The following is a 288,358-nucleotide window of genomic DNA, read 5'->3' on the forward strand; positions in this document are numbered from 1 at the left end:
CAGAGTCAATGGGAGCAAGTGGCCAGGCCTCCTGTCTTGGACTATCTCATTAGGCTGCAGCTGCAGCACTTTAAGTAGATGAATTACTCATCTGCCATGTGGTGAGATCTAATCACAAACACTCAGCTCCACTGGATGCCTTTCCATCATTAACTCCCCAGGTTTTTCCCCACACCTTTTTTTGCTCATCCTCCCTTTCCCATGAACTTACCTAAATTTATTACCCTTAGCCGCACTTAGAGCGCTAACTTGCCGTTACTAAACCCCTAACCTGGTAGGGTTTTAATTCCTTTTTGTTTATTCCTTGCCATTTGTGCATTATTGTATCACCTTGCAGTGATGAATGTGATTCTGAATATATTACGGTTTAAGTCTACAAGGGACGTGGGAGAGGTGATATTCCCTGGCTCTGTGAATTTCACATGTTCACTTAATGCCACTAAAAGTGACTGCTGTGCAGGTAGGAGCCATGATGCGAAACAGATAAACAATGATTACGCTCACCATGATAAATGAAAAGGCATCTCGCCAATGTGAGGAGTTTTACTCACCATAGATCACAATTTGTAAGTGCTGCTTGCTCAGGATGCCAGAGCGGAGTGGAAAGCAGCTCTTATTAATTCAGTCAATAAGACTTTATGCAGTCAAATGCTACATTATAAAACTGGCTGCAAGCAATCAGTTTCAGAATACATATGAGAATTTTTCAGTGAGTTCTACCTTAAAGATGGTAAGACAGGTAAGAGATGGCCAGGAAGCAACAACATTTTGCTGCTACTGGATGTGTGAATATTGACATTGTGTCTTTCCAGAAACTAAAAGCAAATTATTTTGCTGACCAGTCTTCTTTCCATGTCACTACCTGTTCCACCGCAAATAACTCTGTTGGTACCCAAGTGTAGTTCTTTCAGATTGCTTTCAAATACAGATTTACTTATAGTAAACTTGCATTTTTTCATTTTTTAAAACTTCATTTTATTCTAATTAATGTAACTAAAGAGAAGGAAATATTTAATACCAATAGTGTCTCTGCTTAAAAAAAGCGACAGTACCTAATGTTCTCTAAATATTAGAACCTTTAGTTAGTCCATTGCAAAAAGTAACAACAACAACAACAATCATCATCATCATCACTATGAAGAGGGAATGGGAGTGGATAATGGAATATATATGCAATATATATATCATACAAAGCCAGGATTACAAAGTATTATTAAGCATTAGCAAAAAAAGAAAGAAAGAAAAGGACTAGTTAAATGCATGGTTTGGAAAAAAATACAAGAACTTAATGTGGTACATTTCATGGTAGTACCCAATAGCAGATCAAAAAACTGTTTCATATTCATCCAAATTCCTCTTTTTAATGTCCAGAAATACAGAATACGGCGCTGATTGGCTATTCATTCACAAAGTACAAACGGTCACATAACACTGTGGTTTTTATCCAAACAAAGGATCTGAATTCATCACTGACACAGCTGTTTGTTAAAACCTATTCACCGCTAACCCACACTGTACTGCAATGAGTGTCTTTCCATAATAACTTTGGGTTATATCACGTTATTTGATGACACACACAACCAAAATGTAGACACAGATGCACATAACCTACAATATGCCCTATGAATAAATAAATTAGCAAACAATATCTTTCAGCTCTTGCTGCTGCTGTTGCTTTGAATAGTTTGCACTAAGTTTGAGTAAATTATTATATTTCTCTGTTGAGCTGAAAACTATCCAGAGATGGAAGTTGGAATTACTGCGCTATATAGACGTGTAGATCAGTTGAGGTGACAGTGTTCATGTCTGTGTTTCTCTAAGTGTTTTATGACAAAGGAACAGACATTTATCTGTTGGGTTCATTTTGTTGACAGTGAGATTAAAAGATCAATATCTGTCTCGTATTTTTCTCATATAAAACTGTAGAGGCAGCATGGCCAAAGTCAACAAACGACACCAATTAGCAAGCTCACTGGCTGGATTCACTACTAGTTTTATCTTTTATTGTGGTAAGTCCCAACACTTAGCAAGAAATACCCCCAGTACTGTCAAGCAACACTCTGGTTTTAGTCTGGATAGAGGGAAAGGCTTAATATTAACCTTTACATGTGGCTGGCTGTTTTTCCTTTTTCCCCTGTGTTGTGTCTTTTTCATAAATTAACCTAAGCCAAGGTAACTACATTCTTGCTAATTATTTAATGTAAATAGATAAGAGCAGTAATGGATTTCTTACATGACTTCTGGACATAAAAAAATGATCAGATTGCTCAAAACTCAGAAAATACTTCTTCAAAAAACCCAGAAAATTAAAAGCCACCTCAGGACAAATAAAAATGAAACAATTAAAGTGTTTTATGTCAGTAACAAAACTACTTGTCAGTGCCACATCCACGTAAGTACCTCATTTTAGCAATTTAGTAGGAGGATATAGATGTCACCGAGTGTGAATCTGGCTTATCTGCTGCTTGTCAGTGATATGACAATCCAGCTGAGAATCCAACTGAAATTAGAATTTAATTGATTCTCTTTTTCATGCACCTTAAAGATCCACATGGAAGGATGGCGTAAGTTTTGAGGCCGGTTTTGATCAGAGAGAAATCCCCCATCAGTACAGTACTGTTTATTTTGCTCGGCCATAAACAGTCTTTCCCCCAAGAAAAGGAAAGAGGCTGCGGATCCTCTTTGATGTAACTGACAACTCAGATTTGGTAATGAGGTAGAATTTGCCCTTATGGGAACACCACCTGTTTGAATTCACCCATGGCGGGAGGCTGTTGTACCTCTAAATGCCACTATCTGAATTCAAAATATTTAATTGAGTAATTATTAATATTTCACACGGCAGAGGGAGAATCTGACTAAAAGTGCTTCCTTTCTTTAGTTCTGTGACAATGTGAAGTTTTAATTTCTGCGCTTTAAGCTGACATCTTAAAACGATAGATCAAGAACAAATATGTACTTCAAATGGACTCTTTGTACTTTATCTTTTGCTTCTGGGATTTTTTTGTTTGTTTCTGACAACTACAGTATCATTAGTTGTTTTATTTTAATAACTGTTGGATTGGGGGGGAAATGCTGCATGAAAGGCTTCTTTGTACATTGTTGATATTGAAGATATTCCAAAATAATCTCAAACAACACAGGAACCATTAGACATTGTTTGCCATGGAAATTAATCAGCTTTTGTTTATCGAAAGAACATCTTAATGTTGTATTCTCTTTGAAATAATGAACTGAAGCAAGATGAAAACAAGTTAATTTCTTCATCCATTCCCCATTTTGCATTGCCCTATTACCCTTGAGTATTAGCAAGTTTTTTGTTCTTGTATTTCCAGAAAACAACAAAACTGCTTTTATTGTCTATAATTATGCTTTTTTGTTGGTTTATATACTCTTGTCTGTGGAATTGTTTACCTATTGTAGAATATGAGTATTCAGTCAACTTAAATGTGTAGCTTACAGCTGGGAAGGGCAGCATGTTTCTGGCATCACTTTAAAAAAAAAGCCCCACTTTAACCTTTTAATAGAATGTAATTCAAATGCTCTGAGAGAGATGGACTCCTGCACTCCCTCTGGTCTTCAGCCTTGAATTCAACCTTGGATGGAGGACAATAGCCAATCATAAATCCTTTATTACCAGATTAAGTGAGTAATCTAAAGTTATCTTAAGTCCAGATAAAAGTCAGATGTTGTAAATGTGTGACTTTCACCTGGGAGGAACAGAGTTTGAATTTTGTGTGAAGCCAAAATTCCAAAATTCAGCACTGGTACATTTCTGGCCATGTATACAAGCATAAGCCCATGGTACTACTGTCTCAATTAGATGGGGATAACACAGGGTGACTTGAAACAGTGGTCTCCAACCCCCGGGCAAAGGACCAGTACCCATTCGTGAGTCGGTTGGTATCGGGCTGCGAGAGTTGAGGCTCGGTTGTGAAATTTATGGTTTTCAGGGTCTTAATGTGTTTTAATGTGTTTTTATTGTTTGTTTGTTTTTTATCATTTTTATCGCTTCCCTGGGTCTTTTCCTGTGTCTGTCCAATGTGTTTCCCGTGTAATAAATCTTCTTTTTTTTGGTACCCGTACTGGTTTTATTTTGTTGTATTTATCCGTGATACCTAAAATGCCGGTCCGTGAAAATATTGTTGGACATAAACCGGTCCATGGCGCAAAAAAGGTTGGGGGCCACTGAACTAAAACTTGAAGCTTTCAAACACGTGTCCAGATCAATAAAAACTCTACTTCAACCTAAACAATGATCTCTTACACACCCTATATAAGTTATCTTATGCCCCACCTTATCCAAATTGTGAGTGAAAGCAAAAAAAAAAAAAAAAAGACAATCACAATATAAGTGCATTTGTGTCACCTCCTCCTCATGCAGATGTGAAGTGGAAACAGAAAAACTACATTCATGATCATTTGTTGAGTCATTTGACTCTATAATAATCTTTTATAAGCAACTCTGATATATCTGTCGAGTGACCAGTTTCTTCTGAAACTTGATAGTTATTTTTATACTATTCCTGTTGTTATTTTTACATAACCACAGGAGTACCACAATGTTAACACTTTTTGTTCATGTAAAAGAAAGTTTGCTAAAAATGGAGCAGACAGGAAGCCTCACATATAAGTTTAGATGCATTTTTTTTTTTAGCTTTTAACAGTTTTAACACAAATGTTTATGCATCAGAGCCAATGTAAAGTACAGACAGGCCATATTCCCAAATACATTTTTTAGACATTCCTTTATTCCTGTTGTATCTGAAGTTAAAAGCATGGCTTGTGTGCAAAGGGAGTTAAATCTGCATTTTGATTTGGGCTTTTGCCAAATGAACTGCCATTACATGACTGATGTGAGATATTGCCGTTGACAGCTATCCACCAAAATGGAACAATGTCCCTTTCTAAAAAGCTGCTTGGCAACATCAGTTAAATTGTACGTGCAGTTATATGCCTGTCCATTCACCTTTCATTAACCTTCGATCATTGCTTTATGACAGTAGCTTGTAGCGGGCGGGCTTCACATAAAAAACCCAAAGTGACATCTCGCCAGCATAAAGGTGTTCTGGTTAAATGAAGGCTGACTGCTCATATACACTTAGCGTGTTGTCAGAAAGAGGTTTGTTTTGTTTCTTTTTTCATGTCAGTGCCTTTGGTTTCCTGCATGCTTCATCTCTGCACTGTCACCTGGTTGTTTGGGGGGGGGGGGGGTAGCTGATATAAATAGCTGCACTTTCTGTAGCTGTGTGTATTGTTAGTCAGTGTTGCTGTCAGAGCCTGTTTACACCACAAACAGCCTCCTCCTAAGGTCTGCGGTCCTCATACTGTCACATGTGATTGGCCGTCTACTGCTCGATGGCCCATTCTGCCAACATACTGCAGAAGGAAGGAGGAGTTGTGGAGCCCCAGAAGGACCGACAGTAACTGTCATCTGTGGGCCTAACTGTAGGCTTAGTGAATAAGCGAAGGTAAAGATTGATAGATGACATGAACAGAATGTTGTATGGGAGATGGGAGCTGCTGACAGAATATGCTTCACATTGGAGAGGTCCTGAGAGGCTAGCTTGACTTCAACCACATATGACTAAGTGCCCTGAAGGCAGGTAGAGAAAAAGGCCCTGTCATAATCTATTACTGTATCTCAGCTCTTGAGGCAACATTACAGCTACACAGAAAAAAATGCATCTGTGCCTTCTCTATCAGGCTAAGAAGAGAGAGTTGGAAGTATCTGTGTTAGATGGACTAAAATACGAGTTGTACATCTTGTTAAATCTCATGCAAGACACGTTTGCTCGTATCCCCTGAGTAATGTGTGTCGCTCTGTGCTGCCTAAGACATGTTTATCATGAAAATCAATATGAAACCACTTGGAATGAGAGGTGTCAGAGTAGCACTCTGAAACATTTAATAAACCCACGATGCCCATCTGCTAATAGTGGGGGGAAAACGCTTAGTGAGTGAATTTTAAGTCATTAACCAAAACGCTTTTATGATGCACATCTGTTATAGGAAAGCATTTTGTCAGTGCTATCCAGTTTGCTTTTTAAATATGCGCCCCAAAATACTGAGAGCTGCATCGGCTGCACTCAGCTGAGCTTTAGCACAACACAACACCGCTCACAGCAGTTAAGCATTCATATTGCTGCAAGGTGCATGTGTAATCCTTGTTCAGCGACGGCATTAGTCACATTTTAATCTTTCTTATATGAATGAGGACGAAAGTGTGTGTTTTTCCTAATCTCCCTTGTTGGCTTCTACTATGACTCCATTTATTGAAAAAAAAAAGTTACAATGGCAATAAAGGTATTTTGGTGCAACATGGTTACACATTGAACAATTTGACTTAGTCTCTGTGTGATTTGTTGTGCAACAAATAATTTGACGAATTTAATACAGGCACTATTGACTCCTAAATGTGTGAACAGATAAATGAAGATAAAATTACTAGATGGATACATGTGTCAGACAGCTCTTGGCCTGTTCATTTAAAAATTTGAATTTTTATTCAAATGGTGGGACAAAGAGAATTTTTAAACTTTAATCTGCCTCCTGTCAAGCAAAATAAAGAGCCAGCATCAGCTAGAAATAGCATTTGTGCTGCACAGATTGTCATGAAAAAAATATAGTCAAGTTAAAAAATAAAATGTTATCACATATATATTCAAAGATTCAGTCTTATAAATATTGCGAAAGTCATTTTGATCTAATCAATGTTGACAGTTACCAAAGTCCAAAAGCTGTGAATATATACATGTAGGGACAAACTCTCTTAGATTTTTCCTGGCAAAAGTGAATCTCACCTCCCTGTTCTTGAGTTTAACCAGTGGTTTGCACTTTGTTGAAAACCCTCTGTACTTACATTCATGAATGTGGCTTCATTATTGACAATGACATGACTACTTCCTTGAGAGTATTCTCAGTTTGTTTAGATTTAGTTGTGAAGATGCTGTTTTTCCTAACAATGGAAATAATTCTGTGATCATCCACTTTGGTTGTCTTCTGTGACCTATTATGTATTTTGGTGATGCTGAGCTGGCCAGTTCTTTCACTCTTGTTGAGACTGTACCAGGTGTTCTGTTTTACATAGGTTTATTAGAGATTTTCAGCCTAATGTACTCTATTGACAGTGCCAGTGAAAAGTCTCTTTAGTACAAAGGCAAGTGGAACACTTGTATTCCACTTCAAATGTTTTATAAAGTTAATTTGTCATGAAATTATGATGGGAAAGACTTCACCTGGTTATGACACTGTTTGTAAATCAATCTGAAAATGGGGACTATGTATAAAGAATTCTGTAATTACAAAAAAGCCAGTGCAGCACTTTTTGAGTAAATTTGTAAAACTGCTTCAATTAAAGCTGAAAGCTTTCACTTCAGTCATATATTAGTTAATTAATTTAAAATCCACTGAGTTGGTGTGCAGTGTGTGTGTCATTGTCCAAAAACTTTAAAAATTTGATAATAATGAAAGAAGCAAAAAGAAAGGAAAGAAAATTTGCTCTTCTAATGAAACTCTTACAGAATCTAAAAGTTACTTTAAATTCAAAATAATCTCTTTAAAACTGTTTAAACTGAAGACACGAAAATTAATTTCCTTTGGGAAATATTGGGCAATTTATGGTGAAAAGTTGAAAACTGCTGTGTAAAGTAGCAAATCCACCGCTTAAAATGTAGACCTTGAATATTAAAGAAAACTTAGAGGGATTTGTACAGGCATCACAACTTCAGCAAAGTCATGAAAAAGGACCAAAAGAATAAAACAATCCTTCCCCTTCCAAAAAATCAAATATGTTTTGTTTGATTTTACTTGGTAAATATATTAGACAGGCACCAGTCTCATTCAGCCTTGAGTCTGAAATACACACATGGATCAATAAGCTTATCCGACAGACACATTTTTATGAAACTGAATTACAGCTGAGGAGCATTAAAGCACAACTAAAACTTTTTAACAGAGTTTAAAGTGATCAGCGTTTCTGTGATGATGATTATTACACCTTTCTGTATTTCTTTATCCAGATGGGCGAATTTCACTGATCCACAGAGTGGTCATTCAAGTGTCACTCCATGAATAGGAGGCTGATCAAGCAGAGGCTGTTGTCATAGCAACTGCCAAGGGAACACAGGTAAGGGCACAGATGATTGCCTGAACTAAAGAGTGCTTGATGAGAGGTAGCGGCCACTGTACAATCATGGCTCAGTGAGTCAGGCTCCATGTGACAGAGGGAAAAAAAAGGTGGTGGTGGTGGTGGGGGGTGGGTGGAGGCACCAATTCCCAAAAGTCTAGAAATCGCTGCTGATTTGTCTGATTGACCAGCCAGATCTGCCCATCTTCACACCTTGTGACAGTTGTGACAAATTTCACAGGATTCTGACACTGTAGGTTTAGTGTGCAGTTCAGGGTGGTTGGTGGAGTTATTGCTTACTTCTGGTAACTAGATAACTATATAAACACTATAAATACTCCACAACACTATGGTGGTACTCAGTTTAAGGCCATTACATTTTCTTCCTTTCCATTACCTATATTACATTGTTATTTGTTTTTCTACTCTTGACATTGTACAAGGTGTTCTTTGAGACTTTGTGTGAATCATGAGGATGCCTCATGTAAGATTATGGCTCTAATAGTCCTACAGATGCCCCATTATTGATTCTCACATAGAGCAAATAGTCAGCTTAATGTACCAAGCCAGTGGAGCAAAACTGACATCATCCAGCCGTAACCTCCTTTCCCAGCATGGCACATGGAGATAAATGTTCTTCTAAACAAAGCAGTTTATTGTTGAGCCTTGCTCCAAGCTGATGTGTTAATTTTTTGGTAATAAAAAGTATATTATTTGAAATTGATTTTGCACTGCAAATAAAGAAACTTTACGTGTGAACACCAAAATCTGTGAATGTCCACATGCCAAACTACCATGGTATGGTGCTTGTAGCTTTTTGTGCAGGGCTCTGTATGAAGTGTTCTGACCATGCTGTGGTGTCAGGTGTTATCTGGTTGAAAACTGTACAATAGGCACTCAAAGTCACAAGCAGCCTTGTGAGAAAGAAAAGATGTCAGTTGCTGAAATAAAGCGCGACATCTGTGTTTGTCACAAAGGGTGTGAAAGATCTGGAGTGTACACGTAAATTAGGCATTAACGCTTAAATGTCATCTGCTCCACAGTCGAGGTTTCCATGTTAGTTCTGTCTTAATCCATAAATATTTTTGTCTATTAACTGTGTCTGTACATTTCTGAGTGCCTTTATTTTCATAAATATGGTTTGCTGAAAAACATACTTCCAGAAACTATAAATGTGTGTAAGGACTGTCTTGTAAACATGAATTGACAATCCATACAGTAAATTCCCTTTCAGCAGTGGATCAGTATCAGTATAAATAAGTCTCTTATTCCGTTCTTCACCTTGGGAAAGAAACATTGCCCTAATGTCCACCTATTTCTGCTAACCAAGTAAATCAGATAATCTAATTATAGTTTCCCATACTGGGAAGTCTTTCCAATAAACTATTGGCAATGCTATCATCCAATTAGTATTTGCATTTAATTACAGATTTTGCATTGCAAATGCCCCAACCTTTCATTTATATGTAAGCAAATAGGACACACTGAATATATTTCATCACCACTTCGATAACGTTTTATAAAGATTAACATTCTATTTTAAGAATCAACAACTACATGCCAAATGCACACAATAAAACACACACATCCCGAATTGCCATGCATATTCATGCCATCCCGCTGGGCATTCATTATTAGGCCTGCTAGAATATATTGTATGTATTTATGCACAGGATATGTACATGCAAATTTGTATTTGTATGTGGAAGCGTTATGTCTTTTTGCATGTGCACAGTACAAATGACGATTTCCAGTGAATCAGTTACATCTAAAAAATGCTCGGGGTCAAAATGCTCTTAAACTTTTTTTAATTTTTTGGATAAAACTTGCCCTTTTCACTGCTTTCAAGTAATATCATTTATAAATAAATAAATAATGACACATTATCTGATTGTTGATGAACCTCTGTTTACTTTCTCATCTCTCATTCTTTTAGGTTTTGGAAATTTGGGTCTCTTTTTTTTACACCCCATTTAATAATAATGCCTTACTTTCCTCTGATAAGGAATATTTCCATCTCATCTCTCACACTATACTCAGTACATAACAAACACCAACACTGATTGTTTTAGGCAGCATCAAAATGCCTGTTTCAGCAACCTCGTTGCTTATATCAGCAGAAAATTTGAATTGGACATTTTAAGCATGGGATAGTATAGTCAAATCCTATATCTGTTGTTGACACGTCTTCTCAAAATGTTTTTGCACAATTGATCCTTCTCACTTTACCTTCATTCACTTTAATCTGGACAAAAATACAACACAAGGTTTCTTATTTTGTGCTGAGTATCTTTTATTACTTTAGGTATGCTGACAGCCGCCTGTATCTTGTTGCACTCTGCCTGGACATTTTGATAGCTGGATAATAACAACAAATGCTATATTAAAATATATAAATATAATAACATAAATATTAATAGCACAATAATAAAAAATGAGAAATTAAAAAACCTGAAGCTATGAAATTAGTGCTGTCAGGATTAATCTCGTTAAAATGACATTATGAGTTATGGCGTTAATGTCATTTTATTGAGATTAATCCTGACAGCACTAATTTTTAGGTACTGGGCAAGCACTGCCTGTCTTGCTTGCCTTTTTCTGTCGTGCACTTTATGCAGCACTGTCAACGCACGTGTAGAATTAAAACAGCTAGCTTCTTTTCAGCTTTGCTGTCTGTTACGGCCTATGGCCATAAGAAGTCTGTGTGAGCTGCTGTGTTTCTGTCTCTTTACTCCTACAGTGAAGTTGGCCCCCCCACCTTCTTCAAATCCAACAAAAGTGGTATCAAACGTTTTTGCTGGTTTGTGCTGCAAAAATTTTCGTTTGTGCCACTATCATTTTAAAGATATTAATAAAAATTTCTAGAGGTCATCAGAGGTCAACCAGCCCCCCCACATCAATTAAATCAAACAAAATGGGTGTCAATCAACTGTGCTACGTTTGTGCTGGTTTGTGCTGCTAAAATGTTCTTTTGTGTTTGTGTTGCTTCTGTTTTAAAGATATTAATGAAAATGTAAAGGTCAAAAGGTCAACCAGCCCGACCACATTACCCGAATCAAACAAAATTGATGTCAAACGTTTGTGCTGGTTTGTGCTGCAAAAATGTTCTTTTGTGCCGCTATCATCCATTCATCCATCTTCATCCGCTTTACCTGGGGCCGGGTCGCGGGGGCAGCAGCCTAAGCAGAGAAGTACAGACCTCCCTCTCCCCAGCCACCTCCTCCAGCTTATCCGGGGGAACACCAAGGTGTTCCCAGGTCAGCCGAGAGATGTAATCTCTCCAGCGTGTCCTGGGTCTGCCTTGGGGCCTCCTCCCGGTGGGACATGCCCAGAACACCAACCCCAGAAGGCTACTCTGAGCCCCTCCCGGATGGCCGAACTACTCACACTATCTCTAAGGGAGAGGCCAGCCACCCTTCGGAGGAAGGTCATTTCCGCCGCTTGTATCCGCGATCTCGTTCTTTCGGTCACTACCCACAGCTCGTGGCCATAGGTGAGGGTAGGGACGTAGATCGACCGGTAAATTGAGAGCTTCACTTTTACACTCAGCTCCCTCTTCACCACGACGGACCGGTGAACCGTCCGCATCACTGCAGCCGTCGCACCAATCCGTCTGTCGATCTCCGGCTCCCTTCTGCCATCACTTGCGAACAAGACCCCGAGGTACTTGAACTCCTCTACTTGGGGCAGGAACTCATCCACAACCCGGAGTGGGCACTCCACCCTTTTCCGGCTGAGAACCATGGCCTCAGATTTGGAGGTGCTGATCCTCATTCCCGCTGCTCCACACTCGGCTGCGAACCGTTCCAGAACCACACCATCCGCGAAAAGCAGAGATGAGATTCTGAGGCCACCGAAGTGAAAGCCCTCCGCCACTTGGCTGCACCTAGAAATCCTGTCCATAAAAATTATGAACAGAATCGGTGACAAAGGGCAGCCCTGGCGGAGCCCATCACCCACCGGGAACGAGTCCGACTTATTGCCGGCAATGCGAACCAAGCTCTTGCAACGGTTGTATAGGGATCGAATGGCCGCTATCATTTTGTGCTTAATCATCCAGGTAAGTAAATCCCAAAAGGTTGATTCTGTTCATCGGGACATTTTCAGTGGGAGAAACGTTTCGTCACTCATCCAAGTGACTTCTTCAGTCTCAACTGACTGCAGGTTTTCCCAACCTTATAAACACATGTGAGTGAAGTTGGCCCCCCTACCTTCTTCAAATCAAACAAAATTGATGTCAAACATTTGTGCTGGTTTGTGCTGCAAAATATTTGTTTGTGCAGGTTTCCCCAATCTTATAAACAGTACATGTACAGTAAGAGAGAGATGTTACATCTGTCTTCACTTGCATCCCAGTCACGAAGCATTGGAGGTAGTTCATGAGAGATTACAGGATCACCCCAACCTCAGCAACAGGACCACTCTCAGCACTGATTAGTTGTGTTTGCTTTTGGAACTGTGTCTTAATTCCAACTATTTTGCATAAGGGTCAGTACTACAGGCAGAAACGTAGGTGTGCCATGGGTTCCCCCAGGCCCCTGGTCGTAAGCAGGTACATGTGTGGCCAGAAGGGTCCTCAGAGGCACTGCAAGACTGCTTTTCCACCACAGGCTGCCACACACGACAACGCCACAGACTTTCAGGAATATACTGAAACTGCCATTGCCTCCCAAAATGCATTGATGATGTCACAGAGACCAGGACTTTCACCGTCCAGGCCAATCAGAAACCATGGCTCACAGGTGAGGTTTAAATGCTCCTAAGGTTGAGAAATGCAAGCCTTCAGAGCCGGGAATTAGGTGAGCCTAAGAACAGCAAGGGCAAACCTGTCACGTCACGTGAATGTGGAGAAGACCAACAGCGACTCTACTTCCTCTGCAAACTGAGAAGCACAAGAGATCAAACCCCCATTAGGAGCACCTTCTACAGAGGCACAGTTGAGAGTATCCTCACCAGCTGCATCACTGTGTGGTATGACTCCTGCACTGGGTTCTGCAGGAAAAAATGACAACGGGTAGTGAGAGCAGCCGAGAGCATTGTGTGGACCTCTCTTGCCTCCCTCCCCAGGAGATCTACTGCACCTGCCTCATCTGGAAGGTCCTCTCCATTACGGGTGACTCCACTCATCCCTTCAACAGCTTCTTCAGTTTGCTGCCATCAGGAAGGATACTGAAGAGCCTCCGGGCCAGAACACGCAGACTGAGAGACAGCTTTGTCCATCGGCTGTCAGGATGCTGACCATCTCTGAATCGAGAAGGGGGGCCCAAGGGTACATCTTTCGCCATCTTACAATGCTGTGATTGTAGCCATTCCACAACTCTCTGTGAATGGTACTCATGGCCATTGATCAGTAGGCTTTGATTAGTTGTCATTGATCAATGGTCATAAGAATTTGCATACTAACAATCATGGAACTAACCCCCCAGCACATTGTTCATTCAGTGGTGCTAGTTTCCTTCACTATGCAAATGTACTGCAGGGGAAACCTGCAGTCAGCTGAGACTGAAGAAGTCACTGGGATCAGTGACGAAACGTTTCTCCCACTGAAAATGTCCAGATGAACAGAATCAACCTTTTGGGATTTACTTACCTGGATGATTAAGCACACATCAAGACGTTATTTTATTAATATTTTTAAAATGATAGCAGCACACACGAAAATTTTTGCAGCACAAACCAGCACAAACATAGCACAAACGTTTGACATCAATTTTGTTTGATTCGGGTAATGGGGGGGGGGGGGGGGGGGGGGGGGCTGGTTGACCTTTTGACCTTTACATTTCCATTATATCTTTAAAACAGAAGCAGCACAAACAACAATTTTAGCAGCACAAACCAGCACAAACGTAGCACAGTTGATTGACACCCATTTTGTTTGATTTAATTGATGTGGGGGGGGCTGGTTGACCTCTGATGACCTCTAGAAAATTTTATTAATATCTTTAAAATGATAGTGGCACTCTTGGTCCTGTGTTATAGATTTACACTATAACCTATTCATACTGTCAAACTGTGAGTTGCTTCTTACCTCTCTGTAAGCCAAAGCATCAGCAGCGATGGTCCTAATCCACTTGAGACAAAATAAAGATTCAACATTGTAATCATTATATTATAATCACATACAGTTCACTCTGACCAGTTATTTTACACTGCCGGTTCACGTTGTAAGATGCTAGGATGTGAATATTTTCAACATCATTTTAAAAAAGCTGTGTTTGGAGACATTAATGTTTGCTCAGTGCGCTGAGTGTTCAAGCGATAAGATATTTTAAAGGCAACTTTTACACAAAGTATAAATTTTCTCCTTTTTCCTTTCATGGTGTGTAGATTAGCTGTAATGTGTGAGAGAAACAAGAAAACAGAGAACCAAAAGCTTTTCTGTTTATATGCGTGAGAGTAGTATTACATGTCAGAGTATTTGTTATTATCTGTAGGTCCAGTTTAATGAAAGTGGTAGTAATCATGTAGCTATGCCAGAAGCTAATGCTTTCCCGATTGACCTTCTTCTCTCCAGGCAGACCCGGAGGTGTCAGACTTCATCCGCTGCCGTCCTGCCGGAGGGGATATCACAGAGTTTGATAAATGATGAATTCCTGAAGGATCGCCTCCAGTCAGTCAGTAGACGGAAAATAGCTCACAGCTCACATGACGGATGTTACCCTACCCACACACTCTATTTGACCCTAGGAAAGATGGACAGCCTGCCTTGTTGTTATTTTTTCTCTATCTTTTTTTAACAACAGGGTTTACTGTCAGTTCTAACAATTACCACATCTACCCACCAATTGGGTACATTTTCAGGGGACAGATTTAATTCCTTTAACATATGCGTGAATTGATTGTTAGCTTCAGAATCATTAATTAAGGCACGGGACATTTCCTGGCAAGCTGCACATTGATGGAGAGCAGATCATTAGTGGCCCTTTGGGTACTTTTAATATACTCTTCCGACAGTGGGCAATTCAGTAGTGACTTGAGTAGGAGGACTGAACTCGCAAATCAACCTGGTTGACCTGTAATTTGTTGGTGGCTGGATAGCAGCGGCACTAAAAATAAAACAATATTCACTGGTGTTTACCAACTATTGCCTTTACATTAGCTCTGGACTTACAGGAAGAGGAGTATTAGGGCTTATATGTTTAGTAGAATTATATATTTTTTAACAGTCTTACAAATTAAAATTACAGTAGGAACTATACTAAGCAGAAGGCGCATGTTTATTTTATTGTGCTGAACCGTTAAGGCCGGCAAGTAGCACTAAGGGCCACAGTTCAATAACAATGATCAGCAATCCAAAAATCAATTATGTACTTATTTCCCACTTGTAACTACAGACAGTTTGATAGATCTCCTAACTTCAGGGTATTGTGTGTAATTAAAAGGAGTGAAACAGTCGTATAGCTTTGCATTTTAAATAACCTTGATTCCTGTGCAATAAAAGAAATAAAAACAGCAGAATTGATCTTAACTGATCAACTTTAGCACAGGAAACAAAAGCTTAGTAAGATATCACATGAACCTGAGTGTACAAACCATGCCATAAAAGGCTAGTGACCTTTTCACTATAAACTGTGAATGATGGAGAAAATAACATGTTCTAAGAGCGCTATTTTTAGAAAAAAAAAAGTGGCAATTCTTGCCAATTCTTGGACCATTATCAAACATTTGGTGGTGGCAGCTCCCTTGTGGCCCCAAACCTGAAGAACAGAAAGACCTAAGGTCACAAATCAAATGACACTCTTGATTGCATCTTCAACCAACATTGATTTCCTAGGTTCGTGGATGACCACAATTCAATGTCTTGCCACTGATTAAATGCCAACGGCATGTTTGACAAAGTGCTGGAGGTTATCGCCTGACCGCCATCGGTACCACTGGGAATCCAGTGCTGATGTCTAAGTGGTTAGCTCACTGAGAGGCTTCTTATTAACCAAGCAGCCTGTGAGACATGAGGTGCTTCCACTGGTTTTGATACAATTACAATCAGAGGGAAAAATTGGATTTCACACCTACAGGCTTATTTATTTATCAAGAAATATAAGGTTGAAACTAAAGTTTCTCATCCTCCTGATATAGAAAAGAAGTGGGGATCCATCAGTCAGGAATCAAGACAAAGCTTTTATGAACAAATACTCTGTACAAAGGGACAGAGGGACCAATTCTGAGCATAACCACATAAAAGCAATTTATGAAAATACCTCGGGGCAGGACTAACTTCATGAATGCTGTGATATGCCCTCAGTGACTTTTCTAGCTTAAATGATTTCTGGTTCTTGTCCATAGCTTTCAAATTTTCAAAACGAAGCCAAATGATACCTTACCTGTGCTTTTGGTCCTTTCACAGGCCTATCTGTCCTTTGAAGCAAAATTAAACACCTATTGAAAATATTATGAAATATTTGAGCTTGGCTGCAGCAGATAACATTATTTGTACCTATTAGCATCAACCTCCCATGACAAGTGCTTCTGATCCCAGAATTTGATTAAAAGTCTGCGTGTCGGCGAAGTTTAACACACCTAGACCTAACTTGTATTAATTAATATGTTGCTATTTAAAACTATTGTCTTTTGAACAAAACACATGGGTTGACCATCCTAAGAACAGAGGAGATTGCACATTTAGAATTTTACAGCAAGGCAAGTGTGCAGTATTGTCTGGTAACTTGCTGAACACCCAAATAAAATGTGCAGTAAGGAGTTTTTCCCTTCAAGGAGGATGTAAACGGATGGGGTGCTCTGCTAGAGTGGATTTGGGGGAGCCAGCCGAGGCTGACTAATCAGAGGGTGCTTGGGAGAGCATTAAGACAGACGTGTGGAGGGGAAATGTGACACCTGGAAATTACACAATGTAATGGAATCAGCCAAGTGGTAAATGTAGCTTTTAAATAGGTTTTGTGTTCTCCATTAACCTGCCAGACACTGATTGGTCCTGACAGCAAGGGAAAGTGACGGTCAGCATGTTGCCCCCTCCCTCCAGTACAGCCTGAACTGCATGTGTGCATGTGCACAGACACACACACAGTCACTGCGGGACACAAAGTTCTTTGTAGTTAGTTGGGTGTCTGAAGCCAAATAAAAGTCTAGCTGGAGTTCAGTACAGGTGATTAGTGCAGTGGTTGTAGTTATACTTAAATGTGCACTTTTGCAGTTATACTTGGAGATGTGCAAGCAGGGTTAGAACAGAGTTCGTTGCATTTAATTAGGATAACTGTAGCTAAAGTTACAAAACTGTATGTGAATATATAATAAAATGAATCTGCTCTAAACTAATTCTTTTGTGTTTGTTGGTGTGTTTATCTATTTTGTAACCAAAGTGTTTACATATTTCTGTCCTGAGGCAAAGGAGTTGTGCTCTTATGAGACCACTTATTTATCGGTATCGCTCAACTCATATTTCCTGGAGCTTTTTTTAATTTAATCTCCTGCTGAGAGTGGAGTTTTATTATATTAGTGAAGCTATAAGCTTGATCATATTTCAGAGTTAGAACATGAAGGAATCATATGACGAACATTCTAGCATGAAGTTTTGCAAGGGTTACAATTGCAACTATAATTATTTCAGTGGCTTTCTGATAATAATAACCGGATGGGTAAATAAACAGAAGAACATATAGAAGAGTATCTTAGGACTGGCAAATTATTTTTATATGATAAACTTTTATATGTTTATGGCTTAGTGCTAAAAAGTCTCATCACGTCTTGAGTAAACCTTACGATATATCTCTTAAAATCTCTGTTTCTTTGCCCACAAATTCCTCCCGATTAATCAAAATTGGCACACAGGTGCATCTTAGTTTCCTGAAGGTTGTTTTAAGGTCATCATATGTCCTCACAACCATCTACCAACATGCTACAGTTATATATAGTTATAGTTATAACTATAACACATTATAATAGCACTGTATTATTTTCTTTTCATGACAATAATGTCTATTTATATGCACAAGCTTTGCATAATACTGCATTATATACAGTATTATGGCATCATCATGTTGGCTATCAGCAAAATAAAGGCACAGACCACACAGCACTGTAGCATGTAGCATGTACTAATAAATATAAATAAAAGTATAGATATTGTGTACATTTGTGTTATGTACTGTATATCAATTTTATTGGTTGAGTAAATCCCACAGAGATGTTAGTTATGTACTGAAATCAATTTTGAATGACTGTCTCTTCCACCACAGTTTTTTTTCCAAGTTTGTTATGTGAGCTATTAGGATTCACAGAGTAATATAAGCGTTGACACCAAATTATTGTAGGTGCAAAGTAAAATGCCAACAATGTCAGTGCTCCAACTGTTGACCACTTAAACTAATGCCAGCTCACACAGATTACACTTCTTACATTACCGGTAGTGAAAATGTTATTTGATCCCCAAAATACTGGGATTAAATAGCCTTTGCTGTTACTCAAAATGTGGTGTGTTTAGTACAGATATAGATTTTTTAAATGTCAAATATGAACTTTCATTTTAGTTTAACTTTAATATTATGGAGTTTACCCTAAAATTAGACTTCTCAGATGAGAGGGGAAATGTTTTCAAGAAACTTGAAGAAGTCCAGTGGCTTTCTTTCTAAGCTCATTGGATGACGATGACCTAGATGACTGAGAACCCACACAGACATGTTAACATAATCTGTACTCGAGTTTTCATGCCTATATTATGCATAGATGGGTACTGAGTGCTGTTTCCTATGCTTTTGCTCAGAGTTCTTCCATGTTCATCAACATGTGGGAGTATGAACTGGCTCAAGGGGGATCGCTCAGTTCCATGAAGCTCATGAGCCTCAGCATTCACATGAACCCTGCAGTCCTTTCAATGCAAATGAGAAAGGAAAAAGAGAGGAGAGCTTAGCTGGGTATGTTCAGTATCTGCCTCCCTACTTTTGCATTTCAAATGAATAAATGATAAAAGCCCACTTTTTAGTCAGTTGGTGACTATTCCCCCTCCCATTTTACATACAGAGCATCCTCAGTCTCTCACCCCTCTACCCAGCCTTCTTCTCATTTCGAGTTTATTGTGACTTTCCTTTGACTGCATGGTTATTCTCCCTCTTATTAATGTGAAGTTGCTTCTGCATAATAACTAAAGCTCATATTAAACGGCTAATTTGTCCAGTTGTTATTCATTATTCTGACAATTAACTGCATTTATTTGAGGGCCCCTGAGGTTTACAACTAGCAATCAAAGAAAGAAAAAATGAAACATTTAAAGTGGATTCTCACTGAAGCCAACAATATGTCTGTTCAGCTGAGCCACTCTATTGTGCATCCCTTGTGAAAGGCCAGGGCCACCCTCTTTACCATTGTTTCCACCTCTGTTCTTTAGCCTTAGCAGCCTGTGGTAAATGCTATAGTTGGTGTATCAAAATAGCGGGTCATTACTGCTTCTCTTTCAGAGAGAGACGGGAGGTCCGTAATGTTAGACAAGTGGGAGGCTATGATTTTGAAATCGTGCCCTACCTCATGGGATGTGGGGGTGGGAAAGATTATGTTAAAGTCAAACACCAATTATCCTACAGTAGGCAAATCTGGATCTCCCCCAGTAAAACTGATTTTGTAGACAATCTGTAGATCCTAATACACATATGTAAATGTTGGTAAATATAATGAATCATTACCATTTTTGTCAAGCAATCCTTTTGATCTGAAATCCAAAGTGATGCAGAGCTGCAGCTGTAGGTCTTTTTTTAAAATCTGTTTTAAAAATGTAACTTTTGTGGCCACGCAAAACTCAATTGTCTGTCTGTCTGTCTGCCTGTCTGTCTGTCTGTCTATCTAGCATAAGTGGACAAGAGGTAAGAAAAGGTAACTGCTAGGATGTGATCCCAGTGAAAGGGATTACATGACGAGGATGTAGGACATATGACACCCAACTTCAAGTGTTGAATTTACCAAGGACATGCTCTGCCCACACTAATGTACCACTGACTGAACCCCCTCCGTTCATTAAAACCCCTGGAGGGTCTTAGGTCGATTTGTGGCTATTTTCAAATTTTGATTACATGCCATTTGCACAGTGTTGAATGGACTATAGCCAAATTCTCCAAAAAAAAGTTTGATATGATTTTATTTCAAAATTCAAGTCTGACTTCCTTCAATTAGCTTCAGTGGCTAAGCTACAGACAAACTTACACTATTGGGCTTAGTGGTCGATTTGTGCCCCATTGAAACCCATTATAAACGCTATTTTTCACTGCAAATTAATTATGGTCAAAGGGATCGTCGATGTTTAACTTTCATTTTCGTTTTGCAGGACGGGCCTTAGAGTTGTAATTTTTTTATTTGTCCACCGGGTGGCGCCCTTGCTCCACATTTGACCCCGGGGCTGGAAAACAGCGGGCTGCTTAGACAGACCTGCGGGAAATGAAGCCTCATTTCCGGCGTGCAGCAGCGGCTTCGCCCGCTGATCGGGCGGGACCATTTTCGGTCCCTAGGGCCATGAGAGGGTTGCATTTTTTTTTTTTAGTCAACAGGAAATGACGTATTTGTTGTCACGTGGTATCGGACGTGTGTGCTGGAAAAAGGGGTCCCCGGTGATCGTGCCCCGGTAATCGTCGCGACTTACCCCGGCAAGATGCACTTATTTCGGCCTAGAGGAGGAGCATTTGCCGCCTGGAGACCATTTTCTGGTCCTGAAAAAAATAAATAAAAGGCGATCGAAATGAATGTTGGTGCCAATCTTTAGTCCATCTAAAGGCCTAATTATAATAACAATTGAATATTACCTCAAATGTTTTTTTTGGAAAATATTCAAGTTTTATGTTTTTTGGGGCAAAAAAAGCAGTGCGCTCATGTGACGAAACCGGGATATAAAGGGTTAAAATCCGCGAAATGTAATTAAAACTTGACATGAATATTTCAAGGAGAAGTAGGTCTAAAAGATTGGCTAATTTAAAGTGGAATAAAATATTAATATATAAATTTTTTATAGCACTTTTTTGGGCGTGGTCGATTAGGACCGATAGTGTGTGCATTTTATGAAATGCGCTCCTGCAAAAAAAATAAAAGGCGATCAAAATGAATGTTGGTGCCAATCTTTAGTCCATCTAAAGGCCTAATTATAATAACAATTGAATATTACCTCAAATGTTTTTTTTGGAAAATATTCAAGTTTTTTGTTTTTTGGGGCAAAAAAAGCAGTGTGCTCATGTGACGAAACCGGGATATAAAGGGTTAAAATCCGCGAAATGTAATTAAAACTTGACATGAATATTTCAAGGAGAAGTAGGTCTAAAAGATTGGCTAATTTAAAGTGGAATAAAATATTAATATATAAATTTTTTATAGCACTTTTTTGGGCGTGGCCGATTTGTGGCTCTAAGCCCAATAGTGTATGCATTTTTCTAGGACCCTCCAGGGCCTGGCCATATATATATGTCCAGTCTGTCGACATTACCCACTTTCTCTACATGGATGACATCAAGCAGTATGCAGAAGTGAATGAAACACTGATGAACTAATCCACACTACTAGGATATACAGCAATGAAGCTGGAATGTCATTCGGACTGGAAAAATATTGTCAGATAGTAGCAACAAGAGATAAGGAAGTCAGAACTGAGTGGTTTGCAGTACCAGAAGGCAACTTAAGGATAGCTATACACTAATTACATTGGGATCACACAGACAAATGGGAACCTTAAAGGGGCAACTAGGAGAGGTGCAACTGCCAAATACCTGCAGAGAGGTAAGGCAAGTCCTGAGGAGTCATCTGAATGGGAAGAACACGATCTGGACAATCAGTAATTACTTGGTCATCAAACATCCTGCTGAGATAATAAGCTAGCCAAAGGAGGAGATAGAAGCCCCTGACATCAAGACAAGAAAGCTCCTTAACATACATGGAGGTTTTAACCCCAAATACAGCACCCTGACTGTACGCTAAGCGGTTGGAAGGTGGCCGAGGACTAGTGAGTGTCAGAACCACTATCCAGGATGAAACAACAAAGATTCATGAGTACATCAGAAAGATGGCCTCAACTCATGTGGTTAGTGAATACCCTAAACAGCAGAAACCCAAGAAAGAAGAGAAACAAGAAGAGGAACCACCATGGAAGGACAGGCCCCTTCACAGCATGTAGCACCGGCAGATAAAAGAAGTGATAAATATCGAAAATCCTACCAATGGCTGAGAGACAGCACAGAGGCACTAAGCATGACAACAAAGAAATAAGCTCTAAGCACAAGATCAATAGAGGGTGGGGTCTACCACACCAGCCAAGACCATCATTACAGAGCTTCCACCACCTTTTAAGGATGACTGTAGATATTCACTGTCAAGTGTTAAAATTACACGAAAGTCCAGCATCGTTAAAACAAAATATAATGGGGGGGGGGGCGCACAAGACTTTAGCACAGTACTGTACTTCATATTCTGCCTGAAGAAAAGTATAATAAACCAAAACCGTACAGCAAATAGAAGAAGCAGTGACAAACCTGACATTTATTTTTAGCTAAAAAGTTAAGCTGTGGCTGCTTGAAGGTGACACTGAAAAGAAGCTGCAACACAGTGAAATCTAGATGATACTTTATTTACAGACTATTTATCCCAAGAGGCTCCCTGAAGAGTTGCAACATGACATTCATCTCCAAATCACTCTCTGTACTCTCAGCTCAAGATGGAGAAAACATTATTTTTTATGATTTTATATATTTCTAGTGAAATACAAATATAATATGTATATAATAATATGTATATTAGTGTGCAGATACCCCGCTGTGGACTGCCAGCATCAAAAGACTCAGTAAAATATTTAAAATATGAAAATAAATACATTTTACGTTGCAAAAATGCAATTCATGAACTTTGAAAGTGCACTCTAAAACGCTCATAAAACCTAAGGAATTAAGCTTTTTTTCAGTTTTGATGTCAACACCAGAATGAACGGAGCAAGAATTACAAATTACTTGTAACACACGGTGATGAAATTAAACTTTTTTTCTTTCCCCCCCCCCTGACAGAATACATTTTAGTTTGCCTGTTGACGGGTTTGCAAGCTGGAGAAAGTGGAACAAATTCATTCATTATTAATACAACTTTTATTTCCACACTTTCTCATCTAATTATCTTCTTTTTGATACAGCAGAAAACATTTGCATCCATATATTAATATTTCAGAATTTGCAGAATTCAGATATGTATAGTTTCACAGTTGCAGTCTTGTTAAACAGCAATGTATTTTTCCCACAAGTGTTCACAGATGTATTTGCTGACTATAAATGAGGCTGTAGTCTTGATTTAAATATACTCATTATACATGTGCAGTACTGTGCAAACACCTTGGACTGCCACTCATTTCTTTATATATTTATACAGATTTTTTTTTTATTTCTTTGTGTGTTAAGAAACTTAACATTTACCTAAAAATCACTAAAGCATAAAAAATACACCTAAATCATGGGATGATCCAGGATTGTGTCCACATATAACAGACAACCAAGCAGAGAAGCCTTTCTAAACTGTATTTTTAGGCACTTTGCAACTAGCAGTCTGTCACAAAAGCATACAATTTGTTGTTTTGTTGTTTTTGATTAGTTAAATCTACAAAAAAAAAGCAAACCATGACACAGTTTGGCATTTCTTCAGACACATTTCTGAAGAGCTATGAGCTGAAAACCTGGTATATCTTGGTATGGCATTTTGTATGTTCTAAAAAAACTGAGGAAACTGGAGAAGTGAAGGACAAAATACGAAGTGGCAGGACTAAAAAGCTATCTACAGTCATGTCCTTAAGAAATAGAAATAAATGTAATAAAGACCTGAAACAGGATCTGAAAGATGCACCTGGTGCTTCAGTTGATCCATCGTTCTCCAAAGCCTCATCTGAAATGGTCATAATGAAAGGCCGGCAATGAAGAAGGGAAACCGGGAAAAGTAGCTGCGGTATGCCAAATTACACAAGGAAAAGTTATGACAACAGGTCTTATGGAGTGATGAATGCAAACTTTAAATCTTTGTCATCAACCGGCATTGAGGAGGTCAGGGAAGAAGTACAAGAGTGAGTGCCTGCAGTCACGTGTAAAACACAGAAGAAAACGATTCCTAAAGATTACTTAATGAAAGTACAAGAAATCATTTCTAAGAGAGTTTGAGCTGTGTTTAAGATTTATTAGGAAACTCTGGTTTTGTGCTATATGCTGTATGCGCTACGTGCTGATGAATGTTTTCAGAAAATTTCTACACATATTTAACATTTTCATAGCAAAATTTGAAGAAATTAGAGACTTGAGGCATTTTTAAGGCACAGTACTGTAATTCTCTGGTAATAAACAGTAAATTTATACTGAGTAGAATATTCTGAAGTAGAAAATACCAACAGCAGGACATCAGTCAAGGGAATTTTGCTTTGCAGTAAAATATGTTTTTCTGCATCTTTTAGCATTTTCACCAACTTGAGTTTTTAAAGTCTATGGCAACAGCAATTTTTTTCAAAACAAACCCCCAAACCCCCCCCAAAGTTTCTCAAAAGCAAAACTCTGAACCAATCTTAAGAGTTCCAAATTGTAGCTGCTTGTGTTTTCTGCCCTCACAATACAGGGAGTGCAGAATTATTAGGCAAGTTGTATTTTTGAGGAATAATTTTATTATTGAACAACAACCATGTTCTCAATGAACCCAAAAAACTCATTAATATCAAAGCTGAATGTTTTTGGAAGTAGTTTTTAGTTTGTTTTTAGTTTTAGCTATTTTAGGGGGATATCTGTGTGTGCAGGTGACTATTACAAATATACATTTCTGACATTCAAAAACAAAACAAAAACAAATCAGCGACCAATATAGCCACCTTTCTTTGCAAGGACACTCAAAAGCCTGCCATCCATGGATTCTGTCAGTGTTTTGATCTGTTCACCATCAACATTGCGTGCAGCAGCAACCACAGCCTCCCAGACACTGTTCAGAGAGGTGTACTGTTTTCCCTCCTTGTAAATCTCACATTTGATGATGGACCACAGGTTCTCAATGGGGTTCAGATCAGGTGAACAAGGTGGCCATGTCATTAGTTTTTCTTCTTTTATACCCTTTCTTGCCAGCCACGCTGTGGAGTACTTGGACGCGTGTGATGGAGCATTGTCCTGCATGAAAATCATGTTTTTCTTGAAGGATGCAGACTTCTTCCTGTACCACTGCTTGAAGAAGGTGTCTTCCAGAAACTGGCAGTAGGACTGGGAGTTGAGCTTGACTCCATCCTCAACCCGAAAAGGCCCCACAAGCTCATCTTTGATGATACCAGCCCAAACCAGTACTCCACCTCCACCTTGCTGGCGTCTGAGTCGGACTGGAGCTCTCTGCCCTTTACCAATCCAGCCACGGGCCCATCCATCTGGCCCATCAAGACTCACTCTCATTTCATCAGTCCATAAAACCTTAGAAAAATCAGTCTTGAGATATTTCTTGGCCCAGTCTTGACGTTTCAGCTTGTGTGTCTTGTTCAGTGGTGGTCGTCTTTCAGCCTTTCTTACCTTGGCCATGTCTCTGAGTATTGCACACCTTGTGCTTTTGGGCACTCCAGTGATGTTGCAGCTCTGAAATATGGCCAAACTGGTGGCAAGTGGCATCTTGGCAGCTGCACGCTTGACTTTTCTCAGTTCATGGGCAGTTATTTTGCGCTTTGGTTTTTCCACACGCTTCTTGCGACCCTGTTGACTATTTTGAATGAAACGCTTGATTGTTCGATGATCACGCTTCAGAAGCTTTGCAATTTTGAGACTGCTGCATCCCTCTGCAAGATATCTCACTATTTTTGACTTTTCTGAGCCTGTCAAGTCCTTCTTTTGACCCATTTTGCCAAAGGAAAGGAAGTTGCCTAATAATTATGCACACCTGATATAGGGTGTTGATGTCATTAGACCACACCCCTTCTCATTACAGAGATGCACATCACCTAATATGCTTAATTGGTAGTAGGCTTTCGAGCCTATACAGCTTGGAGTAAGACAACATGCATGAAGAGGATGATGTGGACAAAATACTCATTTGCCTAATAATTCTGCACTCCCTGTATTATGTGAGTAGAAATTCTATTGGAGTCAACATTTACCACATTTAATCTTTAATGAGACTCCTAATTTTATCACATTTTCCTTTTCGAAGCATCAGTCAGAATTGTCCACGCTTGGTGAAAATTCTGAAGCCATGATGCGAGTCTAGTCTTATCAGAGAAGACAGATGGGATTGTCGATAGTTGACAGACATGCTGATAACGGATTTTGGTCTTATCTCCAATCACTTCATAGGGTGGAAAGCCTGACAGGCTGCATCTTCAAAGCGACAAAAGGCCAGAAACACACCATACTCTGACAGATGGAAGGACCGTTTTTAATAACCTCAGTGCCACCATGGCACAGCAACGATGCCAGAAGCAGGGGTGCCAGTGAGGGACACCATACTGTTGCACCTTCCTCGCTGTCACATCTGTAAGATAGGATCTTTCCTAGCATTACAAAAATTGCAATACAGTAGAAGGGCCACTTGTGGTCAAACTGAAATTTGCTCTTTCAGTTTGCTTTGAAATGTTAATGTCTCCTTTACATGTGGTCACCTTTAAATGTAGCGCCCAGATGTCTGGTCACAAGTTTGCGTCCCTTTGAGGTTTCTTAATTTGAACACAATTAATGCAGCGTCCCTCAAGACTATGCAATGCTGCTGATTTAATATGCTTAGATGTTTTTTGCTCAGTTGTTTAACAGCAACTCTGATGGTGCCTTGAAGTTCTTGCAGATCATATCAGGTCAAAGGCATTTAAATAGAAACGCTCAGTTCATGTGACGCTTCCATAGCTGGACTGACATCTCGCAAGCTTCAGCAAAGCTGCTTTAACTGTCTCAGTGACAGTTATGCTAAGAGTCACCACTGAAAGCAGAGCGTTAATGTTAACTGATCTTGTCTTTGAACAGTGCACTGAATTCTAATGTCAACAGTCATGCTCATTTTTCATTAGCATTATGAATCACTGCCTCAGCTCATCATTCTGTTGCTGTAATGACTCACTGCTGTGTAGGTTTGCCGTAACATAACCAATAATTCCCTCAACAACTCCTCAAACCTCTCTCAAGTCCAGAAGACATAAGGGTTTTGAATCGCCAGAGATAATGTTTGAAGCAAAAAGCCTCACATACTGAGACACTTGTGATCCTTTAAGCATCATATTGCAGTGAAGTGCTCCCTAGAGAATCTTGTCTATTGACTAGCCGCTGATAAATAATCTATAATCCAAAAGTGCAATTTGATGTAAATGATACAAGTCTCTTAATGTCTAACAGGAGCGCATTTTAAAAGTGTCCAAAGAGCACAGCTACTGAAAGAGTTTATTGGTTATTTCCAGCCTACGACCTCCACAATAATTTGAGAGCTATACTAAAAGCGTAAGATGGTAAAAGCAAATATTTTAGAGTGTTTGTTTTGACCAAAGCATTTATAAGGGGGGTAAAAGCTATTCGAGCGCTGACTGACAATGGTGACCGACCTATTCTCACTCATGAGTAAATACAGGAGCATTCACACACTGGTAATTGTTTGTTTATATATTTCTTTTTTATAAGACACATTTATTTAAAATGTGTTATATACAATATACATAAATTATTAGATTAGGTGGAGCTAAGTGGGCACCAAAGCTTAAGCTGTCCTTACAGTTTTAAAAGCCAGACAGATGTGCAGAATGAAATAACTAAAATATAGGTGAAATTTTATTTGAGAAATTAGCTGTAGCATTTTCTTAATTTCTCTCTCGTACTAGGTTCTGCTTTCCCACTGCTGTCTGAGTATCCAGCAGTGGGGGGAATGACAAATTTGTTTTATCTGTTGTTTTGACTGAGTCACCTCTACCTAAAAACATAGCATACAACTGTAGTACAACCTACCCCCCAAAATAACAGCAGACTGTTGATGAGCAGCAGGGAACCTCAGGCTCAAACTATGCACATCTGTCAGGCAGGTTTTCAGCAAAAGTATGCTGCATTATTAATGACGTGCCGCTTGGAGGCTAAGCCTAGGGATGACATCTGTCAAAGAGTAGCACATCTCTTTCGAGGTTGGGGTACTTCAGTCCAGACTGACGTGCAGGGAGGAGCACGTGTGTGTGTGTGTGTGTGTGTGTGTGTGCATGCCCGTCTGACTGTGTGTGCTTGAGTATGTGTTAAGGGATCTTCTGAGTTGACCTTCACGTTCCTCAAGCTTTATTCATCACCCACTTTTCCGACTAATTTCTTACATTGCTTTCCCTTTTTTACTATGCAATTCTATGCTGCTTTGTCTGACAACACACTTGAGGCTATTTTAGAACTCATTAGTTTAATTGGCAATAAACTGCAATTATTTTTGCAGCTGCAAACTGTATTTCTAGGCTACCACACACACTGCTGGACTAGCAAATGAAAAGAATGCCAGTTCCAGCTTCTCAGATTTCTCCCCCTACGTCCTGCATGGCATGATAATAATTACTGCTCAGAGGGAAGGTAAGTTCATCTAGAAATTTCCCTTCCACCAAATGAGCTGATTTCTTCTCTGCTGTTTTAATAATAATAATACATTTGCAGGCTTGTCTGTGGCTCAATAAAAAAATAGATGAATAAATAATAAGCTCAATTGAAGGCACTTGGTCGACGTTCGTGCTCCGGGTTTTCCTCCCTTACATGAAAACTTTACTATTCCCTGCTCACATTAATTATTAATACATTTAGAAATGCAAGTATACGCTTGGAAACCTTACTAATGTGAGGGGATTTTACACACCAATGCCTTGCAGTAGTTACACTGAAAACAGGCATTTTTGTTAGAATTGTGGTGTTTGTCCACTATATCTTATCACTACATTCACTTGAAAATTCAGAGTCAAAAGGGGGAAGCTTTAGATAATACATGTAATGTAGTATGATGCATGATAATATCTAATGTAGCAGAGGTGCTGTACTTGCAATTGATTCCTACAGTAACTTAAAAAAAGAAATAACTGCACAGTACTTTTCCACGAGAAAACCTGAAAATTGTTAAAAATCCATGCAATGAAAAATGAAGGTGGAAAGAGGCAATCATGTTAGTGGGAAAGGTGGACTAACTAAAAAATCAAAATTCATTTGAGACCAGTTAATAGACTCCTACCCAACTGTATAATGTATCACAAAAAGGTACAAGGTCTAGTTCATGACTGGTATGCCAGAGGTTGTGCAATTTACCTCTGTGAATGAACGTGTACTGCAGAGGGAGGAATGTGTTCCATATATGTGTACGTGTATTTCACTGCATTTGTTTTTTTATGTGTGCATGTGTGCATGTGTGAGTATATCTTTCAGGCAATGAGACCTTGGACAGGAGAGTAATTGATTCAGAGAATCTTCAAATCAATTCTTGGACAGCTGGGGCCGAGGAGATTAGAAGTGAAGCACGGGCAGCCTGGAGTGCAGTCAGACAGGCCCCAGAGCAAACAGTAATCTCAGGATTATAGACCTGGGGGAGATGTACCTGTTTTCTCTCATTTCGTTCCCTCTTGCTCTCCCAGCAGTGACAGTCTATATTCACTGCTAACCACTTTTCCCCAAAATGCTGCACTCCCTCTTCCATTTGTAGAGCTTCACAATGAAAAGGTGACTAAAAGCTTCTGCTGACATCGAGGTACAATCTTAGCGAGAGGGTATGAATGTAAGGAAATTGGTGGAGGATGTGGGCTGACTGATATATGCCGTCAGATGACTTTTGACCTTTTCATTCTCTGCATTTCTTTTAAATAAACCTCAGAGGCAGCCAAGTCAGAGGCAAGAAGAGATTATCTGGGCACGCAGCTCAAAGGAACCACTTAACCTAATGAAGTAAATAAGGTAGAGTGTTCAAAGGTCATTTGTATAATTGTTTTGGTTGGACATATTGCAGCAGAATGATCCAGACCTTTGTCCCGTGGCTGGAATGTATCTTGTTGGCCTTTCCAGCTGATTGGATTAATTCACAGGAGTAAATGTGTCAGCTTAATAGTGGAAAAAATGGGTACTTTTATACAGAAATCAAGTATAGGCAGGGGCGCAGTCACAAAAGCATCCGATGCAATGTTTTCTATCTGCCATGTTTCAGTTTATCTTCTTTTTTTAACCATGAAATGAAGCCCAAATTAAGTATGACTCAAAGACCCACTGAATGGATCTTTAAATTCACAAACTATATCTTGGTATGACTGGAAAGAACACCCAAATTCATTACATCACCTGCTGTATTTTCCACAATTTTCATAGTTTCTCAAATGAACAAGGCTGCAGCCGTTCACAATGCAAGCTTAATGCTCACTCAACAATCACTAACTTGAGGTACTCGCTTACTGAAAAGAAAACAGTCGTGCTTTTTCTTGTTACTATTTAGAGAACCAACACAATAAGACATATTTAAGACTTTAGATATTAAAGTTTTGCCTCATATAGCACAACAAATGAGAACTAAATATACTATGACAATGACTCACAGTGTATTTTACCCCTGACTTTTCTAATAGGCTGTAGGATAACTGTTTACTTCCACAGCATAGCAGCAGCTCTGGAATAAAGAGATAACATATTTGCAATGAATAACAAGAGACTGCCAACAGTACAATTGAGCTGACACTACCAAACGCACAGTAACCATGACGCTGTATCTTCGCCTGGGAGAAATGAATCACACTTAGTCTGTTTATCAAACTACCTCATGTTACCCATGCATTTGGCACTGCAACACTAAAAATGACTAGTTCCACTTGTTGGACATGAAATCTCTCAGAAAGCCTTTGGAAACTTACCTCTAGGTTCTGAGTGAGCAGGAGCTGCTTGGATTGCTGGTGTTTAATGCCAAACAACGTTTGCTTGTTTCAGTTTCTCAGTTGTTTGCATACTTCTCTTTCTGTTTTATACTATTACAAAATATGCGTTTTTGTTTTTGTGACTGGAGCTGTCACAGTTGAAGTGATAATCCATCGTATAATCATTAGTCGCAGCCCTAAACTATGCGCATCAAACACTCTTTTCTTTGAGGAAATGATCTGACCTGCAGCTCTTATTCTCACAGTAGTTTCTCAAAAAAAAGAAAAATTGAGCATGTTTTGTTTGAAGAGATGATAAGAGGAAAAATAGCTGGTGGATGAATATCTCAGTCAGCATATTCCTGCTGGAGGGAGCTCAAATGTGGTCCTGTAACGGGATGAGACTGCTGTCAGCTGTGTGGTCACATTGATGAGAATGGTGGCTCCCTCAATTCTCCATCAAGGGCTTGACAGGCTCTTAAGGTGATTACTGGCAGATTAGCATTACAGTAATCACAAGATGATTCCTGACATGGAAGTGATTGTTTCTCCACAGTTCATGACCTCGGCAGAAGCATTCTTCCTGGCAACTGAGTGAGATGAGGCCGGGCAGATGAGAAAACCTCTGACTGTGTTCAGCGTGCACAGGAACATGGTAAATTCAAGATGCATCAACGCACTGTCATATTGCATTTTGCAGCCTGTCGCTTAGTGTAGAAGCTTGTGAATTACAGATCCTAGCTAATTTGCTCTTATAATCTTTATTAGCAGGGTGCATATCTTTAAAAGTAATTTCTGATTTTTCACCTAAGACATTTTACATTTCTCTGTGATGCGAATGCAAGTCTCAAAGGCAGAATGGCAGAAAAATCCTGAGATTTAGAGCAGCCTGAACACCGAGGAAAGAAGGCCCATAACTGATTACTTACTTAGATCTTTCATACTGAACTTATGCATAAACTTCATTTAAAAAAGACAAAGAGTGTGCACCCTGCTATTTACACTAGGAGGCTTTACTTAAGAACAACAGCGAAAATCTTGATGAAGCGACATCTGCTAGTACTTATTTTCAGTGAGAAACAGGCAGGCTAAGTTGCAGTGAAGCAGCCATATCCTAGTGTGCATGAATGGATTACACCACACACACACACACACACACACACACACACACACACACACACACACACAATATATATATATATATATATATATATATATACTATATATATTAAAGTATATATATATATAAATATATACCTTTGAGGTAGTATCATTGAAATTTCCTTATTTATCCAAAAATTCTATTTTGGCAGTCCTGGACTACCTACAACTTCACTGTACATATTAAAATTTACAAGGACATAAACCAGAAGGTTTGAAGGCCAGTCAGAGGCTATAGTATCCGGCAAAGAGCCAGCTAGCTGCTCTCTCTTCCGCAAGGGAAAAGAAATGTTTTATGTATTTCTTTCCCAGCCCACATCACTGCAGATGCATCAGTGCAAACTAAATCTTTATCACTCACCTTATATGCTGATGTGACCCAATGCTTGCAAGTGAATTGACAAGTTAGTGAATGTTGCTAATGAAAAATAGTCTGCATTAAATGAAATTGTGCCTGGATTAAATAAACATTAACTTTGTTTTAGACTACTGTGGTAAGGAGACTTCATCTTATCCAGCTTTTGTTTGGTTACTCTTCTCTTCATCACCATGTAACACACTGAGGGAGCAACTGAAGACAGTTCTGTTTATTTTAACAAGAAAGGTGTGGTAAGGGATCGTAGTTGGAGAGCGTGGGTCACTTCCCATGTAAAAAGTTTGCAATGCTCACTATTGTTTGAGCTTCTGTTAACCTCCCCGGTGTGTTCCTAGACAGTTTGGGATATTTGCTTTCCTTGTGAACTTTACATTGTGGATGTTTACTAGCCAAAAAAAAAGGCTTACTTTTGTTTATTTTTCCTGGCTCCTGCCTGCCTCACAGGATTTTTGTTAAATTCATCTAAACAAGGACATGCATGTGTGCCTAAATATTTTATCAAAACGACAGGGTAAACATAACAGCATCATCACTTGCTATTTTCCTTGACAAAATAGAAATGATGAACTATACTCTAAAGACAGCCACGTAGTCTTCAATTAGCATTCACCACTGATGTGCAGGCAAGCAAGGATACAATCTTAGAGACTTGAAGGGCTTTTCCTTGGAATTTTCCAGACTTCATATGTAGAACAGGAAAGGAGAAAGGCAACATGAGCTTGTGAGTCAGCATTGGTGGTAATGCACCACTCTATGTGTGCAGTGATCCAAAACAGGGAAGGGATTAGATCAGGAAGAGAAAGTATAAGTGCTCCTTGCAAAGCTTTACAATGAAAGCCTGAGGTTTGACAGAGCTGCGCAATTTTTATACTTGTCAGAATTTGTACCAGATGCATGACATGTAAATTGAACTGGCAACAAAACACAGCCAGTAGGCAAAGAAGGCAACTGAGGTCTGAAGTTATCCTAAAATATCTAGTAGTATTACAGAGAATAGATTTGGAATGAGAGCGCCTCTGTGGCTGCCCAAGGAGCTCTATTAATCTCCACAAAAAAATGTTGGGGAGGGTTGAAATTCCAGCCTCACTTGTCTAACATTGCCAGTGGCAGTCAAAAAATCAATAAGTCCAAAATAAGACCGCTGTTCCACAAAAACCTCCATGATTACTCCCACGTCACCAATAACTTCTGCAAACACTGTCCTTAGACACCCTGCCTTTGATAATATGATATAAATTCCAAAATGGGCCACAACTGAACATGCAGTATTTTTAGAGACAAGTCCTCTCTTCAAAACATTGTTTTCATCATCAACAAGTTTCCTGTGGAATTTCTTGAAATATCCTGTAATACAAGCAGAATATAAGTATTACACATCCAGCCATTAACAGGTGACGTGTGTCTTTTTTTAGTAGGGTCTTGGGGCAGTAGGACGACTTGGTCTTGAGCTGAGCTGTTGTAGTCACACCACATTGTGCAGAACTGAGGCAGGTGTGGTTTTTATCATGCATATGTTAGCTGGCAAAACCTCTAAAGTAGAATTCTGTGGGAGGAATACCGCTGGCAGAGAGAGGTGGCAGCAGTTCAAACAATGTGGAAGAATAAAAACCTCAGCACCTTTAATGATCAACAGAAGTTACACAACTCCATCTCCTACCTGAAATATATAACTTAAATGTAGATTAGAGGTTTTCAGGGCATCATTTTGTGACAGGTGCAAATTTTTACCTCATACCCATGCCCGCTTTCTTTCAACCTACCCTTTGCAACATTTATTTTATCCACCCCAGAATGACTTTCAGCATATCAAGAGAAGACACCTTTTTCAGTTCATGTGGTTGAAAGGTCCATGGCAAAAAGTAAAAGTAATAAAGTGAGAATTTTCAGGTCACAAAAAGGTGAGTTGCACCCATTACTCAAAAACCTGCCCTTCATCTGTAATGGATTTCATCCAATTTGATTTCTGAACATAGAGGTAACGTACTTGCAGAAAGAAGCCCTTGATCTACAAAACACAGTTTGAAGCGTCAAAACCTGATGTTTACAGTCTCGTTTCAGACAGCTAACATTTTTATTTGTCTTTTTTATTGTGAAACTCGGCGTAACTGTACTGGAAATCGGTGTGCCATCACAGGTTGACCAATTTTCCCCAATCAAACAACAAAACTGGTTGAGTTATGCATTTTCACAAAGGTTTTCCAAAGAGTAAAGATGTGTTTTCCTTCCAAAAAACATCAAATATACTTTTACAGACAAACATAACAAAGATTTGATAAATATGAAAAGGATATTCCCATTACTTGACACTTTTCCAGCTAATACAGAAACAAATCCTCACAGAAATCAGCTTCATGTGAAAACTGAATGCTTACAATCACCAAAACATTAAAGCTTAGGAGATTTTTTATGCATTCATGGTCTCACCTAATCTCCGGTTTTTAAGACAGGGAGCACATTAGCATGATTAGCAAGTGTTCCAAAATACTGATTACAGTGATCTGATACAGACATGCATTTCTGCCTGATATCTAATGATTGGCTGATCCAAAAGAAAATGGACATTATTTATTCTTTTTGCTAATGCAGTTTTAACATGCAAAGTAAAGACTGTAGATGTAGATTGGGAGGTAAGCAGATTGTTGCTGTAGTTGGTACTCAGCCAGGCTTGGTGATGTTTTAAAATTACAAAATTGATGGAAAACAAAAACACCACTTAATACTTTATATATTTTTTTAGTTTGATATTAGATTTCTGATTTTGGAATGCAATAATTTGAAATAAAAATAATTTGGAGGTCACTGGAGATAAATATTTCATTGCTGGGACTTCAAAAGTTTGGCAAACCTAAAATGACTAATTATACTTTTCAAGCGTTGAATAGACAAACACTGCTCTGGAGAGGGCTTAACAACTGTCAGTTAAAACAACCTGGTACAAGTCCTTTTCTTTTGTTATAGTAAGAAAACTGATATTTACACAGAAGCTGCCTCTCCTTGAGAGTCCCGCCCAATGCTTCCCTATCCAGCATTCAATGGAAAAACAATCTGGGGAGGGGGGAGGGAATTGAGAGATTGATAGGCATGCAGTTCTGATCACTCAACCAACAGAAGCTCACTTTACTGGTTCTGTGCTTTATGCACATTTGTGTTTATGAAATTGCAATTGATTGTTTCAATTACATGCACGGCTGAACCATAACGTTGTCACAATTGATGTGCTACTCGGAGTCAACCTTCATAAAAATCGCTCAAGTTGTGAGTGGTTTTTCTTAAAGTATTGTTTTTTTCAGAGTATTTTTCATCATATCCCAATGCAGGTTGATGTGATGCAGGCTCTGAATGAGACAATGGTGGTAAATAGTGAAGATGTCTCAGACAGTAAGCTTTAGCCTGCTGACCCTAATCACTGAGCATAAGCTTTAGGTAGTAACCATCAGAAAAGATCATGAGAAAAATGGGTTAAAAGTAGGGCTCTCGGTAGGCTGGCGAGGCTTGTTCCACATAACACTGTAAGAATCTCAGTGATCTGAAGGGACCTTGAAGAAATAGTGAACTGACTCCAAACTGAAGTAAAAGCTGCATACTGCAATGCAGTTAGACTCTTGCTGGAGAGACTATATTTTTATAGAAAGCTCAGTGCAGGACATAAACACTGAATCCTCAAGCTGAATCATCAATGTCATTGACTGATTAAGTAGCTTTTAAAGTCTGAGCAAATCTCACTGGTGATTACTAGTGAGCAGCACTGTTGGCTAATTCAGACAGCATGTGAAGTATCTGTTAAAAGCTCATGGAAAAGTCTCTCAAACAAATATGATGCTGTGAACTTACTTGCTTTAGGATCTGAATCTGCATTATCTTATCTGTAGAAGTTATTTTTAATGTTTGGGGGATATGAAAAATAACAATAACAACTGTGTGTCAGTGTGCTGTTTATTCCTTGTTCATATCATAGTTTACGTTTGTAGAGACAACTGCAGTTGTTTTAGGCGTGCAGCCAACAGATATCAAGAAAAACATATATGTGGGCCAAAACGTCCTGTTTCAAGCGTCATCATTTTTATTTATTTTTTTTTTTTTTTGCCTGACTAAAAAATCAAATGTATTTAAATTATCTAGTAAAAAGCAAAACACTCATCAGACAATAGTTGATGGTTTCGAGATTACATTTCCTCTTCATATAGGCTGTTAACCTCCACACACAAAGCCCACTCATAGTTGATAAATAGAATTCCAACTACAAATGGAAAAACAGAAAGGTTCTAGTAACAAGTATTTTCCCTTCCCACAGATTCTTCATATTCAAATGTGGATATCTGTTTATACAGATTATTACAAGCCTGGCTGGGATGCGGACCAAAAATATAGATGGATAGCTTTATTTGGCGATGGGTGATTTAGATCAAGTGTCCTATGCATAATAACTTTAAAGTCCTTTTGGTAAGTGCTTTTCCAAATGCTGCTGTTGTCATTTTATTGCTCTCTGCAGAGTGGATGATGCCGTTTGGGTAAAGCAGTGCCATCCCTCCTGAAATTAAGGGTGAATAACAGCTTGAAAATACAAATGTTTAGTTTTGTCTCTCCCCACTGTGCTAAAATAGGTGCTGCTGGGCTTTGTGTGATTGCACTGTTAAATGCAATCACTGCACCCTGTAAAAGACCACACACAACATTATGCATAGCCAACAATAGGAAGGCAAATAGAAATACATTTTAAAATAACAATAGACTGTATTTTGTAACTCTGTCAAGTAACCCGCTGTTAATTACTACCACTGCACCTGTGTTTGATTACTGTCTACTGTAAATAATCTCTAAATTCACAGATCAGGCTTAACAAAGAAATCTTTATGAGGAGAACAGTTCATCTATCCAACCATTCGTTTTATTGCCATTCAGTGGGGTCAAGTCAAAAGTTAGCGAGACAAGGCTGAGGTGGTTTGGACATGTGCAGAGTAGGAATAGTGAATATACTGGACAAAGAGCCTATCCCTGCTGGCACAGTATAAGAGGTAGTGTATACCCTGTACTGCTCACCTTATTTTCATATTGACAGTATAATGCGCAGTTTTAAAATGAATTGGCTTTATTTTTTTGTGTATGGCATTTTACCATTTGCAAAAAATGCCCATAAACTCCCTCCACCCCCAACTCTGTAACCTCACCAAAATGTTGTGGTAGGACAATAGAGCTCTTTCACAGGAGCATTTTGATAGGAAATAGTAAGTAAACAATGGTGTTACTAATCACACTAATCAAAGCTCTGAACCTGAATAGAACAGCACCTGGCCGTGCTAAAATTGCTGAAGGTCTATTAAGTGATACAAAAAAGTAACAAATTTATAACTAACATTGGTTTGTATACTTTTTGTTATCTGTGTGTTTGTTTGTTCATTAATTTGTTTTATTCATTTGGTCTAACAGAAGACTACAGTTTGAACAAAATGAAACATAGCCAGACTTTCTTTGTGTTAGCTTGGTGGACAAAACCTAAAACCCCACTTGTAGAAAACGAGTATCACGACAGTGTTTCTCTATTAAGCTGGCTTTCTCTTTCAGACTGTCCCCACTCACATAAAAAGAGAAGTTTCAAAAGTCATATGACTTTTTTTTCCATACGTAATGATCCCTACGAGCGCCACCTATTGCAATCAGAGGCGCTATAAGTTGATGATGATATTAGAATGGTGACTGAAAAGCTATAAAGTACATTAAAAAAACCTTTGAAGTGCAGCGTTAATCTCTCACTAGACAAGAGATTAATGCATCTGAAAATCTTTATTCTTGGATTTAGTGCAAAGAGAAGTAAAATAAACATTTTAATTCAAGTTAATTATTTTATGCTAAATGTGCTCTGATTGCTGATCGCTGTTTATTTTGAAGGTGATGGTTGAGGATTAGAGCTCTGAAGCTTTATACTTTAATGTTTGTGCACATAAAGATTCAATTTTCTACCCAAAGTCTAATAAAGGAGGACATGGAAATCTTCTTCAGATCAAACTGAAATTCATTTTATTGAATGAACAGATATTGTTGGTGTGTGTTCCTGCTCTCTAGTTGCTACAATTTGAGCAGTAATCTAGTTAACAGCAGATTACAATTGAGTATGCCATTTATGCATGTTCTGCATTACCAAATGAACACACACACATTCCCCTGACAATGCAATTAGTTTGTGCTTTACAGAGTGGTGGCTTAACAATTTCACATATAAAATTGATTCCCCCGGTAGAGAATATATTTTGCTTGAAACATGTCATAAATGGAAGTGTCAGGTAAAATGTGTTGCTTCCAGCTGCTTTTAAACTGAAACTATGAAATTAACCTGACCACGTTATCTGTTCAGCATCAGTTACCATAGCGATTTAGCTAGACTAAAAGGGAGACACTTCTGTGAAAAGAAAACTACGAGTTTAACCTCGATACAGCTTGCTAAGCCATTCATCTCAGTTCACCAGAAAGGCCTCCTGGGTAACCTTAATTTTCATCATACTGTGATGTCTCACTTGCTGTTCTATTTCTTTTACATATTTGTAGTAAACTAAAAAAAAATCTGGAATATTATATGCACCTCACAGGTAAAATAAAAAACTAATTGTCTCCTCATTTGTTCTTTCCCACAGCATACAACTCCCCTTCTTCACCCAAAGTCTTTCAATTTACTCAGGCAGCACTAAGGTGTTGATTGAAATTTCATTGACTCCACACAAATCCCTGGGCTCTAATCCTCATAATTCTGGCATATTGTATTGTTGTTAACCACTCACCGCCTGGTAAATACAAATCCTTCCACCTTTCACTTTCTAGTCCATGGATAATTGCTGTAACTTCTCCTCAGAAGCATTCCCATGGGGAGTACCAAGAAGCACATGTGAAACAAACACAGTTGTGCTTGTCAATGTGATACAGAGATTCAGTATACTGGAGATCGCCTGGCATGGAAAGAAGAGGTCTGCCATCATCGACAGAGCAGACACAGTGGCTAATTAGACCTTTGCAACCTCCCAGTGGTGAAACACTTAAGAGTTGAAATTCTAATCTTTAAGGCTATTCCCTGCTGAAGCCAAAGCTTGTTATTTAACAAAATGGAGGTTGCTTACTTACAGCTGGATCTCTTTGAGTAGATGCCATAATATATATTATTTTAATAAAAACAAGGAAAACTGATCAATACAGACAAAATGTATGGCCTTAATCGAAATGACTTTCCTGTCTGAGTATTGGTCAATCCAATGAGCATTGTCAAACAAATGCTTTTCCTGCTGGCAAATACAAACAGTTGTAGTCAATCATGATCAGTAATTAGAAGTTAATAGGCCTTGACCTTATTAAGTTAAAAGACACCACTTATTCAAAGATTCAAGGGAGTGTGTGGATATATTTGAGCCTGTATACTTTTAACGTTGTGTGGATTAAAGAAAATCTAAAATAAATTCAAGCTCATTAAAGATGTATGCTGTGCAATCATTCCTCCCTTGAATAAGAACAGTTCAAAGAAATCATTAAACACCCCCAAATTACCATGACACTCATGCACATGATGAATGCAAGTAAACTTCTGACCACAACTGTAGGTCAAATGCATCAGAGGGCATCGGAGGGCAGGCCCATTGGAAAGGAGTTAAGGAACTTGCCACTGTCACCAAAAGAAGAAGTCACTGGCTGTAGCTGAAATGAAAGGATATATTATAGGCTGCTGATTACCACATCGTATAACAAACCTAGGTCTGACTAGCCTGTGGTGTGCCAGGGTGGCTGGTGGTAACATGATGAAATGGTCAGAACCATCATCAAAGTCACCCCGACAGGGAAGACATCTCCAAGTCTCCTCGTCTTATTATGCAAACAACTAACTGTATAAAATCTATACAAAAAGAACAATTATTATTAGGATATTGTGTTTCTAAGTTTTAAGCATTACAGCTAATGTCAGTACGGGTATATCGGTACATCTCTAATGTTATTTTGTTTTATATCTTTATATCTATCCTTAGAGGTATGGAATCCAGATTGTAAAATGCAAAAATCTGGGACTAACAGATATGCACGTCTGAACTGAGTTTTCAAGTCATTAGGTAGCTTGAAAACTTGGATGCATCACTGATAATTCACTAGGAATACACCAGTCACTGTGTAAAAGGCCAGACATAAAAACAGCCAGTACTTCTCAAATAGAGTGAAATACAGACAGAGCAAAAGAGAAGCAAAAACTTCACATTCATACATTAACTGAACCCAGTCATGACCTACAACAGGGTAAAACAGGTTATCAGTGGGTTCCCGATAGCCAATCTGCCACTACACGCCACCAGTTTCTTTAGTTGGACAGAGCTTGATTTGTCTTCTTGGACTTAACAAGTAAGAATCAATTATTTTTTAGCAAACAAAATATAATTGTATATCATGTGTCTCTGTGTCAATCATTATGTAACCCCACCGATTTTATCTCACCAATCCTTACGGATATTCCAAACCACAGGAGTAGCCTAGAGGCAAACAGTCATAAAGCATCAATCAATATACAATGGCTTATTAATTAATGATTGGTCAAATGTTAGAACATTATCCTGTCATAACTGTTTGCTTGCACACTTCTATATAAGGCAGTTCCGTCATCCTCTTCTGCAAAATTACTGGATCTTGGCAATCGATAAAAACTGCATTCTAGCTGTCCGCTGGTATGTGAAAAATTATTTGACTAAAGCACTTTTGATGCTTTCGGCTCCACGCAGATAACATCACATGCAGTGATCCACAAGATTGAGTCAGAGTGAAACTGACTCCTGTAACTCAATATGTAAATGTCAGCCAGGCAAGGTTCACTTGTAGCAATTATCCATGTACAAGATCTTTGATTAAGCCAGCACGGTGCAGTGTACATTGATTGAGAGAGTACATTTCTAAACGGCTGCTGTCTCTCATGATACTTTTTTCCTTACCCAACTCACTGATTACTAGGAGGTGTGGTGGTCATTCTTCCGGTGCACTGATGTATAAGTCAGTTAGCCTTTAAATAGGTGTTTTATATCTGAACAAGAGCACACTTTATAATCATCAACTTTTAAATATCTAAAAGATTTTCTGTGAAAAAACACCTTGATAGCAAATGTAAAACAGAATGTAAGATTTTTAAAGTTAATATTGGCATCTCATTACACCTTTATGGTTCCATCTTCATCTTATCTCATCAGATGCAGACCAAAGGTCTTTTTAATTCTCGCTAGAAAATTGGTTGAAAATCATATGAAATATTAATAAGGTGTAAAAATAGCATATTTGTGAGCTAGTTCTTTCCTTTCTTTACACCCTATCTGATAAAATATCAAACTAATCAAGCTCCTCTTGTAACATTTTTAATTGGAAGCAGTCCGCCGGCTACACGGCTTCACAATGTGAGCTGCATAATAAAAACGATTAAGTGCTGATATTTATTTTAAATTTTGAATATATATACACACAAAGAGAGTGAAGAAGTGAGATTTTGGCTTTCTACTTCCTAAAATAAAAGATAAAGATATATATTTTAGCTCTTGATTTGTCAGTCGAAGCTGGTTGTGAAGCAATCACACCTCGGCATGTTCCTTGACTCAAGTGTGACAAGCGGGACTTGCCCAACATGAAACTGTGAGTGACATGCTGCTGGTTGGTATGTGCTTCACTTCACACTTATATGCTCCTGCAATGATGGACAGCACACACACACACACATTCATCTCCACGGGGAGAGATGTTCCAGACATAGGCCATACAAGACATAAATGATCCACGGTGCCCGAAGAATATGTTACAGTGAGTTGATTCATTCACGTTGTCAGCAATCTATCTCTGTTATTCTCTTGCTTCAAAGGAGAGACTTCAGCTCCCCTGCTGCCTTTCAGCTTCTGTAAGCATTCCACGGCTTTGCTGCACATGATTTTGAAATTGCTTATCAAACACAACACAAAGGATTATCCCTGACTCACATCAACAAATAACATGGCGTGAGTTTATCTTATAAGATTAATAAACATGTTTTCACCATTTAGAGAAGTTAGACTTGTACAACACCAGTGAATGTAATTGTGCAAGACTCCAGCAGTGATATTAATGCAGGAGAGCATGTGCACTTTGTAACATAATTAAAAGTTGTCCAGGGGAAGGGACTGCTGGAGGGTGCAATTACTCATAACTGCCAATGTGATAACATGAAAGTCTGCAAATTTCTATATTGTGCACAAATTTAAGCATGTTTCAAATTGGTGAGACACTTTCTTTCACAGGTTGTGGGAACGCGTGCGTGCACGTGTCAGATTAGGATCTATGGGTTTACACAACATGCACCACACATACACACATGTGGATGAATGGACTGTTTAAGCTGCTATCCTGTCTGACCCTTGTGCAGTGTCTGTTAACTTGACCAGTATTATCCATTATCATATTGTAATATGATTACCTTTACATCACATTCAGCGACCCTCATAGCCACGCTGGACATTCAAAACTACGTGGCGAGTAAGCCCATTGTACTCTTGATTCATGACAAGCTTACGGCTGTCACATCGTCATGCCTAACATTAAAGCTAAATCAATAAAAGCTTACATGCCCAGCAAACACTTGTACTTTCATGATAGACATTTCATGTTGTTGCAGATTTTTTTTAACGGGCCATTGATTTGGCAGACGCAAACAAAAACAAGGTGGAATTGCATTTTCAACCGTTTATAATGTAGTTTTGAAGCCACTAAGCTTGTCTGGGTTGGATGCTGCATATAATTAATGTCTCATTGTTTGTGTTAGACAGGGTCATTGAGGTTAATTGAGTCTTACTTCAAAATACTGGCTGGGAGCCACACGTGCAGTCTTTACTGTATATTCATTTTAATTAATATAAAAGGAGTAGGCAGCAAGCCTTGCCAAGACTAATGATGGGCAAATGCTGTGTAAACAACAACAAAGGCTGGCCCTGTTCAGCTGCCTGTGCAATATTAGCAGACATAGCGTCTAATCGTACTGTGGCTGTCACCACTGCTCTCTTTCCGTCGCTGATAGATGGGCTACTCGAGTGAACTGAGTAGAGAGTAAAGATAACCTCCCAAACAAAGCCTTGTGGGTACTGGATGCTGGAGCACTTGCAACGCACGCCACGATACCAAGCTCTCACACTGCATCTCTTTGAAGCACACTCTGGAGCAAGTAAACACGCTTTAAGGGTGCTTTGTAGATGACCTTTCTGTAACTCTTAACTAAAACACCAATAATTAGCCATATGTTTATATGCGCATTCTAAACTTAAACGCCTGATACATTGCAGTTTGCACGGATTCTAGTCCACCTCTCAGGACGAAAATCAGCGTTAGTGAGCATTCATCTTTTTCCATTATCCAAAAAGTATTCACTCTTGTTCACTATCACTTTAGAGTGACAATGTTGCCAACTGAATTGATCTGACAAGTAAAGAAACTTCAACTTAAGAAAAAAAAGCAGTTTTTGATAGTCAATACATCACTTGATTCTTTTATCGAGATAAACGGTTATGATCTCTTGTAGGTACCTGCACTGTTGACTAACAGAGAAATAATCATTAGCTTTAATCATCCATGCATTTTTTGACTGCTTCTATCACCAGACATTTTCCTGTTATGTTTTTATTAATTATTATTATTTCCTAGATCATCTGTGACATTTCACCCTATTTTACCCACATCTCTGCAAATCTCTATGGCTACGTTCACACTGCAGGCGAAAGTGCATCAAATCCGATTTTTTGACCCTATGTGACCCATATCCGATCATGGTATGACAGTGTGAACGGCACAAATCCGATCTGGGTCACTTTCGTATGTGGTACTGAATCCAATACATATCCGATGTTTTAGAAAGCGACTGCTGTTTGAACGGTCATGTCGCATTAAATCCGTTTTTTACGTCACTGACTCAAGACAGACGCCAATTATCAGCGCCGGAGAAGCGCCCGAGAAGACATCGCGAACGCTTCCTGGCCATCCAGTGTAGATGTCAGTGAAACTGTTGGGGAGACAACGTGAACATTTTATTTGTACTGTATAATCTGCAGATTCTGGCAGAAATCTGCAACTATCCTTTGAAGCACCGTTCCTCTCTAAAACTACCATCCATCCATCCATCCATAACTCTAAAACTACAATAAGGATAATTATTAGGTTATTTACATTATTAGGTAAATAACAAAATAATTTAAAGCAAAAATTGGGAAATGTAAAGTCCGAAGTCTTTATATTAAGGGCCATTAGTCAAACAATATTGTTTGCTCTGGGTCTAAACAGAGCGCGTTGTGAGTGACGTCTTCTTTTGTGCATTCGGGCCGTTTTGAGCGTTCACACTAGAGAGCGTTTGTGTTCACATTTTGTTTGTAGTGTGAACAAGGAGACAAAGAAATCGGATTTGATCAAAAAATCGGAATTGAGCATTAAGACCTGCAGTGTGAACGTACTGTAGCCTATGTAAGGAAGGTGCAGCATTGCCTCATTTGCTGAGATGAACAGCAGACTTTCTAGGCTTGGGAGCTGACTTTGAATATTACTTGACTCTATATAACATCTTCTACAGTGCTGTAAACTGCAGGTTCTAAGGTTTGGCACTTTTATTTGACCCTTAGTGGTAATACTTGCAAAATGTTTTGAGAGTGCCCTATAAAACCTGATGAACTACTGTTCTGAACCCTCTATATTTTTCTTTTATATAGCTAACAGTAGTTTTCACACAGAACAGTTGGGACTTTTTGGATACTGAAAAGTAGGAAGAAAATGGGATTTGGATAATCCTCTCTACACAGTGTCAGCAGTATCTCAGGAACATGAGCTCTAGCGGTGTAAGTCTACCAAGGATTTGATTGTTGCTTGTGGTGTTGACTGCTTCAAGCTCCAGTGCTCCACTGGATGGGAAATTATAATACAGTTCAGTAAAGTTAAAAATAAATAAATAACGTGTAAAAACATGAGTAAATCTGAACATCTGGAAAAATCTAAAACATTTGGAGACTAATTTCTGTAGTTTTTAAAAAGAAACAAGATTTCAGGCTTCATTTTTAAAATATTTGTAAGTCTGAAAACTGAATATTTTGTTCAGATTTTATGGTGCCTTCACAGATGTGCAAATGATGCACCCTACGTGTATAAATGACTTCAGGCTGAGAGAAAATTTGGTGTTTCTGGATATTGATTTGCATAGCACGCTAACCTGGTATCATGGCAAAACATTTAATAGACACAGCGGTCCACAGTGTCCATTTCACACTTTTCTTCTACAAAATGTTAAATGAACATGCAGAAAATGTGTTTCCAGCAGCAGGAGATAATATATTTAAAGCCACGAAGTCAGTAATGAGCAAAAAACTTATTAAGTACAGTATTAAGTTCCAGGATCCTTACTCATCAGAAACTATGAAGCTAGGCGACTAATATGTATATACATGTAATTATGTTAATAATATTTGTTTAAAAGCTTTCCTGTGACCATTTTCATGTTGGCTTGAAATACAATAATGAACACGGTTGAGCACACATATGTTTGTTCAAAATTTAGTAGTTGTTTCTGCAGAAATGTTCCAATTTCTCTGAATGATGTAATTGACCATTTTTATGAAATTCTCTACAATTTCACAATGAGAAATATCATTCTGCAATTGCTGTTTGACCACACAGACTTTCACAGATTGGTTAAACCCTTGCCTTCTTCACTTTTGAAACGTTCCCCTTTCATATCCACTCATCTTACAAATTACACCCAACAATAATATTTCTCAGTTTCAGTTTGATATGTTTATATTTGTACTATTTTTAACTAAATACACTCGTCTACAGTCAATTTTCTGTCATTGAAACTGAAAGTGATGATTAAAATAAAATTGTTGGCTGGCTCTTGTTTCCATGTCAGTTCTAAGACCAAAAAAATGACCAAAAAACCCAGAAATGACTAAAACACATTTTGACCCCTGAATTTAGGCACAAATGGTGCAAATGGGGCGTAGCTGCTTATTTTCTTCCTAAGCTATTCAAGTAGTTTTAATGAAACTGGGCTTGTATGAAATGGAAGTGTATCAGGTACACAAAGCAACAATCAGTTTTTAAATTTCTGCATGACCTTTTGACCTTAACTCTAACCTTGGATTACATACATGCTGGTAACAGGAAAGTACATTTATAGGTTTGTAAAGTTTATTCAGGTGTTGTTGTTGTTGGTTTTTTTTATTTGGATCATTTTTTTTAATTTTTAAATTGTTACATATTGATGAAAGGTGAAATATAGGGGCAACCTCAAACAGATGAGAGGACAGTATCTTACAATTTCTGATTAAATCTCATCTAACTATTTTACATAGTTTTAACATTTAAAAACTGAAGTATTTTGTAAATGGTAGCCAGTCAGCTATTTTGGTGAATTAATTGGATTTAGTACATCAGAATCCACCTGATGACTTCTGAAAAATTGTTTTCTTGTGATATACGACTTAACCTTGTATTATGTTTTTATTTACATATATATTTCATTTTACACAGCAACCCTACATTTTTCAAAAATGATTTGTATAAATCTGCACAAATGTAAATGGTTACCCCATAGCTTCTAAGAATATACTGTGTTTACCAGCTACACGGTGTCAGATGAAACACTAAAAACTCAAAAAGCATTACATCCACAGCATGGCACTGACTATACCAATAAAACAAACTCAGCATAAGAAAATGCAACACCCTGATGCTGACAGCATTCTGATGACAGCCGGAGTGTAGGCCCAGAATTGGTGATGCATACAGTGTACACAGGGTCAAGTGTAATCACAGAGAGTTTTATGAGAAAATTAATCTCTCCTTGATTGCACTCTATAGGTTTTCTAAGAGAAGTTGTCAAGTGTGATTGTAACTCTCCAGTTTGCTATCTTGACCTTAAAGGTCTCCTTGAATATCAAGGACCATTCACATGAAAACTAAATCACTCTGGGTTTTGTTATTGTTTGTAGACCAGTTTTTAGGCTCTATCCTGGCGACAACTCTGCCCACAGGCTTTAAGCGGTGTGGTCTTTTTTATATGTTTATCCCATCCTCGTCAATATCATGTCTCTCAGATACCTTAAGAGAATTTCTTCACACTTAACACAATCATTTACTTGAATTCAAATGTGAACTAATATCGTGGTCAAAGGTCAAGGTCAACCTCACACAACACATTTTGGGCAATAACTTAAGAATTCATGGAGTAATTAAGACATACTTTACACAAATGTCCAGCTGGATGAATAATGCCATTCTGCAACCCTAAAAATAGAGTGACTCTGCTCACACTGAGCAAAAACATTCTCTGATTTAAATTTGGCCACCATCCCAGGCTCTTGCTTCATGTGTATGCATGCTGCGTCTCCTCCCCTGTGTCAAAACTGCATCTGCACCTTAAATTTTGTTTGGGGAAAAGGGAAAGAAGTATTCAGAAGAAAAAAAATTGAAATTAAGGCATGTGGTGAGAAAAGATTGTATTAGGTTGGCCACGAAACCCAGGAGGTTACAGTAGAACTGTGCTGGTAGTCTGGCCCTGGTGGACGAATTCATGGCTACGAATGTTGGAAGAAAAAAAAAATACTACGCTCCTGGCTATTTTCCTCACTTCATGCACAACCCTTGGTCATGGACAGTGCAGCCTCTTCCACTGAAAACTGTTTGGCTTTGTAGCAAGAGATTCAGCTTTCATCACAACAAGCTTGTATCAACATGCAGAATGGGACAGTTTGGCAGGCAAGCTGATCTTTGCTCTATGTGCAAGCTTGAGATTCATGGTGAAATATATGTGTTCCCCCAAGTGGGTCAGAATCAGGCTTTGAGCAGGAGGACTGGAGGCTTTCCATAGGTGCATAAATCTGACTTATGCAACCTTGAATTTATATCAGGTAATGTTTTTTTTGCCCTCCCCGTGAGGAGTTGGGAAATTTCTTGTCCCATTTTGTAGATTAAAAGCGTCAATGTATGTAACTGTGCAGCAGAAAATTCTAGTCATCTTTGTAGCCACAACATTCATCATGCTTTTACTGAGCCTAAGCTTCAAATGTAGAGGTGTCGATTTAAAGGTCATGAAACTGTGGTATTTGTTTTTCTTTTTTCTTTTACACATTCATACTGCTTCACAATCGTAAGCTGGCATTCAGTATTTATTGAAGATAGATGATGGGGACAGTAAGGATGATAACACTAATAATTCAATTGATAAATCAGGTTGGTCAGGAATCTATTATTACCCTGTGCCTTTCTCATCTATAACCAGTGGCTGAACCCCGCTAGCAGTCATTTCCCATCTCACAGACTGTCTGGATGACTGATCAGGGTTGTGATTGTCTCCCTTCTCCCCAACACACCACCACCACATACGTCAGCAGCAGCACATACGTCTTGAGCAGTCCGTAACTCGAAGCCAGAGTACTCTAAAGCCCCAGTAAATGTTGCAATCAACGCACGAATTGGGCCAATTCCTCATAACCTTGTCTTCACATGGCACCTCACCTTGAATTGTAAGAGTGCGAGACCCTAACAAGAGTTAAATCTGTCAGCAAAGCAGCTCTATTGTTCTAGTATGGTTGAACATGGGAAACGGACATACAGTTGTCTGTCTCCCCACAAAAGCTGCATGGGCATTGTTGACCTGATATGATGGGCTTGCCACAAACCACGGGAGCAGTATGTGCAATCAACAGTCAGTTGACATTCCACCCTATTTCATGGATCTTTTCTGAGCTCTGGTTTTCATTAAAAAGGTTTATTTTTTATTTATTTTAGAGTCTATGTAGACACTTCATAATACAAAAATGTGAAATTGCGCTCACAGGTGTACTTTATTCCACTTCCACTGAAAGCCCAAGTACAGAATATTCATTCCCAAACATGCTTCTGTGTCTTCAAAACCATTTTTGATTTGTCACTATCTTTTCTTCACGAGATCAATACCACTCCCTCATAGTTTGAAAAGTTGACTTTGTGGACTTTTGGTGAAACAATTATCTTTTCTTTCAACAAAGCCAAAGCTTCTCCTTCAAAAAAAAGCAAATCCCATCAAAAAGACTTCAAAAGGCAGCTAATTTATAACCACATTAAACTTAGCGATGAGTTCCAATTGACCATTGCTGAGGGGAGATGTTCGATCTTCAGTATTATGTTCAGTCTGGTGGCAGAGTTCTTTATAGGGTTTTTTTTTTCTAAGGAGAAAAGCAAAATCAATTCTGAAAAAGCTACACATGACTCATTGTTAAGGCTCAATCAAAGCAGCCGCAATTTCTCCAAATAATTATGAACAATCTCACATCTTGGATTGCACATCTTTTCTAGCCAATAACAGAGTCGTGTAAATTGACCGTCCTTTCTTCTCTCTGAAAATCTTCACAAAAATAAACAAAATGTGTGCTGATCAATCCAGTAACATAAGTGCACCTCCTGTCAATGTCTCCAGCTTTACAATAGAGACTTGATGCTTGGAGCCATTAGTTATGACCAACTTGCCAGACGAGGAATTGATCGTTGGCAGGTTGTAAATGCAACAGCAATCATTTCTTAAAGAAAATAAAAATGACCCACTGCGTTGCCATATATGGATTTACGACTTGCTTAAAAAGCGTCAACTTAAACTACTATTAATTTACTCTGAGAGTGAAGTTATTTCAATGGTGGTTGTTACTATACATTTCACTCCTTAACAAAATGCCACTTTTTAAAAATTTCAGCATGAAGTCTGTTCAAACATACAAATGTTTCCAAGTGTGTGCAACTGCTTTTTGAAGTGTATTTTGATGAATGCTCTCCTGCTGTGATGACTGACATAAAAGTTAAAAATTGCCTGACCTGTTTTTACATGTGTTTAAGTGGATTTTAAATGTAGATGAAAATATTTTGCCTTTATAAATTTAATTTCATCAAGGACATCTATGTGAGTGTGGTACTTTCACCAGTTTTACGTATCTGAGAAAAAAAGAGTTGCTAGTCCACCCGGAGGTTAAGCTTTCAACAAGTCTACAGGTTTTACATGTGATTCTGTTCTACTCTAAAACCGAATACTTGAAGTATATTTTTATTTGAATGCTTGTGTACTTTAATTTACTGATGTAGGATTTTGAATTTTTGACTTGTTATGGTGTATTTTTACATCAACACTTTTACATAAATAGCAGATTTGCCTCTTCCTCCACCCTGGATTAAAAAGTTCAATATAAAATGAAAAACATGGCTGTGTATGACAAATTTGGAGCATTTCTGTTCACTCCCTTTGTGTTAATAAAGTGTATTCCTAGTACTTTTAATATGGGAGGACTATTGTAACCTATGGCACTTCTTACAATGACAGGGAGACAAAACTGATGGTGGTATGAAGATTTACTGCCAGCTGCAGTAAGAAACAGACACAACTGATATCTGGCTGCCACAACTTCTGAAAGTGTGGAAAAATGACTGAAATATACATTTTATATTTTAAATTGACTATTTGTCACAATGGGGATCTCCCCTGCTCTCGGGCCTGAATCAGCCGAAGTGATTGAGAGCACAGACCGCCATCTCTCTATAGAGGGCACCCACAGACCCAGAATGTCTTGTTTGCTAGAGCTGTGTACATTTTGTATTTGAAAGAGCAGCAAGTCAATGAATCTCGATAATGCGAGAGCCGGGCCACATAACTCACGTTGATAGTCCTTACATTGTGCCAAGAGGCGATAAATCTGCTCTGTGAGACATGAATATGCAGTGGCAGTCAGTTTGGCTTGTTCTTGCTTGCATGCCCCGTAATGCACAGTTTATTCCTCTCCCCCATTCCAAGCAGAAAAATAAAACCAATGAGCCACAGCACTATCTCATCAACAGCTTTCATTAAGCATAAAAGAGTAGCGGTGCATTTTTAAAAACATGCTTAACAGTTGCAAATCATTAATGTTAAAACAAAATATCAATTCATTTTTTTTTTCCAGTATTGACTTGTCAGAAATCAAGCTTAAAAATATAATTTGATTCCCTTGATGTCAGATCCTAGTAAACGTTTCTAGGAAACGACACATCTATCCATGTAGCTATTCGTTTTAAAGTAAAATATATGATTAATCAACTAAAAGCATGTTTAATTTAAACAGTTTTATTTTAATCCTGGAGAGCTTTAGCTTTAATCTTCTAAAATGTAACTTATAAGGTTAAGTTGCCTGTTTCAGTAAGGCATAACTCAACAAGTAAAATGTGTAATTTAAGCAGCAAATTCCATACATCCAGGCTGTCCAGGCTGTGGAGAATGAGACATAATAAGCACTCTGCTTATGTATATGCATGTGACCTGCAGTTTATGGTTGACGGGTCTGATTTTTTTTTTCTTCTTCTTTTAATGGCAGGCAGGCGTCAAACAGTTGGGAGATTAATGCACTCACGGACACTGACAGAACGTCTCCAATAACAACGATAAAAAAAGAAACCTGCTTTATGAGTGGTCCAATCCTCACTTGGCACTTATTTCTTTCATGCTAATAATTTATCCTATTCACAGTGCTCTAGGCAGCTGGATGTTTTTTCTTCTTTTTACTTGGGGCAAAGAAGTATATTGCAATTTCTATCTAATTTCTATCTAAGTGTCTGAAAAAAAGACAAGAAGCTCCAACAACAACAGCTCGCAATAAGACAAACCCAAAAATACTGTATAATAAAAATGAGAAGATATTAAGAATACCATAATGTACGTGTACACAGCATTTGGAACAAGCAGTGAATCAAGTGATCATTCGGATCCCTCTCACCTCCATAAAACACTTCTTGGACATAGTTGACAACTATGCGTAACGACGCGTGCCTCTAGTGGCACCGTGGAAGGAGGCTCGTCAGACGCACGCTGATGCACAGCTTTCAGCACTACCTTTCCATCCAGCACAAACTGGAAGATTTGTAAAATCAACACTGTTTAACGGGGGTCCCTTTGAGCAGATTGGACGTTCTTCGATAACCAGCCCTGTGCAATCACCGTGCGCAACTGGAGCGGAGCGTCACGGAGCTGCTTTCCTCCACTGTGTTCTGAACTGTTAGCGTTAATGGAATGAAAGACTGGAGTGACTAAACTCCAACAAGCATTTTATTTCGTGCCACTTAAGTGTATTGAAAATCCTCTGCGCTTTTTCTCTGTTTGGCTTTCGGACGGTAGAATCGTCCGAGACGACCCAAAGTTCCGCAGGCGCAGTTCTCCTCTTCAACAGAGGTGTAGGAGTCCGGCTCGGCTGTTGCCGTGGTACTTGCCAGCAGACAGATAGCATCGTCGGTAGGAGGGGATAAAGAGACTCCTGCAGGCTAATTGTTGCAGCCTGCGTTCGCAGGTGTTTCGCTGATCTGCCTGTGAGGGACTGGCGGCTTCATCCTGATCGGGTCGCTTTTAGACTTGTGAGAAACAGAAAAAAAAGAAACCCCGGGAGAATGTTGCACCAAGTACAATGAGCGCTGATTTGTCGCAGACTCCAAAATCCATATATGCTCCGTCGAATTCAGTTTTGATGAGCAATTTTGACTCGTCTTTGGAATTTTAAAAAAGTGGATCCCGCGACTTTACAACCATGCGAAATACTTGGCTGTTCCCCCGGAGTGCGATTAGGGATTACTGGACATCGCTGATTGCATGTCTCTTTTGGATTCAGTACTCTTACGGGATGCCTCATGTTATTCGAATAGGTAAGTTGTCCACGGTTACATTTGCACACACACGTTTGTACTGTAACCCTGAAAGTTGATGCCTATTCAGTGCATTTCAGCGTTCCGCTTTCTCCGCGACAGCAAATAGTTTTTGTAGTAAATAAACAGTCGCTTTCATTTACCGCTCTCCACAGCCGGGTCGGATGTAAATATTCGATTTACTTATACGACGTGCAAATGGTAAGCAACAAGAGAGAAGTGCATTAAAGCGCACGCTGCCAGTAATATCGAGAAACACTCGGAAACCATGCAATGAAATATTGTGGGTTAGTGTGACCTCTATGCACCCTGCTTTGTCTGTTACATTTGCTACAGCCAGCATGTTGAGTCACCAGCTAAATAAGGCTCATTGCCATGCCTTCTGGAAGTAAGTTTTTAAAGACAGTCTGTCAAATTAAAGAACACAGTTATAAATCACAAAAAACAAGCTCCATCCAAAAGTTTAATATCGTCTTATATAATATATTAAGGGGACAAGGATGTTCCCACAATATCAGTCAAATCACAGAGTAACACGCTTACTATACATAAACAGTAGCATTTTCAGGTAAATCTTGGTTACTTCATTTATCTACACCGACAGACCCTAAAAAAATGAAGCCAGGTGTGTGGTGGCTTTGTCTTTTTCTCATCACTCACAGTGGAACAATGTGCGAATTGTCATCCGGAGCTGGCAATGCGCTGAAACGTTTTGCGCGGCCAAGAGACAGAAACAGAATGAAGATCAATACGTTTTTTTGTCACAAGGCAAATCGTTTTTGACATTTGGCAGAGTGCAGTGCAGGACAATTACTCAAAATGGCACTGGTCCACATTAACATACCATTACAACAGCCTGAGTACAGGGAGTGAGAGCATCTTCCAGCTGTAAATGATGGGCGAAAGTGGAATAATGTTACAAACAGGGATAGCACATGTGTTACACAGTAACAGCGGGTGAATTGGCTTAATAAACCAGTTGTCTCTTTCTATGACATATCTACAAATCATCAACATCCCACAGTGATTTTGTAATTCATAATTCCTGGCGAGCACTGTGGGTGGTCCCTGAAAAGCTACATTTAAAATAAAGTTATCAGACTCCAACATGAAGATGTATAGCAGCAGTTTATTGCACAATAACCTTGAGTGAACGCTGTTGACCTTCTGCATATTTAATGTGCTTTTTGAATTAAAGCCAAAGAAACACGATGCATACACTCAAGATGTGTGGAATAATGTTTACTGCTGAACATAATATGAAGATATCGGGCAGGCCTGTGTACCTGTGATTGACTACAGTGTTGTGAGGAGCCATGACTCCTGACATCACACTTTATGGACTTTGGTGATGTATTAGAAACTGCATAAATCCTCAGGCTCTCTTTCTTCTGCTCTAACCTGAAATTTTTTGGTTAAAGAGCATTTTCCCCTCTTATTTCTTTCTTTCTTTATTTATTTTTATCTTGGCAGCAGCTCAATTGAAGACCCGAAATAGACTTGACAGCCTTTTATTTTTAAAAATGTCAAAGTGCTGACAAATTTACCCTGAAATGTGCTACAGTCCTACTATCGCTTTTTATAGAATCTATCATAGCTTCCAGTGCAGGATCAGTTTAGTTGCATGTTTTTTTTTATGTTTCATAAGAGTAGAGACATACAGGAAATTGAGAATTTACCCGAATGCCAAAAATAGGGGAAGAAAAAAATCGAAAGGCTCATCTCTCTATAGGATCTTTTAAAACTGAATTTGTATGCATGATAGCTATGTGTGTATTCATGTAATTTGTTTACCTTACAGACAAATATTTGAAAGGTAAAGAAAAGAAACTATATCTCACCATATTTACATTGTGTAATTTTATTCATCATAGTAGCTGGAGTGTATGCAGCCTGCGTGTATTATTGTAAACATACCGCATTGTTCTCGGGGACAGAATGTTGGGTATTGTACAGAACAATTTATTTAGGAAAGAGCGCTTTTTTAGAGCTGATGTGCAGCAGACCTATTTTCACTGTTTTTTCCTCTCTTTTTTTGCAATTTGATACTTGGTTTGGAAGTCTGTGCACGCACTCTGTGTCACAGCCACTCCACTAAAACCAACAGAGGGCTCTCTTATAGTCAGTGCAGGGTAGCTAATGTTGCTCCTCAACACTGGTTACCAACATAAGCGAACCAGTGAAATTCATCGAGGTGGGCGGTGGTATTTGAGCATGATACTCTCTGTCTGTGCTGTGTCTGCTCTTGGTTAGGTGGCCTGCAGTTCTCCAAGTACACCATCTGGGTAATGGTGGGCATCCAAGGTAGAGTTGTTGCCATTGATTTTAGTGCTTTTACAGTGCATTGCTCTAAGTTGAGGCCAGATGGTCGCTCCGTCTCATTCAGCAGCTTCTATTTGTTGGAGGGAATAAAAGACTACTCCTCCTGTATTTGTCCTCTTACATGCTGTGCTCCTCTTTAGTCTCCCTCTGCTTGCTTTTCATAATTCTTTTTCTCTTTCTGACGTGTTTTGCAATCTCTCATCTCATCTAGGGACCATTTCAGTTGATGATGCAATGTTTTTATAATAAAGACAAAAGTGCTCAAGGATGCGAGTGCAGTATTTTTTTCGCCTCTCTCCAAAGATAGTGTGCGTCCTTAGATAATTTGTATGTTTGCCAACATGGAAAAAGACGGTACACAAATGATTTTATTGGATATGATAGCAGCTTTTTATGGCTTATTCTGTAGCCCGAGTGCGCGGCATTCTGTCTGCAATTTGCTAATGCTCTACACACACTGCTTTCTTCCCAAGACAGGGATCGCCAGATTTGAAAATGTGTTCAGATGAAAATATATTCATAGCGTTCTTGAATTATAATATATCTACCAGCGAAGCATACAGTAATGACAGATTAATATACGTTGTCTCTTTCATCTGCGGATTGATGAAACTAATTTATCATTTGTTGTCTCTTTTTTTCTCTCACTGAGGTTATTCACTGCCTGACAGGGATTTATTGAATAATCAATTACTTTATCTACCTAATACTTAAAGCACTTAATCAGTGTCAGTTAATCAATCTCTTTCATGATTTCGTGTTGATTTCATTTCCTCGGCTCCACAACACCTGGTCACATGCATTTTTCACTTAGGTTTCCTAAAATGCTTTGGGCAGGCAAGACTCCAAATTTAATTATTGCCTGGGAAACAGCCCTGACATTAAAGCTCCGCAGCACTTGAAGCTGTATGCAATGTGACCACTCCGAAACTTGAGTGGGATAAATCGGGTTTGTGGTCACCACTTTTGGTTGAATTCTCCAAACACAGAGCCACTTCAATTTCTTGTCGTTATCCCTGCACCAGCAGCAGAGAGAGACTGAGAAGTTTTCATGTGATTAACTCTTCTAGCGAGCTATAGAGTGTGCAGTCTCCTCTCGCACGCTCACTGAGATCCTTTTCGCTTGGGGTCTGTGTAAATGTCTCATCTGAAATGACTCAGACATATTTCAAGAGAGCGCAGAAAACTGTAATGGCACTTTGCAATTCTACTTTTAACAAAGTCAAATCCAAAAGAAGGGCTTGTATCGAGAATTACCCAAAGGAGTGTCGCAGAGAATTAAAAAGTGTTTGGTAATGAAAAAGAACAATAAGGAGATATTGCATCAAAATATGTATCAAATTAAGATGGCCATCAGTTGCTGAGTGGGAATGAATATTTCATTTTCATCTAAATTTAATCCCTCCCTAGACGCAGAGAGAGGGAGAGGAAGCAGGGAATAAGTAGCCTGCTGGCGGAGACTTGGGGCTGGGAGTTGTTGTGGTGAATATGAACAAAGGCTTGTAGAGGTCACAGAAGAATTGGATACAGAGAGTAGCTTCTTTGATGTGTAATTCCATTATCTGTTAGTGAAAGCAGAGATTGAAATGGGAGGAATACAGCGGTTGTTTTACCTGCAGTAACACACACCCCTTCATCCGCTTGTATAAACATGGATGGATAAACGGACTGCAAAAGAAATAGCAGAGGCCTATTTTCAGTGTCTTCCACTCTCGGGCATCTGTATCTTAGCTTACACACACGTGCGCGAACGCACGGACACACACCATATAAACCCATATTCTATCCACAACATTTTCTAAAACATATGTCTGGTCTCACTGGGGCTCTTGTACACAATCCAATTCCATTCTCTCTGTCAGCACACTCGTGGCTCATCATTAGCTTCAATCTCGCTGATGAGAAACGGCAGATGTTCGTTTTGTTGAGCAGAGTACCCGTTTCTGAACGTGCTGCCTTCTCTTCGCGTCTGTGATCCTGTTTCACCGCTTTAGAAGGAAACATGCTTCCACAAACATGTGCTCCAAGCGTGCCGTAATCTCTCTCTTCTGACATGCAGAGCACGTTTTTAAGAGAAGTCATTGACGGCAGTAATCATGTATTAAACATACAGCACGAGTTCAAGTCAGAGAATATTTGGTAAATGGTATGTGTGTGTGATTTTATGTCAAAGACAAGGTGCAACAAATGCATAATGCTACGAAATGTGTTCACAGTGTGTATTCTGATCACATTAACAAGAGTGAACTGCAAAGGAAGTGCAGGTACTTAGCCCTATGTTCAGTCACACACAGTAATGATCATCCAATAATCCAAGCCACTAGGGGCTAATAGAGTGGATCTACCAAACAGTAAGATAATCCTGTGACACAGCAGGGCCCTATCTAGCCCCAGCTAGCTTAGCCTAGCTGCTGCTCACACACCAGATGGTGTTTTCATATCATACTACAAAGTGGGTGCTCCACAGTGAAAAGTCTGCTGCAAGCATATGCTTCTGCCTATTGAAATAAATAAGCCGGCGAGTTCCTTATGGCTATAAATTTCCTCATTTTTATTCAAAATGTGTCGCAAACACTTAAAATGTTATATGTGTGTTTGATGTTAACTTGCAGTTTGATGTTAAAAATCACTGGTTGTCATTTGTAATCTTTTATGGATAAAACATAGGGGTCAGTGCACCCGAATGACCAAAAAGCTAACAAATAAAAGAAAAAGATTCTTATTTATCGCTGGATTATTTCTGGATTAAAATATTAGAATGATGTACTGTAAAATGTAAATTATACTTGAAGAAAAAAAAGCAAAAGGAAGAAAAAGATGTGCCGCTCGCCTTAGTTTAAGGGTATAACAAGCAAACGGTGACCTTGTATTCTTACACTGAATTATAAAGATTATTTGAAGACCATATAAATATTCCTGTTAGTGTATAATATCAGGCTACTTCCCAGAATAATTTCCCATTAGGGAATAAATGACATCTCTTATAAATTTTACACAGCTTCTCAGGTTTGTTGTAGTTGAATAGTAGCTTTTCTCGATATGTATTATCTAAGAATAGTCGGGAACCTCTGATGTCAGTGTCTTACCTAGCTTACTGCTAAACTCTACTATCCACACCGGCTTGGCAGTTGTGTTGGCAGGTGCGTTGCGTAACTGTTACGCTGAAACTTACACCTATCTAACCACTTTATTGCTGAAAGCAGCAACTTAATTAACCCTGTCGGCATGCACTTCACATTGGCTACATGGATTTAATGGTACTTCTTACTACACACTCGAGCTGATCATTTCCCGCAACGCTGCACCTACGTAGCACAGGGGTTAGACTGAGGCGTACTGATACAAGAGCATCATTACAAGTCAGGTTTCTGCTGCTCTCATCAGCTAATGTAGGGATCTTGAACTGGTACTTTGAAGCACTCACCTTCAGGGGCTGCCCTGTTCCCCCCCCCTGTTAATTTGGGTGATAAACCTTTTTAAAAACTCATCACTGAACTCTGTGTCGAGGTGTCAATCAAAGAGAATAACTTGACTGATTTTTTTTTCTTCAATTTGCCTGATTTCGCCTGTGGGCTCCTCGGGGACTCAATGTCACTGTAGCACGATGTGTGCTTTTTGGACTTGACAGTGTTTTGAAATTCATGGCATGTCAATGTTGGCTATTTCCTTGTGAATGTTTCTGTACCAAGGCAATGAATTAAATTTCATGCTCTAGCCATTTGTCTTTATTATGTGCCCTTGTCCTTTCCATTTGACTCTTCAATCTCAGCCCTCCTCGGGGCTCTGCTGGAAAAAGTCGAATAACAACATCAAAACTGTTTGAGAAGAGAGCTTGATCACAGGGCATTTCACTTTCAGGGTCATGCTGGTAATAAAACATAGTTAATTAGAATGATCTTGTTGGAGGTAATTCGGTGATTATTTTTTTTTATATTTCAGCACGGGGAGCAATTTGTCTTCACTGTTCCAGACAGACTGTATATGTTTGCAAGCCACGCACACGCCATAGGCACACAAAATACTGCAGGAGGCGGAGGAAAGGGAAAAAGAATGAGGGTGGCTACATAGATGAAGCTAGGGGACTCTTATTTAGCTGGTTAATTAGCTTGAACCTTTTGATCCCAATTTTAAAACTCACCACATTGCAATGCTGGCTTCTTTTGTGTGCTGCCCCAAGCCAGATAAAACGCAGCTTTATTCTTGTGCCTTTTTAACACCAAGGCTTTCACCAGAGCTGTATTAGCTTTGCTTTCCCTTCCTCCAAGAGCGTCATCCTTATCTGTTCCCAGACGCTCTGTGTAAAACCTGGTCACCTCTGACACCTCAGTTACATACAGTTATGCACACGTATTGCAATAACAAGACCTTTTCTTCCCGCCGCTTTAAAGCAATCAGAATTTGACAGTGGAGGTATCAGCCACATTGCACAGGTTTAAATCCTATTTGACTTGGGCTAAGGACAATGAATGGAGGGTGACACTGTTTCATTCTGCCCTTTTAATCAAGCTCTCATTGTTATAGGTGCACTGCAAATGTCAGGTCTTGGTTGTGTGATTCCCTCAAATTGCTGTTCCATGACTGTAGGGAGACGTGAGTGCACGAGCACATGTTTAGGAGGGGGAGAGAATGAGAGAAAAAGAGGAAGTGTGAGTGTGTGCATGACAAGGGGATGTATAAGGGGAGCTGGCATAGAGTCCCTGGAGCGTAGGGGTAGAGCAGGAGTTACTAATCAACTGTGAGAGAGCAGGCTAGAGAAGACTCACCCTCTATTTCCCCCCAGAGAGAAAGTGAAGGAACAGATAAGACAAACCTCTTCAGGCCAAAAACACTACAAATGAATGGCTATCACCAAAAATATCTTCGGGGGGGCAGAAATCCTTTCCTTCACACTCTGCCTCACACATCTGTTTTCACCCCTTCCTTTTCATCCCAGCAATAACAAATGCGAGGACTACCACTACAACTGCATAAGACTCAGGAGTTACCTCGCTAGCCCCTCTACTCATCCCTCCACTGATGGATAGCCAGGAGGTTGGAAGCCAATGTCGATTTAGTTAACACAGCCAATACCCAGAAGATTCCACACAGCACTCGCACTGCGTGCAGGCGAGACAATCTGGGATAGTCTGTCCTCCGTCTCAGCAAGTGTTTTACCGGCTGCCGATCTACTGTCCAGGTCGCCCCCGGAGAACAGTGTGGTTAACCGCAAAAATGTTCCCCTGTGACTCATCTGAAGACAGCTTGTCTGCATGTGACCAACCTCAGATATATGGAATGAGACAGAGATTATCATTGACAGGAAAGAGAATGAGAGACTGTGGGTGTTTTGAGGCTGGCAGGACGTTTTAGGAAAGCTATTAGTGATGCTTGTATGAATTGCAGCTTTTAATGTAAAGCCAAAAAAAAACCCTAGCAACTATCTGTCCCTGAGGTTTTTTTTTTATACCCTTTTAGATGAGGTTTGAGAAGTACAGATGGCTGTCATAGTAACCACTTAGTTGGCGATCTAGATTGATTAGTGTAGATTATAGCTTGTGATTAAGCAGCAGGTTTTTTGTTCAAATCAATTCTCTATCACAGAGAGTTAATGAAGAATTAGGCTTCTGATTGTTCCTAAATCATGTTTTTCAGTTTCAAGTGCTTCTGTTTTTAGCCTCAAATATTGTTTTCCTCTCTTCAGTGTTGCTGTTGCACTGTCATTGCATCCGCAGTCAGTGTTATTTATATCAGGTTAAGAAGTTTGTTGATGTTTTTTGATGTTGATGTTGCAGCATCTTCTAACTACAGGACATTCCACTTTTTGCTTTAAGAAATTTCTTCTGCTTTTGCCCCCCTAAACTTTCCTGCTTAGTGGTTACAGTGTTTAAGAAAATGCTGCTTAATATCCCATCCGAATCCTCAATGTCAGAGTTATGTTTTGACTCGTATAGAGAAATAAAACAGAATTAGTTCAGTGAAAGATTTCTAATTTCTGAATAAAATCAGACAAAATGCCAGCTATGTTCCTAATTGCTTTTCACCAAGACTGAATATAATACCATGGAATTTGCCTGCTCCAAAATAATCTGCAATCAGGAAGCATTATCTGGTTTGATGAAAAGGATCAATTGAAGTAATGCTGCAATAATCATATGCAAATTTAATGAGGCATCTGCAGTGTATTAGTCTGATTATTTTCACTGCTAAAGCAAACAATGCATGTCCTTCTTGCCTGCCATTTTAGTCAGAAATGGCATAAAAACATTAGCGCTGAATAAGATTAGCAGTTTTTAAAGCACAGTTACAATTTCTATTTACTATGTAAAATGTTGCATTTGCCTCTATGCGTTTGCTAAAAATGGCATCAATCCTCAATTAAATGTTGCTTGTAATTTTAGGCCATGGCGTCTACATGTAAAAACTGGGACTTGGAGAAGAAAAAAAGAACAATTTACTTTAATAACATGTCTAGGGTTACAAATCTAAGCTTACAAATTTAAACTGTAACACTGTTTAGAAATGTCAATGTTACAAATGTCTTGTAAAGTCTATTCTAATATCACAAACCGTAGGGAAGTGGGAATGATGATGGCAATAAAGATATGCAACTATGATGAGGCTTTTATGTCTCTTGCCTTCCTTTTCTTTTAATTCCTGACAAATACGTATATAAATAATTTTTGTTTAAACAGCCAAACTGCGATTGCAGACATTTGCCTCTCCCATTTACACCAATATGTTTTTTCAGCTATATTGTTGCTAATAATTTTCAGAAGATTGACCACATTAAAAAAATAATTGGCTGCATGCTGGCATCAGAGATTTAATGTTCAGTTAATATCCTGCTCAGCCTCTGTCTGCACTGCTCACATATGGAGCGTATTGTCTGCCAGAGTGACAATTCTTTTAAATGTGGTCAGGTCCATTTAAATTAAATAAATCGATTTAAAATGTGCTAGTTCCTTCTTGTCAAATGTGCATATTCCGACATATATGAAAATTTGAGATTAGATGGAAAATTGTGTGTTATTTTCTATCGGGACCTGCTGCAGGACAATCCACAGGTTTATATTATCTACTAGTCTGTAACATAGCTTGAGCTCAGATCACGTTCCTCATCAATATTCTAACTAAGCACAGTCAGAGACGACAGGATGAGTGTGTGTGTGCGCCAATGATTTTTTGAGTGGTGGCTATTAGTGAAGGGAAGCCTCTCCAGCCACTGTTAATCTTGAAACAGGACAGGAGGAGCTATTACCTCCAATTATGTGGTGTGGTGAATTTTACAAGTGCGAGTCCCATCTAGCTGTACGACAGGGCTCCAGTTTTTTGTTTTAATTACACATACCATAGTTAAAGGGACCCCAGTCTTCCCCTTTTCTGGTCCTTTTTCTTGTCTTCTTCTTTCCCTCATCTTCTCGTCCTTATGAAAAGATTAAAATTACCACTTAAATCTTGTTCTTTTTAAGGTGAGTAAAAGAAAGCTTTTATATAGGTCGCATTCATCGCTCCACTTCTTTTTTTCACCAGACAAAAACTTTAACATATGCTCATTGTGGTAATTCCTTGCCAGAGTAAAATGAGAACTCCCTTCTCTCACCTTTTTGACCCGTACACCTTCTGTCTCCTTAGCACACTGTATTACAAGACTTGCATTTCAATTTGCAAGCCCAATCATCAGGATCTTATAAGCCTGCTGGTTGGAAAGCAATTGAGCCTCATTCAATCTGCTCCCTTCGTGTTTCCAATCCATTCATGGTTTTTTAAAGATATTAAATGGCTTGAAAAAAAATCTCTTGCAGAACCAAAAGTTTCTTGCTCTTTTGTTTCTTTTGTCTTTTTTCCTAACAGTTGATTGCACCCTCCAGCCACCTTTGCTTCCATCCAGTACTTCCCTGGTCATCTGTGCACCTTGATTTGAGAGTCGAAGGTTTGGGGTGGGGGTGGAACTAACATGGAAATAAGCTGGTGATTGCCTTCCTTCCAATGTGGTGATGGAGGGCTTGAGTGATCGTGCCCCTTGGGCCCCTCCTTGGTGGCTGATTAGCTGTGGAGCCCTGGAGATCCAGAGTGACACACTGGCTCATCAGACTCTACTCAGCTTGTCAGGGACCACCTTGATTACATGGTGCTTCATAATTGTTCCTCATTCGGCTTCAGTGTCCAGTGTGGTGCAAGCTCATCATCCTATGAGAGAATGCACCATATGAAGCTTGACATTTCTTATTGCTGGTCAAAGAAGAAAAAGTTCAAAAAAATGCCATCCAGCCAGGACATATGTGTTGCTAACATGCGACAATGTTGTAATGCTCTTTAGGGCTTTGACTGCATTGTCTCAGAGTCCTGATCTCTCAGTTACAAAAGATAATCAATGGAAAATGAAAAGTCTATCCAGATGCCGGTAAAAATAATGCATTGTTATTCTAACTGATGCAAGGCTGCACTACACTGCAACCGCAGAAGAGGTTTATGTGAAGGAGTGCTTGCTCCAGATACTGGTCCCTTTCTGCCAACACCAGCGATGGCAAATGGGCCTGGCGTAATGTCTTTTTTAGTAAGGCAATTGAAAAAGAAGAGAGTCATCATGGCATTTATAATCACTGAGTTGGTAGACATGATTGAAAGTTAAAGCAGTCAGAACTGAGAACTCGAAGGACTCTGACCCGGGTTATTGATTCATATGGCTTATGTGGGTGAACTGCCCGAGGTGTGAAACTCATCAAATCATAGACTGTATTAATTATTTTTATGTTCTGGCATTAGCCTCAGGTGACACTTGAATTCCTTAAAGTTGAGAGTTATGCCCACGCAACAGCAATCAAGCTGTAATTCCTTGGCCAAGTCTAGTATGAAGCATGTGCAGGGTATGGTTCACAATCCTGATGGCCTGAGGAAAAGAGCTTTTTCTTTGAGCGTAGAAGCAGATAGTCTGTCGCTGTGGTTTATAATCCTACTAGTTGCGGCTCTGTAGCGTCAAGAGTGTAGATGCAATGGTACACTCCAATTGGCTGAACAAACTACTTTCTCCATGATCTTAGGCAGAGCAGTTTGATTGATTTTGCTGGCATTCAGTAAGAAGTTGTTGACCTTGCATCACAGTGTTATGTCCCCCATCTCTTCCAGGCCTACCTAGAATTGTTGGTAATCCTGCCAATCAAAACTGTGTTAACTTGAGAATGGATTCTGAGCTGATCCTGCCGCAACATTTATCGGTGTACAAATATTGCAGCAAAAGAGCAAGTAGATAACTTTGGGGGCCACCTGTTTTAAGGCATTTGGAGGTGTTGTATATTTTCTGATAGTATTAGAAAAGGGTATATTTTAACCCAAACCATGATCTTCAAATACTTTCTGTACTCAACCCTAAGTACTTGTGCCTAATTGAGATAAAAAAAAAAAGTAAAATGTCAATTAAATGTTGAAATTGTCCCAGTTAAGGCAGGAAGTCCAGTCTACTGGTGTAAAGGGGGGTGTTTTTGTGCTACAAGTGCTGCTATCTCACCCTCCTCGTAACAGACTTTTTCATCATTTTAAAGTGGAAGTTATGTTGTTTGATTAAATAACAAGATATGGTTCAGAAAAAAATAGCATGGTAATACTCAAAAGATCATTTGTTCAGAGGACTTATGGTTAACCCCAGGCCCATTAATGGGCTGTTGCATGCTTTGGTTGCTGAACCGAAAGATTAGACTTTACATATTCGTCTTAAGCTAAACATTGCATCCCATGCATCAGACAGCTCTGTTACTCTGGTTATGCTTTCAGCTCCCTCAGACCCTTGCTCTGCCTCTGGGGACAGACACAGCAGGACTGCTGTGTTCCCACATTGCGAGTTTTGATTCAGCAGATAGCTGGCATGACCTCCAGTCACTCAGCCCACTCAACCAAGATACATGAAATGACATATCCGTTGTTTTGGCTCCTGGAAGCTATTGTCCATGTTCAAGTCACAAATGGCAAATATGGAGTATGACTTGAAATGTGATAGATGGCTTCGTGTTTTGTAGAATAACTTGCTGACTATTTTTGATGTGTGCAATGGCATTTAAGACCATGCCACTTTATATCTTATTTCTGTGACCACATGCTTGTTCATGTCGAAACTCTTCCTTTACTCCCCAGTTGGCTTTTTGCAGCTGTCAATCTTTGGAAAAATTCACTTGCTAACATTTGCCAGTGTCCTTTCCTTGGTTTATTTCCTGTCATCATTTTTCCTATAGCAAAAGTAATTGCAGAGTCGTGCCTTACCACTGCAGTTGCTTTTTCTTGATCACCTGGCTTTCTGTGAACTTTTATCTTTGATGGTACATTTGCTTCATTCATCTATTATAATTTAGGTGATTTAAGCGGCTCTACATTTACTAGATGTGGAGTATAATACATCCTTTACTTATAGTGCCGCAGCTCTGAAATATGAAAAAAGGCCTCGGTATAAGGGTGATAGACTTCACAGTGCTTGAAGAGGCTTGTATTGAAAAGTAAAACCACCATGACACTCAGTGCAACCATTTACATAAGAAGCACAGCTGCAGCAGATGACTGACTCCTAACATGATTGATTTGTTCAGTCAAAACATAAAAACCAGTCAAGGTGTTTGCCATCCACTAAAGACCTTAGACAGAATATCTGCTTCATCAGGTGTCCCCGAAGAACTCTGTAACCATGGTATAAATGATATGTGGGTTTATATCACTTTTTAAATGGATGTCTGTGTTTACATATTTCTGAGTGGTCACAGGAAAGATAATAAAGATACATTAAGTGATAGCATGACGTTTTTTTCCCCCCAAACTGACTATGCAATTATTTTGATCACGTCACTGATGTATAGGAATCATTTTAACTGCTTTTTTCTGTATTTTGTTGTCCTTTTCATTTGATCTCTGCTCAGTTATTTTTACATTGGAGCACTTCACAACGTAACTCTTCTCAGGGCATGGTATATTGTATGATAAAGACAGAAACCTTTTGTGAAAAAACATTACATTACATTGTCAGTGCTATTTATTTAGCAGAGCAAGTGACCAAGCTAAGTGTTTCTCACTAATGATTTTGATGAATATATATATATATATATATTTTTTAATCTGAAACATTTTAATGCTTACTATAGAAATGCACCATTGCTGTATATGGTCTTCATTCTAGATTGTTCTGAGGGCATATTAAGGAGAAATGTATGTCTTACGTACTACACATTTTACATTGTCAACAAGATGGAATAAAGAGAAACATATAGACTAACTGGTCAAGGTCAGAGGTTTATACAGCGACATCTGTCAGCCAGAGCTATAATTTTGATAACCAGGGAAATGTCAGGAATGCTTGTTGCGTGTCTTCTGGTTGGAGCACATGTGAAGTACCATTCGTCACCTTACTTCACTGCTAATGAAATATATTGGAGGTTATTGTTTTTCCTGTTCAGAAAATGTAACTTAAAGGTTAAACCATTATGTGGGAACTTTAGGCTAAGAATACACTGATTGGATTAAATTGTGGCAATAAAGGATTCCTGACTACATTACCTTTATATTATAACAGGTCATTCTTACAAAGTCAGTGGCGACTGAAGCTTGGAGAGATCCTATCTACTTGCAGGTCACACATTAAATAGTATTGTTTGTGCTTGGTACTGCATGTCAAAATGAATGTGCTAAACAAAAAAAAAAACACAACAGGATTATATCAGATGTGAAGGTGCATTATTGCTATATTAGATTCTTTGGCCAATCTCTTTCCTCTTGGAGGTCATCAATGTGGAAATGATTTACTACTGCTCAGTGGTGGAAGTCCACCAAAGCTGATCAATGCATGAAAAATGGGGCTGATTATTTCTTTGCTTAGTATCAACATTTTATGTGCGCATGTGCAATTCTCAGATCTACATTGTCAAGTAAGGTAAAATTAACTTGAACATGCCATCCTACAGTTTATACCAAAGAAAAATGTGCATGGCTCTCATTTCCATGACTAATCTACAAGTGAAGTCTGTGTGATAACATAATTAATGGTTCATGGAAATGTGGACTCTACTGTTAGTCAGTGGCAGACTCTTAAGTGCACGCTGTAACATGAGCAAGAAAAACACCGAGTAAGAAAGACATACTCGCTAAAAGAAAAGCAATGGACTGGAGAGTTGAGACAGTCTATTCATCTAGTACCAGCAGTGATGGAGTCTCCTCCTAAATCTGACTCAGTTATTTTACACTCATACTCGGGGTGCAGGCCACCCGAGACCAAGAGAAATGTAACAGCTGCCTTGCTGCTCTGTCTGGTATTCTTACAACCCTTTCTGTTAGAGCCCCTATGCATCTCTAGTCTACAGCCAGAGGGATAGTGCAGGTGGGCCCATCATTTCTCGGTGCACCAGTTTTCCCACTCTCCCATTTGCACTACGCAAAATGGGTGTGACTCTGCAGCCCTCTACTTCCCTGGACAGACAGGATGTTGAAGAAAGACAGTTTTTCCAGTTTTTGCCTTCACCTCTTAATGCCACACTGCCGTTCCATCAATATAACCAAGAGGGGCGATGGAGGAGGAAATAACCTCAGTCCTCAGGAAGGAAGCAAGGAATAATGACAGTCCTTCAGTTGATGGCACAGATGGGCTTTGTCTACAGTGTTTGCCACTGTGTAGCCAATTGCATTGCATTAAAGTTCAAATAAAAATGCTTTTTTTCATAGCACAGTGTACATCAGTAATAAAATAAAATTTCAACATTTAAATTTAATCTTATCTTGCAGCTCTACATGAAAGCATTGCCATTGGGCTAATTCGTTGAGGGCTAATTGATCACTGATTGAGGCTGATTTCATTTAAATTAATTGATGTTAGTGTTTTTTAATCTCATGTTGTGCTTGAATTCTGTATATCTTGGTATCATTATGGAAGTATATGTTTTCTTAAATACTGAAGGTAATGCCTCTTGAATGATACTTCATAAATGAGCACAGAGTGGCTGTTACTGCTTACATCACTCATTTGATGTGTTTTATATGTACTGAAAAAGGCAGCAGGTCAATAAGGTTGCAGGAAGCTATGGAAAGAGTGATTGTTTTTCCATAACCTATATTTAAATGCATCAGACTATCTTAGAGTTCTGATCAGACTAGTCGCTAAAAAAGTGAGAAATCTCTGCCATGGCGGATGCTTGATGTTTTTCAACCATTGTTGTGTAATCAGATTGCTTTATATGTATAAATACCTAGTGTTTTCAGCATCACAAAAATGATTTGAACTTCCATTGTTAAAGGGTGAAACGTTACCCCCAAGTCCACTGTCTATTCTCAGTGTATTTCTTCTGTATTGGCTTAACAATATGTAATGTCTCTCAGCGCTGCACAGTTTCCTGGTTATGCGTCACAGCTGGAGACAGAGACACTCACCTCAGTTCAAAGTACGGTATGTAATTTTGTTGACAAGCTGTAGCTGGGTGCCGGGGAGTATGCTTGGGAAGACATTTTCTGTATTCCCTCTCGGAAAAATCTGTATCCTGACAGTTTTTCAGTGTTCTGTGCGAAGATCTTTTAAGTGGAGCATCTAGATATGGTTGAAAATGTAAGCTGTGATAACGATAGAGCCAACATAATTAACTGTTTATGTACTTATGACTACTTACCACATGACGTTAACTTGTCCGCCAGTGTGGATGTGAGACAATCATGGCGACAAAGTAGGATCTAGTGAATAAGGCCCCAGTCACCCAGGCCTTGATACTGGTCTGCAACCACTGGCAACCGCTGGTCTTGAAGTAAAAATTAATATTTCCAACTGGTGGCAAGTGGTTGCTGGAGGTTGATGACAGTTGCTGCAGCTCTGAGCCACAACTTTTACTTTGGTAGTAAACCTTCTCCACTTCCAATTTGTGTTGCACTTTCTCAAGTTTTACTATAGCTATGCTAATGGTTAGTGAGTATCGCCACACAAACATGAAAAACTATAGGCAACCATGGCAATCCGCTAGCAACCAAAACATTTGGTCAACCGATTTCAACCCTATCCCCCCACCCTATCATGTGATTTCCTAAAGTCAGATGGCCCAGGGTGTGAGTGGGCGATAAGGCATCTGGGAAGGGATCTCAAAACTGGATTATAGATGGCAGACAGTTGGTGTCGTAAGACACCGCCTCTGTTCAAAGATGGTCGCTCACAGATGGTCAAAGATGGTCGCTCACAGTGGACATAAATGGCGACCATCTTTGAACAGAGGCGGTGAATTATGACACCAACTGTCTGCCATCTATAATCCAGTTTTGAGATCCCTTCCCAGACGCCTTAACGCCCACTCACACCCTGGGCCATCTGACCTCAGGAAATCACATGATAGGGTGGGGCCAGGTTTCACAATGAGCTCACCCGAAATCTTGGCTGATTGTGACCCACACCGGTTTTCACACCTTGGCTCATGTGATTAGGTAGAGGATCATCAGGGGTTCCTTTTGTCCCTTTTTGGGGGCATACTCCCACGGGATTTAAATCTGGGACTCTCCACCATTTGACCCTAGAACTGAAGAAGCATCTCGGATGAGAGGTGAAACGTCTTCAAGCAACTTAAAGAAGTCCAGACGCTTTTCTCTCCACGCTCCTTAGACTGGTTGTTCATACATTCACCAGTTATTTCACAACTGCATTATATTGATTTGCGATTCTACTAAATGTATTGTTGGCAGGTTCAAACGTGCACAAGGAGAGGTCCTTCACGAAAAGATCATCAAAATTAATCACCACTAACAAAGTAGAAGCACCATAGGACAATTCATCTAGAGATGTACTGCATTTTGTGCTTTGAAACAATATTTGTCATACCACTGGTCCTTGCTTTTATCTGCTTGCTTTTATTTAATTCAGTTTCAGCTATAGTATGGTTGTTTTTTTTAGGATTTTTTGAGTGAGAGATGGATGGATGTATTGGATGGAGTAAGATACAATATTCTTCTTGCTATATCAGGGACCTTGTGATTGCTAACCTGGCTACCCTCATCTTTGGGCCTTGTGAATGCTAAACAGCAAACACTGCCTGATGGTAATGACTTGCATTATGGCCTTGGTCCGTCAAATGCAAAAGATCGATGTTGATGCACATATTATATTGCTCTACTTAGTGTTTTGCCAAACACATTTTAATTTCACAAACTCTCCGGAGTAACAATGGAATCAATAAGGTTTCCTGCTGGCACTGTGATTAAGTTCTCCACCGGCTTGGGATACAACACTCTTTAGGTCAGGGAGCCAATTGTTTTCTTTCTTGTTCAGGTGCAAAGTCAGTGCTATGGCTACTGGTTATTAAGTTGTTGTATTTCAGCATCTTTTAAAGCAAGTCCTACTTTTTAGCCCTTCGACCTTTTCCAGATTAGACAATGTTCACTTTGTTATTCTGTTCATATCTAACAGAGTGTAAAGATTATAGGTTGCGCGTATGTTTTGTTAGTGTAATTACACTCACTATTTGAGACTGCATGTCTCCGCCTTCAATTAAATTTCTGCCAGTGTATCTGCAAATGTAATCAGTGCAAAGTTTGCTCAAGTAAAAGTGATACTACTCCCCTCTTTGCTTTTTCGTTAATTAACAAAAGATGTGCCTTACGTTCCCTCACATTACCTCAAGGATGTCATGGTCTTTGTTGAATTGAAAAAGCGTGTCTGTAAATTTGCTACCAAGTTGGCTGTCAGCATTGAACATAATGTTAATGTGAAGGGAAACTCGGGAAATTATGCTTTATTCAGTGCTGTGTTGCTATTAACTGTCCATCTATTTGTTCCCTTCATTCCTATATTGTGCAGACTACTAACCACACACACACACACACACACACACGCACACACACTCTGATAAGACATTTGTTTTCCAGGCCACATTCTATCACATCAGGCAACGATGAATATGAGACAAGTCATCCATTATAAGAATTTGATTGGTTTTGTAGTGGCAAATATCATGGCACCATTTCATCCCCACACCATGGACATTCACATCCCTACAGCAACAGACACATATCCAGACACAGCGTTGCCCAGCCCATCCTTTTTCATAATTTTCTTGTCAAGCACAGCAGCCAGTGTAACGTGAGAAGGAATGCACCAAGTAAACAGCAGACAGAGTCTAGCTGTATCTCTGCAATGGAGTAATTACCTATCAGTGAGGGAATGTACATTGCTGCGTTCCAGAACTCTAGTTCAACAGAATCAAAAGGAATCTTCAAATAAGCTATTAAAATTTGATTACTAGTATTTTTGCAGTCTGGTTTAACCCAGACCATTTTTAGCCTTAATATTAATTCCCACTGTATCCTCAAAGCCTCTTTTATATACATAGATTTTAATGCACTGCCTGATGATATAGATATAATCCTCATGGTCATGACACAGTCATAAGTTTAGAAACTACAGTAGGATAACTGATGCTGTCTTTTTGGTTGTCTGTGTTTTGTGGGTTCCAGCTGAATGTTTCGAAGCTTGTCATTTTTACTCTTGTCTTTATTAAGGTGAGTGAGAATAGAATATAGCTCAAGATGGGGATGGCTGTCATGCAGAAGACTTAAGAGCAGAGCAAGCTGTGTGGCATAGTAAGAATCTGTGGCACAGGGAATCATATGGTTAGAGCATCATTAACACAAGGAACAAAATAAGCTCAAGAATTTGTCTGAGTATCTAGCTACGGTGGTGGGTAATGGAAAAATCTGTCAAAGACAGATAGGAAATTCAGCAGGTAGTGCAGAAACAAAAGGAAGTATGGTCAAGGACACACAAGAGACACAAACAGACAAATAACAGGGCAAAAAAGGGCTCCTCTGAACCATACTCCTCCTGGTTGATCAGATATTGGAGGACATAGCCCTGGCAGCACGTATACAGTATGTTTCTAACTGTATATGCAGACTAAGTAATAGATAGTGGAGGGATTTCCAGCATTGCATAATGTACTGAAAGACAAATGATTTAACAGGGGGTCATGGATAGACTCGTGAATACAGATGGTTTAGGAAGCTGACGTTTGACATTTGAAGGACTAATGATCTTATTCATGAAGAGTAAAACTGGCAAATCTAAGGAAGTGCTGCAGCTGTTTCTAGATAGAGGGTCTTGGACACACAGCTACTGATTTCTTTCTCGGTCTGTCTTAGCCTGCCCACTTTCATTAATATAATCCAGCAATATGACAGAGCTTGCATAAGCCATGCATTTAGGTCCTCCTGCGTCTCTCCTGCAGCTGGTTGTCTAGCTTGATAGCCAGCTAAACAACAGTCCAGAGACAGCTCTTTTATCATAATGCATGTAAAATACACACCCGGCAAAGATTCACCATTGCGCTCAAACTCAGCTAGAATCCCAAGCTCTTCAGAATAGTGGGGACTATTAGATATTAAACAGTCTTTTAACAACTTCACAACTGCACATAGCATGATCAAATACTTCCTTCTTAAACTCACAATAGATACAGCATCAGCCCAATTTAAAGGGTACTGGTAAGTGGCATCTGGTCACACAGATGAAACTACTACCTCTGCATTTTCCTAAATCCCCAAAATAAGGTTTAGATGGTGTGGTAGACAATTTTCTAAAGTTGGGTTATGGAGGAGTAGGGGCCTGAATGAAAATCAGCTGTTAGCAATTGTTGCCACTGTGCCTATAGACTGAACATGAGGCCCTGGAGAAACTGATGAATGAATGGGGAGGGTGCAATGAATGGGAATTGCTTCCTGAGAGTCAGACACTGCTGGGCCACTGGGTCCTTGTGGCCAGATTGTTCTGTTAATTGGCTATAACAAGTGGACCCCAATGCAGCACAGTAATTAAAAATAGTTTAAGGAGTTTATAGTAAAACTGAACTCTTTTTGTTGTAAAAGCATGACACATTTTTGTGCCATTTTTTTAAATTATTTGATTTTGAAGAAAATGTAACGTATCCTTACAAGTTTTTTAGTCAAAACAGATCAATATGGAAAATGACAAAATGGTGTTGAAGATGAGAAGGATGGAGTTAGTAACCATGTAGCAGTTTTTTATATTACCTTTCCAGTGTGAAACACGGACTGGGAAGCATGGAAGCTCTCTGGTGTTCAGTTTGTGGAGACCACTGTACTGGGAAGGGGGAAAAAAGAATTATTAAATGTAATAGTATGTAGGAGAGAGAAAAGCAATGAATAAATAAGAGGTTATATAGTGGTGCAATTCAAATCAGCCTTGGATTCAATTTGTCGATAGAATGGTAATAGGAAGGCCAGAAAGGAGGCAGAAAATGGCATGTGATTTCCCCTGCTCGCTTGCATCACACCATGCTAATTTGTGTTTCATGCTCTACAAATGCAAGCATGAAAAGAAAACCTTGGCGTGCAATTAGATTTTTTGTTGTTGTTTTAAATACTTTTTTATTTGTTTATTAAGTTACCTTTAAAATATTCAACCAAAGGCTAGTTTTTGTAATAATCACAAGAGCTGTACAGCTGTTAGGTAGTCTTTCACAAAAACTACTTTCAGTCCAAGTGGTGGCTCACGTTTCATTTCCATGATGTCTCCGTAGCCTTGTGGCTCTCTTCAAAGACCACAAAAAGTGTATGAATAAGAAAGGCACAGTGTAAATGGTCCTCCTAATGACTCTCAGCAGGACTACTCGTTGTGTCTTTTATGAGCCAGGAAGAAAGGCGCGCATCATTATACAGTGCCCATCTGAAATCCACCAGCAGCGTGATGCTCAACAAAAAGAATCCCCTCCTGGCAAATCGGGCGTAATGGGACACATTAGCGTATCGTTAGCCTGTTAGCATGCCTGGAGGTCAGACGCTTGCTGCCAAATTCCCGCTGCTCTAGAAAAAGAAAAGCTGACTCTAGACGTCTGTTCATTCATTGTGAACAGATAAAACACTAGCGTTCTTACGAGATACTAAAAACATTTTCAAGATTCAGTAAGGATAGCAATTAATATGTGAATTCAAACCTAACAACAGGGATATCTTAGCTCATCAGAGAATGATATTCATAGACGGTTTAAGCGCTGATTCTATTGTAGCAGCTGTGCTCAAATGAATGCTAAGAAAATTTCCAGTATGCATTAGGAGTAAATGGCCTGTATTTGCATAGCGCTTTACACATCCAGTCATCCACCCATTCACACACACATTCACACACTGGTGATGGCAAGCTACAGTGTAGCCACAGCCACCCTGGGGCGCACTAAAAAGGGGCGAGGCTGCCGGACACTGGCGCCACCAGGCCCTCTGACCACCACCAATAGGAAACGGGTGAAGTGTCTTGCCCAAGGACACAATGACCGAGACTGTCCAAGCCGGGGCTCAAACCGGCAACCTTCCGATTACAAGGCGGACTCCCAACTCTTGAGCCACGATCGCCCCAATATAGTAAATACAGTACCTTGTCGCTCACTTGAAATACATTGAACATCCTTTTGAGTCTTTGGCAATAATGTTAGGTCATAAAAAAAGGAGGAGAAAAATTGTAGTTTTACCAAGTAATTTACTTTTTTTCCACTCGATCTCTTCTTAGATTTTGGAGGGCATATAAGAATATGTGCTTATTTAAAATGGCACTGTTACAAAACACAAGAAGCTATTAATAATTACAGCTGAATTAATGATAGGAAAATGATTTAAATTTGCAGTTGCTACCAGAGAGTTCACCTACAATACTGTTTCTCCTTGTCATGAGGAGATACATATCCTCATTCTGTTTATAATTACATTATAAGACAGTTAATAGCCCAATGAACTTAATGTCACTGAGGTAGACTACATGACATCAAGGCAGAGATTAATAGGCAGATTAAAGGAAAGCACAGCTGATGATTAAGATGATTGGGGAGAAAGATGGATGACTATGGTCAGGAAGAGTTTAATAAAGAGAGGGAAAAAATACGAGGGCTGTGACTGTGGCTATTCATGTGGTGCCATCTGTTGCCCACTTTACAGTGCCCTCTTGATGGGATTTAAAACCAAAATATATCAAAGATTTGCATCACCTTCAAAACACACCATCACAGGATCAATGTATTCTGCATCACAGGAAAATGAATCTTAGATAGTAAAAAATGACCTTCTAGATCCTGCAGCACTATCAACAGTACGCAGAGGCTTCGATTTTCTAGAAATGATAAGTGACATTTCAATGCATCACTGTGCAATCTAGTTAGGGGCAAAAGGTGGGAGATGGGGGAATTGTAAGGCTAAGAAGTGCAGGGGCTAGTCAGCAAATAATGGGAAAGTCATCTGTGAGAGATGACTATCAATTAACGGCACTTAAAGCACTAATGATCAGCAAAGGGTTCCTAATGAGAATATGTGAAGGTGGGATCACATCTCTGGAAGTCAAGTGCAGTGTTAAGATTCCAGCAGTACGCTGAAAGCCATGGCTACACACAGTCCCACTCATCACACTATCAAGGTCATTAGATGGTGTAATCAACTTAGCTAGCATTGTTTCAGGGAGAGACAAAGTTACTTTGTTTTAAAGCAGCGACAGGAAACCATGCGCCATGGTACAGCAGGTGATTACGCTAATTAGTTCCTTCTGTCAGCTAGAAGGCATGCTAATCAGTGAAATCGCCCTGTGCAGTGTTTGGGTGAAATGAAAACCTGCACACTGTGGGCTATTCCCTGTCACACGGTTGCTTATCCCTGTGTTACAATAGAGAACTAGAGACTGTGAGCTCAGCCAGACTGCTTCAAAATCTAGGCTACAGAGTTAAGAAGTTTTAAATAATTAGGTGAAACAATTACAGTTACATGAAATGTACGGGGAAGACTTTTATTAAGCAGTAATTATTAATTAAAATGCCTGTAAGACAATATGCCGTGTACCATGAAATGAAAAATAAACACCAGTTGTGATTTCTTTTAAAGTAATATAACCGTTAGATATTTTCAAGGATGCATTTTCTGCTTTATGCGTATGTTTTAGGCTTTAACAAATTAACCTGCACTTGCTAATACAAAACCGCCTAACAGCAAGCAAATACAAATGCCCCTCAGCTCAGCGGCACCATCACTGCCCATACCCTAGAGTTTTGTTAGCATTGTGTCCAGTTGACATCTATCTGCAGCATCTTATGGTACTCCCCATATCACCTGCTGGGAAATGTGAGGGTAAGCAGCAGGTGTGTCTGGGCCATTTCCAGTGTTGTTGTTAATTTTAGATTTTGAAAGTCCCATTCTGTCCCCCTTCACCTGTGCCTTTGTAATGCATGATGGAGAATCACTATTGTGTCATAATAGAAATTTTTACATTTATTTATTTGTTGATTAAATTCTTTTGGGAAGTTAAAGATGCAGGGATGCAAATTAGATGAGTGGGGCGGGCTGGGAATGAAGATTGTGTTGATTTTTTTTTTTTTTTGGGGGGGGGGGGTAGTTTTTTTATTTACTAATTTTTATCCTATTCCCATTTTTTCCCATGTGAACATGTGTGTATTGTCCTCACCAAAACCCCACGTCTAAAAGACCACTTACCTTCAAAGAGGGCAAAACACACCACAATGAATCCAGAATCTGATTGTTTCTCAAGCAAGAACAGAGAAACAACATGCAGTGAGGACACTGCCACTCCTATCAGGGCCTCTAGAGCCTGAACATCAACACACCAAGTGGCCAATGTCTGTAACCTACAGCGAAGACCAAGCTGAAAGTTAACACATGTGTGTTGAGCCAGTAACAGGCAAGAAAGGCCAGTGCCCAAGGCCCCAGCAAGACCCAACAAAGGCCAGACAACACATTCTGGTCCCACCCAGGCAGCTCAGACAGCCAGACAAAGGAGCCTACTGCACCCCAGGAGCTGAGGGACAGTGAACCGATCCAAAGCCCCCAGTGGCACAGGCTGACCCAGCTCCACTGGGCGGCCACCCGATCCCCCAAACCCCCCTCTCTATCCCGCAACAGAGCAAAAGGCGCCCATGCTGCCTTGGATGGCTGGACACAGGAGCCAGGCACACCTCCCTCTGGGGGCACTGCACAGTTAGCACAGTGCAGGGGGTAAAAACAAAAGAAAGAGAAGGGTAAAGGGTAAACGAGAGATTGTTCAGTGTAGCCAGAAATATTTTAATGCACCATGACTGAATGAATGACACTCAGGTAGTTGTTCCTTCTTGATGCCACAAGTCAATTCACAAATTCAACATTGTTTTCTGTGAAGCACACGGCAAGGCTTAGTTTCTAAGTTTGAGGTCCATAGTGGAATAATAGAGCTCACGGTTGTTGCAGACATGAACAAATAGTAAATCAAATGACACATCTGTGAAGTCTGCCTGAAAGGCACATGTGTAGTTGTGGAAGAGTCATTTAAAACTGAAACCTAGTATACTCATGGATGCAGAAACTATAATTCCCATGCAAGTGGTCAGAATGGGAGTTCCAGGGAGTGATTTAAAAATAATGGAAACTGTCTGGACATGTCCAGGAAGGTGACCTTGAACGGGAGGTTGGCCAAATCTTTTCATTTTTTACGGACCTGTTCTTGTTAATTTTTTAGCTACCACAGACAGCCATTTTGCCATCAACAGGTACGAATGGAGCAGAATACAAATCCAGTATTAATCAGAATACAAAACAGGGTTTTGTTTTGTTTTTTAGTTAAAGAGGAAGAGAAAAGTCAAGCAGCTGCTGTTTGTCTGAATACAGAGACTGCCACTGAGAGAGCACAGATTGGAAAGCAGTAGCAAATACTGATTAAACTGTAGCACACTGCTCTACCATTATTTATTTAATTATTTATTTTACCTTAACTGTTTTTTCAAAGACATTTTTTTATATTATGTCTGTTGTTTTCTGGAAATATTTTAAATAGACTTTGTTGCATCAGGAACAGGAGACCTACATTAGCTCTAGCTACTAGCTCCTTCACCAACACACTGTGCAAGCCTGTTGCAGATATCATATTGAATGTTAGTTTCTCAGTAATGATTATGATTATTCAGATGTTTACATTATAATAGCTCATTGATGAACATTTGGATTTGTGTTTAATCTTTTAAAACTGAAAATGCATATTTCTATATTTTTTTTGCGTCAGTGTCCAATGTTACAAACAGTGGGATCACTGCATATCCCTAATAAGACATTTTTTTTAACAGTACTATAGTATGTTAATTATTTATATGACCACATGTATCATTTAAAACTTCATCTTGCAGATCATAAAGTGAGCAGGTCTAATGCACATAAAAAACAACAACAACTCAAGCAAAGGAAAAGCATGAACTGAGCTCAGCTTCAGAAAGAAAATATTGTTTGGGGTGGAAAGACCATGATACTGCTGACATTGCACACTCTCAAGCACCTCCAGATATTTTATTATCTCCGTGGCAACCGGTTCACTGATGACCCCCATTACATACCTGGCACAGAGGTCAGGCACACACTGTGTCAAATAAAATGTATTTCCTGACAATCTCAAAAAGCCACATAGAAAGAAAATGGAGATGCAGGTGCAGTTTTACATAGTGTTAGTTATGAAGCCTGTCTTTAAATATTATGCACAGTTGTAAAATAGCATGCAGATTTTCTTTTTTTCATTTATTTCTCATTGTTTACCTGAGCAATTAATAAATGTATATGTAATCAGACAACAAAGGGTATGGTAGTACTGGTTTTGTTAAATTAAAAAATGACAAAAGCAATGTGGGGTGTATAGTTATATTTTAGAAACCAACCCAATTTATGTGTAGTTGAGGTGAAAAAATATTTAGTTTTATGTTTATAACCAATATACCAATATATCACTGTATTTATATTAATGGCAAGACTGTAGTACAGAGAACTGTATATTTGTTCTTGTAAGTCTAGCAGGCCAAACACTGCAACACATTCTGTCATCTCTCAGAGTTGATAGAACATGCTTTGTTTGCAACAGTCAACATGAACAACCTCTACAGAGTGTAGGGTTGGCACACAACCACAAGGAATACACATGGAGTCAAGTTTGATAGGTGGACATTTGGTTCACCTCACATAGTGACATTAAAAGTATGTTTCATGGATGGAACTATGGTAGAGTACATGCTTTATACACACAGTTGCTCTGAAGCACAGAGTTCACAAAATCTGAAGTTATGACCTATGATGCACAGTCATAACTCAATTACTTTGCAGTTAATGGTGTATTGAAAGAAGCAATATACATATATATATACGTAATAAACCTGTACAATGAACCATCTTGACAGGTTACATAAAAATTTAAAGGGTAAACAACACAACAGGAACAAACCACAACCTAAATGTAACCAACTAACTGCAGAATATGAGCCTTGTGATCATGTGATATTTTTGTTTTCTGTTTTATTTATTTAACAGGGACAGTGCAGTTTAACATAGTCAAAGTACAAAACATGAAACTGATGTAATGCACAGAAGTTTATAGCTATTGCTAATTTTCAACCACTATTCCTTGTTGGGCTTAGAATCACAATACATACATACTTACAATAAAACACACATTTTCATAAAACCAAAATACATCATAAATACAACTACAATTAATAGACAATAAATTAAAAAACATTAACAACAACAACAACAACAAAAAATCTGTAATTAATGCCTATTAATGGGTACAAATGTTCTTCAGTGTAGAACAACTTTTTACTTGTGGTGGTACAAACACCATTGGTGACACACAATGTGACACTCCTGAGTCCTAAGTACTTTGCGGTGTTGTGTCAGCAGCTTTCTAATAGTCAACTTTTCTAGGCTGCTGTTTTTTCCCCTGAATTTATAGATATAGTGTTTTTCCAGATTCTCCAACTGCAGCCTTTGTCAAGTTCATGATTGACTTTATTGTTGTTATATCCAAAACTGTCTTCTTCTGTGGATCGGACACCTTAAGTGCAGTGGCCAGCTCGGTTTCGCAGTCATTAAAGTGCAATATCTTCTATCCAAGTACACGATTCAAGGCACTGAAATGCACTCTCTGTAGCTCAGTTTTGTCACTTCCCCTTGATCTGATTGTTTCTTCAGCTATATACGTGGTGTGTTTTGCTTTGGTTTTATAGGAACAGTGGTTTATGTGCCAGTGGTACTTTCTGTGTCCCAGAGTGTCAGTCCACTTAAAAGATCCATTGCTTCTTCTTCTTCTAGCTGCATAGTCAAATAGCAGGAGAAGCACCAGTGACGAGGTTGGTGTGACAAAAAAAATAGAGTCATGAGGGAAATAAAAATGAAAAGACTATTTCACTGTAATACATACCTCGTGAAGCAACTTTGCTCTGATATCTCTCCTAAATTTGCTCTGATCTCTGATTTGCATCTTGTGGCTTGTGTAAGTAGTGTTTTGACAGATCAGCTTGACAGTTTGACACAGCTGGGGGACAGGGGATAAGAAAAGCCCACCGCTTCCTCCGATCAAAAAATACTTCTAATATAGGCATCTGGTTGGGAACTAGTGACTCTATGACAAAAATATAATTAGAAGTGCTGTTTTTTTTTTCTTTACTGTGATAGGGTGAAAACATGAATAACCTCTTTTTGTTCCAAAGAGACATGAGGGGATGCTTCTCAAGGTTGATTTGCATAAACCCATCCACTCCCAAATCATCGGCACAAGTGTCAGACTCCACTAGCTGCTTAAACCCGAGAGCATCCGTGTCCTGAGTGCTATCATTACCTTCATCACCGCAGCCAGTCAGGATCAGGTGCAGTGGTAACTAGACTTATATTTGCCAAATCATTAGCTTGAGTTACTACTATGACTGATTGCACATATTGCTGCTGTTCCAAACCATATTCTGATGGCTACTATCGGCCAACTTGCACTTCAGTAGCAAGTTAGCATCGATTCATTTGAAAAACAGTCCCATTCACCTAACAACCTCTGTTACCCATCATGTAACAGAGGCTAACTGGCTTAACGATAGTTGTTTTTTTCAATTAGCTAGGCTATACGGGGTTTGTGATCATAGACTGTGCATGGTTGTCAGAAAAGAACTGCTAAATTGAAGCTGTTTATCTTTTATTTTGCATTCCCCTGTTAGCCCCTTTATTAACAATTTGTATGATTTCAGTTCAGTTTAATAATAACATTTCTCAATGTTATTTTCCACAAGTGGCGATCGTGGCTCAAGAATTGGGAGTTCGCCTTGTAATCGGAAGGTTGCCGGTTCGAGCCCCGGTTGTTATGTCCTTGGGCAAGACACTTCACCCGTTGCCTACTGGTGGTGGTCAGAGGGCCCGGTGGCGCCAGTGTCTGACAGCGTCGCCTCTGTCAGTGTGCCCCAGGGTGGCTGTGGCTACAATGTAGTGTGTGAATGTGTGTGAATGGGTGGATGACTGGTTGTGTAAAGCGCTTTGGGGTCCTTAGGGACTAGAAAAGCGCTATACAAATACAGACCATTTACCAAAATTGGAGATTTTATCATCTACAGCACATAATATTAAATTCAATTTATTATTAAGTTGCTATATCCACAAATGCATATTAGAGAAAAAGGAGTGTATGTGAAAATATCGATGAAATGCTGCAACATTCCATTTTTTAAAATGTATTAATTGTTTTGTAAAGGTCTTACTTATTCCACCAAAACAATGCCAAAGTACATTTTGCACATAACACTAGTATAACTAAACAGACACGTCTGCCTTTTAGGCCTTTCAGCCACTAAAAATATTTTAAACATTATGAAAACAAAAAAATATATGACAGACGAGTCACCAAAATGCAGCCGAAAATCCAGAAACAGACAAACAGAAACATTTTTAAATTCTTCCTTGAGGAAGAATTTAAAAATGTTTCATACAAACTGCAGCATACGGGTTCCACAGTTTCTACACCCTTAAAAAGTGCATAAATGAAGAGGTGATGTAATGTCTTGATAAACTTTCCCACGTTCCAGCGTTTTGGAAAAAAAAAAGCTTGCATCAAATCAACGCGACCATATTTGTGTACTTCTCAAAAACAACGCAGAAAGCTGTATAACCCTAACCATTCCTCAGTACAGGGGTAAATTAAATAATTTACACGGCATCTTCTATTTCTCTTTTCTTTTTTTTCTTTTTTTTTTTTTTTTGAAAACATGAAGGAGAAAGGCTTGTCTAGGTACTGGCATCACGTAAAGGAGTTTGTTAACAAGACCACTACTGTTAACAAGTGTAACCACCTCTGACAAAAATAGAAAGTGAGATTTTTGTGCATGCCAGAAACTGTAATTTCTCAACTGTGAATATCATTTTAATGGAGGTATTATTCACCCCATTTCCCTTGGCAGAGTAAAAGTGTGACTGAGTATGTCTGTGTCATTTGGCCATGTGGGTGTTTTGGAATAGAGTGTGAGCTTTCACATATCTTGTAGGTTATTTTTTCCAATCACTCAACTGTGTTAAGGAAATGGGGAAAACATATGCTGTACATCAGTTATTATAGATTTTTTTCACATTAAATTATTTTAAAAATGCCCTCTATAGTTGACAATGGATGGCGTCTCTCTTGAACTGCAAAATAAAGTCATGCCTACCTGCGTACTTAATACTAAAAAAACAAACAAACCCCAAAACAAAACAGTTTTCTGTGGAGTTCATTTAATATATTTTTTTCCACTACTGTTAGTTTCCTACCTGTGACTATTTTAACAAAAGACAAAGCATATCACATTATTCTATGCTTTTGGATTAAAGTCACACTGCATTGAACTGAGGTAAATGATTGATAATTCAACAAACAGTATACTGGCAGAAAGGAAAAAGGACTCTGGCTCTTGCACTATAAAAACTAACACTTTATCTCCCCAGAAGCACTACGCATATTAGCCCTCAGTTAAAATAACCACTGTATTGTCTCTTAGCTAATCAATTGCCCATCTGCTAAACTTTTAGTGCTCATGAGAGCAGTTTATATTCTATGAAGTACACTTGGGGATAGGTACTGACAGTGTAAACTTAACTTTTTAAATTTTTAACTAACTAATGTTTTTTAGAGCAAAGATATAGCAACTTTAAATCCAACTGTTGTTTTTCATTGTTGTTCATTAGTGAAGTCAACATTTAGTTGCTTTACAGAAGCTTTAAATGACTAACAGGGCTCCAGAGGTACCATACATGTACAGCAAACTGAGTCCTGGCGCCTACTTGATGATCTCAGGAGAAGTCTCTAGCACCTTCCCACACCTGCCAGGGAGAGGCCTTCCTGTGGTTGCCTCTCCTCTTCCTCCTCCCACTAGCAGCAGGGCAGGCGGTAATTAATTTCCACATTTTAACTGGGAGGCAAAACGCTAGCATCCTGGGACTGAGGCGCACGCCACCAGCCTACATTCAGGATTCATGGGATTAGGATAATTAGCCCCCGGAAGAGTGGGCAGACAGATGGAGAGAGAAGATGGTGGCACCTCGTGGCCGGGGAGGCTGATCCCCCCCCCAGTTTTTTCTTCTGTCTTATGGAAGCAAAGAAGCTGTAAACAATAGTTTTCGAACTTAGTAAAATCTAAACACAAACAGATTGCTTAAATACTTTTGCCACAAAGCATTTTTTTTTCTCCCCGAGAACATATGGTTTCAGAAAGATTTCAATCTAAATTCCTCTGCTGTGGGAAACTGCTGACTAGTTGCAAACATGCAAAGGAGGCGGTGAATCTGTGCATGTCTGTATGTGGGAACAAATGTAAGGAATCCCTGTTATCTTTCAAAATGGTGCCTGCTAATGTGCGTGATGGTTGGGCAGGGTGTTTTGACAGCATCTCTGCTCTCTGCTCTGCTGGTCTCCAGGATCTCTCCGTCTCTTAATGAAAAAAGAGAGTGGACTTGTTGCAAGTCACTGGTGCAGAAAACAGATTAACTCAGCTGGGTTGTATAACAAAAGCATCACCTCAAGTGGTGGACATGAGCAGACACAGTATAAGAAGGGTGGATAACAGGAGGGAAGTTGATGCAATGTACAGCATTGTAGTATATGACCCTAATAGACATAGACATAGAAACTGTGTTTGAAAATGTGGAGGCTGTGTTATATTTGAACTCTTAATATTGGGTATTGTTTTCAAATGACGAGACTACCTGCACAATGGCTTATTTTTCTTGGTCACACTCCTCTTTTAGTCAATCCAGATGTCTTTAGGCAGCATAACAGGTTATGTTGTGGTCACGGTTTATATACGTATAGGTAAATATTGCTGGATTTAGTCCATTTATCAGAGTTAGTCAGCACTAAAAGTGTTTGGATTTTTTGGGATCAGTTCAACCTACAGGCGATTCTGACGGTTCATGTAACATGGCTTAATGTCACAGAGGAAATAAATGTGTGACAACTGAAAAGGAGTTAATAGCACCTCTCGACATTACGGCAGAAATGAAGCAGGAAGAAAATCAGTCAAACAACCAAGAGTTATGGCTGTCACAGACGATGAGCTCAACAGCACAGTCTGAAAAATACATTGGGCCCTAGAGCTTTATATGGAGGATAGGACTGATAAAATGTGCTGTACATAAATGATAAGTTTGAATATTTTTGATATAAATATCTTTTTTCAATTAATTACATGTACTGGGCCAACCCCCTTCTGAAATGAGGCGTTTTTAGTCCCATTGCCACAGGTGTAAAAAAAAATCAAGCACCGAGCCATGTAGTCTGTCTTTACAAATGTTGGTGAAAGAATGAGTCAAAGTTGCCAGTTGACTCACTAACTGCAGAGTTCCAAACCTTATCTGGCATTAACATCAGCACAAAAACTGTGCTCCAGGAGCTTCATTACATAGGTTTCTGAGCAGGTCCTGTAGGTATGAGGTATAAGATTTAGAATAGCATACAAGGGATAACATTATACACATACAGTACAGCATACACAGGCTTTGTCTTTGCCTCCACATTCTCCCCTAGTGTACTGTAGCAGCATCACTGGCAATACTAATGTTACATGGCTCCCAATATGTGTATGTCCTAATGAGTTCTACCACTGGCTGACAGCTTTGGTCATATCTTTTCTTTCTGACTGTGTTTCTGTGCTTTGCGCTCCCCCTCCCTATTAAAAGCACTGGGAAAAAAATAAGTGACAGTTAGCTCCAGAGACTCCAGCGCAGTGGTGCAGCATGTCTGTAGCTGGCATCTGACAGACCACAATAGGGGGCCTGCAGTTGTGAATAGGCTGGAGTAGCAGGGGGTGTGGTGGGCTGGCAGTGAAGGAGGGGAGCCAGCAGTACAGTGAAGCCTTTTGACAGGTAGACAGCAGGTGTGAGTAAAAAAGATATACTTGTACCTGTGCAGAATGGGCTGTATCACTCCAAGTGTTTCTGCCATCACTTTTTTTTTTTCCTTTTCAGTTGGCTGTTTTTAAAACTGTGGCATTCAGTCGGCAGCTGCTACTCTCTTTGTTCGTTTCATGTAAAGCAATAAATCTCTCCTTTCTTCCTATTTTAGTTATGTGCTTTGTAGATTTCAAGTTGCACTTTTAAAATGTCAGAGAAAGGGTTTGTTTTTTAACAGTAATTACAGTGACCTGGTGCAATAACTCCTCAGTCTTTCAACTGTTTTTTTTTTTTTTTTTTTGTGTGTGGAAAAAGCAGTGAATAAAAAAGCTGCCTTTGAGGTCACTTCATTGAAGTGTTACTCTTTCCACTCTGTAGACTGTTATAATTAGAGAGCACTCTATAGTTAACAGCATCACATGAATTAGTTCCTGCCACATCTGAATCCCAATCAAACTGACCTTCACTTTTACATGAACTCATAAGTAAAAGCAGCCACCTCTGTGTACGGTCACAGTAGTGTTTGTAAGTTGATCTTAAACTGATATTATTTATTTTATAAACAGTGGCTCAATGGTTTAGGTCTTTAGTCATATATTTAATTTTGACAGACAATAAATATATTATCCTTTCATTTGTTGAATTTGTTGATTTGTTGAATTCTTTTGTTGCGGAGGAATGTTTATAAAAGCAAATCAATTCTGTTGTGTGTATCAAATGTCATACTGTAATTCACAAGAGACAACAAAGCTAGATGTGGGTCACCTGGAGTAGAGACAGGTGGCTAGTGAGCAAGCTAAACGTCTTTGTATCTCTGTAGGTTCAGAGGCAACAAAAGTAGAATGGTCCTCCATGTGTGCAATAGATTAAAGCCAAATAAAGTTACAGAACAACATGCTCACAGCTAAATTTTATCAGGACATATTGCAAAAACATGATCATTTAATATCCTGTGTATCATACCAATCATAAATCTCTTCCAGGGAGACGAGCAACATCTAGAGCACATGCATCATTTTATATGCTCCAGTCTAAACTTAGCTTTTTTCATCTTTTGGGAAATGAATACAGACTGGCTCTTTGTCTTAACAACAGCACCTGGCAGAGAGAACAACTCTGTAGATTTTGCACGGTAGACCAATACTTGAAAGAAGAATAATTATGTCCAAATTACCTGGTAAGCAATCATTTAATTCTCCTTGTCACATTGAATAAGGATTAATTTGCAGGCAAATATTACACAATGAATTATTGAATAACTCATCTCCCAAGCCAAATTAATCTTGAGGATTGATGGTGTGGATATAACCTGTGATCGGAGTAACATTTCATGAGTCATTGCTGGTGTGCTACGCGATCACGAGGGCATTACCAAGTGATGACTTGATTTCGACTGACTGTCCCCGTTTGGATCTAGGTTATATAAACAAACGGGGGACATGAGTTCGGCAGTAGACTGAATTACAATCGCACTGAGCTCTTTAATTAAGTATGTTAACGGATTATGACAGTGCCTGAAACATTACGCATCACATGTAATGACTCATGAACCATTCCTTTCTGATTCCTCCAGACACCCAAAATGATTTCGCACGGTGTCCTCTAAAAGTTGAGTGAGGCTCCCTTGATGTCTGGGATTGGGACTCGGTGATGCACAAACAGCTACGCCACTGTAAAACGTGATTTTCTGCAGTCTGTCATCCCCCCTCAGAAAACTGTAATATGGACAAGGTAGAGTAGGTCATAAGTTTCTTCAAACACCATAGTGCTTCAGGCTGACTCTGCTTTGAATGACAAAATAGGTCCTTGACTTCATCCGCTCACTGGCTTTACAGCATCTCTTTTTTCACGTTTGAAGCACTGGCGTTGAAGTGACTGTTACTAAACTAGTGCTGTGTGAAAGTCCTTAAGGAAGCAAGTGTATTACAGTTGTTTCTCTGTGTGATAGTCACTTGCCTCGCCATGCTCTTGGCTCTCTTTAGGTCAGGCATTATGTTTGCTTTCGGCTCTTGATCCCATAAGCACCCTTGAGATTGGCCAGGCGGGTGCAGTAGTTGCCTCCTGGCATATGGCCTTTATTATACTCTGTTAGATTGGCAAAAGAAAACAACTGCACTTTTTGCTTTATGTGTAAGAGGCTATAGGGCTATAGGGAGGGGTCTCAGCAGTTGTTCAAGGGTGTCAGCAATATACCCAGCAGCATTGTTCAGGCTCAAACTGCACAACCCTCTCCCTAAGAAATTACATATACTCTTTGCTACTAATATTTTCTGCCAAATATGTTTTCAGGGGTCTTTGTTTTGCTTGTATGGTGCATCCACACAGGGAACCAAATGCACAAATGTCAGCATGCCTGCAGTGCAATTCGCATGCTGCTTGTGGTTTAGTTGCACAATTTAAAAAAAGAGCTTTTTTTTGAAGAAAGGAATTCATCTGACATGATTTGCTTTACTTCTAACAGAAGCGCTATAGGCCTCATTCACTTATCGCTGCAAAAACTGCACACAAAAACTTACCATTGGATTCATCAAATGTGCGCATCACCCAGTTACGTTGATGTGCTCATCAGAATCACCGTAAAATTAGTTTGTACTCCCCACCTGCAGTCTGCGTATTGCCCTAACCCCCTTTTTTCCTTATAAGAAAAAGCAGCCTGTAAAAAATAAAAGCAATGTCCGACTGCACTGATGAATCCAGATGTCACAGAAATATAAAAATAAAAAATTAACCGCTGTGCTGAATATTGTTTCCACTGAGACACTCACTGTCTCAATAATTGCCACCATATCAGCTTTGACATCAAACCTGATATGATGAAAAACATCTATATCATCCAGGATCTGTGGGAGCAAATCTTTATGTTTTTTTAAAGAATAATAAGATAAAAAAAAAAATAAGATGCCTATTAGAAAATATATACAAAATTAAAGCCTTTACCATTTCAGTTAGATGTAAAAAAAATATATATATATATATTATTGTTGAACTTAATTTTAACTATGAGAGTTTGTGGCTTGTAGTGCTTTGAAAAACTGTTAATAATATAAAAAATATTATTATTGTGTTATTATTATTAATATTATGATAATATTATCATATTAAAGTGACTGAAAAAAATACTTGGATGAGTGATGAAATGTTTCACCCACTGAAAACGTAACATCCAGAACAGAATCAGCTTCATAGCAATTATGATACTACTACTTGTATTAATAAAAAAGGTAATTATTACGTTTAAAGCTTAATGTGTATTTAAATTTAATAAGACAGACAGACATGACGTCATTATTTATTTGTATGCATGTCTGAGGCACTTCTAAATTAGCTGGTGGACTACAAACTAATTCAAGTTAGAAAATATTGATGAATCCCACATTTGTGAGTAACACTGCATTGTTTTTAAATGAGACACATTGCTTTTTGACTACAAATTTACCTACAACAGATTTGTTTGAGTATTTAAACGTTTTCACATTTCTTCACATATATGTAGATTCTTGGTCAGGGTCACTCATGTCCTGATATTTGAATGAACTGTGCAACATAAACATCATTTTTTTACTTGCAGCAAATACATTTGAATAAATGACTCGTTTCCTAAACCTAACCATATATCTGTGGTAGCTAAACCTAAAAGTAAACAGCAGGCTAAGTTCAGTTAAACACTGAGTGAAATTTGAGTTAAATTAAGGGAAAATTAACCGTGGAGTCCATGGTAGTTTTTTTTTCTTCTGCTAAACAGTGCATTTTGCAAAGTATATTTTTATAGTGTGTCTAAATGTGGGAAACAGGTTTGAGAATTGCGATTCATTTGGGGGGAGCACTGTGGAGTTTCCCATGGCAACTGTTTTTCGTTAGGTTGTTTATTTAACTTCTTTATGTCGCTCTGGAGTGTGTGTATTTTCATGTCAAATCTGCCTGATTATTTATAAAAACCTTAATTTAGATTTCAGTAATATTCACCGATAGACATTTTGTATTTCACTGGAGAAGCTGCAGCCTCCTAAGTTAAATAATGAAAGAAAAAATGTTCTTTTCAAGATGTAAGAGGAGCTACAGAAAAGCTTGAATATGTGAAAGGAATGTATGGGATTAAAAACATGACCTTGACTTGACACCAACCCACCTGTGTTGTTGTGGTCAGAGAGAAATTGCAGCATGTGCAGTTATTTTTGAAACCTTTTATTAGTAAAAGCCCCACAAGAAAAGCTGTTAGCTCGGTGGTTTCAGTGGGTAATGAACTTGTCAGCTCTGAGGTTTTAGAGTTTGTTGGCTTTGTCGTTTTCTGTTATTATTCAATTCAGCACCTTGGTCACACTTCTCCCCCTTCTGATTTCTCAAGTCTCCACTTGGCCGCTTGTTTTGCACGAGGAACACATTTTAGCTTCTCTCTGTGGACCCAAGGTATCGAATTGCCTCTCTTTCAAAATAAATAATCTGCCCCCATAATGCCCCTACTGTGTATTCCAACAAATGCTAAACAGCCGAAATGCTGTTCTAGCAAAGGGATTTTCTGTTCTTTTTCAACAGCCCAACAGTAGTATTAGACCTGCCAGATAAAAGCACTGAGACCTGACTGCACAAGATGGTGAGGTTAGTATGAGGTATGGATTTGCCTAAGTCCTTTTTCACTCCATCTGAGATTTCTTGCCTTTTTCATTTGGCAGAGGAAAATGCCATCGGCTCAGGTAGCACACATTTCTCTGTAGTGGGTGGGAAGAAGTTTTTCTGATAGCCCATATGGCCTTGTAATATTTTGCAGCAGTTTCTGGGACAAAAGGAGTATAGCATTCAATTATATAATGCCCGATGTAATAACTTCTTAATCAGGTAGTAACATTGGGCTTGAACAACACAATGTCTCACAATTTCAGAATAAAATGAGCTAGGCTGAAATAACCTCAACAAGCTGTAGATATTTCCTCAGGTTTGAAATCAAGAATTTCAATGTTGACAATATTTTCAAAGCTGGTAAATGGGCTTTACACTCTACAGCAATGTTACAGCTCCTTTATCATTATAAATAAAAAGTGGCAACATGACAACCTCCCTTAGTGTGGTCAGTTGGCAAGCGTGGCAGTCCCGAGTCGCTTAGAGTAATGTGCACTGATTTGACTGAGCATAAGAGGCGGTGCAAATTTAAACAAGAGAACCAATTAAAGACCATGCTTCCAATCTGAGACCATACTGCCAAATGAAAGGAGCCCGTGATGACAAAGAAACAGCTTCTTGGACGCCGTCCTATCCTGGTGTCGCATTCAACTTCCTGTTCCAGCAGCTTCGCTGACCTGCACTGTCTCTCTCTCTAACACACACACACAGATATAGTAACCGGCATTTTGATTAGTAACTGTAATTTAATTCCATAATATAACCGTGAATACGGACTTGTGATCTAATAATTTCGCTCTCTAAGTCTTCCAGTACATTTGGCCTCATTTTAAGTAACATCTTTAAATTTAAAAGGAATTCATTTTTATTAAAATGTGTAACGTTTGGTGTGCTAGAATGTAAGACATGTAATTGTTAATGTCAATCTTTAACATTTTACAAACCAAACAAATAATCAGACAATCAGGAAAGGAACACCACGGCTTCTTTTTTATTTCAAAACATAATTTATAGTTGGTGAAATAAGAACGTAAGAAGCTGTCACTCACATAAGAAACATTGTTTGCACTGATGATAGACAGCCCTGTTGCAGGGTTCGCTGCATGATGAAAATAACAGTGTGGTGGCAGTTTTAGTAAGAGCTATAGGATTAATATTTGAAATATTACAAACTTAAAGAGCTTAAATGCTCTTTACAAAGTGTTTCCCATAATCTTGATCTTGTTTAATTATGATTCCATTAGTTTAACAGAAACTGTACTGTAAACGATCATATCAACCACTCTTGTACCAGTAAATACAGACTAAATCAGGATTCCACTGCTGCCAGGTCAGTATTTCCACTGTATTTTTGGGTCAGTGATCAGACATGATGCACAGCCTGTTGTATAGGCAATTCACATCGTGCACATGTTATGTGTTCTTTTAACAACAAAGTGTCGGATGATTGTCAGTACTCCACATGGAGCTGCTCTAGCAGGGTGCCTTGTGCATGTCAGGGATCAAAGCAAATAGTGAAGACAATTTATGCTGTGCAGCCTGTGTGACCATTGCTCAGTGGGCGAGTAGGGAGGAAGTGATGTGAGAAAGGAAGTTGTGGTACTGTGAAGATGTTGGCAGAGAGACAGTGGTGTTGTTAGGCTGCTGTTACCTTTTAACTCTGCTGATGTCACTGCAAAGCTCTCCCACCTTGAAGCATTGATCAAATATTGCCTGTGTATATTGTGTGAAAAATATGAGGGCACCACACTGTTCTTAGTTTAAAAATGTAAACATTTAATGGAAAGCTTGAGCTTTGGCCATCTGGGAATTGTTTGGATGTATCACACAATGTTATGTGAGAGCTGTAATAGCAAGGCTTTTCAAATATTGCTGTGGCATGATGAACTGTCCTCAATTTTAGATAACTTGAGTGACCTTCAGGTTAAAATGTGATAGAGACTTAAAGTGAAGCAGCATTAAAATATCTGATTTATGTCCTTTGAAGTTAGTATGCTAGAGGACTCCAAAATAAATACACCATGCCCATATAGCTGACAATCTGATATTTTTGGTTAACTTAATGGAGAAAAACAAACAAAAAAAATCATACATTTTCCAGAGGATTGCCCGTGGTCTTTATCAGGCCTGTATAATGAAACACGTAGTTAATGGGTTTGTTTAAAATGGCCTAATGGTGTTCTTGGTCTGTGTCCAAAGATACTCAGAAAAGCAATACAGGAATAATTTTAGACATTTAACTTTAGGCCGTATATTTTTGTCAAGGGCACTGATCTCATTAGAATTATTCCCATATGCCACAGACTGACGTTTCTTTTTGTGCTTTGGCTTTTTGACTCACAAGTGTTTGCTTTGATTTCGATTTCACTGCAATCGGTGGTGCGAGGGAACTTGGCACTATGAACAAAGATCAGTGATGAGACTCGTTGCACCTGTCAGAGCTGACCAGATCAGGTAATGAGGAAAGTCCCTCAGGATGTTAACGAAGCCATTAAGCACTCATGTGTGAAACTGCGAGGAAACCGGTGTGTTAAATCGTAGCAGCCAAATTAAAATTCACTGCACATGGCACTGAAATGTAAATATCCTGCCTTTGCAAGGATGAGCTGGCCTCTTTCTTCGTGCTCTAATCGGCTTTGAAAAGACGGTGCAAAGTGCTTAGGAATAATGCTTGTGCTCTGTGATAAAAAAGACAGCTTTTATTATAAACCTACAATAGTCGAGCCATGTTTGAAAAAGAACTAAAATAAAAGCTTTGTGCATTTTGCATTTAGAATAAATGCCTGTCATTCTGGATTTAACATGTATGCAACAGTTTGCTCGCACGGTATCTCTTAGTTATCGGTGTTTCATCGCAGAGGATGATAAAAAAAAAATCAATGGCTGAAGCTGCACATCGATACGTTTTCACCAAACAGAAGCAGAGATTATAAAAATAAAATTAATAAACCTCACTAGCATTATTTGTTTCACGAAACTGCACAACTTGCCACTGAGAATGTGTTTACAAGAGAAACTTCATGTAGGCTGTCAATCACATCGCGCACTCAAACAAGTTGATTTACATACAGTCATGAGGGAAATGTGCTTTGAAGCGCATAATTAAGGCGATATTTTTAGAGGGTTTTTTTGCAGTTATGAAATTTTAATATGATGAGAGTTACATTTGACCTGTAATACTCTAAATTTAGATTCTATAAATGCTGAAAATGCCACTCAGAATGTATAAGTTAATATCCCTCGGTTCACTGGTCCTTCGCATCCGTTGCTCCTTGCTCTCTGCTAATCCCCATGAGTACATATCCCACTGTACACGCCCTGAAGGGAATAATCTCAAACCTCATACCACCAGAAGATTTGGAGAACGTGGATAAATCATGTGCCTAGGGCTTCAATTCAGATGTGTTAAGATTGGTCTTGTTCCACAGGATGCATACACTCTAACAGACACAGTGAACTTGAATTTCGATTTGAGTGCCTCCTGTCCCAGAAACTAGCCAGAGGTGTCCCATATGATCTGACCCGCACCTCCTACTCATTTGTCTACATTAACTTTGCATGTGTGGTCCGTCCAATCTAAAGTGGGGCAGATTTATATTTAGACGCACCTGCAGCCTGACTTTGAAAAGCAGGGTGACTCTTGTCTTCAGACCCTAGTCGAAATCACAGCTCTAGACCAATATGGGTTTATTGCAAATATTGGCTTTGACTGCTACTCTCGCATAAGTTGCGCAGCAATCAAATTCCATTTTTTTTCTCTTTATTGAATAAAAATGCAATAAAGTATGTCATAGATGTTTATTGCATTTTGGAGAAGTAAAGCAAGAGATTATAAAAAGATACTTACATCCTGCTTTCATTATGCCACTGGTAAAAGACACTAATTTCTGTGGGTGGATGGGTGGGTGAGTGACGATAATAGCACTGTCAAAGAGTTTTATATGAAGCTGAACTCAAACTCATGTTCTCATTATGTTAAGCATTAAAGCAACTAAGTGGTTGTCAAAGCTTCATGGTAATAAGGTGGCCTAAATTAAACAATTCCTTTTCATTTTACTATGGACTTTGAAGCAGCTTGCAGGGATAAACACAGGCCTTGATATTAATTGCGCCGTCAGTTGCAAAATCAATGTCAATTACAAAGTGCAATTTTTGTTACCCAGAGTAGTTCTCTAACCTTCCACTGTGGAAAACTATACATCTAACCCTGATGGTGTTTTTAACCCTAAGGATAAGTCAACTGGTCTGCAACAGGTTTGTGACAGTAACAGTAAAGTGTACCTTCAAAGTGCCGCTAATGAAAATGAAGCCCCGGAGCCCCAAAGTGACCAGACACAAAGAATATGAACATAAAACACCACAGTGAAGCCTTGAGGTGGAAAGTTATCACGTTCAGCCTTCCCTGCTGCTCTTTTGCTGACGCTCATCACTTTATATTGATTTTAACATGAAATATAGTATGATGGAAACTGTGTGAGAATAAAAAGTGATTGTGTTTGTGCGGTGGAGAGCATGGCATGCATATATAAAGAATGCAAGAGGCTACATTTGTGATGGAATACGATCAATAGAAAGGGAGGTGGTGGGGGGGTAGATGAGTAATAGAGGCTAAGAAGGTTTCAGCTGTTCATATTATATCAGAAATGCTTTTACAACTCTGGAAAGGTAACAGGCTAGACTGATTTAAGGTAATGCTCTGTCCTTAGGAGTCCCAGGCAACAAATGTAAAATACCATCATCACATTTTAAGGTATCTTCTGTACCAGGAATTGGTTCCTGTAGGTTTTTGATTGGTACATTGTTGCAACATGTCAACCCCAAACACACACACACACCTTGCTTAGAAAGTGATTACGTTGAAATGAATTTCAAGACTGTGTTTTTGTCACACACTGCTGTCGTCTGCCTGAACACCGTCTCACTCTGCTGCAGCGGTTGTTGAAATACTGTTGAAATCACTCTATTTTGCTTGCCTGGCAGGTAGAGCCCCCTTACTTCCACACTTACTGAGATTCTTTTTTAAAGCAATCAAACTGGGAAAGGAAATTTAGCTATGTGGTTATGGGTACACAGCTTGTATTTCCAGATCTAATTCTAAACAAGTGGCACTCCACTGACCTGCAAAGGCAAATCCTTATACATGTATAATACCTGCTTGTTTGCATTGCGTAGCAATATTCACAATTCCATGAATGCTACTGATGACATACAGCTATTGAAAAAAAAAAAAAACAACAGAAAAAGCTGGAGAGGGCAAAGACAGGCAGTGGAATAAGTATGGGGTTTGTGTATAAGCTGGTGTATGTGAAGCAGCATTTCCTAGGCTCAGCATCATATTGCAGTCAGGATAAACAGATTAGTGTAGGTAAAGAAAAGGCTCAAACACAATAATATAGCTAAAGTGCAGCTATTATTTTTGTATTACACAGGTCTATCAGCATTTTTATCTGTGACCAGTTGAACAGACACAGCAGTGTTTGTACTGTATTTTTCAGCCAGAAAAGAGGAGGCGGCCAAAGCTTCCTGGTGAGTAAGCTTGTTTAGGGTCACGATCAAATTGCTTATTGACAAATTTAGCAAAGGATATAAAAGTAGCCACATTCTGTATTTATCTTTACGTAAGTCAACTTTAAAAAGCACACACACAAAAACCCACTTTCAAAAACTGCATTCACAGTGGGGCACTTTTTGTGCTGTTGGCCACCTTAGCATCCCACTGTGACAAAATGCCAAGGCTGCAGGTCTGCGTAGTTTCTGCCACCATATGTGGACAAAGAGTGGCTGTGGGTGAGGAGATGGATGGGGTAGGGAAGGTGATGGACACAGGTAGCTTGGCACAGCTCAAAGCCTACATCCACCTGGCATTAGTTACCATTGTCTCAGTCCCTGTTTTTCTGGCATAGCCTTTGATTGAACTGGCTGTGAGGTGAGGATTTGGCATGGGGAAGGTTTTACCTCCATGATAACAATAGACCACAGACAGGGGAGGTGGCTGTTTGTATCGTGCATTGTGGAACAGCATTGTCTAATGGAGGTTCACTGTGCATTGTGCAGCGTTTCTGGAAAAGGATTTGCAGTTTGTAAAAGGGCATCTGAGCCCCACTGCTCGGTTTGGCTAATCAATTCAGTGTCCTCGCTGGGTTGTCCCACAATTGTCCTCATGCAGTATGAGGCAGTTTCTCTTTGCTAAAGAACCTAATTGACACAGCCAAGATTTTATAGCATGCAGGGAGAACCATATATCCATTACTTTTAGTTTGGTTTAAAGGGAGGGGGAAAAAATGGTATTTTCATTGCAAGCACGCCCCAGCACCCCTAATCATGACCAGGGTGCCCTGTACGGTGCAGAGCACAGGCTCCCGCCCTGACAGATTATCCGGTGTGAATGTTTGGGAATGATAATGAGATCAAAACACCTCACTAAGCTGGAAAGAGAGGGTGGAGACTGGAGAGGGAGAAAGCTAGCAGGAGCAAGCAGGGAAGAAGGTGAGCGATAGCTGCGATAAATTGCAGAAGCAGAACCACTTGAGCATAAAATTAGATTTTACAAATGTGTTGTTACCTGACAGTTCTCTGACAGAGGAGATATCACAACATTATAGGGCTGCATGAGTACTACTAATCGTATCAAATAAATAAGAATGCCTCTCAGCTGTGATAGAGCTGGAAGGGGATTCAATGTGGACAGTGATTTACAGGGAGAAATAACATAATTAAAGCAGCCTTTCTCATTATGGACTCAAACATTAGAAGCCCAAATTCAATTTATATGGTAATATACAGTATCGTGCTGTGTGAGAGCTGTACATGTTATTGCACATTTGTCCAAATGTTTTGACACTTAAAACATGAATCTTTCTAAATCTTTTCTAAATTCAAGGATTCAAGATTTCTCTTCTTGATTTCAAACAAACAAAAAAAATGTTTCTATATGATACAATGCCAGATATGTAAACATCATAAGAACTTCTTCCCTTCTGATGAAGTCATATGGTGAAACGTATGGAGGACACTATTGTCTTTTAATAGTTAAACTAAATCGATTCAATTTCACAAATCATACTCTGTGCAAAGAAATATAAACACGCATTCTACATAATGCCATTTGACAAAATAATTGTTTATAAGTGGCGGTTACAATAGTAAGTTAAATGCATCATTAAGGCAACAATGGAGTCTGAATGAATCAGTTTGAATGACAAATAGAAGCTCTAATTCAAGCCGGCTTCACAGAGACACAACGTGTGTGTGAGAGACGAGTCACAGAAACAAGCTTTATTTACAGTATGCTTCAAGGAGAAAGAGTCTATGAGTGTCAACCCATTGCAATATAAAGAAATATAATGAGAGTTTTCTATCCCCGAGGTGATAAATCTGTGGGGAAATATTTTACTGCATGTTTATTGCATGACATTACAAACAGATAAAGATTATCTTAGCCATTACAATCCAAAGGTCTTCACAGTCGCTGAATAATAATGAATAATAATCCATCAGACATTAAAGTCTACAATTTAGTTTCAGTTTTTATTCGTTTTAGGTTAGCTGCTATTTTTAAAGAGAGTTAAAGCCCTACTGTCAGATTTACATATATTTCTTTAAAATCTTTTAAACAATGTCAGATGTTAAACCAAATTTTGATTTCATCTTAAAATATCTGTTTTTAAACACCAGCAATTTTATACATCTTGCTGTGTCGTTGTTATAGTACCTGCTACTTTCACTAGTATCTCAAATACTGTGGCAAGTAAAACAAACGTACTGTTGTGGTTTTCAAAAAAAAAAGCAAAAATATTACCAGCTCAGTGGCAGAGTTGCTAATTTTTTCAAGGTTAACAGGTTGATAGGCTAATATTACTATTGTGCTTTGATGTCAAGTTTTATTTACTTACATTTTATCCAGTCTTTCTTTTCCAGAAGCTTTTTATTTTAATGATTTTAGCACACAGACAAAAAATGACAAACTTTTATTTTATTTTCTACATTATGACTTACAGTTCTCTGTGTATTAGTATTATTTTTATTAAAGGTAACCAGTGTTGGTCAAGTTACTTGAAAAAAGTAATCAGTAACTAATTACTGATTACTTCCCCAAAAAAGCAATCCCGTTACTTTACTGATTACTTATTTTCAAAAGTAATTAATTACTTAGTTACTTAGTTACTTTTTAAAAACACGATTTACAACCTGAATAGGTGATAAAGTGATAGATCTTTCAGCCCAATTCTACTTTTTCTGCATAATCCATCATACAAAATGTAATCAAATGGAAAAGTCTCTTTTTTTTTTAAACTTGTTTTATTAGTTTTAATCTTTTAACTTTATGCATCAAGCAAAAATTTAATTATATGCAACATTCTCTGACTGGAAGAAATTAGTTTAACATTTAAACCTATTTTCTGCACATTCCAGCACATAAAATAAAAAATTTTGTGTTTACACTCAGTCTTTCAAATAGATGCAAGTAAAACACAGCAGAAAATAAATAAAGTCAAAGACTAGCGGTCCTTTTGCTCTATTTTCACCTGTAAAGCAGGAGTGGGATAGGCGGAGGTTTACCCTGGTGCAGGTGTGCCGCAGCGGTCAGTGGAAGAATCCGCGAGTTTCTCTCTGAGTTTTCCATTACATCGTTGCCCACGAGCTTGTTTAGGGTTTTTTTCGGTGTAAAAAGAAGTTTTCTTCCCACGCACAACGGACGCTAATGTTTTTGTCACTTTTTATGGAATCAAACTCAAAGTAAGGTCAGTACTTCCACGCTTTAAACGCTGCATGCTCATACTCTCTCCTGCACTCAATATATGATCCATTGTTGATCTGCGCACAGCTGTTGTCACGAACGTCGCACTCGCTTACGTCACTGTCATGAGACATTCTCGCAAAAAAAATCACGGTTTTAGTAACGCAGTAACGCAGCGTTCCTACGGAAAAGTAACGGTAATCTAATTACCGTTTTTGCAATAGTAATCCCTTACTTTACTCGTTACTTGAAAAAAGTAATCAGATTACGTAACAGACATGCATAAATAAGAGTATAAAGCCACTGATAACTAGAAGTGTTGTGATCCATATCATCTTTCTTTAAACCTAACTCCATAACTGTTGCTGGAGATAAATAATTAGTGGCCAAGTTTAACAGATGTTTCAGATAACATTTTAATAGCTAATTTGTCTTTTGCAGTGTTACACTGTGTCACTTGTGGCATTTTGCACTTAATGTGCGTGCCACTCACATGCACATCACTATCAATTACGCTCATCAGTTTTAATTCAACACTATCAACAGTAATTACTTTTAAAATTGAACTGTCGACATGTTGTTTAGCACAATAAAGAGCCTCAATAGTCGATATTCTTCCGTTTCTCTGCTGCAAACATTTAAACCTTTTGTTAATTTGGTGAGTTTGTTAATAATTACTTTATCGACAGTTCTGTAAAATAACTTACACCACTTATTTCTGATAAAGATTAGAGAGGGACTAGCGCATTAGTGGAAAAAGTAGGGAAACAGATTGAGAGGGTTGCTGATGAACTGCTGCACTGACACACATGCTCACACTAACACCTACAGGTGATCTAAAGTCTGATTCACTTGAAAGCCATTTGTTTGGACTGCGAGAGGAACCCTGAGCAGTGAGGTTAAACCCAAGTGAGCATGCAGAGGAGAACCATAGCTAAGATCAAACCCAAAACTGTCTTGCTGTGAGGTGACTTTGCTAACTAATGAGCCAACATGCTGCCAGACATCATTAATTAACAAGCGCCCTTAATTTCCTCTCGTGATACTCATCATTGATTAAATGTAACAGATTCCTGGCCTGATTTATTTATTTATTTTTTGAATTGTGTGTTATAAAATGGAGCTTTGGCTAAGTTAACAACTGGTCTTGGTATTGTGTAACAGTTGGCCTCTAGTGTTTTTTGTTTCTCATAATTATGAACGAACATGTTCTTCCTCAAATTGGCTGCATTTCTGAATGTTCTAGATGAATTGTGTGTGTTTTCTTTATGCTGGTCATTGTTTGCTGCCATCATTGTGAAAATGAGTGTTGCGGCACATCCAGGGAGACAGGAAGCTATTCACAGGGAGATTGGGAATCCCACCAGTGAAGAGAAAGTACAAAAGAGCAACTCTCAGAAATCCAGTGGGCGAGCACACATGTATCCAAGAGCATAATGAACTAGTCTCATTGTTTGGGTTTCTGCATTGGTTTGTATGTAAGCAAGGAATTTTATTTTAACAAGCACAACATATCCTGCAATATGGTCTTCATCCTACAATCATATCTATGTTCTACTATTTCTACAATGGTATAACATCGAGAGTGAATACACAGTAGACTAACCTTCTTTACTTATTCATTTTAAGATTAGTTTGATTTGGGATCAGGGAAATTAATTTATATAATATCAACTTAATATGATTACAGATAAGGTTAGTAGGTGCCTGCCTAGACCTGTTCAGTGTTTTTTTTTTTTCCATTCTAAACAGTAATAAATAGCAACCAGGATTATTTAAAAATCCTCCCGCAGTGCATGTGAATAAATTCCTGGAGTCAAAACCCCATGAACCTTGAAAATTGAGCTCTCTAACATAGGGCTGCTCGATTATGGCAAAAATGATAATCACGATTATTTTCACTGAAATTGAGATCACGATTATTTGACGATATTTATTTAACCCTTTAAGACCTACTATAGAACCAAGTCCACCAGAGCTTATATTATTTTTTTTACATGCTGTAGTGCCATTTGTGGGAGCATTTCAAGTTGCTATACAACTGTTATAGCCCATATTTTACTAATATGTATGCATTAAGTCCATAGTAACTACATTAATTGCAAAAAAGTGCAATAAACTACAAAAAAAATTGAAAATCGCTTTTGTTTTGTTTACATATATTTCTACTTGGAGAAATTTAAGAGGTTTATCCCTCAAAACTTTAAATACAAAAAAGTTGCAAAAAATAGTTTATAACAACAGGAAATTTATTTTGAGTGTCTTCATAGTTTTATTTTGGAGATACAGCAATTTTTATATACTGCAGGGAAAACAAAAAACAATCCTATGATGCAAATTTGCAAAGAAAACAGCATGTGCATCATTTCACTGTGGGAAGTGTTACGAACAGCTGATAGGAACGGCAAAGCGTGTTTCTGGAATATTATGTTTTTGTTCCTGCAAGCGCTTTTTATGCAATTTTTGCAAAGCTATATGTGGAACGAAACCGTGACCGAGGACAAGCTGATGGCATAAGATGTAAGTACAACTCCTCCGGTTTCATATGCAAAACAAATTATTGCGCTAGCTTACACGGTTCAGGTTCTACAGGGATTTAAAAATAGTTACGCAAAATGGAGCGTGCTGCTCTGACCGGCTTTAAAGGGTTAACAATGACTTTAAAAAAATAATATAAAATAGTGTGCAACACCACTGAAGTTTTTTTTTTAAACTCTCTTTTCAACCAACGGCAGTCACTCTCCAAATAACTTCTGCTTAGCTTTCCGAGCTTCCCTCGGGTCCTCCTAATCAGCGGTCTCCAACCTTTTTTGCGCCATGGACCGGTTTATGCCCGACAATATTTTCACGGACCGGCCTTTAAGGTGTCGCGGATAAATGAGGGAGGGGCTAATAATCGGCTCAGTCATTTTTAATGATCGTTGAAAGCCCAGATCGTAATCGTGATTAAAATTCGATTAATTGAGCAGCCCTACTCTAACATGTCTTTAACCTTCTAGTTTGTCATCTATTCCTAAGTTTAACTGGGTACTGGTTACTTACTGTAACTGCTAAGGTTTCACCTCTGTAGTTAAAAGATTCTGTACACACACATCTGAAAGGGAAAAATGTGTGTTGTTTAAAGGAAAAAAAAAATATCCTAGTGACATTTCAGTTAAAAGTAAAACTTTGTGATAACTGGAGAAAAATGCATCTAAGCCTTTGGTTGTTTTCTGCAAAAAGACATGAACACTGATGTTAATTTTGCACTGCAAACAAATCTGACCCCAGTCACTAAAAGAATGAAATTACATTAACACACAACAACACAAAAGTGTGTCCAAGTATGCCAGTTTCATCAGATGTGGGGAAATTGGTGCAGTCGGTAGAAACACGTTAAACTCAAAACGATTTTACTGCCAAACTGGACAATGTGAAACTTCCACTTAAAAAATTGGCAAAATGCATCAAACCAAAACGAAAAACAGAAAGCAGACCTCTTTTAATGTATTTGTTTTGGCAGACTGTTATTCTTCCACTTATATCACATTCTTAAAGTCAATAAATGCAGTAGATGATGAAAATATGTCTTTTCAGTTGTACCCAGATGACAACTAAGCTGGTTTGCAGGCAGTCTGCCACAACACAACAGCAGAGGGTGGGTTTATGCTTGTGCATTTGCCCACATTGTTTGTGGGCACATAACATGTGTGGCTTTCATGCTACAACATTGATTTTTGCAAGGGCATGTACAGCTGAAATGTGAAACCTCTGATTCTGACACTGCACAGCATGTCTCTGTCAGTTCCTTTAGGCCCTGCAGAAGCCGCTGTACCCATAGCTTCTGTTTATGATTAATTCCTGAGCTGTTTTTGCATAAAGGCCAAACGATTAAACGCTTACGTTTATTTTTTTAGTCATCAAGCCCACAACAACCACCAGTCACTAGGGAAAAAAATGTGCATTCCCTGACTGGCTGCCGAGTGGTTTCTGGAGGTTACTGGAAGTTGCTAGTGCTGCACTGAAAACCTGTTTGCTCAATAGCAGATTGCTGCAGACACACCAGAAATGGAGAGCCTCCACCTTCAAAGTAAGAGTTGGACCTTTTGAAACATGTTGGTGGCAACGGTAACGCACAACTTTTACTTTGATGGCAAACATTTTCTGTTCAGCTGAGCTGAATTTTCCTTCAGTGGTCTTTAAAAGGATTTGGACCTATTATAACGTAATCTCTTTTAATAAGATAAAAATGTTGCTTGTTGCAATAGAAGCTAATAAGAATCTGTAACTTAAGGAAGCTATTAGAAAATAACTTTCACACAGTGCCACTAATCGATGGGAATTAATAAGAATATAAGTGATTCAGATTCCATTATCGATATCACTTATTGATTTGATTCCTTTATTGATTCTCATTGGCTCCGTTTTGAGAGTCACCACCATTGCTAAGCAGCAGTAAAGAAATTACATTCGTCCAAATTAACTGCATGCTGCGGGTCAAACGTTTGTGCGCTTTTGTTGAGGTATTTCCCCTCTCCGCTGTGATTACTGTTACTCAAAAAATTCATTTGATACACATAATACACAGAACACTTTTCTTAAAAGTAATGCAGTACGTTACTCCCGGGAAAAAGTAATTTGTTATACTACTCGTTACATAACTTTCATGTTGCCCTGTTAAATAGCTGAAACACATTATCTCATAATGACCATTTCCTAACATAAATCCGAGGCTACAACCCCACACATCAACACAAATCCCTAATGAGGACACGCATCTCCAAGATCTTGCTCTTAGTAGAATACAAAGCTGACCGCACAAAGCAAAGATGAAAACCAGACAGATGAAAACTGACTGCTCATCTGCTTGTTACCTGTTGAAGTTCAGGGTCTGGCTGCTGGGGTAGGCATTCGCTTAGCTTTCACTCTGGGTTCATGGCTAGCTTAGCATTAGCATGCTGTCTTGGCAGGTAGTAGCAAAGAACCAAAGTTGTGTTACCAGTTTGGTGCGGTTGTTTATGTCCTGGATGCAGTTTACCACTTTACTATTTAGCTGGCCCTTTTGTGCAATAAAAATAAATGTCTATATCCACGCTCTAGACTGCGTAACTATTTATGCACTGACATGCGAAATGAAATCAGCTTATTGTAGCGCAAGTGCAAGAACCGATAAGTGGGATCAATAGGCAGGCAAGAAATTGGACTACCAGACAAGTACAAGAACCGGTTCTCACTTCCCATCTCTAGCGCCACAGATAAAACACTGTCAATCCCTAAACTTGCTTTATTTTTACTTTTTCAGCACCACTGCTAGTTATGCTTGTTTTTGCTGTCAATACACCACTAAGTTTGGGTGATCTAGTGCCATGTGCATTTTGCAATTTAAGTTTGAATCACTTGCTACAAATACATAATCTTGTGGCTTTTCAGTGCAGCTGATCCACAAAGTCCTCAAAGGACAAATTATGGAAACAGCTGCAATTAGTGGCTGATTTATATATTGTGATAGGACCTTAGAGACTAATTAAAGGCTTTTGTGTTCTTGTCTATTGGAGACATGCTAATTTGAAGCCTTTTGACTGAGAATCACAAGAACAAGTCTGAAATTCATGCATCTCAATTTGCACACGCCCACTGCAATAACGAACATTCAGTGTAGTTGTTAAAATGGGAACTTGCAAACATGTCCCTAATATTCGGATGCCTGGATCATTAGAGTAAATTCTGTATGATGCTAAAAAGAACTGCTTGTCCCTTATCTGATGGAGTTGTGGGAGGTCTTGTGCATTAAACCTTGTTATTGTGCTTATGGTAGATTTCTCAAAACGGGCAAAACAAATTATCTTCTGGATTTTCCTTCCAAGGAGCAGGTTTTCCCCTGTTTATTAAATTTGTTAGAGTGCTTCTGAGCAATGCACATTTTATCTTCTTAACAGTCAAATTACTATATACTCCAGCAATTACTTAATGTACTCTAATGAGATTTCCCCATGAAATGGAAGGATTCATTTATTTTAATGTGATGCATTCTACCGGGTAGGTTTATGCATCACATCCCCTTGCAACTCACTGAAACTTTGTCTCATAACTAGTAAGATGAGCTTGGCTTTCAGAACTGCCACTCTGGCCACAGTAACAAAACTATATAATTGTGTGATTCAGGCACTGGGGATCTTTTCAGGGGCATCAGTGGATCACAGGTACCATTTCTAAGCTAAGCTCTCTGCAGACAGGTATTCTCTAGGATTAGTAAAATACCTTGTAAAAACAAGCTGGCAGGCAGCATTTGTGTGATAGACGAAGGGAATCCAAAATCTCAAACACATGCTGCAGAAAAAAATATGAGGTAAAATGAAATGTATCGCTTTGTATTCTTGGCCCACTGGCTGAAATCAGCGATGTTGCAATATACCGGTATGGGCGACAACTGGAAAATACAAAATGAAAAATTGCTATGAATAATTGATTTTCAAAGAAATAATTGGTACTGGAAAAAAAGCATATGATAACATCGTAAATCATTCAGTGTCATTATGGTTATGGTTGCAGACTCAGTTTGCAGTTTATCACAGCTCTTTTTTCAGTAACTACTCTTCTGCACCATCAGCCTGTCTATGCAAGTTATTAACAACATTCATTTTTCTCCTACACATTGGAACAAAATTAATTCCAGTAACAAAGCCAGTACGCTAAACTGGACCACTTACACTACATTTGCTCTGCTGCAGTCAGGCTGTTGTTACATTGCTGAGTGAAGCACCCGAGATGGGCAACTGTTAACGACTTAATTCTTAATTTGATTACTGATTTTCTTTTTATTTGCTCTTGCTACGTCTCCTGCTCTCTCCATTCCAAGTGTTCTGAGCATATGCTAGCTGCTTCATTAATCTGTGCTACTGTGTCTACATTTTATGGATGGACTGAGTCCCTGCAGTCTGATATATATTTACACTACCAGTCAAAATCTTCTTCTTATTTAATGATTTTTCTCTATTTTTACTACTTTCTATATTGTAGATACGCACTGAAGAAATCAAATATATGATGCAAGATATATGAAATTATGTAGCAAAGAAAAAATTGATAAATAACTCTAAATGTGTCTTTTATTTTATATTTTAAATAAAAAACATTAAATAAGAAGGTGTTTCCAAACTTTTGACTGGTAGCATGGGGGACTCAGTCAGTAAGAATTTGAAAAAAATAAAATAAAATGTAAAAATGTTAAAAAAGCTATAATTATGATATGAATTTTAAGTGCAAATTAGAGATCATGACAGCCCTAGGTGGCCAATTTTAAACTTTGTTGTATTTATTTGTTCAGTGCACTGTAAATAAATATTAATATTAATGTCATGTTGTGAATGTTGTAATGTATGTGAATTGAATAACGTATTTATTGGTAAAAGTATTTCACTGTTCAGCTAATCATTGTGTTTTTGAATCTGTAAACTGAAATTTAACTGACACTTAACTATTCACAAAATCTGTTTACTATTGTCAGATTTCGTATCTTCAACACTGGTTAATAGTTCCTTATTAACTGGATATCTTAAGGGGTTTGACATTAGCATGGACAAATCCAGCAGCTTAAAGAAATCCACTAAGGTATTTTATTTTAATACAAGCATGAAATAGAGATGTATAAAAGTACAATAAAAGAATAGGAGGAAAATAATTAGGCACTTTCAAATGCTCTGCGGCATCACACTAACACAAAGCAATTTGTTGTTCCTCCTATCATTTCCTGATTGAATTGGAGCGTTAACATAGACTGGGAGTGATTATTAACTGATATCAATATGAGCCTGAGCCTTGACTCATACACCCTATTAATATGCAGCAGAAAATACTTTAAAGGCATCCTCTATTGGTGTTTAGACGTGTGTGATCCCTGTGATTTAAAAAAAGCAAAAAAAAGACCTGGTTTTGAAAGGTTGTCTGTATATCTGAAATGATGGGCATAAAGTTAAACTTAAGCACTGACATTTGTAACTTTTGATGGTGGTGAGCATTTTTTTTGTTCCAGAATTGACGGAAGATGGCAGAGACTTTTCGCTTTGTTACTGAAATGGATAATATGATGAGAGTGGAGGTGGAGGAGCCATTGTCTCCATAAGCTGATGTTCCTGCAGGCATCTTTGAAGAAGCTGTCTAAACTGTCTTCTTTAAGGCTGTAGCCGAGACACGAAGGGACTTTGCTGTCTTACATTTGACAGTTCATGTTTGTTACTGTACCAATTACATATAAATTGAAACGCTTAAACTATTTAACATTAGATACGGCATGCGTTAGCTTGGAGGGGTGTTGAAATAATGTTTTAATGAATCCCAGTTAATGGAACGCAAAACACAAATATTAACTTAATAAAATGAGTTTACAACAGAAAGACTCCAGCACCAGCTTTTTTGTTATTTCTAATTGTGTATTATACAAGGAGTAGTGAAAAGGTGGATGAAAGAGGGATTTCAGCTTCAGTCTATCATGTGCCAGTCTATCTAGGCTGCCATAGCCTGCTCTCCTTCAAAGCTAGGATATCGTTCCCCCTCTGCCAGCATCAAAGATCTTAGAATACCTTAATTGCCCATATCTCCAGATCCACTTTTTTGCTGGGAAAAACATTGCACAGTTTACAGTGCATGAGAGTAAATTTACATTGGGTGTAAAATTTTACGTAGCAAACTGTGATTTGTGCAGGTGATGAATGCAAAACATAATTAAGTTCTGAACAACTCCCACTTTTCTACTCCTTTAATTTCAAAGGTGAACATTAAAGAAACATTTAGCTTTACTTCTGCCACTTAACAGAATACAGAATAAAACCCATTGGTTGATAATGCATGTTACTAAAGGCAGGAGCTCTTTCTACATTTACAACCAGTTTTCAGGGGACTGGTATTCATTTTTAATTGAATGATTACATTTTTTTTTCTTTTTAAAAATGTTTTGACACCAAAAATCCATCCTGATTCTATCGATCATATCAAGAAAAAAAGGTATTCCAAAATAAACAAAAATACATAATATACAGTAGTGGATGTAGTGCAGGATTACCTGTCTGATACACCACCGTCTAAAGCAATACTGGACTTTGATGTTCATACAGACATGTTTGCAACTTTAGAGCAGTGGTCCTGGCCATCTGAAAATGGGAAAAATACTTTCCTTTGAATTGTATGTAAAAGAAGAGTGCCCAAGTCCAGTTATCTGCACCAACAATGTGGTATTCGGGCGAAATAAAAGGATATCTTAATGGAGAGACAAGAGCCTGAGATATTCTGCTGCCCTGATGAAACAGCCAAACACACACACCTTAAATCCATTATGGCTTTGGACTTCAAACAGATATTGGGTTTTTTGCGCATTTCCTAAAAATGGAGAGAGTTGCTCCATGTTTGCTGAACAAAATTTTATATCTCACATAATGTGCACTTCTCCCATCAGTATGCGTCCTAATATTTTCTCCATTTAGTCCTACCTGAATTTTTTTCTGTCTTCCTGCTGTTGTTTTTTGATTAGATTTCAGACCAGTTGTTGTGGTGCTTACCCGTCTCTCCTTTTTTGTTTTTCAGGTGGAATTTTCGAACAAACAGACGGACCTGTTTCGCTCGTCAGTGCGGAGGAACTTGCCTTTAAATTTGCAGTCAATAACATAAACAGAAACAGGACTTTGTTACCAAACACAACATTAACTTATGACATACAGAGGATTAATATCTATGACAGCTTTGAGGCATCAAGAAAAGGTGAGTAACTTGTCTCACATTTATTCAAGGATTGTGACCACAGTGTGGATGAAGGCAGGAATCTGGTTTGTCACACTGTCATTAACTTCATATTAATCTGTGTTTTTGATTTGAGAATTCCCAAATTCTGCTGTGACAGGACATAAGTGAGGTTCTTCTCAAGCTCTTGTCCCTTTCTCCTCTTCAGCTTGTGACCAGCTGTCTTTAGGCGTAGTTGCAATATTTGGGCCCTCACATAGTTCATCATCGAATGCCGTGCAGTCCATCTGCAATGCACTGGAAGTGCCGCATATCCAAGTGCGGTGGAAACATCACCCTATGGACAACAGAGACACCTTTTATGCCAATTTATACCCAGATTACTCATCTTTAAGCTATGCTATCCTGGACCTGGTGCAGTTTCTCAAATGGAAAACAGCTACAGTTGTATATGATGATAGCACAGGTAAACAGACTGGTATATTATAACATGTTACTTCAGTTACTTGGGGTATATGTTATATGATCATTTTTGTACTGTTTCTTGTCTGATAAGGTCTTATAAGACTACAGGAGCTGATAATGGCCCCGTCTAGGTATAACATCCGACTAAAGATCCGCCAGCTTCCTCTCGACACGCAGGATACAAGGCCTCTTCTCAAAGAAATGAAGAGAAGTCGGGAGTTCCGGATCATCTTTGACTGCAGCCACCACATGGCAGCACAGATTCTCAAACAGGTTAGCGTATTTATAAATGGTCCTACTGTCAGATCTCGGAATGGGTAGAGAAATGAAAGGATGTGGTCCTGTTCAATATATTAATTCCCATCAGATTGTTTTTGATTTAAGTTACAGAGGATTACACATGGGACCGGGATTGAAGAACAGTAACAGAAAATGCACCACTAAAAATAAGACAGCAGCAAGCTGCTAGGGAGTATGGGGATTTCCGCAATTACATTATTTCTTTTTTTACATCAGTGTGATTCTTGTGCCCAGATCGCTGGTGCTGGTTCCAAAAGGGAAGCACAAAATGGACACAGCACTGCTAAAGTGCTCGTCCAAAATTTGGAACCGCTGATATGAGAGAGACTACAGGAATTTCATCAGCGAATGAAGCCCACAAATTCTGTCTGCAATAATTTCCTTCCTACAAAAATTACCCCAACTTCAGATATATGAAGGTACATAATGTTCACTTCTGAAATCTGTTGAAGGTGAGCTGGTTCTCAATAGGCACCAAGGCAGAACTGACTCTGCCTGCACCAGCGTAAAATTGGTAGAAAATAGGTGAAATTGAGAAAACTTGGATATTCGTTTCATTTGGAGGACATTTGGAATGATTTTCTTGTAATCATGAGCGGAGACTGTCAGTATATCAGTTTTTTGGTTTTGCCCATTAAATATTTACAAACTAATACGACATTGTGAATTCCACAAGGAAAAAAGAACAAAATCCACATCCACATTCTTAAACTTTTAACTACTCAGACAAAAAAAATGCGATCTGAGAAGTTTTATTATCAAAACTGTATATAGTGTGTTTTGATTCTAATGATTGTCAGTCAACAAAGAGCTGTCACTATGATGCATGGAGCAGAGAATATGTAGGTGGTCTGATGCTCTTTGGATGTCAGGAACAGGCTGGTGGATCCCTCCACCCCCACCCCTCATTCAGTTTGCTGTCAGCTTCTGTTAACACTTTGCCAAATGCATCATCTCCTCAAAAGTTATTTGAATAACTCAGTCCACCCCAGTTATTGAGATCTAAGGTGACATATATTCGCTCTTGGCCAGTCTGCACATCTCGCGCTAAGAAACCAGTGTCCTCTTGAGAGAAGTGGTGAGAATGCTATAAGGCAAAAAAGCTCCAGACAGTTGTCTTCCATGACTGAGCCGGCCAGAGCTTTTACATAGAAATAAGGGCAAACTACATTCATTGCTGACTGCCTTTCATGTGCCATGGATCAATTAAAAAAGCTCCTTAAACGTGCATCTGTCAAAGTGTGTGCTGTACTGTATAGTACTGTGACCTTACATATAAAACGTTATTGTACTTTGCTGTGATACATTCTACAATAAATTGTTTGTGAGAATTTATTTTACGAAAAGTGTATTAGACACAAGTGCATCATATTAACTGTCAATCCCAGGTATTCATCCAAGCATTATGTTCAGTATCAATTACATGTCTTGATATTTTTTTCTTTAATTAATAGTTGGGCCTTTAAAATATCAGAAAATAGCGAATAATTGCTCATCGTAAGTGTCTCGAGACATTAGTGATATATTCAAATTGCTTGTCACATCAAAGAGAACAAAGAAAACACTGATGAGATATAATTTAAGACATTTTTACTTGAGAAATTACTAAAATGATCAGCTGATCTTTTTTTTTTTTCCTTCTTTCATATGTTGACTGACTGGCTAACCATTTTACCTTCGATAAAGTCAGCTGTACATACTGTCAGTTTGGTAAATCTTCTTTATTTGTAATGCACAGAACAATTTTTAAATAGAATGCGGTGTGATTGTCACTTAAAACTTGAAATGCAAAATTTTGAATGGATACCATCTGTGCTTTGATTAGCTGGCAGCATTCACTGTATTTATCAGCTGCTATTAAGGCAGACTGGTCCATTTATACATTTACAAAAAGGTTGCTCCAGACTAAGATAATGAGTAAAAATGAAAAGCATTGAATTCATTTGTAATGAGACTTGCATCAGGCTATTCATCATTGCAATCTGGATGATGCGACTGAATTTTACTAAGCTTTACACCTCTGACATGCTTTATTGGAATCATTTCTTTTGTCATAACAAAACACTCAGTCCTGTCTTTCTTGCAGCATTCTCAGATTTACAGGTTGTCCTGTCGTCACACTCGTCAGACTGGGCAGGCATGTATAATAGAAGATTACCAAAATAAAGAGTAAAATAGAAGGCTGACAGAGTTACGCAGCATTGGGAAAATTACAGTTATTAATGAAAACTCCTTCTTACACTATAAAAAATAAAATAAAATTTCAATGTCATGTGTTTGGCTGTCTATAGATGCAGAAATAAATTTGCTACCACATGAGCATAACGTCTTATTTACATAACCTTGGCTGTTTGTTGTTTTTTTTTTAAACAACAGATGGTACAATTAAATGGAAAACACAGCCACCATGGGAATGTAGTGCCTTTGAATGTAGATGGAGTGAAACAAGTGGCAATGATGGAGTGTTCAGATATGAGGCAAAGATTACCGAGCTCTTTTGATTGAAAGCTCTCTTGTCTGCTGGGATAACGTCACATGCCTCGAGGCATTCCAAACCATTTAAATGCATAGAAAAGCATCAAGCCATTCTGTAATTCTGTGGACCACATATGGTGCAGAAATCCCAGCAAACGGCAGCAGAATCTCACCCGCAAAATTAACAGCATGTTGGTCAACATGCTCGTTAAAACCTCTGTCTTTTCCTGCATTCCTTTAGCATTGTTTATTCTGACAATGCCGCTGATTCTAAAATGCCCTGACACGACACAATTACAGTCTTCTCTGTCCCGTCTCTACTCATTCACACCTTTCTTTCCCATCTTCTGTCTTCATATCCTTTCAGGCCCAGACCATGGGGATGATGACAGAGTATTACCACTATATCTTCACCACTCTGGTAATGTACCATGCTTGTTAATGCAAATAGAGTCTCGTTTGTTCTCATCTTCCCACCACTTGAGTTTTTGATGAATAGTGGCTAATTGCCAATGGAGTTTGGATCCAGTCCATAACATCAATTTTGTTTGACAAGCCGAAGGCATAATGGAGTCTTCTGTTTGCTGTAGTAAACACTTCGCTTTATAGTAAAGTCAACAGAAGTCTTTGAGGTAGCAGCATGGGGAGGAAAAAAAGGAAAACAAAAAAAGACAAACAAACAAACAAAAAAAACCAAACCCAGCAGATTGAGATTTAAAGCTGAATGTGACTTTCAAGTTGGTACAATCATTGTATATATTAAACACACACACACATATATATCCTCTTATGTACTTGCAGTTTATGCAGTCAAGCAGCCAGGTGATAGTCTATATCATTTATATTCAGGAACTCAAGAAACAAAAGAAATCGCTGCACGAAGAAACAATGAATGACTGACTGAAAGAATTTAGGTTGATCATTTAGATATGTTTAACAGCTTTTGAGTATGTAACCGTTTCCCTCCCATCATGAGTATTTTTAGCTCCCGCTCTGATGAAATGATCTCATCTGACTAATACTAGCAAACCCAGCAGGGTACCATTGCTGCTCCCTACTGCAACCCTGACTATCTGGTGACTGAATGAGAATGAATACCAGCGTGTTCGGTGTTGTTCCTTTCATTCCCTGTTATTGTCTTTGTTTCTGCCTCCCTTGTGCACTCCGTCTCTCCGGACTTGACCAGTCTGTTGTGATAATGCAATATGACATAGCGGTCCAGGCGTGATGTGTGTCATCTTTCATGCTCAATAGCGTGTCAATGACATTGTTCTGCTATGTGCCATGTTTGTATAGCAAACTGGTTGGTTTAATAGGGAATGCAAAATGTCTTTTCATCGCCGGTGCACTAGTCTGTGTGTGTAAGTGCAGCAGTTTCCTGGCTTGTTCTCTAGCAAGATATTTACTTGAGGATTAACTGAAAAACTTTTATTTGATATGATTTTTTGCATCAACAATATTTTTCACATAAAGGCACTATATCTTTATAGAATCAGAGTGCGATATCTATCTAAAGCTGCAATATACTGTCATATTGACAGACACCCCATTAAGAAGATTATACCTTGCGGCTTGATTTGATCCAAAATGATGAATACTTGCATGGTGTACATGGCAATACAATTTCCTCTCGATGGAATTCACTGATGTCTGTGTTTTATCTTCTGAGGTGAGGGAAATGCCGACTTATTAGAGCATGAAAAGGTAACAGCAGAGTGGTATCGGGTAATAACTTCCTTGTCCTTTGAAATGAGTCTGTCATAGCTCCCGCATTGCCATAGCTATCTCTGAGAACCTAAAGACAAGAACTTTGTTATGTTTGGTACCTGTACAACACTTCTGTGTGTATATAGATATACATTGGGGTTTTCTGGTAAAGAGATAATTGTACGGTTACACAAAGTTTGCATAGCATATGTGTGCGTGGAAGGCAGCAGTGCAAAATTCAGACTTGTAACAGATTGCTTTTCTGGCATTGCAAAGGGGCTAAAGCAACCCCTTTTCCAAAAATGCAGTGATGTGTAAATCATTGCATTGTGTGCTTGTAGCAAAATCAAAATGAGGGCAACAATAACATCTCAGCGTTTGTTGTCATTGTTAAAAATAAAGACGTACTATAATATACTAAATTTTCTATCCCAGTATTTTTGGATACATAGATTCAAAGCTAAAAAAACCTTAAACCTGATCTGCTGTACTTTATTGCTGTACTGCTTTCTAGTGGGAAGGGGGGGAAAAGATGAGAAATATTTCAGTGATTCAGAGCAAGGACCGTTCTTTAGTAAGTGTCTTACACGCTCTTGTTCTCCCAGCACTAACCCCACAGGGTGCTAATGAAATATCTATGTTCATCCAAATGTCTTTTCCAAGCCCCCTGGCCCATTCTGACACGACATGTGTCAACATGTGACTTCACACTTCAGCTACAATGGCTTCCCCAGAAATTGCAGTGGCTCAAATTGAATTGCTTTTTGCTTATAAGGTACCAAGGGAATGCAAGTGTTGAATTATTAATATTCATCTTTTTTTCCTTTCCTTGTTCTTTAATTCTTTCTGAGCCACAAGAAATAATTAGAGTCTTGCCAAATTACAAAAGTACCTATAGAGATCTATTCACATAAAAAAGCAAAATACATCCTGAGCTTTTAGCTTGTGCACTTGGTTCATCATTTTGTAGGAACTAAAGCAACAAAACAAACAAACAAAAACAGTTAACAGGCTGGTTTTAAAAGGATTATCCAGCAACAAAAGCTATTTAGGTCTTTTGAGGTTTGCCTTATGATACAAATACCACTTTCCATGCCATACTTAAATCCTACTTTATTTCACCTTAATAAAGTTATCGCTTTAATCGGCTGCTGTGACATTATCTTTATGTGTGGGATTGAATAAATACTTAAAGACGCTCAGTGGTACTAATTAAGAATCCACTCTTCATTACTTCTGTCTCTCAAAAGGACCTGATGGCCATCGACCTTGAGCCTTATCGCTTCTGTGGCGTCAACATGACTGGTTTCCGCATCCTCAATGTGGAAAACCCTCAAGTTGCTTCCATTGCAGAGAAATGGTCAATGGAAAAGCAGATACCACCTAAACCCGATTCAGGCCTGCTGGAGGGCATCATGACGGTATGTGGTATATACTTTTGAAGTCAGTCTTAAAAATCTTTAATCTTGTGTGGTTTGGTACGAAATTACTCTTTACCTCAGGAATTATCTCTGCAGTAAGCTCTTTATTTTGGTCTTGTGCTTCACTGCTAGGCTTCAGCAATGACTGAAAAAAAGACAAAGAAGTTCATCTTACACATGGCTATCCAAAATTATGTGTATATAATAAGAACCAATTATCCTTTGAGATGTATTCATCACTCTTGTTCAGTTTAGTTATTGGGACGTTGTACCTTGATACATAGTATATTTTTAGGAAAACGATAGAGATCTTAATAAAGCTCTTTTGGGGTAGAGTGGAGCAGGATGCTTACAGCGTGAGTGCACCAGCCACACACACACATAAAGGAAACATCATCCGGAGACCATGTTTATTTTTTACTGTTCTCATCAGTAGTATAAATAAGGCAAGCAAAACAAGGTTGAAGGTTGAATTATTAGTTAGTGTATAATATTGTGAAAATAATAATAATTAGTAGTAAGACTAACGGTGACTCAACTGTTTATGTCTTTGTAGAGTCTTTAGCTGAAACAATGTTCACCCCTTATTCCAGACAGATGCAGCTCTGACCTATGATGCAGTCCACATTGTTTCCGTCTCATACCAGCACGCTCCTCAGATGACCGTAAACTCACTGCAGTGCCACCGCCACAAACCCTGGAGATTTGGAGGCCGCTTCATGAGTTTCATCAAAGAGGTGATGGGGCATTGGCCTGTTGATATTTGATATAAGTGTTTATATAGAAACATAGTGACTGAGTGGTGAAAAGGACTACGGTGAGCAGAGTGAGAGCCATGTAGTCGTGTGGGACTTGGATATTTACCCAGCAAAATCAATCTTATCCACATACAAAGTGAACCAAGACTTGATAGACACATCAAAGCAGCATTGTTGTCAGCTTTATAAATTCCCTGTATTCATAACCTATTTTCCAGAAAGCATGTACTGTAACCTTTTGAAAACACAACTTGTGTAATCGTCTCTTATTTCATCTAACATGAGGCCCTGACAGTGCCTCAGAATTCAAAGACAAGTCTGTGCAAAGTGAGAGATTAAGGGTGTGCAGAGATGCTACTATTTGTATCTTCATTTGTACAAACAACAGAATCATTTGTATCTGTGTTTTTCACGGGTGTGGTCGTGTGTGGTGGGGAAGAGTTGAAAATGTCAAGTTACATTTTTCTCACTTAAGAAAATAACTCCAGTTAAAGCAAATTTGAATGACTGTACACAGGCTTTACTTTCTAAAGAAGATTCTACAACTGTGGGAAGCCTTTTTTGGTTATTTGGCAAAATGGATGTGTTGGTGGTGTTTGATATATGGTCAATATTTGTGACCAGTTTGTGACTAGTCCTGTGGTCAGCTTTGGTCACTTTTCTTGTAGGAATCTCAAACACCACTATGATAACGGAGAGGAAATTTTCTATGTACATTATAATACCTGATCTGATACCCATTCACTCTTTTATACAAGAAAAGTATTCTGTTACGTAGGGCTGTTCAATAGTTCGATATAACGATATTATATCAGATGACGATATAAAAACGTCTATTGTTTCATTTTACGCTATCGTTTGTTTTGTGGTTTCGCAAAATAAACTGTTTACGTCAATATTTTTTCATGGTGTTGATGGTCACTGTAGTGGCTATATTAATTTCTTAAAGTTCTCTCTTTCTCTTATAATTTATATAACCACACTACGGACGGAAAAGCGCCTGTTTTATGCGTTGTGGTTAGCAACAACGATGGTAACAGCATCGCGTGTCCGCTTGTTTATGTTCCACATAAACCTTTCACAATAAAGCTCAAGATCCTGTTGAGACTTTTCAAAATAAACTGAATCACGTGAAAGAGCAGATTATTTACGGATGAGAATAAAAAGAGCCACCAGGTGCTAAAAAATAAACCTTAGACTCAAACGTTAGAACAGGCTTTTCCCCGCAGCACGCCGTGTAATAAATACTCACAAAGAAAACGGCGGCCTTTACAACTTATGTCTAAAAATGTATAGTTTCATGCATCTGTTAAAACACTCGACTCCAGCTACATGACGCGCAGCTGGAATCACTTCCCGCAAGACGAGCTGCCCGAGATTCGCAGAATTTACAGAAAATGTTACATCTGTGTGATTTATAACGTTATGGGACAATAGAATTCTTATATCGGGATGTGAGATTTTGGTCATATCGCACAGCCCTACTGTTACGTAATTACTTTTCCTAAAAAAATGCAGTATGCCACTTAATTACTCCTCAGAGAAAGTAATTCAATACACTACTCGTTATATTACAGTCATATTACTCTGTATACTGACTTGAAATGAACATAACTGCCAGTTAATGATATAATCCTCAAGTTACAGTCCTACACAGCGACATAAAATGAGGACGTACATTATGTTTCTTTGAAATTTGTTAAACCCAACGCTGAAAATAGGTAGGACAAAATCACAATAGAGCTGTCATTGTGGATGGTCACCTTCACGTGTTCCCCCCCAAAAAACAAAAAAACATGTTCCCTGTGTCATGCTGTTTCACTTACTCCACTTTGCCTTTAATAAAAGCAGCAAGGGAGCAACGAGTAAACAGTCTCTCTCATTAATGTATGTCCACTGATCTGTATCTGCAACCAAGCTGCAAGGAGAGGGAAGAGTAGACGTGTCTATAGATCCTTGTGTGGTCCATTTGTTGGGCAGGACAACCCCAAATACAGAGTATCAGTTGCCACTCCCTTTCTAGTCTAGATTACCAGGAAAATTAAGTGCAGAGAAAACATCATCTGGCTTGCAGCCTTGTTCAGTGATAAGCACAAGTGGAATTGGGGCTCCAAAGGAAAATAAGTATAACCTTTGTTTGCCCTAATGCATTGCTTTCAGAAAGAAAGTGGGGGTGTGTGGGAGGTTTTAAATGGCCACGACTTGTAGCTCCTCCAAGACTTTGCTTCACCAACAGATGGCATACTTGAAAGAACAAATTCTGGTCTGGTCTTTCTATAAATGGTAGTAGACTCCCAGTAAGCATTCAAATACAGTGTTATAGCCAAATCATCATCTGACTTTGCTGAACAGGAAACACTTTTTTTTGTTTCAAGTGAAAATATAAGGTGGTATGATTTTTGAGTTGCCTGGAGATGCCTTTTTCTTAGTGGCAGGGATAGCAGTGCATGTGCTTATGTGTCTTGGACTTCCCAGCAGTACACTTGAAGAGACCTGAAACTATAAAGCACACTAAGACTGTATTTGCAGTATTTTATTTTCACACATATCTGAGTTCAGTTCATTTCATTTTAGACGACTCTGTAATTAGAAATTGGATCATTTGATTCATAGAACAAAGGAAGACGGGTGAAGATGGGTAAACTGATGAGTGAAACATACATAAAACGGTGTAACTGTATATTAAGCAGTTTTAATTAAAGCTAATTAGTTTTAATTAAAGTTTTTTAATTAATTAATTAAAAGTTTTTTATTGATTAACAGTACTGTATTATTACCTTTTACTCACAATGTTGCTGTTTTTAATCATTTAACAACACTAGGAATTTACTACATATACTATGCACTGAAATGTGATATTATATATTCTGTTAGTTTTTGGCTACACGTTGCCAACTGGAACAGGAGCTATAAAATCCCGCTGCTGTTTGAGATGCAGTAATAGACACAATTCTCTTTGCCTGCAAAGTCTGCACACCCTATATCTTACAAACGTCTGGTGTCTGTCTGCAGTATTTAGTTTAAAAAATGCCAGTGTTAGCCATCTTGAAAGGATTAAAGTAAATTCAATATTATTACATGATTGTTCTTATGCAAACATCTTAAGTCTTAGGTTATGAAAGCTTAAACTCAGGCCTAATTTACGCTTACTTCAAGACGGGAGTGTGACATATTCTGAAGGTCGACTTCGCCCTTTCGATGTGATATGGCTGACGCATTTATGTCACTCTCTGAATTAGAGCTGCTTGAACATGCCACCCACCTATATGGCAATAGGCCAGTGGGAATGAGGTATGACAGTGTTTGGAAAAGCAGAGTGCCACAAATTTTTCCTTGAAGCCTCAATATTCTCATGTTCTGGCAAGCTACATGGTGGTTGGACAGCTATAGCCTGTAGTGTTGTCACAGTTTAGATTTTAAACATCAGAAAAGTGTTTATGATATGTAAAGATTCATTACCATGTACAAAGACCCTTTAAAAAAACCTTACAATGCTGTGGTGTACACACTGGGGTGCAATCGCAACCATAAAACTAAAAGAGACAAAAATAAAATGAGTAGAGTTACTTCCTGAGTTTTTTATGATTGCTGCAATGGTCTGGGGTATGTTCGTGTATTTAGTACGGGCCTGCATGTATTTGCCTGTGCACACGTCTGTGGAGGTGGCAGGTATCAGGGAATCATAATAGGGGGCAGTTGTATGTTTTTCCCCTCATGGGGAATCAAGCAAAGGGAGACGGTTGTTAATTAACTCCATAGTCTGAAGGGAAAATGCGTTGGAGGCATTGAAATGTAAAATGTAATTAAAAAAGAAAATGCAGCCTGTGTGATTTGTGTTTGTACTTTTGGTTCATGTCTGCGTGGGTGTGAATTTGCTTTCCGTGAACGTCAAAGTATGTTGTAGTGTGTTCTGTTGATAGGACTTAAACATCTTTCTCCGGTTTGTTGTTTCTTACTGTTGTTGACGTACCTTGCACCTTCTAGTTTTTGAAACATGTAGGAGCAGTACAATCAAAATATTATATACAGGTATATGGGTAGATGTGTACTGTATATAGGTGTCAGAAAGTAGGTATGCAATAGCACTAAATTCTGGAAACATGGGTAGTTTGAGCTCATGCTGGGTAAAATATGTAGATATTTTGTCTTTCAGTCCCACTGGGATGGTTTGACGGGTCGACTGTCCTTCAACAAAACAACTGGTCTACGTACAGACTTTGACCTGGACATCATCAGTCTAAAGGAGGATGGACTTGAAAAGGTAACTATTGTTTAATGTAAATCCTTGTTAGATGAGGTGAAACATACAGCAATGTTTCACAGCAAGGAGTATATAAAATGTAGAATTTCCATCAAAAGAATATATAAAATTGCTCATTAAAATATATATATACATATTTCAGATTTCTTTAATGTTGAATACACGCACACTTGGCAATATCATTTACCTCCTAACAAGGAAGCAAATTGGCTGTTTCAACATAAGCATAAGTTAGTGGATCATAAAGCAAATTGGATTAGGGTACACATTAGGGTGTTAATTGCTGCCTCTCTTAATGATAATTTGAGGTGATGCCCAAAATGCTGTTTGGTGTTAATGAGCTGTATAAACATGTTTCACACAAAAAGGGGGTGTGGGGAACTAAAAGGTTCCTACTGTAGAACTTATTTTATTATACTGGAAGGCCTCTGGATTACAACAGCTATTCTCTACTAAAAGGCTTTCATACATTATGAATACATCAAATAGGGATAAGTCCCATTATGACTTCTTCAAGTACTCCCTAAAGGCTCAAGAATATATAATAGCAGGGGCTTTTCAGCTTGTAACTCCTCTGTTCCAGAATGAAGCTTGTAATACTGCAGCTTTGAAATGATTCTTCTTCCCTCTTTTATTGGCATCTTGTCCTGCATGTGGTCAATTAAGTTGAAGCGCAGTCATCTCCTAAAAGTATTTGATGCCATATTAGTGCATTCTCATTGTGCATCTGACAAATCCCACTTTAATGCATGCTAGGGTTGATCCGGCAGCGTGCTGCAGATTGCTGGAATTTTTTTTTTTCCCCTTGTATATCCGTGGAATCGGCTTTGACTGTTTGAGCCTATTAAGATGTGGACTTTTTTCTCAACTAATCCATTGTAATTGAATATTAGCCTAAGTTTGAGCTCACGCTGGAATTATGAACAGGTTCTCAGACTGCCACTTTCACTCAACACTGGCATGCTCAGGAGGGTGAAATAAATGTAATGCTCTCCATGTGGATGCATGAGTAAATAACTTTTGAATCCAGTCTTTTGCTAATCATGTTTAATGAATTGAGCTAATTGTAATTGGGTACAATTAGAAAGAATTTTGCAAAGCGGAAAGCATTCAGATATTTTTAAATCTCTCTCCTGGAGTCCTGTTTGGTTGTGTGACAAGCTGTAACTAATGTGCTTTTCAAATTAGAGCATATGCCTTTATCTGGATTAGGCAGGGAGGACATTAACAAACATTTTTCATGCTTTTTTTCTGGGGGTGGGGAGCAAGTTTTTAAATGGATCCACCTCAAGCACAAATCCCAGCGAATATTAAAAGCTCTGTCTCTAGTAATAGAGAAAGAGGGAAGAATGGGAGGAGGGTTTGGTGGAGAGCTCGATTTGCAAACAGAGATTGTTACCGACAGCCACAGGACTATTTGTGCTAATGATATGTTCCAGAGAGTGTCTCTACAATATGCAGAGTTTTTTTGCTTCAGGGCTTCATGCATGTATAACTCCTTTTATTTGTTCAAATCTCTTGGCTTATCTGAGGCTGTACAGCAAAATTACTTTCACAATGCAGTCCTAATGGCATCCACATTCTCCATCTTCATTTAAATTTACTGTGAGCTTGTTGTAATATTTGAAATATTCAATATTTCTATTGGTTTAACACACAGTCATTCCTGTACACATGTTCATATTACATAGATTCTACATTTATATAAAAATGTTTTGATGTGATTTGATTTATCTGACTTATCGCATTGCACTTCATTGTTCCAGTTTCTTTGATTTACCCATAATGCTTAATGCTTAACTAACCCCCTACTCCCCAAAATACACTGGCCTGCTGATAAAAGGTGACTCAGCCAATCATCTAATGCTGCCAGAGATGTGTTCAGCCTGGCGCTAATGTGGGAGATGGTTGCCGGCAGAGTCTGCTAAGGTCATTGCTGATCAACAGAAAAAGAACACTTAGCTACACACTTTTCCTTTTGCACAGGTGGGGAAGTGGAGTGCGTCTGGAGGTCTTAACATCACAGAAGTGCCGAAGCGAAAAGGGATGAACATCACGGATTCTCTGGCTAACCGCTCCCTTGTCATCACCACCATCCTGGTAGGTCACCTGTGTAGCCTGGCGTAAAATATGCCATACCCTTCATACTTTCCCAGTTGTCCGTCTTATAGATAACACATTGCAATCCAAGCCTTGCCATATATTTACTTCTTTTTCATTCTGTTTGGTTCACTGCAGACTAGAATTCTTTAGGCGTGCTTTATACTGAATATACTGCACTATAAGGAAGAGAAGTGGCTGCTAGATACAGTAATATGTTGTACTGACAATTCTAAAAATAACACAAATACTGACACAAATCATAGATATGATATTAGATATTTTGTTTATAGCAAAAGCAACTACACAACACAGACCTGTCAGTTTTGAGAAGCCCTGGGGCAAAGAAAAAAAGGAAACAAAAGAGTCAGTGCTACAATAAACTATTCCTGAGAATGCATTAATTACATGTTCAGATAGAAAGAACTTGGCAAGCCCTCCGCCAGATCCACATTACCTTCATTTGTACAGTATTGTAGATTCCCAGTGGTATGTACTTAACACTGTCACTGGCTGTTGGGGTCTTTGTATAGCTATCAGGAAGGTGCTTGCACAGATGTTCGCCTGTATACCCCTTTGGGACAGCTACACAAGCTACAATGATAAACACTGTTATTAAGCCTATATTGGACTACAAAGCTATAATTATGAGAAGTGAGGTCAAGGTGGGATATAATTAATGCCTATCAGGTGGCATCTATGTTAATACTGTCTTATACAGGAGACATGAAACAAGAATTTTAGTGCTATACTAAAATATGCTAGCACTAGTAGTTACAGACTCCTTTCTGTGAGAGTGGTGTAGATTTTGGATTTTTTAATCTGCACTTCATTTTCTTCTTAAAGAGTATTTCTAACATTTTCCAACATTTTCCTTAATTTGCTTTTTCTTTGGATATCATTTGTTTAAGATCATAAAACTGACTATTTTCAAATTGCCGAAGAGAGCTCCAGCTTTAATATCAATCTCACGTCTTAGTGTAATGGCATTGCATCAAACTGATTCCAGTGAAGCATGGAGAAGACGTCTGACAGCTTTATAGTGATAACTTCGTAGAAGAGATTAAGGCACTTAATGTGTTTTTCCCCTTACATTAATTGTTTGCACTCCATTGCCTGTAATGTCTCTGCGCAGGCCCACCTTCCTTCCCTTTCTGTTATGCACGCCCATGCTGCGATTGTGAGCATAGAACTGGTATAAACACTTTGCTTTGAGTTAAAACCTTGGGGAATAGCAAGAATTGGAAGGCTAGAAACAGATGGTAATGACTTTCTCCCTTAACATGCAAACTTTTTGATCAAGTTAATTGGACAACTTGAGCAAAGTTTGCTGCTAAGCACTTGCTCTCGGAATGCATTGTCATCAAGTATTCATAACTTATTATTTATTTAAAAGGCCATCCCGATTGTAATGTCCAAGTAGCTTCATATTTTGTAGGCAAACAAAGATCTTGAGCATTTACTGAACACTTTTACGGGCATGTAAGTTTAACTAGGATGCGTAAAATAAATTATTGCCTGCTTGATACTGGGGTTGCTTTACACCTTCTTTTACAGAGAACTGAACAGAATTATAAGTGTAAATTTTTTTTTTTTTTTTTTTTTCCCACCCCTCATTTTCTCCTAAAATAACTTTCTGGGGGACTAAAAGAGTACTGTGACTTTTTTCCCCCTCCCCCTTCTTGACTACATCATTTTCTTTAGTGCTCTACCAGCTACAGCTGAGGGAAAAAATATAAAGAAAGGGGTCACCTTCGATAGAGAATCAATTACCCTGCGTCTGAGCTCAGTTTGTAAATTATACATCTTGCTATTGGAGGCAGTAAAATGTATTACAGCTTTTGCATAAACACACCAACATGTTTTGAAATGCACAGTGAGATATGCTCGTCTATCTGGCAGACAAATGGTAACAGGCACTAAATAAAGGAAATCATTTATGAGCGGTTCTGCGTTAGTCATTGTCACTGCAGGCATCAGCTCAGTTGCTCTCCCTTGGAGGTTGGTGACAACTGATGAAGGCAACACAGTGGCTATGTTCCATTACACTGCTGCATTCTGTTCCTAATCAAGCTTTTATACAGCTTAAATTATGAACATCCGGGCAGGATATTACAGGCCAGTAAAGAGTGTCAGCTACCTGACCATAAAATAAACGGTGCACCAGCTATATAGGTCAGTGAGTGGGAGACAGTAGGTTTAGCTATTTGAACACTAACTAAGCTCATTGGTAATATAAATATTCCTTCTGTGTGCATTGCCATCACTGTAACAATCACTAGATGCTGATATAAATACCTGCAATATACATTTTTTACTTTACATTACCATCTTGTTTTAGCTCGGGTCCCGTTTCTTTAATACTTCAATGTAGGAACAACCTCAGCCTTCTTTCATATTTTACCACTGCCTATATCCACACTGTGTACTTGAATCTGCTGTCACTGCCTGTTAAATGCAACAGCGACTCGTCAGCTCAGATCACTTTGCTTCAATTAGGTTCATGTGCTGAAACAAATTGAAAAAGCTGACCTCACCATTGCTTTTCATTTGATCTTTTTGGTCTGAGCAGGAGGAGCCATATGTCATGCTTAAGAAATCTGACAAGGCACTGGTTGGGAACGACCGTTTCGAAGGATTCTGCATCGACTTGCTAAAAGAGCTGGCCAACATCCTGGGCTTCACGTATGAGATCCGTCTGGTGCCTGATGGGAAATATGGCTCCCAGGATGACAAGGGCCTGTGGAACGGCATGATTAGGGAACTTATAGAACATGTAAGTTTTACTCCTTGTTGACGTCTTTTTTGACCAGAACCGTTATATGCTTATATGTGCATAATAGATATATAGCTGTAATCTTTAAAAGACAAAACAAAACAATAAAAAAAAAAGATACGCCTACCAGAACCTCCAAAGCTTAAGACAAAATGAGGTATTTGTTTAATAGAAGCAAAAACAATCAAATTTGTAATCTTATAGTGGTTATGAGCCAGACTATTTTTTATTTGTAGGGAGTTTTTTAACAAGAAATCATTTCATTATCAAAGTGTAATGATTTAAACTTTGATTTATATGCTCCAAACAGTCAAAGTCTTTCGCATCATCATGCGCACTTACAAAAGCATGCCATTGAGCTGAATTACATGTTATGACCTCCATGTGGACAGTGATATAGTTATGATTGAGTACAAGTCACAAGGAGCCTACAAAGCTGTCAGTTACATTTATGGCACAATTATGTCAAGGTTGCCTAAAAGTTACAAGTGTGTTGATGTCATTTAGTAAGACAGGCCATTTCGTTCAGCTGGATAAACCACAGATCTAGGATGAGCACGTAACGCTGCATAGATTCAGGGGAACACAATGGCAATCATCTTTCTGAGGGATAGCGACCAATCGTAGCTGTCTATGTCAAACTCAAAGCCTCAGTGGCCATGAAACTGCTTCGCATCGAAGCGATGGTGGCAATTCTCTGCTGGCATTTCATAAGTGTCCCTGTCAGTGCTCTCTCTTTGTCCTCAGCCCCATCGGGTCAGCGCTGTACTCAGCTGAAAACTTGTAATAGCTTAAGTGGCATTTAGTGCAGGGAATCGTATGGCAGGAGTCAATGGCTTGGTGCTGAAAGGGTTGGAAAAGGTGGGCTCCCACTGCAGCACTTTATTTCTCCGTCCAAGCTTTTTGCTAGATCCGTGTTGATAACAATAACCTTTATAGGAACAAATAGATTACCAAAGGGAGAGACAGCTGGCACGAAAAGGAGATGGATGACTCCATCATTAAACAACACATACGTTATTGGTGCATTCTTTGGTTTCAAAGAGAGGACTCACAGGTGGCCACAGAGTCTGTTCATCTGCTTCCAGCCAAATAAAAATAAAATAAAAATAAAAAAAAACAGTGCAAATCTGTGGCATCTGGTGATTACGACCTTTGCACTCAGCTTAAATATGAACATAAGCTGTTGAACACACATAAACAGCAATGTAACACCATTTAGTCTATAGCTACAGAAAGTGAGAAATTCTTAAGTAACAGAGATTGGAAAAAGGAATAGATTTAAATGCTTTTATGATGCACACATTTTAACCTTTTTATATCTATTGCTTTTGTAAATAGCAGCAGAAGAGGAGATTGGAATCTATACTGCTGGTTATTGCTTTTACTGCTTCTTATCACATGGCCAAGGATGCAAGACGATTTTTTTGTGGATTTTTAGTCAGTTCTATTTTGTGGTCTAGTGCTTTCCTTACTCCACTGGTATGGATAAGCTGATCGTAATTCAACAGACCTGAAACGTAAACTTTAAGGCAAGCTCAAGAGATCTGACCCTGAGATGATATGGGAGAACTGTAAGGATACGGATTTCTTCAAACTATACTGCAGCTGTAATTTTTCTTTGCTTTGGGTCAAACTGAGACATGCTGCGCAGAAAGTTTCTATTTTTCTATACATGCATTGGAAGGAGTATATTTCTGTAAAACAGATAACAACAAAGAATGTTTTCACCTCTTCTGTTTCTCTCTTAACAATGAGATACAGAAGGTAGCTGACATTTTTTTATCTTTTCTCTGTGTATTTATAATTACTTTATGTTAGCCCCCCATTGCTTCCCCCCTTGTGATACAGATAGATAAGCTGTATAACAGTTTACTGCGGCTTAGCGAGATAGGGTCTTAGGTAGAAAGCAGGGAAAATAGTTGGTTTTGAGTGATAAAAATAGTCCTGAAGCACGAGACTTGTACTTTTATTGCTATCAGCTTGCCCACTGTACCCTCAAATCATCACTGCATTGCATAATTGCACAATTGTCTGTTTAAGTGAACAAAATGCAAGTTTTAGTGTTAAATTCATTCATCCCTGTAGCTCACAGAGATTTTCACACTGATAGCTACATGTGGCAGAAATAAAATAAAACCCGTATATATTTTTTAGTATGAAAATGAAAGTCAGTTATGATTTACTCGCCACAGAATTGGAGACTTGAATGAGAAACTGCAGTGTTGCCAAGTGCAACGATTTAGCATTGTGTAACATGTAGCGCTTTATTTTCCTCTGTGCAGTCACAAAGCTCACTGCAGTGCCAAAGGGCATTGTTTGGAAGGTGCTAAATGATGCAACAGGCCTTGTTAAACTTGATTTAGTCACAATAGATGATCACTTTAATCATGCTGTGATGCAAATGTTAAAGGCGTCCTTAACACATCATTTGTTTCTGTCATGGCAATTAATCTTTGCTTCGACAGATACACTGGAAGATTATAGTCAGCCCACTTCCTCTTTGTCTACATTGCTACACAGTTGATTAGATTTATTGCACAAGAAGTAGTTACCCTATTTTCAGTTAAATAACACATTTTCCAAGGCCTCAAAAATCTTATGATCAGCATATGCTAGATGGACAGGTGTCATTTTGATTGCTAGTTATTTTTATCTTTAGTTTTGTATTTATTTATTTATTTTTTATGTGAGACAGCAGCGTGATATGGTGGTGACAGTGACAGACCCATAGCTGCAAGGACAAAAGTTCAGCTGCCACAACAGCAAAAACATGTCCCGCCTGCCAAGGCACCCTTGAGTAAATCACAGTTACATGCCACAACACTCTGAACCTTCAGCTGATGCAAAGTGACAGTTTCTTGATTACACCATCCCTGCTTCATAATTAACCCTTTGTATATTTCGAGACTACATTGTATAGTATAAGAGGTACATCTATGCTCATGTGCTTTGTATGTATTTCACTGTGCATTTATTTTCCACCAGCAGTTTTTTAAATGCATGTAAAAGTGGCTAGGCATACCGTATGTGTTATCTTCCCTCAGCATTCCTATATCAGAAATTGCCGCCTGTTATCTTCAGTAACCATTGCATAGTTCAGAGGAGGGGGTTTCTGCAATTAGAACCCACTCTACTGAAGCAACACACAGTATGCACTTCTATCAGCTCTAAATATTTCATAAAAGGCAGAGATGCACCAGCTGTGAAATTCAGAGCCCATATTGATAGTCACGTTTGAAAAAAAAACAAACAAACAAACAGTTTGACCAGAAGCAGACATAGATCTATTTATTTTTCTCACTTTTTCCGTGCACGGGAAACAAAGAAAACTTCCTGATGAACATAAATCAACTTTTTTTAAAACCCATTCAGCTTTACGCACTATCTTTAAAAATACAGTGAGCGTGAAATTGATGTGACACAAGAGATAAACATCAGCCACTGCCATCAGAAAACATCATTTTATTTGCAGATAGGCTGGTGGCAGCTAACAAGGACGTTTGCTGCAACCAATTATCAGTGCATCCGTAATTAAGAAAAAAAAAAAAAAGGTCAACATGGCAGCAACATATGTCCATCCTATGCAATCCTTATAACCCACTATAAAATGCAGATATTTAGTACTAAAAACTACATCCAAGTGTTTCATCAAGAAATAAAATGTTGGTTGTTCAGTTATTACTAGTTAATGACCTTTTAGTGTGCTATATTTATTCATTTGCAAAATACCGGTAATAAATAGCTACAGACTAAGACTGTTATGTACTCTGCGTTCTGTGTACATTCAGTGGGCTGTAAACATGTAGATCATGATGGCTGTAACTTTATGAATCCTCGAGGCTGTTAGGTACAGAACACCATGACGCCCACCATCTGCAAACCAAGATAACACCAAGCCATGTGGCACATAGCAGGGCACTATCAGGTTATCTTGCTTGTGCCCAGTTTGTGTTGGTAAGCACAAAGCAGAACAGGGACAGGCGGCATGTATATTAGCCCTCCATAGGGATCTGTGGAATCGCATGCTGGCTGACTTTACGGTTGAGTGGCAGGTTGGTTCAAGGCAGTAGAGAAGAGAGGGAGCAGTGTGTGATCTACAAATTTGAATAGTTTAAGAGAAACAGCCGATACACAGCATGATGCGCTGGTTTTCCCATTTTTCTGTCTCTTCAGAAAACGCCACTGTGCATTTAACTACCATGGCGTGGACTGCAGGAGTATGTAATCCGCAGTGCCACATGCAAAGGGAAAATGTTGTCATTCGAACCTTTATTTACTGCGATGTGGTAGTTATCATACGAATCTGATAGAAGAGCTGCCTAGGGCACAGAGAAAATTTAATTTAATTCATGTTGAGAACAGCCCCAGGATCCTTAGAGGACAACTTGGAATAAAAGTTGTTTTATGGTATCAACTATCAGCAAACATACCACAGAGTGTGCTATATAATAGATGAGTTCCAAGAACAGAGAAGTCGAATGGGTGAATCATTTGGGTAATTTTCATTTCATTAGGTTTGCGTAGGTTTAGCAGGTTTAATTCACATAGGACTAGGTCTTGAAGTTTTGCATAAAGTTCCAAAGCAAACACGAGACCTAATTTTATTTTTAAAAAGCTGTACGGTGAACTGATGTATGAGCAAACTCTGGTTCTCTCCCACTGCTCACTATGTAGAAAGTAAAGAAAGCCTCCCCTTGTGAGCTGTGTCGTTTCTTGGAGGAAAGAGGTATTCGAGCGTGAACTAAGCAGCTGGTTTCATTAACCTCCTGTCCAGCCATGGTGCAGGGGAGCAGTGGGGGCTGTCAATACAAATGGTAACATCCAGAATATGTAGTCATACACATATAATAGGTGAATGCACCTCATCCCGACATGTTCAGCCTTGTTCACTGCATGATGCTGTATGGTGTCATATGTCATTCTTTTGACACTATATAAAGCCTCATAAATGGGACCCCGTTTCATCTATTGGGAAAATGTGTCTACTTTGATATAACTTGATAACTTGATATATATATCTATATAAATTTTGTGTTTTTTTCCCCCTAATACAGAGAGCAGACTTGGCAGTTGCTCCTCTCACCATCACTTATGTACGTGAAAAATTCATCGACTTCTCCAAGCCTTTCATGAGCATGGGCATCAGCATTTTGTATCGCAAACCCAATACTACCAACAATGGCTTCTTCTCCTTCCTGAACCCCATGACTCCCGACATATGGGTCTACATCCTCCTGGCCTACCTGGGTGTTAGCTGTGTCCTTTTTGTCATTGCCAGGTAAGTGCAAAAGTTACATGCTATTTGTCTGTGAGGTCTTCCAGTAGACATAGTAATTTACTCTATCATCACAGACTGGGGTTCGAGTACCCAAGCCAGTTCATCATACTGCGTTAGTTGCTGGGTAGTGATCAAGGCAGTTTTGTCTGCATGGGCTCTCTTCAGCGCAGCAGTTGGGGAGGAATACAAAAACCTCCAGTTGAGTTGCAAAGTCCTATTCAGAGGGCAATTTCTTGTTTCCTGTGTGCTGTCTTTGGAATTGGCAAAGCATCTTGAACCAACCCTTCAAAAAGTACTCATTTCGCCTCGAGCTAAAATAAGAAAAAAAATATATAATTGTCATATCCAGCCATGCAAAAAGAAAAGAATATATACACCTGATGTAAAATTGCATCAGAGTAGGCTATTTATAGTTGATCACCAGCATTTACATATATTATAAATAATGAACTTCCAGGCTGGTACAAGTCAGTCACAGTTTTAATGGAGGGAGATTATCTGTTTGATTGGGTGAGAAGTATCTCACTTGTAAAATTTTTTTTTCTTTTGGTCATGAATATGATGAATATCTTTTTAGTGTCATTGTCTGTATTTCCTGCTGCTTCTCATGCAAAGTGGTGCTTGAGGAAGTTATAGAAAAGCGAGCACTGAAAGGAGTTCAGGGGCTTGAGAGCAAACAGCTGCACTCTATCCTCATTTGCTGTTGTGAGACCAAACAAATTCTGGAGTGGCTTCACATAAGTGCAAAATCATCTTAAATTGTTGCATCAAGTTTTTGAAGGCTGGCCTAGATAGCTGAGTCGCATCCCTAAAAGTGAGTCATAATTGAGCATAAAGCAGATGACAGAAAACAGAGAGGGGGCTACTCCAAGCACAAATAGGCCATTTCAAATGCTGGACATTTGCGTCAGTGTATTGTCATCGATATTAGGCAAATAAATATAACAAACATATTAGAAATATATGAAATACAATATTTATGATGTGAAGGATCACTTATTTATCCACAGATAAATAGCATACAAGCTATGCTGTAACACTGTGCTGGAAAAAAATCACCTATATATTAAAATTAGAGATGATTTGAGAGGATGTAAAGACTGAATATTTTTGCCTCACACATTTAAAACCTGAAGATAATACATCCGAAGAAAAAACATTCCCTCACCAATAAATCTGAAAATCTCTGTAACTTGTTGATGTGGATGAGCATTTATACTCTCACTGTCTGTATAACACACTTAACACGCACAACTAAGCAAGTGTGTGGTTTTACACAACATATTCAATATGTAATGATATTGTGGCTTCTTGATCCGTTTACATTTATTATACAGAGATATCCAAAGGATCTGACTAGTGATATCCATTCAAAGATCCACTAAGACCATTTCCTGACAAAACACAGATCCTACTAAGAATGATTACCTGTGTTTCCAAAGCCTTTTATAGTTTATTCCTCTGTGCTGAGGAGCTCTGTTGTTTTTAAAGAAAACACATTTTTGCACTGGGTGACCTGTTCCTTCATTTCCATGAGCCAGTCTCACTTTCAATAAGAAATATCCCCCCCAAATATACAATTTACTTCTGTTGCCTAAAAACAAATCTCTAAACCACAAAATCCAGCGTTTGCAGGCAAAGATTGGAATCAACACTATATATGTGTTGATTTTAAAACCGTTAGATTTTCACTAAGAACTTGGTCCTTTTGTGGGAATTAAATAAAAAATATAGACTGTTGTTAAAAAAATGTTACAATCCTTAGAACCACAAAGGTGTATTTAGATTAAATGTGCTACATTAAATCAGTTTGTAATATCAGCGCATTTTGCCTTTTTTTTTCTTGTCTAGTTAGTCTTGGTATTTGTGTGCTTCCTATGAGATCAACTTTATTTAGAGCTAATTGTAAGACATGTCTTTGGGTAAGCTTTGCTTGCCACATCGAATAAATCACAGATGCTGATTTGGTCCTCCAATGATCCAGACTGAAATCATTCAGAGACAACAGGGAGTGCTGTTATTATATTCTGAAAATAGATGTAATTTAATAACTGGCAGCACTAACATTTCAACAGAAAAAATTGACAAAAAAGTTAAAAACTGTGCCGGAGTAGTATATATTTAGCAAGCTAATGTTTGTGAATGCAAAAATGAGCTTTTGCTTTGTTACGTTTAATTACCAAGCTGTCTCCATGTCATTATTTCTATGGGTATGCAGTTGGTCTAACTATATTCTTGGTCGTGTAGAAATGAAGTTTATTTTCCCTTATAGCCACATTATCAAACACTGTGGAAAGCAGAACCTATAGTTGCTTTCTGCATTTGTAATGGTGGAAAATTAATGGTTATTTGGGACATGTGCATTTAGCTAAAGAAGGTACACGTATAACAAAGTGAGACCAAAATCTCTAATACTTCAGCCACTGTGTCATCAGTACACTTTTGCTTGGCTACCTACCAACTACAGCGAGAAAATATGATCAAAAAGTCCACATCAAGTGGAAGTATGGCCACAGGAGAATGTACAAAAAAAAATGTTGTATTAGAGTTTCCCTTTTTACTAAAATCACAACTAGTAAATCTAATAACATATATCAGCAACACATGATGTATTGAATGAATCCAAAAAACTGTCGTTTGCAGTCCCTACCTGGGAGAGTACCTTGTTCCGCAGCATCACTCTACTGCATGTAGGCTGCTGCATGAAGTCTGAAACATGCTTATGGCTCCGGTTGACAGCACAACCTTTTTAGACATTAGCAGAGAAATCAGGAGGATTGAATCAGTACTCTCACATTGCCTATGTAGGAGATGCTCTGAAATAATGAAAAAAGGCATTCTGGTTTTCCTCATTTGTGTCCTGTTTAAGTCCTGTTCGTGTGTATTTTGGCTGCAAAAATCTCTCCTATTTTCCAAGCCTCTATCACATATTACATGGCCAAGGCTTTCAATTTAAGATTAAAGTAAAACAAAATGAGACTGAAGGAATTCATTAAAATGTTAGAGAGCACCACATTTGTACAACAGCTGCCCAAGGCCTCTTTGATGTCTGCAAATGTTATTAAAGGCAGATGAGTCGCGAATGCTAATGGAAACACTTAAAGATAGTAACACTGGTGAGTATATGTGGCTGTTGTCATTTTAGTCTATGGGAAACAACACTTAGGCAAGATCACAGTGGGCAAATACAGTCTTTTAATGTTCATCAGTTCATATATCTGGATGCTTAAATAAGACTAGAATTAATGAATGACGCCTGGAAAAGCCTCTGTCTATTTCATGATTAACCATCGGTTCAGTTCGCCCTCAGATTAAAATAGATTGCTGACATATTAGAAAATATTTCTGCGCTGTGTAATTAGATTGAAGTCTATTAGTCTTTTCATAATATACATTCTAGTTAATTCAATCTTTCTAGATTATTCCTGCCATATCCCTTCAGAACAGAAATATGCAACCAAAGATTCAGTATAGGAGAGTCAGTGGACTGTTTTAGTTACTCATTATGTCTAATGCCATATTCTGCCACATTAGCAAATAAGACACGTCGGGGTAATGATGACACAATTCTTGCCACGAGCACGCCAGAATAAAATATAGTTAATATTAATACTTTTTCCCAGCCTCTGTCCTCCTGTGCAGTAAAGTTGCATGGGGTGGAGGGTGGGTGTCACAGATATGGAAAGTTGCATATGCTTTATGCTTTCATGTGACTTTAACAGGGGTCCTTATTCCTCACATTCTCAAACATGACATTTTACACCCTCTGAAAAATTGTATTTTAATGCTTCAATCGTCACCTTTAACTACAAAGCATGTTGGAATAAGTCAAGGGGGTTTCCAGAGGTAAGGCTTAAAAAAACTAGGACCAGTGTATTTAAATTTTTGATGTGACATTTGATAATAGTTTGAAAAAACTTTTGCACCTATAAAACCATTCCAGCTACTGCATATAAACTATATTATACATATTTCACCCAGACGTTATGGCCATGTTCGTGGCCAAAATAACCGACTGACTCCGGAGTCCCCCATAGTGACTCCCCTTTGTTTTTGTAACTAAAAGACTATCAGATAGCTACTCTTAGTGAAAAAAGGCCTAAAACTAGCTTACTACCCAGAATTAAGGCAGATGATGGAGACAAAATTCTAGATTAATTACTTAATTGATTATTGGTGTTGATCCTCAGCTTGACAGATGTTTGCTTATATGTTCACCAGATCAACTGTAGAGGCTAATAATCAGTCCAAGGTCATATTTACAGCTTAATTTGCTGCTAATAATCAATTAATCGTGCTTTAAGTAGTGCTTGTAGAGTTGCTCTCTAATGCATCATTATCTCTTTTACTCTAAACCAAAGATGAAACTCTGAAATAGCAGTGCTATTCAACATTGTTCAAGAATGATGTAAAAGATATAATACTATTGTTCTTTGATCTTGTGACTGGTAGAGGTTTTTGACTCCTTTCCAACTTCTCTTAATCCCAGATTCAGTCCATATGAATGGTATGACGCCCATCCTTGCAATCCTGGATCAGATGTGGTGGAGAACAACTTTACCCTGCTCAACAGCTTCTGGTTTGGAGTTGGTTCCTTAATGCAACAAGGTAAGGCGGCGCACACATCCTCTTTCCTGTCAGAAACAATCCTGTCACCCCCACCCTCCTTTTCTCTTCACCACCACCTCCCACTTTCTGCCTCTTTAACTGACAAGCTCCATGATTTCCATTCCGTGACTGTTTCATAAGACATTTACCTGTCAAGAACAACTGCCGAGCTCAGTCTTACATGACAAAGGGAAGCTGTTGTCACCTACCTGCTGTTTAAAAAGGGAAGAGTATGTGCCAGGCACTTGTCAGAGATTGGCGGGTAAGGGTGGAAAACATCGCTGCATTTATTTCCACGTTACACAGTCACTGGCCCTGCTCAAGAGCTTTCTGAATGTTGAGGACGCAAAGGGTAAGTTGAGGAACATGTTTGACAAATGCCAGCTGTCAGCTATGCTCGAACTGGCTGCTGTGACGTGTTCAGCACTGCTTGGCTTGCGCTGAGAGTGGCCGGGTGTAGAGAATCCATATGCTTCAATTATAACTGTCCAACAAGTAGCCCACCAACTTATGTCACTGTTGATGCCTTATAATTCTGAACTCAGTCATCATATATTTTAGTGTCAGATCAAAAAGCGTATTGTCGATGTAATATTATTAAGTAAAAGCAGAGGGATATAAATAAGTGTTTGCTGTTAGGCCATTGCTAGGTGTCCCTGAAAGGGATAGGTAGGCAAATAAAGGCCCAGAAATAACATAATGAAGTCAACAGTGGAGAAAAAGACCAACGTAACAAAAATGTTTAACCTCAGTGTAACAAGACAAATCAAGGAGGCTTAGTGAGACTCGGCAGTGGATCTTTGCCCGTAAGGATAGCAAACACATTCAGCAATTCATTAAGCACAGAAATTCGGCGGCACTCTTGTGAAACTGCATAGCAGCTCTGCCAATTTGCTGGTGCAGACAGAGGGTTATGAGTATAGCACCAGTGGGCTGGAAGGGAGAGGAGAAAGAAAATCAAAACAAAATGAGCTAGTTAGTAGCCTATATTATTAAACTAAACTGGAGAGAATTTTTCATTATAATTCATAGAGTGTTGTCTGTAAATGCCTCAGCTCCAGTTCTTCTTATTTAGCCTGCTGGAGCTGACTAGAGCTGCGTCTGCTGCTAATCAGCTCTTCATAGTTCATTGAATAAATTTCTTCACACCAGGATATCAAGTTAATATAAGGTTAGTGTTCCAATAACTGTTTCTCCGTGAATTTTTAAAGAGGTACAGTCAAACGTATATTTCAACATTTAATGCATCGACGTGAAAAAAAAAGCGACGACGCAGACTGATTCTGGGATTCGGTGACACACATTTGTGCTATGGTACCTTGCACACATGCTGCACGGTGGGATCTGCAGCGAGTTATATTTTGTCTGTGTCACATAAACAGACTTCCCTTGCTTGTCTGCCAAACACAGTGACAGCAGCTGAGACGGAAGCCATTTCCTTGACATGTTTAAAATGCAAATGGACGTGTTTGAGAAAATCCAAAAAAATCTACCAGCTTGTCTGTGGGAGGGAGGTGTCCTAGACAACACAAAGAACATAAAATATGAGGAGGTGCAAAAGCAAACACTTTGTGTGCTTCAGATGTGTTCCTGGGGTCTCGGTAGGTTTTTGCTCACATCATGTCTGATCGTTTCTTGCAAAGTGGCTTCTGCAAAATAAGCACTGCAATGCAGTTTCTGATATTTGTGATGACATCGTTTCTTTATTAATTAAAGCACATCTCCCCTGCATAATATAAATAGGATTGTGAATGTATTTTTACCATGATTTTTTGTTTTAAAATTTTAAATATAGCATTCTTTATTTTGTTATTTACACATTATTACATTGAGGTGGGTTTCTCTCACTCTGGTTGAGAAACTGGAGCAGTGTCCTTGCTTTTTTTTTGTATCTTATTTTTTTTAGAATGGCATCAAAATTAACTTAGCCTACTTTGCGTGCAATGGGACAAACATTTCCATTCGCAAGTGTCCTTATTTTAAACCAATTAAGTAAAAGTAAAAGCCTCAAGCTTGGAAAAGGAGTTTTTGTCTGACTCCGTAGAAGAGAATGCTAAGTGCAGGTAACTATTCTCATGGGAAAGCCGAGTGCTAGTGTTGAGGTGAGACATTGCTTGCGGGAAGAAACGCTCCAAAAAACCAGGTGCATCATACTTAGCACGATGCATTTCTAAATTCAAAGAGAAACTCTTACTCTCCCCCAAGGATGACAACTCAAAAGGCATTATTAGATGCAAAGCAATCTGTTCGTTTATTGAGAAGAAAATAACATCATACTGTCAAAGAGACTTCTTAATTATTGTGTTTTGATGAATGTATGTTGAGATGTTAGTAGCAGCTATAGAGATGGTATATTTATCATGCATTAGCTTACAAAACAAAGGAAAAATCCTTTTACAACTCAAACAACTATTTCAAAATAGATTCATTCAACATGATATAGAACTCGTAACATTATAATATTAATATAGAATCAAAATGCCTCTATAATGCAGACCTTCAATAACAAGTGAAAGATTTCTAGTTCCATTCCGGCAGGAGATGCAAATCCCTGTAGGGTTGCATCAGGAAACAAAATAAATCAAAAATCCGGAGCCACCTGCTGTGGCGACCTCTTGTGAACAAGAGAGCAACCGAAACTAGTACTGCATAATGCATAATCTTACGACTTAAAAATGCAACACTACAATTTTTACATAATTCAGTTCAAATTAACTTTCAAAAATCAGCCGGGCTATTTTTTTTTTCCAATATTAAGCAATGACCATAGTTTTTGAAGCATTGCTATTGCTCACATTTAAGTGGAATTAGCAAAGTATAGCAAATCAAATGCTGTAGTGAGAAAGGATTTGCTTTGCTGTATCGGCGATAAGAACTTTATAATGTGCAATAGGAGAGATCTGATGCAATGGTAAGAAGACACAACTGTGTTTTAACATTTACAATTGTAGGCATCATGCTTGTTTGTGATGATGACATACCTTACCATGAGAAAATGAAAATATTTTGATAATATACATTTAAATTTAATTTTTTTTATTTTTATTTGATAATAACAAAAATATATTAATATAAAATGCTATATAATGCATTACACAAATAAATATATCCAAATGATTGGATGCTGTATTGTCAGTTTATTTTAATTACCAGATTAAACATCTGTAATGTCACATTCATCAGTGTATTTCAGTAATACATTTTTACCTTGAAGTTATAGCTTGCAGTACTCAAAATCTATATTAAATTGAAAGTACAGTATATAGGCTAAACATTTTTTTAAAGATAAATTATTATAGTACTACAGCAATGTAATTATTTTGCTGACTACTCCTGTTTGAGACAAAGCCTAATGGGTTAGTTTGATGTATTTTTTTCAGTGGCCTATAGAATTAAAATATTATAGTCATGTCCTTATTAGTGAAAAGATATCAACTTCACCTTTAGTTAGTGCACATGTATGTTAATTTTATCAAAACATTGCTAGTGTTTTGGAAGCAGTCTGTGAGTTATTAAGGAAATTCTTAAACATTTTTAGTCTCTATCCCCTAAAAAGCCCTTATGAGTTAATTTTGAACTTGTAAAATATGATATTTTCTTTTGAGAGTATGCAATATAATACGAGAAGTTTCACCGCTTTTTACTGGAAAATGTATACATCAAGGGACAGTGAATTTTTATTTCAGCTAAAGATTAATAGGCTATTGATGTTGCTTTAGCTAGGTTAGCTAACTAGTTTAAAACCATTTTTTCTGCTTGTTAAACATAATATATACACTATTTGTAATATATATTGTATATATTTTTAGAAATACTTTAATTGGTTATGGAAATAACCATATCGACATTTCTTCTGAGAAAGTTTAGGAAAAAAAATGCCATAATGCTAATTAGCTTAGCATTAGATATATACTGGATACAAGAGAAAGCTAACCAGAAGTAAAATGTTTTGTTGCAAAATAGTAAAATATTAATCAATACACACATTGTTTCATCTGTTACTTTGTTAACTGATCACTAAAAAAGGAAACATTTCTGAAATGTCAAAAAAGGCAGTGTAGCTCCTGGACACCAAGATGTGAAGCGCTGGCTACTCATAGGATCTGTATTGTTCTCCCAGAAAGTACTTTGTTATTTCCTCGGTTTACAAGAGACCTTCTTCAAAGAACTGTATGGTATATTGACACCATTTTATTTCCCTGGCACTACATGACTGATCTGCTTTTTGTATTTATTAGAGTTTTCTGATACAGCACCATATACTGCTCCCTGCTGACAGCAGCGCTTTATAGTGTGGAATTCAATTGAGTTACACGTTGCTTCACTTCATTTTTAGTGCAACAAGAGAATGCATCTGGATCTTCCATCTCTGAAGTCATAGTGAATTAAAGGATGCTACTGTCTTCCCTTGTTTGTAACCAGGCAGAGTCTTTGTCAGACCACAAAGGACAAATCCAATCAAATTTGGTAGAAGAGGTTAAAGAGCTGACCACTCTGCCCCTCTTCTGTGGGCTTGTTACTCTTCAGAATTGCCCTCGTAAATCTTCTCAGTAAAGTAACAGAGTGCACAAAGCACAAGGGTATTTTAAAGGTTGTCAGAGATGAGATATAAAGTAACTTTAACACCAGTCAGTGAGCCATTGTAAACATAGTATTACTCAGCAGAGGACCACTCAAAGTCGAGGTTGATGCAGAGGTGCACTGTCAGTCTTACCTTTATTTTCTTCTCATTTTTATACTGGTGTCGATGATTTGACACAATACCTCAATGTAAAGAAATGATAAGTTATGAAATGCCATGAGGGTATAAATAAATAAGCTTTTCATCAGATTTCACATCCTATTTTTTCACAGATTAAGTTCTTTTGCAGTTGCTTTACCAAAGCTGACTTTAAGAAAATATTGATGACTGAATACAATCAAACACATCAATTATTTCATTTTCATCTTGCTTGAAAAAATAAATAAATAAAAATAATGTAAAACTCTAAGCACCATACAGTTTTACTGATCTGATCTGCCATTTTTGAATTCTAAGCTTAGAGTGTGGCTAACCTGGCAAGCTCGCATCAGTTTCCATTTCCTCATTGACAGTACCTTGATCAACACTAGTGGCACTGCCAAAAACATTTGCAGACCAATTAACAAAAATACATGGTCATGTCACTGCATTTGTTTTATTCAGTTACACTGTTGGCATGTACAGTTTTATATAGCTAATTGTTTAATAGTCTCTCACTCTACGTTGCCTACAGGCTCAGAATTGATGCCCAAAGCCCTGTCGACCAGGATAATTGGTGGGATCTGGTGGTTCTTCACGCTCATCATCATATCATCCTATACAGCTAATTTAGCAGCTTTCCTCACTGTGGAAAGAATGGATTCACCTGTGGACTCAGCTGACGACATTGCCAAGCAGACCAAAATCGAGTACGGCGTGGTCAAAGATGGTGCAACGATGTCTTTCTTCAAGGTACAAATGGTAGTATTATTATCAGAATTATATTACACATATAAATTCAGTTACATTTTAATTCCCACAGCAAAGGCTTTTTTTCTTTTTAGTTTCTCCACTTCTCTACACCGTTTGATGTGTTCCAGATGATGGTTTTTTTATTCCGAAGTTTCAGCGATTGCCTGAAGGGTCTTGACTTTATTTCATTATTTTGAGCTTTGCTTCAGATGCTTCTGCTGCTGTGGTGCTGAATAACACATGTAACAGAGTTACAGTTTCTCAGAGTAAGAAAATGAAAACACTGCACATTTCTATTGAAGACACATAAGATTATGATATTCAATTGGAATAAAGAAAAAAAAAAAGAATACTTTTTCAGGGCCTGCCCTAGTTTTTTTTTTGTTGCCCTGCAAATCCTGTATTTTAGTTCATGAATACTTTAGTTTTCACTGTCGAGTTTGATTTATGCATATTTTCTGTTGATAATGTTTACATTGAAAAACAATATTGATGTGCTGATGATTAATCGAATTGCATTTTGCTTATGTAAAGGAGTATCACCATAATCCCAGTTTACCATGTATGCAGAAATAATCTGTATTTCTGTAACTTTTTCCAATGTAAAACTGTTATTTTTGATCAGTTTCAATACTTTGATAATCACGGTTGTGATTATTGCATCATAAATAGGAGACACAGGTGTATAATTATCCAAGACTCACGTGCCCTCTGCTCCTACTTGCTCTTACAGAACGGCTTAATGATGTTAACTCAATGAGGCAGAGAAGCATGATAAATACTGATGAGACCAGGGAGCAGATAAAGCCTCTGCAAATGGATGCATTTGGTCTTAAACTTATTTAGAAAAATATATTCAACTGTTCGTAGCTTTGCTCTGGATGGAGTCACACGTGCTGTGTGCTGCACATACAGAGGACTGAGGTCAAAAAAGCTACCTAAAGGTTGTGATACCAGATGATTTCTGTTACTACCATTTGGGGATTAAGATTGTATTGAGATTGTGTATAATTTAAGATTTGACTGATTATTTCAACACATTTATAACACAATCTAAGTCTAGTTTTACATTTATCCAGAATAAGACAGCTTTCAAATCATGATCATGAAATTATAATAGTGTTGTAGCACATGTTTCGTTTCTCTAGAAAAAGAGTCAACCACTATAGGCCAGAATTTATCTTATGAGCTGCCCATTGGATTAAAACAAGTGCACTAAGGAGCCTGTCTATGACTATTACCACCTACTAATGATAGGCTGGAAAAATGCCTGATGTAGCTCCCATTGTTCACTGGGGAAAGATGGGGAGACGTTCTTTATTATGAGTCATTCGTAATTTACACACTGCTGTAACACAAATAAGCCGTACTAAGCTACCATATGGTAAGATGCCAACTTGGCAGCATTTGCCATACATCTTAATTGGTACTTTAAAGTTTTAATATCAGACTATCATATCTCAGTTTTAAGCAGCCAAGATTGTGCTTATACTGCAGTTAACAATAATAGAGGGCTTCTTATAGTGGCATCTTTCACAATTTGAAATGGCTTATACTCTTTAAATAGTAATTATCTAGGATTAGACATGGCATAAATGTGACCTCCTAGAAAATTGCATGAAATACCACATAGCCCGACGTAACACTAATGGCAAGGCTGTCTATTATTGCTGCTTCAGTAGCACTTATGAGGACAGATATGTACAGAGCTTTAATTTACTGTCCTTTAATCTTGTGACAAAGAAGATATGGGTAATCATTTAAATCTATTTGATCACAAGCTAAGAAACTGTATTGTTAAGTGCTGTAAATGAACAAGTGCCATCTCTGACATTTTCTATTCAATTTTTTTTTTAAAAGAAGGAGAAAAAAATCCCCCTAAGTTTTTCTTCCAGAGGGACTAGAGAGATTTCATGGTTAGCAGTATTTTCAGATTTAACACCTTGGGGCATCTAACGTCTGAAATTTATTTATTTAAAATTGATTTTTTTTTTTAGTGGCAGAAGCATTGTACTTTTTTTAGCTACTTTCTCTCGCCTGCAGCTAGGGAACTGTTAAAATGAGTCATTTTTTAAAAACTGCATCTTTTCATCCTTTACAGAAATCTAGAGTTTCTACTTTTGAGAAGATGTGGGCCTTTATGAGCAGCCGGCCAAGAACTTCACTGGTGAAGTCTATTGAAGATGGTATTCAGAGGGTGTTGAAGTCAGACTATGCCCTCATTACGGAGTCCACCACTATTGATTACATCACTAGAAGGAACTGTAACCTGACACAGGTGGGAGGACTTATCGACAGCAAAGGCTACGGCATCGGCACTCCCCTCGGTAGGACTTTTAAATGGCTAACGAGTATATTTGAGACTAGAAGTTATGAAAATTGAAAAGTCTTCAAAAGTTATGTGTTACTTTTTGAAGAAGGAGGTTGAGGTATTACTATTCAGATGTGGCAGCAACATAAAACTTTTTTTTTTAAGCTACTAGTGAGAGTGTGTCACAGCATGTTTATGAACCTTATTATCACAGAGTCCAGCTGGTGTTTCTTCCAAAGTAAAATAGGCCTTATGTTGCTTCCAGGCTCTCCGTACAGAGACAAAATCTCCATAGCAATCCTAAGCATCTTGGAGGATGGGCGCCTACACATGCTAAAGGAGAAGTGGTGGAGTGGGAGCAGCTGCCTGGATGAACGGTATCGCGAAACAGGCCCCATGGGTATCCAGAACCTGGGTGGTATATTCATTGTGCTGGCATCTGGCCTAGTGCTATCTGTTTTTGTGGCAATTGCTGAATTCATCTACAAACTACGGAAGACTGCGGAACGTGAGCAGGTATATGTCCTCATAAATTAACAGAAGAATATATTTTTTTAAGTATGCATGGAAAATTACTTAGAAATTAATTTAATTACACTGTACTAGCATTTGATTCACCTTTTTGCTAAGAAGTTGGTGCATGTGCCATTTTGTTATTTTGCTGCGTTCCATATAGCTGCTAAACCAAAGCTGTGCTCTATTCATGGCTTTTTCGTTCAAACATGTTATAAAAGGATTTGCATGCCTTTGGCTAATCCCCAGGAGGACTTGGCCATAACACCACAACATTTACTTATTTTAACAAGCATAATTGCAAATTGGAGCATAGAGACGTAATCCATTATTAGTCACTGGCGATGTCAGAATATCATGAGCGCCTTTGCTGTTGTAAATCATTAATTTGAGTCATGTTAAGAAAATAGTTGCATGTTCTCACACCAAACTTTTTTGACACAGAAACAATGAATTGTGTGAACTCTACGCGGGGTGGTGTTGCAGTTTGATATTGATGACAGCCATGCACATGCACACAATGCAAACATACCAGAATTAACCCAACATAAATGTTTTTATCCATTTTGTGCTCCTTAGACTGCCGACACTCTCTGCTGTCAGAACAATTTAAAGCTAAGGCATTTACCCCCCGTCCCTTTCCCCTCTTCTCCTTCTCGCTGCCCTCTCCGCATCCTCCCTTTTTGCCCAGAGGTCTTTGTGCAGTGCCATGGTGGACGAGATCAGACTGTCGTTCACCTGCGAGAGACGGGTGAAACACAAACCTCAGCCTCCAGTCATGGTGAAGACGGATGCAGTGATCAACATGCACGCCTACAACGACCGACGACTCCCAGGAAAGGACAACATGAGCTGCAGCACTGGGATGACTCCTGTGTTCCCGTGACAATGTGTTCCCCACAGGGCAAGAGCCTGCTGAGCAATGTTTCAGGGGCACTGCCAGTGACTAGAGACAATGGTATAGATGGGATCACCAGATACAGCATTAACCACAGTGACATGGGAACACTAACAAAACATGGGCAACTGAAAATGGCAGCATCAGCCACACAGGTATGACAACATTCACCATTGTAATCCAAACTGAAAGAGGTAAAAGCAGGATTCAGTGAGGTTCTAAGAAAAGAAAAAAAGCCCATTCCTGAGAAAGGAAACAGTATATACCCAATCAGTTTCAAGTCTGATGTTTACGTGCGCAACATAGAAACACAAGAAAAAAACACAATGTTCAAGGAATCCTGAATCAGGCTGAAAAAACTTAGCAGAACACAGCGAGAAGAATGGCTCTATGGACAATGGCAATAAATGAGAGATATACAATACAAGAACAGAAGGAGCTCTGATTGAAGTTCAGTTTTGCCACATGCAAAAATTGAGTTTCTACCTTTACCCAATTGATTGATTTACACACTCCTAAATGGCCTCAGACAGCAAAAAATAATGTTACCTCAAACTTGTTGTCTGGGCTTTAATGGTTGTCATTGAGTCAAAAGGTATAGGAAAACTAATTTAGTATGTGCAGTATTGTTATTGGTGGACGGCTAGTTAAAAGTTGAGCGATTAAGTTAGTTGTAATTTGTAATTAATTATATTGATAGACACAAGCAATCATAGTCACTGATGCAAAGTGGATTGTTGAGATGTATTAAAAAACGAGAGATACAACCTTGCTATAATGGTCCTAGTAATACCTTTTGTGTCTAATAATTTTGTACATGACTAAATTTTATTAACTTAAAATGATGATTGCCAAAGATATGATGATTCAGTAGAAGCATTTACATTAGCATATGGGGCAGAACGGTTCACTTAGGAGCACAAATCTTGCATCCAATGAAAAGTCCAATGAAAAGCAAATTGGAGTGTTTTAAATTTTGTTGTAATAATCTTGTTGTAATATTTGTTTAAACCATGCAGGGTAATAGGTATCCTAAATACATTATATTTTATGGTTAAGCAAACCAACTTAGATTAAAAAAAATGTTTATCAAAATGTAATGTAAAACAATTATTGCACAAACAACACAGGAAAACTTATTGATCAATTTCCTGTTCAAAAGTCAAAAATGTCAAACAGTTTTAATAATAATACTGAAAATATTGAAGCAGTTTTGACTAGTTGTGGCAGCCTGCAGTTTTTCTAAAATCTCTAACTCTTGATTGGGCTGAAGGGCATTAGTTCAGGCATTTCTGTTTATATTACAACTGAGAGACAGAGTTTGTTTTGTTTGGGGGTTTTTGTTGTTGTTGTTTTTTTTTTCAAGCATTTAAGCATGACATATTCACTAAAATATGTGTTTGGTCTGTGTCTGAATGTGGCCACAGGACCACTGAATGTCCCAACTGCTTCTGACATTTTAAACACTTCATTCATCTGTGTGATCTGCAGGCTTTTTGGACAAATGATTGGTTTGCGTTATATATACTGGGCATAAGTTTGGGTTTAAATGAGCAAAGCAAGATTCTCAAGGTCATCTGCGACCAGAACGTCCGTATTCTTCTTTTCAATTACCTGATGTGGACTGAATTCATACGTGTCGTGTGTGAACATACTGAAAGACAATGTGGTGACAGATCACAGTTTTGTGTGCTCATATACTGTATGCTATACTGTATCTAAAGCGAGTGTCGTGCCCAAGAAAGATTCGAGGAGTCTGTGAGCTGCTGTCGCCTGAAAGCTGAATGAACAGCAAACCTCTGTGAGGTTTAAATTGTTGATACGCAGAAACAACATCAACAACAACAACAAAATAATAATTTGTAACTATCTATGATTCAAGGAAACTCCAGTCTGTAATACTAAGCATTGATTTGGTAGAGATTGACTGTATTATTGTTTTATCAATTCCCTCCTGCAAAGTAGAATATGTAGATAAAATCAGCAGGAGAAAATGTATTTTGCTAAATTTATACTGTTATAAATGAATTCTGTTAACAGGTAAATATGTTCTAGATGCTATTTATTTCATTAGAGAGGTCAATTTTAACTACTTCCTCACTTTACCCCAAATCCATAGCCCCACACCTTTTTTTAATTTATTTAAAAGAAATGCATTATATGATATGGTATATTGGATTAATATCATCTGGATGGAAAAAATACAGTATGTAAATCTTCTTATATGATGGCGAGAATATTTCTATGAGGTGAAAATGAAATGGAAATGCTGACCTTTCCTAAGAATTTGGGGGACGTTGTTTTAGAGTAGGATTATATTACGTAACCCTAACCCGGACCTTCACTCTTCATGAAATCCTGATGACAACCTGGTCTAAAGTACGGCTGTGGTTGATACATGGTTCTGCTATGTTACTGTTACCCTCATGTGAACTGTAGCTTTTCATGCAGGTTATTGAAAGACTTAAGATTGCTTTTCACGTCTGTAATATGTGAAAGTAAATCAAAATGTCATCAGATTAGTTGGAATTACAACAGGGTTTCGGATTTGGCTGATCCAGTCAGTTTGATTACTGAATATATATGTTTTTTAAGAAATAAATTAATGTGAATAATGTCATTTTACACAAACTTGTAAGAAATGTGGGAGAAAAGTGTGTTCCATTAGCAGTGTGTGATATGAATTTTGATTTTCTAGCAGTCATGATGGTATGCCTTCTTATGTATACCTTTCTTTTCAGTTGCAAAGCTTCTATCATTTGGCAGAAAACCTCTCAAACAATATGATAAATATGTTGGTGCCAACCAGGGTTTTCTTTGTGGACATGCAGAATTTCTATGAATATAGTTTTTGTAAGGTTTTGTAAAAAAAAAAAGAAAAAAAAGATTTTGTTTTCCTAGTAACTGTATGTGTTAAAAGAACATTAGAATAACCCACAGCCGAGTAAAACATGGGGAAAAATCGACAAAATACTATATAAAAGCTACTGAATTATTTTCTTTTTAACACACTGTGAATAATTCAATTGTACAGTTTGCTGTATGGGTTATATGAGGTTTTAAATAAAAATACAAACTATTTATATCTGTTGATCTACTGACTGATTAGTGATGTTCCATCGTGCTAAAGATGTGGCTTTAGCATGTTATCACTGAATATCTTTGAGCTTTCAGTATCAACACATTCAGAGTTACAGTTAAACGTTTTGCAGTGAGTCTCACATTCAAGATACTATTTGCATTTCTGTGATTTTGGTTGCTTCGTGTTAGAAAGCTTGCAGATGTGCCCAAAATTACTGGATTAGATTCAATTTCCTTGAATCAGATTTTGATTATCATTATGAAGAACCTGTTAGTGACTATGCATTATGCCATTATGCAGAATGCATAAGGAAACATCAAAGACATAACAAAAATTTATAACAGCAAGCCGAGTATGATGATGAAAATATATTGTCTAATTGCAAATACAAACAACCATGTGTGGAAAGAGAAGTCAGTGCCCACTGTTTAAGGACTTTGACTCAACATCTGATGCTTTCAGGCAAAATTCGAGGATTTGAAATCAAACTGAAAGGCTGCATAATAGGATGGCATAAAGCAAGTTATCTTAGCCAAATGCCTTCTATAGAAAATAAGATTAATATTCAAAAATATATTCACTGGTATATTCATTAGTAGGTAACCTTCTTACTAACAGGTTGGTCCCCTTTTGCCAACAAGATGTTGGAAACATTCTTTATGGATTTTGGTCCATGCTGACATGATAGCATCACATGCTTACTTGATAAATAGTATCTTAAAGGCATGTCCCTAAGAAATATGAAAAAAATCCATCAAAGACCAAACTCGTTGGCGCTCCCTTTGAGAACTCTTCCTGAAGACTAAAAGAAATTGCAGAAAAGCTTGCCTAGAAGAGTTCAGGCTTTGTTGAAGAATAAAAGTGATCATTATCTTTCAAGCTCATTAAAATTGTACACACTCTGCCTTATATACTATATTTTATAACATTACCAATTTTCTTAGCTGAAATATTTCCAATTTTCTTAGCAAAGCATAATGAGGGGTGGCTCAGTAGGCTGTGGCATTTAAAGAATATTCAACCCTAACACTAAAACTTGGTTGTAACAAGTGGTTATTTGAGTTACTGTTGGCTTCCTATTTGCTCAAACCCTCTAGCCATTCACCACTGACCTCAATGAAGGATTTCACCCAGAGAAATGCCTCTCTCTATTTTTTTTCTTTTCCAGATTCTCTGTAAATTATACATATGGTTCAGCTGTGTCTAAAACAGTGAGAGCAAATGGCCTAGCACCAACAACCGCGGCACTTTAAAAGAAAAAATAACCTAGTAAAGTGGCCAAAAAGTGTATAATTTGCAACAGTAAAACAAAACTGATCATATCATAACAGAACATAGAAAAATGACAACATAGATTATACATTCTTAACAAAACAGGTCTATGTGCTGAAACTGAGACATTTTGAAACACCTGAAGACTTGACATATTCTATAAGTATCCATATTCTAGATTGTTATATTTCCTATTTAGTTGAAGATTTTGTATGCTGGTCTTTTTTCAAATTCTCAAGATTGTTGCATTTGCATGCAACAGCGTGCACATATCCAAGCTTCTCAACTCTGAGAAAAAAAACAAGAAGAGAAAGAATAAATAGACATGTGTGCTTTAAATGGCTTTCATGCATGAACAAGTATGTGTCTTGAGAGAGAGCCAATCTGCTACGATAGAGAGAAAGAGATTAACCTTGCTGGCGTTGGGATGGCAGATGTGTGTGTTAAAAAAGCCGGGGAAACCCCAGGCCATGCCGTTGAGGAGCAGCAGGTGCATAATGAGCGATGGGCAGGGGCCTTGCGCCTAATGGGAAGATTTATTATCTCTCACTATCAATTAATCCCTTTGGACAGACTAGGGCCAGCAGGAATGCATCAAGGGTATGTAAAAGAGAGAGGGAAACTTAGAGAGAAAGGGAGCTAGACTGATGAAGAGAGATGTGAAAGGGCATCAGAAGTGGAAGGCTCATGAGTAGTAGGGCAAAATGAGGAGAAAAAAAAAAGATAACGAGACTATGAAAAAATTAAATAAAGAAAATGATTCTAAAACAGTTGGGTAGCCTCAAAGATTTGAGAAACAGAAGTGAAGAAAGAGCAAATAATGAGTAAAACTCCACTAGATAAAAGAACCCAAGTCATATATGAGAAACTTAGAGAGCATAAAACAGAATTTGGGAGACTGATCAATACTTTTTGAGATCAGCTTGGAATCTGGACTGGTAGTGCAGCATTCTGGATTATCTCTGGAAGTAGTTCAACAGATGTTAAGAAATTACACTTTCTGAATAAACTACACAATCACTAAATGGATTTAATAAAAAACAAATCAATTAAAAAGCTGTTACATGCAGTGTTGTTTAATTATGTTGGAGAGGCTTTTAAGAAAAATTACATTTTTTTTCCATTTTTTCATTCTGATGGATATTCTGTGTTCAAATTAATGTTAATGGCCTGCAGCCCAATGTTGAGCCATAAATTATTTATCTAGAGGAGGGTTTGTCGAACTCGTTTTAGTTCATGAGTCATATTCATACAGTCCAATTCGATCTCAAGTGGGCCTTGCTGATAAAACCATTGCAACACTCTATTAAATAAACCTTCAAAAATATTATTTCCCTTTAGTGTTTCAAAAGTAGAAAGGTATTCTTTATTGAAATTATCATGTATAAGTCAAATGTGCTTTAACCTGAGATATCTTATGTAAATATGTGTTTAGGTTTTTTTTTTTAATTCGGTGATGTGTTTGTTGTTGGACCTGCAGGGAGAAAATGACATCCTGGACAACTACTCTTGTGTCATTTATATACAGTATAATGATTTAAGAGACAGTGGTTCCTGGTGCACAATGCAGCGAAAATGATATCATCCTCATTAACAGTTTTTCACTCTACAAAACAGTCCATTCTGTTGAATAGTATGATTTTTGCAAGCCGGTTCTGGCTGGCAGTGTCAGTGCTGACATCTCCGATCTAATTTTTCATACTGGTGTCCATGTTGTGACTAGCTAAGCTAATAAATGACATTAGTACTTTGCAGCACCTTTTCAATACCATGTACTGTACAGAGATCATTCTCAAATGTCTGCCACAACAGTAAAACCAAAGACAGGCAATGCGAATGTCTTTATGCAATGATACCTGCCAAGGGAGGTGATATATTAGGCAGTTGGAGAACGGTTCTTGAAGTCAGTGTATTGGAAGCAGGGATAACTGCAAGTGTAAGGATCTGAGCAACTTTTAAAAGCGCCAAATTGTAATGACAAAATGAATGGGTCCAAGCACCTCAAAAACAGCAGGTCTTTTGGAGTGTTCTCGGTATGGAGTGGTTAGAAGCCAACATACTAAAAATGGTCCAAGGAAAGACAACTGGTGAATCTGTGCCATATTCATGTGCAGCCAAGGCTCATTGATGTTCATGAGGACTGAGGGCTGGCCAATATTCTGAGTCCACTCTTAGGAAAAATGTGGAAAACCTCAATACTACAAATGTTTCAGTTCACACACTGCAGAGCTTGCTCCAAAGTGGAGTGGAGCTACAGACCAGTAGGGCAGTAATGACCTTGAAAGGGCCGTCACTGGATGACGTTATGCTTGACACTCCAGGGCAATGTGCAGTCATTCCACCCATTTCGGCACCGACCCGTGCCATGCCCATCTCTGTGGACCCATGGGTGAGAGACCCATCTCAGCTGAAGCTGAACCAGCACCAGAGGATTGGCTTGATAGGAAGGCCAATGTGCGCTGAACCTTATTATAGGCAATGTCATCATCCCTGAAAACTGAATTCCCTCCAGGGAATAAAGGTTATATAGCTGTAAAGAATGAGGCTGAATAAAAATTGTTCTAAAGGAATGAAAAACGTGAAAAAATATTACTTTTTAATACAAGACAAAAAACAGGGTAAAAGTAAAACTGAATCTATGTTCCCTAAGATTTTTATGAAAGCACGCTCCATATTTGATGCTATATATGGTCAGCATTTTCCCATTAGTATCTGTTCAATGCATTTACATTCTGTAATTACTTTAATAATTTACTTCTTCAAATACATTCTGTTATTCTTGTCAGTTGTACAGTCTGCTTTTCCTGCCTTGAATTCAAATTGTCTTCACATAAAACGCACACACACATGACTCATACGAACAAAAGTGGCACAAAATCCACATAGACTACATAACAGAGCTGTGCATCGCCACCCTGTGGTTTGTGGATTACTTTTTTGAAAGCTCAAGTCTGACATCATGTCCACTGCCACCTTGATGTGACCATATTTGGGTGAGTAACACCTGAAACCACATAAGGGAAACATAGCTCCAAGTCCTAATATCTACCTAATGAGTGGTACATTTAAAAGGCAGTTTTGCATTAACGGGACCTTTCTGATCTGTTGGCTACACCCGTCCTTTATATAAATCTATTAGTGCTGTCAGCGTTAATCTCATTAACATGACACTGGACGGGGTCAACGCGCCACGCACGGAGCAATCCCCGGTAACTCGCTAATGGAGATTCGTCGCGTTAATGCAGTTTTGGCGTTAACGTCAGTTTAACGAGATTAATGCAGACAGCACTGAATTCTATAGCAATCAACTCACAAGTCAACTTTAGTTCAATGGACTAAGCTTCACTGTTCACTGGCTACTCAAATGACTACTAAATCCTAATCCCACTAAAACCAGTTAGCAAAACATGGAGCAGCTATTATTACAATGTTGCTGTGTGTTTGTTATAGTCATTATTCATTTAATCAGCATCTTTCAGCAGATCATTTAGTTCTGATTGTGTCACTACTGCAACCAGAAAGGAAAGCCACAATAAGGTATCATCCAGCTCCTAATGAAGGTGAAGTGTATCTTGATATCACCACTACCAGGAGCAAAACAAATTTGCTGTCACGTCACATGATAAAATCTGAATCCTTACAATCACACGAACACGTGAATGTTACAAGTCACACGTTGAAACTGTACTGACATTGATACATTTCCACGTTTAGTTTTGGACAGTGCGCCAGAGCAGAATTACGAGACTAATAGGTCGATAGCCGTGACCGTCCCTATAGCATTAAAAATGATGAACAATTGATGAGAGTGTAATTACAGAACATCGTAATGCTCTAATGAAGTGATTCCACAGTGGGAATACTCATGCATATTCTGCATTCCATAACGATCTCTGCATTGCATTTGTTGTATGTGTACTCGGAGACACCATATGGCAGAGTGTCACAATGAGACAAGGCCGTTGTCTATTCCAGACCTAAATCACTGCCACCGTCACTACGAGAGCTTTATCTTGACACCATCGTGCTGAATTATCCATTTGAGTTTAGGTGAAATAGCGTGATGGAGACGTTGCCCGTGAAATGCCTTAGCGAATTGCTCTCTCTATTCTCGATCTTTGACCCTGATAATGACTGGAATAGAGGCTTTTCATGAATATAAATATACATGTGCATGAAAGGCAATTTTCTCCAGTGTATAACACTCTTGAACATTTAATTTAGAGTAGTGTTTGTCAAGAAGGTGCTGTGTTGTGCACATAGTGGCCACTCCACCATTTCATTTTGACATGAATCAGTCACGTCCCTTGAGAAGTCATTTAAGCCTAAACATTTTGTGATGCTTATTTACACAAAGTTGATGCTATAATGAAATGCTATTGTTTCTGAATAAGGGATAACTGACTGTACCACCATCTTAGACCAACAATTATAGTGGGTAGCTGATGTAACACACACAGCCGGCAGTGCCAAGAAAAAACAAATTTGTTCATGAGAGGTGTCAGAAACGAGTGTGCTGACAGATGGGCCACGAAAGAATAGACAAAAATGTTGTGCAAAGGGAATTTCATTAAAACACAGTTCACTGAACCTTAACCTTGACAGGTTATGGTAAAAAAGTAACTATAGGGGTAGACTATGATTGAGCAGTGGAGCTCTACCAAAAATAATCGACGTTTCTGCTTTGACATGCTGATGGGCGGGTGTGTGTTGTGAACAATATGGAAGGAAGAACAGCGATGGACGTGCATTTTATGCCAATAAAACATCATCTGTATGAAAAGAATGGTGGTTTAGATTGTGCAAATAATATGCAGCATAAAATATCCACGTACCAAATAAGTGTCGCAGGGTAACAAGAAATTAATTCAATTACAAAAATATATATCTGTATTATGATTAACAAATTAATTGCACTATTCTGTCACATGAAAACATTTCACAAATTAGCAGAAGGTATACACTTTCAAAATAATTGCACTAAAAGTTATATAGCAAAAATATTGATATTGCTTTAAGAAAAAAAGAAATTGTAGTGGGGTATTTTCTACCCTAGGATGGTGCCAGGAACATAAGACTCCACCAGCCTTCATAACACTTTCAGTTTTTGAAACACCTGAAGACTTGAGTTTTCAGTTTTGCTCACCTGTCAACAAAAGCAACCAGGTCCTGCTAAGGAGAGTATATCTGGGGTGACTAAAAACCAAAATTGTGTGTCCGGAAAATGTTGTTTTTCAGCTACACACTACTACTACCTATTAGCTCATACAATAAATCCCCAAACAGAAAAGGACTTTGAGATGAAACGTTAGCTGCATGAATGTTTCACCAATGTCACTTTAGAAAATACTGGATGTTTTCCAGTCATCAAAGACTGGACTCCTTTGAAAGCCTCTTCTCCACACACAGAAAAATTCAGTTTGTTCTTGATGAAACAGAAACAGCTTTGCATCACTGTAAATGATGAAAACCTCCTAAAGGCAAACCTCATCCCTGTGCAGAACTGTGAAGTGCACTGCATGCAGAGCTACATTTACAGAAGCTATTGCTTTTCTTGCCTGCAGGTGGCACATATAAAAGGGTTTTAGCAATGACTGATTACTTCCTCTTTTGGTTAATACATAGTCTGCTAAAGGCAAGTCAATCTGTGATCAAGACTGAATTGCAAGTCACTATACTTTGTGTAGAAAACAAAGCGACTCAAAGTCCCATTGAGCTCATCTACAGTCAGTACAGTTAATTCAACACTATAAGACTTAAATTCAACTTGTACCTACTTTTGACAAATATAGGATGCTCTTTAAACTGTCTTTAAATCTTAAAAATTACTTAATCTATCACAGAATTGCACACAACAGAATAAAGTGCACAAAATAAGCACTTTTGCTTAAGTACCAAAAACTGTATTACTTTGAATAAACCTTGAAGCTGTTGAAACAGATCTTTCCCAAGAGACTCCACGATATGTGAGTATAAAAATATTTTTTCAATAACTTGCCTGTTATGCAAAAACAGTCTGTTTTTATTAGACAAAGTTATTATCCTAATTAATATCAAACTAAATTAAGGACATTGTTAAATAGTGCTAGTGCTAGTCTGCTCTCTTGTCCAAATATGGCCACTCCGGGCTTCAAATTATACAATATTGTCACACTTGATGTTTTAAAATGGTCCCCGTGGCTATTTCCATGTGTTGCATGATTGTACCATTAACTCATTAGTGATGTACTTGAATGCAAAGAGAAAAACAAAGACGCAATGTTGTGCCTACAAGTGAAATTGCTGGTCATGCTGCAACATGTCTTCCTCCACAACATTAACTGTGAGCTAAGAACATTTTACAATTATATTATGGCTCACAAATAACAGTAGTGATTTACCTAAATTTATGTCCAGTGAAACATTGTTTTAGAAAATACTGCGGAACTCATGTTTAACAGTGACACTAGTCATCTTGTAAAATCAATACAGTGTGGAGATGTTTCCAGAATCTGACACTCAACTCCCCGTGTCAACAACTCAACTGTTTTTGAGGAATAACTAACTTGCAGATCCATTAAATTAAGTTTTTGTGACCAACTCTAATACTGAAAACGTAACACTTTTAGACATGTGTAATATAACCTAGCTTGGTTTACTTAATAAAAAGTTAACACTGTTTGTTTTTTCCATCATTAGCCAGTAACTTCAAACCTTTTTGCTCCACCCTGAAGAGATACTGTCAGTATTTCATTCCTGAGTTGCCTGAAGCCTATAGCAAAACTGTTTGAAGCTGGATCTAGACCAGACCCCATCGGTTCCAAACGGAGGTATAGTTCACCAGCAGACGATTTGCTATTCTCTAACAAACTCAATCCCTGCATCCCCATTGAGAAACCAACAATATATATATTTTATATAAGCTGCCACAAAATTTCTTACAGTATACCAGTCGAGACTGTACAAACTCAATATCAAAATCAATATAACGGTTTGACATGGACATGAGTGACAGTCAGTGCCTGACATATTCTTGTCAGTTGAGTGTTAAAATAACTTTTTATTTTTAATAAGTTTAGAGTTTGCTAGTAGCATATTCACTATGACTAGCACGTCAATAATTTCATTTTCTTTTAGTATGAAATCATTTGCTGTAAAACTGCTAAGATAAAGTAATTATTAAGCTAAATTCTAGTGTGTATTTTTGCAAAAGCTCTATTTGCCTATTTATTAAAAAAATCTTACTGGTGAAAGTCAGTCAGTCTCTATTCTCTCACTTTTTCTCTTCCATAAAATACATTATATGACCAGTCCATTGGGAAAGTGCTAGAAGGTGTCTGACTAGCTGGGGGGACATTTACGGTCTGTGAAGGTCAATTTAATCAAAGTGCAGACTAAGAGCTGCTATGGCACCTCCACACTTTACTGTTTTCCAGTAGAACATTATAGAAAAAAAGAAAATAACTTACTTTAGGTAATAAGACTGTTGTCGAATAGTTCTACATTACTTGATATTCAGTCAGTGGCATAGATATCAGTTTGTAAACAGCTCATTAATATTAAACAGGAAAGTGACAGTTGGGGGGACTTGGCACACATTCTTGGCAACTTTAGCCAAACTGCTAGTGCAGTGAAGGCTGGGTGCTTTGTTTAACCCAGTGGTTCTCAAACTGTGAAATTAAGCTAAATGAATATTATTATTATTGTTGCTGATATATGTTTTCAGACTCCAAATCCTAATATTCGATGATAATTTTACAGAAGGTCACATCTGCATTGTAATAAAGTCCTTTCTGTACTGGTTTACAGTATAGTGGTCTATCAAATGCAACATGTGTTTTCTTGAATAACAGAGTGGGCATTTAAATCAGAAGCAAAGTAATTTCTTCACTGTTATTAATTCATTCTTATTAGTATTTAAAATTCTGTTTTGATGCATGGCTATTCAAGGTCTTGTGGATCTATTTTCTATAACAGACTCAGGCAGTGTTAGGCAGTTAACTAACACCACCTTATGTCACACACTAAATATGCAGTTGTAAACAAAGCTACACGCTGCTGCAACAAAGTGAATGAACAACACGTATGTCAAGCTTTCAGTTTTTATGAAAGATGACTTTCATTTTGCAAGACCGACTCTAATATCAACACAAAGCTACAAAAATGTTAATACGTAGCCACTGAAAATAACAATTTATGCCCCTCTATTGCGCTTTATTTGTGTGGCTCATCGTTGCTTGTGTTTACGAGTAAGGCCAAATGTAAAGTCATATTTAATTACAGACAATTATTGCTCAATGAGGCTTTTTTAATGCAAACTTGTGTCTCAAAAATAAAAGATAACGAGTCAGCACCTGTAGCCAAACATAAATGGGGTAGTACACTACCTCTTTCACGACACTATGTTAACTAAGCATTTGTTTTATGACTGTATTTTGGAGATATGTGCAACATATAATTCTAAATTATATATTAATTTGATGAAAAGTATGAATAAGTATTGTTGGTTTCTTAAATGAAGGAGATTTGGATTAATATGTCTTAAGAAAGGGCCTTAAAGTCAAGTGGCATTTCAGCAATAAAAAGCCTCCAGATCTGAAAGAAGATTCGGGACCCCCACACCACATTCCAATTCCATACCGTTGACTTCTGCAAGCAAAAGACCGTTAGGAAACGCTATTTGGCATGAAGCGAGTGGCACAGACTTCGTTGGCGGTTTGTGCCATTGCATATGGGAAGTCTTTCAAAGTCAGCCGTCATGCCGCAGGCAGCATTCTAATGAGGTCATCAATAACCCGCAACAGCTGCTCGGAAAGAGAGACCTCATCTGTTGCGCTCACGCCACCAGTGACTCTGCTGTAACTGAACAAACAGCTCCAAAAATAATGAGAGGTATTCTATGGAACATACAGCAGTACTTTACTATGAATCATTAATTGGTGCAACTGCAGTGAATTTTATAAAGTGACAACAATGAAAGTGAATGAGCAAATGGAAGCAAATCCCTCAGGGGCTGTCACCTGCTCCGTGGTTATACTGGAAAAATGAGCCTTTAAAAACAAGTCACATGTTTGGGCCAATTACAATTTTGTCCTCATAGTTTTCAGCTACAGATCTGAATGGAAAACTGCCAAGGGAACACTTCTTTAAATGATATTATGTTAAATTTAAAGATTTATCACTATCAAAAAGCTGGGACATTTATTACACGCTGATGTTTAAAACAAGGATTAGCAGTGCCAGATATAAAGGTTCATTACTGAGGGATAGGCACAGACCTACATGTAGCCTACCCTATCGTTTGCTATTATTCACCAAGGGAAGCACTTGTTGGTTTCTTGTTCATTTTTTTCTAGGTTGAAAAGACCATAGTGGCATCCACGTTTTGATATTGGAGGTAACATTTGGGTGAATGACAGATTTTCAGTTTCCCACCTTTTTCTTTTTTTAATTTTTAAAGTAATTAACTAAAACTGTACCCATTTTTTCCACACACAGCTTTTAGTTTTAGTTAACTATCATAACTTTGGTGATGAAAAATCATGGCTCAAACTACAGTTCAAGTCCTTTTTCATTGATTGTTCTGTCTCAGAGACCTTAGTATGTTACAGTAGAACTTTGTGTTAACAGTCATTGAAAAGAATAAAAGTGAGGCGTGCTTCTGGCCTCACTCTTCACCAGACACATTGCTTCGGGCTTAAAAACTGTGAACTTTTCAGCTGAAAACTGCTGAGGATAATGGTGAAATCATACAGCGTACAGTGGACTTGCAGAGAACAGATTCCTAGTAATTGATCTAAAAATTATGCTGGAAGTTCACTGGACGTGCCTGAGAAGACGACCTTGAATGGGAGATAGACCTTATCTAAAAAACAATCATCATTTTTACCGGCCCATTCCTGGACCTTTTTGTTGACACCTCATGTTTGATGAAACTTTATAGTTTGGTCAGTCATTTAAACATTACTATTCTGCTAAATATAGCATCTTATTCATTTTCCTTCAATCATTTGCTGATACATGTGGGTAACAAATAACAGTACAAATCTGCAACCTTGCACTGTAAAAATATTTACAACTGTATTCACTTGGATTACCTGTATGTGTGGATTTCAAGGTCAAATGTGCACAACTTTGCAGTTCCTGTTACACTGTTTCCTGAAGCTTTCACAAAAACAACCTAATACGATTCTACACTTTGGTACCTTTGCCGAGAGAGTTGTTAAAGAAAGATGTGTTGTAGCAATCATGTAAGTAGCACTTATTAAATAAATTCTATGGATTTAATTAACCATAGAGCTAGTATAAAGATGCTCTAGTTTGCAGGACTTGAAAATGCAAAACACTGCCGTTAAACTTCTGTTTTATGTGTAAATTTTACTCATGATACTTATAACATGAGCGTGAGCAAGGCTTGGTGAGTAGGTTTCTGTGTGACATTGAGTAACATGAGTAAAATTTCTGATAAGCCTGCTTTTCTCTGTAGTTCTGCCAAGATGGCTTGCATGCAGGAAGAAGTAGGGAGGTGGTGAATGGATTAGGGACAGGTTATATGTGAGGCTCAGCTGCAGTAGGGCACACTAAGGGGTGAGGATAGAAGTTCAGCAGATGCTGCTGGAGCCTGGCCACGCAGTCACAGATATACAGGCTCAAACTAAAAGCACACTAACTCACAGGAGCTTCTTTACAACAGTTATATAAATTTAAAAAGCTGCTATTGAAAAAAAAAACATTGTAAAATACATATTTGCGCTGTTCTTGTTAATGTGTGCTATTTAGCACTTGAACATAAAAATAAAATAACCAGATAGGAGGCTGCTACCTATGCTTATATGTGGACTTAGGGCTCTTCAAAATTACACATTTTGGCTTATACACATTTATGTTAGCTTGTCTGTAAAGCAAGTTGGGGCATTGGAGATTGAGCTATCATTTGTTACAAAGTTACATTTGGCAAAACAGGAATTAGCAGTGACTGCCAAATTATGCACATCACATAAGAGGTAAGTCAGGTGGGAAAGGATACCATAAAGGCCCCACATAAGAGACACTGGATGTATTTAAGGAGGCAAAAAGTGAGAGTAACATGGAGTCTGACCTCTCCTTGTCCTCTCTGTAACTTCAGCAATAGTTAACATCATAATGCTGCTATTTATGGCACCTGTTAAATAAGGCAATATCTCAGGATCGATTTTGCTGCAGCTTGCTCTCCCCTTTGGCACTCTCTTCTAACACACGTTGGATTTGATAACTCAAGCTCTATTGATTTTTATATAAGCAAAAATAGCCTGTATAGAGGCATAAACAAAAAATATCGGTTGTGTCCACATGATTTTTTTAAGACAAATATTTGCATGTTTTGTTTTGTTTGTGTGGGATACTGTAACTTTGTATACTGAAGTTTTGGTCATTTTTCTAAATGAGAAATGCACTGGCAAATAATAAAAAAGACATACTAAATGAGACGTGATGAGATAATTCTTTAGTATTCCCACAGTAGGGACATTTAAGATGTTATAGAAGCAAAGATAGAGCAGCATAGCAGCATAAACAGTCCCATCTAAAGGGAGAATGATAATAAGTAAAAGTAATAAGTATAAAGAAAGCAATACTGAGATGATAATAAAAATAAATCATGTTGAAGGTAGGCACTGTAATGGCTTATATGATTTACATAAGGCACACTGTTTTTTCAATACTGCAGGAGTGATTATGCATATGTTAGCGTTTAATCTAAAAAGCACTGTTGGTCGTACAGTCTAACTGCAACAGGGACAAAGGGCCTATGTTATCTCTTCTTCAGTCATCTTGGGTGAAGCAGCTCATCACTGAAGGAACCATCTATTGATTAGACTTGTCTGACCTGTCCAGTTCATCGTTCGCGTGGACACCCGAGTATTTATAAGAGTTCACAATCTCAATGTGTTTTTGAAAGAGGGCAACTGATAGAATGGTACAGATAAATTGCTTCCGTTGCGTAAACAGAAATGCAGTCTATGCAGCAAATGTAGAAAAGGGTAAAGGCGAGGCAGTGTCTGAAAGATCTTATAGGCTGGGGTGAAAAAAAAAAATCTAGCGGAAAAATAGAAAGAGATGCACCATAACATTCAAATACAAGATTGCGATCATGCTTCCTGAGTTGCGGAGAAAATGACAGAGACTAATGGACTTTTGTACTTGTTGTGATTAAGAGGCTGTACTAAACCTTAGATAATGTGCTGATATCTGCTGGGAGCTGCTTGACGCTGGCTGATCATAATCAGTGGACCCAAGACAGTCTGCGTTGTTCACCCCTCTGCAGTATTCGGCTGGCCCTGCATGTCTGGTCTGGTTCTGTCTGATCCATCGCCTCTACAATCAGTCTCTTTTCAAATAATACAGGGCTGATTTGTTTCAAAGTTTTAACACTTGCAGGTCATGGCTTACTTGATTCACAGAACAAAACGGATGCATAAGAATGTAGGTCTAAAAAATGCTAGTGAGTAGAGAGCTAAACCTCTTGTAAATAGTACTTGTTGAGAATTCACAAACCAAAACCTCAAGTTTTGTGGAGTAATTGCTTACATTAAGCATTGCTGACATTCTTACACATGCTGCTTGGGCCTCACTGTGCTGTTGTGCATTTTAATTGTAATCTTAATCAATGTTCCGTGCTCTAATGAGAGCACTGGTTTTTACACGCCTGTTGACCTGACAGATGAGGATGTACTAAATGTGATCAGAGTCTTATTAGCCTTGGTAAGGTAAGCGATCTTCTTACAACCTTACAGCACCATAACAACTATGCCAACCAATGCTTCATTGCTGGAATTACCTTGCTTTTTTCAAAGGAATAACATTCTTTGATAGGAGAGGGTATCATAAACCAGCGGTCCCCAACCTTTTTGCGCCACGGACCGGTTTATGCCCGACATTATTTTCACGGACCGGCCTTTAAGGTGTCGCGGATAAATACAACAAAATAAAACTAGTACCGGTACCGAAAAAAAGAAGATTTATTCATAACACACGTGAAAAAACCCAGGAAAACCGAGTTAACGATGAAAATGATAACAAAATAACGCTGAAAACCGATAAAAACCCTGAAAACCATTCATTTCACACCTGAGCCTCAACTCTCGCGGCCCGGTACCGGTCCGAGGCCCGGGGGTTGGGGACCGCTGTCATAAACCATGAGTGAGTCTGTTATGTAACATGTAGAACTATGACTCATGTCCATCCATTCCTTACTGTCATTACTACTTAACTGGTCCAGTGGGAGCCCTTTATTGCAGAATAACAAGTTTCTGCATTGCAACAACCATATGTCCAGGGATTCCCTGGGGAAGATGCCTCTGGCTACTCAGATCCTGTTCCCTTGCTGTCAGCTGCAGACAGGAGAAGCCTGACAGGTATATATGTTGTCCAGCCAAGATGGATTAGGATGTGTTACTGTGCTTTCAAGTGTTAACATACATCTTTTACAATATAAAGTCCATGTTGATTAATCTTGTGTGTGTTCTGCCCAACTGTAATATGTCTGATTGTGTTTAAACCAACATCACAGGCCTACAGATAAGAACCTTTATTTTTTGATACAGGTGCTGTGCACCACATAACTAACTGAAGAAATATCACGTTTAAGGTCCAGGCCCTTTGAGACAGTTTCTGGTTGATCATCTTATCTCCCCAAGAGTGAAAATTGATAAATCCACATTGAGATTAAATTATCACTCTGGCTTGTTCTAGATAAAGGTGAATGAGAATAATGATAAGATGAATATAGCTTAAAGATAGATGTAGGAAAAACCTGGAACAACTGTACTACCTCTGAATATATTTAAACAGAATTCTTTTTAATGCTTATTAATGCTGCTCTGTGTACTTTTGGCATTGTGTGTACTACTGTGTACTACTGGCATTTTAAGAGTGAGCTTTTAAGATTACTAACTCTCCATGCACTGACAGTTAACAATATGATTCGAATTAATTGCATAAAAACGTAGAATATCTCATTTGTTTATTTTTTTCTCTCCCTTTGTTCATTATTGAATTAAATGACACAATCCAATTAGTGGTGTGCATTACCCTTTCTTGCAGTTCGATTAAGCAAGTAAAATATTAAGGCTGATGCTCAGCCAAATTATGTTGCATTACAAATCCTCAAAATCACAGCGCTTTCATTCATGTGCAAAGATATAATTCTACAGAAAGTCTCTGAGCTGCAGGATTAGAACAAGAACGCCTGCATCTGTTAGCGGTTTTGGGTTTATGCTTTTAGGAGTGACCAGTCCAAAGACATCGAGTATAATGTGGATTCCATTAATGTTAAGAAATGGATGTTAATGGATTTTCTTACATAGAAAATCATTTTCTTCTCACTCAAACCCCAGTGCTACATATATATATATATATATATATATATATATTTTTTTTTTTTTTTTTTTTTTTTTTCCCCACAGTCATCACAGTGTATGTGTAATATCTCCCCTCCCCTCTTGGATTGTCAGGACAACAAATATCTGAAAAGAAATGACCTCAATTTCGAAGGAACATTTCATTTGGCTGGAGTGCACGTTATACATCTTGAGGAATGGCAACATGTCAGGGCTGCCAAGCTGATTCCTCGAGTAGCTAAACATGACACCGCTTACAGCCAGCTGTCTTCACCACACGCGTGTGCTGAGTATTTTGGATGTCACTACAATTATTTTACAAATCAGGTGCAGAGGACGTTTTTTTTTGTCTCGCTCTTATTCACCCACTTCCTTCCCTTCCAGGGAGTGCTGTGACACACACAGGCCATGTTTTCATTGTCAATCAAAGGATCACCTGACAAGGTTTCGAGAAAACACCTTTCCACTGTGCCCTAACACATTACTTTGACGGTATGTCTGCTGGAGAACAACAGCTGTTGGGATAGTTGAAGGTTATCACTTTTTATTTTCAAGAAAACATGGCAGGTGTCATACATAATCCACTGACACACTGCAGCTGGCTCTGTGGAGGAATCGCTTCAGCATAGGGAGAATTAAACACTTTATTCAGCCAGTTACTAGACTGAGTAAGCCACCAGAAAATATAATGTATGACCCCAGTTTACCAATGGTTATGACAGATGTATTTTCTTGGGTCTGTTAAGAGATTTATTTTCTCTTTAAACCAATTTCAAGGGTTAGAACAATAACTGACAAAGCATGTGATATCTGTGTCTCATATTAAAGCTCTTAGCAACAGTCTATGTCAAAACTATGTGATAAAAATAATAGACAAAAGATAAGATAGCAGTTTAATGATTATACAACTCTTGGAAAAAAAGGATGAATGCCTCCCCCATACTTGCTTTTAGTTATAGTTGTATGCTACATATTGAACGACCAATTTCAGGGCTTATGATTACCAATATTAGCAAAACATCTGTATTTGCTTTGCACAGTCTTAAATTGAAGCCAGCATGACCAAACTAAGAAACCTCGATTGACAGATGTGCAGGCTTGCTGCTCAAAAAAGGAAGCAAATATAATGACAAATCAAAATTGCAGTGCCATAACAATGCTTTGTCAAAGGGGCATCAACAAGGAAATTGAGTACTCATGAAACAATGGAATAGAAAGGGAGAGCATCTATTTGGAATAATAAAGTGCAAATACAAGCAACCAGTCCTTAATGGAGCTCCTCGCTGTATTGCTCATTGCCAGGGCCCCCCAAGGCTTAGCAAGATTGAATACACCATATGTTTATCTGGAGCTTCTCCCCTCGTAAGTGGCACTGACGGCACGGTTTTGGCAGTACCCTTGTCCTTCCCATAATACATCAATCCAAAAGCTCATTTAGCCAGTCACTTCCCAGACACCACACACAGAAAGGGAGTGGAGCATATATTTGGTTTTTAGATCACAGCTATCCATCCACTAGGATAATTTGTCTGTTGAGGATATTTCCTTTGCCTGACCACTAGAAGTTTGGCATATAAGTAACTTCTATTCCTTGTCAAATGATGTTTATTATTAGGTTTTGATTTCAAAATGATACACTATAGCATATTTTTTCTCAGCGTAACAAGACTAATATTTATATAACCTGGTAAGTTTTCACTTGTCAGGCCTTTTCTGGTCTGATAATACAAAACTCAATGTTTGTTTATTGTTTTATTAAAATTTCAGCCACCAAGGCAATGGTAATGTTAATTATGAGTAAGTAACAAGTAAGTACAACCTTGTTGTAAAGCTGTCTCTGGGATGAGATCTGAATGAATGGATGGATGATTAGTCAATAACCAAGGTCATTTGAACATGTAACACATTTCTCTTAAAACACATTTGCTGTTGTTTATTAGTAAGATGAAAATATAATTTCTGGTAGAAACAAGCTTATTATGCCATTGTAGTTTTTTCAGTAACCCCCCAATTCAGTGTGCTAATCCAGGCAGTCTACCTGCTCTTTCTGTGTGAACTGCGCTCTGATTATTATTTTGTGATATCCATATCTCACATAACCTTGTAATGATATTCTCTTGTCCTGCCTGAGCGGCACTCCCCCTCTCCCCAGTTACCCTGCTGCTGCCGTACGGCCATTTTTAGCCCCATAATTTCCTTGGCAGTAAGCTCCTGATGAGGTTGGTCAGGGATGAAGACTTCTATTAACTCAAATGTTGTACATGAAGGGAATTGCAGACCCATAAAGCAAGGTCTTGTCAGTCTCCCAGGTGAGCTAAAGCATGAAGAGCATAGTCTCCCTCTCCTCCCACTGGCAAATTTGCCTTAAAAGTTTTAGCACCTGAGGGGGAAGGTGAAAACTTTGGGAAAGCTGTTTGATTTCACTCTTCGCTTTTCGAGCATGCATGTTTGTGGCATGAAAAAAAAAAAGAAGTACAGTACATTTAGAGTATATAATTTAACAATATGGGGAAATTTTATGCTGAGGCCCCAGACATTATGGAGACGTAGCATAGTTTGAAGCTGATTAGTTTTGGCTTAAAATGTGTACAGACAGACAATGCTGATGTTTGAGCTTAAGACTTTAAAAAGTCTTTCGAAAGTATTTTGAACTGAAATCAGTTGAAACTGAGGAAACATTTCTAAAAAGCTAAAATATCCTGTGTGATGTAAGCACATGATACAGCTATTTTTAAAAGCTTCAATGACGCTCATTTTGGATGCAACTGATAATTTAGGAACTCAAGATCCATAATGAAAACTGTACGCCAGACCACAAGGTCATATTTTCCTTTATAAATGGGCAAAAAATAACTCCACTGAACTTCAATTGTCTTAAATCTAGATCATAGGACAGAAGGTACTTAAAGTCATATTTTATGAAGTTAAATTGCTGAAAACTGTAACAGTGATTCAGCTATGTTTTATTCATGGCCAGCCTGATTAACACTATTGTGTCAAATCAACCCAAATGAAAATGAAAAAGTCAAACTACATTAGATAAAAATGCTGTGAACATTTTTTTTTTTATCTATATATTTATTTTTATTCAAATTTCCTTTAACAGAACTTCTTAGAAAGCTGCACATTACGGAGTATGGATGTATTATCCTGAACACTGTAAGGTAGGATATTGTGCAGACAGCATAAATATTAATGTTGTTAGACAGTGTGTAAAGTAAAACAGTCATGTTGTCTCAAATAGCTACACATTGTTTCAAAGTGATATTTTAAGAGAAATGCCAAATCATGTGGGCAAGCATTATTTTATCAATGCCTTAATGGGAAAACATTTTTTACTATAGCTATTGTTTACTATATGTAAACTCCCACCATTTCTTTCCTCGAGCTCATGTATCAGTGTTGTAACAACATTGTACAACTTGAAAATGTGCAGCCTGGTTATCCATAGGCATTCTGCCCACGTAAAGTACTGAATGAACTCCTATAATTTGGTTGATAACCCTCTGTGTTATGTCAGCAGTATAACATTCCCGGCGAGGTGCAATGCAGTGTAAACAATAGTGATTAAAGTGTGTTATCTATACTGGCATTTGACACTAGTATATCTGTAGCTAGGTTATGAAGACGCATGCTGTCAGGTAATAAATCTCAGTTATTTCCCCAGGTTTAACCATGTTTACATTTAAAGTGTTGCCTTCAGTCTTGTGAAGCATAATATCTCAGCTAGTCACATCGGTGTTTTGTAAAGTTTTCATTTAAATATGTCTTTTAAATATAAAACAAACAAAACGATATTTAGTAGAAAGAAAATACTGGAAATACACAGCTATTGACTCATAACTACTAAATCAAATAATAAGATTAATAACAATAATAATGATCAGGGGCAACTTTTCTGACACGCCAGCTTAAAATTCCACCGTGAAAATCAAGGTCAAGCAAGCTATTGTTTTTCTGCTCCACGATACATTTTTCTCATTCCTGAGTTTGCCTTAAGACACTTGTGTATTGCCCATATTTCCCACTAGCACTGACCCCAGTGGGTACCAACCAGCAGCTTCACACCAAAAGCGAGAGCCCACATAGAGCTTGTTTCCTCAACTAATCGATAGGTGAAATTCCTCTCGTTTCTCTTCACAGTGCCTGTGGTCACCCAGAAGACCCAGGTGAGTGTCAAGCTCACCAAAGTCTTCTTTTCCCGCTGATTTTGTCAAGCCTTTTCCCTTGGCTGTGATTTTTTCATTTAAAGGATGCTTAGCTGGTACTAAGGGACGCAAAGTGTCCCAAGAAAAGTTCGCTCACACCATTACACCAACACCAACCGCATGAACTGCTGATACAAAGCATTGGATTCATTGGATTGGATTGAATATTTTTTGCCCCAAATTTGACCCTACCATCTAAATTTCACAGAAATTAGAAATCAATACTCATCAGATCAGGTATTGTTTTTCCAATCTTCTTTGTCCAATTTTGGTGAGTCTGTGTGAATTGTAGGACAAAGTTTCCTGTTCTTACCTGACAGGAGCAGCACCCAGAGTGACCTTCTGCTGCTGTGCACCATCTTCTACAAGCTTTGACATGTGCATTCAGAGAGGTGATCTTCTGCATACCAAGGTTGTAACAAGTGGTTAATTGAGTTATAGCCTGAAGCAGTGTGGCCATTCTTCTTTGATCTCTGACATCAACAAGTCTCTGTTCATTCTCCTCAGTTGAACTTCAGCTGGTTGTCTTGACCATTTCTGCACGCCCAATTGCACTGAATCGCTGCCATGTGATTGTCTGATATTTGCAAAAGCAGTTAAACATGTGACCCTTAATAGGTCGGGGGGTGACTATGTATATAAATATGTGTTGTATCCTGCTGAATTGTCCCACCCAATGTTTTTGAACTACCTTATTTTACTTGTCCATTTCAGTCAGGTCTATAGTACAGCCTAGACAGCTGGTTTTCAAAATAACAACAATATGTCAAATATATTACATTTAATATAACATATATAGAGAGATTTTGTAGGTAAAAATGCACACAATACACAACTTTGTTTGCTGGTTAAAAGAGAAGAAAAGAAAACCCAAGTGCAGTGAAAGTGGAAAGATATTACACATTCAGAGCAATGCAAGAATCTTACGTCACTGCAAAATATGTTCGGCCTACCAAGGTGTCTGCCTGCACTTTAATGAGAATCAGGGTAATGGGCTGTTTAATCTGGCCTCAGAGCATGGATGGATATTATGATTAAGAATACGACAGCGCCACTTCCACACCTTGAGAAAGTGATGATTGTACACGTGTTGGTTGTCGCCTTGCGTTAAATGGTTGTTTCATCACTGTCAGTGACAGATGCCGCGATCCCTTTGCTGCCATCCTGAGCTGCTGTGCAAAAGCTTTGTTACAACACCCTAACGTGACAGGTGAAGAAATCATTCACTGGTGTGTATTATTCTGTAAAGAATATCAATCCTGTTATATGTGTTTATAGAGAAGATATTGTATCAAACTCGAAAACAAGTGCCCTCCTGATACTTGCCTCAATTTGGTGTCATGAAAATGCCTCAGACAAGAAAAGGGCTCATTTACTACCAGATCCCCAGATGGAAAAGTAACATTTGCTGCAATACATCACCTGTTTCAAGGGAGGTGCACTGCTGCAGGCCATTAAGACCACTCAGGGTTTAACCACACCAGCAATGAGTTGTAGTCATAAACTACTAAAGTGTAATTGTGTTGCTCTCTGTGAGCAGGTTGTACATAGTGATGGAGTACCCAGACTTCAATGAACCTATGAGTTGGCCAGTGTTGGATCATTTGAACGTCATGCTGTTGTAGTGCAATATAAATATAGATTGTTCTGCTCTCAGTGGGGTAAAATCCATAACCATGACCTGGGAAGCTTTGATCTCAGGTTAACATATGACCAAGGCCAGTTTTGTTTGCTGAAGGTAAACAAGGCAATCTATAAAGAAACATAACCTCTATGGATTACTGCAGCATGCTCATGCTTTTGAGAAGATTCAGTAGGGAGAATGATTGATATCCTTCTGTCTTTTTGGGTTCAAGTGAATATCAAACTGAAGTGTTATTTACAATAAAGACAAATAAACTGTTAGTCGTTTAAAATAGAAGCTTACTACTTAAAGTCATCAATTCCTTACAGTACATACATTTTTTTCATTTAACTATAAAGATTAAAGAATCTAGCGAGGGTATAATAATAGGTAAAAAGTGTGTGATTTTGTAACATTTTACTACTTTTCAATTATTTGACCAATCTTTGTTGTATTTGTTAGATCATCAAAATATGTATCCACACACTATGGACTAGTAGAATAAAAAGAAGAAAGTTTCCTCATAATGTGATCACCAAAGTTATCCCTAAATTAGGGGTTTGTTTTGTTATTATTCAAATTATTTTCTACTAAGTTTTTCTTTTCATTGAAGCATGAATAAGCTTGTTTGGGTATCCACATTCAATGAAGGGATCGTAAACACCAGAGCCAGGGAGGTTAGCCGAGTTGTAGGTTTAAACAAGACCCTCTTGTTCTACAGACTGAACTCCCTGTGAACGTTGACATGATGATGGAGGGAGTCCGGATGGGACCTTGTCAGTTTGCCATCCTGCAGTGCAACACTACAACGGATAAGGGTGCCACGGCTCTGTCGGTTAGCATAGAAAAATGAGAGAAGGGTAAGCCGAGGACTGTAAAACAGGGTCATTGGGGACTCCCTTCATCTAGTCCCACATCAAGGAATGAGAGAAGACACACAAGCCCTGCTTTTAGAGAGAACACATTCACAGAGTAAGCAGTGAATGGAGCTCTGTCAATTTGCCAAACTAGCTTGGGTGATTAACATTTGAACTGTGGCACATCAAGAGCCCCCTGTGGATGAATGGTCATTCTATCAGCCTCATTAGGGGAAACCTATTCAAGGATGCCAAGCACAAATTGCTCAGGCCCAACTGTCAAGCATGGATAGGGAATGACAATGGCCACCCAAAGTAAACAGTCATGTCTCGCAGATCGTTCAAATCCTCCAGTAAACAACATTCAGAGCCAGGATTAGCAATGAGCTTCTTAAACTGACGGAGTGTGTCATAATCATAACCTGTGTAGCACCATAGTAAATCGCTTCAGTGTGGTCGTCTGCTCAGAGTAAATAACATGGACAGGCAGCTTGGTGGGCAATCAGCCATTTACTGTCACATAAACACACACACACACACACAAACAAACACTTTTTAAATGTATATTCCTGTGTTGTCAACTATCCTTTAACATTAGCAAACAAACTTCTGCTGCTTTTGTTTTCACTTAGATGTGCAGATATCAGTAGATGTCAGTAATTATCACCATACAACTCCATGGAACAACTGTGTCAACATGCACGCCTTCCACTAATGACACAAAAATCAGCAAGTAGCTCAGATTTGTTGACTGCCAGACTTTTTTGAGACGCAGCATGGTCATGCCAGTATTTTAACCCATTGTTTGGTTTTCCTGACTTTTGCAGATGCATAATTAACAACTGCTGAAATTTACAGGGAAGCATACACACAGAGGCCAAGAAGAAGAAGAAAAAAAAGGTCAGTGAAATCAGCTGCACAACAGTTACAATTATCATACCTACAAAATACTTTCAAATCAGGAAATGCAAACGCTTTGTCAAGAAAGCAATGTATGAAATTCCAATTTCCCTAAGGCATGCTGGATCATCTGCCTTGCACCGAAAGCGGATTGTCTAGTTACACAGCTATTAAAAACTAGTCAAAGTCAAATAAATATTAATCTTAAGTTAATCAAATTAATATTAAGTCAGATAAACCTTGCACCCAGAGCTTCTTTAATTCATCTCACCACTTTCTCTCCCTTTTTCTCGGTACCCCCCTTTTATGTGCACCAATCCCTTAATTATAGGAGCATTTTCAGGTGTGCTCGGGTTAAGGTTTCCGAGTCAAGTGATTGTCTACAACTGCTTCCCCATTATAATCTGGGCTTCAGCTTCAAAATGCCGCAGGATCACTGACTCAGTTCGTTAGTCTCAATACAGCGTTTTAGTAAATTTTAATATTAACTACCTTATTCTGTTGTTGGTCTAGTTACTGTCTGCCTGGCACGTTCCCCGCAAAGCACATCTGTACTCACTGTTTCACCACAGTCCCCACTGAAACCACTTCACCAAACCACTCATCAGAATTTTCACCACCTCTGTATCAACTTGGTATTTTTTGCGTCCATGGCTCCATTCAACGCTACCACTCACACGGCTCAGTCCTGAGCTCAAAATCCCTCTGATAGTGATTTGTAAACGGACTCACTCCAGCCCTGACTCTTCCTTTCTCTGTTGCCCTCTCCTGTCAAATCAGTGGCTTTCAAACTCTGGTTGTCGGCCCCGCTGCCCCGAAGTCAGGGCAGTTGTGTGTTTTTTCTTTTCTTTTAGAAAAATAAACAGGAGTTTGCTGATACTGCTGTGATGACCTTTAGCTAAAGTTCTACTTGGATCCTTCTTCATCATTAATGACTGCTGAGGACTGTGGGATGTAGAGTATGAACTTTTCTTGCCTAGTAAAATGGGCCATGCCAGCAAAAGTTTAGGAATCAATGCCTTAGACTAAGAAATCACACCTCTGCCCTCTACTTCTCAATCAACCTCTGCCATTTAACCAAGAAAGGTGCCCCTGGAGCATCTCTATTTCTCCCTCTCTCGCTGGTCAGACTTTCCCTTATACAAAAAAAATGAGCTTTTTTTCTTTTTTTTGGTTTTGTTTTTTCAAACAAACCTAAAACTTTATCCCTGGTCTTCTGTGTTCTGCACCTGGGTTATGGTTCAGGCCTTATACTCTCATGAACATAACAAGATAGGGGGAATAGGTCTTAGGGGTTGGGCTACCTTCGTGTTACCTGAACAGCTCTAATATGTCTTGACACTGATTCTACAACTCTCTTAAACTCTCCTGGTGAAAAAAAAAAAATCATGTTATGTTTATACTCAAATACATCAGAGTCCATTTGTGCCTGTGGGATAGGTGTCCTGATATCCCGGAAGAAACTGGTTCCATCACAATAATGCCTCATGATAGGATAAATGCAATAAATCTTCATTCATTAGTAGTAAATCTTCCCTTTAACGGGAAAACTGGACCCAGATCATGCAAAATGCCCTATGGCACAGCATAACAGAGCCACTAGACCCCTCACTGAAGGGATCAAGCTTTCAGCTGTTTCATTTATTTTATCAGCCCTCTTTACATCTAAATTTCACTGGGACTTTAGAGAGAGAGAAAGAATAGAGGGGACATTTGTACAAGCAAAATGAGATCCAAAGCTTTCTATTCATGTCTGTGTTTAAAGGTTTTAGGAAATGAATCAATGAACTGTCTCCTGACCAAGCTGCCCAATTTCCCCACTTACCAAGGCAAGTTAAATGCACCCAAATCCATAGTGGAGCTACCAGATCCCTTAAGTATTCATGTTTGTTTTCTTTTTATTTTGATTTGTCCTTTGAGTGTATGTCTGGGGATTAAACATTAAATTCGCTTTGCCATGTGATAGCCATGGGAGGATGCAACTGGTATCAGCTTCTGATGAAAAGGATGGAAAAAATGTGGGTAAAATATAATTCTTTTTCTGGAAATGGTAATATTTTAAACTAAATTAATTCATACGAGTATTTAGTTTTTCAAAATAACAGTGCACTATTACACCAAAATTTGTCTCTCTCCTTTTAGCAGCAAATTGCTGCTATTACAGATATAGAACCGTCCCTCTTCCAAATCCTAAGTGGGAACTGCAGCCATTTTGGCACAAAAAATGTTCACGGTTAGTGATTGCTCTCCCATATTTGTTTTTCCCCCCTTCTCTTCTCTCTTTAGTTAAAAATCAGCATGATCTTGTTTGATAGACATGTTTACCCAAGCTCTGGATGGAATTCATTAGCCATAATTAAGCGTTTACTTGATCAGGAGGGTAAAAAAAGGATTATGTGAAGTCAGATTAAAGGGAGCTGAGTGAAACCAACGAAGAGATTATCAAGCGCTGCCAGGCAAGCAGCCTGCCTTTGGAGCTGGGCCCTCTCTGATCGCTATCTCGTTAGTGCTTTATTCGTCAAGCGTAAGCTAATGCCTAAAACAAGCTTGGCTTTATCCAGACTCTTCTGCGGGAGCCCAGCTCTAAAGATGTGTTATTGACCGATTCTGGAGTGTGTACGCTAAGACAGACACGAGTTTAACATGCCTATAGAAGAGAACAACCAGCCACCTCAAACTTGTCTATGATTTAGAAAGAAGGGCGCAGTGGCTGGGTCGTCTTTGTGGTCCTTGCTGGAAATTGTAAATAAAAGAGGTCAAAATAACAGAATTCTACTCAAAAGTTAAAACCAATACTCAGGCAAACTGACCTACCTAAAAAAGACAAAGGGGAAACATAAATAGTGGCTGATCAGCCCACAAAAACACAAAAAAGAGGTACAACACAAAAAAACTAACGGAAACTAACATTACAAATTCCAATCCCCCCCACCATGATCCAGAGTTATGGTATGAGCCAATTTACAGTTCTCCATCTAGGCTTGCTCCGCCCCTTTTCCACTTAAGGGACTGGAGCAGCTGCAACTGAGGTAACTCAGACAACAAAGAGATTAAATCATACATAACAGTTTAAACTAAAATGTGCACACTTATTTAAGAATACTGTGTTATGTGAGTATGTAAATTAATTTTAAACCAAAACTAGTTAGTTATTATCCTGTATTTAGATCCTATATTTTAAGAAAGAAAAACGTGAGTGTAGCGTTATGTGTAAGCCTTTACACTGATATTTAGTGGATATTACCACTGTGTGACTGTAACTGCAGCCATCACATACACGATCATCATGATGAAGTTGATATTTTTATTATTTTTACACTTCTATTCATTGCACATGTCATGAGACATGACTATAGTCTTCTGATGAATGTGTAGTATTTTGACAGTTTAACTATCAGCAAACCTTTCATTTAGTTATTTGTAAAACTGTAAGGTATTTGATCCAAAGACAAATACAACTGATGCACGCACATATACTGTCTGCTTACAGATCAAGTTACACGTATAAAAATACTCTTTTAAATGCCAACTACAGCTATTCGGGTTTGAAATTGTAATTGTCAAACTGAGAACTCAGTGAAACGTGTCCATTGCTGTGTGATGGACTACACCTGATGTTACTCTGCGAGAGGTTCTTGAGTTCAGTGAATTTCAAGGTAATCAACATTTTACATTCACTATAAACTGTGCAAACACACAGCTAAAAGTCTGTATAAGTGACAGGAAGAGCTGCCAGCTCCTGCAAATACATCACCGGGTTTAGATCCTTCCTGATTAGCAATGCTGATAGTCACAGAGTTACTTTACACGTGCACTCGGTTTTCAAACAACAAAGACCTGAAAAATCTTGTGAACCTCAATACTACTACAGGTAGCTGGGAAAACAGGTTTTGCTGTTGTGATGTTAAAGAATTGACCTTTTGGAAGTAAATTAAGTTATTTCACATCACACCAACTTTTCTGCATCCCATCTTATCATTTATTTTCTTGCACATAATCTTTGTCCACAGAATTCCGTATCAGAACAGAAATAGTAAAAGACACCATCTCATTCTCTTCATACAACTCCTTGTAATAACAGGTCAGGAATGTTAAAACACTCCTGAATGTTAAAACATTCCTGACCTGTTGATTTAAGGACTGCAAAATATACCCTGTCAGATTTTTGCTGGAATGCTGAAAGAAAACAGTAATGAGACCTGTGAGAGATGCCAACTGGTTGGAAACCAAAGAATACCTGCTGCTGGCTGAGATACAAGGCAGCCTAGTAAGCCAGACGTAAGGATTACTGGCTTTTCAAAGAGAAAGCAAAACTATGGATTTAAAGTTTACTGCATGAAAAATGTTTAATTTAGCTTTTTTTTTTATGTTTTCATTTGATAAAAAAGGTTGCCAAATTATTTGAATTATCTAATCATGGCATGGTGCATCTCAAAAAAGTAAACATTCATATATATATATATATATATATATATATATATATATATATATATATATATATATGTTATATAAAGTGAAACACTGGAATTTTTTTCTTTTATTTTGATGGTTATTGCATGCAGATCATGATCAGACATCCAGTATAGCAAATTATTACAATCATAATACATGTCAAAATATTTGAATATTTGATTTCAATAGTAAATTGACACTGAAACAATTTGTATCATATATATTGAAAAGGTTGCTGACTTAACTGGTATCTAGATCACGATCCAGATCATCATAACCTAAGCCAAAGATGTCCATCGCTGGTTGTTCGCAGCATATTAAGTTCAGTGGAAGTGAAAAGTGTGGCAGGAAAAGGTGCACAACCCACAGGAATGATCACAGCTTTGACAGGATTGTCAAGAAAAATTGAAGAACTTGGAAGAGCTTCTTAAGGAGTGGACTGAGGCTCGGGTCAAGAGCCTCCACACACACATCTAATATAAAGGGCACTCCAGAACCAAAGTCAGGAGCATCTTACCTGGGCCAAGAAAAAGAACTGGACTGTTGCTCAGTGGCCCAAAATCCAAAGTTAATAATGCATTTCAATTGGAAATAAAGGTCCAAGAGTCTGGGAGAAAAGTGAAAAGGTACGAAGTGTTTGAATTCTGGTCTGTGATGATTAGGGGTGCCATGTCATCTGCTGGTGGTTGTTGGCCCACTGTCTTTTATCAAGTCCAGAGTCAATGCGGCCGTCTGCCAGCAGATTTTAAAGTATTTTATGCTCCTGTCACCTGACAAGCTTTATGAAGTTGCTGATTTCCTTTTGCTTCCCCAGCAGCAGATCGTATGCAAAACTGAAGTGCAGTATGTAAGTACACTGAACACATTTTAACTGAGCCATTAAGATTGTGGAAGAATACTGGTACATGGATTTGTGAATGTGCAGTTCACATTCCCTGGGCTCTTTAAAACCAAGAGTGCAATTAATACCACTTATTGCACTGACACATAAATGCCAATTGAAGTTAAAACTTATGCATAGATAACGGGGAAAAAATAAGACCTTTCTTTTAGCACGATTAGTAAGAACTAATCAACTTCTGAAACATTTGCTCTGCGTGTTCAACTCTGCTTTTTTTACCTGTAGAAAATTCAAGCTTTGGCTCCTCAGTCTGGGTTTTCTTGTAACAGAATCCACAGTCTCAGCTTGAACTTCACTCAGGGTCAGGAGCTCTTCTGCCATTGCTTTATGTTAGCATGTTTTCTTCCAGGTACTTGGAGAGATTTCATGTTTGTAGAAATATGCACCTCTTTCTGGATTGGAACAGTTGATACTATACTGCGATACTCTTTGTCTTAAGAGCACAGAATTCAAAAGGTGCATATCACCTTTCCACAAAAGATGAACACTGCTCTACACATGGATTGGAATCAGGTGAAGGCAGGGAATTTGATGAATGGTGGTACAAAATTGACAGCTGACGGTTCCAAATTACATTTTTGCATATGCATATTGCATATTTTTCCCTCCATGCAGCAGGCTAGCATTTTACAGCAGGTATGAATGCCGAATACCAAAAAAATACAATCTAAAAAAGTTTTCCATACCAAAAATGTATTTTTTGGCTACTGACTGTTTAGTAACAGATACGAACATCCTGTTAAATAAATAAAGTTCGTTGTGTTCCTGCTGGACCTATACTGTATGTGAAGCAGAGTTTGCTTTGACTTGGAGTAGCACATTAGTCTACAGTGGCTTGCAAAAGTATTCGGCCCCCTTGAACTTTCCCACATTTTGTCACAAACATGAATCAATTTTATTGGAATTCCATGTGAAAGACCAATACAAAGTGGTGTACATGTGAGAAGTGGAACGAAAATCATACATGATTCCAAACATTTTTTACAAATAAATAACTGAAAAGTGGGCTGTGCGTAATTATTCAGCCCCCTGAGTCAATACTTTGTAGAACAACCTTTTGCTGCAATTACAGCTGCCAGTCATTTAGGGTATGTCTCTACCAGCTTTGCACATCTAGAGACTGAAATCCTTGCCCATTCTTCTTTGCATATCTTGTCAGGATGCATCATAAAAAATGTGGTTAAATATTTAAAATCAGTCACAGTCACTGATATACAGCTTAGAGGAAACATTCATTCTTCGAGTGGCAGAAGCGGCTAGGCATATTGCTTAAATTCAGTGTGATATGCTTTGAAGAATGTGGCAGAGTTGTCTGATGAAATCAAATAGAAACAGGAACTGATGCTCTATTTACTCTGCAAAGTATAGCTCCAGACTTTAAATACTCTGGTCATTCAGCCAATACAAATCCATTGTTTCTTTGTAGATGTTGAGTAAAACTCATAAAATAATTTGTTATTTGTTGGTAACTCTTGGTCAAGGATAATTGGATTTGATTATTTCCCTATATAGTATTAATAAGGTTATGTTACATTTATTTTGTTAATTTGTTGTAGTAGAATGCATTCACTTAATTAACAGTCTGTGTAAACCCTGGTGATGGTTGTTTTGGAAAATACCAGTAGATTAGTAGTTTGTGAAATACTCAGACCAATGTGTTTGGCACTACAACCATGCCATGTTCAAACTCACTTGAATCACCTTTCTTCCTCATTCTGATCTTGCTCAGTTTGAACTTTAGCAGCTTGCCCTAATGATGTGAGCCCAAATGTAATGTAAATGCTTTGCTGCTATGTGATTTGCTAATTCCATATTCACATTAATGAGCAGCTGAATAGGTATGTGGAAAAACAGTGACCATGAGTGTACGTGCATTTTTAAAGAATAGGAAAAACAAGAAAAGGAAATGTCTTAAAGTAGGCTAAGCTTAAAGTTGGTTTTCATTTCCAAAAGGGAGTTGCGAATCTGCCCATTCTGTTCCTTATTTAATTTAATTGTTGGTCCTGAATGAAAGGAAATATCTTTTTCTACTTCTGTTTTCTTCCCACTGAATTTTCAACCAGCAACTTCTCAAGTTTTCCAACCAGAGGCGTTCCTTATATCCATTTTCCTTATATCATTACCCCTGTGTGTTGTATTGCCACAATGCAGATATCAGGACTCATTTCTCAAACTTGTTCACTTTGCACAATGAAACATTTGCATGAATGCACACAAATACTGCACACACACCACAGTAAGCAAACTACACGAGGGTATAACAACTTTTGATGTACAGCAAGAAAATAAATCAGCTTGTACTTGAATATGTGCACATCAGAGCCCTTTGGTTATTGTAATTACAAAGTGCAATAAATCAAAATAGAAATTGGAAGCACTTTCTGTAGCTTTTCTCTCTCCCAGCTGATTTTTTTCAGAAGATCCTACTGCTGATGCAGCTTTTCATGAGACAACAAGCCCTGGAGAATTGCGCATGTCTCAGCAAATATGAGAAATCGACATCAGGGGTAATGAAGTGACTGAAATAAGAGTACGTGCTGCCACATGGAGTTATAATAATGTTTTCTTCCAAATGATCTGATTGTAGGGTAATAATTAGCGTGCTTTTGATTAACTTTGGACAAAAGTCTTTAACTCCTTAATGGACATGTCGACTCTGAAGAATTCTCATGCATTACATTGTAATTACATAGTTTAAGAGCTTCTATGAGTTGCTCGTGTGTATCAACACAAGACATAATCCAGAGTGAACCATAATGAATTTGTTAGTAATATTACCAGTGGATAGGACTTAGTGACTTATTATTTTCACTAAAGAGAAAGGTGACAGATGCAAGCCAGCTCCAAACACACTATTATTTGCAGTAAAATCATTTATAAGACTGACAACTTATTCTGTCGAGGATTTAAAGACAACAGTTTCACTCTGCTTGCCGCACTAAAACGGAAGAATAACACCATAGTAAAAGGTGAATACAAAGTGCATCTCTTGCAGTTTTCACTATGACTTTTCATTCAGCTGGGCTTTCTTTGACAAGCTACAAAAGAATGCAGACTTCAATTTTACCATTGTAGAATTCATTCCAGGGGTAAAAGTACCAAATTCCAAAGATGATTCCATGTTGCTGCAGTCAGCGAAGTCGGATTATGCAGTATTAATACTGCATTGCTCTAGGGGAACATGTCATATTAAGTTAGGTGGCAAAAGAAATGCATGGCTCAAGGTTTCTAGGCTTCTAGAACATTTCATGCAGAGTTAGTAGGCTATGTGGGGCCGTGGCAGAAACAGTGGGGCAGAACTCCAGAGAGCATGCCCTTTCAACCAACCCTGAGGTCAGTGGGCTGTCACTATCACTCTGCAACAAATGTCAACACTCCATTTTGATTTGTGTGTATTTCAGAGTGACATCTGAGTTTTTGCAAGTCATGGGCAGATTGCATAGTATGAAGAGTCAGTATGTATGAAAGATGTAACGCAAAAGCAAATTATTGTTAAATTCCTAAAGTGATTTTTTTTCTGCAACAGGCCAAAAACTCTGCAAATTCTGGAAAAGAGAAAAAGAACTACATAATCACAATCCTTTGGATGGTGAATACACATGCAAACTGCATACAGTACACTATAAAGATCAGTGCATATGAGTAGGGGAATGAGTATGCATCATCTTATTTGACAGAGATCTGCAAAAAATTTCGTAATGTTTAACAAATGTGGCTATTATGTGGATGTAAATGAAGCCCCATTTATCCAAAAATGATAAAAGAAAATTGGGGAGGGTTCGGGTAAGAAAACATGACTGGTTTGACACAGTTAAAACTAAGGATGGTTAATAAGCATTCATGCCTCAGTTAAGCCAACTCTTAGAAAATTGCACCAAGATTAGGAGCCATGACTTTACATCTTGGTTTTTTTAAATCTTAAGCATAGGATGTACCCACCATGCAACTCTGGCAGGATATAAACTTGACATTGCTGATAGCTAGCAAGCTAGATGTTAGAATGTAACCATAATCGAAAATAAATCTTTAGAGTTACATTCATAGTTCTTGTCTTTCATTAGAAAGCTCAGTACACTTAAGCTAATACTCATGAGCTAACCTTCACTCACTGAATCGCATTAAATCAACACAATATGGCCATAATTGTTGTTGACTGGTTGTGATCCAAAATATATCTCCACCTTTCAAGATCTTTGCTGACTGTTCAGTTCATTTTATCTGTTTTCCACTTAACCAATCCAACAGGGACAGGCCTGATTTTTAACAAGCAGCAGACAATTTTTTGGGCTTTCACTTTTATTGAAGCTAGTGTCTTGTCTGTGCCTTGGATGATTGCTTCAGTCAAGAAAGAACAAGATGTTATCAGAAAATGTGGGCAACCCATGATGAAGAATGTTCTCTGGTTTCCATGGCTACTGATCCTGTGTAGCGGAGCACAATTGTCAGTCTCAATTACAAAACGGCTGATTAGTATCAAGGTACTTGTGCCAGAGGAAGTACTAGAGCTTTTCAGATCCACAGGCAGCTGTGCGACTGAGGGGCAATCAAAGTGTGTGATTGCCACCATTTCATAAGAACTCTGTTTGTTTAGCGAATTAGCTAAAAATCAAAAAGAGGTCAGAAATGCTCTGATCACCTATGAAGAAGGAAAACTTTGGAGTACGTCTTCTTTAGACCTTACAGGTTGCGAACGTGAACACATTTTATTTTTTCTTATAATGCATCTACCGTGAATTATAAATATTCCTTTCTTAAAGCATCAATTTATCCACTCTGCATTTAATTTACAGATGACATTTAATTTAACCAGTGTGGAACCGAGAACTTTGTGGCATTTCAAAGCTAATTAGAATGATATAATAGAAGAAGAAAAAGGTTCGTAGGTTATTTGTTAGAAATTTTTTGAATGCAACATGTATCCAAAGAGAAGGAGCCCTTATTTATCTCAGTTGGTTCGCCTGGGTCAGGAAGAGGACACAATCAAGCTAATAACAAAATTAGCCTTGATCAAATTACTTCTGCCTTGGTGGTTAATGATACTGCAAAGTTTGGAGCCCCCTGGAGCCAAGAATGCACATTTATCTGATGTTCGTAGTGCAGATTAAGTTAAATTACCTTTAAAATCACAGAACACTAATGCTTATGGGTCTGTAGTCCTTTAGGCTTCCTTAATAGTCCCTCCTCATAACACAGTTTCACTGTACCTTAGCAGCATCAAATGACTTTGACATCTGCGTTGTCAGCATACTTTCGCTGCCATTTCAACTTAATGTGAAAGAAACTAGATGGGTAGACATTATGAGGCCTGTGATAAACAATGTTCTATCTTTAACCTAAGCTCTGTAGCTCTAGTGTCTTGGTCAAGGACAATTCCAGTGTAACATCTTTACTATGTGGGATTGGATCAAGTCCTGCCATGGTTTCTGTCTGTGCCCAAGGCCACTCTAGCGCCCAGTCAGACTTCACAGCCACAGAGCTCTCAGTCTCCCGGTGGGAGCTCATGCTCAGTGTCAGGTGTCAGGTGGAGTTATTTGGGCCCCGGAAAGAGGACTCCATTGTTTGTGAAAGCCCCAGTCATTGTCACAACACATCTCTTGCCGCAAGGAGAGATGTTACAGGAAAGCTTCTGTGGTGATCTGATCTCTGTTAGTAGAGTTAACTGCAACAGGAAATGTGGCTTACATCTACAGTAAGGTTTCATGCATCTGAATGGGTCGCATAGCTACAACTGCCTTGGGTGAAAGAGCAATGTACCAAAAGAATATAAAATAAAGCAAATCTTTAATACCTTACAATCATACCTCAAATCTACTATATTGAAAATACATTTATTTATTATTTTGTACTGACCAATTATTTTGGATATAAAGCAGCGAAAAGGCAGAGATGATGGTAGAGATGCAAAGGAAGCGATGGAAAAGTTTCCTTGAAGCAAGAGTGAATATGATACCTGTCACTCTACATTTCAGCTTTCTTATCACGAGGCAGCCAGAGCAGATGATGCGTGGTTATTGTCATGTTGCTCCAGTCAGTCTTAAACAGAGTGGTTAAACTGACTTGACTATATTAGCGCTTGACTTTCAGATGACCCTTTTTCACAAAGACTCCAGAAAGAGCACTGCATATTTATATGATTGATCTAAAAAGTAGTAGGTTGATAAAAAAAAAAAGCTTACATTTTTGCAAGTCCTTGTGAATTGAAAGAAATTAAAATGAGGGGCAGCAGAGAGATAATTCAGAAATTGAATGGTGATAAAACTGAGCCTTTTATTCAGTGTTTTGTGAATTTACAAGGTCACCTTGCTTTTGACTACAACAGCAACAGGAATTCATGTGGCAGTTGCTCTTATCTTATTCACGACTTTCGGCACTACAGTACAAGCGAGGCACATCCATACTGTACCCCCAGGCCTTTTTGCAGCTTGACATGCTGCTGTACTGTCTGCTTAGCTGTCCCTTCTGTGCTCTGCTGTGGTATCACTACACCTAGTCTACACTCTTTTTACCTCTGGAATGACCTTCCCACTTCAGACAGTCATAGCTGTGGCTCCAATCTTCCATCATAGGGTGAACATCACCTTCTGCACACTGAACAAAAACAACTCTTACTCCTCTCACTGCAATTACTCCCTGAGAAAGTCCATTTCATCTGTCTTTTGCTATTATTGTATTTATGTTATGAGTCTTGCCCTTTGCTCTTACAACAGTGATATACAGTTACAGAAATATCTACTAAATGTGCTTTAAATGGGACATTAGTTATTTTGGTAATTTTTTTAATTAAATTCTACTTCAAATATCTCTTTCCTCACTGTAACATACCATTGTTTGTCTTGTCTCCTTCATGCGCCGACATTTTCAACTTTTTGTAATGTCCTTTTTTATTATTAAGCTTCTCTTTGTACAAGTATTTATCACTTTGAATTACAATAAAGCCAACTTTTTGTTGGCTTTATCGTATTTTTTTTTTATACAGCTACTAAATTGTACATGGTTTTACAGATTGTGTTTATAGCATTTACTTGTATAATTGGCATAACCATAAGCAATTTTTTGAACTTGACTGTTATTCATTGGTGTTATCCAATATTGGTGTCATTGGTGTTATTCTTGAGTAACTCAAACAACAATGAGTTAAGCAGTACCACTACTGATGTGTTAAGAACCTAAGTAATCTGACTAACCCCCTCCTTGTTTAATGTTGTTGCAATCCATGTATCGCATGTCTTTACCAAACTTTTCCTTGATGGATTAAGATACATTAAAGAGTTCTACCTTTTTAATATAATGCCTTAGTAAGTTATTCATATCTAAAGTGTTGACATTTTATCCCTATGCAGTCATAAGGCATCTATGAACAATCTTGTATCCAAATTGCTGTTTTAAAGCTAGTTGGGTACTGCAGACATATGACTGCTAACAGTGTGACTTTAACTTGTCAGAAACTTTGGATGTGTGGTAATCATGAAATCATATGATCGAGTAAGGCCTCAATCATATGAGCTTAGAAACTGGTCAGTGACAATCTCAGAAGCACCCACTGGGAGAGAAACATGTATATTCCCCAACCAGTTACAAGTGCTTGCTAGTGGTTGGTGGTAGTTACTAGGAAAATAATTGGAAAGAATAATTATTTATAACCAACTGGTTAGTAAAAACCTGTAGCTGTAGAGAAACAGTGAAAAGTGTTACACAAACCAGAAACAAAAGGTTTGTCTTCAAAGCAAAAATTGTGCCTTTTTAAACACGTTAGCCAACCGGTGGTCTGGGGCAGAACTTCTACTTTGAAGGCGAAGCTTCTCCATTTCCAGTTTGTGTCCCAGTTTCTCGAGTTTTACTACACTTTAGCAGGTAGTTAACTTTAAACTTCAGGCACCTGTGAAAATATGTTAGCAACCAAAGCAGTTAATTAGAAGTTTCTAGTAAAGCATATTCTTTGCAACTGATTTCACCCAATGAGAACCAGCAACCTCCAGGAACCACTGCTGACTAGTCAATGAATAGACATTTTTCTTTCGCACTCGTTGTCTAGGCAGCCACAAATGCAATGGGTGCATGATGCCACATAAAAAACCTGAATAGTTGTGTTGGTCTTCTGTAAAAAGCTAATTATTTGTTTTCAGAATAATTACTGTATTTTCCGGACTACAAAGCGCACCTGAATATTAGCCACACAAGCTAAAATCAGGGGAAAATCCTGTTTTGTACATACATTAGCCGCACCTGACTAAAAGCTGCAGGGTTCAAAGCTTGTGCAGAAAGTAGCGGCTTATAGCCCGAAAAGTACGGTAGTTACAGAAGAGAAAGAAAACGTGTTCCTCAATCTCAACTGCAACAATTTACAAAAACAGCTTCAAAAATTGAAATAGTCCAAGTTGTCCTTGAAAATAAAATATGCAATACATCCATCAACTTTGTCTGATAGCCATTTATTCATGAATGGGTATAGGGACAGGGGAAAGGGTGTTTTCTTATCTTGGTTGACCTAGCAATTTATATGCATTGAAAAGCTATTTCTTTAACAAATATTTAACTCATTATAGTGGTTTGCATCTGCTTTTTTATGAAGTTACTAGAAAGCCTTTGCCTCTAAAGTCTTGATTTTTTGACAAATTCAATTAATTAGTGTGAAGTTGACAAGACTGTCTTTGAACAGCATGCACAGAAAATTACAAATACTGTAGTTTTGCCCTTGTATGACACAGGCGACTCTTGATCTTTCACAATTGCCTGCCTTATGGTGTTTAGCAGGAAAGTGATGATATATGTTCCAGCTAGTAAAGACTTGCAAGGTAATTAACAAATGCTGTCTTGGCTAACAAAGTACAGCCTTGATGGAAATGCATTGCTTTCATGGAGTCCCACAGCTAGGCCACTCACAAAGATGCTGTTTAATAGAGCTAGATGAATGGACTGTGACTTGGACCAAGCAGGTGGACCTTCCACTACCCCCATCTAGACCCCTACTGGCTCAAACACTCATATACAATCACAGACACACATGGACCAGTGCACATACACATCATCCTCAAAGGAGAGTGTGTACAGCTGCAAGGTGAAACATGGCAAAGAAGAGACCAATTATCCTCCAGACAAATGACTCAAGCTGTGGGAGGCCTCATCATTTTTCTGCCGCAGTTTGAAACCATGCTGTTGTCGGTGGCTGACAACTGGTCTCCTCCTCTGTAGCATAGCCCTTTGTTTATGGTACAGGCCACTTCAAAGAAACACTTTACCAACAAACTGTTTGAGTGATTGGGTTAAGATGTCACTGTGTTTACTTGTAAGATATATAGAGATAGAGCTAATACATAGCTAAAGTAATATTAGTAAAGAATGATGCTCTAAACTCACATTTTAATTTACTATGACAAACATACAAAAACAAGCATTTGCGTATCTTCCTAAAAATATCCAAAGTAAAAATGAGCCTTCCATATATTGTCGTGTGAAAAAAGAAAGTTCAGACTCTTTCAATTCTGGGATTTTATGTATCAGAACATAATACAAGTTATTAAAGAAGATTAAATTCAAACTCAGATTAACAAAAACACATGGCACGTCACATTAAGTCATGGTTCATTTAAAGCTAAAACAAAATTCTGAAGCAGTGCAAAAAGAGTGCACGATTACTGCTTCCACAACAGTTAAAAGGTTAAGTAGCAGCCAGGTGGTTTTAATTTGAAATGCACTTGATCATCATCAAGTGTGATCACCAAGACCATCATACATCGTTTCCAGACCTCAGTCCTATAGAAAATCTGTGTAGGGAACTGAAGCTTTGAGTTGTCAAGCGACAGCTGAGAAACCTAAACCTCTGATAAGAGTAGACCAAAATCTCTCCTAAGATGTGTGCAAAAAGGGTTTCTCCAGTAAGTACTAAGTCATGTTTTCCTTGGGAATCAAATAGTTTCACGCGATGACATGTGTGATATGCTTGAAAAAACTTTTATGAAATGTTTTTTTTCCCCAAGTCCCTGGACTTTTGGTTATTATTCAGTCTTTCTCTATTAAAATGAAGTTACCATAAAATTTGAGTATATTTTCTTCGTAAGTGAGCAAACTTAAAAATTCAGCAGGAGATCAAACAATTATTTCCCCAAATATTTATCCACATATGTAAAATATAACTGACGATAAATATACTTCTCTTTTCATATCACTGCATCAACAAGCCCCGCCAAACTACACCGACCCCAGCAAAGGTCTTTATTAGAACGGAAAAGTGGAACAGATGCATCTAACAGAAAAGCAGATTCGAATAAAATGTTCTACTAGTCTGGAGAACTTTTTATTTTACTTATTTTACTCTTAAATTTTTACTGTTATGTCACTACTACTTTGTTAGTCTGAAACACCATGGTGAGCAAGAAATCATGAGAATACCTTTGTAAAATATCCAATACTGATCAAAACGTTTCCAAAAATGTTTGGGTCTAACAAAACGACAAGATAGACGAGATAGAAGAAACACTGTGATAGTGCAAACCCCCACAAAGGCAGCTTACCCTCTGAGCAGTATTTGCTTTTAAGGGAATAGTATTGTATTTTGTATATTTTCATTTTGTTTTCTTTGTTCTTTTTAAACAGAATGCAGTGCAGTAAAAATAATGCATTTTAGGGTCAACTTGAAAGAAAGGCAGATCTGTAACATGTAAAAGATCCACAGCAGAGCAGCCTAATAAGACAGGTTTCAGGGCTGAAGAGAGGTGAGGATGTAAAGAGCTGCAGACTGAGGCAGAGTGGTATTAAATGTGAATGAAAGAGAGGCTGCAGATGTGAAAAAATGATAAACTTGAGCTTTTCTCCTTTAGAAAAATGTGTTTCTAATTTTGCAGTAGCAAGCTGTGAGGTCAAAATGTAGGCAGTGACTATCTCAATCTTTTAGTGTTTATTTGTAATATCTTTTTTATTTTTCATAAAGAATATCACATTTTACCAAAAGTTCCATTGTAAATTGTCTATAATGCTCTTCTACAATAATTAAATTAATGAGCTGTTGTGTTGTGCTTTTTGTTGTTCACTTTGTTTATTCGTAGCTTCTAAAACACATTTTACCGTCACAATCTGTAAGAAGATCTGGGACAGTGCCTCTGGATTGGCAGACTGGGGTGATGGTTCTCATTTTTAAGTAGGGGGATCGAAGGGTGTGCTCCAACTACGAGGGGATCCCATTCCTCAGCCTTCCTGGGAAGGTCTATGCCAGGGTGCTGGAAAGGAGAGTTCGTCCATTAATTGAACCTTGGATACTGGAGAAACAATGCAGTTTTCATCCTGGTTGCAGAATACTGGATCAGCTCTTCATCCTCTCAAGAATATCTGAGGATGTGTGGGAATTTGCCCAACCAGTCTACCTGTGTTTTGTGGACTTGGAGAAGACATTTGACTGCGTCCCTCAGAGTCGGGTGTGCGTCTGGCGTATGGGGTAACTGGCCCACTACGAGCCATTTGGTCAACTATTGCAAAAACTTGTTACTCATTGCCAAAAGTAAGTTTCCTTCTCAGGTGGGTGTTGGACTCTGCCTGGACTGTTCTTTGTTACCAATTCTGTTTTTTGACAAAATTTCTAGGTGTTGCCACATGGCAGAAGGCTTTGACTTTGGTAGTCTTAGAATTGCATATCTACTCTTTACAGAGGATGTGATACTGTTGTCTTCATCAGGTGGTAGCCTCCAGCTTGTACTGGAGCAGTTCGCAGCCAAGAAGTAGAGGAGTTTCTCTAGGCCATGTTCACAAGTGAGTGGAGAGGGAACTGAGAGATCGACCTATCTTGGTGAAGAGAGAGCTGAGGACAAAAGCAAAGTTGTCGGTTTACCGGGAAGACCCAGGACATGCTGGAGAGATTATATTTCATGGCTGGTCTGCGAATGCCTCGGTGTTCCTCCGGATAAGCTCAAGGAGGTGGCTGGGGAGTGGAAGGTCTGGGCCTTTTCACCTGCCCCTGCAACCTTGCCCAAATAAGCAGAAGAAAATGGATGGAATCGCTAATAAATTTATCTAGATAATTTATAAAACTACAAAAACCTCAAAACTAAAACTTACACTTAATAGAAAGAGAAAATAGAAATAGAAATTTAACAAGCTAACTTTTCTTGAGATATAACGTCTTTGCTATTATTTGTTATTGCAGGATGGGGTCAGAATCCTCCACGTGGCAAACAAATTCTTGGATATCATATCGAGTTTGAAATTCTAGTATCAACCCCTACAAAGTTTTATTGGAAGTCATTAAAAACTTTTCGAGCTGTCGTGTTTACAGACAGAATGACATACACTCACACACGCTACGAAGAACATGACCTCTTTGGCAGATATAAGAATACTAAATCTTAAGTGATACCATTTACTCTTCTCAAATCCTGAATGTTGTCTGAAAGCAAACAGTGAAACATGACTATGCCTAGTCAGTCAAAAAGTAGTGACCCTATATTTTGTTACTTCTTATATACTACCTCTGGTAATCCAGAATTATTTCAGTTGGTATTAAAAATAGTTATTTGCAACATCTAGTTCTTACTATAGTGCAATCAAATAAGAAGTTCACGTTTGAAAACAAACGTAGGCATGACATCCATCACTATGGAGTGGAGAAATAACTCAAAACTATGGTCATCTCCGCTCTGCTATAGTAGAACCTATAAATGTAGATTACAGTGTAAAACATAACCTAAGTTAATAAAAAATAAAACAACATCATAATGAAGTAAATTTGGTATATTATAGATAATCTGAAGGCTGCTCAAATACAGCATCTCGTTACAGATGCCTATTAAACACATGGAGAGAAAACGAGCCCTCTGCTGCTGATTGATAGGTTGTATTTATTCATTAATCAATTAGATGAAGGTCAGTTTGATTAAAAGCTCTCATTACAAGTTATACTTACTGGAATATATTTAGTGCTTACAGGGAAGTCTTGTGTCCTTGATTACCACGTCTAATTTTGGTCCGCATGAACACACAATACACACAAACTAGGGCTGGGCGATATGCACCACGGATAATTTGAAAACGTGCGGAACAAGGATATTCTTTCTGGGAATGTATTTATAAGGCACACGTAAAATCCTAATTTCCAAAAATCAGAGTGTGCCTATGTATTAATTGATTGTGCTTACTGACCGGTCAACACGATGGCGTGCAGAAATCGTTAAAACAAGGTTTAGTACAACTTGGTTACCGCACTGCTTGATGGTATGTCTGCATTACAGTGAGGAGCTTCGCGTAATCTGGTCCAAAAACTTCGCCCGCTTAAGGCCACTTAAAGTTCCACCTAAACATGACATACCATGTTCAGACTGAGAAATTTTTGAAACAATTCCAAGGTACAGCTCTGCTATCACTTCCAACATAAATGAAGACAGAAAACTAAACAGCAGTGACGTTTGTAGGGTTACTGAAGTTGGACTACCTGGTATATAATGTTGTGCTACGTGATTGCTAGCGACACAGCTATGTTAGCATAACATTAGCACATGTTGATGACGTCATCAAGCGGACGTCATCAACATGTGCTAATCGCGATAGAGCGGTATGGTCAAAATCTCTATCGTTGGCCAAATTTATATCGTTTCTATCGTATATCGTTTATATCGCCCACCCCTAACACAAACAACAAACTATTGAGACTATATTATGAATACTAAAAATTTAAAAATAATAAAAACATAAAACACACTTTCATACATAAGGCATAATGAAAACTAGGAATAATAAACCAAATGAGAAATCAAGTAAATGTAGCACTGAAAAAAGAACTATGCACAGAAAAAAGTTTACAGCTCCCATCTCTTCCAGTAAATGATACAAATCACAGTTCAACTACTACAATGGGATTTACTCAAAATTTACAGCTGTCTAATCCTGCCATGTTCATGCACACAATAAAGTCTTCAATTCATACTATAACATTCAAAAATAGGCTATTACTCATGAGGTAGGCACATTGAAAGGTTTATTGTCCAACCCCAGTGTCAAGGTGTCCTTCGGCAACATACTAAACCCCAGAAGCTGCCCCTCATGTGTCCATTAGTACATGAGTAATAAAATATTGTTAGTATAACTAAATGAACTATCCTCTGCTGGCATTGTTATTGCTATGAAACTCAGACGGGTCAAGTTTACTATCTAAATGTTAAAAGTCTATAACAAATTGATGAGAAACTGCAGGAAATTCTGTACAGTAATGCATAGCGCTTCATGAATATAGTTGAATATTGTCAAAATTAATCATTTTATGGGAAAAAAATTGACAGCTATTGAAAACAAGCAAACAAAGGTAAAATAAAAGTCTGTCTTTTCAACTGTCTGTCATCTTGATTATCTTCCCAAAGGAAGTCCTGTGATCTATGTCAGTACCATGCTTTCCCTCTCAAGCAAGAGACACTCGATGTTAAAAACAAGTACTGAAAGGTTACCTATTGTGTAAAATGTAACAACAAGGAGTACTGTTCAAGTATTTTGGGTTAGTGCATCCATAGATCATCAAGGAATTGTTGAGACAAAAGTCTAAAAATGTCCACAGGAACAATTATCAAGGCATAGCTTTAGTTTAAATAATGAGTTAATTTTGTGGTTACAAAAATGGACAGAGGTATTAAACATATGTAAACAACATTCATCTCTTATACCTAATGCAGAGACAATATGAAACTACACTACAATGTGACCTGGGGAGTTAATCTACACAATATCTCGACAAGTTGCTTAGTCAATGAAAGATTTCAGAATAAATTAACATAAGAATTTCCCCGGAGGACTATTCTAATCAGAGTATACTATCGTTTTCTGTTCCTGCTTAATGAATCATACGAATTATAGTCATATTATAAATGGCAAGTCTTTGCAGGGCTATTAGTTTGTTTCTTTAGGGGTCTAATAGAAGACATGCTTCATTTAGGGCCCTGTAGTGTCCCGCAGCAACATGAAATGAATTGCATTATTTCCAACAGCTGCCATTTTCCAATGATCTTATCAGAAATGCACTAACATAATGTGGCAGAGGAAGTTATTATTCCAGACCAGCCGTCTCACTCCTACTCCATAATAGCATTCATCTTTCTGAGCAGGTCTTTTACTTCTAGCTCTCCGTCCTCCTCGCACATTTCCCACACATTCATTCTTAATTACAAAAGATGGATTCCATCAGTAGATACATTTCTGGTCAAGATTTACATTCAGTAGGAGTTTGCCTTTAACTTTCATTTTGATGCTAATGCCTTGTGCTTTATTAACTCCCCAGCGTGTAAGCCCAGCGTGTAGAATGTGTGACTGCCTGAATGCAATAACACCTCATTCAATATGTTGATTAAATTTTGGTGCATCCAAAGAGATGTCCATAGAGATTTCACTAGGTGGGACAATATCCCTTCATTCTATTACTGGCCTTAGGCTTACTTTTGGTTACTGCAGAACTGAGAACAGCCTTTATTTTTCGATTTTTACCCTTTTTTTTGGCTTCTTTTGTTTTGCCCCCAATATGAGTGAAGTGCTTTATCTGGCAGGTAGTCTGTAGGAGAATGAAACAAGCACCTCTCAAGTGCACATTTTTCCAGGCATCATGTAGGCCTAATCATGCCGCACCTGCTTTGCCCGTCACACTTGTTTGTCATCACTGAGAATGAGATAGTTTCATGCTTCCATCTTCAAATCCATTATAGTTATAAGCAAAGTTCAATTGATGTATGAAATCAGGATGATAGATGATTTATTATTCTTTCTGAATACGTCGTTAGCTAGGTTACTGTTACATAATATAACTTTTTTTTTTTAATCACATATTTTTTTTGCTGAAAGCTTTACAAAACCAAAGACAATCATTGCTTTTATTCAGTGCTAAAATGTTTTTTTAAGTGTATGTAAATGTGAAATTTAATATTTAACTAATTCTCTGATAACTAAAACATGGCAGATATACACAGAAACTTTATTACTAAAAAAATACAGTTCTTAATAGGGATACAGAAAACAAATTTATTGAACAAATTCGGTTTGGTTATTAACCCTCTCAGGCTCAAATTAAACTTTTTGTTGCTAATGCACAACCAAGTCCTGCAGTGGTACTTCTGAGTAAAAAAAAAACTCATAAAATATGTATGTAGGGTAATCAGGTTGTTAGTTTTTAACTGTTGCAAATCGTCGACGCCTGCCTTGAGAGGGTTAATCAGCAAATTTTTTGTGCAGTCAAACTGACAACTGATATGATATCCATCTTGTAGCCAACAGTCAGTAGGGGAAAATGTGCATTTTCCAACCTGTTGGTGAGTGATCGCTGGCTGTTGACAGGTGAAATCAGTAGCAAAGAAGGTGCTGTACCAAATATGTCTTTCACAACAAGCTTTACATTTTCATTTGAAGCCTTGTTTGCATGGATTACACAAACTTGTCTCCATTTGCTTGCTGAGCACAAATAAAGGCTGCTCCTTACTGCTGCAACAATGACACTATTTAACAAGCACACCTTTTAATTTCAAGGTGAATCTTTCCAGATCTTTGGTAGACCAACGTATATTGGTGATGGTTGTGGGGGAGTAATCATTATTAAAATGGCTATAAATGCATTTGTCAGATTTGTTGCGTCTTTGTCTCTGTCTCTCTCTCATATATATATATATATATATATATATAGTTTATCAGGCAAAGATCCAGGGAAGCTGAACCACAACAGAAAACTCCAGGACTGAAGTCCAAAACAGTTAGCTGAAAGTTGCTCAAATGCCTTATGCTGTGCGCAACTGTATAATAACTCTCTTTGGACAGTGTCAGAGATTGTTTAATATAAAATTACTGCAGCCTTGATATATAAAGAACATAAATAAATCTTGTAATTTTATTGGTGCCGACAAACTTAGCTAATATAGATGTTTACAGTAGCAGATGCTTTCCTCCATCACTTTTTTAGAATCAGCAAAAGATATCCATGAATATGTATGGAACATTTAATAGATAATCCATTATTTCTAAATGATTGAGGAGAAGCTTATTACAGACAGCTATTAAAACATTACACTGTGGTATATTTCTATGCGGTTCCCTCTCCTTGATGTGTTCCCTCCAGAAACTATACAAAAACAAATCCTCAGCAATAGCTCAAACTCTAACACAAATCCCATTGTGTCAATCAAACTGCTCAATATTTTAAACACGAACGAGACTGCCCTCAGCCTCCTCTAGTCTTATACAACATCACTGCAGTGATAAAGCAGGATAATCTTCACTTTTCTCTCTTGCTTGTGGTTTAACACAACATCTTACAACATGAATGCAAGGACATGGTGGTCTGATTACTTAAATAATACATGAGAAATCTAATGAACATACTCAGACGTCACCTGCCTGTGCCGCACCGAGCGTTGATTAAAGTTTGCCTGTTTGGCATTTGAATAATGAACAAACACTGTGAAGAAATGGCAGCCATTAACCTTTCAAAGAGTCCCTCTTATTCTAAATCATGGTGTATCGGGACGTTCCAATACCTGAATCCTATTTTCCACTACATTACCCCTTTGGAAAAGATTCCAGCAGTGTTCCTGTCAACAGGTATGTCTTTTTTCTTTTTTTAAAATGTATGAGCAAAACGACGAGTTGCTATACTGTCTGTGTACTTGCCCTTATTTAACAGTGCATGAAACAGTCAGTTAAGTGTAGATGTGGATATTGTAAAATATTTAAAATCATCTGCTGGCATTAAAAACAGAGACGTGCAGTTTTTTGAAATGACAATTAAAAGTTGTGACACTCATTAGTTGGCACCATAAAAACTAGTCAGTCATTAATAATATTTTAATAATTACAGCCCTAGTTAACTGTTAGCTCTACAATGTTAGTAGAGGCAGCGGCAACTGTAACAGCAGGACCACTTGTTCTCCATAATAGAAAGTAGTAAAACCCCAAAGTGGAAACATAAATAACCACCTTGTGAACCAATATAGCTCTAAAGTCTGGGATCTAGAAAATGAATTATTGTGAGTGTGTCAGAGTATTTTTACACATTCAACTAAAACAATATGTAACTATATTCTCCACAAGCGTGTTGACACACATTTCAATGGGATTGAAAAAAATGGGTCACTACACTCAGTGTTTAACCCGGTTAGAATATGCTCAGTTTTGGCTGTGAGTCATTTAAGCTTAAACTATAACAATTAGGTTAACTTGATGCTAGTCTGCTTACTTGGCTCTTTCTCAACTGTGATTTCCCTAATGCTTGACTCGCTGTTCAGGTTCCTATTGTAGCAGATATTGATATCATCAAGCTCCTGTCTGAAATTCTAACTTTATAGTTTTAAACTATAGTTGACGAAGCTCATGGTCACAGCATGACTCTAATAATGTAAAATAACCTTTTCTTTAGCAGGTGGGTGGGGGGACAGAGACAGACGGACAGGCAGACAATGGACGGGCAGACAGATCTGCTGCATTTCTGTTAATTTCTTCTGTTACTTAAATAGATTACTTTTCAGAAGGACGCCAGAAGCATGCTGAGTTTGAATTCTGTTTGCAGAGCTTTAACAGCATTTCTACAGTTAACATGCTGCTATGAGTATTGTTAAAAACAACCTTGTGATGTTTTCATTCAAGCTGAGAATCTGTGGTTAACAGCTAAATATTACGCGGCTTTCACAGCCATCAGGTGGCAAAATGTGGTGTCTTACTGCGCTTCCACACTTTTCTTTCCTTTTTAAAAAGCGGCCTTTGCGTGTTTGTGGCAAACATTTCTGCTTCCGCCAAGCATCTAGAATGTTGCAAATGGTGTCTGCTCAGTCTTTGCTCCAGGAAGTGGTACTGTATCTTGTTAAGAAGAGCTTTTCAAGGAATAAAGTAAAACTTTTCCATCAATTAATTAATTTAATTATTGAAAGCTCTTCCCAGCAGTTAAAATGTTATTTTAAGTGAGATTTTAAATATGAGTTCTCAAATACCGAAAAGACGAAACCTTAAAACCTCTGTCGATACTGCAGTAACCAGATAAAAGGTGTTCATGCAATGATTTGTGATGACTTCATAGCAATAAAAGCTTATGGCAGCAGAGTGTGCACATTGTTTTTACTGGGACTTCTTTCAGCCATCACTTATATACCACAATACATATTTTAGCAGTATATATAAAGGCATGCATTGGCAGGCAGCAGCAGTGACTCAGAGTACGTAAAAGCATCGAGATGTAAACATTCATCTTAATTATCTGGAGGACAATATTTGCATTCATTAAGCTGGAGTGCTTTTACTGGACATTAAAAGAAAGATGTGTGGTATGATGAGGTTAATTTTGTCTCAAGTATAGAATGAGTTGTTGAGAATAAATCACAGTGACACCAACAGTAGAGCCTAATACAGTATTTCTGCAGCCAAGCGGAAATGCAAGTGATGTCTGGCTAAGCTGAAGAAGAAAAAAAACCTCTCAGGTTTTGTGCTAATGTTCAGCATATGGTCACAAAAAAGTGTGACAATCAACACCAAAAGGTGCAAACTACCCTAAACAACTGCATACGCTACCATCTGCCGGATATTTCCTGAAGTTGCTGCTTCTCCAATTTCTTTCTTCTTTTTTTTTAATGAACAGGAACAGCAACTACATGTAGATGTCTTCCCATTCAAATATTGGCCAAGTCTTAAGCTTGTAAATTTCACATTGTGCAGAATTACTGTTTAATGAGGCGGTTGGAAGATGAAGAGTCCATTTCCAACAACTACTCTCCTTAACATTTCGTGATTGTGCATGATTTCATTGTACTTTGCTTTAAAAGAACTATATCAAAGAGGAATTGTGAAGTTAAGCGGAGTATGAGGAAATATGATTTCTGGATTCTTTTGTCAGACATTTTCTTTTAAAATAATTGGGATATGCTACCAATAGAATTGCTCAGTGTGTCGTTTGAAAGTCTGTCGCTTAGACAGAAAATGTACAAACAGCCCTCGGACCAGTAATGACTTTGGAGGAAGGGTAGTAAGGAAAACACTTCTTTAACAATGTGCTGAACCTCTGCAATTCTTTTGCTGCATCCACTGAAATCCTGAGGAGTAAAGAAGAAACGAGGAAAAACAAACCCTCTGTAAACTGTAAATAATGAAAAGTCATGTTCAGTGTTGATGGAATACTGTGCTGTCGACACCTCTGTCTAGAGTGCAGATTCTGAAGTAGTCTTGGATGTTCATCAAGATTCATGCTGGTAGGTTCCCGCTGGCTGGGATTGATGGCCTATTGTTTGCCTTGACTAAACAACCTCATCATTTGGTTCACCTGTAAAGCTTAATATTCAAGAGCAACATTAAAATGTAGGAAAATATTGATAATAAGAATGAATTAATCCATGAGTGCACAGATAAGACATGGAACAGTCAAAGACTAGCTGAATGCAAGTTTAATTTATTGGCTTTGTTTAATGTTGAACTTCTTTCTGAATATACTTGATGAAAACAAATATGCATTTGGGGCTTTTTGAAATGCACATATACAAAAAGATGTGAGTAAAATATGTAGCATAGTGTGTCTAACTCATCGGGTCTTTCCTTCTTTTATTTCCTCTTTTTTTCAGACAGAAAATTACTTGTTGCAATCATTTACTTTTACTCAATCTTTCCTTTTATTCAACTATTTTTATTAATGTGATTTATACTGGTTGATGTTTGCATCATACTTTGAGAAACATCACGCCTCCTTTTTCCCAAAGGCAATTTCTTTCACATTATTTACAAGCTCAGGCAGATCAAAACAACAGCTCATACAGTATGCCTTAGACACAGTGTTCTACTAGGTCATTCGACAGATAATGTTATATAAAAGGTTGGGTATATCAAAAGTCGCATAAGCTATAATTAACATTTGTATTTCACTTGTATTTCACTAATATTTATATATATAAAAAATTAATTCTTTGAAACTATAACCATTAACTGAACAACTACATTATACAGAAACATATACAGCCCTTTGTCACTTCTTTCGAAGTTCTGTCAATCACTTCATGAAATGTGTCTAATTTGAAAATTACCTCATTCTTTAAAACTTATGTATGTCATCACCTTTACAATATGACAATCACTGACAAAGCACATAAAGCCTCATTTGATGTTTGATTTTGTTTAATTAGAACAATCTGCACATTGTCAAAAAATGAAATTAAGCGATGATGAGTATTTTTGTAAAATGTTGGACACCAGCATAATGCACATATTGCTCAGTATCTACTACAGATGGTTACTGGGACAGCTTGATCCTTAATAGTTAATTAAAACTGCGCTTCTCTGAGTATTTATGCAGACTTCTGTTTTGTTTTTTCCCCAGTGGTCGAAAATAACATCTGAGGCTTTATCAAGTTCTTCTTAGTATAGGTTCAAGTTGCAAATGGGAAATATTTGACTGGAAAATGTATGGAGCTGAGACTTTAGCAACAGAAAGAAAAGAGACCTAATTCCATAAAATAAGAGCATATGCCTTTCAGCAGTTATATCACTTCTCGGGGGCTTAAAAATTAGTTAAATACAAGACAATGTATCACATATAGTACAAGTATAGGAAACAATATTTCATTTGTGAAAACAGGTCATAACAAAATTCCTTCCTCATATCTCGGTTCAGAGTATAAACTTTTGGGTCTCTTGGGAACATGCTGATTTTTGGTCTGAATTCCCCTCTGACTCGTTCATATGCCTTCGGCAGTGTCTGATAGCACTTCCATTGTTTGATAGCATTGAAACACACCACACACACACACACACACACTGCTGCTGTAGGAGGGGGACGGAAGTGTCAGCTGGAGGCATAGAAAGATAGGCCGCCCCCGCTACACAGTTAATCTTAATGAAAAACAAGTCTGCCTCCAGACTGGGTACTTTGGCTGACATCCATTGATGTTCGTTCCTCAATGTATTTTTTGTTGTGTGCATGTATGTATGTATGTGTGTGTGTGTGTGTGTGTGTGTGTGTGTGTGTGTGTGTGTGTGTGTGTGTGTATATGTGTATGTATATGTGTGTATATATATATATATATATATGCGCAACTTGACTGTATTTTGAAGTTACTTAGCTGTCTTATGTCCCACTAAGTTAAGAACAGTTCATATGTATCATAAGCCACTCCCATATAACTAAAATATTAAATACTCTATAATTTGTTGATTAATCATGGAAACATCTATACAAATTTAATAACGTGTATAAACAGCTAATATCCCAGTTATGGGTCCCATCACTTGATCAATAGATTATAACAAAATTGTACACTTGTTCTGACTGGGAAAGTATGATATCCAGCTGCTATATAGCTTTACTCAGTACCCTATATATTTTACAATTATACTCATATATATATATATATATATATATATATACACACTAGGGGTGCAACGATATTCGTATCGATATTGAACCGTTCGATACAGTGCTTTCGGTTCGGTACGCATATGTATCGAACAATACAACATTTGTAATTTATTTTATCAACTTTCCTTCTGACGATGCTGTCTGTGTTGAGCGCTCAGTGAATCTGCGTTCGACTACTCCGCCTAGGCTGCACTGTCGAGCGCAGATCCACTGAGCGCTCAACACAGACAGCATCGTCAGAAGGAAGAGCGCAGGGCAAGCTAGCAAGACAGAAGTTAAGCTCTCCTTGCAACATGGACCTCCCCCACCCTCATTCAGATCTGGCGTTTGGAATTATTTTGGTTTTCATGTGACGTATGACCCTGAAGGTAAGCGAGTCATGGACTAAAGTAAAACAGTATGTTGGATGTGCCATGCAATGCTCAATTACATGGGTGGGAACTAGTGTGTTAGCGCAGTTAGCTCGTTAACGTGTTGGCCGTCTAGCCCCATGCACGGGGCGATCGGCGGTAGCTCGTTAACGGAGATTTGCCGTGTTGTGGCGTTAAGGTCATTTCAACGAGATCAACCTGAAAGCACTAGTGGGAACACAACGAATATGACTGCACATTTACGCCGACATCATCCTAGTGCAAAGACAAAAACAACAAGCATGCTACTAACTTTAGCTGAGTCATTTAGACAGCTGTTAGCACATGATTCTCCTTATGCTGCTGAGAATATAGCCCAGAAGAAGCGGATAGTATAGCTTTTATTTTGGAAAGAGACATTTCTCTGTAATAAACTCTCTTTTCCAAAGATGAGTGATTCCTCAATCAGATACAGGGCTTGCAATATCGCTAGCCCGACGTCCTGGAGCTAGCGATTTTTTTAGTCGGGCTACCAAAATCTATCTCTTCCCTGCCCGTCGGGCTATTGTAGGAAGGAAAAATATATGTCAATGCTTTTGCATTCTTTCAGAAATGTAGCTGGGTAATTATGTCATTGGCATTGGTGAGCCACTGTCAATATGTGACATATTGTAGTCGCGTTTGAATTTGCGCTTGTTTTTTTGCTTTCACTTTGCAATCGTGCGAACTGTGTATAGAGAGCGACAGCACTGATCTGTGAGTGATGATAATTTGTGCACCAATTCCTCTGACATCGTCTTATTAATCGTTAGCTTACTATGCAAACATGACAAGTGAAATCTCCCGCAGCTTAAACATGTGAGAGGTTGATCGCGCAGAGAATCGCTGAGCTTATGTGAGTGCGTGTGTAAAAGCAGCACGATATATATTTTAGTTCTGCTGAGCCAAATAAGACAGGTCAGGGTGAAGAAGTGACAGCCAAAGAAAAGCTTACCACAAAACGGAGAAGTTATGACAAATCAGACTATAAGGCAAAAAGAAAGTGCAGCTTTATGGTTTCATGGACAAAAGAATTTCTGTGGCTGCAATATGACGAGCTAAATAACTAGGGCTGCACATAAGTGGTCCGCAGGTGCGCATTCGCTGTCAAAATAAAAAACACGCACAAGGGTTAGGGTTAAATTTAAAAACTGTACTTTTGAGTTAAAATATATATTTATAATTTTAATAAATGACAAATTAAAAAGGCATGAACATTTTTCTTGTATCGAAAAAATATCGAACCGTGACACCAAAGTATCGAACCGAACCGAACCGTGAATTTTGTGTATCGTTGCACCCCTAATATGTATGTATATGTGTGTGTGTGTGTGTGTGTGTGTGTGTGTGTGTGTGTGTGTGTGTGTGTATTTTAATTTAAAACAACTGTCATTTTGATGCTGTTGGTGTTTTGATTTAAATGCTATGAATATTAATGTGGATTACTGGCTGCAGCCTTGTTTAAACGCAGATGTTATGGCTGTTGTTCTTTGATAAAGAACATATTAACTGAAGAAAATATTTTGTAGTCCAAAGACAAAATTAAGACAAAAAAAATTACAGAAAATTACTACAACTTCCTTCCATGTAAGTTAGATAAGTAGGGCAATTTACAGCAGATAAAAAATTATGAGTCCAAAGTCAGTGGCACTGAAGTTGGTTTTTTTTTTTAATAGAATGTGTTGAGTTGTGTCTGTGCTTTTACGTCAGAAATGACAAGAAACCCAATATGTATGGCAAGCTGATATAACTAACAACATGAGACAGAATTTTTCACAAATCTCATATCTTCAATAGATGGATGCAGCATCACCATAATGATACGACTGTTGTAAAACTTACTCCAGTAAGGGTTTTTTTGGTATGTGTTTCAGGAATAATATGAACTCCATCGGCTATACTTTAATTAATAAAACAATATAGCTACTTAAGATAAAGAAGGGATAACGAAAAGGTAGAGTTAAAAGATCTTTACCAATGGGACGAGAGTGTTGAACGGGTTCAATTGTTTCTACACTTACTAAAAACAAGCGCCTTGAGCAGAGTCCTGACCTCTTGCGCCTTGCAAATGCTAAAGTTGGTGCTGTGACTTCCAATTTACTCGTCTCATTGTTGCAGCACTGGGGGGTGGGCTTTTTCATGACTGGTCTCCAGACAGACATGGAGCTCAGCGAAAGTGTCTCGTCCCCCTGGGAAGCTCCGCTGGCATGGTTTATTTTCAGGGTTCTTAACATGACGTTATGCATTAAGAATCCACTGTGCATAAGTGCATAAAGGAGCTTGACACTCTCCCCCCCTGAATAGCCAAGGGCTTGGACACTTAATTAGGTCCTCACAGTTCTCTTCACTATTCATTAGTGTAAAGGGTTATGAGTCCAGTGAATACATGAGCTTTGTCAGGAGTGGCCATCTAACATCATAATAGCGTATAATCTGTTGTCTATCTGTGAATGATTGCAGCTCCAGTCCACATTTAATGGATTCCCCCCCCCCAGTTTGCTGCATTTTCAGAAAACCAACTGAAAATGCAAAAAAAAAAAAAAAATCCTCAGTAGTCGATACTGGAATAATATGCATTATGTCAATATGGACCAAAATCTCTGCGGACTGTTGTAGACAGTTGTTAAAGCAAAAGAAGATCCAGCTTAAGTACCAATGTGTACTTAATAAAAAGACCAGTAAAGATATGCAAAGTAGGTTTGTTTGTTTTTTGAAACAACTCTTCACTTAAACCTAACATTGTATTGATAGAACCAAAACTAAGCAAAGGATTGGTGTGGAGACTGTTCTAAAAGGCTGTGAAGCATAAAAGAAAAATAGTATGATATATGAGCGTAGTCTGTTGCAGGAAAGAGCACTTAGAAGTAGAGCTATAAGTGTCACGACTATGATACTGACACACTAAGCTGAGGGACTTCCTAAGAGTTTGATAAAGCTTCATACAGTATTTTTTGTCCGGGGAATGATTTAAATGACTGCGCAACAGGGGATATACCTTCATCAGCAAGTGTATTAGCAGAGTTTGCAGTTTCTTTGGTGTCAGCATAAATGTAGAGAGAAAATAAGAAGCAATCTAAAGTTTCCCAGACACACACACAGACACTTCTCCAGATGTTGAGTCAGTGGAAGTTCCTAATTGGATGCTAACTGATTAAAATCAACCATTTTATGATAGTGAGACTTCATGAGAGGCTTTGTTGGCAAGGTATTTGAAATGTTATCGCGCTACAGCAAAAAGATTCTTGGTCTATCAAAACACTCCTCACACATTCTCATCACTTTATCAGAAAAGCTCTGAAGTACACCACCTTTCAAGTCATCAAACATGTCTGTATGGGCCTCGAGTTTCAGCCGCACTCTTTCTACGGTGTGTCTGTGCGCTGTGAGTGTGAGTATTTTGTGAAAGTTGCGGGTCTAAAGCAATTACGTACCACAGACAAGCCTTTTGTTACACCACGACAAACCAATTTCCTGAATCTATGGCAGCCAAGTGACTCATCACTTTACTTATTCAGACTCCTTAGCATACAAGTAACACATAGGAGCCCTTGAAATAACCAATATTTCTTATCTAAATAAATCAATAACCACCATCTGCACACATCCCCACAAGATCACTGAATTCTCAATTTCTGCAACCGCTCTTGATTCAAATAGCTGGCGATCAAAATACTGAGGCAAACCAGCTTCATAATGCAAGCATTGTTGTTAGGTGAACTAAATTGAAAGCTTCCATTAAACAGAAGGCGCCTCATCAGGTTTGAATAATAATGATATTCGTGCCCATCTCATAATAAGTCTTGGCTTTATGTGGTAGACAGCTTGAGCAGCCTGGGCTGAAATTGAATTTGGTTCATTTCCTTTGGCTCCCTAATTCTTTTGTGCGCGTCTCCTCTGTTTGGCATTGACTGGTACTCAAGATACTAGGTGCATCTAGAGTAACTTCTACACACACAGAGACACACACGAACGCACACAGCTCAGTAACGGTCAATGTGTTTTGCTGTATTTTGCACAGTGGATGATGGAATTGGCCCCAAACCAAATGAACCTGAATGCGAACAAGCATGTAGGTCAAAAACAAGTGAATTAATGAAGGTGAATGGTCACCATCTCATTAACAGCAGTTTTTAATTATGATAAGCAACAAACAGAGTGTAGTGAAACCACCCCTGATGCAGTCTGTCCAAGCTTTCTGTTCTCGGCTTTGTCCACATGAAATTCAACCTTTTTAATCAAACACATGCTGTAGTGAGGACATGGTAGCTGTCACAGTTTCAATTTTGGACCCAAAACCCAAGTATTTAAGATAATTACTGTTTATTGGGTCTGGTTCATGCTCTGACTATCAGTCATGGCATTTTTGTCCAACCTCTGGGGCTTCTTTAGTGCCAGTAATCCTTTCTCTTCTATTTTTTTCCCAGACAGCTGTTCTGGCATTTGCCCCCAGATTAGCACTAATGTCAATAATGATCCCACTGTGCAGAAAAACATCAAAGATGGTCCAGCCAAGTCTTTAGTACCACTTTGTGTAACATCTCCAAGAATGGGGAAAATCCATAATTCGAAAGAATAATCTGTAAAGCAAGTGCATTTTATAAAAGGTATAGAGCAACACTGTCTGGCAATACAACGTTTTACATAAAATGTGTGTCACTGTTAAAATGACTCACTAAAATGCACCTGTCTGTTTTGATCACAAAGCACCACAGCACAGATCTGACACTAATATGAACCACACTTAGCCACGGAGGAGCGTCGAGCTACAATTTATGTAACACACTGCTGCCAGACAATTTATAATAAGTGATATCTTATCTTTGTCTTAATATTAACTATGACTATGAATTCAGTAAAGTTTAACATCTACTTTTTTTGATTTGATTTTACTGACTTTGTTTAAGTAATCAGTAAAGTAACAGGATTACATTCTTGGAGAACTAATCAGTAATTAGTAATTAATTACGTTTTTTCAAATAACTTGACCAACACTGGAAATAAACAATAATGGCAGTCTGCTGCAGCTGGGACAGACAGTATTGTGCAGTTGCAGACAGATAATAGACACCAGTAACTTTACGGGTCACAACGATAAAGAGGATTTTTTCAGCCTTTTGGATTATTTGTTTATTAACTTTTTTTTAATGCCATATCTGTGTTGTAAAATTTGTGGAAATGTGTTTTTACAAGTTGCACTGTTGGATGTTCTCTATTTTGTGTACCAGTACTGTGCAGACGTTTTCAGCTACCCCTCACGTCTTTATGTTTTACTTCCAAGGAGTAAGACTTTCTTTTAACTTCTTTTGAGCAATAGCTATAGAGGCTTTCTTAAGGTCTTTTCAAGTTTTTCTTTTGGACAATGCCTCCACTCCTTGCACCTGACCATTTTCAGAGGCTTTTTATTTGTTAAATCATTTAATACTGACCTATGAAAGCATAAAAAAGGCAGATAACTCAAGGAGATGAACCTAACAGACAATTTAGCAAAGATTGGATTTTAGATTGTATCTTAGGCGCTTTTTCCATTATTCGGGAAGGGAAACTGGAAAAAAGGATGAGGTATTTTATTTGAATGAAGAGACCAAATTTGAAATTTGTGGGTGAAATCACTGTCAACATGTAAGGCGGCGATCATGAGAGAGGTACAACAGTGAATGTTTACAGACATCTGTAAAACTGGATGGAAGCTCTACCTTGATTTGGAGCTGCATTTCAGCCCCTGGTGTTGGACATATTGCGAAAGTTGATGGAATCACAAAAAAATATTTTCATATTTTATTTATATTTGCTTTAGTGTTTATTTTTGATTTATATTCGACCATGCTATAAAGTGTATCAGCTCAATTTTGAGGGTGATGGCAAAGGCTGTGAATAATTATGCACATGTTATCATTTTGTTTTGTTTTTTTAATAAATTTGCAAGAATTCCAAGTAAACCTTTTACACTTTGACATTATGGGGCATTGTGTGTAGAATTTTGTGGTGAAAAATAAATGTAATCCATTTTGGAATAAGGCTACAGCATAACAAAATGTGGAACAAGTGAAGTGCTGTGAATACTTTCTGGATGCATGGTACCATCTGGTAAGTGCCTGACTGGCAACAGCTTTGCTTTTCAGTATGATAATGATCGCAAACACAATGCCAAAGTAGTAAAAGCGTACCTGGATAGAAAAAAACATACAATGAAACATATCAGTCATGGATGGGCCACTCTAGAGCCTAGACCTTAACATTATTGAAGCAGTGTGAGATTATCTTAATAGGGAATAAATCAAAAGGCAATATCCAAAGAAGAGCTTTGGACTGTCCTTTAAGAAAACTGGGCCACTATGTTTGCATTTTAGTAACTGTTGCATGTATTTCACCTACATTTCTAGCAAAATATAATGAAACTAGCAGTAATGTAGAAAGCAGAAAGGTATAAGCTAATTGTGATTTTTTTTAAAGAATTTTTTTTCTCATTTGAAAAAATAGTCAAGCTGATATTTTTGTGAAAGTTCCCTTTGCAACCTTTATTTAAAATCCTTATCATTTATTGATGTGGAAGGAGGTGAACGCAAGAGGCAGTAAATTCTCACATTAATTGGGTCATACCTGGAGTGCAGGGAAGGAATTTGGAGTGAAATCCCATACTCCTGAGCGTGTGTGCTAAGTTCAGATAAGCCTCCACTGCATGGATTCTCCATCTTATCTTGAGCCAGCAATAGGACTATGAGATTGAATAATCTGGGGAAGGTTGTGGAGCAATAGTTCTGGCATCCATAGGCTCTTAAAAGCAATTTGACAATGCTTCCATACTTTAATAAGTGTGGCAAGTCCGCTGTCAGTGAAGGACGCCAAAATGAGAGGTTCCCTCTTGACATCCTCACTCACAAGAATATAAAACAACCAATAACTGTACGATGCAATGTTAAAGTCAAAGTCATGTGAAGTGCAGCCCCTCTAACCTGTATGCTGTTACAACTATGTAGTTTTAACACAATACTGTGATAAAACATAAATCAAATATTCACAACTGAACTGAAATGGCAAAGGATTTTCTCAAAACATTAAAATACAATGCTTTTTATGAAATGTATTGAAATTTGCAAGGTTGTACTTTAGGTCAGTTATTTTTTTGGCCTACACCTTTAATGAATGTCAACTAAAATATCAAGCTTGAAGGTAAATTGACTGTATTGCTACTTCATTTTTATAGAGTTCAATCACACTGTCAAACTGTATAGAAAAATGAAGTAGAACTGCTCTGTTATGGAAAATGATTTTGGTTAGTACTGAACATGACTACTTACTGAAATCATCACATATTTATTGAACTTAAAGCGCTAAAACTGTTCACTTCCTTAATATTTAAATACTAGATTATAAGATTTCCTAAAACACCTTGAAGCACATTAATCGGACGGTTGTATATTGTTTTATTTTGGGCATTTCCTCTGTGCTTCCTCTTTCAAGTTTGTAAAAATAATACATGTTAATAATCTTTAAAATGGTTTCATTGGAAACCCACAAATTATTCCATCAGTTTATGACCCATGAGTGTACACGGGCTGTTTAGGGGACTACTGAGTTTATAGGACAAACAAATTACAAAAGATGGCAACGAAATACTGTTATAGATTAATAACGGTCCTCTTGAAGCCCAGTGAAGTGTACCACCTGGATGCCATGAGGAGAGAGGAGACATGAAGAGAGAGAAGAAAAAAAAAAAAAAACAGTCACGGTACCTTTTCTGAAATGTAAAGATTAGAGATCGTCAGAGAGTAAGAGGCTATGAAGTGTGAGCGAAGGAGCGGAAATTGAACCTCACTGCCATAGCACCAGTCAATCAGATAAATAACGGTATAATCGAGTTTTGCCTCTCACATGCATAATTCATCTTACATTTAGTTTTATATCGCTTTTTTTTTTCCCTCTCAGAGTGACTTTGCTGCTTGGGACAAATTGTCGTGGATTTAAGAACATGATGGGAATTAATTTTCCTTCTGTCAACCGTGCTACAGGTTTTGGCCCAGAGGAATATTACAGCGGTCTCATGAAAGCCAGAGAGTTGAATTTCTATGTACAGATCGCTCTTTCATCCTCTCTTTGAAAATAGATTGCATCAATAAATCAGGTGGCAAAATTGATTGTTCCTCACAGGGATCAAGGCCATAAAAGCATAATGGCGTTCAAAAACAGTAATCATTAGGAATAATATAATTTTCTTTCAAATTGCAAAAGAGTAATGTTGAACTAGCGTCATTTTAATTCGTCCGTCCATTTTCTTAATCACTTACCCAATTCAGCTGTACCAGCTGACTTTGGCCCTTACAGTCCTGTTTGTTATTTCAACATACGATTTTAGTTTCACCCTTTGCATTCTTTACTCTTCTGATAACGAAATGATTATTCTGAAGATGCTGCAATCATGATGGATGACACATCACCACCAGCTAGATACCATTGATATATTGAACCAGTGGGAGGTGCAGGAGAGTCACCTGGGTGGAGAAAAATAGAGTGTTTTCTTTTGGCTCCGCAGTCCTTGGCAGGTGTAGAGGCAGCTCACTCACAACTCCACGGACCACCTGCTGCCAAATCTGATTTAGTGCAGGGAAATATTTTCTCCCTGAGACCCTGCCTTCGGTTTAGAAGGCCAGGCCACATGTTGTGAAACGAAGTAGGCCGCCAAACTAAACGGGTTGTCATTTGCCCACACTGCGTAGCTATTGATTTACTGCTCCTTGCTGCTGGTTTCCTGGAGGGGACTGCAGGTTCAAAAAAAAAAAAAAAAAAAAAATGCCTGCATGCTCCATCAAAAGAGAGGTTCCCCAGGCCAGACCTCCCGTGAGGCTCAACTGCCAGCCTTTGGCACCACTGGGGGTTGAATAAGTGATTAGCAAACGCACAAGTGATGACATTAATTGAACATGTGTCATCACATGCAGGTTAACAGAGTGATTCCTTTTGTTGCTCATTGATTTTACTTTATTTAAAATGAGCTGTTTTTTTATTTGTTTGTTTTTGTTTTGCATGCACGCTACAGCTTCAGGCATGTTAGACTACATTTGTGCAACACTGATCTTGCAGAAGTCTTGGTGATCTATTGAAAATATTCAATTTTTCCTAATGACTCAGCTCAGATTCATGCATATTTGAAACAAAATATATGATATATCTCAGGGTGAAAACGTATGAAAATGTTAAGAACATTACACAGAGTCCACTTTTTGCACTTCAACCTTCTTGTTTTTGTAAGAATGGCAATAGCAGTGATAATAGTTATGACAGAGCCATAGTAATTTAGACTTTAGAGCTCTGATCTGATCCTACTCAGACATTGTCTCAACTCAAGCTACAGTAGCACAGTGGAAGTAAATAAATCCAGATCAGATCTCTGCGATACCCAAGCATGGATCTGATGATAACAATCACACTGAAAAGACCATTTTAAATGCAGCAAGACTGCTCTGTGGTACTGTGGGAGCATCCTGAGTGGGAACTCATCACTCATTATCTTTATTTTTTAATTTATTTATTTTTTACATGTGGGTTGGTCCAGTGGAGGTTTCCCTGAAAGTCTGAAAAAGATGCAATGAAGTTACTGAAAAGTGCTTTGCTGGTGAATCTCACTACTGCGGGATGTAATCGAGGAAATGCCAAAGAAGCTTGTTGCAGGAATAGTCAATCTTTAGATGATTGTTTATTGTTGATGAAAGTGTGTCCTTTCATGACTTTGCACAAAACTGCACCATGTGGCTCTTTGCCTACATACAAGTAGTTTTGCTCCTTAAATTAACCACCTATTTACAGTGAGGAAATAAATATTTGATCCCCTGATTAACTTATAGGTTTGCTCACTTACAATTAAATGAACAATCTCTAATTTTTATGTTAGTTTTGTCTTATGGAGGGAGAAAAATACTTGGTGGACAAACTCTTTTTAGCAAGAACACCTCTCGTACACATGGTAAACCATTTCTGGCAGCTGGTCAGCAGGGTTGCACACATCTCTAAGCTTCAGCTCCCTAGACAGATTTCCTGAGGTCTCAAGACTGGCTAGGCCACTCCCTCACCTTAATATACTTCCTCTTTAGCCACAACCTTGTTAACTTGGCAGCATGTTTTGGGACACTATCATGCTGGAAGACCCATCCATGAACCATCTCAGTGTTATGGCTTATGGAAGGAGGGTCCCGTTCTAGATGTTACAGTACATGGCCCTGTCCATTGGTCACTCAATGCAGCAAAGTCATCCTGTAACCTCAGCAGATGACAAAAACTGGTTCCTAAAAAAGTCACATCTCAAAGCATCAGGGTTTCCTTAAAATAAATAACATTAAATGGAAAAACTTGCTTCAACCCCTGTACAGAATCATCTGCTTCCTTGCCAGTAAATTAAGATGCTGATGCACTTCAGTTATTTCAAAACAAGATCATAAGGCAATGTTAATGCAATCTGTGCGTGTGATTAGTGCTGGTGGCCAAGATGCAGACTGGCTGCGCATTGCATATGATCAACCCATTACATGCTGCCAGGGCTGGTTATGGAAATAGACTTATAACAGTGCTACCTGATGTCGCTGCCCACTGAGACAGAGGGAGAAATCACATTCATTTACCTGCTTCCAATTAGTGCTGAGCCCGCATCATCATCAATTCACATACTAATTGTCCCGGGTGGCTGGTATAGGATACCACCATCTGTGCAGGTCCTCTACCTCTTGAGCAGGTTGGAAGGGTTTTTTGTTTGTTTTGTTTTGTTTCAGGGTTTTTTAATCATAGAAAAAAGTGGTAAGGTCCTTCAACTCTGTAGATATTTGCACTGTATGCACCTAACCCTAACCTTAAAATATATATAATTCAAAACACCATTAATAATTTAGGAGATTAAAGAACATAACTTTGAGTTTATCATTATAACAAATAATAACTGTTGAAATGTTTAAAGAGTGGACAGAATAGAAGCAGAAATGTTTCTTCAGTATAAAAGCGATAAACATCAAGTTTACTGCCTCTCAAAATCAAAGAGCACTGTTTTCTCTATAATTGCCATTTTGCGTTCTTTATCAAAAAAATCATGCTGCAAAACTCCACGACTGAAAAGGTCAATTTCTCAACCAGCTCTAGCCTCAATCGACCAGAACATGAAACTTCAGACATAAGGATTATTGAGAGAGGAGAAGATAAGAAATCATAAACTGAAGAGGGAAAATTCAGACAATAAATAATTATGAGAACATTAGAGCAATTAGCTAAAAGGTCCAAAAGTGTTAGTGACTCAGTCATAAATGCTTCAGGAAAATGTGGCTGACAAAAATAAGTTTACTGACAGAACAGCCAAGTAACAATTTAAGTATTTTGGCTACATATGCTGCGTTAGGCTGCAGTGTAACCCCAGCAGCTGCTGCGGTAAACTGCTAGCAGAGACTGTATAACTGTTTACCCTCAGGTTTAGCACAGACCTTGAAGTGTTTTCAAAGCTTACATGGAGGGTAGGTGGCTATGAAACTGGCCCTACAGGTTTAATAGAGACCACATTGCCAGCAGTCTATAAAAAGACAGGAATTTCACCATGATATTGATGTGAATGGCTGTACATAGTTGAAAGTCTTCTGTTCAGAGCTGCAAAAGAGCAACCTACTAAAAACATATTTTATAGTTACATAAAAAGGAAAGATTTTTATTCATTGCAAGCCTTTAAGAGTTAAACCTGTTAGTTTGCTGACAGCATTTTTTAACAGTACACTATTGTTTGAAAAACAAAAACCTATCACTATTGTTGACTTTCATGTACAGATATGTATTGTTTTACTGATTAACTGAAATTTACTTTTGCATTTTTTTCTAATTATCTAACATTAAAACATTAAAATATACCGTAAAAATAATTAACATTCTATTACAAGCAATTACAACAGATAAGTGTTGTTAAAATAGGACTTTTCCCCCACAACTCTGTCTTTTACAGAACTGTTTTTAAAAAGTATATTGGCTCAGCCTATGTGTATGTTTCAAGATGTCTGGTCAAGTGCGCTTCTGATAACACATTTCGACCTGGAACTAAGTCTGATCACGCATCCTATCCAATCCCTTGGCTGGCTGCAAAGTAAAATGATTCAATACATCCAATAAGCTTCTCTCTTTCTTTTCATTTCTTTCATTTGAAGCTGGTTGTGTACTTCCATCCTGGGTCAGCCAACCCCATTTCAAGTGGCTCTCCTTCAATCTATAGCACGAATTTCCTCTGTGGCTTCTCTTTTCAGAAAATCACAAACCAAGGCATTAGGGTCTCACGAAAACACAAAAGAGAATAAATCCTTTAGCATGATAAGACAGTTCATTGTGCCAAAGAGGATTATTTACAATAATGCATTGGCATTGTTAAATCTAGATGGCACAGAGAATCAACTCTGCAGAGATTCTAACAAATGGCTTTGAAATATTATTCAATTATCACTTGATTCATCAGGTTGTACGAGTGCAATGCATTTTTAAATGCATTGTAAAAGCTGGCAGAAATCACTCACTTTTCTAGCTCATGAGTTTGAACTATGAACATTAGTGAGAAAGGACAGACAATAAAACTGGACATTAAAAATGTCATCCTCCACTCTGGCTCCACTGACGAGCATTAGACCAATAAGCACAAATGTCTGAAGGATAATGCTCGCATTAGGGCCTGATTCATTCGCTGTTCCTATTCATAGCCCTCTGTGAAACAGTAAAGTGAATATTACTGTGTGTGCATTACATCCCCTGTCAGTGGAATTCTTTCTACAGGAAGTAAATGCATAGCATAGATCACCAAACAAAAAGCCTATGGGAGAGGTCGAGATTAGCCTTATGATTATCCTCCATTGTAATCATTGCAATTGGTCCTCTATCGTGAATGGCACCATTAACTTTGGTATACTTTTCGTTTCCAGGATGTTAGGCTTTTTGAACATGTTTTCGTGTTTAATGTGTCAGTGCAACTGCAATGTAGGCATGTGGCGAGGGTTAGCTTCGATATATTATATTGATTTTCCATCTGGCTAAAGTGTGGGATGTAGACATGGTCATGCCTGTGATGTTCATCACTGCTCAAAGACAATTATGAAGTGAGAACTTAAGGGTAGCAGAGGGTAATCCTTTTACCAGGCTCCCTCAGGGCTTTCCATTGGGTTTCTTGATTCAAGATATTGACTCCAACCACTCTTGTCTAACCCCAAAATTACCTATTGATTTACCCTTTTGACAGTTGTTAGTTGGAAACATAATCACAGCAACCTACATTGTCATATAAAATACATTGTTGTTCAGCGCTTGCCAGTTCTGCAAGTATTTTTACAACTGCATCACAGACATTGAAAGTCAATATATGGAGTGTACCTCTTCATTTTGTTCACAGATGTTGAACTGTGAATGTAAAAAAGAAAAAAAGAAAACAAAAAGAAAAAGAAAAATCAAATAATTTCATTATTTTAAAGCATTTTTCACTTATATGTTTTGATTTCTCAAAACAAAAATATTGACAAATGTAATTTATGTAAAACATTTCTTAAAAACATTTCCCCTCTGACGTGCAGAGATAAGCAGTAGGTTGTAAAGAAGAATAAGAAAGGAGGAAACTACAGAGGGCCAGTTGGGGAGTGTACCTTTCCAAGTAAACGTTAGGGGGCATGTTCTTGGGTGTGCTTGATAAGGAAACAACATGTATTCTTTTTATGTTTTGCTTTGTTGGCTGTAGTGAGCACGAGGGTGGGCTCACCTGTAGCCCCCGTGATTAAGCCTGTAATCTAAAGGTTGCAAGATGCTTGTGTGACTACTAGATAACTATAAGGGCAGTCCCTTAAGGAAGCGCCCAGAGCCTTTATAATGAACAGGCTGAAGAACTGGTCCTCAGATCAACTTGGTGCTTGCTGTGGCTGCATGTAGTGTGATCTTCCAATGTGCATTGGTAATAAAGCTTTAATGAAAGGATAATTCAGTCTGATATGACTCTTCTTCTCCAGCTGGGAGAGGTGAGGTCGAGAAGTAAACCTCAACATGTTATACAACCATCTTCCACCAGTTGGAGCATCATTGTTGAGAAATGGCATAAATTCTCAGCCTGATCTTTTTTATAACACTATTATTGCTAGTTTTGTTTTTGTTTTTTTAAGTATTATTAATTCATTGTTTTCAATAAATTGCATGCTCCATAACATTTTTTGTCTCACTCCCATTTCTTCCTGTTGCATGTTGACGATCTATTTGGAACCTTGTTAAGATCCAACCATGCAAAATATGATTTTTTTGTCATTTTTCAAGTGGTCTTTAAATTTTGAGTGGGACAGTATATATATAGAGAGAGAAAAACAAAAAATTCCCTCTTTCCCCTGCGGTCGATCTATACTTCAAGCTCGGGTCCTCTACCAGAGGCCTGGGAGTTTGAGGATCCTGTGCAGTATCTTAGCTGTTCATAGGACTGCGCTTTTCTGGACAGAAATCTCAGATGTTGTTCCTGGGATATGCTGGAGCCACTCGCCTAGCTTGGGAGTCACTGCACCTAGCACTCAGGTTACCACTGGGACCACTTCTAACTTCACCCTCTTCTCGAGCTCTTCTCTGAGCCCTTGGTACTTGTTCAGCTTCTCGTGTTCCTTCGTCCTGACGTTGCTGTCATGTCTTGTCTACCAGTACTATGTCTGATTCGTTAGCCACCACTATTTTGTCCGTCTGTATCTTGAAATCCCACATTATCTTAGATCGGTCATTCTCGACCACCCTAGGGGGCGTGTCCCATTTTGACATTGGGACTTCCAGACCATACTCGGCACAGATGCTTCCGTATATTATGCCGGCCACTTGGTTATGGCGTTCCATGTATGCCCGGCCTGCTAGCATCTAGCACCCTGCTTTCATGTGCTGGATTGTCTCAGGCGCATCTTTACACAGCCTGCACCTGGGGTTTTGCCTGGTATTTTGGCCTATTTATTCTTTCCCTTTTTTGCATATAGTACTCAGCTTTAGCATTGCTTTGAGAAAACTCTATGAACATACTGAACTAAACCATTTGCACTGTTTTGACAAATCGTGGTGGGTGGCCTGGACAAAAAAAGCCAGTGCCATTTTTTAAGTCCCAGTCCAGACCTGGTTAGAACATATTTAAGAATCCTTTTCCTTATTATCTGTGTTTGTAAAACACCTTTATCCTTGAAATAAAACACAAGGCAACGTCCATTGCTTAACAAGGTATCTCTAAAATGTAGAGAAGCAAAAACCTTGCATATCATCTATGTAGTAGTTTAGCACAGAAATGCATGAAGTGCTTTGTCAAACGGGAAATTTATTTTCTCTCAATTGAGGGATCTCATAAAAAATGCAGAGTATGAATGTCACTTTGACAGGCATAACATCTGGGATTACCACTGTATTTTAAACCTGCACATCCTCATTCCAAGTGGAAGAAAGGTCATTCTACCCACTACAGCATTAAAGATTTATATTGTTTTCCCATTTTCTGCACTAAGATGCCTTTCGGCAAGTTTTGATATGCACGAATGTATGTTTTCTCTCCCAGCTGGATCTTATGTTTTTATATCCATTACTGCAGGCATTAGTAGACTGTTTGCACTCTGCACTAAAGCTTTGTGGTGTAATAAACTGTTAATTTTTCATTCTCTCTGACAGAATACCATTAAAATCAACTATAAAGGAGAGATTGCAAATAAAAGCTAGGCATTTTTATAATAATCTGCTGCACAACTTTGGTATTAATAATAATTATACCACTGGGAGACAAAGTCGAGCACAAATTTCCCAGTATTAATAGTGCAATACAGCATACTGGTGATGTAGGATTTACATGGCATTGCTCATTCTATGAGTAGATGCTAAAGAGTCTTTGATGTGGAAAAACTATCAGCTTGTTCCATGTAGATTAAATGAAGGCTCAAAAATCCATTACAATGATGTTTAAGGTGTGTTTTTGTTGTATTTTATATGAATGTTTAACTTGATATTTAAATTTCAAACAATTAATATCTTGTCAACGATGCTAAACTTCTTTGTGGTGCTAAAATATAACCTAAAACATATCGTATTGTGTTCCTGAATGACTCATTTCCCATATTAACTGTAGAAAAAATAAGAGGCTACTGCCAGCCTGTGAGGTGCCGAGCGGAATGAAAAGCTAGTTTGGAGAGGATATCTGTCCATCTCCAACCATGGAGATTACAGCCATGACAGCTGTTGTGGCAAATGGCTTACAGCTTATAGAAGAACCTGCAAAGAGATGGCCACGATAAAATAAATTACCTGTGAGACGGCTGATGGCTTAAGAACACTGGTTCATTTTATTTTTTCCCCCTCTAACAGAACTGTTATCCGATTTTGTTTGGGCTAAACTGATAGAGATTAGCAGTTTTAAACTCACATATTTCTCATTTCACACTAAATAAAAGATTATGTATCTCTAATAAACAATATTCAAACATCTGACTAATCCTCTAGGTTACATCACATTGAATCTACCCACATCCCACTCTAATTTTACATGAAGAGTTTCTCATTTTATACTGGTCATGTGCTCAAAGCTGTCCCCGTGGCTATAGTAAAAGACAAAAGGCCACATTCTTGGCTGGACATCATGATTTCTGATGTGACCATGTGGTTGTAATAGTGCAGGGAACTTTGCTGCCTTTCTTTCTTTGCACACTCGGGCTGTGGAGCCAAGGTTTAAAGGAAAGGGCTTATCAGTATCCTCCAGGTCCTACACCTTCACTGGAGTTGGTATCCTCAGGGGTTAAGGCAGGGGGGAAAGAGAAGACTTTTAGAGAAACAAGGAAGAAGATGAACTGTGGCAAAAAAAAAAAAAAAAAAAAAAAAGGGGGGGGGAATATGTGAAGACGAAAGAAAGACTTAGGCCAAACAAGGTGTTATAATCAAACCTATTGTAAATTTACAAGGACCTGTGAAATTCAAAGCCAGCTGGCGGAGACACAACAGTTCATATCTGCTTTACAAATGTGCCGTGGTTCTCTAAAGCATATTGGAAGTGGATGAAAATAAGTCAAAAGATAAACAGTCTTAAACATGTAAAAAGTTAAGATTGTTTCACAGGTTGAATAATAAAGGACTGCAAATGCCTTTTTACCTGCAATGCTTTAAATTGAAGTGAAAAAGCTTCAGTTATTTATTTGTAAAAAATGTTTGGAATGATAATAGAATTTTCATTCCACTTCTCAGCTGTACACCACTTTGTGTTGGTCTTTCATGTGGAATTCCAATAGAATTGATTCATGTTTGTGGCTGTAATGTGACAAAATGTGGGAAAGTTCAAGGGGGCCGAATACTTTTGCAAGCCACTGTATAACAGAAATCCCAAGCCTTTAACTTGCCTGTATTATCGAACAGCTAATAATATCTTGCTAATGTTACATAAGCCTTGTTATCAATCACCTCTTCTCACAAGTCCCAGATGAAGCTAGATTAGGTGTGCCACATATATAACCCAGCTTCTCTGTGACTTTGAGACAGTCATTGGTGCACTACTGTTTCACTGTGGTAATAATCAGGAATGGTACTGACTGCTTATTTTTACTCATGTGTAGTCTAGCACAAAAAATAAATAAATACATTAAAAAAACATGTTAACAAGGTTAATATTTTCTTATGACTGGTTAGTCAATCAGTCCAAGTTATTTTAATAGTAACTGATCCTGGTTTAGACCAGTCAGCATTTTGTGCCAAAGAACAACTATTTGTAGTATACAGGTTCTCCCTACTGTCTCAATTGTTTAAGATCCCAAAATGGATCAAAAGCACTGAAAAGTGAAATTACTGGAGAGGTGCCAGTGCACAAATGTTCATGTAATCCAAATTGCTGTATATTGCTGTAAACTGAATGAATACTGACACTAATTAAATGGAATAAGCACATAACAGAACAACAAAACCATTTAATTTGTATTCAAAAAGCGCCATCTGCTTTATAAACACAGGGATGCATTTCTAGACCGATGTTGTTATTTGAGGACGTGTTTTTTTTCCTGCTACTTCTACAAATAACTATCCAGCATGAACAAAGTGATGTTACAAATAGCTACAAGGGTTTCCTCTTTGCATCAACATTAAACAGAACAGAAAGAAATCCATCATAGAAGAAGAAAAGCAATTGCTCTACCAACAGGATAGACAATTATAATGCAAGTGCAGGCACAAAACATTGGATTCTGAGCAAGGGCTAACTCCTTTTTTTATTTCCTAAAACCTTGTGTCACACTGCCTTTTTTGTCCATATACACCGAAGAACCATAAGCTGAAAGTAACAAGCTCTCCCAATATAGGAAATCTGCAGGATAATGAAGGACAAAGTATTCAGTACACATTAATATTGTCTTGCAAATATCATTGAAACAGCAGTGTAACATGTTCGAAAGCATCAAACACACATGGTATTTTTGCATTACTGTACTAACTGAGTGACCAAGCTAAAGCTACTAATCAAACAAAGATGTTATTACTTGTGTTATGTACTGTAAGTCTTTCATTTATTTTCACAATGGGTGGGCATTATATGAAAAATCTTTTAAAATACATTACATATTTATCCAATTGCTTTTGCTTCAACTGTAATTTTTTCCTGTGACATCTTCATTTATCCATGTGTCCCCATTATATACTTGCAAAAGTAATGTACAGAAATTAATTTCTTAAGGGAGCAAAAAGCTAGATTTTTTTAAGTATCTTTTTAAAATAAAAACTACATTTAAATTTAATTTTGTCTCACCCCCTGGCAAGGATAGGCACAAGCCTCCCTCCCTAATCTCTGGTAGACAGTTAGGGTAAATGAAAAGACTGATGCAAGTTTATGTCTGTATAAGCTACGGCAAATGTATATGGTAAATATGAAGGCAAAGTCTACCGTGAAGGATCCAGCAGAGGTCTAAGTCTAAGCCAAGCTCTAGACTTGAGCTTTGTAAAGTGATAATATATAAATAAATATGTTTCAGGCATGGAAGATTAAAATATTTGTGTTTTTTCTGCGTTCCATTTGTCATCAACTCTGAATGCAATTTTAATTTTTGGTTTGCATGGAAGACATCGGCTTGTCTGTAAATGTTCACCGAGCAGTAGCGAAGCTATGCAAAATGGGGGTCACAAACCAGACACACAATCTATTCACCCTTAAAGTAAAAGTTGTGTCTAGCAAAGCAGTCACAAGGAGGTTTTTGTGGTGCAAGACCCTCTGTGACCAGTTTCACATAGTGACAGCCTGAAACTTCCAGCAGCAACTCACAAACCATTCAGGGACTTTACAGTTTTTAGCTAAGTGACCAGAGGTTGCTGGGGGTCACAGACTGATCTGTAGACCTGTCTGACTGAGGCGTTACACAAAGTTGCATTTACATGTTAATTCGCCAATTAATTTATTTTATTTGACGAAAAAAAAAAAAAAAAAAAATATGTGCCTGTAACTATTTAGACATTCAGTAATATTGTCCTCCAAAAAATTCTGACTTTCCTGGTCTCAAATACGGGCACTTTATTTTTAATATAATTACTTCATTTTAAAGGATAAAACAACCTAAAAATGAATGGATAAATACAAAATAGAAAAAAGCAAATAGCTGCAGAACAGTTTTCTCATGTAGCTCTTGCCAGGAAAAAAATGAAATCAAAAATTTATCTTCAAAGCATTACTTATACATTGACAAGCTATGACAATGAAATAGAAAATTTATAAGACCTACATGCCAACCCTAGGGAAGTGACAATTATAATGTGGTGGGGCTGGAACAGCCGAAAGCCCTCCAGCCTTTAGACAAAATCAGAGGTAATATAGGTCGCTGTTGGTGTGTTCTAATTTAGACATCTTTCCAGGGGCAGAATACCTAACCAAACATACTTCCACAATGGCAAGACATATTCCTTCAAGTTAGATCTAAAAATACAAGTGGCTTCATCATGTGAAGGAGGTCAAGCCATCTGTGTAATGTATGCAAGAGAGAAAGAAAAGGACAGTAGTATGAAGGTCATTTGACCAGATTAAGTATTATTTTCCAATTTATTTTGCACTATATAACATAAAATTTGCCAACTTGCCCACAATTTGCAATGCTTATATAGGGCTGTGCGATATGACCAAAATCTCATATCCCGATATAAGACATCTATCATCCCGATAACGATATAAATCACAAAAATGTAACTTTTTTTTGTAAATTCTGTGAATCTCGGGCAGCTCGTCTTGCGGGAAGTGTTTCCAGCTGGGCGTCATGTAGCTGGAGTCGAGTGTTTTAACCGATGCATGAAACTATACATTTTTAGACATAAGTTGTAACGGTCGCCGTTTTCTTTGTGAGTATTTATTACACAGCGTGCTGCAGGGAAAAGCCTGTTCTAACGTTTGAGTCCAAGGTTTATTTTTTAGCACCTGGCGGCTCTTTTGTAATTCTCATCCGTAAATAATCTGCTCTTTCACGTGATTCAGTTTATTTTGAAAATACTGTTGTTGCTAACGACAACGCATAAAAACAGGCGGTTGTCCGTCCGTAGTGTGGTTATATTAAATATTAGAGAAAGAGAGAACTTTAAGAAATTAATATAGCCACTACAGTGACCATCAAAACGATGAAAAAAATATTGCCGTAAACAGTTTATTTTGCGACACTACGAAATAAACGATAGCATAAAATTAAACGATAGACGTTTTTATATCGTCATCCCATATATATCGTTATATCGAACAGCCCTATGCTTATACATAGAAAATATGGACATGTTCTATCAGATCTCTACAGAGATGAGAGACCCATAAAAGACAGAGGTACCCAGACTCAAACATCAATACAAGTAAAGAAAAATTGGGCCTAAGCATTTTACGAGTCACAATTTGAGCTCCTTGACTGAGATATGGGCAAAGGATTTAGGTACCAGTTCCTCGTTAGGTACAGTGTTTTTTTTTTAACTACTGCCTCCCTCAAGAAACATAAAAGTGTCAAATCAAGAAACTAGCCAAATGCAAATATGAGACACATTATAACAGAAGTAAATGCAGTGACTATATCTGAAGTCTTATCTCCAATGTCACATAAATGATTTTATCTAAAATATGTCAAAAACTGAACAATATATCTCTGCCTATTTATAGCAGAGAAATGCCTTCTAGCTGCATCAGAGTGCCCTGCTTCTGACCATGTAAATATGTCAAATATTTATTTAACTTCTCAGATCACCTCCAGGCCAACTCTGTTTTCAGAGAAATATTTTAAATAGTTTTCCAAAATCTTCAAAAAATTAGCATCCTGTAACATGCAGGATGGCTTCTAGATCATCTAAAAATTCCTGAGAACTTCAGGTTGTGTTCCAATATGAAGAGTAAATAAGGACTTTAAGAAAGCATGTCTACACACTGCAAAAACAAAGAGGCTATAAGCAACACTATACTGAAAGATCTGATTCAAAGAGATTATTTCAGCTCAGAAGCATTGGAAGAAGTAAATATAAATTACATCACATCAATACAAACTATGCAATTTTGAAAGCCACATTATAGAGGGCTATCCCTTACGGGCTGTGATTCAATACTTGGAAAACTGATGTCCACTTCTTTCAGGACTGGTGGTTTAATACTGAGCTCCTTCAACCCTCAAGCCAAGGTGTCTTTGGGCAAGATACTGAACGCCTTGATGTGTAATTTTTGGAACTGCAAATGTGTGTTTGCGTATGGGTTTCCTTACAGACAGAGTACAGAGAGGGGTTATCACTCACCACAAATGTGCTTCCATGCAGTCCCCCAAAACAGCAACTGCACATCTCTGGACAAGTAAGACTTGTTTGAAAAATGGGCTGGAATAATGAAGGAAACAGCACAGCTCACCAGAAATGGAACAAATCTGTAAAAAATGTCAATGATAAAAAAAATACAGTATGCAAAATACATTTCATTGTTTTTAACACTCACTTTCACTTAAGCTATTCGTATGTTATAACTTAACTCTTCTCCATGGCTGTCAGATGGACTAATAACAGCACAAACAGGAGTGGCCTGCAGACCAGTTGTACCACATATTTTGTACACTGGCTCCATCAACAACAGACACTCTCTGCAGGTAGACGGGCAGTTCGTGACTGCCCATGGACTGCCTTCGCGCTACCCCTACTGAAGCATAATTTTGGCTTATCACTGGCCAAGATGTGTCATGAATGTATGTGTGTGAGAGGAATAGTGCTCTATGTATACAATAACAGTGCTGTATGAATGTGTATGTAAACAGTTGAATATGGGTTTTAAAGTGTGGACTAAAAGGACAGACGTTTATATAAATGTAATCTATTTTCTTATGATTCCAAATGAGATATGACTCACTTATAAGGACACCAAATGTGAGCAAAATCATGATGAAAGTGGCCAAAATAGTACCATTTGAAAATATTATTAAAAGGCTTTGATCTAAGTTTAAAAGCTTTTTCATTAAATCTGTGTTCTGAGATGCCAGACAGAAATTATTTAGACAAAAAACAGTACTGTGAACCAATTAATAGAAAACTGCGGTGGTAATTGTTATTGCAGACTCAAAAATGTAAACTTGAGTGCTTGTTTATGTTTGCATGTATCTATGAAAGTAAAGTATTAAAGGGTATGAGAGATCCTTTTAATATTCCTACAAACAGCAAGTAAGGTGACTTTCAGAACACTTGGCAACCTCCCATAATTGCAAGCTTTTATGATGATGGAGCAAAGCTGCCTCTAAAAAAAGAGGTTCTTCAGGAAAGAAAGACCAAATGAGCGATGTGTCCCCAGTGTTGGGTGGGAACTGTTTATTCAAACTGCCATCAGGCAGCATTGTTGACGATATATTGTGGTCATTTGTTTGAAACTTGGGACAGTGTCCATTCAATTAGATGAAACGCAGAATATCCTGGGGAAATGGGAAATGGAACAAAATTTCACATCATGATCCAGGGCCAGTACTTCCCTTCTGAATTCTCAGTGGAGTTCTATTATCATTATGTAAGGTAGCAACTGTCTAAGGTTCTGCTCAAGTCTTTTTCTAAGGAAGGGCAGCATTCTAATAATGTTAGAGGCACCTGAAATAAAAATCTGATCCATTAACTTACTGTACAAATCAAAGTAAAACTGGAAAGCAAAAGACACAATACTAAACATGGCAAAGTGGAACTCTAAGACAGAGGCAAGGAAACACTACAGGACGGAGACAGAAACACTGCTAGGGGAAGAAAGAACAAGGTAAGTACGAACCGAAGCTTAATATAAATAAAAAATTCAGAAATTAATGCCGTAATCGATGAGTTTTTGTGAATTATTGAGCAACTATAAGCAACTAATTGCAAAAAAACAAATGCTGGATGTAGCAAATATGATACAAATTAAAGCTTAGACATGAAGATTAATATTTATTTTTTATTTTTTTGAAAAAAATAATTTTCTCATAGTTATTTCATGGTTCAAGCTTTACAAGGTGAACAGACATTTAAAACCATTAACATTAGACAATAAACATAATTTGAATACTAAAGGTAATCATATTGGGATAACAATGAAAAACGTGAATCAAAAGAACTCCAAAACAATCGCTTATTGCAAGGAAAACCATCAAGAACAAACAAAGACTCAACAATATCACAAGAACTCTTAAAATAAAAAAAATGATATAATGATATCCAAAAAAGAAATGGAAAACTTCAAACATTACGATAACAAAAACTCCAAATAGAATCTCAAATTCTGATTAAAAATTCCCAACTCCAAAATGACACAAAACCCAGGACCATGACGATGACTTAACTTTGACAATTTCCACTTCCCTGCATCGCACACTAAAAATCAGAAAGACATCCAGTCATACACAAAAATAAATCTGTCCAGTTGAGGGAGGCCACTGACATCAAGCCGGCACATCTCCTTGAAGTGACAAGTGGGCATATGACACATCAAAGTAGTGCAGCAGGTGAGCCAAATCATTAGATTAGGCAGATTTATGGCTTCATGAAACTTGTTATTACCCATGGCGCGCTTCACTGATGTTTAGCTTGATGTCTTTATGAGGGGGCCGTTGTTCACCTTGCTCTGACAGGCACAATGTGATGATTAGAATACTACAGATTCAATTTGACTCACTTTCTCAAGTCAGGCAAGCAGAGGTTTGTTTTGCCATTTAAAAACATGTTTGGTTGAGATGAAATCCAACCCGAATGCATATTTTGTTAACCAGCAGTCACACTTTATTCACGTTATTACATGTTAGCATGTAGCATGGATAGAAACTCTCTCTCATTATTAGTATTCTTAACTACAAGCACCTGGGACAGAGTCACATGGAAATGAAATGCTTACTTTGTGAAAGACGATGAATTTTGGGAACTTTTAGGACTGGGACCCTTTTACATGTGTTTGCTTCTATCCTACTCTATATTCTCATATTTATGTATTTCAGTGTATGCAAATTTTCAGTTAAACTGGCATATAGTTTAATTGGCAAATATAATATTTTCCAGTGAATACACTATTCACAAATATTAAGAATAATCACCGTACTGAGAGTTTTGGTTATATTAAATAAGTAAGAGAGACAGAAGTACCAGATGATGTCAGACGAGATCAGAACTTCTAATGCCTGCTTCATAGACCTCGTCCTTTAAAGGGCAGGTGCAGGAGCAAATCCAGTATCATTTCTAAGGGTTTGTCAATATATATTGACAGTTTGAAATTACATTTTGGAACATTACATTTTCAAGAGGGTAAATTATAGGACCTTTAAAAATATATAAATCAAAGCTTCACTGACTAATGGTTTTGACATGCATTACAAAATTTAACATCAGAATGATATTTTGTTTTTTTGTCTCTGAATTAACTTCAGAAATAAATTACAGGCATTGACTCTTTTCGTTCAACTGAGTAAAAGACTCACATGAAGAAACAGTGCTGATAACAGACAGATGTTTTCACCTTCTTTGTGCAGTATGGCTAGTTAATCTATTAGAGCAGCTCGTGCCTATGGGTTTTTCTTCTGCTCACAGAGGCTCAGCGGATGGATTGTTGAGGCTTAATTTAACACTGCAAACAATGGAAAACAGCCACAAATAACGGCAGCCGTCATGAGCTTATCAGCCTGAGCAGGGATTACAAGGGAAATGAATCATTAACACTATTGCCACTTGAATGCGGCTAAAGCATGATTGACAGGTTGAAAGCTAGGTGTTAGGAGGGGGGAAACGAAATGGGTGGAGCTGTGGCTTGATACCCACTGAAGCGGGTATCATTATCGGATAAGAGCTCCAGGAGGTCTGGCCGAAATGACCTAATGTCTGCGAGGGGAACGCAATATAGAGCAAAGTAATGGATGAAAAAACATTTAGGTATGAAAGACAGACTGCAATTTAAACTGCATGCCTTAAATGCCTGGTTAAACCAGAGATATTCTGACAAGCTATTCACAAAGTCCATGAACCAACTCAGTCCCAACAACATGCTGACAGCAGGTATTGAATGGTAATGCTGTCCCTTTCTATTTATAGTTTATTGTTGGGTTTTATGTATTAACAGGAAAGCTTTGAGATGTGCAAGGCATAGAGTGCACTGCAACCCCACGGTCGCTTCTCCCAATATGACACCAGGTAGATTTTAATAGTTTTATGGAAAATAGTGGGATGCCATGCTGGTGAAGGGGATTCTGGGTCATGGAGGGATTTGTTAAGTTATTACAGTGTCTGGAGCAAGGCCCTTATCGGCACCTGCCAAGTCTTTGGCGGACCCAGTGGGATTGCACTGACCCTGGTGGAAGTAATGGATATTAGAAAATCTTCCCACTGTGAGGAGGGGGGAATGGGTGAGGGAGCAAGGAAATGGCAGTAAGGGAGGAGAAATGGACAGAACCTCAAGGACACAGTGGTATAGTACAGGAGGCTATAACTAAGCTAAGATCTCCAATTCAAAGAATATAGATAGACAGGGAAACTAAGAAAAAAGGTGTGGTTAGTAAATGGGGGGATTACAAAAAGACTCACATATTACTTTGAATTGTATCTTTTTTATACATTTCATCTTTTCATTTTAATTGTGATTAGCTATATTGGTCTTTACATATCGTTTACTCATATCGTTTAACAATGGTAAATACAATGCATATTTGTCAAGACAGTCTAAAATTACATTGCTGGGTTGTATTCCATTCAAAATTGTGAAACTGCACTTCTTAAAAGTGTATTTTATTTATTGTTCATATTTGGACATACTCCCTTTGTACCTCAACTTTTTCATTAGTTAATTCATTAGTTTCTCAATTCGTCGATATGCGTATCAGCACTGTTCATTTAGACAGTTAACAGTAAAAGGTCATGATTTGTGGATCTAAAACATTTGCCAGATAATTATGTATTTATTCACTTGTATGTAATCAGTCAATGTTCAAGTTTGAATCATCCTCCAAATGTAGAATAAATTTTACATTTTAAAAATCCAAATATCTAGAACTTGATAATGTGATTTTACTGCATAATGCAACCAGAGTCAGTAGGAACAATCTGAAATGTATTAAAAAAAAAAAACTGGTTTTCAGATGATATACAGGCTCTTTAAATGTATCAGTCAAATCTACCTGCAAAGTCTGGACATAATCAAAAACAGCATTTGCTCCAAATGATCCAAAATCTGATTCAGAAATATGAACCTGATAAGCCTAAAACAGATTTAAAAGATTAACTTAAAACTTTGAGATTTGGATTCTCCTACAGCAAAGGTTATACAGTTCCCTTAACCATTGTTCCCTGGTGTGTTGAACTACTAAAAAGACACAGTAAATATCTTTAGCATTATGAAAAAATGTTGAACAATGATGTATTGTTGTCCCTGCTTGACAACAATGCCAGCTTGCATCAATGCACCAGACAACAGACACAAGTTTCATGCTACTGTCAATTCGCCCCAGATCATAATGTTTTTTCTTTGGGTGAAAACTGCCATTTTAACTGACAGTAACAGAATTCAGCTCCAATCATAAATGGAGATGGAGAAATTACATGTTATCCAAAATGAAATGTACCACGTCATCACAATGCAGTTTAAAAAATGGATTAAGGTTAGTAAAATGCAATCTTACTCATCTTTATTTGTGACATTATGTGCAACTGTCAAACTGAGTGAATTTGTCTACAACAAAAAAATAAATACATTTTAAAAATGTAAAAAGCTGCAGGCAGATTTGAAGATGTTAAGATTTTTATCTTGAGTGACCGGGGGGGTCAGAAATGAGAACTGAGAGCAATGAGAATATCAGAGGGACACCTCAGGTTAAGTGATTTAGTAACAAAGTTAGAGAAGCAAGGTTTAAATGGTTTGTACATGTCCAGAGGAGGGATTCTGGATACAGTGGACAAAGGATGTTGAAGATAGAGCTGCGGGGCAGAAGGAAAAGTGGAAGACCACAGAGAGCATTTATAATGTAGTGAAGGAGGCCATGCAGAGAGTTAGTGCAGAAGAGGATGCTGGGAGTAGGGCAAGATGGAGGCAGATGATCTGCTGTGGCGACTCCTGATGGGAGCAGCTGAAAGAAGAATATGAAGAAGAAGAAGGAAAAATGCAACCAAACAGCAAAGTCAAAAGACAAAGAAAGTGGTCAAGATGTTTGCTCTACATACAAATACACAATAACTCAGCTTTGTAGCTGTTCTGTCATCCTGCTGACATACAGACAGACGGCCTAACTAACAAACCTGCTTAAGCAATGTGAGAGTTTGATGGGCCAAGAAACAGCAAAAATATAAAGGTCTTCACTTGAATTGCCATACTATGACAAGTCTGCTACATGTTACCCTTGTACGAGTCTGGCTGTGCAACCGTTCATCGTGAACGAAGACTGAATGTTAGCGGCGACGACACAACCACATCTCACATTAAGAGGGGGAAGCAGCTCAGAGTGGGGCTGGCTTTCTGACAAATGCTTTATTATCACAGGTTGCCTTTGTCAAGGTTAAAGCCACAAACAATGCAGCTCATTTGCTTACAAATGCACTTCAGTCATCCGCTGCACTGTATGAATGGCATTACATAATATATTCCAGAGCAATATGGGTACATTTCTTTTGATTAAGCCTTGCCTTCAGACATACCAGACACAAACCAGGCCAAACAAATCAAAGCCAAGCATAAATGTTTCAGAGCTTGTCATATCTCCTGTTGGTTCTCGGAGTAAAATGCTTTCCCTTTTACTTTTATGCTAATCTTACAGGCAGACACAAAATGATATCCAGTTGCTGAACTGTCAGGAAGGAGGTAGGATCAAGTGACTCCTTACTGGGATGCAAAAATAGACCGAGGAGAAACAGATTCTTTGGTGCTGTAGAGGCTTTAATGTTGGTCTGTCATTATGCATCCTGCGTGGATCTGGGCTCAGAAATGACAATGTTTAGACATCCGACCTGGCCCTACTGTGGAGTAAACACCCGGAACCAGAGCACACTGCAAAAACAGCCATGTTAATCATTCATCGGGCTGGTAGGATATTGACTCAATATAACAGCTTAGATGGAAAGCGCATTAGGACACGGGCAAAATCCATTGTCTCCATTTCTCACTCTTGTACTCCATGTTCCAGGGGCAGAAGGAGGATTTAGAACGCCAGAAAGACACATAGTTTTGCTTTTGAGATTTGAAACCTAGAGGATAGAGGAGGATTTTTCTGGCTGCACTTTTCTTGTAAGGCAAGAAAAGAAAAATTACCGGCAGTAAATAGATGAGTATGATAAGGCCCCCTAAATACAAGTCTTATCTCTCTCTCTCAATTTGAAAGTGCCACGGAAGAAATAGGCCACGTTGTCACTCAGGCTTTTAATTAAAAACAGAGGAAAAGACTGTGTGTATGTGTGCGTGTAGGCGTGCATGTGCGTCTTTCGGTGTGTGTGTTTGTGTGTCTGAGTCCCTAAGAGAGAGCAGTTTTAAAAACATTTATTCACACTTAATGTTTACCACCTACAAATGACCTTGTTCTTGTAACACTAATTTTGTCTGTGACTGGTTCAACTTGCCTGCTCCAATCTCATTCACATGGTGACAAACGGAGTGAATGAGACAGTGGGAGAGAGAAGAAAAAGCGAGAGACAGACAGGGAGAGAGGGAGGCGACGTGACCCCGTGTCTATTAATCAGCAACTCAGCTACGGGCTCACATCACTACAGAAGATAACGCCGGCTGTTGTCACACAGGTGGAAGTAATGGCTAGGAAGCAACCTCTTCCGATAGCGGCTTGTCCGAATGCTGACACGTGGACTGACAAAGACACGTACAAGGCCGAGAAACAGAGAGCCGCTGTCGGGCTTTTGACTGATAACAGTTTGAGTGAGAGGAGTGCAAGTGAAGAGGAACGTGTCGAACTGGATAACACAGAGGCCCGAATGTGATTATGGATCATCATCATCAGTTAGGGAGCATTCCCCTAAACATTGATTTGTGCCTCTTTGCATTTATTCCAGGCACAGTGGGGAAAATTGATTATAATTAAGTCTAAAGTTAAACTAAATAAAGTATAATATGGTAATTCTTTGGGCCATTTTCCTTTCTTTCTGCTGAAAATACATAGAAATGATCTATCACAGCGTTTTCTGACTGTCAGGCAAAAAGGCCCTAATGTATTATTGCAGCAGTTCCACATGAAAAAATTATATCTTTCCTGACACGCAGGTACTGTGGTACTTCTTTAGAAAATCTTTGCTATATTTTAAATGAAAGCGATAATAAACTGGCCATTTTAAATGTAATTATGTTCAGCAGTGAAGGAGCCAATTTTGGTCAAGTTTAAAATGTGAAAGCGTAATGAAAGCGAAGCCTATGTAATCTTGTATATTGATCAGATTTGAATATAGCCAAATTCATAGAATGTTATATTCAGTCCATGTTGTTTTTATTTCAGGATACACTGCTTGATTTACATACCTGCCTAATAATGACATTTAAGACTTGTTACTGTATATCATATGCTAGCACTCAATATTTGCCATAGAGCAGGATAATTAAATTAGCAGTCTACAAATAGCACAAGAGCTAGTTTTCTGCAAAAGACTTATATGCAGCAAGTCATCAGCAAATTTCTTAGAACACAAACATTAATCCGAGGCTTAACACACAAAGTGAGTTTAACCTATACGACTCAAAGACTACAATTTCGCAAAACTAGGAACTAAGCAAAATAAGATCAACCATTGCAGGAGAGTAATCCAAAATTCATAGCAATCCATATGGAAATTTATGCACATTACAACCACCTGATACAAGAGCCTCAAGAACAGCAATGAAGCACACAAAAAGCAAACACTTATTTTGCTAAAGTGAAGCAGTGATCCCTGATGTCTCAACAGATGTTTTGGAAGGAGCTGTCATTGTCTTAAACAGATAAACTCAATTTGTGGACATTCCAACGGGGGCACGACAAAGTGAGATTAATGGGTCTGAGAGCTTCGTGGAGCTCAAAGTCAGAAATTTCAGTGCCGTGAAAGCAGCTCACCTTTTAACTGGCTAAATCACCATGGTAACTTATGCTAAACACATAACCTGGTTGGGAGCAGATTATGTTCAGGGTTTCGGCTTAAAATTGGCCAGAAGCACCACGTTTACCACTGATTCTTTATTTTCAGCATGTTTTAAGTGAAATATAGATTCTCTCCTGAGGTAATGATTTCATATGCACAACCTGTTAAACCGTACCTTGCTAACACCACTGAGTGAAGCCCAGCTGTAAAGCTGCAAACTGTGCATCATATTATCACTTAAATTTGCATGTACTGAGTTTGTGATGCAGAAAATCTTGAAATGTTTTTATGCTTGATTCTAATCTGCTACTAACACTATTTGAACTGAGTCACTAAGACACAGAACACACACCAATGCGACCTGTTTAATCAATAAAAATAATTTCTTTTTGATCTGGCAACAAACTAAAGTGATTTCTACATCTCCTTTATTAGACTGAGATAGTAGTCTATACACAGTTTAAAGTTTCTGAGCTGTACAAGGGCACACTCATTGTTAAAATAAATATATTAACTCAAATTAAAATGTTAAATCCCATGATTAACAATTTTCTGCAGCATTAATTTCTTAATTTCTTTTTATTGTTATATTTTTATGTTCTTTATAGATTTCTAGTCACCATTTTATCTGATCATCCGTCTCTGATTGGAGATGGCTGCAATCACAGAGATCACTTTGTACAGAAGAAGAGTTATATGATGTGTGAAACACCTTTTATGTGAGCATGCACAGAGTCTGAAGCAGAAAGCTAGGGTTGATTGGGGATTTGGGTTTTGTCAAGCCAGCTAACACAAAGAAAGGCAAGTATAGTATACCTCTCTAGACAAACCAGCACAATCTTCCATAACCCAAATTTTAACATTACCCTCTACCAGAGACACACACAAGCAAGAACTAAGAGCAAAATCTAGTTTGAGTCCAAAATAAATGTTATTATTCTGGATATCATTCATATCTCCCAGTATCAGCATATAACTTATGTTGTGTCGCTACTGTAGGGCCCTTACTTTTTTGTTGTGATTTAGTGCTACATAAATAAATAAATGAAACTGAATTGACTTTTCCAACATTGTGTTGTGAATCATACAGGAACACTGCAGTACCAACAACAAAGCTAGTTCAGAACACCAACAAAACCCAAACTATCAAACCGCAGCAGTCAATAACATGTAAGCATTACCATGCATGCAGCACTAACCAAACGAAAAAGTGACTACAAAACAGCCCTTAAAAATACCTGCAGCCACTAGTAGCTAGCTAAGATTAGCTCAGAGATGTCGAAAAGCGTCTAGACAGCAAAACTAGCAACTAATACATAAAGACTGATAGAATGTTACCAGACTGTTACCAAACGGCTCTACTTACCTTGGTGAGGTGAAGGTAAGCTATTTCATTCCACCTCAGGAGAAAATTTGGGCTAACCGAATTTTAACACAAATATCCAAAACCCCAGTTTAGATGTAGGCTTTGACAAAATGTGTCCAAGTAGCGTCTTTAGCAGGTCTTGGTTAATCACTGTTTCCTCTTTAAACAAAGAAGTCTGTAGCTAACACTGTAACATTGCTAGGCTGCAGAGGAAATGCTACTTTAGCTAGACAGCGGTCACAGCTGGTGACATTCAATAAGTGTAGATATGTTTGGTCCATTGTGCTTTATTCAGATCTCCTTCGCCCTTATAATAACTTTGTTGCACATGCTAAACTGTGCAATTTCAGGCTTTGCTAGACAAAAGTTGTCTAGTGTGAAAGAATAATGAATGCCTTTGATCCCAGATCCCGAACAGTGGTGCTCTGTCGCATTGTATGAGACCTCCACCTTTATAATGGTTTTGTGAACCAAGGCAGCCTGGGACCAGATTCTGACAGTATAAGAAATTTAAGATGACTTATTCACTACGTGGGTCGTGGGATAACTTATATCATCATGCGTGCCATTTGCCATTGCCTGCTGATCACTTCAACATTTTTTTTTTAATGTTTTTTAAACAATCAAAACAAACCAGACAGATATAGAAAATTTTAGGATTTGTGGCAGCAGAAGGATTTGTTTTATGATATGTCCTCCAGCTATTATTACGACTGTGCCAAGAAGACATAGCCTGACACTTAATTTTGTACCATTGCCCAATGATTGCTGAAATCTCAGTCTGTACTTGCCTTTAGGCCAGCAAAAATTACATATAACATTTTCATTTGGACATTGTGTTGTTGTCACGTATCACAAATCAGTTATCCATCTATCTTCAACTTGCAAATGAAGTCTAATTCACGAAAATAACTAAAGACACCTGCGTAAATTTGGGGAGCTTTTAAGATTTAAAATGGCTCGAGTCCAAAATTAGAAAACCAACTCCTGGCGTGAATAAAGTTTGAAAAGCCTGATGACGAGATGCTAGCAGGCAGTAGACAGCCGGCACAAGAGCACTGTGGTGACATCATGTTTACAATTACCTCTGAGAGAAATAGGTCATGTAATATGAAATGGATTGAGTGAGTGTGTGAGCATCCACTCCACTTTATATTGCAAGTAATATTAAATGCCAGAACAGCAGGTCTAGAACAGAGGACACTGACTGAGAATTATACTACTGACCATTAATATGGTAGGAGTATTGTGTGGAACTATTTAAAAGGATGTGAAGGTTCACACCACTAGGGGGAGCAGTACTGCGGGCAGTTGGGGTAAAATAAGCGCATGTTTTCAGTCAGCGTGTTACTGACTGAAAACGTATTGATTTACATTTTTGTTATGTGTAATTACAAATATACTATTGTATGTACTTTTTGAAATACATACTTTAATAACTGAACACTTGCTATCATAGAAAACTTGGAATTTTTTTGGCTTTTTTAAAGAGTAAATTGATCATTACAGGTGACCTAAGGCCATTCTAATAGATTGACACCGACAGCAGGCTGACAGTGTTTCTGCACGGATCCTCCACTTGTATGTTGGTGAGGTTAGAATAAATATTGTCACTCTTTTTATTCCTCACAATCGTACTTGTTGGTTAATGCTGTGATCTGCCAGCATCCATTTGTTTTCCCTGTTAATCTGCACATCTCTGATGTTTGCATGGCTCTGTTTGTCACACTGAATAGTTCTGTTTTTCTCTTCATTCCTCTGTCATTTTCTTGTGATGACAAAGGGCCTTTAAGGCAGCTATTACCTTTCTTCTCCCTCCATTTACCATTTGTTCAACTGTGCAAGCCCCATTGTTTTAATTTCATGCAAGATGTAGTTTGGTGTTTTGGTTAAATCAAAAGTTTATTCAAAAGTTAAAGCCTTTCATTTTTTTTTTCAGAGCTGATGGTGGCATTTATGTTTAGCACACACCTTTTATCAATCAAACATTGCCTAATGTTGTGTTTTATGTGTGTGTGTGTGTGTGCATAACTACCTAAATGAGCAAGGATTCAGAGATTAAACGAATCAGACTCCTTGATGTTTTGCAACATTTTATTTGTAGACGGAAGACAAAATTTAAATTTGCATGCTTACTGAAACCGCCCACTCTGTATATCAAGCCACCGGGTGATCAAAAGTCGAGTTAATAGGGATACAGCGCAAGGGGGAGTTTAATTACTAACCTAAAATACTTTCAAATTATGTTTGGACTGATCCTGTTGCTGGAAGCAAGTGTCTGGCAGTGAGGCGAGGCTGGGTTTCGAGAATTTCTGAGTCAAAGCAGCTGCCTTATTTGTGTTGTGGGATTTAGAAAGCAACTGGAGCAGAGATCAATAAGGTGTAATAGGTCTGGGAATGAAATGATGCCAAAGTGTCCCATGTCAATGAATCTGCTTATCTCTGTCTGCCAAACTCCAGTCTACTAGCCCATGCTTACTCACCTGTAGATTACCGATAGTGAACTGGAGAGCTTGTAGAAGCACTGAATAAGGCCTGAGTTTAACTCTGTGCCCTTGACTTATCTGTAGACCCAGGGGTGTTACTCCTTTATAAGCAGCTGCAGGTTTATGGCTTTTGCAGTGAGAGGTTATGTTAAAGACTTTAGGGAATTATTTTTTGACTTCATTACATTGCCTAGAGCAGAGAACACATAGTATCATGAGGGAAAGTGTCAGGGGTAGATGTATAAAAACTATCCTGATCCAAGGATTATATACCCGCATATAGCAAATATCCTGTTATTTTCCGAATGTGGTAGCTCTTGAGTTCAGAGTGTACAGAGCGTTGGGAATATTCCATTTTATTTTTCAAACTCTAGACTGCATCGCATATATTTACATTCTATATTCAGTGTTAAGCAGTTTATTAAGACTAATTTAATTATGAAAATTACCTTTTCCTATTGTAGCCCACACCTCTCTCCTCCTTTCTTACCCACCTGCATCACATGCATATTTTGCACTTGCGTCTTTGAGGTTGCAGCATTGTAAACAGCAGGCGAAACCCTCTCCTGGCATAGTCCGATAAGGCACGTGAACATGCACCCTGCTATTCTCTTATCTCACTGACATGCACAAAACGCCCCCATGCCAGCGCTGAGCGTGACATGAGCAGCCCAGCGTTATTAGCGTGATAGGAATAGGTCCTTTTATTCACGGACGTGACGAACATAGCAAATGCCGCAAAACCCTAGCTGCTGTCGTCATCACTCTAAATGAGTTTTGCCTTCTTGGAGGAAAGCTGCGTGTTCAGGTCGGTCTCACTGGAAATGTGAAGCCAGTGGCGAGTAGCGAGGCAAATTGAGGAATGAGTGACAGGTTAACACCTGTCAACTGCATGGCAGGAGCAGGTGCTGATCTCCTGGCCTGCCTCATTTGACAACTTATTGCTGATGGAGAGTGTTAAAGCTTGACCAACTGATTTGTCCTGATATGGATGAATTTTCACAAGCATCAGAATTTATGTATTTATTGCATTTAAGCACAAAGCGTTTGGAAGGGACATTCAAAAGATTTTTTCCCTATAAATGTGGCTTTTCACCAAAAATTAATTAATCACCCAGTTTGTTTGTCTCTGTCATTGTTTTTTCTGAACAGCAGTGTCAGTTTCATACCTAACATTAGACATTACAGAGTTATTCTGACATTTATGCATGTCTTATACTACTTTAATATTAAGTTATGTTGATGCTTTTTTTTCCTATTGACAATCTGAACTACCTACACTTGTCCTTGGCCAGATTCTTCACAAATAAAAAGTCAGTTATAGGATAAGTGAAAGACAAACAACCAGGTGTATTATATTCATTAGCTTGGTTGTGGATCATAGCTTTTTATTATCACATTGCTCACAAGCAGGTTTTTTAGCAGATGACTCAGACAAAGAAATGTGTGGGCTGCAAGAAAAGTATTGACCTAGTAAGTGCCAAACTCTGGAAAGCCCTGTTGAAAGTGCTCTTGTGTATATTTCTGTATCGCCCAATAGAAATACTCTAGTCTACAGTTTACCAGTCAGGTAAACTAGTCACAGTGTCACAGTCAAGGTTACAGATATAAAAATAGTACCCTTTATATTCTATTCATAGTAGAAGATTTAACATGGGATCAATATTCTGAAAATACCAAGGCATTTATACTTCAACAGGAGACTGAGGGGTTTATTGGAAATGCAAGGGGTGTCAGAAGCTAGGAAGGATAAGAGGATTTTTTAAAAAGGATTGAGGTAACAAAAGATGGCATTTCCATTTTTTTCTGTTAAAGAAAGGTTTGCGTTTATGTACATGTGTACAAAATAAATGATGCAGTAGTTCTGGAGCACTGCAGAAAACCAAAAATGAATTTACATAGATTCAACTAGAATTCAAAGAGCAACAGTTATAATTTATTGGTTGTTATAAACCCATGACGAAGCAGAAAGCAGTTATATAGGATAAATGGAGCAAATGTGCATTATAACAAATCCTAACTGAAGCCAGCAATGCATCACAAAGAGGCGCATATTGTAATAATAATTTGTTTTATGTTATTTTGAATTGTATTTAAAATGTTCTTGTTCCTGAAAGGGTCAGAATATGTCTCTTTTAGATGTGGTGGCATCGGCAGTGGTGTGTTTGTATGGGTGGGTGGCAGTTGTCTCCTTATGTCAAACATGATCTTTTCCACTGATAAGTGTGAGACTATATGACAGCAGTCTAGAGGAAATGTGACTTGTGAAGGCCCCGTGTCACTGCAAGCATGCCAACACATTTCACGTGATCACCCAGGACTAGGGATCGGTACCGGTATCCGGTGTCATCATGGCATAAACGGTAGTAACCAGACCGAAACGCAGCGCACATTTCGGTGCTTTATTTCGGTGCTTTTTTTTCCTGAGATGTCATACACTTTGAATTCTAGCCAATCATTTTACGTTTCCGAGGATAGTAGGCGGGTCCAGGTACGTACGTTCTTTTAGAGCAGAGCTACAGATTAAAAATGACCAAGGCAAAGCGGTCAAAAGTCTGGCTGTACTTCACAGCAAAATATGCAAACTCAGCAGCCTGCAACAAGTGCTTTAAGCTGATACTGTGCAAAGGAGGTAACACCTCAAATCCGATGAAACACCTGGCGACGCATAGCGTTTTTTTTAAAAGCCGAAAAATACGCCGTATTTGATAGCTTGCTGCGAGACCTCACACCGAGCGCATCTACTGCGGGTGGGTTGCCTGTTATCGGACCCGGAGTTAGCAACATCCCCCAAAAACCCGAAGAGGAGAGTCCTGGCCCCTAGTCCTGCCAGTGTAGCAGAAATGATGACGGATGATGATGGCAGCAGCCGCCGTTCTTCTCTGCGTGAGTAGCTTAATGTTGTTCGTGTGTAATTTACGTTGAGTAGGCTAACCACGTTATTACATTAATATTAGCATGTAAGGTGAACTAGCAAACACCGTCGTAGTTACATGCAGCTGTCTTCTTGTTTGATGGCAGATACTCCCTTCACCCTGGCCAAAAAGGCTAAAGTGACCAAAGAAAAAGTGGGAAACAGTTAAACATGAGAGGTTTTTGGACAAAGTTTGTGTTTTTTCCATTATTTAAGCACTGCTTCCAGCCAAGAGTGATACCATATATGCCCTCTAGCTGCAGAAAAGGCTAACATTGTTATCTTTTTACAAAAAACCAGCTGAACATGAGAGGTTTTTGGACCAATTTTGTGTTCTCCATTCTTTAAGCACCGGTTTGAGCACCGTTTCAAAAGTACCGGCACCGTTTCAAAAGGCACCGGTATCGGATAAAACCTAAACGATACCCATCCCTACCCAGGACTGATTTTATGTCATATGTTAATGTCTTGCGGCAACATTGCATTGAATCTCCTCCTCCCATTTTGCCCTCTACATTGACCAGCGTCATACAAACATGCACAAACAAGCAACTTTAAGGTTATTTAAAGGACAGTGATCAATAATGCTCCTGTAACTCCTACTTAATCTCCATAATGAGCTTTATTGCAGCAATTAATCATGTCCTCGCAGCCAGTGCCCAGCCTCCCAGAAGAATGCTGGCAGAATAAAGGCCAGGCCCGGCTGGTGCTGCCTGCAGACTCTCATGGTGGAGAGACCCATTCTGTGAATTAGGCTGAACTCTCAAGTTGAGCTGATAGCTGTTTGATTTTGTGTGTTTATATTAGAAACTACATCAAGCTTATATTAAATAAATCTCTCTCTCTTTTTCTGAAGATAATAGGTATCTCCGTTATATTTAATTTCCTAAACGTTGGTTCCTTATATTTATTATTACCAGAGCTCATTTTGAATATATCACCATAATATCACCTATTTGTTTTTCTCATATCACCATCAATATCATGAAATGTAAATTTATAACTTACCTTCTCCAGACTTCAAGGGTCATATTGGATTTAATGCGTTGTGCTTTCATGTGTATTGAAATCTGTTAACGTGATAGCATCTCTGCGCAGTTTGATCAAGCTTTTCTCTTTTGGTGTTGGCATAAATGGGTAATCAATACTCTATGTGAGGAGGCAAAACAAGTAAGGCAGGTCGGAGAGGTAGCAGGAGGTAGCTGCGGTGGATGGCACAAGGCCTCTTATGATGAATGATTCAGCTGCATTTAGAAAACTATTGATTCTGTCCTGGGCCTAATAGAAGGTGATGATGGCACGAAGGTGAATCCATTACTGAGTAGGAAGCTGCGTGAGGTACGCTGAGAGCTAATGTGTGTCCTTTCCCATTTGTCATCGCCACAGTATACGCAACCGGAGGAGCATGCAAGTGTGGCATAAATGTGCTCCTGTCCTCTACACCCATAGGAGGAGCTGGAAGCATTGTCTATTAATCTCAGTGGCGACTTAAAAAAGGCTCCACATCCTACAGCTTCCTGTTTGAGGAATTTCCATGTCAAAGCTGGACAGAAAAAGAGGAAATGGAAGTAAAGCCTCTGTCTTTATTCAGTTAAGATCCTCTCTGTCACCATCTAAGCAGTGCTTTGCCAACTGGAAGCAAAGAAGATGACCCCACACACCACGCAATCAATAAGTCTTAGGAGACAGCAGTGTGTTTATGAACCAACAAACATTTCTCACGAAAGAGCATAATCACTTTTATATACAGTAGCTGTAGTGTATGTTTACCTTTGCAGCTTATAAAAAAAGAAAATGTTTAAAAAATGTTGTTTTAATGTTTTTTTTCCTCTCTCTCTCTCGCCAGAATTGACATTTTGCTGCAACCGCTGACTCGCACAATGTTTGACACATCACTTTATTATTGCTGGATCGATATTCTATTATTGTTCAATTATATATAATAAACCAAACCCAGGCAAACAAACAATCCATCACAACGGCCAGTGCAAGAGGCATCTTGTTACTGCCAACAAGGTTGAGGAGGTTTGGAAACAAACAAAGTCTTCTTGATGTGTTGGCTTTTGCCATTTCACTGGCATAGCCATAGGCTGAATTGCTTCGCTGTTTCCATGAAGGTCTTGTGACATTTGATTAGAAAGCCTGTTGGGAGTTCTTACATGCCTTTTTCCTGAGATGTTTGAAGTGTTTGCAGTTCACTGGAACTGTATAAACAGCAGCCGTAAAGCCTCAGAGGTCTTTTCTTAGAGAATCCAAAATGCTGTGTGGTTCCATCATAAATCTTTGACTAACTAAACCATTGCCTCTCATCTAAGAGTAAGAAAGCAAAGAAACCCAAATCGATACACATCTGATTTTAAATCCTCTTTTAAAAAATGGTCTCATCATCAAGTGTATCACAGATGTTAGACTTCATCTAACATCTGTGCTTAACACTTTGTATTTAAAAATGCTCCTTAAAACATCATATCTGCATTTATGTTATCAAGAATGTTTGCATTATCTTTTCATGTACTATTTCTTAGACTGATTGGAGAATGATAAGTGATTTTAATTCTGTGAGTTTTCAGTGTTATCTATATTGCAATAATTGATAGTTTGCAAATATTTGCAAAACAAAAGCACTTTTGTCTTGCCAGTAATTATAAAATATCTCACATGCACATGCTGTATCCAAGTCTGTGCAAACCAGTATTCATTGTATGTTCTTGTGAGACTATGAAATCTGTGACTAAACATTACTGAGACAGTACAGTAGAACAAACAAAGTTGACATCACCAACATCATTACGATCATGACTGTTGTTGTGCGTCACGTCTGTAATTCCACACTCTGTGCCTTTCTAAAGGCTGCTCTCCTCTCTTTATCTTAACATGCAGCCATTTGCTTGGGGGAATAGTATTTTTAGCTCAGGAAAAAAAAAACGTATGGAGCTTATTTACCGCCATCATATCATCAGACTGTCAAGAAGCATCTTTTGCAGACTAAACCTTTCGCATATCTGTGTACTCATAATTGATTCTCTGTTATATCGCAAGGAAAATGCCACCAAGATAACTAAGGGCTGCAGCATACATGGTAAAAACCCCTCACTGAAGTCTGATAGATTGTCACATCTTATCACAACTTTGAAACACTGAGAGGAAGGAGAGGTAGAGGGGGGTGAATACGCACTCGACTCCTGTACCTCAAAAGGTATTTCTGCGCTAAACATTTTCAAAGTGCTCTGCCTTGAAAATATCATTTTGTATTTTTCAGGTTAGTGGAAATGTGAGGATTAAGTGAGATAGAGGTAACAACTGACTTCAAGCAACAAACTTTGGGATTTAGATCAAGTTTGTGTTTGGAACTTTCCATGAAAGGTGCGAATAGAAATGTGCGCACAGCGCATACAGTGCAAGTCTAGGTGATGACTTTTCATAAAGTAGGACAAGGTAGCAACATTTAAAGCCATGAAATGAACCTTGTTTATTATCAATTTAATCTTTTTTTCTGAGATCCGTCCCACTTGGTTATTTTTGCACATCAAGCATTTCACTCAGTGCAGTTTAGAGCAATAATGGCAGCCAAAGTTGAAACAACAAGCTCTCATTTTAGATAGAGGCTCCTCATTTCTAGCTTGCAGCTATTGATCTTGGTGGCTGAATTAAAAGCTTGCAGATTTGATTGGTTCCATGTCTCCATTCGATAGGTGAAAACCTTGCCTCTAGATGACCTATTTATAACTGCTAACTTTGTATGCACTTAATGGCTGCATACATGATATTATGCTAAAACATCTACATGCCCTGAGCTAGAAGTCATGCTCTACTGATTAATGACCCATGTAGAATATATGGACTTAAAGATTTTTTTTTTCTTGTATTGCAGGGCAGCCCATTAGAGAGAGGACTGCACTGAAGTGTATTAGTGGAAAGACTGATTCATCCTTTCTAACATTTGCTTGTATGGGAAAATTTCTTTGAGAAAACCTAGAATAACTAACGCATTAGAATTTATTCTAACATATGTTAGTCAGAAGAGGCAAGAAGTTCACTTCATAGTTCATTACACTGAATTATACAAGTAAATAAAGTAAATAAAATTTTTACGATACTACTATATTTAATCAAATGCTGCTTTTTACAGTTAGGAATAAAAAATATTATTTTTCTTAGAAAATGCAGACTTACTAATACAGCTGAAACCTGAATATGAATGCAACAGGGAAGGATAATGCTGTAATAATAATAATAATAATAATAATAATAATAATAATAATAATAACAATAATAATAATCACTTGATTTGTATGCTAAGATGCAGTCCAGGATGCTTCCCAAATCAGGATGACAACTGATTTATTTTCACTGATTTATTATTTTCATGGTACCTTTGTTCACCAGCTCTCTAAACTACTTTGCTCTTTTGTGTTGTAATACAAACACATTTTTTAAAATTTATTTGTACAGATGCTGACATTTCATCCTGACAGTTTGGCTTTGAACTTCTAAACGGAGCAATTTATTTAAAAAAAACAAATCTCTCATGAATCCCGAGCACTCTTAATAATTTCTAAAAAGATAAGGTAAAAATAAAATAAATCTCAGCGCGATGGATAGAGCCTTTTGATGTTTCTTTTGGAGACTTGCAACATTAAAGGCATGTGTTGACAGTGCAAGCCTGTGATGTCCTGCTGTGCTGAGCCCGAGAAAACACCCTCCAACAAAGAGCATCTTCCCTCAGCACCACCAGCCACCCTCCTCTAGCCAGTACTCTGCGCCAAGTTACCCATCATCCCCCCTTGTGTGCCAGCTTTGAACATCAACTACATAACTGAGTCCCCAAGTTACACGAAATCACAAACGTCAACCGTCACATCATATATTTATCTAGAAAAATGACTCTGACAGAGTTCTGCTGGGTCTTGCTAATCAAGCATGCTTTTTGCCAATGTTCTTTTAAGAGCCATCAAATTCTGACATTTAATGTCAGATTGCCAGTGATTTATTAGCAGATTGGCTTCTGATCTATACCACAGCAGTGACTTACTGTTAAATTATATAATATTTTTTCCTTTAAAACATCAGACTGTCAAATTGCTTGTGGTTTACGGTCAAATGTGGTCATATCTATAACATTGTTACAAAGACAGATTCATGAGCTCCCAGTCAATGTAGATAAGGATGTAATAGAGATTGAAAATGGCCTGATAAGCCAGCAGCATTCTAAGAATATGTCATGTTGGTCCAACTAGTGAGACATATTAGTGGGTTTTGAGTGGAAATCAACCAGGAATACTATGGATATGGTGCATCTAAAACAAACTGTTTTTAATGTTAACTTGGACATGAAACCAAGAGAAAGAAAAACACATATCTCTGAAATCTGTGTTCTCGCACACATACATTTCTCCTGAAGCTAAGTGCTTCTCCAAAGAAACTTGTCACGCTTCATGAAACCTGTGACTTTTGCACTGCAGGGCATGACAAATGTCAAAAATACATTATATAAACATAAAGTTCTCAAAAACAATAACAACTCAGAAAATGGGGAGAAAAATGTGGCCTTTAGCTTAGCATCCAACCACCAACCTCTGTTTAAACAGCCTAAGTTATTCCTGCATAGTTTGTTTTTTCACTGTGTGGCTCACAATTAGTACAAGTCATCATGTGACCTGTCAGTGATTTTATAAGTGAACCGTAAGCTCTCCAGGAGAGGAGGACATACACTATGTGCTTGTACTAGTTTATTAATGTTGGTAATATAGCATATTTGTACCCAAGTATACACAAGCAAATGTTATACCCATAAAACCTAATATTTAGGATGCTAGACATTTAGTCAGAATAAAATAGTGTATTAGAATTTCTTTCATTTATATATTGATGTATTCTCTTAGTAACAGCGCTTTTATGTCACCTGGTTTAGGATGTCTGGTTCACACTTTATTCACGCAGTTAAACAGATGGTGGGGGCCTGGTGATTGTATCTTGGGAAATGGGGGCACTCACACAGGAAGCCTGGTGCCAGTGTTGGAGAAGTCTTTTGTTTCTCTTTGAGGACGGGGGGAAGAGACAAGGGGATCAACCGCTGTAAAAGGTGATAAGGGATTGTGAACTATTTCTTTGTGGGAGACCAAAGGTGTAAACAACAGCTGTGTAATGCCTTTTGTTTTGTGAGCTATATTTAAACCCAGGGCTGGCCTGGGATTGGGAGAGACTGCTGGTCAGCGCCCCTCGATGGCCGCTCTCTCACTCAAGCTTTGGTTTTTATTAAAAGATGTTAGCTACTGCTCATCGTTGTCTCCGGGCTTTATTAAATGAACATTTCCATAGCAATGGAAAAATAGATCAGATGTGCCAAATAAGAAATTTATTTCCTCTAAAGCTCATCATAACAATCCGGTAAGTGATGACACAATGATTCCTGCTTCTGGGCCCAAACTGCTCTGCGTTTAATACGGCTGTTGTGTTCTTGACATGTTTTAATCCTTTGTATCTTGTTCTATTTAACCTCAACAAGCCCCTAAAAACAGTCCGTGATCACTGTTGGTTGCCACTATTCATTTCAAAGCTCAGTTTTTAAAATCTTATGATGTAACTACAGCTCAGCCCATGCAGCAGTATATTAATGACTAACCTCGTATTGTGGATGGATTATCTCAGTTGTTCTCCTGACTGAAGTTTGGTCCGTGTACAGCATCCTGCCATGTGGCTGCATTTGTCCCTAACCATCGGGAACACTCTTGTTAACTTTTATCAAGTGGAAAAAAGTTAGATAAGATAAGATAAGTTCATCCTCCAGCTTCACTGTTGTGCTGCTAGTAATCACATAGCACATCATTATACACCAGCTAGCCCAACTTCAGTAACCCTACAAACATCGCTGCTGTTTACTTTCCTGTCTTCATTTATGTCGGAAGTGATAGCAAAGCTGTACGTCTTAATTTGTTTCAGAAATCTCTCAGTCAGAACATATTATATTTAGATAGAAACTAGCGAGCTAACTTCCTGCTAACTTCTAACTCTGTTAAATTTTATAAATTCTGTTTTCATGGATGCCTGGGTGTTAAACTTAATTGTTACACCTGGTAGAGTAGCCACACTGATCATTTTATTACAGATAAAAAAAAATTTAGACAGTTTTTAACTCTCAGTGATGATCGTTTGACTTTGGGATCTGAAGCGGAGTTTGGGCCGACAGACTTAAAGACCGGATTCCTTTGATTGTTGGTATAAGTTAACACAAGCTATGCAGTTCAATGCTTTCCATGAAGAAAGCTATAAACAGTTTTAATTTATCAATTATATTCATACAAAGTACAGTTAACAGGATACAATAATAATAATAATACATTTTATTTGAGGGTCCCTTTCTAAAACCCAAGGTCACCTTACAAAGACAAAAAGACATCAATAAAACAGTAAATTAAAATAGTTTCTAATAAATTAAGAAACATCAGTATTTGGTGAGAACAACTCCAGCTCTCCCAAGGACAGGATGCATGCAGCTTCTCAAGTTACTTGGTAAGGAGCATCTCAGTAAGACTCAAGTTAGAGAAAACTGTTTGGATTTTGGCTCCTGCCACATACAATCCAAAACAGACCTACTGATGTTTAGTTCAGACTATAGTGCCAGTTTAGGACATTCATTTTCTTGCTGTTACTTCTACAGTCTGACTCTATTTGTTAATGATTACTTCAAATTGGTGGGGAAAGAATTTGAGACAATGGTACTGTATTATGTACAATGCACAAGACATGCAGTTAGGATGAAACGCTGTTGAGCACTTTCACATAGTCCTCCAGTCTGAGTAAAAGTATCCTGCTGTGAAGCTTTCTCTTATAATTGCTGGAAAATACAACAAATCTGTAAGAACACTGACTGCACTGTACCACAGAACAACCCCAAAACAGACAAATGAACACATAGAGACATGAGTATAAAGTATGCCAAAAGATGCTCTTTGCTCTTAGAGCAAAAGACCTCCCTCCACCCTTAAAAGAGCCCAGGAAGCTAATTGTCAATGGTACATTTTTGTATGTAAGAGAGCACTTCCCCAAGTAGTGCCTATTACTCCCTGCATGAATTGACAGGGCTAATGAGGAAATTAAGGTTTTATTAATTCACCCAGAGGACAAGATGAGGGAGAAGCAGGGGAGGAGAGGAGAGGCGAGGACTCCTTCTTTGATTTAAAGGTTAATTTGGAGACGAGGGTAGCGGGAGCACAGAGAGTGGTCCTGACAATATTTTGATGCTCCTGGATGAGAGCCAGCTGTCCCGCTATGGGTGTAGCTCTGGCGGAAAAAGGAGTGAGAGACAGACGAAAGGGAGATGAAGTGGCAGCCAAGTATGGGTCAAGCCTGGGAATCACGCGGAGGCAATTAGGAGTGCTAGCTTCATCTCTAATGCCAGCGGCTACATCCGGCCATATAGCATTGGTGAAGGCTTCTAGCACTACACACGCTGGGTTAAGGGGCATTAGCAACGCAACACTTGACTTTGACAAGGTCAGGCTTGAGGAGCAGCAGGCAGACTGGCGTGGTGCTGATGACCTTACTCTGACTTGCTGGTGACCTTGCCATGCTCAGCACTGTCTACCTCACAGGTAGTGATAAGGATCACTCTCCAAAACTCTCCATATTTCTGCACTCTTATCAGCTCTTGAGCCTAAACTGCAGGTTCATGTTATTTACTTTACAGAGGTGAATGTGAGCTCAGTATTGATGATTCCCTTTTCACATTAGCATACACTATTTCACAGCATTTTGTGACTATAAAAGATACTGGAATAAATATAAAGTTCTTTATTTACCTGCAGTAGCAGCAAAATTCTCTTGGTTAAGTTGATTAAATGTGCTTTGACTGATGGAAATTCTTCCCCTTGACATTTTACAAGCAAGATGGCATTGTGTGAAGTACACAAAGGACCATCTGTGTAGGAGTCAATGGGAAAACCTGATTAGTGAAGAGAAAATGAAACACGCTGTAAAGTTTGCTTTCAGATTTTTCTCTCTGGACAACAAATTGCACAGTGAGGAATTTGAGCCGATTTAGTAAAACTTCAGTCTGAATGAGTAATTTCATTGAAATTCAGATGTTGATTTGTGATGAAAGTCTTTTTCTTGCCACACAGTTGTGACAATTATTCATATTGTAAGTGGCTTGGATTCCGTTGTTTTTGACAAAATGTTTGCAATTGAATGCAACATCAGTTTTTCACGAGCGATAGAGAGACAGGCAGAGAGAGCGACGCCAAACTTGACATTCACAGACAGACACGATTGACTACACAGTGGGGACACTGGGAAGGACACGCACGGGTGAGACTAAACTTGGACATGAAAGGGAACTGACTAAATTAGCAAAAGACTAAGAATTAGAAACATGACTCACTTCACAAAACACAATACAACATAGATTCAAGTCCAAAAAACACAAATCATTGGGAACCAACCCAGGGATCCTAACAATTTTGGCCAACTGGTACATTTTAGTGCCGCTCTTGAAGCTCAGATTTTGGTCTCCACCAGCTCCTGATAGCAAATATTCTGGAGCCAGTTTTCCACTGTTCCTGTCATGCTGCATCTATACATCTATATATATGGCAAGAGATTCTCGCCATGCACTTTGTTTCCTTCCTATTTTTGTCATGATTTTAGCCAGCTGGTATCTGTCTTGGCTGTCTGCTGTAGAGCATCTAATCTGAAAACAGCTGTGATGAGAGCAAGGTGAGCAAAAAAATTTAAAAAAATGCATTTGTGGGTCTTAAAATTAAAACAATCACCTAAAACTAGTCATGTGACACAAATATAAATTGTGATTAGGATTACTTTAAATAACCTAGCAACTAAGATACCTCAAAATAAAATCAATAGCAATTTTATACCCCTGATTTTTTTTTGATATAAATAAGCAAGCCCCCACAGAGAGAGAAAAAGAAATGATGCTCATAATTCATGTTCTTACACCTTGTTAAATAGCAAACACTCATATTTATGCAACTTGCTAAATAATTCAAATGTTAAACCCTCAATCTGAGCTGTGTGGGTTCTTTTAATTGGGCCTTGTAAGAACTCCTCCATTATAGAACAGCTGAAACAAGCCAGGGTGATGCTGCATGATTTATGGAACACCTTCATCTAGATAGGAACATCAACAGGCTCACATTTGTCTTTATTCTCTGCTGGAAAGGAATCATATGTGAATACCAACATGTGTCAAAAATATAATGTTAGCAACAGGGAATATTTTTTTAGGTCATTTATTACTCTAGGTTAAAGGAGAAAAGGAAAACGTGCAAAATAATTAGCATCGGGTTTTGCTGTTACTGCTTTTACCTGCGTCTGGTTGTGAGGTTGTACATTCATGTCCAAGCTTGTGCAGAGCAGTCAGAACAAGCTTCGAGGCATGATGAACCTACCAAAATCACACTCGGAGCATTACATTTTGCTTGCATAATGCAGTATATAATATTTAAAACCGAATGAATGGTTTTAAAATAAAATATTTATATTTTAATGGTACTCGTCCAAATCCTCTCTCTGCCAGCTGAAAACCTGATAGGGCCAAACAACCCATGCACGCACAAAAAAAAGCATCTCATGAATAACAGACAAGTGTATGGACCATGGAATATGTGGTGCTCTGATCTAATTATTTGACTTCTCTACCTCTGCCAAGACTCTGTAGCAATCACCATTGAAGCAGAGCTTGTGGAATTACTCAGATGGTGCATCAAGTCAAATGAGATATTTATGCTTACTGCTTAGATTGTGGTCGCTGCATTCTGTGGTGGCATTGTCCACTTTAATGTAATAGCAATTTGGCTTATTGGGTCAGCTTGTCCTGCTTCCACTGCTATTCCAAATAGGCCAGGCATGTTTAACGCACATAATACTCAGTTAGATAAAATTCTTATTTATGCACATGTTAAATCTTAATCGCTATTTAGTTTGAAAACTGAAAACAAACTCCCCGTGCGAAAATAATTTAGCCTTCAATATGGACACTGTGACATGTTTGCTTTTAAAAGAAATCACTATGGATGAGGAGTTTTACAATCATTTGTCCATCTACAGTAAAGTGCAAAACTCTCGATCCACCCTACATGTTTGGCCAGGAAAATGGGAATATATTAAAACGTGTGCAAACATGCATGAAAATGCATTATATAATGCAAAAACATAGTTTGCACAGTTGTAATGAGCTTGAAAATAAACGTTTGGTATGACTGAACTCTTACGCAAGATTTCTTGTAATTTCTTTAACCTCTTAAGCCCCAACGCCCCCTGATACGCGGGCAAAAGGCAGGAGATCAGTTAGGCTTGGAGCTTAAGAGGTTAAATAGAACAAGGCTCTTCTTTGGATGATGGATGCTTTTTGTTCCATTCTGTGGCAAGATTTGACATTTTTTACTAATGGTGCTAGGTAATCATTGCTGTACCGTTCTTCTGACCTCCTCTTTACCTACTGACAACGATTTGAATCACAAGTTTAAAATTTGGGTTCATCACTCTTGTTGCTACTGATTTATTGTGTACTTTGGCATACCTCCGCCTTTTCTTCCTGTTTCCCTTCCTTAAGATTGGCTTCTTGACAGCCACCCATCCACTTCCATTTCTAATGAGACTTCAGCAAACCACAGATTGATCAATTGGAGGGCCAGATGCATTTCTCAGGCCGTTTTTTCCCCCTATTCCTTAAGGACAGATTATTTATTTTGTGACACACTGCTAGTAATAAAATGCCTACAATCTAAAACTGGATCTTTGCTAAGTTCTGTTTTATGTGTAGACACAACACTATCACATCCATTGAGTTGTGTGCTTTTTATGCTGGAATGTTTCTTAAGTAGCTTGACAAAGAAAAAATAAAGACAAGAAATTACTCTTAGGATGGTTGGGTACAAGAACTGGAGTAGGAATCAGCAAATGCCCAAAGAAAAACTTAAGAGAATGATTACTAGCGATTTAAAAAAAAAAAAAAAAGTCAGTCTTCTCAAAAGCAAAATATAAAGAAATGATGGGTAACTCAAAATTTTTGCATAGTACTGTACGTCTGCCAAATCTTTAATAGTGAGTCCATCAACCAACACACCTTGAGTTAAGTTTGTTGTTAGGATGAGTCACAGCTTTTTACAGTATAAAACAGTTGGAAATGCAAGCAGAAAAATGTGCCGTCCACATCTGTAGTTATGTTTGTTCATCATTCGGATGGATGGCAGTAGTAAAAAGCAACATCTTAACATCAATGTAAAGTGTTTAAATATCACAATCCACCAGAATAGTGTTATTTCTTGTTAGCATCATTCCTACAAGTCCCTGGAACACAACCAGAGGGAAAGTTATTCCTGCTTCTTCCTTTCATTTGTCTGTGCACGAGCACAGCTAAAGCAGCATCTACTCAGTAGTCTGTTGTTTTCTCTGCTTCCTTGTTTATAGTCTCTACAGAAAGTTTCAAGCCTCCCACTGTGACACATACCGGTGCTCTCTCTGCACTGAGAGGACCACAGAATCCAACAAAGGTTTTCTACAGTGAAGGGAATTCCAGCAGAGAGCCTCACCTTCAATATTGCTCAGTTATCAGTTACAGCACATTTCTCTACTACTAGCTCATTGTAGTTCTCTGCTCCAGGCGGTTTTACTATTATCACCAGATGTGAATATAGCCCTTACATAGTTGGCATACCAAATGTAAATGTTCAAGCATTATGCTGGGAATTTTACATCACTGTCCCATTTGTATATGATTTTACAAGCCTGCTTCAGGCTGCTCAGTGAGGCTTTGACATTTGTTCTTATGCCATGATGTCATCCTGTCCCCTTTGACTTCTAGTTGTTGATTTTAAGAGTGCTCTATCACTGTGCTGTTGCAGTCCACTAACATTATCTGAATCACTTTTCAGCTTTATTTGACACAGCCCCAGCTGACATCAGTTAGATGATTTGGCAGCCTTTTCACTTATACAATAGCACTGCACAATATGCCAATTTTCACTTGTACACTTGGTGATGAATGCTTGATTCATCTGTCAATTTTAAGGGACCTCCCAGATACTATAGCGTTGAGTGTAATCTCCTGTACAGCCTCCTTTTAGTTCCACTGGGAATGCTGTAGTCCAAACAATATGTTATGAGCACGTTAAGAGATCACACCGTCTCCCAACATAGAACTTCATTTGATAGATGCATCCCAGTGGTGCCACTGTGTCCATGTACTCTCTTCTCAGGGAAAACATAATAAAAAGGAATCAAATTTAATCTCAAGCTGATAGAATTACCAGCCAGGGAATTCTGCTAGCAGCACTTTGCATTCATAAAGGCTGAGAATACATAAGATGTGAACTGCCATTAGATCTGTTTGTTCTTATTGCAGAAGGATCTAAATGAGGCCATTAAAAGGGCTTCCTTTGTTTCTATAACATGAAATGCATTGTTTTTATAATTTGTGTAATATGAATTAGATCTTTTGAAAATGCACTATAAATAAATCTCAGTAATATGTATATGTCAGTAAGAAGGGAGTTTTTATTATATTGTATACCACACTGTATTGTAATGTTAATAGATGGTCATATTATACGGCATAATGTTTTAGAATTAAATATTATGCGTTAATTAAAAAGTCATCCCTGGAAGATCCTTCACGTCTTTCTTGATGTATGTATGTTAAAACTTGTATTTTCTCTATTTACACATGATTCATATTGTTTCCTGTTGTTCTGCTGTGGTTGAACACTGCCATCTAAGGATTGTCTGTAATTGGATTCCACTCTGCTACAGGCAGGCACAGTTGATGGTTCTTTTTTAAGCTTTTTTTGTGCTTTAAAACAGTATATCAGTCAGAAGCAATTAGAATTCTTGTAGATTAAGCGAGGTATATGGATTTGAATAGAATTAGGGACTTCGTTTTGGTAAACTGAAATGAATAAATGACCCATTCTGACAAGAAAAAAAGAGATTTCTGAAAGAATCTTTGATTCGTTGTACAACGCAATGTAACTAAGTGACCCTCTATGAGTCCACAGAAAGGCTTGTCATAATTTGAGCTGTTCATTATTCATTTAAGCATACACATTTGCAGCTTTCCACATCCCAAATCACTCAGATTCCAGCCATGTAGCATATGGAAGAAATGACTGGAGAAATGACAATGTTGATCTTGATGTTAGCCAGTGTGCAGTTTAATTATGACAGTTTGGTGGATATTATACCACTTTGTCCTGCTGCCATTGCTGTTATGACTTAAACAAAGAGCAGGTCAATGTCCCAGGATGCGCACTGAAACCCACAGACATCTAGTCTTCCTGTCTCGATCCAACCATCCTCTCAGGGGAGTGACTGGCGGAAGGTTTACCAAGACAATCACACCCCAAAATCCACCTCTTTTTCTTTGATCCTCAAAGGGTCTTGAGTAGGTCCAGACAAGCTTGAGTGCTGGTTGTTACAAAAAGGTATTTGCATTCTCAACCAGCAATTGCTTGTGCTTTGTGGGTTTCTGCACTGAGCCCTTAGCTAGGAATGTCAGACTTTGTAAGCTGTTGCAGAGATTTGTGGGAACAGTGCTTACATTTTCCCTTTCCACAGAACTGAGTCCATATGATTTCCAGATTTAGTGAACATGAAACTAACTAAATGAAGGTTCAAGCTGAAATTGGATATTAAACATGACAGAAAAATGCACCAGAAGGCTCTGTTATCAGCAAAGTCCAAAACCAAATTACACAAAGTCTCAATTAAAGTCTGGACTCAAAAGGGTGTAATTGCATCCATAAACACCAAGCTTGGAAAAACACTGCCTTACAGGCATCCAAAATACTTGCGCATGATGAAATATTTCTATCAAAGCCAGTGGGGGAAGAAATTTGTTTTCCTGTCTGCGGTTCAAAGCATATGGCAGAATAACATATTCTCAAAAATAATGTCAAGTGCCAGATAATCCCTGATTAAAGATCAGGCCTAAGTGTCAGTGAGTTATTTGCTTGTGATGTGGTGGTGGGATAATGAGGAGAAAAGCCACTCCACCTGAGGTACTGCTGCCATAATCTTCACAGTAAACACTTATCATACATTTGCCATTGATTAGGATGTGCCTCTCATCAATCATCAGTGGCTCGTCGGCGCAGATTAATAATTATGACATCTGCGCTCAGTCAAGAGCTCTGATTAGAGGGAGGAGAGAGGCAAACGCATCTGATAATAGTGAGCAACGAGGTGTTCAGGAACTCCATCATATTGTCTGGTTCATTTGATGATCATCTTACTTTCACAAGTTTGCTAGCTGACATTTCTATTAGCATGTACAAAATAATATACTGCAACACAAATGAATTACATATTAGTATTATTACTTTACAGACTCCACTGTGGCTGCTGAAATCTGCTTAAGAAGACAGCTAGCATTACTTATCTTAACATTAGTTGAAAAGATATCTATTTTCAGTCAAAAGAAAATATACAGTTATGTGTTCTTCTGAGTTTATAACACAACATGCTATTATTAAAATCATGTAGAAATCTGAATCACACATTACCTCTGTATCGGGTCCCACAGGCCTAAAATCAGTACCTCTAACTGATATTTGCAGTACTTCTCTCAGTTATTGCATGTTAATTTGGATTCCCGTGTATAGATTTGAACACTCTAACACCTGTTTGTTAAAAACAATGCGCTAACATAGCTATACATCTGATGTTTGATGATTTACAGCCTTTTTTCTAACAACAGGAAAATGGGATTTCTCTTGTGTAACACATGAATGGCATTTTTTGCCATTCATGTGTTACACATTTTTTGTTGGTCCATTAACAGTGGTTGTAATAATGTGAGGATGAAACAGAATTTCAGTGCTTGCTATCAAAATAATGCATTTGAATACAAAACCTTTTCTGTTAAATGCCAGCTTAAATTAGGTAAGGCATCACATTAGACATCAAAATATGAGGTCCATTATCAGGTGGAGGCTGGCATTGTTATTTCCAGTTTTTGGTGTTTTCATACATCATATTATCTATTCCATTTTCCAGCTTGCATGTCATCAAAATATGAGCCCAAGTTTGAGAAAAATGAAAAGAAATACAAAGACCTTGGATTCATGTAGTTTCTCGGAACAATTTGCTGCCATTAAGTGAACATACTGTACCTCTCTCTCGCTCTTTCTTTTCTTTTTTTAAGTGACTAATTTAAAAAAATTCAGCCTTTCCTTGAAGAATGCCTGTGAGTGCACTTATCTGGCAAATATTAAAAATAGATTATGGGCCATTGGAAGGTAAGTGGTTCCATAAGTAGAACTGATTGTGCCAAGAAGTATCATGGACATTGCCTACATCACCTTGAGGGTCTCATCCTCTTAATGATGCCATGTGCCACATGCTTCCTCCTGAAGAATGGCAACCGTTTCGCTGCGGGCTCTGACACTCCAGTTAAACTGCTATTCCAAGCAGTTAACAAGAGCACCAATGCCTACATAACAGACAGCAGCTGGACAAGCGAGGACGTTATGGTGGGAAAGCAATACTCGGATCCAATCAAAAATTCCAAATGGCAAAAGGAAATAGGATTACTGCCCTGAAAAATAAGCTTCTTGTAAATACTGGACAAAAGCACTCGGCTATCTAGTGCCAACTTCCACATATGAACAGGAATTTCTAGTTCCACAAGGATCTGTGTGAACTATATCTTAATTTAAATAATTTAATCATTTACATTAACTGATTATTTCTGGCTACTTGCAAGCAACTCTCATTACTTTCTCTAAATAATTAGTTGAATAACTTGACACAGGTTTTTAATTGTTATGCACCATTGAAATGGGATGTAAAACATATTCATTAGAGTGTTTCCACTGCCAGGCAATATAGGGAAAAAAGACACCATTTACAGAATCAAACTTCAGGTGAAGTTTTTGAAAACCCTTGGTTTGTGCTTCCAGCATGATTTTCATACGAGTGATGTACTCCTCTAAGCCTGCTCAAGGGAAAGGTGTGGACAGCTGCCAGTTCCGTGGGGTTTGGAGATGCCTTGTGCAATTACGTTCTTCCACCGTAAAAGACTGCCATGCCGATGCTGCCAGTTTCTTCCCCTGGACCCCGAGCCTTTCCTCCCAGCCAGCCCGTCAGCAGACAGGTTGAAAGGTGCCATTTGACCATGGAGATGGGGCTCCCCGTCCTGCCAGCAAGCTTCTGAGCCGATTTGAAGGTGTGTGTCCCTGGACTGGAAAATCTCCCCTATCCGAAAAGTCGATTAAAGCCAACAGCTGCGTTTCAGGTTCTGCCAGGCAACTGTGCAATACACACACATGCACACACCTTGACATCAAGAAGTGTTTGGAGCTGTTCAGCTGTACGCTTCAACCGAGCCTAAACACGAAGTCAACTTTGCTTATCATGGATAAGTATTCTCTTGTCAGGAAGTTGTGTTCACTTTATCAACAAACTTCATCAGATTCATTAGTGAGATGGCTCTGGCAGTAGATTAAACACTCTGCAAATATAGAATCACATAACAAGATGGCAGGTTATTTTCCCACTTCATCTTAGTATCCAAATAAAAAAGAAGAGGATCATACTGGGTAGCAAGATAAGAGGAAATCAGTCTCTTTCTGTACTTTTTCTGTGCCGAATGTGGCAAAAAATAATAAATTACATTCTATTTTGAATTGAAGATGTTTTGAAAAAAATAAAAAATAACACAGCAGCTGCTGATGACAAAAAGCCTGGAACTTTAAACAAAGCAAAACAAAAAATCATGTCACATTTTCTGCAGCACACCCACTTGCTCTTTAGTGTTACAATTGTTTGTGTCAGGAAATTGAGTACTGCAATGGCGCTCATTGCTCAGCAGCCACCAAATAAATTTCCATTGGGGGAAAGGAAATCGATACACGCATTCTGCCTCTTTTAGGATCTTTGTAGACTCTCCCTTGTGATTTTAAAAGTATGTTAATGTAATTTATTGAACCTCTTACCCTAATCACACACATTGCCTATAATTACATACCTTGACGGCTGCTGGACTTCTAATTGCTAATGCTTTTCCTGGAATTTGTCCTCTAATCCTTGTATGTAATGACTCTTAAGAGAAAGGAAGAAAAGTGCTTTGCTGCTACTTTTAGCAGTTGCAGCTACCCGAGCTGCAAGGGCACTGTGGTTCAAGCTGCTCCTGATGCTCCTATATCATAATGTTTGTCACCAGTTGACGGAAAGTATATATTAACCTTTGCGTATCTGATTATCCGAGGTAAAATGATTGGGTTGAGGTTGCACTTTAGTTAACTGTAAATTAGTAAGCTGTTCAGAAAACTTAACATAATAAATTGAAATCAACATCTCAGCCAACATCTCCCTTTTATTAAAAATAAGGTGGATAGATCCACATGATGTACGATGATCCATGTCATTTCTATCTTTAAACTACACACAGCATGTTAAGTTCATTAAACAGGCGAGTTTATGATCCTTTACGCCAGTGTTGAATGAGGTAAACAGCCAGTTCTGGAGAGTGCAGCTTCTACTGCGTGGGGCACCTGCTTTGTTTTGAATTCTGCTTGCATTTTGCTTTGTTTTTCTACTGCCTTGAATCCCCATGAAAACTCGAAACCCAGTAATACATTAGCCACAGACAGATGTTCCCAGTGTTGTTTTTTTCTGCAGGTCTGCCTTAACAGTTGGAAGTCAAATGCTCACACTGTTTTTAAAATCCATTAAACAAATCCTTAGCCCATTTCAGACTCATGCCATATAGAGGGAGCTTGGTAATGTTTTTTGCAGTATTTTCTTTGCCATTAATTCAAGGTAGTCACCTAACCTAGTTTACTATTGTTTGACAAGCACTGAAGCACCAGTACACTAAATGACTCAAACCGAACCAAGGCTTTTACAGAAGACACAATTTTTGGAATTTTGTCTTTTTACACCACAGTGGATTTTAAATCAAACAATCAATACAACTAAAAAAAAAAATATTGTACTCATAGATTAGTGTGTAATGATATCTTCAAACAAACTTCTCATTAACTTATAATTGATCAATTAGAAATAAATACGAGTGGGATTGCAGTTTGTGGAAGCCACCCTGTTTCCCCACCATATCCTCAACAACTCACTGTCATCAGTCTGAAGTGAACTTCTCTGACTCATTGACTCGGGTCGGACTCCTTTCACAATCTTTACAGACAACTTCCAGAGTAAACAGATGCGGACACTTTTCACCCAGCATTGACAGCTGAGGTAAGCAGTGGACTGACACCCTTCCACAGACAGGAGAAAACTAGTCAGATCTGGTCGAAACAGTTGGAGCCGTTAAGGGGTAAAGACTAAATTTCAATGTTTTTGATTTGTTGTTTTTATTTTGCTCTATAAAAATAAAATTGAACTCAACTGAATTGACTAAAACGTGTTTTCTATAGCTAGAATTATTCACTTTAAGCGGGAGGGTTAAGATTGCAGAACTGAGTTAACTGCAATCTATTGGCATCTAGCAGTGAAAATATTGCACACTCTAATTTGAATTCTAAATTTTAAAGTGGTTTTATAAAATTGGTACATTAACTGATAGGGAATTACAGCCATATTTTCTGAGCCTCAATATAATTGGACAATTGACTGATAACATTTCCATGACCAGGTTACATATATTTGCTTTTCTTTGCAATTTTAAATGCAGTCCAGTAGATGTCAAAGCTAGGCTGGTAGGCTGAAAAACCAAAATAAATCTATCTAATAGTAACAACTTGAATAATGGCCAAATCAAAAATGGAATATATTCTTAAAAATAATAAATGCACTGGGCAGCTCAGCAAGCAAAAGACAAAATGCAAATGGTAAATGGTTCTTATAGAGCTTTTCTATTCTGTCTGAGCACTCAAAGTGTTTTACACAACTCGCCTCATTCACTACTCACACAAGCACTTTTTTCTATGCTCCTTCTATGTAAATGCTTTCTATCTAACATTCACACACATTCATACTCCGATCGATGCATGGGTTTAGTATCTTGCCCAAGGATATTTGGCATGCAGACTGGAGCAGAAGGGGATCAAACAGCTACCTTCCAATAAGTAGATGACTTTACCTCTTGAGCTACAGCCAAGTGCATGGTGACAGAGTTTTTTCCATGGTTAGGAAACAGCTGTACACCAAACCAAGTCAAGAACATTCTCAAGGAGATAAAGTTATATAATCAAGAGATGCCTTCGTGAATGGAAATACAGAGGGTTTACGACATTGTGCAAACCGCTGGTTACATTCAGTAACAAGAAGGCCAGATTAGGATTAGATTTCTTTTTTGTAATTCCTTTTAAATCAAAGCAGGAATTCTGCACTTCATTCACATCTTGACTGTGATCCACTGTGATAATGTACAAAGACAAACCCTAAAAATGATTCTTTTATTCAACAATTTTATTGTGTAACTATATGTAAACATTTGGGTAAAGGTAATTTGTGTAAAAATGGAGGACAAGCTAATGTTATATTCTTGCTTTCGCTATTGCCAACTAAAGTAAGTAACTGTTGTTGCACTGGGTTCTATTTTTATTACTGTATTTAAAGGATGTTTACTCTTGATGATATGTTTTATTCGTAGGCCAGGATACCAGATTTCTCACAATGTTGAAAAAACGTGTTGCATAGAGAATTTTTTTTTTTAACTGTCAATAAAAGGTAAATATTCACTTGCTGTACTTTAGCTATTTATTGATTAGTAAAGCTTGATTTTACTACTTATGCACAGGTTTTCCATGCTTTTTTGTGTTATAGTTATTCTATTGGTGCTCGTTTTTGTTGTGTATTCAGTTCGAGTTTAGTCTCAGTGCCCTTGATCACCCCACCCAGCTATCTGGCAAACCTTTGTTGTTAATTCATTTGTTTTATGTAAATTCCTTGTCAGTCCCACTGTATGTGCTGGAGGGGCCAACAGTGGTACTGATGACTCAATCAGGAACTGTTTCAACTACTCCTGGGGGAAAAAAATGACTGGGACTTTTATTTATGGAATTCCAAGTGTGACTGCTATTTCCCTGCACATTGCTGCCCCCTGATTTTTCTAATAAGCCATACATCGGCAGAAAAATGTTTTCTTTTCTTTTTTTCTATTGAGGAGAGTTTTTTTCAATGAACACTCATTGTTGTTTCAGGTTCTGGGTGCTGGTGTTGTGCATACTAGCTCAGAGTCACATGGTTTACTGGCTTACTGGGACACTACAGACATGAACACATTGTGATTTGTACTGGAACACATGCCATTCTCTCAATAGTAAGTGTTTGTGGTCCTAGGGGGCCATGAAACTATTTACTGATAACTATTTACCATATCAGGATTGCAATGTATATACATGAAGAAATTCAAACAAAGCAGTGAGCAGGTGCATGTGTCTAATCTGCATAACAGCAGTATTTTATTAATTTACTTTTTTGAACTAGGCAGAACTTCTCACGGCAAGCTTCAAGAAAATACTTTGTAGCCCATGTTACTTTTGCAAATGATTATACAATTATTATTTTTGTTATTAACATGTCTGATATTTCTTCTTTTTCTACTTTCTGTATATAAAGTCAAAAAATAAAAAAAAAATAAAAGTGATCATCATGTAGATCCAAATTGCATCTATATTGGTGTAGAGGTGGTAGAATACAAACTCTTGGTAAGCTCTTTTATTTTAAAGTATCTCACCACCACTGACAAATATCCACAGTAAATTTAAATACTCAATCAAGCTATTCCACAATGAAATATTTTCTGGCTGCACAATGTTTGCTTTAACAAGTCTTAGAATAACAATGAAACACTGTAATACTGTTGGCCCTGCTACCATGCACACATTATTCACTTTTCTCCTATCTAAATGACATAACGTATATGTTTAATGTTGACACTAAGCAAGCTGTCACTGTCATATTAAGTGAATATAAAGCCAGTCGGTTGCACATGAATTTACTGTTTGACACAACTGATACAAAGCTACACATTACTGTGCATTTATTCATCTGGTGCAATACCGAAAACAATAAAGTGATTTGTGAGGATGTGTCACAAAGTCAAAAAATACATGTAAAAAAAGATATTTTCTTTCCTTCTGAATTCTCCCTTCAGTCCGCTCACTCATGCTGTGAAGCTAATGTCTTCCTCTCTGCCTTCCAAGACTTCTCTCCCTCTATGACTCAAAATGATCCAGCCACACAATAACAGTGATCCAATATGAGGAACAAAGGGCTTATTTTTCCTCATAAAAACAGACATTACACTAATTTAGTAATGTCTTTGTAATTCACACATAAGAAAGTAAACTGCAGGTAAGGATTAAGAGAGAAACAGATGATACGACATGAGCAGTGACTGCAAGTTATGTCTAAGCTACGTCACGTAGGGTGTGTCAAGTCATGACGAGTATTTCTTTCTTTCCAGAAAGTAAGTATTTAGTGGATTCATTTAGTTAGTTCTCCCAACTCTCCCTGTCAGTACTGTTTAAAAACTTTATAACTTACTTGTGTTTTAACAACCTGGCTATAGTTAACAAAATAACAATACCTACTTAATTCTAAGAAAGAAATTGCTGCAGATTTTAATGTAAACTACATCATGAAACAAAAGCTAGTTCTCTGGAGTTTCATTAACTACATTGCAAACATTTTGAACTTGAAAAGTTATCTGTTGTTTGGAGGTGGTACAACACGGAGATCGGCTAAGGACATTAGAAAAAATAAAGTGGTAGTATTTTTGCGAGATCCTGAGAAAGACTTATTTTCTGCATTTATCATACATAGAGTTCCATTGGTACCCATGAGGCTGTCTAGAGTACTGCAGCTGGTTGTTAATGAATTCAACCAAGACTGACATTGCCTTGCGATGACTGTCCCCGTGCGATTCAGACTTCCTGAAGTGAGAGACTTCCTTCAGATGTCTCTCACTTAAATACTGCCAAACGCTGATTTATTCTCTTAATGTCATCATTTAGGCCAAGTTCAAAATAAAAATCTACAACTCTCTTCACTACTATGGTTGTTTCCAAGGTCTCAGTAAATTGACTTTTTGTTATGTAGGGCTTTTCTACTTCATCTGGAGCACTCAAAGCACTTTATACGAAATGCCTCATTCACCAAAGCACTTTTTTTTGCTTAAGTGCTTTCTATCGAACATTCATATGAGCAACTTGTGCTTAGTACCTTGCGCAAGGACATTTGGCTTGCAGACTAAAGCAGCTAGGCATCAAACCACCAGCCCTTTTGATCAGTAGATGACTTGCGCTACCTCCTAAGCTGCAGCCAATTAACTCAATTTGAAACTTTTGCAAGAAATTGCAAGAGTAACTCAGGATTGCGCAAAAACCTTTGCAGGATCTCAATTTATTTTTTTCAAATGTTGCTTGCCGGGCTCTAGTATAAAGTGATAAATATAACGTTATAATACCAAAATTGTATGAATAATTTTTTAAAATTACATTTTAAAATTAGGCGTTGGGTTTATCTAGGCACAAACCCTGCTGGAACACAAGACCAAAATCTGCACGACAAAACGGACAAGACAGAGCTCTTTGTCTTTGTGGCTCGCGAGGGAAGTCAGCCAAAGTTGAGGAAAAGATTCCTTCAGCTGAACTCAGCTCACTTCGACTGACTCCTTCGCTACAGCCCTTTTTATTGTCACATACATGAATATGCAATTACGTGTAGGTGCATGTGTGTGTGTGTGTGTGTGTTTGTTTCCAGCCATGCCATACATAGACATACGACCTTTCAATGAACTTAAACTGTGTGGTATGAGGTATGCAGAAAAGCAGAAGTAAGCGTCTTGCTAAACTATAAACACACAAACTTGCAATAGGCCGTATCTCAAATGACCATTTAAAGGTGTGAAGTCTCGCACTTTAATAGAACAGAACAGTCTGGTTTCTAAATCTATAGTGGAAACTATAACGTTGAGGCTGCTACCTCTCATCTCATGGTACACAAGCGCTCACAGACTTTTATCAGACCTAATAAGGATAAGATACTTTATCAGCATACAAATGATTATATATTTCTAAGCATAAATGACAATATAAAAAATATCAATCCTGACATTAGGTGTTTTAAAATTTCATTTAGTTGGATCATCTCATTGCCCTGAAAAGTCTCAGAACAAGTAGCGGTATTATGGTATTATTTAAAATAAAACAGATTTTTTTTTTAAATTGTGACATTTGTAATTTATAAAAGAAGTATTGATGTACAACACTTACATTAATAGTTTGTAACAACTACAGTCTCAAATTTCTGCTGAGACCACGACCCCGTTTAAAAACAAAACGTTGTGTGGTATTCCACATCTCCAAGCTTGTAGATGTGACACAGATCGATGGCATTCCACCATCAGTGTTTTCAGACCGCCAGATGGCTGGTGGGCTTCGGTCTCCTGACATTCATCAGTGTCTTGCAGTCCAGTGCCCCCAGATCAGTGCTCTGACCCTGGGACTGGTTCTGCAGACCTGTGTCTCTTGTGTTTTCATGGGGATTACACGGGCTTGGTCTAATGATGCCGCCAAATGAGATGCAATTGCCTAGGAGCATTTGGATATTTGGCAAATATGGGACAGCTTTCTCATATTCCTATGCATTTCATGGGAAACGGGATGGGAAAAATGTGTGGCCTACTTCAGATATCCTTAGTCCTCGGATACGAGCATTTTCAAAGCTTGCGCAAACTCAATTAAGCTATGATACTTTGTGCTCTCAGCTGTTTTAGTGCCATTGTCTATCTCAAAATTTGCCATCATGGGAACATAGGTGTAAAATACAACAAAAAACATTGTCCTTATGACCCAGCAAGTCAGCTGATTGTCATGGAATCTCATCTTCTTCCTCCACCACTTCTGTCTGGGAGTCCTCCTCTAAAAGGGAAAAGCAATCGTCCCACTAAGTGATTTTCTCTGACTCCCCAGGGTGATAAAGTGCACTTTCAGGCCACCCTCAGAGGCTTGTCCCTAAAACACCCAGCAATTCACAACTGTGGCTTTGACAAGCTGGCTTTTTTCTCGACAAGTAAAGTGAAAGTCTTTTCTAATGGACGCAACATCACTACTGTGGAAGCCAACAAGCCCCATGGCACCACCAAATGAGCGTTGTGCAACAGTGGAGAGGGAAATAAATGTCACAAAAATGTAATTTCGCCTCTCATGTTAAGGGCTCTCCTGGCTCCCACTCTGGATACCTACTGGCATGTTATTTGTAGTGGTGCAATTCCATAAAGGTTCCACATAAAATGTTCATTCTGTTAGTTCAGCATCAGCGGTCTACTTTAATGCAATATTTTCTTTGTAATATGACTAAATGACCAAAGATAAAATTAACATTAAAGGGTCTTTAAATCCCCATAAGAGGCCTGCACTTATAGGATATCCTGATAATTGATTTTACTTGTGCGTGTGTGTGTGTGTGTATATATATATATATATATATATATATATATATAAAATACCAATTCATAACATTCATATTTAACACACACACACACACATATATATATGTATATGTATATATATATGTATGTATGTATATATATATATATATATATATATATATATATATATATATATATATATATATATATATATATATATATATATGTATGTGTGTGTGTGTGTGTGTGTGTGTGTGTGTGTGTGTGTGTTAAATATGAATGTTATGAATTGGTATTTTTTAAATATAAATAATGAACCCTAAATTTCTAGCACACTTTACTGATGCTGAGGACAAATACATTTATGATTTTTTTCTCCAAAGTTAAATCTGTATACCCCAATGTGTGGAACATTTTTATGTGAAATAACATGAGGCCAGGCTTGCTGTGGTGCATGAAGCTGTATTGGCAGCCTGCTGTGAATAAATGGTTTTAGCCTATAGTGGAAACAATGAATTGTATGACTGAAAAAGTGTCTTTAAGATAGACTGCTTATGTCATGGTTAATACTTTATAAGCTCTGTACTAGTGCTGATACTATGTTGGAACAGAGTACTCCTAATAAAAATAAGTATTTTTTTTTTTAAATTATTGGGAAATTTAAAGAACTATTTAAGCTTTATTTAAGTAGCGACCGGTGTACAGTCGTGGTTCATAATATGAATTTATAACGCAACATGACACTATGATCCACATATTATCCATTACCACGTCTAGCTCGCACCACATAGACTCTCATAGGTAGCTGTCATTTCAGCTAATAATTCTGTGTAGTCTAATTTACTGCACTAACGTAGCTACCTAGACAAATTAGTACCTTGCGATAAAAATAAAAATATTGCCACATTGTGGACATAGGCGTCACTTACCAGACAGGCAGCTCTTCTTACAGACTGGGTGTGTAGACAAGGTTTCTATCTCTCCTCACATAATTAGGAAACAGCTTACCCAGGTACTGATAATGCCAGTGCCAAGCTAATCTATAATTATCAAGCAGACTGACTGTGCCGCCCGTACACTCAAAAGTGCGGGAACCATTATTTTAACCCGAAACATCAAAGAAGCTAAACAGTGGGAGAGAAAAAGGAGATATGTATTTGGTTAAAATTGATTTCATTCTTTTGTATGAATATCAAGGTTTCATTCTTTCCCGTGTTACCCCTCACTCCCCATGGTAGCGTGCATTCATTGGGACTGCTGTTCTGACCAGATAAACAGGGCTTTTTTCTTTTTTTCCCCCTTTTTTTTTTGTTTATGGCAATTATTGCCTGAGGATTGTTTTGAATGTGACGTGACTGTCAATGAGGAGGCAGGCAGGAGCGAGGGGAGATGTGATGAGAGGGAATTTAGACCAAGTGCCAGAGCCCATTCTGTTGCAGCTCTAGGGAACATCTGGCATCGATATGGCTGCTACTTATGGAAGTTGTATAGAATTTAGAAATAAATATATGCATGTTCCTATTGTTTATGCATGTGCTCTAATTATGCCGTTTTCAGCTGCACGATGATGCTGGTTTACAGTGTACCAAAAAAAAAAAATTAATGTGAAAATTTAAAACATGTTGTGTATGACATGCACACATGTTGCAGCTTAAAGCTTTCAGCGGAAAACACACCGACTGCCTGAACAGTTATTCTAGCATTACAAAATCGCTGGCGTCAAGAGACCATCACTCTTAATGGGATTCAGGGACTGTTTTTTCAGCTTGACAGCTTACTCACCATGATCGAACAATGCTGACTACATAACACCACCTCACCACTGTTATGTTTTTTTCCCCATTATGCATATGATTTCTGTAGAGTGGATCTGTGCACTTTGTAGAAAATGAAAAAGCGCTACATACCAGTAGGATTGAGCTTTTTAATTGAAAATGCCTTGTCGCATGTTCGACTTGTTTGCATTTTTTGTCAGTTAGAAGACATGTAAAGCACATATGATAATATGGTGTTTGTGTTGTTTTTGCTTTTTTAATGCTATCTTTTTATCTTTTGCGTCACGTGTCTCATTAAGCATGTGGAAAAAGACATTCAGCAAAGTCACTCATTGGTTACTTCTCAAAGCTTTGCTGTATATGTCTAAATTACCTTTCATTTGTGCATTTTTGTGTACAAGACCAATTGCACAAGTTGAGATCTAGTTGTCGCTCGTGAAAAAACAGATATTACTCACACGTGATATTTTCATATTTAAAAAAAAACCTGATGTTTGGTTTGTCATTAATCCCAAATGAGATAACCCTGCAAAAGTGGCACCGCTATGATTTAAAATACACTTCAAAGTGTAACTTGTCACTTTCTATTGTCCCAAAAAGCTAGTAATTACGATATCTGTTCATGCATGATTTTTTTAAGGCAACATTAAACAAAAGCAGTCGTTTTTCCCCCATCAGAGTAGTTTTCAATGGACTCTACATTATCACTTGTGCTGAGAAGGGGACTGGAAGCATGCAGGCATTGGTGACCTCAGCAAGGTCATGGGAGAAAGGCTTCCCTTTGAGACAGCGCGTGGTAGTGGTTCTGGATTCTATTTGTGTATAATAGAGTCAGCATTGTGTATGTGCTGTACACTGCAGTATGTCTCATGTCGTGAGCATGATCATGGTGCATATCCCTCTTTCTGGATTTGAGCACTATATTTTATTCCTGTCTGTGGCAACAGGCTCCATATTTTTAACAACTGGAGGTTCACTGTTAAATGATCACGCTAGTCAAAAGCAATAAAAATGTAAATGTGAATCTCTTGACACTTACAAGAAGAATGTAAATGTAAATTACACAAATTAGTCATATTTAAGTACTGGTAGTTATCATTTTATGAAGATGTCACAAATTTTATGTGGATGAGGTCTTACTAATCTAAGGCTAAAGAAGGAGACGCAGCAACAAAGACACACCTGCATATTATGTGCTTGTTTCATTTTCAGACAAGCAAGCTTTTAAAAATTGCATCATTTGTAATTAAAAAAAATGGAGGTCTGCTAGAAAAAGAAGTGGGAGTCTGTTCAGTTAAAAGTCAATTCTCTATTTGGTCTCGACTAGCTTCTCTGTATCTCTTCATTAATTGAACTGCTGCAGTGATTCATCACCTCAAACTATTTGACCTGGTCCGAGTAACGCACTAGCTCATTTCCACTCCAACTCCCTGGAGTGGCACTTTGCAGGCAAATGGAAGAGAGTTTTTTTCCCTGTTCTCACTTTGCTTTTGAACCATCAGGTACACTCACAAAGTTAGTGAAAAGGCCGTTCTAACAAAAAATAATGACATTATGAGCGACAAATGTTGCTTTTAGAGTAGCTTCCCTGACACTTGACTACTGAAATCAAGACTTGTATTTATTCAGTATGAATATTTCATGTTGGAAAGCTTAATTTCTCAAAGTCTGCATGACGTGTGTTATTATCGTGGTCATGTGAGTTCTTGTAAAGGCCCTCACATGTTTGACAAATTGTCAGGAAGGGCCTTTAAACTAATTCTTGACTCTCAGCAATAATTAGATAGAAAACACATCATTAAATCAGCGTGTTTCCCCGACATTTGTCAACTTGTCAGGACACGGCAAGTGGTGCTGTAATGTGCATAATGTGAAAGTCACAAACCTGCATGAGTAAAGCCTGCGTTTAGATGAATATGCAGCACATTTTTGTGCAAATTGTTTAGACATGATTATATTATAAGCACCTATTCTTAATTGTTTTGAATTCATAGAAATATGAAATTGTAGTGTTTTGTAAAATCTTGCATTAAACGCATAGAAAACATTGAATATATGCTAAAACTGATGCACTGTAAAGAATTCTGCTCTTTGTCCCATTAAATAAGTGTCAACTGCTCAGAATACTAAAATTTTTGTATTACAAAATAATATTGTAGTCCAAAGCAATTACAGCACTACTGAATTCGGAATAGTTGATTTCTTTTCTTTTCACAATTTCTGACTGGACTTAATAATGTCACATCATTGTTGTGACATTTAATCAGCAAGGGACAGTCAGAGTTTTGAATTATAAAAGAAGTTGTGTTTCTGATTCCCCCCCGGAAAGCAGCACGGTTTCCCGACCATAGAAAGCTCCTTTACAGTTTGTATTTACGTGAGCCCAATCAATAACTGCAGGGCTGGAAATATATCAAGATATGTCATTTAAAAGTTGAAATATATTTTTATGGTATGTGGCGTTAAACTTAAATTGCATCTGCCTCTTTAGTGTCTTGGCACTCATGTTGTTGTATGACACTGCACCCTCGTTGCAGTAACTTGCTGGTGTTGGGGGCAGTAATGCAGTGTGAGTTGGTAACATTATTTCCTCAACCTCAAGCCTCTGGGATGCTTTGCTGGGCTTTGTAGCTGTAATGCCTGGAAGCTGAATGTGAGGATGTAGCACTCACTACTGGTGGCATTTCACTATAAGCCAGAGGCAGACCACAGGCTTTCCTTGGGGGATTTGCACCGTAAAAAATGAGTCAGGCTGGTTTGCAACCCCTGGAAGTGGCAGTGGAACAGAGAAGAAAAAGTGAAATGCTGCCATGAAAAATCTATCACCTTACACTTTGCAATGCATGTCATACAGTTGTGCAGAAATTGCTTGTGGTCAGGAAATTGTGGCTTGCATAATGATTCCTTCTATTTCTCTTCCATCATCTTATTCTCCTCTTTTGCATCCTTTCTCTTTGCCTGTATTCTTTTCTCCTCTTTGAATTCACTCAAAGAAATAGACGCAAAAGCATACTCACTATTCAGTGCCATATTTACTTGAAATGTGCATGCTTTTTAATTTTTGTTATTATTTCCTAAATTCACTCAATCCTAAAATTCCTGTAAAGCCACTAAATGTGCAATATCATCCCCCCAACACACTCAATGTGCAATGTCACTGATCACACTGCACCTCTCAATGCACCTGCTAGTTAGATGGCATGTATGTGTATATATATAGATGTAAGCATGTATGTGGAAATATGTGTGTGTATGTATGTATGGATGCATACATGTATATATACATATATGTATGCATGTGTGTGTGTATGTTTGCAGATGTATGTATAACTTGTACATATCTTTCTTGTGTAAATGTAAATTTGTCTGTTATTGTGTAAATACTTACACTAGTGTGTACTTCACACACGGAGAAATGCCAAACTGCCTTTCATTGTTCTTGTAACAGTGACAATAAAAAGTTACTACTATTCTATTCTATTCTATTCTAATGATGATGATGGAGCTGCTGTTTTTGACATTTCATGAGCGCTTCCATCCTCGCTTTAATTCAGTATGTCTGTGTGGCAAAATGAGAAAACTGACTGGTTGGTGCACGGACACTGAGGGCAGAGGGATGTGCTATATCACCAGGAGACAGGATAGAATCACAGCTGCTGAACTGCCCAGATTTCATCAGCATAGAGGGGACTAAATCCTATCAGACAAGTCAGTCAAGGGAGAGGAGTCCACCGTCACAGTGCTGAAGGTAGGAAAAGTGAGAGCTAATGAACAGAAATCTGATCACAACAGTGTGAAGATCATTTCGATGTGTAAGAAAAATCTGAGTTAAAGGTGCTAGATAGGGCAAAGAAATCTTCCGCTTATGGGAAGTATATATGTTTTCATGACACAATAGATTGTATTTCCTAAAATTTACTGTGTTCTATAATACAGGACAGCATCTTATGGGAGAGGCCATGTCTTTCAGTAACTTATGGATAAATCATAGTGTGATATTGAAATACACAGGAAAATAATAGAATAGAAAGCTTATTTTTATCATTCTAGAGAATACAACAAAGGAGTAGTAGTGCACTGAAAGACACAGGGAAACTTAAACATTAATTATATTAATAATAACATGAAACTGAACAGTGACAACTCATGGAAGCCATAGTGTTGTCTGTTACCATTTACATGGACAATGCTAGCTGGACTTAAATGCATATTGATCAAAAGATCCATCTGCTGTAGGGATCTTAATACTGCAACAGACAATAAAAGACCAGACTGCCAGTGTTTACTTGGCAAAGGACCTGGTTGAAATTATTTCTTTCTTTTTTATTTTCAGATGTTCCTTTTGATTAGTAAGGTAGATTGTCATGAACATTAAACCAGTAACATTACATGGATATAAGCAAGGTAATTAAGTTTAGGCATTTCAATAGGTATTTGCAGGCCAAGGTGATCCCTGGTGCACGCAGAGCAGGTTGGTAGCATGTAAGTCAGATCTTGAATGATCCCTAATGGTGTCTAAAATGTATTACAAAACATGTGCATGTAAGAAGTGCGTGGTTCTGCTCACACTGCTATTTGATATGATTATTATATATTTGTGGATTCGAGATACAAAAAACTGTCTTACAACAGTGGAAACTGTGGAAAATGGTGATGCAAGACAGTTTTTTCTCTCCATTCTTACTTTTCTTTCAAAGTGAAAATGTGGAAACTAGTGATATAAGATAAACATTAAGTTAAAACTGGTATGCTTCATGTCCAGTCAAGTAGACATGAGCACTTGACATCCTGTCCCGGCTGTAGCACACAACTTTCCTGCCTCATTTCAGTTTAGAAGAGCAGAAATCACTCTATCATCGGTAAGTGCCATTAACTTGCATCCATTTTTAAAATTATTGCTAATCAACATAGCAATCCTCTCTGTGAATGAGACTCGAGCAGACCCACCCGGTATATGCAGCTGCCAGCTCTAACCTGCTCAGTGGGTGTTTTGAGAGTGCAGATTAAAACCAGTCAGGTAAATGAATGGCATTGATCAACCATGCAATTATTTGTGCACTTCTTTTCTGAGATCTCCAATGTGTTTGAGAAATTAAATGGACTATAATATCAACATGTGGAGAAATCTGTCTGTGCAGCAAAATGAAAACCTTACAAGTATCAAAGATTTAGGCCCAAAGTCAAACGGTGCAATTCCGCATCTACAAAACAATAGAGAGCCGGTAAACACGACGCAGCAGCATACGCATAAAAATACAGCATATTATATTGGCAGCCAGCAAGGGAGGCAGATAATAGATGATGCCTGTTGATTACATTGTTTTCTATAATGACTCAGTCACCATACACCATACATGCACCATTTGTTTTGACTTCAAATTTCTGTCTGCCTGATTCAGATAATGAGCCAGATTTGACCAGACCAGTGGCTCCGCTATTATTTACCTGTTTCTGCTTCACGTGTGCAACCCAATTGTTTTTCCTCGGTGAATTAAAATAGAGTTTTCAAAGGTTACCTCACCTCCATAAAATAGTCACTCACAACTGTTAAAAGAGAGGAAAAAAGCTGAATTAAATCATGAAAAGCAATTGAAGAGTTATGACTTGCACTGTAACTTGTAAGTCACTCAGTTCAGTGTTTTTCATTATTTTTATTCTTTCAAGTTTGCCTCTAGGAGGTAATCCAGCTGTTTGGCTTTTTCAAATAGCGACACTTACATACAGATGGCCATCTGTACTCAAAGAAAGCGACAGCTGCAACAGTTATCAGTTACCTGATGGTTACATGTTGATGTCACTGACCCTAAAAAATGTAATTTAACATTTCACTCTCAGAACACAAGCTACACTGTATTAATATACGTAGCCGACTACCAGCAAAGTCTACCTGCAGGAGCTGCTTAGCCATTAAAACCCAACCACGAAGCTCCTGGTGCACATGCTTTGTGCTGCTGGCCTCTGTGAGCTACCAAACAAATTTCATTGTATAACTACAATGACAATAAAGTTCTTCTTATCTTATCTGATATTAATGCCAGAGGAGGTTTGGATTTATTCTGTCAGCATAGTGTTGGAGATTTCATGCACTCATGGGCATCAGCAGTCGGTGACTTGCTGTGGCGTCTAAATGTTTCCACTTTACAGCTTACAGTTGATGGTGAAATATTTAGAAGGGAAGACGTTTCATAAACACACTTTTTTACAACATTCTCTTTCTTCTTGTTACTGTAAATGCATATATTGTGAGTCTGCACTTGTGTGATACCATCCGGTCTGATTTCAGGTGTTTCGCATCAATAACAGTGTGTGTCCTTGTTTGCCACTGTTGCACTGAACCTGCAGATTTCTGGATCTCATTTGCAGTAAGCTAATGCCAAATCAGCGCAAACACCTGCACCTCCACAGTGGAGAAAAATAATTTTCTTTGGCAGAATTTTTTTTTACCATGGCTGGAATTAATGTACAGTTTCGGTCTTATAAAATGGGTGTAGCTGCCACAGATTTCTGAATTTTAGAAATGCAGGTACTGTATATGAACTTTATTGAATAAAAACACCATTAAATCAGCAGTTAATCCCCAAGACACCTAAAAACACACATTACATGTAGTCATTATAAACCCTTATAATTCACCAGGGTTTTCCTTTAAAACTAGCGTTAGTGGTGTTAATGTAATACTCTGACTATTATCAGGACACTTATTGACCAATTTCTTAATAATTAACCTTCCTGTTTAAATAAATGTGACTTTCTTTAGTGCGCAAAACCAGGCAGGCAAGATTATTACCTCTACTTCGTCTTTAATTTTATTAGGAAACGCTTTTGATGTCCATGTGGACTTAAAAAATAAAATTATGAATTATATAATACTTACTAGCAAGTACGATTACCTCAGGTAACTAGAAGTCCGTGATCTTTTCTCTTGGTAAATGAAAAGCCTGAATGTATCCTCTTACTAATCTAAAACAAGTAAATTAAAGTAAATGTGCCTCCTGCTCGGCTAGTAGTATTGTGCATCTAACTATTACTTTCCTCTTTTTTCATGTTTTGAATCACCTAATCTCCTTCCCAACATCCTTTCAAACAAACAAATAAATAAACTTACACAAAAGATAAATTGTGTGGTTTTTCTTGCAAAAGGTGATTGGCAATTGTAATATTTCCACACAGTTAAAATTATCTTCTAAAGAGCAATGAATGTTGTGGTGATATTAATGAAATAAGGCTATGTCAGTTAAATAAATAAAAAATCTAAATACAGTAGATAAGATAAGTGTCTCTATTGAGCATTGGAGCAGTTAAGCATTGGTGGGTCAAAAGCATCTAAGAGAGATGATGACAAAATATTCTGTGACAAGAACAGGAGCTGAATGTGAGTAATAAATCAATTCGGCTTCTCGTCGGGAGCAGAGCCAAGTGAGCAGTCCTGTGATGGGCACCTGGGGATGTGATGTCATCACTCAATATCCAAGTCTGATGATGAACAGGGAGTTTTTCTCAGTGCCTCCTCTTTCGATTATCAAACAGCCTTACCTCGTCTTTTCTGTGACGCAGGATCGATACAAAAACAGCGTGCGCATTTTGCAGCGGCACCACTCTCATTCAAATCATTATGCCACATGAAGAGTTTGGACTTAATTTCTGAATAAGCACCACGATACCCCTCAGTCTCTGCCACGGTGGAGTTTTTTTCACGTACCCCCTATACGTATAAGGGATGCATCATTGTGTGGCAGTACACATAATGACTTGTGCTTTTCTTCAGCACTTCTTTTACTGCACAGAAGGTCTGATGGAAAATCTCAGAGCAGGCGAAGAGAGCAAAATCAATAATCTATTCTATTTAATGGGCTGGAGTGTCACAGTAACAAGATGGGAGTGGATGAGGCGAATTGTCCATTGCCAAATCTTAACAGAAGGTTGCACACAGAGACGCCCCCCTTTCCCTTCTCATCTTTCTGCCCCTGTCTTCTTCCTGTCATGTGCACAGTTAAACATATGTACACCCTCTCACTTCATTCACACACACACAGAGCTACACATATGCACACACACATGCACGCACACTTTCATTTCCATGTAATGATGCTATGCAAAGTTAAAATCTTCCAGTTTTTGAATCTTTCTTATATCCCCACTAATTTCAAAATAGTTTAAAAGGACACACAGCTTCTGTTTGCCTCCTTCATACCACTGTGTTTAAATAGCTAACGACTAGCTGTTCTACTTTGCATTGACTTGCACTGCCAAACTCATGCATACCAAATGATTTGAAAGACTTTTGACTTTGATGCCTGTTTTCTCCATGCTGTGCTCTCCTCTAGCCATCGATGTTTCAGTATCGACTTTTAAATTAATCTCTCTGATTAAGCTATACAGGAAAGTGACGGTTTCATTCCTTGTACTACAAACATAAGATTTAGCTGTAGTGTTTTCTCTGTCGCCCTAACTTGGCAGTCAGTATTGGCAGCGGAATGATTTCATATTTGGCTGATGGAAATTGGAAGTCATCCTCTGAAACAATGGTACTGTCGACTGCTTTTTCTAAATACAGTCTGCTACAGACCATCTAGAACCTGTTAGCATACTACTGCTTCACACCTTGACCTTATAACTATTTCTGTCTTGTAACATGTGAAAGAAATTGAGTATTAATGTATTTAAGGGTAATGTTGGGGACTTCATTCAAAAAAAGTAACGTGTTAAACATTACTTGTTACTTTTCTTAAAACCAAAGCATTATTTTAGGTAACCGAGTACAATTTAAGATTTATACTGGTGTATTTTCTTTATCTCTGTCTCACGTTCTCTTTCTCCTGCCTTTTCTTCTTCTATTTTATCCACCATTCTTCTTTCCTTCCTCATCTCTACCCCATCCTCTTTTTTTCTCTTCTGTCCCATCTTCTGAATCCAAGTAAAGGCTATAAAACAAGAATATGAATTTATTTATTACAGATCGTGTCACAGCTGGTTATAAGCTAATGTTATACCAGATAACAATAGGCTTGAGCGTCCTAGAAATCATCCTTTCCTTCTGATAAACAGTTTGAATGCATTTGCATATCATATGGGGTTTTGAGTCTGAAAACATTTCAGTAACACCAGCTAACAGCAGCTAACACAGACAAAAACAGTCCCTACATAGAGAAAAGTTCAAGATGTGTTCAGTAACTCAACTCAAACTCACTGCCACCGGATAGAAGTGAGCTTCACTCACTCATCGACGGATATGAAACTCCTTTCACAAAATTTAATAGCCTCCTCCAGAGTAAATAGATGTAGATGCCTGGCATATTGACAGCTCAGATAACGAATAACACCAGCCAGACTGACTCAGGGGGTAAAAATGTAAAATATCGCAAAACGTTTAACTGACACATTTCCGATTGTTATTCCTGATTTGTTGTTATGTGTTGATATTACTCAAACACTTTAAAATATAGTGTTTACATTTGCAGCCATTATAGAGAAATGCGAAGCGATTAATTACCGACTGGAGGATGTAATTTGCTTATACTACTCATTACATTACTTTTACATTCCTCTGTAACATGATCATTGTCACATAAAATCAAAAATATAACTCTTAGGCTATAGTTCCAGATGCCATCACAAGCCTCCAAAGCCATCACTGAAGTGATTCGACTGTAGAAAACCTTACAGAGGATGTAATCCCACAAGCTGAAGTGCTCATCATTGTTTTTATTATTTGGTAATTTCCTTTCTTATATTAAAAAGAAATATTCATGTCGTCACTACTCAGAAGTTGGAGACACCATTTTTTCCTCTATGTGTGACTTGAAATCAGCTGATTGTAGCGCAAGTGAGAAGGAAGAAAAATATGTTGTTGTTTTTTTTGTTCGCTTTTTTGTTCATAATTTTAACCATAATGTGATTACTGAACAGTAATGCCTTATATTACTGGGTTACTGACAGATGTAACTGTAATGTGATGACAGTAGCATGTTACTTTAAAACTGTTTATCAGTTTAATTTACAGTTTACTGCCAACTGCTGACTTATTAGAAACAGTACTACAAGGTTGTATATCGGCTTAATCACCTCATGGCATCACTATATCTGATCTTAGGGTTCCCCCACATGCAAAATCCCCCTTTAATCCCTGCTGCTACCTACCTGTTACTATTAACTTACTCTGGTTTGGCCAGTCTCTGTCACAACTTGGCTTTTCTAAAGCCTGAAATCAAGAGAGTGCAGGAGGGACAGGATTCTAACTTGCTCTTATACTGTACAACTTGTTGGAAAGCTTTTATAAATTTTCTGTTTTTAATATTACAGGTTTGAATCCAGAACTTCAAAATGTGAGCTTCCAATATAATACTCATTGTTTATGGTATTGTGCACTCAAACACAAAATGTTCACTGAACTCATTAAAAAAAACCTTTAGAGAGCCTTAATTATATTGAATGTAGAATCACCAAGACAGCAAACCTTTAAGAAATCCTCATATTCAGGCCGCAATCAGATTATTATTCACATCGGTATGTGCCAGTGAGAATACTGGGTTCCCCAGACATTACATGTAGAAGGAAAGAGACGTGGAAGATGTGTGCAAAGAACTGTAAGATGATGATTATCCAGAGAGTTTGGAGGGATGGAAGAAGAAACATACTTCTAGATGATGGACGGAGAAGGGCGAAAGCTGAAATAAACAGGATTCAAGTGTTTTTAGATGTTTTGATAGGTATAGAAGGCAGTTGTGGCATCTTACCTATCAGCTTGTCCAACAAAAAGCCCAATGTGCTTAACATGTAGCTTGCTCTTTATGCATAAACTGTTTCAGTGCTGTGGCTCAAATAGTTTATGTAGAAGTACAATCTGCCCTAAAAGTGTTCACCATGTATTTTAGACATGTTAGATTAGATTTTTGAAAATATTTAGTTGACTTCTCAAAGGATATTTTACTAATCTTTCGTCTTAACAATCAACTAGTCAGCATTTGGGCTTTACTATTTAACTAAAGAGCATTTGGGTCTTTAAAACAGTGTCTGTCACTAGTTGATAAATTTGCTTTTGCAGCTTTTGCAGTAAAACTTTCAGCATTATTGGTTCAATCCAGTGGGCGACTGGTACATCAAGAAGCTCGTTACTTGGAAGTCTTAAAAATAGTGAAAAAACAAGTTTATGTTCAAGTAGGAAGCTAAAATGTTGAACTTTTGCAAACTAATGATAACTCTGTAGCCAGTTAGTACTGGAGACTGGTCTGTTATCAAGACTGTGGAATAAACTTTGAAACTGTATGCATCACATAAACACATGGCCATTAAGTTTAAGTTTCATTCAGTGAAATTTTTCATATTAATTAACAGATAATTAAATGTGTAACGGGATTGCTCAGACTGCAATATTTTTAAATATCACAATTTTGATAATCCCCCCTAAACATTTCCAACCCTTTAAATACCAGTAACGTGCAATATGAGATAAGCTATGGTATATTTAACTTTGACATGATCTATCAAGTTTTATTAGACAGTACTTTTTATCTTCACTTTACTTGGAATGTAAAATTAATGTCTTTAGATGTATAGTGATGCAATAAGCCCACAACCTTGAAATCATTAAGTCCAAAGTTCAGCTACATTACAGAAGCTTGTGCTTTGATCCAAGGTGTCACTCCATCCAAGATCTATGGGTTTAGTATGAAATACTCCCCTCCTGTTGACTTTAAAAGGTGGTGAAGGTTGTAAAGGATGGCAGTTTCCTCAGGCAGAAAATGAGTGGAAGTATGTATTAAACATCCATAAAGACCCAAAATCCTATTCCAGAGTAACTCGCTTTTCTATTGTGCTAAAAACAGCCTGGTTTTGGGCAGAATTTTGATACATCAGGATTAGTTAGTGCAAATATGTTGGCAGCTGTTGCCTTTCCCATGTGTTGAGACATATTCTTAAGTAATAAGGTAATCCAGATATTACCCTACTATAGTTTAAGACAAATATGTACCTTGTTATACCAGAGCTATTGGATACATATAGTATTAAAGGACATAACAATTCAGTCAATTGACTTAAATCAAAACACTACCACATTCTTAACCAGATCTCCATTACACCTGCCCTCTCTTCCAGTCAAAGCATCGGTTAGTTTGAAACATCACTCACTCTTAACACTTCTCGACCTCTAAAAATGCTCTGATGTTTCTGTGGTAGCGATGAAGTTGAAAGGAATCTGCTTCTGTATGAGGAGTGAAATGTTGTCCTGTAATACAAAACATCATTATTTTGCAGCCTATGTACCCATATAGCCAGTTTATAATGACCAGTGAACCCAGCGTGTGTTAATGTGGATGTGAATGGTTGTTTTTCCCTGTGTGTTAGCCTAGCGATGGATTGGCTACCAAATCAGTACACAAATACACACAAGAGTTTCTACTCTGCCGTCCATTACTGTAGGCAGTAAATAGTACAGCTTGATTGGCAGCTTCTGTTTATTTGTACGTTTGTTGCTTGCTGTCTTGAGGTCTCTGGGCTCTCGCCCATGGAGCGTTCAGGATGAGGAGGTAGAGCAGCTCCAAGGGCACCCTGGCTGAGTGCCATACTTTTTAACTTCTGACAGTGAAACAGAGTTAAACAAGTCGTTAAACCAACACTCATGCATATACAAGAGGACAGCCCACATAATGCTTGGGTAGTCTCTAATAATGAATATTATTTTAAGAGAAAGTTTTAGAAGTAAGTATTGTGGTGCCTGAGGAAAATGCGAATATTGATATTGGTGATATAAAATGACATTTTGGACTCTAGCGCCATGAGATGAAACTTTTTGGCTCACCTCTTGCTTTTGCCTTGCATGTAAGAGAAAGGATCATATTCAGTTTTTTATCCTGAAATGTCCGAGATCTAGCTGCATCCAAAAGACACTAGCTCTGATTTAACCATCAAGCACCTAAACTTAAACATTTCCTCTTTATCTTAAACTAAAAGAACACTGAGTTGTAGTATAAACATTTAATCCATTGACATTCCAATCTATTGTGACTTACATTGTTGGCTCTTTTCCAGCTAGTCACTTGTTATTAACTGAAAATTAGTCCGAAGCACAGTCAGTAATAGGATATCAGTGTTAGTATTGCAACATGTCCTATTTAACTCTTGAAGGGAAAAGTGAATGACATGAGTGACTTGAAGCCAAGCTATCAGGCTGTCAGAGGGCAGAGGACAGAGCAGCTGCAGACACCTCCAGCTGCCTGGAAGCTCAGAGCAGCCAAAGGCAGAGGACACAAATGCTCTGCACATTACCGAGGAAATCAGCACATTTCATCAGAAAGAAGTCAGCAGCTGAATGGCCTATGATAAAAGCTGTTATTGAGTCATCAGTGATTTTTTTTTTTTCAAAAAATGGTGGCAATAGTGAAAACTGATTGCGTGCATTCACCATTTACATCTCATTTCCTGTTCTTTATTCCGAACAAAAAGTCAGATTTCTAAGGTTTTGATGGCAAGAAGAAGTAATTTGTAAATGATTTATATGCTAAATGTAGTCATCTAAATCACAAAAAGGGCTCCAGGAGAGAGCACACTGTTTTTTCATTGACTCAGATTTTGTCATTGTTTTTCTTATAACATATATGCTGTTGTTTTTCTGGTTTAGTATAATATGTAATGTTCTCGCATTTATGTATTCGCACTCTTCTAGCATTACTTACTAACTACTAGTACTAACCATCACTGCGCCTACATCCAATCCATGGCCAGTTTAGCCATTTTATGTATTAATTTAATGATCTGGATGAGAGAGTGAATACTTGTTACAATAGTCAGGATTTTGCTACACGTGGATGTCACTTTACCTAAACCTAATTACAAACAAAATATTTAACATCCTCACAGAAAGATAAACACTCAAAACATCATGCTGCTAATTTGGACCAATTCTGGGTTGTAAAAGATATATAAATAATATATAAATATCATCCTCAAAGAATGCAGCTTCAAAAGCCAGTACATCTTTCAGTCACAAGAAAGAGACTGATTGAAACAGTCCTTTGTGTGTTGGTAGAAAGAAATTCTTCTGAGAAAAACTGAAAGGAGTGAACCATAAAAGCACATTCACAACCATCACTTCCTTATCTAACGCCTTCTGTTCATCTTCACTCAAAGCTAACTTGGGTGCAATGAGGGATTTCCTTACACAAGTAAGACACTTTATTTAATTTTTATTGTCAAAATATTTTAGTTGGGAACCTTTAATTAAATACAGTTTCACAATCTCAGTTTTCATCTCAGATGTATATATTATATCAGATATATATTATTTATATCAGAAATCTAACAAAATGTTAAAAAGAAAAAGAAAAAAATCCAATGCAAATGAATAGTAAATGAGCATGTTAGGGAGTGCCCACTTTTTGTTATCCGTAATGTTTTTAGGGTTATTCAACACTTCGCATTCTAAATGCAGATTTAATTCTGTCACGAGGTCTAAGTGCAGTAGTTTTGATTTTAGTTGATTCAAGCCTCAGGAATAGGTGTAGTCACCTCAGTCTTTTATCTTTTATTAATTTATGGTGTTGCAATTCAAAATCATTTTATTATAACTTTTTTTTTAGTTTTTTAAATTGGGAGCACACTTGAAGGGAAGGGCCAAAGAATTACCCCCTAAGCTACAAGCATTCAACTTTTGCCTTAAACAAGATAATGATAGATAGTATATATTTTTCATGATACTCTTAAAAAAAAACCCCAGAGCATATAATTTAGTCAGTTTGTTCTCTGCTTTGCGTTTTATTCACTTTTTTTGTTCATAGAATTTCTCCTGAAATGCCCCTAACAAAAGAAATAACTTTTTCCAACCTGCATAACTTCAGTCAGAGCAAACTTTGTTTAACTAATTGACCCGCCAGCAATTTATAAATTGAAGAGATGCCATATTAACCTGCTGTATTTTTAGGTTTTGCATTAATAGCAAAGAAAAATAATAAGAGAGCAGAAAAGGAAAGCCGGTTTATGTGCTCGGTTAATAATTGCAAGGATATTACAGGTATTTGCATAATGATTTATGTTGTTAAAAAATTGTAAACAAATCGGATGACAATGTTGCCAGCCTGTAGCGATTACAAAAACCCTAAGATGAGAACTGTGTAACAGAGGTACATTTGCTGCATTTTAAAGAAACATTTGGGGGATAAACGCTGTAATTTGTTTTAATATTTAAAGACGCCAGTAGCAATCTGAATAATTTAGTGGTATAATAGTTCCTCTGTTGTTGATTTTACACTCACTGACAAAGAATTTATTCCTATTTAATCAGTTGCCTTTCTGCTTTTCTGCCTGTTAATTTCTTTCAGAAGAATTACAGTTAGTGTGGGAATGCTCAGAAGTTCAGAAGTCCCCCAATGAGGAGGAAGGCTCAGGCCTACAATGTGGGCTTAACAGCAGTTTGGGGCATCTTGGTCCTCTTGGACTTTCTTGGTGGGTTTATGCAAGAAAACATTGTTTTAACGCTCAAAACTTTGTTTGTACATTTGGTTGAAAAGCAGAACCGATCTGCCAACTGACCATGACCTACTGGTGTGTATAAACCTGCAGCTGGGGAAGCTAGAGAAACCAAACTGGCCTGCAGGATCTAAAACACCTACCTCCTAAAATTTGTATTTTTTTTTTCACCTTGCTTAAACAAAGAGGAATCTCAGTGTATCTTCTCCAAAGCTAGATTTGTTTTCAGAAGGTAGCTCGTAGGTAATGGCAACCTAAGGAAATCCACAGTTATGCATCAATAGGAAGGAAGACACCAAAACAGTTGTGATACAGGTTTTATACCAACTTAGTACAGAGGTAGAAATTGACAGAGAAGTTCCTTCAAAACCTCGCCTATAGTTACAAGGTTTCAGTGGCTGAGTAAAGATGAGACTGCAACAGCTCCTTTTTTTTAAGGAGTGCTAAGAATAAGAATAATGTACAACAATGCAATAATATAAGAATTAGAATGTACAGTGAAGCCTTGCCTCTTTGCACTTCCTCTGAGAGGAGCCAGTTAAGGTGTTTTCGGACATCTATGTGTCCTGGAATAACAGCCCGAGAAATCAAAGGAACCTTGTACGAGGAGCTGGAGGCCAGGAGGTTTCTTGCGTTTCTGCTGTCACTATGATTTGACCCAAATAGGTTGAGGAAAATGGATGTCATGCATCAGTTATGGTTAACTATTTATTACAAGTGTATTTGTATTAATGCAGTTTCTTTGTTCACTGTGTGTGAGGCAATCAAGCAGTCATAATATGAAACTCTCAGTGAACCTAAACAACCATTTTGTTCAGTGTCAACTGGAGTAAAGTTTATTTAAGGTTATGTTCTCAACATTAACAAAAACATAGAAAGACAACCCCTGGTTTTTATTATTAATTCTTGTTTATATATATATATATAGTGCATATTTCTTGATTTCATGTGCCCTTTTAACATACCTGCATGCAAATGTTTTGTTGCAGTTCTCAGAAAACACATGGTCATTTGTACCTGCAAAACTGATACATGCAGACCTCTGAGTATTTATACTTATATTCTATTGCAATCTTGGCAGATTACTTCGAATATGAGCAGGAAAGTCCATTAAGTACGTAATTAGAAGGAGACTAAAATGTACAAAGTGCTGCTGTCTTCGTACAGTTGTTTCCTCTGCAGAGTTGTTTTTAATGCAGAAATAACAAAAGTCTCCATGCAAATTTAGTCACATCAATTCACTGAGTTTGCCTGCAGTTATAGTACTAGCTGATGAAAACCATATATATAATGTTTAAATACTGCTTACAAATGCTAACTAAAATGTTACCAATTGTACTCCTTCATGAACAAGTCTGTTTCTAGCATCTGTGAGCGAGCATCTGCTGCTTACCAAGGACACAATTAGCAGGCTATCAATCAACTCTCTCTGTAGCTAACTCAGATCGGGCTCTGCCAAAAAGCATGGGCATTAACAAGCAACTGTTAGCCACCATGTTTCAGTCCAAGTTGTACTTTGGCGGAAAAGTGTGGAAAATCTATTGTTGAATAATAATATTAATGGCTATTGCTTGAAAATAATTATGATGCAAAAACAAATTATTTTGTTTCCTACAATCTATTATCTTAAAAAGGGTTGCTACAGAGTGCCAGGATTCATTTTAGTATTGTGTTCTGTTGGCGAATAGAGCACCACTTCCTGTGATCAAAACCAGTTCTCCAAACTACCAACTACAGTTTGTCGAAGTGGGAAAAAAAATACATGATACTAGATTTGGGAGAAGGATTTGTTCTTTTTAGATCTGGATCTTTTCCTGGCTACTACCTCACAGGACTAATACTAACCACAACAAACATATTGAATATCACAGTGTCAATTCCTGCTTAATTCCCATCAGTAGTGCTGCCTCTGGTTGTATATTGCCATCATAGCATTTGGTTCTCTATTTTCTTGCAAAGAAGAAAGTTGAAGAGAAATAATGGCAGACTCCAGTCATGGAGAAATTTCAACACCTAGCATACTCTTACCAGACTGATGGTGAAGGGTTAGGGATCTTCAGAATTCTTCCCTCTCTGCCTTCACAATGAGTTAACTGTCCAGTCTTTTTTTGTATCTTGAAAACTAATAATCTGACATTAAAAACTGACTAATAAAATCTGGTATTTATACAATGATCTTACCATATTTCACAAATTACACAGTTGAGTCATACAGACAAGGGATCAAGAGGCAAAGAAAAAAGATAAACACAGGGTGAAACTAATAGAACAACGAGTCCCACTTGTCAGCCTGTCAGAAAGCTTGCACCATCTATGAAGTTTGACTGGTGTTCTAAAAAGTAGCGTGTTGAGGAGAGCTCCCTTCTGCTGTGACATCTGTCACCATTAGGGATCTTTCTATTCATCACTTTCGTTTACCTGGCATGCAAGATACCTTCATAATCACCCTCAGTCAACTGACAAATTATAATTGAGCTTTCCAACCAATTATGATTCTATGAAGACTACCAATCCTCTTATTTGCACCTGCTAATATGTACATACAATAAATGAGTGTAGAGAAAATTTCTGCTTGAATGCATAACATTGCTCTAGGGAGAGTAAAATGGATTTGCTATGACTGAGTAATATTCTGCTGGTATATCCCCTTCAAATAAGAATGTCCCTCGCTGCAATTCTCCCTACTGGGACAATCTGCAGCATGACGAAGTGCAATTATGTGCCGCATAATAGCCAGTTCTAACCCTAACCCTGTTTAACACTCAAAGGGCATGGTGTGACTGTGGAGAATTGGGAAGGAGAGTATGTGTGACACATTGACTGAAAAAGCTGACAACAATAGACTAATAATGGAAGGTCTCGCCTCTGCCTGGCATCACCAAGAAGCGGTAGCTCATTCAGGATTTCTAGCTATGTTTTTCGTGAGGTGCACAGAGGCATTGCCACAGACTGTTTTTTAGTCAGGTAGTGTGTTGATACAATTGATACCATGGCAGAACACTGGTGCTTTCTGAAATCTGTATAAGAATAAAGAAAAGCTTTGATCATTACAGAAGAAGAAATAGAAAAGGAAAAAAGATGGATTTTTAAGTATCGTCTGCATTCTGATGTTATAGCAGCTTTTTTTCTTTTTCTATGTGGATACTTTCAATATATAACCTTGGAAATTTCCCTTAGGACTTGAGAATTGTCAGAGGACAGGATAGGACTTGATTTATTTCCTGCAAACTGTACAATGCAAAATATGCTGACAATATGCCAAACCTTCCCATCACGACAGTCAAATGAAAAGTCTGTATGCTAGGAAAAAGTAAAGTATTGTTGAAAGCTTGGTGAAAATGCATTTTTTTTCCTGTAAGAAGATAGGAACAATTTCTTAACCCATAAGTCCAACGAATGGCTCATCTAAAAACTCAAATCACTAAACATGGATATGCATGGTTTTCACTGTTGCTATTGTCGCCATGTTTTTTCCACTCCCTCGTTTCACTTTTTAATCTTCAGTTTTTTTCTTATATATCTTTCTTTTTACACCATTGCAAATTATTTCCATCACTTCTACTTAAGTGACATTTACAAATGAGGGTAAAATCAGGAAGGCAGTGGATCTCAAATTGGAAAAGGCATTGAACTGAAGATAATGCCACAGGCTCTGTAATATCAAACCGAATGATATGAAATGTCAAATGATGTGAAATTGTTGCAGAGCTGAATTTTATGCTCCCACCCTCATCAATGCAGCACTTTTTTAGTAAGCCTCTATTTAGGCCCCTGAGTAAAAACCTGATTAGATTATTGTTATGTGAACATCATATTCACACTGGAAGTAAAAAAAAAAAACATAAGGTCTAATTAAAATAAATACAAATTAAAGGTAGGTTTATGCAGTGCACCATTTAAGAAGTAATAGGATAATTTGGAATACAGAGTTGCATGCTCCTTATTGCACATTTCCATGATTATATCTTTACCCCCAGGCCAAAAACAAAGAAAATGTATCTCGTGCAGAGGGGAAAGACTTGATGGTTTTATTTCACCTACTCACTTGCACGCTGGTATAATTTGCATGCAGCTCATACAATAGGTGGTGAGAAATTTCCTTTACAACTGCTACTGGATGTGCTATCTTTCTCTAGTGACATCCAATCTCAAACAATGTTTTCCCTGCGAATGGCCAATTTCTCAATTACTGTTACCGGTGTTTTGATGATGATGGGTTCTTTTTTCAAACTCCCTGTTATTGTTATTTAAGACCTGCTTTCTGGAAATGCAGTTAATTTAGGTTAATTTGTGAAACAGACAACAGAGTAAAGGGCTCAGGTCATTGTGTAATGCAAGCAGTCAATTACTCAATTACACTGAATCTAACGAGATCAAAGTGATGAAGGCCATCAAGACACGCAAAATCTTTAGTAACTAATTTTCCTTTTTCTTCTAATGTTTTAAGGTAAGCCTGTTTGAGTATTTAGGATCATTTAATGCAAAGACATCTCTCATATTGATGACAACAACCCTTTTTTAATTCTCTTAGACCCTCAAAATCATGTTCATGCATATCTGCAATAACGATCCATGTCAATAAAGCTATGAAACATAGAATTGTAAATATTTTATGGACTGTATCTGTTTAAAGGCGTTGCCCTTGCACCTTATCTGCAGAAAATCCTATCTTGCATTCTTCACCTCCCTGCTAAATCCATGCCCCTTGTTCCATTACATTTGATTTGGAAACCTATTCATGGTCCAGTAATTTCCATTTTCTCAAGGGATTATTGACAGGGAGCCTTCATTTGTTCTAATCCATCTCTTTGTCATTCAAGACCAGATGTCGATTCCATAATTATATTTCTTCCAGTCAGATCTGGTTGAAAGATTGTATGTAAAGTAGTAAGTACCCAAATACTACAGTACATCCAAAACCTGCAGCACTGTGCAGTACAGTACATTGCAATGCCTACCATCCACACAGCTTTTTTTTGTGTCCTTCTTATACTAAAATTGATTCTCTTCACTAACATGTAGCCACTTTCGTCTTTTTGGGGTCTTGTATCTTGTGTTTCTTGGAGACACTTCATGTCTTTCGCGCCAGATGTGCAACATTCACAGCTCAAGGGGAGCCTCTGTTTTGTGATGGGAAGAGAGGTGAGAGAAGCTCATGTTTATGGCATGGTACTGATGTATTTGTATGTGACCTCGAGGCAGATGAGCAGATGCTTCATTGCCCTCTCCATACATTACTAGGATTATAACAACACACGGATGTGGAAATAAAGACTCAATGATGCTGTTATGAAGGAGAAATGAACAGTGAACACTCAGTTTCACAACTGATGGCAGCATTAAGATAAAAAAATGCACCCATAGATGGATAGATAAATCAATCAATCAATGAACATATTGTTCTCACTTCAAAGGTATAAATGCAAAGTATCAATCTTTCACTACTATTTAACACAGCTACACTATTTAAATCTCTGTAACTCTATTAGATGTTCCCATGTTTAGTTACTTCCTGTTTTATTTTGACATTCTTTTGTCTCACGTTTGCTGTATTTAAATATGCTTCCCTTGTCTTTCTCTGATTAGGTTCAGCTGTGTACTCAGTGTTTCCTGTTCAATTTTCCTAGTTACCTCTGTGTATTTATAAACCCCCCCATAAATGTTCTCTTGTCAGTCTCACGTTTGGTTTTGTGGACTCTGTTTTCTTCCTGTTGGACTTCTGTTCCACCAAAATAAAGCTTGTTTATTAACTGCCTCTGACAAGCCTGCATTCAACAAGGACAATGCCCAGTTTTTATTGATCCCTGGGGATCAATAAAGTATTCTGATTCTGATTGATTCTGATTTTGCAATTTTCAAGAAAGTGATCTGGATCTGTACGTGTATTTTGAATAGGTTCCTTCTTCACCCACACAAAGTTTCATGAAATTCATGTGGTCAATGTGGATTTCATGAAATGTGGTACATGCAGAAATATATACAGATCAAGTTTTGGCAAAGAAATTTTCCACATAACATGCCGGGACCGACACAATCTATGTTCACCTGCATGACGATTATACTTGCTACATGTGCATCCAATACAATAACTTTTTGTGTCCCTCTCTATTGTCTTGCTGCATAAAGGGCAAACTACTTGTAAGCTAAGTGGCTGAGTGGTTGTATGTGCCCATAATTCCTAGTGAGACATACCAAAATCTGAAGAATTTCCTCTCAGAGCATTTTATGACAGCTGAAGGAAAATGTATTTTTGTACCGGAGCCTAGTTATAATCGCTCTCTCTTCACTGTGTTTTTGTTTGATGACCTTAAAATACAGCTGTCTCACAGTAGCATTAGCTTGTCAAATACTAGAGCCAGTCGTCACAGATGGATAGAATGCAAATTTTACCAAGTAGCTGAAGTTTAGGCTGTAAGAATTACATATCTGTCTGAATTTGCTCAAAGTAGGGTTTTCTTATAGTGGCAGCATACGGGAACTGAAGGTCAACCATAAATGAGAAATGTGGCAAATTAATAATCGTCAGTGATGTACCATTAATTTCAGCTGATTACCTCGCTGGACAATTTTACTGAAAGTCTTTTTCTTTCTACTGTATTGTTGACTACTCAGTTTAATTATGAGCATTATGAGGTCTTATTGTTGCTGAAAGAAACTGTTTAAGCTTTTTTTGTTGGCTCTACTTAATGCTTTTGTAAAACTGCTTTCAGGAGAGCGAGGATATATTTATACTGCTGTGCTGCTAAGAACAGTGTTACAGTTATTTTAGCTCATTATCAGGCCACCGCTGTGAGAATAAGGTGCAAGTAGTAAAACAGCATAATTTAATATGAAGGACAGTCATTGCAGTCAGCAGTAATATTACAGATACCTTAAAACATCGAATGATACATCGTGTATTTTGCCCCTGATGACCATCCCACTGGTGCAATTGTCAATCATGCTAACAGAGACAGAAGATGCTGGGTCAAATCCAGCCAAAATGGTAGATGCAATACTGAGGAAAACAACCAGAAGAACAAATCCACCTCTGGAAATTTTTACCATTAAAATCTTTGCTTCGAGCCTTCTACCAATGCTAACACAGACAGTTTACTGCAGATGTTTACTACATTCTGTTTTGCCACTGAAGTGAGTGATATGATGATCTCCAAATCTTCAGATTTATTCTTCTTAGCTTTTCTATTCTGTGAGTTTCCATTAAGCCCATGCAGAGAACTCTGTGACCAACAGACCTTGCAGTTTTTTCATTCAGGCTAGAGATTTTACCTCACTAACTTTATTATGTTTCTAGCAATCCCTAAGCATTTGCTCTCTGAACCCAAAGTCCAATGTGATCTCAATCCCAACGGAGTGAAGAAGGACTCCAGAGAAGCCGAAGGGCAGACTACCAAAATCAAAAGCACTTTTAAATTCTGAGACTGAAAATAAGACCTTAAAGGGCATTTTTATTAGACTGTGAGGAGGCTGTGATGAATGGGATGCACTGTAAACATTTTCACAGGGGAACACTATTAATGCTGGAGCATATGACACTGGGAAGCACAGACAAATGCGGGAGGCTTTGAGAGGGGGGGTGATTTTTGTGTTGAAGGGTTTTTTTCTGGTTTTGAAGGTGCAGTGTCAGCTCACTTCCTATGATTTCTGCTTACAGCGCCAGAAAGACTCGGTCACCTGGTAGGTCACGGCAAGGCATGGACTTCATTGGTTGCATAGCGACCGCTCTCAATGCCATTGTGATGCTTTTTGAAACTCAACTTTGTTTATACCTGTAAACAAGATTTTCCAATGATGACCTGAGGGATACAAAAGTAAATCATTTCATGTTACCAGAGGGACTCCAAATTGAAACAGCACAGCCCTGCCTAAACCACAGGGCTTGCCTGTGCACAGAATGCTGTAATACTTGATATCAGAGGTTAGTTTCTTGCAAATTAAAACATCAGTGCAACAAATGTACATACATGGTGCCAATTAGAGCTGTTTTTTATGACCACGTTGGATATATTCTTGGATACTTCATTTTAAAAGTTAATATTAAGTGAACAGGCATAAAGAGAAATCTTATTATAAAAGCGATGTTTTCAGAAACATGACAACATGCAGCCAGGTTGCTTCCCCTGTTTAAAGGGAAGTGCAAATTCAATTAGCATGTGCACATGCATCAAGCCTGCAGGCTTCACAATCTAAATGGTAATCGCAAGCATTCATATTTTTGCTCGGAACCTTGCAAGGACAGTCCTTCAACAGCATACCTTCAGTATCTCATGAGACACTTGAGACAATGAACATGTTTAATGGATTAAATAACCACCATTACATAATGGAGACATATGCCCTTGCTAATTGTTTTATTTTATTTTCTATTGCTGCTTTACAAGAAAGAAGGGTTCACCAGCAACTCTTTAAAGTTTCAGACATGTTTTGTGACTTTTTTAAACATTCGTCAGAACCTAGTTTGACTGAATAAAGGCATTCATAGGTAATTTTAAGTTGGACAATTGGTTGGAGTGTTTGATTGCCCCCCAGCTTCACCCTGCCAGACTCAATGCGCTCAGACATTGTTTTGATTTCAGGGTGAGCTACACTACCTGTATCAGATTGTCTATGAAAGGGGAAGAAAACTACTACACCCTGCCCTGCAATCTTCACTGGGCTGAAGTAAATTGCTTTCATTTTGGCTAGCTCCCCTTTGTTATAATGTGACAAGGCTACTGATTAGACGAGAGGGAGATCAATAAACTGTCAAGCTTGTGGCTCAAAAGTGGTACAGGGAAATCAAGAGAGAGACTTTTTCTCCACCCTGTCACTGACTGGAGTTCACATTGAGCCTCCAGTCTTGAGGGTTAACACTCCCATCTGACTTAACACTTGGGAGTTTAATTTCATGACCAACCAGTTAGCTGCATAATGTGGCTAATACTTACTATTATCGTCATTAAATCTTCGTCGCATGATAATGTTTCACAGTGGCTGCTTAACTCCTTTCTTTTCTCTCTATTCTGTCTCTGTCCATTTACACTCAGCCACATTTACACTTTCTCAGGCTACTGAATTTATACAAGGGCTTTGCAGTCATTTCCTCCATTTCTCCAGCAGATGCTTTTAGACTCTTCTACCTTTTCTGACTCCCACATCTACCTCTATTGTAGTATTCCCTGTGCTCATGCCTTTTCCATCACCCAGTTACACACCCATTTCTATTTCCCCTTGTCTTTTCACATGTTCTAAGCCAGTGTGTCTTTGTTCTCAACTTGTCATTGTTGTCCAGCCAATAACACATGCCTGGTTTTGTTGCCTGCCATTCATTTTTGGAATCGTATAAAAGGTGGAACGTGTGTTTATGAAGGGAATAAAACTACAGTTTGGGGTTGGGCTGATTTTTCTATCTGTGTATCGATTGTGACGTTAAGTAAAAATGTCCAGCTAAGATCATTTCACTTCAAACAACATTTCACTCTCTAACAGTGGAAGAAATTACTTTATTTAGTTTGTACCACAGTAGAAACACACAGCGACTGTTGGGAGGGAGATGAGGGAAATGACATGAAGCTGAGGTCAGCTTGGCTGGAAGTTAAACCAGGGACTGAGCCGCTAAGGGCATTGTAGACCATGTGGTATGTGACCTAACCACTTTACCACCGGGGTGATTTTACATGTACCACTTCAATAAAAATGAAGTAAACGGAAATACTTAAAATTATCTCGGTTTAAAGATAGTTTCCTCATATTCAAAATTCTAAATTACCATTAAAAATGTTATAAAATTTCTCACTTTTAACATTTTATAACAGGGTTTGAATGATTGCCCAGTCAAGCCTTAATATTTGGCATTTGCATGATCATAGCAATGTTGAACATCATCCTGATAATACATTCTCCAAACAAAGGGTGATGTTTTATATATATATATTCAGATTTTAACACAACATCTTATATTGCGCAGAGCATAAGCATGAGTCTGCTGTTTATTTAGGTGCAGTATGTTGGTACTTGGTTGGCTGCTGTTGGTTGCTAGTCAAAACTGAAACATTTTCCCTCCAGTCGTGAGCCACCTCGAGCCATCTGTGATGCAATGGAATATTTTTTCTTTCTTTTTCTCCTGTAGGGATTCGTGTTCACTGACAGTGATGCTGATAGGATGGGACAGGTGTCCTTTTGATGTCCTCAGTGCAGTTATTAACAAGTC

The 288,358-nt window shown here is 38.1% G+C and overlaps 1 protein-coding gene and 1 long non-coding RNA gene across 2 annotated transcripts; one reads left to right on the forward strand and one right to left on the reverse strand.

The window, feature by feature from the left end:
• The first annotated feature begins 52,238 nt into the window (after positions 1–52,238).
• Positions 52,239–146,887, forward strand: LOC120732619 (glutamate receptor ionotropic, kainate 3). Its single transcript, XM_040030352.1, has 16 exons — positions 52,239–53,094; positions 108,458–108,631; positions 108,819–109,076; positions 109,167–109,348; positions 112,218–112,271; positions 114,808–114,978; positions 115,572–115,715; positions 119,890–119,997; positions 121,984–122,097; positions 124,670–124,873; positions 129,931–130,154; positions 134,644–134,762; positions 140,018–140,235; positions 142,337–142,562; positions 142,812–143,062; positions 143,753–146,887. Exons 1-16 carry the CDS (start codon positions 52,980–52,982, stop codon positions 144,116–144,118), a joined length of 2,928 nt encoding a protein of 975 aa, XP_039886286.1. The 5' UTR covers positions 52,239–52,979; the 3' UTR covers positions 144,119–146,887.
• LOC120732620 lies at positions 108,850–230,758 on the reverse strand. The gene is made up of 3 exons (XR_005695616.1): positions 230,182–230,758; positions 220,044–220,168; positions 108,850–108,947 (listed from the first exon to the last, which is right to left on the reverse strand). It is a non-coding gene; the product is annotated as an uncharacterized LOC120732620 (long non-coding RNA).
• Between the last annotated feature and the right edge of the window lie 57,600 nt (positions 230,759–288,358).

This window comes from Simochromis diagramma, unplaced genomic scaffold (assembly GCF_900408965.1).
Source record: "Simochromis diagramma unplaced genomic scaffold, fSimDia1.1 OVJJ01000361.1, whole genome shotgun sequence".
Classification (NCBI taxonomy): Eukaryota; Metazoa; Chordata; class Actinopteri; order Cichliformes; family Cichlidae; genus Simochromis; species Simochromis diagramma.

Bases quoted from the DNA above. Each gene is read 5' to 3' on its own strand.
- LOC120732619 (XM_040030352.1), top strand. From the start codon at position 52,980: ATGCGAAATACTTGGCTGTTCCCCCGGAGTGCGATTAGGGATTACTGG. The intron at 130,155-134,643 runs GTAAGTGCAAAA...TCTTAATCCCAG, and splicing joins GTCCTTTTTGTCATTGCCAG to ATTCAGTCCATATGAATGGT. The intron at 142,563-142,811 runs GTAGGACTTTTA...TGTTGCTTCCAG, and splicing joins CGGCATCGGCACTCCCCTCG to GCTCTCCGTACAGAGACAAA.